This window comes from Diceros bicornis, chromosome 22, assembly GCF_020826845.1.
Source record: "Diceros bicornis minor isolate mBicDic1 chromosome 22, mDicBic1.mat.cur, whole genome shotgun sequence".
NCBI lineage: Eukaryota > Metazoa > Chordata > Mammalia > Perissodactyla > Rhinocerotidae > Diceros > Diceros bicornis.
The window spans coordinates 34,483,246-34,771,603 of NC_080761.1; positions in this window are offsets into that span (position 1 = coordinate 34,483,246).

Genomic DNA, 288,358 nt, shown 5'->3' on the forward strand with positions numbered 1-288,358 from the left:
GTCTCTTAAAGAATTATACCAGGTAACAATAAGCATTAAAGTCTCTGGTGCTATGGTCTGAATATTTGTGTCTCCCTAAAATTCATATGTTGATACCTAATGCCCAACGTTGGTACCCAATGATGGTATTAGGAGGTGGGACCTTTGGGAAGTGATTAGGTTATGAGGACAGAGCCCTCATGGAGATTACTTCCTTTTTTTTTTTTTTTCTTTTTGGCTGAGGAAGATTTGCCCTGAACTAACATCTGTTGCCAATCTTCCTCTTTTTGCTTGAGGAAGATTTGCTCTGAGCTAACATCTGTGCCAATCTTCCTCTTTTTGCTTGAGGAAGATTTGCTCTGAGCTAACATCTGTGCCAATCTTTCTCTATTTTGTATGTGGGTCACCGTCACAGCATGGCCACTGACGAGTGGTGTAGGTCCGCACCTGGGAACCAAACCCAGGCCGCTGAAGTGTAGTGAGCCGAACTTAACCACTAGGCCATGGGGCTGGCCCCCAATTAGTGAGCTTGTAAATGAGACCCCAGAGAGCTCCTTCAACCTTTCTGCCATGTGAGGACACAGTGAAAAGACAGCTGTCTGTGAACTAGGAAGTGTGCCATCGCCAGATACCAAATCTGCCTGTGCCTTGATCTTGGTCTTCACAGCCTCCAGAACTATGAGAAATACATTTCTATTGTTTATAAGTCACCCAGTCTATGGTATTTTGTTATAGCAGTCTGAATGGACTAAGGCATCTGGCTATTGGCAATCACTTAGTGAATACTATCTATTATGTTATGATTTTTGTTATCATTGCTGTTACTCTTTATTACTATTTTGCCTTTGGTTGTCTTCCCAAGAGTTTCTTAGAAAGTATTGTTCATAAAATCATTAATAATCCTTAAATAAATACATCTTGATTCCTTCTCATCCTGAAGCACACTATATACAGTTGCCCAGATTCAGGTGAATTGAAAAATCAACATGTGCAATGAAAAACATCTTTACTTTTGACACCGATATATGATTTATGTTTGCAACCACTGTTCTTTCACTCTAGTCATAGCATCATAATATTGCTTGTCTATCTCTCCTGATGTGTGGTCAAAGGGGCTTCTTAGAGTACATCAGTTTCAGCTCTCTGGAAACTGACTGCCTACAACTCTAACGTAACTGCCAGGATTCCCCCATAAGAATTGTGAGTACACTCAATTGCCTATTCCCTTTTGCCATACCCTCGAGTTAAAATTGAATCAACCAATCTTAACAAAATATAATTATATCTATATATAATTGCTCTCTCTGTCTCAATCTCTGTCTCTCTCTTAGAAACTTTATTTGGGGAATTGTGTAGAGATGGTAGGTTGAGTACAATCTCAACCTCTTGCTCCAAATCTCTTAAAGTCATAGAAAATATAAATGAGATTATAAATATGGAAAACAAGAAGTACCATAAGCAAACTACAAGTTGCTTTCTCTTGTGAGAAATCTCTGGAAAGTATAATTTGATGGAATCAAACTGACACGATCAAAATAAATCACAACCAAGAACAAATATATAAGAAAAAATTCTCTAAGTGGTCCAAAGGAACTTTGAGTTCAGAATATGCAAATGACAAAGGGAAGGTATTAGACAAATTATCGGGGTAATTTATTAAGAAACTGCATTCTTTAGGAATTTAGCCAATTTCTTCTTCATCTAATTCTCTTGATGGATCCAAGAACATCAATAATCAAAATCATGAACTGTGCTTTAAGAGGAAGTGAACTACCAGTCTCGGGGAAGGCTCCCAGTGAGGGTAGGTGTAAGGCCCCAGGAGCAAAGTGAAACTTGAGATTGAACTCCCCACCTCACTGAGGAGCTAGAGGGGATGACCAGAGGAGAGGAGAAGGCTGATGGGAATGTTACTAGTAGGAAGGAAACATACCGAGGAAACCTCCCCTGGAGCGTAGCCCAGACTGTTTCGTCAATTTATAGACTAAGAACTACAAATTGCCAATAAATACATCTACACATGATAAAAATTCCCTGATAATATGGAATGTGTCAAATAAATCATCAATAAAATATTTTTCACCAATTACATTGACCAAAGTAGTGAAGATCTACAGCAAAATCACAGGTTAACTTCGTACTATTTTGAGGGAAAATTCCCAAAACTGACACAGCAGTTCAGCTTCTGAATATCTATTGTAGAGAAATATTTTCATATGTTCCTAAAATGGCATGCACATGACGGTTAACTGCATTATTGCAAAATAATTAGAATATACATTCAAATTGGATCAATACAAGAATGGTTAAATAATGTGTTAAATTTCCATGAATCCATTAAAAATACCAAAGCAGAAGTATACGTACAAACATAGAAAATATTCCAAATATCATTAAGTAAAATAAAATGGTATCATAACAGTATGTATGGTAGGGTAGGATACCATTCATTAAGGGGTTTTACTTTTTGTTAATATATGTCACTGTATCTGTATCTTGCATAGTTTAGAATTAGAATGTGTTCATAAATCATTTCTATTAAGATTTATTATGAAGTAAAAAAAGTTGCATTCTTCTAGGACTTTGAAAAGGAGGTAGTACTTAATTATCTAAACCAGATTTTGATTTGTAATGAAGATTCTGATATACATCATCATTTCTATTTTAATATGCAATGATTTCATAAGATAGAAGTGGTTGTTCCCCAAACCTCTTATGAATGCTTTCATTCTTTCACTGTATTAACATTCAGTAATTACATATATTCTGTATCAGACACTGTCATAGGTCCTGGGAAGCAGCAGTGAAGAAAACGGACCTCATGTATCTCACGTGTAGTGTGGGGAGAAGCGTCTATCTGAGTTATACTCCGGTCGGCATTACTCCTGGCTTGATTCTATTGGTGAATTTGGGAGAAGGGATTGGGGTCGCCTGGCTCGGCGCTCACACTCCCAATCCTTCATACCTTACTCCATCTTTGGGAGAGTACTTGCTGATCAGTAAGTTGTAAGTCTAGTTTGGCTGGCCACACTCTTGTAGGATGACTTCCTGTTTGGGGGAATAATTCTAATTCAAGGCATGGGGGACGCATAAGTATGTCCCTTTCCGTGCGTTTAGCCACATCTGTGGCTAACATCTTGATATCCATCTATCTTGTGACGCTTTGTACTCTTCACTCGGTTCTAAATGTAGCTGGGGCAAAGAAAGGCGCATTTATTTATCCTGTTAGAAAAGTGATTGTATATTGCTTTATGAAGTAGATAATGACTTCAAAGGAGTATTTTGCTTCAACTTTCATAGAAATTATTTTCAGCTTACCTTTTCACAGATTTCTGTAATAGAGTTTAATTAAAATGACAGGTCAATAAACACTCAGAGTATTACTCCTTTATTCATTCACTCACTCATTCATTACACAAACATATTGATCCAGGATTTTCCCCCATTAAATGTCTGCAAAATATCACCTAACACTAAATATTTGTCAGCAAAAGCTTCTCTTTTCACATTTCCAAACCATAAACTACTGCATAAGCCTCTGGGCCTGACTGCCTTCTGGATTATCTAACCATTTCTATAGAACCTCATAGAAAATTAATGAAATGGCTGAGAAGAGAATAGGGGAAAGGATACACTGCCCATTTACATACACTGCTTAATTTCCATGAATGGTGAGTACAGGAAAATAAACATTGTCAGCCAGCTAGCTTAGTTTACTTATCTAGACAATATATTGATTTTAAAAATAGAACCCAGTTGTGAATAAGTATAGTTGTCAGTTGAGTATAATTGTCACTACTGATTTACAGAAAATGAATCATGATTGACTAATTTAATTTCTGTAACAAATTGGAACATGGAAGAAAGACAAACGTAGAATTCTTATTAGGGCATAACTAAGATGTTACAAATTAAATCTTGGTAGGAAGAAGAAATTAATTTGAACTATTTATGTGACAAATAAGAAACCTGGGAAGTCAATTTAAATGAAAGGTCATATGATATACTCTACATAATGGCATAATAACCTATAATTACATATTTATAACAAATATATATTGTTTGGGATTAAGAAACAAACATACATTTTGTGTGTGTATGTGTTTGCACACATACAAAACTATGGATTTAGATTAAGTTACAAAGGATTTGTCTCACAGTAAAGATAAAAAAATATTTCTGAAAATTTATAGTAGATTTTATTGCCTTACGTGCATAAGACTGGTGATATTGTAAATTCTAGATATATACTTTGTAAAGTGAATTTTCTCCCCAGAGATTTTAAAATGGAATAAACACTTAGGTGTTTTTTTTGTTTTTGTTTTTGTTTTTTGTGAGGAACTTCAGCCCTGAGCTAACATCCATGCTAATCCTCCTCTTTTTTGGTGAGGAAGACCGGCTCTGAGCTAACATCTATTGCCAATCCTCCTCCTTTTTTTTACCCCAAACCCCAGTAGATAGTTGTGTCTATCCTTCTAGTTGCTGTATGTGGGACGCGGCCTCAGCATGGCCGGAGAAGCAGTGCGTCGGTGCGTGCCCGGGATCCGAACCCCGGGCCACCAATAGTGGAGCATGCAAATTTAACCGCTAAGCCACGGGCCCGGCCCCAACACTTAGCTGTTTAACAGAGATTTGATAAAGGCTGACTCAGTAGCTTTTCTATGAGGTTACAGTAGAAAAGTGCAGGCTTTGGAGTCTGGAAGACATGGAAATGAATCTCAGCTCTGCTCTTTATACCACATGCGGTCTTGTGTTTCAACTTCCTTATCTAAACAAGGATGCTAAGGACGGTACCGATTTTCACATTTTATTCCTCACAATTTTGTGAGAATTAGAGATAAGCCTATACAATAACTAATTTATACTATGTTATAGGAAGATTTAATAAATCCAATAGATCATTTTTGTGGTTATTATTATTTTCTAGCCCTGAGCATGCTTGGGAAACAACCTTAGAGTAACATCAAATGTCAATTGTATAAATCCAGCCAGTATGACCTGGCAGTGATTTTCTTGACATTATTCTCAAATGAAGGCTTATTCACCAGTAGTAAATTTGATATGCAAATTACTGTCTGATAACAGCCTAAGAATTTCCTACACTTTACCAGAAGAAGGAGCATAGGAATGAGATTAAATGAGAAATGGAGAATGTAAGAAACACAGGGCTAATTTCTTTTCACTCTAGCATATTGTCAAGTGCTATATAAAGAAAAGTGATATTGCAAAGGATGTAAAGCAACATGAAATTGGACAAACCTCTGTGAAGTCCATTTGCTCCTCCATACTTTCCTCAGTGTGACAAACGCTTGGCCATTTGAAAGCCGGGGAAAATGGAAAGGTGTTTAATAAAAGAACATGAACTAATGGATGTTAACTTTGATTTGTAAGAGAAATGCTTCATATTTAGCAACAAGCCCACGGATGGGTGTGCCTTAAAAGAACGGCTAACTCATCCTGCCTCTTGGGAGTTGTGTTTTCTTATGCATAATATAAACTGGTATTAAAAATACCATTATGCCAGAACAGCACGTTTTGTGACTATTTATTGGTAATGTCTGAAAGATTTAAAAGGAAGTCTTAAATATGAGGTAAGGGTTTTGCAAATTTTATTTCAAGTGGTTAGCTAATTTTCTGACTTTGTATGGAAGGCTGAAATTTATTAAAATATATATTCATATGCCTTTTAATCATTTTGAGCCCAAAGCCCACTCCTAAATGTCCACCAGCTTTTCTGCTGTACCCAGGAGGATAAGACAGCAGTTTGGGGTGCAGTGGAAGGGCTAGTCTGTCAGGCCCCTTGGCTCTCATCCAAATTACTCCAGAAACTCATGGGGTGATGATGGAAAAATCACTTATCTCCTTCTCTCCCTTAGCTTCTTCATTTCTGAAATGAAAGAACTGAATTACGTGATCTTTAAGGCCTCTTTAAACCTATCTCTTGTGGATTAACACAGATGGCTGAGATATGCTTTTGTTCTCCAGGGAAAGTAAAAAGGGTCCTGGTTTAAAAAATGCTGCTGATGTGCACAATGCCTGTGTCCATTATGCCTTCTAAATTAAAATATTTGTAGATTAAAATATTTCTTAAGGATTTCTGATGTATATGTAGCTGGATATCATGTTTTCAGTAAAAAAAAAAGTCTAATAATTGGTGTGAAGGTTTGTTTCCTCTCCCTTTTGTATACAAACTGTCACAAGAAGTAAAACTGAAGCCCCTAAAGATTTGAGGAATTATCCATGGAAAGTATGGAATTATGTCACAATAGAGATGACATTGTCAAAGAGGAACTATTATTTATAGTTAAAATTTCAATTCTTAGCCAGCGTGTGTTTTTGGATTTATTTGTTGATAATCTTAAAAAGCTTTAGAGATTTTTATTCCTGAATGGAAGAGTATCGTTCATCCTGATATCTTCAATTTATACAATTTCTTGCATTTTCTAGTTCACTTATTTAAAAAATCACTACATTTTGTAACAGAGGCAGGAATAAGTATTAATATTTATATTTGTTTATTTATTTATTTATTGGTGAGGAAGATTAGCCCTGAGCTAACATCTGTTGCCAATCCTCCTCTTTTTGCTGAGGAAGATTGGCTCTGGGCTAACATCCGTGCCCATCTTCCCCTACTTTATACGGGATGCCGCCACAGCATGGCTTGACAAGTGGTGCGTCGTCCGCGCCCGGGATTGGAACCTATGAACCCTGGCTGCTGAAGCGGAGCACACTGAATTAACCACTATGCCACTGGGCCGGCCTCTTAATATTTTTATTTTAAAAATGAAGAAATTGTGATTCAGGGTCACAGAGCTGGAAAGTGATAGGGATGAGACTTAGACCAAAGTGCTAAGGCTAGTAATGCCTACATGTTAAAAATAAATACTGGAAATTGGTTTCAAGAACAAGAATGAAATTGATTCTCAAAAACTCAATTTTTGTGCCTTTGTAACCACATTTTCTTCTCTCATGCGTTTACTGCTCTTCTGCTCTTTTTTTCTGTAAACAGCTATTTTGGATCAACAATGCGATTACCTTTTAATCAAGGGAACTAAAAGAGCATGGAAACATGCAAAAAGAGATAAGCCATTTAAATGTGTCTCAGAAACACCACATATTAACACTCCTCCTTTTCTTTTTGGGCTTCACTATCAGTGCCACAGTCAGTAGTCTGGACTTAGAAGGACCTTTTAGACCATGATTAATATTTTTTCCCAAAATATATTAGAACGTTTAAAAGGCTTTTATAGGCCTATAAATGGAATTAATTGTCATAATTTGTTTAACAGTTATTTTGAAATATTCAAAGCTATACTGCCTACACAGATATTTTTAAATCAGTTTATTTTCCTGGTTATAAAACTAACACATAGATACTTTAGGAAAGAAAAAGAAAAAAAATTAGAAATAATAAGAACTCATTGATAATCCAAACATAATTAAAGTGGCCAGGGATATTTTTTTCTACATTTGTTCTACACATTGTTGCATAATAATCCAATACTCACCCAAACAGGGACGAATTGAAAGAAAGGTTATGGCTTCCTTGCTAACTCAAGGAACATTTATTTCCATGTGGTGAAGATGCCAAATTGTAATTAATCATTTCCATATTTGGGGATATTCAGATTTCTTCCATTAAAAAAAAATGTATACCTTGTGTTTAAATTTATTTCTATATAGGTTGAGATGGAATTTCTCAAAAGCCAGAATAACATGAAATCTTAATATTAACCTATAAATTAATTTTTGATAAAGTATTATACTAAATTTCAGTAAATCATCAGACTAAATTCCATTTTTTAGACACAAATATGTGACAAAATCTGGCAATTGGGAAATTGTTATGCATTAACTTAAATTCGTTGGCTAATTGATAAAAGGCAGAAACCCTATTTCCCCATCTTGTATAGACCTGCAACTTTCTTTCATCTATCTCTGGAAGAAACCAAAGAATAATTGTCTGTATTCACTGAAGGTGAAAGGCAGAAAACTGGGGTTATTAGACAGAGTAGAATAGAAATGAGGTAAAAAGAAAGGTAAGCTCAAAGTCTCCTACTGAATGGTGAGACCCTTCCGCTATCTGCTCCAAAATTCCATGAGTCACAATTACAACACAGGAGTAGCAGATTTGAGCATAATTCTTTGGAGAAACTGACTAACTCCAGAGCAATGACATAGAGGTATTGATGTTTGGGGGTCACTTACAAATGAATTAGAATCTGAATGTCATCAGACATCTCAACAACACTGGAGAGAAATAAAAAATTAGAGCAAATGGGGCCTGCCCAGTGGCATAGCCCCACGCGCTCCACTGCTGGCGGCCCGTGTTCGGATCCCAGGTACATACTGACGCACTGCTTGTCAAGCCATGCTGTGGCGGCATCCCATATAAAACAAAAGAAGATAGGCACAGATGTTAGCCCAGGGCCAGTCTTCCTTAGCAAAAAGACGAGGATTGGCACGTATTTAGCTCCGGGCTGATCTTCCTCACACACACACACACACACACAAAATTAGAGCAAAGGACTCAAAATACAGAGGGAAATTATTTTTCCTAAAATTATATTTTCCTTGCATTACATCCAAAGTTAAACTACACATCAAGTGTGGAGAAGGAGTAAAGACATTATTAGATCCTTAATAACCTGACCAATTTACCTTCCATTTACTTTAGGAAGGTAAAGGTAAATTTACATCTAGCTCCTAATCTACTTTAGGAGTTACTGTAATGTACGCTTCAGCATGCAAGAAAAAGGACAACATGAAATCTAAGAACCAGGGGATTCGATCTAAGAGAATAATGACCAAGAAAGGTCTTGGTACAACTATGGACTTTGCCTAAAGGGCAATACATCTAGATCGGAGCCATGAGACAAACATGAAAGTGAAATTTTTCCAAGAAATAATAGAAATATAACAAAGCAAGTTTAAAACAATTTCCATTTTGAAATATTATTCATAAATATGCAGCAATTCTGTTTGCACTTTTGAACAATACAGAAACAGATGCATAAAAAACTAAACAAATAGACAAAAGTTAAATATTTTTAACAGTAGGAAATTAAAATTTTGTAGAATAAAGGAAATGTAATCATACTATACTACTAATCATGGCAGTGAAATTATTTTACATAATCATAATATGAAATCCTGACTAGCAAGTTAAGTAAAATTGTAATGTAAATAACATTTAAAAAATTAAGGACAGGAGGAAGTTGAGGTACGGACAGAGAAAGAAGTTACATCCTCAACTATGACAGGAGAATCACAAGATACAGCACCTGGATGGAGCTAGTAAGAGATTTTTTCAAGTATTAACAGCCCTAGGTTTAAATAGAAGTTTTGAAATATCTTAACAATGTAATGAAAGGTTTTCAGTGTTATGTGACTTTAAGATCACAGAATCCTTGCCGGCACCATCCTGTATGCACCTTGGATTCTACCTGGAGGCAAGTCAACGAACATCAGAGCGATACACAGAGATCAGAACTGGGCTGAGCAGTCTCTTCATCTTCTAATGAGCCTGGGGAATATTTTCTAATCCTTGATCCAACCAATCATTGCATCTGAATTCTCACCTGCAGTGGAGAAGCATTCTTTTAATGCAAAAATAGGCTAAAATTGCATGTTACTCTTTTTTAAATAAACTAACATATGTTTATATGTATTTATATAAATGTAGTGAATGTAAATGGATTTTTTTAGAACAAGAAACTACTTTAGAGTTTGTAACTATGAGAAAAATGTTAATAAAATACAGAGAAAACTGTAATTATAAACAGAGAAATAATGAAGACTATAAAAGAAACAGTTTTTTGTTTATCATGCAAAACACAGTGGGAAAGTCTTGCTGTAAAAAGTTACCTTATAAAACAAGTTAACCTTATTACAATTAATAAAATATAACTAAATAAAATATATGTTGTAGATATGCATACTTAAATATCATAAACTGGTTCCTCATAATGATAGCTCTATATTTGGTAAAATTTCATTAGTCTGTATATGTGTCAGCTAAACAATTTGCATACTTAAAAGTCCCTGAGTACTCATAAACATGATCAATTGTAATGCCTGAGATGATTCTAAAAGCAAAACCATATTAAGAGAACATTATAAACCTGGCCCAAACCCACAAGAGGAGCTCGATTCCATATTATTGCAGAGCCTCATCCTTCAAGGAGTTTGCAATCTCAAGTTCCAAATGAAAAATATTGTTTATTTGAAAATAGGCTAATTAAATACGAATTTCAGTTTGCAGAGATGGTGGATTTCCCACATTTTGACACAATTCCATGTGTTACAGAGAATGAGGGAGAGGGAGAGGGAAGGAAGCAGAGAGAAAAGTGTCAAAAATTGCTCATAAATTTTTAAAATAAAGATTCCTTTATCCTTCTGTAGGTACAGCTTAATATGCCATTTTACATTTGGATGAATTCCCAGGAATTAAAAACAAAATAGTGAAGTTTAAGCAAATGTGATTTTTTAGAACAGAAAACTAAAGGAAATCACCTAATCAAGGCTGTTTTCAATTATTCAATCCTTAACATTTCTCAAAATTGTTAGAAAGTCATTAGTAACGCATTACTGTATAATAGACAACTTGGAATTGAATGGATAATTTAGAGTCAAAAATAACACATTGCAGCTTAACTGGATGACCACTTCCACAGTTACAACATTTATTAAGCATATACTATGTACCTGGAGTGGTTATTGGCACTTTGGTTAGGGCGGTGAGCAAAATCCCAACCATCCCTGACCTAATAGAACTTGTAGTCTAGGAGGCAGAGTCAAGATGGCGGCGTAGGCAGACTCAGAACTCACCTCCTCCCGTGGACACAGCCAATTTACAACTACTCGTGGAAAAATTACCCCTGAGACAGAACTGAAAACTGGATAAGAGGAACTCCTGCAACAACGGACAATCCTAACTGAGGTGGAAGAGGCAGAGACTCCCTTCCGGAGAGGAAAAATGCAGCCTTCACAAGCCGCCAGCTTCACAGCCACCGGGAGCAGCTCACAGGTACGGCAGCCTCCCTGGAGGAGCCGGGCCCTGAGCCGGGGAGCGCCCCCGCTGTGGGCATTTTGTGGACCCAGCACAATCGAGACCAGCGGCATAATATCTGACTTTGCCTGCTACTAAAGCATTGGGGAGCACCCCCAGAAAAGCTGGTTCACAAAGAAACTAAAACTGGCTCTTAAAGGGCCCGTGCACAAACTCACCCGTTTCAGAAAGCATCCTAAAATCACCAGAAAGAAAGGAGCACAGTGCTGTGGTGAAAAGAGACTCACCAAATAGGCCCTGAGTGCATCTCGGTGAGGGGTGAGGCCTCTCCAGGGACTGGGACATTGGCGGCGGCCATTGTTGTGGCCTGGTGTGAGCATGCTGACACAGATGCCATTCGAGTTCTCCCTGAGGCCTGCTAGCCCAGGGTCTGCCCCAGCCGCTATAGAACTGATTTAATCCAGCTCAGCCAGGGCAGGCAGCCCACCCTAGAGACTGGCCCCACCCAACAACAAGCCCTCAGGCAACTTGTGGACCTGCATAGATTGGTGACTGGATTCTCTGCAGCCTGGCAACTGAGCCAACTTTAGCCAGGCAGGGTGTGCACAAGGAGCGGGTGGAGAGTGTGGGGCGGTGGCGGAGTGTGTGGGGCTCCCGCTGTGGAGAGGCTGGGTCCGCTTGGGGAGGTTGGGGCGCTCACACGGGGCAGGACTGTGTTGACTGTGTGTGTGGACCTGTGGGCAGCAGGGCTTGTCAGCTGCAGAAGACTTGTGCTTCTCAAAGACCCACATAGGGGGTTTGCCCCACCTTCCAAAGCCTGAAACAGTTGGGAGCTCCCGTACCTGAGGCCAGCCCCACCCAGCTGCAATCCTCAGAGAGCTGACTCTCTATTTTAAGAGACCTAATAGGCTAGAGGCTTACAGCAATTGTAAGGCCCTGAGCCTAACAAACTGCCACGCTGGGGGCCTACTCACTTAAAAGAAATACTGCAACACAAATGTGGTATTAGAACTTGCAGCCAACTGTGCTGGGGCTCCCCACACCTGATAAAGAGACTGAAGGGCCCACAACAACTACAAGCAGCTGAACATTACAACAGCTGGCCAGGAGCATAACTCGGCCTCCCTGGGCGCCTACAGGGAGAGCAAACAGGCCACAACAGAAGGACACACGTAGCCCACATAGGGGTCACCCCTGGAACATTGAGAACTGAGGGAAGCACACTGGAAGCCTCCTAAGGCATCACTTACATAAGGTCACCTATCCAAGAGGAGGAGACGTAGCTGACCTACCTAATACGTAGACACAAGCACAGGGAAAGAGGCAAAATGAGGAGGCAAAAGAATACATTCCAAGTAAGGGAACAGGACAAAACCCCAGAAAAGGAACTAAGTGAAACAGAAATGAGCAACCTACCCGACAGAGAGTTCAAACTGAGAGTGTTAAGGACGCTCACTGATCTGGGGAGAAGAATAGATGAACTCAGTGAGAATGTCAACAAAGAAATGGAAGATATAAAAAAGAACCAATCAGAAATGAAGAATACAATACTGGAAATGAAAAATTCATTAGAGGGACTCAAAAGCAGAGTAGAGGATACAGAAGAACGGATCTGTGAGCTGGACGAAAGACTAGAAGAAATTACCCAAGTTGAACAGTTAAAAGAGAAAAGAATTAAATAGAGTGAGGACAGTCTAAGGGACCTCTGGGACAACCTCAAGCGCACTAACATCCGTGTTATAGGTGTCCCAGCAGGAGAAGAGCAAGACAAGGGGGCAGAGAACCTATTTCAAGAAATAATAGATGAAAACTTCCCTAACCTAAGGAAGGAAACAGACATCCAGGTACAGGAAACACAGAGAGCCCCAAACAAGATAAACCCAAAGAGGCCCACACCAAGACACATCATAATCAAAATGTCTAGAATTAAAGATAAAGAGAGAATCCTAAAAGCCGCAAGAGAATGTCAAGTTACATACAAAGGAAACACCAAAAGGCTATCAGCTGACTTCTTAGCAGAAACCTTACAGGCTAGAAGAGAGTGGCATGATATATTTAAAGTGCTAAAAGGAAAAAACTTACAGCCAAGAATACTCTACCCAGCAAGGTTATAATTCAAAATGGAAGGAGAGATCAAAATTTTCCCAGATAAGCAAAAATTAAAGGAGTTTGTCACCAAGAAACCAGTGCTACAAGAAATGTTAAAGGGACTGATTTAAGAGGAAAAGAGAAGACCACAAATAGGAAAAATTATCTATTTCCATGATTAGAATGTAATGGATACAAATGCACAAAAAAGAGGTTAGATATGATATCAAAAACATAACATGAGGGAGGAGGGGAGTTAAAGAGTACAGCTTTCAGACAGAGGTCAAACTAAAGTGACCATCAATTCTGTATAGAAGAAGAAAGAAACAGAGAAGGACTACTAAAACGCTGAGAAAAAAAAAAAAAGTTAAAAAATGGCAGTAAGTACATACTTATCAATAGCTACTTTAAACGTCAATGGACTAAATGCTCCAATTAAAAGGCATAGAGTGGCTGATTGGATAAAACAACAAGACCCATATATATGCTGCATACAAGAGACACACTTCAGACCTAAAGACACTCACAAACTGAAAGTGAAGGGATGGAAAAAGATACTCCACGCAAATGGCAATGAAAAGAAAGCTGGGGTAGCAGTACTCATATCAGACAAAATAGACTTTAAAACAAAAACTGTAAAAAGAGACAAAGAAGGGCATTACATAATGATCAAGGGAACAATCCAACAAGAGGATATAACACTTGTAAATATCTACGCACCCAATGTAGGTGCACCTAAATATATAAAGCAATTATTAACAGACATAAAAACAGAAATAGACAGTAACACAATAGTAGTAGGGGACTTTAACACTCCACTTACACCAACGGATAGATCATCCAAACAGAAGATCAAAAAGGAAACATTGGCCTTAAACAACACACTAGAACAGCTGGACCTAGTAGATATATACAGAGCATTCCATCCAAAAACCAAAGAATACATGTTCTTTTCAAATGCACGTGGAACATTCTCCAGGATTGATCACATATTAGGCCACAAAACAAGTCTCCATAAATTTCAGAAGATTGAAATAATACCAAGCATCTTTTCTGACCACAACGGTATGAAACTGGAAATCAACTATAGGAAGAAAATCAGAAAAGCCACAAATACGTGGAGATTAAACAAAATGCTACTGAACAACGACTGGGTTAACGAAGAAATCAAAGAAGAAATCAAAAAATACCTGGAGACAAATGAAAATGAAAATACGACATGCCAGAATTTATGGGATACAGCAAAAGCGGTTCTAAGAGGGAAGTTTATAGCGATACAGGCCTATCTCAACAAACAAGAAAAATCTCGAATAAACAATCTAACAATGCACCTAAAGGAACCAGAAAAAGAAACCAACAAAGCCCAAAATCAGTAGAAGAAGGGAAATAATAAAAATCAGAGCAGAAATAAATGAAATAGAGACCAAAAAAACAATAGAAAGAATTAATAAAACCAAGAGCTGGTTCTTTGAAAAGATCAACAAAATTGACAAACCTTTAGCTAGACTCACCAAGAAAAAAAGAGAGAAGTCACAAATAAGTCAAATCAGAAATGAAAGAGGAGAGGTTACAACAGACACCTCAGAAATACAAAAGATTATAAGAGAATACTATGAAAAACTATATCAACCAATTCGACAATCTGGAAGAAATGGATAAATTCTTAGAATCATACAACCTTTCAAAACTGGATCAAGAAGAAGTAGAGAATTTGAATAGACCAATCACCAGTAAGGAGATCGAAACAGTAATCACAAACCTCCCCAAAAATAAAAGTCCAGGACCAGATGGCTTCCCTGGTGAATTCTACCAAACATTCAAAGAAGACTTAATACCTCTCCTTCTCAAACTCTTCCAAAAAATTGAGGAGGAGGGGAAGCTCCCTAACTCATTATGCGAAGCCGACATTACCCTGATACCAAAACCAGACAAGGACAACACAAAAAAAAGAAAATAACAGGCCAATATCACTGATGAACATCGATGCAAAAATTCTCAACAAAATACTAGCAAATCGCATACAACAATACGTTAAAAAGATTATACACCATGATCAAGTGGGATTTATTCCAGGGATGCAGGGATGGTTTAACATTCGCAAGTCAATCAACGTAATACACCACATTAATAAAATGAAGAATAAAAATCACATGATCATCTCAATAGATGCAGAGAAAGCATTTGACAAGATACAGCATCCATTTATGATAAAAACTCTGAATAAAATGGGGATAGAAGGAAAGTACCTCAACATAATAAAGACCATATATGAGAAACCCACAGCTAATATCATCCTCAATGGCGAAAAACTGGAAGCTATCCCTCTAAGAACAGGAACCAGACAAGGATGCCCACTGTCACCACTCCTATTTAACATAGTACTGGAAGTCCTAGCCAGAGCAATCAGGCAAGAGAAAGAAATAAAAGGGATCCAAATTGGAAAGGAAGAAGAAGTGAAACTGTCACTATTTGCAGATGACATGATTTTATATATAGAAAACCCTAAAGAATTCACCAGAAAACTTTTAGAAGTAATAAACGAATATGGTAAAGTTGCAGGATACAAAATCAACATACAAAAATCAGTTGCATTTCTGTACACTAACAACGAAGTAGCAGAAAGAGAAATTAAGAATACCATCCCATTTACAATTGCAACAAAAAGAATAAAATACCTAGGAATAAACTTAACCAAAGAGGTGAAAGGTCTGTACACCGAAAACTCTAAAACATTTCTGAAAGAAATCGAAGAAGACACAAAGAAATGGAAAGATATTCCATGCTCTTGGATTGGAAGAATTAACATAGTTAAGATGTCCATACTTCCTAAAGCCATCTATAGATTCAATGCAATCCCTATCAAAGTTCCAACAACATTTTTCACAGAAATAGAACAAAGAATCCTCAAATTTATATGGAATAACAAAAGACCCCGAATAGCTAAAGGAATCCTGAGAAAAAAGAACAAAGCTGGAGGTATCACACTCCCTGATTTCAAAATATACTACAAAGCTATAGTAACCAAAACAGCATGCTACTGGCACAAAAACAGACACACAGATCAATGGAATAGAATCGAAAGCCCAGAAATAAACCCACACATCTATGGACAGCTAATCTTTGACAAAGGAGCCAAGAACATACAATGGGGAAAAGAAAGTCTTTTCAACAAATGGTGTTGGGAAAACTGGATAGCCATATGCAAAAAAATGAAAGTAGACCCTTACCTTACACCATACACAAAAATTAACTCCAAATGGATTAAAGACTTGAATGTAAGACCTGAAACTGTGAAACTTCTAGAAGAAAACATAGGCCGTACGCTCTTCGACATCAGTCTTAGCAACATCTTTTCAAACACCACGTCTGACCGGGCAAGAGAAACAAGAGAAAAAATAAACAAATGGGACTACATCAAACTAAAAAGCTTCTGCACAGCAAAGGAAACCATCAACAAAACGAAAAGACAACCTAACAATTGGGAGAAGATATTTGAAAACCATACTTCTGATAAAGGCTTAATCTCCAAAATATATAAAGAACTCATGCATCTCACCAACAAAAAAACTACCAACCCAATTAAAAAATGGGCAAAAGACCTGAACAGACATTTCTCCAAAGAAGATATACAGATGGCCAACAGACACATGAAAAGATGTTCAAAATCACTAACTATCAGGAAAATGCAAATCAAAACTACAATGAGATATCACCTCATGCCTGTCAGAATGGCTATAATTAACAAGACAGGAAACAACATGTGTACGAGAGGATGTGGAGAGAAGGGAACTCTCATACACTGCTGGTGGGAGTGCAAACTGGTGCAGCCACTATGGAAAACAATATGGAGATTCCTCAAAAAATCAAGGATAGAACTACCATTGATCCAGCTATTCCACTGCTGGGTATTTATCCAAAGAACTTGAAAACACCAATTTGTACAGGTACATGCACCCATGTGTTCATTGCAGCGTTATTCACAATAGCCAAGACTTGGAAGCAACCTAAGTGCCCATCAAGGGACGAATGGATAAAGAAGATGTGGTATATATACACAATGGAAGCCATAAGAAACGATGAAATCCAGCCATTTGTGACAACATGGATGGACATTGAGGGTATAATGCAAAGTGAAATAAGTCAGAGGGAGAAGGTCAAATACCATATGATTTCCTTCATTAAGTAGTAGATAATAACAACAATAAACAAACACATAGGGACAGAGATTGGATTGTTGGTTACCAGAGGGGATGGGGGAGGGAGGAGAGTGAAAGGGATAATTTGGTACATGTGTGTGGTGATGGGTTGTAATTAGTATTTTGGCGGTGAACATGATGTAATCTATGCAGAAATAGAAGTACAATGATGTACACCTGAAATTTTTACAATTTATAGACCAATGTTACTGCAATAAACAAAAAATTAAAAAGAAAAAAAAAAAAAAGAACTTGTAGTCTATCACGCAGCTAGTCTGGAGTATCTAAACACCAGTTGCTGATAAACATAGCTACAGTAATCAGCGGTACATATTTGGAGGCTAAATCGATAAAACTCGGGGTCAACAGAGGTTGTCCATTCCAAAGCAAAATTTCTAAATCTGTACTTCTCTGAGCTACGTAAATTGACTGGTAGGTTGATATGAAATGTTAATATCTTGTTTTACATGAATTTTAATCTTAACTCTCTGATGCTTAATCAACTTAAAGACTCTTGGGAAAATTGTAAATACTCTTTGCTCCCTTATTAAGATAATGAGATTTATGTAACTAATCATATTCATACTTTCTACTTTCATTGTCATCCTAGAGGCTCAGAAATAAATGTATTTATTCAGTTTCAGAAAACGTAATAGTCAAGATTCTGAGTATAATTCTCTTCCCACTGCCAATTTTGGTAATTATTGATACCAAATTGGACAAGGGGGACAAAAGAAAATACAATTATACGTCAACACAAAAATTACTGACTCTTAATTAAATTTAAATGCAGTAGATAAAGAAAAAAGTGAATTTAAGAGAATTACTTTATTTTAGATAATTTATTTTTCCAATCACAAGAGAATATCCTTAAACGGTACGTCTAAGGCAGGGGTTCTCAAGAGGAGTTGCCTCTCTGGAGACATCTGGCATAATCTGGAGACTCTTTTGTTGTCACAACACGGGTAGAAGGGGAGATACCATTGGTTTCTAGTGGGCAGAGGACAGGGCTGCTGCTACATATTACAATACACAGGACAGTCCCCTGAACAAAGAATTATCTGGCTCAAAATGTCAATAATGTTGAGTTTAAGAAAACCTGCACTAAGGTCATGAAAATTTTTAAAATGGACAAATAACTATAACTGTATATTTAAATTTTAAATAGTGTCTCAACTCACTAATATAGAAGATAAAGAGATTAGCATTCTCGACTTAGATTATTTTTGCATCTTATAATTAATTATAATACATAATTTTTAATTATAACACTTACAATGTTCCCCAAGTTGTTTAATCTTGGCTCTAAATTCAAATGAATTGACTATTCACCCTCAAACTTTGTAACATGTTTTAGCCATTACTGAGTTATTTAACTTGAATCTTTTTAATTAGCTGGATTTTTGAAAAAAGAATTTATCTTTTAGAGCAGTTTTAGGTTCACAGGAAAATTGAGCAGAAAGAACAGAGATTTTCCATATACTCCCTTCCTTCCACATGCAAAGCTTCCCCCAATATCAACATGCCACCAGGGTGGTACATTTGTTACAACTGATGAACCTACATTGACACATCATTATCACCTAAAGTATGTAGTTTACATTATGATTCACTCTTGGTGTTGTACGTTCTGTGGGTCTGGACAAATGTATAATGACATGTACCCATTATTATGGTATCATGCAGAGTGGCTTCACTGCCCTAAAAATCCTCAGTGTTCCACCAATTCATCCCTACCTCCCCCCAACCCCTGGCAACCACATATCTTTTTTTTTTTTGTGAGGAAGATCAGCCCTGAGCTAACATCCGTGCTAATCCCCCTCTTTTTTGCTGAGGAAGACCGGCTCTGAGCTAACATCTATTGCCAATCCTCCTCCTTTTTGTCCCCCAAAGCCCCAGTAGATAGTTGTATGTCGTAGTTGCACATCCTTCTAGTTGCTGTATGTGGGACGCGGCCTCAGCATGGCCGGAGAAGCGGTGCGTCAGTACCCGCCCAGGATCCGAACCCCAGGCCGCCAGCAGCGGAGCGCGCGCGCTTAACCGCTAAGCCACGGGGCCGGCCCACCACATATCTTTTTATTGTCTCCAGAGTTTTGCCTTTTCCAGAATGTCATATAATTGAAATCATACCCTATTTAGCCTTTCCAGATTGACTTCTTTTACTTAGTAAAATGCTTTCAAGTTCCTCCATATCTATTCATGGCTTGATAGCTCATTTAAATTTAGCTTAATAATATTCCATTGTCTGGAATGTGCATGCATTTATTTTTCCATTCACCTAGAAGGACATCTTGGTTGCTTCCAAGTTTGGCAATTATAAATAAAGCTGCCATAAACATTTGTGTGTAGGTTTTTCTGTGGACATAAGTTTTCAGTTCCTTTGCTAACCAAGGAGTGTGATTGCTGTATTGTATGGTAAGAATATGTTTAGTTTTTAAACATCCATTTTGACTGGATTTCATAATCCACTTTTTTTTCCAACCCTCATGAAGACCTCAAGTATATTTTATTGGAGGATATCGATCACTTTTATTATAAAATAATATTTTATCTCTGTCTTCCACACATTTACCTGCTCTCTAATTGCTTTGCCCTATTTGTCATTTTCCTCTGTGTTCATTATGATTATACTTAATCTTTCCTCTTTATTAGCAATTTAACTCTCTATCTTATCAACTTTTTCCTTTTGATTTACAAATTATTTCCTAACAATGCTGTTTTGATTTTCAATTTATTTCCTTAGCTCTGTAATATATATTTTCACATAAATTCATCTTTTTGTTATCTGGTTTTTAATTTATTTTTTATTAAATCAGTGTATTTTTAATATAGAGTAAACATTCTTTCTACTAGTTATTTCCTCCCACTCCAAATCTTGCCTCATGCTTGGTGCTTTATATCTTCTATGAACATAATATTACTCTTTCTAGAGTAGAGTTGCATACTTGCAAAGCCATCTTAATGTATCTTTGCTTATAAATGTGCAGCTCTGCCCTGATTTGATCTAAGAGGTCAATGCTTCTCAAAGCAGCAATGTTTAAGACAAGTTTTCTTTTTCTCTTACTTTATTTCTAATCCATTCTGGGCAATACCTGTTAATTCTGTGCATGACTTGTATGCAGACCATACCATGTGTGACAAACCACCCAAGTTAGACATCATTTAAACTGAAATGTGCTGTGTTAAATGAGATGAGTCCAAAGATAGTCTTTTTTTTAATCTCAACAATGCCAAATTTCTATCAAAGTTCCTAAATGTTGTCTCTCAACTTCTGTAGCTTTCTCAGTGTAAGCCAGTGACAGGCAAGTCATCAGCCCACAGACGACAGTTTAAGTAACAGAGTGTAGATTATTTCTTGACTTCTTTCCAATTCTATGTCACATTGGTTTGTTTTCACCTCTGGGCTACATAAAGTTTGATGTCTATATATATATATCTTTATTAACTTTTTTTATATAAGTTGCAGGTGTACATTGTAATTTGATATTCATATACATTACCAAGTGATCACCTTCGAAAGTATAGTTATCATCCATCATCCTACAATTGACCCCCTTCATCCCTTTTGCCCACCTACCTACCCCCTACCCCTCTGGTGGTAACCACCAATCTGTTCTCTGTATCTATGAGTTTGTTTTTTTCAGTTTTGTTCATTCATTTGCTTCATTTTTGTTTTGTTTTGTTTAGATTCTACATATGAGTTAAATCGTATGGTATTTGTCTTTCTTGTTGTGACCTCAAGGTCCATCCATGTTATTGCAAATGGTGAGATTTCATTGCTGAGTAGTATTCCATTATATATACACACCACATCTTCTTTATCCATTCATCCACTGATGGACACTTTGGTTGTTCATATATCTTGGCTATTGTAAATAATGCTGCAGTAAACATAAGGGTGCATATATCTTTTCAAATTAGTGTTTTTGTATTCTTTGGATAAATAACCAGTAGTGGAATAGCTGGATCATAAGGTAGTTCTATTTTTTTCTTTTATATAATTTTATTTATTTATTTTTCCCCCAAAGCCTCAGTAGATAGTTGTATGTCATAGCTGCACATCCTTCTAGTTGTTGTATGTGGGACGTGGCCTCAGCATGGCTGGACAAGCGGTGCATTGGTGAGCACCCAGGATCCGAACCCGGGCCGCCAGCAGCGGAGCGCGCACACTTAACCTCTAAGTCACGGGGCCAGCCCAGTAGTTCTATTTTTAATTTTTTGAGGAATCCTCATACTGTTTTCCATAGCGGCTGCACCAATTTACAATCCCACCAACAGTTAAGAGAGTTCCTTTGTCTCCACATCCTCTCCAACATTTGTTATTTCTTGTCTTTTTGATAATAGCCATTTCAACAGGTGTAGAGTGATATCTCATCATGGTTTTATTTACATTTCCCTAGTAATTAGCGACGTTGAACATCTTTTCATGTGCCTATTGGTCATCTGTACATCTTCTTTGGAAAAATGTCTATTCAGATCCCTTGCTCATTCTTTAATCAGCTTGTTTTATTGTTGTTGTTGAGTTGTATGAGTTCTTTACATATTTTGAATATTAATCCCTATCAGTTGTATGATTCTCAAATATCTCCTCCCATTCAGTAGGTTGCCTTTGCCTTTTATAGGGGGGCGGGGAGGAGGATCAGCGCTGAGCTAACATCCATGTCAATCCCCCTACTTTTTTTTTTTTTTGCTGAGGAAGACTGGCCCTGGGCTAACATCTGTGCCTATCCTCCTCCACTTTATATGGGATGCTGCCACAGCACGGCCTGGCAAGCGGTGAGTCAGTGCGTGCCCAGAATCCGAACTCGAGCTGCCAGCAGCGGAGTGCGCGCACTTAACTGCTATGACACGGGGCCAGCCCCAGGTTGCCTTTTCATTTTGATGACAACTTCCTTTACTGTGAAGAAGCTTTTTAGTTTGATGTAGTCCCATTTGTTTATTTTTGCTTTTGTTTCCCTTGTCTTTGGAGTAAGATTCACAAAAACATTGCTAAGACCAATGTCCAGGAGCTTACTGCTCCAGTTTTCTTCTAGGAATTTTATGATTTCAGGCCTTACATTTATATCTTTAATCCATTTTGAGTTAAGTTTTGTGTATGGTGTAAGAAGTGGTCTAGTTTCGTTCTTCTGCATGGGACTGTCCAGTTTTCCCAGCACCGTTTATTGAAGACTGTCTTTTCTCCACTGTAAGTTCTTGACTTCTTTGGGGTAAATTAATTGTTCATATATGTGTGAGTGTATTTCTGAGCTCCTAATTCTGTCCCATTGATCTGTGAGTCTGTTTTTGTGCCGGTACCATACTGTTTCGATTACTATACCTTTGTAGTATAGTTTGAAATCAGGGAGCGTCATACCTCTGGCTTTGTTCTTCCTTCTTAAGATTGCTTTTGCTACTCGGGATCGATTTTGGTTCCACACAAATTTTAGAATGATTTGTTGTAGCTCTGTGACATATGCCATTGGAATTTTGATAGGCATTGCATTGAATCTGTAGATTTCATTGGATAATATAGACATTTTAACAATATTAATTCTTCCAATCCATGAGCACAATATACCTTTCCATTTATTTATGTCATCATTTTCTTTCACCAGTGTCTTATAGTTTTCAGTGTACAGGTCTTTCACCTCTTTGGTTAAATTTATTCCCAGCTATTTTATTTTTTTGATGCAATTGTAATGAGACTGTTTTCTTAATTTCTTTTTCTGATAGTTCATTATTAGTGTATGGAAATACCACAGCTTTCTGTATATTGATTTCGTATCCTGCAACTTTACCGAATTCATTACTAATTCTAACAGTTTTTTGGTGGAGTCTCTAAGGTTTTCTATGTACAGTATCATGCCATCTGCAAATAGTGACAGTTTTACTCCTTCCTTTGTATTTGTATGCCTTTTATTTATTTTCCTTGTCTAACGGTTGTGGCTAGGAATTCCAATATTATATTAAATAAAAGCAGGGAGAGTGGGCATCCTTGTCTTGTTCTGATCTTAGAGGAAAAGCTTTCAGCTTTCCGTTGTTCGGTGTGACGTTAGCAGTGGATTTTGTCATCTGTGGCCTTTATTATGGTGAGGTACAAATCCTCCATATCCACTTTGTTGAGAATTTTTATCATAAATGTATATTGAATTTTATCAAATGCTTTTCCTGCATCTATTGAGATGATCATATGATTTTTATCCTTCGTTTTGTTAATGCGGTGTATCACATTGATTTGCAGATGTTGAATTCTATCTACATTTATGTAGCCTGAGGGCAAACTGGGGTGCCGTTTCTGGATAAATCATTTGACAGTAAGAGTAGCTCTGGTTAGTTCTATCTTTTGTAGTTGGGTTATATAATTTATATGAGAGTTTGTTCAATTTAGTTACTGGAGCTGCTGTATTATGTGGCTGCTATTAAAGTCATATACGTATTAGATTATTGATATTCTCTCCAAATTAATATAATGGTCTACAATCTTCATTTCTATCTAAGAGCAGTGTTTCTAGTTTCAAGCACCTCTCCCAGTTAGCCATTCTATTAATGCCCAGAAGTGGAGAGAAAACATAAGGATTCCCATTGTATTCACTTTTCTGTAGATTTAAATCTATGAAGACAATTATCAGGAATTATGTCACATCACAACATGGCTTCTGAGGGAGAATGTCGAGATCAGGAACAGCCTAAAAACATGCCTTGATATACTATTTTAGTCTTTAGCCACCATTTTTTGAAGTATATACCATTTGATTGGACTATTTATTTATTTTTTTGTGAGGAAGATCAGCCCTGTGCTAACATCTGCCAATCCTCCTCTTTTTTTTGCTGAGGAAGATTGGCCCTGGGCTAACATCCGTGCCAGTCTTCCTCCTCTTTATACGGGAGCCGCCACAGCATGGCCTGCCAAGCAGTGCATCGGTGCGCGCCCAGGATCCGAACCAGCGAACCCTGGGCCGCCACAGAGGAGCGCATGCACTTAACTGCTTGCGCTACCGGGCCGGGCCCCATTTGATTGGACTCTTTATTTTTATTCCTTCTTTTTGTCATTGTTATTGTTTAACTTATATTACATTTAGTATGTGAGTATTGAGAAAGGAGATTCCTTTACATCTACAAACTTTATTTGACTTTGAGTTTTTATTTGTATTTCATCCAAGTAATATTTTGTTAGGCAGATTTTATTATATGTTTTCTAAAATTACATATGTAAGTAAGCATGGGACAAATAATAAATAAATAGATTCTAGATCTTGTAAAAATTCTATTCTTAGTAAAAGATGGCTGTTGGAGAATAGATACAAAGTAATTCCTGTGAAAATAGTGACTATCTTTGTTGAGCATGTAGAAATAGCTCTTTAAGGTGAAAAAATAGTTCTGGTTGGGCCATAAACTTTAACAGACTTCTTCCCAAAGAAGGTATACAAATAGCAAATAAGAATATTAAAAGATGCTCCACATCATTTGTCATCAGGGAAATGCAAATTAAAGCAACAGTGCGATACTACTACATAGCTACAAGAATGGCTGAAATCTGGAACACTGACAACACCAAATGCTGGGGAAGATGTGGAGCTGCAGGAACTCTCAGTTATTGCTGGGAGAATGCAAAATGGCATAGCCACTTTGGAAGACAGTTTGGTGGTTTCTTAGAAAACTAATCATACTCTTACCATACAATACAGCAATTTAGACAAAGGGGTTGAAAACTTATGTTCACACAAAAACCTACACATGGGTGTTTATAGCAACTTTATTCATAATTGCCAAAACTTGGAAGTAACCAAGATGTCTTTCAGTAGGTGAAAGGATAAATAAATTGTGACACATCCAGACAATGGAATATTATTCAGTGCTAAAAACAAATAAACAATTAAACCATGAGTAGACATGGAGGAAGCTTAATGCATATTACTAAGTGAAAGAAATGAATCTGAAAAGGCTAAATAGGGTACATTTTCAACTACATGACAGTTTGATAAAGATAAAACTCTGGAGACAGTGAAAAAGATAAGTGGTTGCCAGAGGTGGGCAAGGATGGATGAATAGGTGGAACACAGAGGATTTTTAGGGCAGTGTATCTATTACTTATGATACCATAATGTTGGATACATGTCATTATACATTTGTCCAAACCCATAGGATGTACAACACCAAGAATGAACTGTAATGTAAACAATGGACTTTGGATAATTATGATGTGTTAATATAGGTTCATCAATTGTAATAAATGTACCACTCTAGTGAGGGTGTTGATAATGGAGGAGACTATGGATGTGTAGGGGTAAGGTGTGTATAGGAAATCTCCTTCCTCTCAATTTTGCTGTGAACCTAAAACTTTTCTTAAAAAGAGGGAAAAAAAGAAAAAAAAGAATTCTGGGAATATCCTAAACATAGAATAAACTAACCTAATCTGAAGGTTTATTTAGGATACTTCAAGGCTGCTATAATTATCCTTTAACCGTATATAATCAAGTGCCACACGAGGACGTTTTGGTCAATGATGGACCACATATAAGACAATAGTCTCATAAGATGAGTACCATATAGCCTAGGTGTGTAGTAGGCTACACCATCTAGGTTTGTGTAAGTACACTCTATGATGTTCGCACAACGATGAAATTGCCTAACGATGCATTTCTCAGAACGGATCCCCGTCATTAAGTGGCACCTAACTGTAATATACTTATTGATGGTGTAACAGATTTCAGTAAGCCTATTTTGAGTCCTAGTGTGTGTGTGTATAGATATGTGTGTCTCTGTATGTGTTCATATGTGTGTGTTAAAGCCAAAGGTGAATACATTTTCAGCAAGAACTTTTACTTTACCGTGGGAATATCCAAGAGAGACATTTAAGTTCTGGTGGGAATCGGAAGCACTGACTTCTCAACCAAATTGACAAAAAATTACTAATTATTTGGGAATGAAACGATGTTCACTTTTTCCTCTCCTCCCTCCCTCCCTCCCTCTCCCCCTCTTTTCTTTTCTTTCTTTTCTTCTCTTTTCTTTCTCTCCCTCTCTCTCTCTCTCTCTCTCTCTTTCTCTCTTATATAATGTCTTGAATTGCTCAGGTTTTGACTCAACAGTTTCTTGTATTACACCTGTTTTGGCAGCATATCATTTGATATTTTGTCATGTTAGATGTCATAATAATCATATTATTTGCAATACTTCTTTAATGCATCAAATTTAAGGAAATAAAACACACTACATTTAAATTATTATTAAATAAAAAGTTCTATTATTTGGAGTCAGAGGAATTTCTGAGGCCAACGTGACCATAGGTAATGTGTGATTTCTGTCGTAATATGCTATACATGTATATAAATAAGATGAAAATTAGATTCCACTTGATTCTCAAATTAAGCAATAACAATACAATCCAGCTGTTTAACAAGGCAACAATCTAATTCTAGGCAAGATAAATTGTAAGACAAAATGCAAATAGACCTGTGGTCCAAATAAAGCACTGCAAAAATACCATTTTCCCTATTATAAGTAATTTATATAAAATAACTTCACACAAATGTTGAAAAACACTGAATTTACTAAGAACAAAAATGTCAGCTAATATACTCAGCCATATATTTCTCCACAAGAGAATAAGAAAGGAAAATAAAAAGAATAAATAATTGTATCATTATTATCACTAGCTTAATTTTCCAAGAATTAGAACATTTTCCAGTCTTGTCTACATGAAATTCTAGTATTAGAGTGATTAAAGACAATGTAGGGCCGGCCCAGTGGCTTAGCGGTTAAGTGCACGAGTTCTGGTGCTGACGACCCGGGTTTGGATCCCGGGCGCACACCAATGCACCGCTTCTCCGGCCATGCTGAGGCCGTGTCCCACACACAGCAACTAGAAGGATGTGCAACTATGACATACAACTATCTACTGGGGCTTTGGGGGAAAAAATAAATTAAAAAAAAAAAAAAGACAATGTAAATATTAGGATTTTACATCATGGATGTTAGTAGATCCCTTAATACTCTATAGAGTCATATGGAAAAGAAAACAAAAGCTAAAATAACACCATGGGAAATGTGGCATTTATCAAATTGGACAAAAAAATTAATGTTATTTCTAAAAAACCAGATTACGATATTCATAAGAGGGACAATGTAAATGAAGATATGAATAGGGACTCTACATTTTCTCAAAAAAATCAAATTTATTTTGCTTTATAAAGGAAAAGAGGTGAGAAGTCAAGATGGCGGAGTAGGCAGACTCTGAACTCACCTCCTCCCACGGACACAGCCAATTTACAACTACTCGTGGGAAAACTACCCTTGAGACACAACTGAAAACTGGATAAGAGGAACTCCTGCAACAACAGACAATCCTAATTGAGCTGGAAGAGGCAGAAACTGCCTTCTGGAGAGAAAAAACACCGCCTTCACCAGCCCCAGCACCTCACGGCCGCTGGGGAGCCGCCCACAGTTACGCAGCCCTCCCTGGAGGCTCGGGGCCCTGAGCCAGGGAGTGTGCTCACTGTGGGCATTTTGAGGACACAGCACAATCGAGACGAGTGGCATAATATCTGACTTTGCCTGCTACTAAAACATTGGGGAGCACCCCCAGAAAAGCTGGTTCACAAAGAAATTAAAACCGGCTCTTAAAGGGCCCGTGTGCAAACTCACCCATTTCAGAAAGCACCCTAAAATCACTAGAAAGAAAGGTGTACAGTGCTTTGGTGAAAAGAGACTCACCTGATAGGCCCTGAGTGAATCTCGGTGAGAGGTGAGACCTCTCCAGGGACTGGGACATTGGCAGCGGCTATTGTTGTGGCCTGTTGTGTGCGTGCTGACACAGACGCCATTGGAGTTCTCCCTGGGGTCTGCTAGCCCAGGTCTGCCCCACCCGCTAGAGCACCGATTTAATCCAGCTCAGCCAGGGCAGGCAGCCCAATCTAGAGACTGGCCTCACCCAACAACAAGCCCTCAGGCAACTTGTGGGCCTGCATAGATTGGTGACTGGATTCTCTGCAGCCTGGCAACTGAGCCAACTTCAGAGGGGCAGAGCATGCACAAGGAGTGGGTGGAGAGTGTGGGGCAGTGGTGGAGTGTGTAGGGCTCCCGCTATGGAGAGACTGGGTCCACCTCGGGAGGTCGGGATGCACACGTGGGGCAGGACTGTATTGACTGTGTGTGTGGACCTGTGGGCGGCAGGGCTTGTCAGCTGCAGAAGACTTGTGCTTCTCAAAGACCCACATGGGTGGTTTGTCCGACCTACCAAAGTCTGAAACAATTGGGTGCTCCTGTGCCTGAGGCCAGCCTCATCCTCAGAGAGCTGACAAGAGACCTAAAGGCTGGAGGCTTATAGCAATTGTAAGGCCCTGAGCCTAACAAACTGCCATGCTGGGGTCCTACTCACATAAAAGAAATACTGCAGCACAAATGTGGTATTAGATCTTGCAGGCAACTGTGCTGGGGCTCCCCACACCTGATAAAGAGACTGAAGGGCCCACAACAACTACAAGCAGCTGAGCATTACAACAGCTGACCAGGAGCACAACTCAGCCTACCTGGGTGCATACAGGGAGACCAAACAGGCCACAACAGAACTACACACGTAGCCGACATAAGGGTTACCCCTGGAACATTGAGAACTGAGGGAAGAACATTGCAGGGCTCCTAAGGCATCACTTGTATAAGTTCACCTATCCAAGAGCAGGAGACATAGCTGACCTAACTAATATGTAGACACAAGCACAGGGAAAGAGGCAAAATGAGGAGGCAAAAGAATACATTCCAAGTAAGGGAACAGGACAAAACTCCAGAAAAGGAACTAAGTGAAACAGAAATGAGCAACCTACCCGACAGAGAGTTCAAACTAAGAGTGTTAGGGATGCTCAATGATGTGGGCTCAGTGAGCATCCTTAGATGAACTCAGTGAGAATGTCAACAAAGAAATGGAAGATATAAAAATGAACCAATCAGAAGTGAAGAATACGATACTGGAAATGAAAAATTCGCTAGAGGGACTCAAAAGCAGAGTAGAGGATACAGAAGAACGGATCTGCGACCTGGACAAAAGACTAGAAGAAATTACCAAGCTGAACAGGTAAAAGAGAAAAGAATTAAAAAGAGTGAAGACAGTCTAAGGGACCTCTGGGACAACATTAAGCACACTGACATCCGTGTTATAGGTGTCCCAGAAGGAGAAGAGCGAGACAAAGGGGCAGAGAATCTATTTCAAGAAATGATGGATGAAAACTTCCCTAACCTAAGGCAGGAAGCAGACTTCCAGGTACAGGAAGCACAGAGAGCCCCAAACAAGATAAACCCAAAGAGGCCCACACCAAGACACATCATAATCAAAATGTCTAGAATTAAAGATAAAGAGAGAATCCTAAAAGCCACCAGAGAAAGAAAAGTTACATACAAAGGAAACCCGATAAGGCTATCAGCTGACTTCTTAGCAGAAACCTTACAGGATAGAAGAGAGTGGCATGATATATTTAAAGTGCTAAAAGGAAAAAACTTACAGCCAAGAATACTCTACCCAGCAAGATTATCATTCAAAATGGAAGGAGAGATCAAAAATTGCCCAGACAAGCAAAAATTAAAGGAGTTTGTCACCAAGAAACCAGTGCTACAAGAAATGTTAAAGGGACTGATTTAAGGGGAAAAGAAAAGACCACAAATAGGAAAAATTATCTATTTCCATGATAAGAGGGCAGTGGATACAAATGCACAAAAAAAAGGTTAGATATGATATCAAAAACATAACATGAGAGAGGAGGGGAGTTAAAGAGTACAGCTTTCAGACAGAGGTCAAACTAAAGAGACTATCAATTCTGTATAGAAGAAGAAAGGAACAGAGAAGAACTACTAAAACGCTGAGAAAAAAAGTTAAAAAATGGCAGTAAGTACATACTTATCAATAGCTACTTTAAACGTCAATGAAGTAAATGCCCCAATTAAAAGGCATAGGGTAGCTGATTGGATAAAACAACAAGACCCATATATATGCTGCATACAAGAGACACACTTCAGACCTAAAGACACTCACAAACTGAAAGTGAAGGGATGGAAAAAGATACTCCACGCAAATGGCAATGAAAAGAAAGCTGGGGTAGCAGTACTCATATCAGACAAAATAGACTTTAAAACAAAAACTGTAAAAAGAGACAAAGAAAAGCACTATATAATGATCAAGGGAACAATCAAACAAGAGGATACAACACTCGTAAATATCTACGCACCCAATGTAGGTTCACCTAAATATATACAGCAATTATTAACAGACGTAAAAAGAGAAATAGACAGAAACACAATAATAGTAGGGGACTTTAACACTCCACTTACACCAATGGATAGATCATCCAAACAGAAGATCAATAAGGAAACATTGGCCTTAAATGACACACTAGAAGAGATGGACCTAGTAGATATATATAGAGCATTCCATCCAAAAACCGAAGAATACACATTCTTTTCAAACGCACATGGAACATTCTCCAGGATTGATCACATATTAGGCCACAAAACAAGTCTCCATAAATTTCAGAAGATTGAAATAATACCAAGCATCTTTTCTGACCACAACGGTATGAAACTGGAAATCAACTATAGGAAGAAAATCAGAAAAGCCACAAATACGTGGAGATTAAACAAAATGCTACTGAACAACGACTGGGTCAATGAAGAAATCAAAGAAGAAATCAAAAAATACCTGGAGACAAATGAAAATGAAAATACGACATGCCAGAATTTATGGGATACAGCGAAAGCGGTTCTAAGAGGGAAGTTTATAGCGATACAGGCCTATCTCAAGAAAGAAGAAAAATCTCAAATAAACAATCTAACAATGCACCTAAAGGAACCGGAAAAAGAAGAACAAACAAAGCCCAAAATCAGTAGAAGAAGGGAAATAATAAAAATCAGAGCAGAAATAAATGAAATAGAGACTAAAAAAAACAATAGAAAAAATTAATAAAACCAAGAGCTGGTTCTTTGAAAAGATCAACAAAATTGACAAACCTTTAGCTAGACTCACCAAGAAAAAAAGAGAGAAGGCACAAATAAGTCAAATCAGAAATGAAAGAGGAGAAATTACAACAGACACCTCAGAAATACAAAAGATTATAAGAGAATACTATGAAAAACTATATGCCAACCAATTCGACAATCTGGAAGATGGATAAATTCTTAGAATCATACAACCTTCGAAAACTGGATCAAGAAGAAATAGACAATTTGAATAGACCAATCACCAGTAAGGAGATCGAAACAATAATAACAAATCTCCCCAAAAATAAAAGTCCAGGACCAGACGGCTTCCCTGGTGAATTCTACCAAACATTCAAAGAAGACTTAATACCTATCCTTCTCAAACTCTTCCAAAAAATTGAGGAGGGGGGGAAGCTCCCTAACTCATTATGTGAAGCCGACATTACCCTGATACCAAAACCAGACAAGGACAACACAAAAAAAGAAAATTACAGGCCAATATCACTGATGAACATCCATGCAAAAATCCTCAACAAAATACTAGCAAATCGCATACAACTATACGTTAAAAAGATTATACACCATGATCAAGTGGGATTTATTCCAGGGATGCAGGGATGGTTTAACATTTGCAAATCAATCAACATAATACACCACATTAATAAAATGAAGAAGAAAAATCACAAGATTAGCTCAATAGATTCAGAGAAAGCATTTGACAAGATGCAGCATCCATTTATGATAAAAACTCAGAATAAAATGGGTATAGAAGGAAAGTACCTCAACATAATAAAGACCATATATGACAAACCCACAGCTAATATCATCCTCAATGGTGGAAAACTGAAAGCCATCCCTCTAAGAACAGGAACCAGACAAGGATGCCCACTGTCACCACTCCTATTTAACATAGTACTGGAAGTCCTAGCCAGAGCAATCAGGCAAGAAAAAGAAATAAAAGGGATCCAAATTGGAAAGGAAGAAGTGAAACTGTCACTATTTGCAGACGACATGATTTTATATATAGAAAACCCTAGTGAATCCACCAGAAAACTTTTAGAAGTAATAAACAAATACGGTAAAGTTGCAGGATACAAAATCAACATTCAAAAATCAGTTGCATTTCTATACACTAACAACGAAATAGCAGAAAGAGAAATTCAGAATACAATCCCATTTACAATTGCAACAAAAAGAATAAAATACCTAGGAATAAACTTAACCAAAGAGGTGAAAGATCTGTACACCAAAAAATATAAAACATTGCTGAAAGAAATTGAAGAAGACACAAAGAAATGCAAAGATATTCCATGTTCTTGGATTGGAAGAATTAACATAGTTAAGATGTCCATACTTCCTAAAGCCATCTATAGATTCAATGCAATCCCTATCAAAGTTCCAACAACATTTTTCACAGAAATAGAATCCTAAAATTTATACGGAACAATAAAAGATCCTGAATAGTGAAAGGAATCCTGAGAAAAAAGAACAAAGCTGGAGGTATCACACTCTCTGATTTCAAAATATACTACAAAGCTATAGTATTCAAAACATCATGGTACTGGCACAAAAACAGACACACAGATCAATGGAATAGAATCAAAAGCCCAGAAATAAACCCACACATCTACGGACAGCTAATCTTTGACAAATTAGCCAAGAACATACAATGGAGAAAAGAAAGTCTCTTCAACAAATGGTGTTGGGAAAACTGGATAGCCATATGCAAAAAAATGAAAGGAGACCCTTACCTTACACCATACACAAAAATTAACTCCAAATGGATTAAAGACTTGACTGTAAGACCTGAAACTGTGAAACTTCTAGAAGAAAGCATAGGCAGTACGCTCTTCGACATCAGTCTTAGCAACATCTTTTCAAATACCATGTCTGACCGGGCAAGAGAAACAAGAGAAAAAATAAACAAATGGGACTACATCAAACTAAAAAGCTTCTGCACAGCAAAGGAAACCATCAACAAAACGAAAAGACAACCTAACAATTGGGAGAAGATATTTGAAAACCATACTTCTGATAAAGGCTTAATCTCCAAAATATATAAAGAACTCATGCATCTCAACAACAAAAAAACCACCAACCCAATTAAAAAATGGGCAAAAGACCTGAACAGACATTTCTCCAAAGAAGATATACAGATGGCCAACAGACACATGAAAAGATGTTCAAAATCATTAACTATCAGGGAAATACAAACCAAAACTACAATGAGATATCACCTCACGCCCGTCAGAATGGTTATAATTAACAAGACAGGAAACAACATGTGTTGGAGAGGATGTGGAGAGAAGGGAACTCTCACACACTGCTGGTGGGAGGGCAAACTGGTGCAGCCACTATGGAAAACAATATGGAGATTCCTCAAAAAATCAAGGATAGAACTACCATTGATCCAGCTATTCCACTGCTGGGTATTTATCCAAAGAACTTGAAAACACCAATGCGTAAAGATACATGCACCCCTGTGTTCATTGCAGCGTTATTCACAGTAGCCAAGACTTGGAAGCAACCTAAGTGCCCATTAAGGGACGAATGGATAAAGAAGATGTGGTATATATACACAATGGAATACCACTCAGCCATAAGAAACGATGAAATCCAACCATTTGTGACAACATGGATGGACATTGAGGGTATTATGCAAAGTGAAATAAGTCAGAGGTAGAAGGTCAAATACGGTATGATCTCCCTCATTAAGTAGTAGATAATAACAACAACAAACAAACACATAGAGACAGAGATTGGATTAGTAGTTACCAGAGGGGAAGTGGGGAGGGAGGAGGGCAAAAGGGATAATTTGACACATGTGTGAGGTGATGGGTTGTAATTAGTATTTGGGTGGTGAACATGATGTAATCTATGCAGAAAAAGAAGTATAATGATGTACACCTGAAATTTATACAATGTTATAATCCAATGTTACTGCAATAAACAAAAAATTAAAAAAAAAAAAGAATTGAAAATTTTTTTTAAATGTCAATTTTGGGGAATTGAAGGTTACTTGTTGCTCTTTTATAGAAGGGCTCACATTTTGTTTAATTTCTGTCAGTCAGAAGATCAATTACAAAAGCCTTTTGATTGCCGAGTATGTGCTAGACTCCATACTCTGTGCCATGAGGACTACACAGGCTAGTGTACTCTTGAATGATGGTAGGTCCCCTCTAACTGGAAAAACTATCCTTCACACCTGAGAATGCAGCTTTGAGAAGCACTGCAGCTGAGAGGAGAGAGAGAGAGGAAGAAGGCATTGCAGACCAGGTAGGCTAATGGAATCAATGCTGGAATCAAACATAGATTGCCCACACATTTCACGTAGCCAAGTAAATCTAAGAGTTGTTTTTTTTTTTTTTTTCCAGCTTTATTGAGGTATAATTGACAAGTAAAGTTGTAAAAAGATTAAAAAAATAAAATAAAATAAATAAAGGAACAGAGTGAGTGCAAAGGAGATGGTAAAAATAATATATTAATTTCTTAGTAGACAAGAATCTATTGAGTGCCTTCTCTATAAAGAATAATGTATTAGGCATATGGCAGAATATTATATTGGGAGAGTCACAAGGACAGAGCAGTAATCATTTATCATGGCAACTCTAAGGTATCAAAACTTAATAAGCGATAAGCAATCAAACATCTTTTTGAATGACTGCATGGATTGGTGGTTGAGAAGATTAATTTTGTAAAAGGGCTGAATTAGCAATGAATAGATTAAGTTCAAGTTTGAGTTCTACTAATTTGTTTTACAGTTTTCTACAGGTTACTAGACTTCCTTTACCTCAATTTCCATTTCAAGTGTATTGATCGCACAGGTTACATCTTAGGGTTTAGGAAATTTTAGATTCCATTAGGTTGAACCATATGACAATACTGCTTTTGTCAGTCAAGTATCAGCAATTTCATAGGTTTCACATAACAGTTAGGAAGTAACCTATTCTTCCAATGAAAATCCCAGCAAGCTGTTTTGTAGATATTGAAAAATTGATTCTAAAGTTTATATAGAAAGGAAAATATCTAAATTAGCCAACATAATACTGAAGAATAACAACAAAGATGGAATATGTATATATTATATTTATTATATATATATATCTCCTTCAAGTATGTACATACACATGTTTATGTTTACTTTGTATATGTATGTGTGTATACACACACACATATTTATATTTATAGTTTATATTGCAAGGCAGCACTATGCTAGGTGCTGGAGAAGAAACAATGAATAAGGCATGGCTCTAAATTTGAGGTCGTCACGTTTTCTCCATTGAACGCTATAATTGTGTGGAATATTGGGGTGACAGATAAATGGCATGATGGATTTGGTGGGAGTGCTAAGTAACATTCAGGAACTGTTTAGAGTTATCTACATATCTGGCCCCTCTCCACCACACACAGACTTTGCCAATGATGGGATTAAGTTTGGCCATTGAATCAAAAGGAAAAGAAGTCTATCCTTGTCTTTTTCAGATAACATTCCCTTCAGTAAAAAAGACTGACAATATCGGGGAGGGGAAAAACAAACCAAACAAGACTTTTAGCTTCTTTTTTTGTTTGTTTATTGAGGTAGCATTGGTTTATAACATTGTATAAATTTCAAGTGTACATCATTATACTTCTGTTTCTGCATAGATTACATCATGTTCACCACCCAAATACTATTTACAATCCATCACCACATACATGTCCCTAATCATCCCTTTTTTCCTCCTTCCCCCCTCCTTCCCCTCTGGTAACCACCAATCCAAGCTCTGTCTCTATGTGTTTGTTTGTTGTTGTTTTTATCTTCTACTTATGAGTGACATCAGGAGTATGTGAAGATATGGCATTTGAAACAATGCAGCAATGTGCCTAAAACAGTAGTACTCAGTATATGAAAGGCCTTGAACTTTAAAAGTCTTACTACGAAAATGAGGCCCCGAGAATAACAGAGTGGGAGGAACCACCCATAGGATTATGTAGCTATTTTTACATAACATAATTACACATTTTTTTGTGTGTGTGAAGAAGATCAGCCCTGAGCTAACCTCCAATGCCAATCCTCCTCTTTTTTGCTGCTGAGGAAGATTGGCCCTGGGCTAACATCTGGGCCCATCTTCCTCTCCTTTATATGGGATGCCGTCACAGCATGGCTTGACAAGCGATGCGTCCGTGCATGCCCAAGATCTGAACCCGCGAACCCTGGGCTGCCGAAGCAGAGCGAGGCACACTTAACCGCTGTGCCACCAAGCTGGACCCTAATTAAACATTTTTTTTTTTTTTTTTTTTTTTTTTTTTTTTTTTTTTTTTTTGTGAGGAGATCAGCCCTGTGCTAACATCCGCCAATCCTCCTCTTTTTTTGCTGAGGAAGACGGCCCTGGGCTAACATCTGTGCCCATCTTCCTCCACTTTATATGGGACGCCGCCACAGCATGGCTTGCCAAGCAGTGCGTCGGTGCGCGCCCGGGATCCGAACCAGCGAACCCCGGGCCGCCGCAGCGGAGCGCGCGCACTTAACCGCTTGCGCCACCGGGCCGGCCCTAAACATTTTTAAAAGCAGTGGTTAGTTGATCAATCTCTTATTTACAATCAGTTACCTTACTTGATTCAAAAAGAAGGGATTTAATTAACTGAAGGCCTCATCCCTGTCTATTTGGTATTCGATCTCACATCTGAATAAGCATAATTAAAGTAGGGCCATCCATGCATATTGTTTTAGGTAACAGTATGATGTAAAATAAAAGCAGCCAATGTTGATGAACTAATGAATAAAATGAACTAAAACAAGACTATTTGTGAACTACTGGGACTAAATGGCCAGAAGTTACAGAATTTATTTCCTAAAATGATGGGTGGGATGGTTGTATTGGGTTTATTTCTTGGAATGCCTCTCTTTTCCTTCTTCTCTCTCTGTTGTCCTGACTGGCCATCCATCACATTATTAGCACAGCAGGGAGCCTGAGTATCACCTCACTATGCAATTTTAATGGGACTCAGTGATTTGAAAATTAATATCCTATGGAAATTTGAACAGCTCTCAGAACAGCATAAGTATGATTTAAGTCTCCTTCTACTCAAAAGTATCTGCAATCAGGATTCATTTATACTGTAATCTTTTATATATTGCCTACATATCTGTGTTACACATATTTTGTTTTAAAACCAAAACAATTAGACAGAAAATACTAATTTGGCTATGTTTATAATTTTAATTCTTCTGCAATGCAGGCCCCAAATGGTGATTTGCAAGTCATTTTCATATTTTAACCTCTTTGAATAGCCATACTCACAAATGGGGATTTACAATATCAGGAATGCTTGACAACGCAAGGCCTGGATGCCAAGTAAGGAATCTATTTTCCAAAGAGATGCGAAAGCATTGTGTGTTCCACGTATTCATAATTGCCAAGCAGCCTTTCTAAATGACTCGTTCTAATTCCTCTACAGATTATGTTTCTAATTTTCAAGAAATTTACTTAATAGCTGTGGATCTCCCTCAAACTTTCTATTTTTCAAGCATGAAATTCATGTAGAGATTATTTTGCATAGTTCTGAGTGCATCCCCTTGTCGTTCACCATATCCTGAGAACAAGTGTGTTCATTTTCTAATCCTTGTTAACCTGTCACTGGGTAATGTTGAAGTAAAGGAGCAGTCAACACTGGCGAAAAGTATTAAAATGCTCGTTTTTGAATATCCTGTGACTCTTCTCAGCTTGTTAATCATGGAATAAACACTATTATATTCAAGTATTATATACAAAAGAGGGTTTAAGTCTTTTGTTGCTATATACAGGCAGCATCTCCCAAGGAATCACAGGAACACTTTAAACAACAGAAAGGCACAGACTGCAGCAGGGATAGGCAGGTCTACTTTGTTCTCTAGAACACAGATCAACATTAAAGGGAACAAAGTTTCAGTCACATATGGGTGTGTGATCTGGGGGCAAGCATCACTGGATTGATTGTCTAAATCTGGAATATTCTTAAAGAAATGTACATATTTTTCAAATAAGAAACCTGAACGTGCAAGACAGATAATGTTCAATATTTTGTACAAGGTTAAAAGACAGCAAAGACTGCTGTGCTAACTGTTGGTATGTAAGGATTCTGTATACATGAAATTTATACCAATTTATATTGTGTAATCTAATTTAGGACCATCCTTATCCACTATTTAATTTTGATGGAGTCCAATTTATCTATTGTTTTGTTGTCTGTGCTATTGGGATCAAATTTAAGAAACCACTGCCAAATCCAAGGTTGTGAACGCTTGCCCCTATATCTTCTTCTAAGAATTTTATAATTTTAGCTCTTAAATTTAGTTATTTGATCCATTTTGAAATTTTTTTGTATGTAGTATAAGGTAAGGGTCCAAACTTCATTCTTTTGCGTGTATATATCCAGTTTTCCCAGCACCATTTTTGAACAGACTGTTCTTTTCCCATTGAATGACTTGCGACCATTGTGGAAATTCAATTTAGCATAGATTTGAGTCTACTTCTAGGCATTCAATTCTACTTCATTGGTCAATATGTCTATCCAGTCTTCACCAAGACACATTGTAATGACATTGTCAAAATCAAAGACAAAGAGAGAATCCTAAAAGCAGCAAGAGAAAAAAGGACTGTAACATACAAAGAAACCCCCATTAGGTTATCAGTAGATTTCTCAGCAGAAACCTTACAGGCCAGGAGAGAATGGAATGATATATTCAAAGCACTGAAAGAAGAAAGTTGCTTGCCAAGAATATTCTATCTGGCAAAGTTATCTTTCAGAAATAAAGGAAAAGAAATACTTTCCCAGAAAAATAAAAGCTGGGAGAGTTCATCACCACTAAACTTGCCTTACAAGAGATGCTGAAAGGAGTTTTTCAAGCTGAAATGAAATTAGTAACATGAAAACATATGAAAATATATAACACACTGGTAAAAATAAATATACAGTCAGATTTAGAAAACTCTCATTCTGTAATATGATGGTGTGTCAACCACTTAACTGTGGTATAAAATTAAAGGAAAGAGTATTAAAAATAACTGTAGCTACTATAATTTTTTACCATATATAGAATATAAAAATAGGTAAACTGTGACATCAAAAACGTAAGGGAGGAGTAAAAGGATAGAGTTGGTGTTTTCTTAATTAGAGAGGAATTGTAATTATTGGTACACACTCTAAGAAATAAAACATTCCATGTTATCCTTCATCAGAAATGTAATGAGCTTTTTTTCCTCATAGTTTGTATCCCATCCGAGGCTCCTCCACCAAGAAAGAACATATTTTCCCAAAGTATTTGGCTTCTCTCTCTCTCTTTTTTATTCTCAAAATTCTTTTTTGACACAAGAAAAAGTCATCAGCATTGGCAACACATTTTTTCCAGCTTTATTGGGGTATATTTGACATATAAGTCAAAGCTTAAATTTAAAGTGTATACCTTGTTGATTTTTATACATTTATATATCGCAAACTGATTACCACCATGGTGTTAGCTAACACCTCCATCACGTCACATAATTACTATTTCTTTTTTAAGAAACATTTAAGATTTACTTTCTTAGCAACTTTCAAGTGGTATATAACAGTATTGTTAACTATAATCACAATGCTGTGGATTAGAATCCTGAAACTTATTTATTTTCTAATTGGAAGTTTGCACCATTTGACCAACATTTCCCCATTTTTCCCCACCTCTCATCCACTGGTAACCACCATTCTACTCTCTGTCTCTTCGAGTTCAGCTTTTTTAGATTCAACATGTGATATACAGTGTTTGTCTTTCTCTGTCTGACTTCACTTAGCATAATGCCATCATGATCTATCCATATTGTTGCAAGTGTCAGGATTTTCTTCTTTCTCATAGTTAAATGATAGTCTATTGTGTATATGAACATACCACATCTTCTTTATCTATTCATTCATTCACAGACACTTAGGTTGTTTTCATATCTTGGCTATTGTGAATAATGCTAGGATAAACATGAAGGTGCAGAAGTCTCTTCAACATCCTGTTTTCATTTTCTTTGGATCTATACCCAGAAGTGGAATTGCTGGATCATACGATAGTTCTGTTTTGAATTTTTTGAGGAACCTTCATACCATTTTCCATAGTGGCTATACCAATTTACATTCTCACCAACAGTGCACAAATGTTCCCTTTTTCTCCTCATCCTTACCAACACTTGTTATCTCTTGTTTTATTGAGGATAGCCATTCTAACAGGTATGAAGTGATATCTTGTTGTGGTTTTAATTCATATTTCCTTGTTGATTCATGATGTTGAACATCTTTTCATGTACTTGTCAGCCACTTGTATCTCTTCTTTGGAAAAATATCTGTTGAGTTCCTCTGCCCATTTTTAGTCAGATTGTTTGGTTTTTGTTATTGACTCGTATGAGTTCTTTATAAATTTTGGATAGTAACACCTTATCAAATATATAGTTTGCAAATAATTTCTTCCATTCTGTAGGTTGCTTTTCATATTTCTGATTGTTTATTTTGCTGTGCAGAAGCTTTTTACTTTGATGAAGTTCCACTTATTGATTTTTGCTTTTGGTGTCATATCCAAAAAATCGGTGCCAAGACCAATGTCAAGGAATTTTTTTCTCTCTGTTTTCTTCTAGCAGTTTTACAGCTTCAGGTATTGTGTTTAAAGTCTTTAATCCATTTTAAGTTTATAGTTCTCTTCACTTGCAGGTAGTCATCAGGGGAAAAGGAACAATCTAATATGTCTTTAATGATTTAGGAGCATATTGCCCCTGAACGTACATCAAAAATTCTACCACCGGTTTGCACTCAGATATTATAAGTAAGGGGTCCTGAGAAGAAAAACATCCAGTTGAATCCTAAGTGTCTTGAGCAGAAGTACTTGAGTGCTTTTTATTTCTCAAACACAAAATATTTCAACTCTCCTGGGTAGATTTGGTGCCATATTACACAAGGCTACAGAACCAGGATTTCAAACAAGTACCTTATAGTTATATACTGCACAAATGATTTATCTTTGTACTTCATGAATGATTTACTCCTATGTATTTCACCATGCATAGGCCTTTTGATAAAAAATTGCTGTAGCTGTCTAAAAATAAGGATTTTTATTACTATAATGTCTCATATTTATATCCCCCCTCCATTTTCCTATATTTCTTTCTTCTCTTTTCTAGGAGTTTTTCCAGGGTGGTGTTGGGAACCATATGACGTATGCTATATCATCATGTGCCATAGAGAACAATGATGAGAAAATGGACCTTTTGATCTAATACATAGGAATTGAAGACTTGACTCCACTTGACATTTCTCTGAGTTTTCTGGATTGAGAAAATAGGTGTTGAGGGACATCTTTATATATATAAAATACATATATATATATTAGAGTACAGAATAAGATGTAGGTTTTGGAAAGATAAGGATGAGCTTAATTTTCTATATCCTAGGTATATGGCGACTCCTGTGAAAAATAAAAGTGGAAACGTTGAATAGGCAGTTGGATATATACGTCTTTGAGAAGTGACGTCTGGGTTGGAAGTATAAATTATGAAGTTGCTAAGTGGTTGAAATCACATAAGGAAAGAATGTTGATCAAGAAACTAGAGTCCAGGTAGAGCACAGATAGAATTAGTCAGAAGTAACTAAGTGAAGAATTGTTTCCCGACAGAAGACTGGTGTATTGGTAGAATGTTGTCAAGTACTCACATAAGGCTGGGACTCAATGTTTCTTTTACATTTAGTGACACAACAGTGTATATCAGAGATTGATATTTGTCTACCTAAAATTACTTTTCCATTCTCCATTATGAATATGTTGGAGATGAAAATATGCAATTTATTTTATTTTTTTCAGCTTTATTGAGATATAATTGACATATGGTATTAGTTTAAGGTGTGCAACATAATGATTTTATTTCTACATATATTGCAAAATGATTATCACAAAACATTTAGTTAACAGATCATCACCTTACATAGATACACTTTTTTTCTTGTAATGAGACCTTTTAAGATCTACTCTCTTAGTAACTTGCAAATATACAATACAGTGTTGTTAGCTATAGTCCCCATGCTTTACATCACATCTCTGGAACTTATTCCTCTTTTAACTGGAATTTTGTACCCTTTGACCACCTTCATTCATATCTACCCCAAACCCCAAACCCCCCACCCCTCACCTCTGGCAATCACCAATCTATTCTCTGTTTCTATGAGTTCAGGTTTTTTTTAGATTCTACCTATAAGTGAGATCATACAGTATTTGTCTTTCTCTGTCTGACTTATTTCATCTAGCACAATGCCTTCTAGGTTCATCTGGGTTGTCACAAATGGCAGGATTTTCTTCCTTTTTTGGGGAGTGGGGGGGGGTGAAGAAGATTGGCCCTGAGCCAACATCTATTGCCAATCTTCCTCCTTTTGCTTGAGGAAGATTGCCCCTGAGCTAACATCTTGCCAATCCTCCTCTATTTTTTGTATGTGGGGCACCACCACAGCATGGGTTGATGAGTGGTGTGTAGGTCCACACCTAGGATCCGAACCTGTGAACCCCGGGCCACCAAAGCTGAGCACATGAACTTAACCACTATGCCACCAGGCCGGCCCCAGGATTTCCATCTTTTTATGGCTAAATAACATTCCATTGTTTACATATACCTCATTTTCTTCATCCATTCATCCATTTATGAACACAGGTTGTTTCCATGTCTTGGCTATTGTAAATAATGTTGCAATGAACATGGGGGTGCAGAGGTCTCGTCAAGATAGTGATTTCATTTCCTTTGGATATATATGCAGAAGTGGAAGTGCTGGGTTGCTCATCATGGTTTTGATTTGTATTTCCCTGATGATTAGTGATGTTGAGAACCCTTTCATGTTTACACTTTCACGGCCATTTGTATATCTTCTTCGGAAAAATGTCAATTTGGGTAATTTACTACTTTTAAATTGGATTATTTGGGGGTTTTTTGCTGTTGAATTGTATCAGTTCCTTATGTATACTGGATATTATCTTATCAGATATGTGGCTTGCAAATATTTTCTCCCATTCTGTAAGCTGCATTTCCATTTTGTTGACCACTTCTTTTGTTGTGTAGAAGCTTTTTAGTTTAATATAGTCCCACTTATTTATTTTTGCTTTTGTTGCCTGTGCTTCTGGTATCGTATGCAAAAAATCATTTCCAAGACCACTATGTCAAGGAGCTTTTCCCTTATGTTCTCTTCTAGGAGTTTTATGGTTTCAGGTCTTACATTTATATATTCAATCCATTTCAAGTTAATTTTTGTGAGTGGTGTAAGAGAGGGGTTTAGCTTCATTCTTTTACATGTGAATATCCAATTTTCTCAGTACCATTTACTGAAGAAACTCTCTTTTCCCCATTGAGTATTTTTGGCTCCCTTGTCAAATACTAGTTGACCATATATGTATGGGTTTATTTCTGGGCTCTAGATTCTGTTCCATTAGTCGATGTATCTTTTTTTGGTGCCAATACCATATTGTTTTGATTACCATAGCTTTATAATATAGTTTGAAATCAGGATGCATAATGTCTCCGTTTTGCTCTTCTTTCTCAGGATTGTATTAGCTATTTAGGGTCTTTTGTGCTTCCATACAAATATTAGAATTATTTTTTCTATTTCTGTAAAAATTGCCATTGGAATCTGAATGAGGATTGCACTGAAATTATAGATGGCTTGGATAGTATGGACATTTTAACAATATTAATTCTTCCAATCCAGGAGCGTGGTATATTTTTCCATTTATTTGGAGCTTCTTCAATTTCTTCATCAATGTTTTATAGTGTCAGTGTATAGTTCTTTCACCTCGTTGGTTAAATTTATCCCTGACAACATGGATGGACATTGAGGGTATAATGCAAAGTGAAATAAGTCAGAGGGAGAAGGTCAAATACCATATGATTTCCTTCATTAAGTAGTAGATAATAACAACAATAAACAAACACATAGGTACAGAGATTGGATTGGTGGTTACCAGAGGGGAAGGGGGGAATGAGGAGGGTGAAAGGGATAATTCGGTACATGTGTATGGTGATGGGTTGTAATTAGTATTTTGGTGGTGAACATGATGTAATCTATGCAGAAATAGAAGTATAATGACGTACACCAGAAATTTTTACAATGTTATAAACCAATTAAAAAAAAACAAAACAAACAAACAAACAAAAATTTATCCCTGAGTATTTATTGTTTCTGATGCTATTATAAATGGGATTTTTCTCCAGATAATTCATTGTTAGTGGATAGATATCCTACTGATTTTTGTACGTTGATTTTATATCCTGAAGCTTTACTGAATTTGTTCATTACTTTTAACAGCTTTTTGGCGGAGTCTTTAGAATTTCCTATGTACAAAGTCATGTCATCTGCAAACAGAGACAATTGTACTTCTACCTTTCTGATTCAGATGCCTTTATTTCTTTTTCTTGCCTGATTGCTCTTGCTAGGACTTCCTTTACTACGCTGAGTAGGAATGGTGGGAGTGAGCACCCTTGTCTTGTTCCTGATCTTAGAGGAAAGCTTTCAGCCTTTCATCATTAAGTATGATGTTGGCTGTGGGCTTGTATAAATATGCAATTTAAAAAAACCTGTATTCCTCATCCTATCTTGCAGATAGGGCTAGTTAATTACATATAAGCCAAAGTCTTTGGCTGGGCTGACTCAGGAGGCAATTGCTCTTGTCCCCATCTTCTTTCTGCCTTCTTGCCTGGAATATGAATATAACAGTTATAGCAGCCCTTCTTGTAGTAACAAGATAACCTTGAGCATGGAAGCCACCCAATAAGGAATATAGACCAGAAAATAGGAGTCTAGAATTTTAACAACATCTCCAAGCTGAAAACCTGGTCTGCCTTTCTTGTTCTTTTTTCATATGAGAGAAATATAAACCCCTAGCATGGTAACACTACTGTTGTTTTGGGTCTCAGTTTCCAGAATTTGAACACAGGTCTCATCTGACACAAAGTAATTAGTACAGTTAGTAAGGCCTGTTTCTATTAAGTTAGAATCAAACTGAAGAGAAGCCACTGAGTAGGTTAAGGAAATTAATTTATCCAGCCATTACTAAAACATAATACAGGCCTGGAATTAGGTTAGTTATTTGCAATAAAGTGGCGAAAAGACAGATATGGTACTTGTCCCTGTAGAGCTTATGGCCTAGCCACTGGTCATATTTCAATATCTTTTCACCTAAAAAGGTAGTGCTCAGAGTTCTAAACCAGCATCACCCTGTAAATGACAAGTTTATAAGTCTGGCTTATTTCGAGTATATTTCAAGTGTATTTCGAGTTTGCTTTTTCTTTTTCCTCAGGGTTTTCGTTTTTGTTTATATTTGTTTGTTTTAATCCCAATTGCCTCCTTTTTCTCTGTACCCCCTCACTGACAAATATATTGCAGGAAAAGATTATACTCGATCTCCATTTATCTGTCAACCTAGAATAATTCATCTGTAACTGAGGTCGCGATCAACTTACAAATGTGATTTTTAAGTATTTTTATAGTCATGTTATCTAATCTTTCTCCAGTATATGACACTATTGACTACTCCCCTCTGGAAAGACTGTTGTTTTTTGGCATTTGTAATGGTACTCTGTTTTGAGATTCCTCCACCCACTTGAAGTGCTCAATATTATAGATTCATCTTCCTTAATGTCAGTGTCCCTCAGTCTCCAAGCCAGGATCTTTGCTCTCTTCAAGGCACTTATTCTTCCTGAGAAATTAATCCATGTGTATGGCTTCAACCACCACTTTTTTCTTAAAGATTTTCAAAATTAGTACCCTCTAGCCTGGACTTTGATTTTGAGATTCCTTTGTCACTTAATAAAGCTTGCTGTCATTGTTATTTCAAGCTAGTTGTCCCGCAAATATCTCAAATGCAATCCAGTATATCTATATCTACGTATTAAGCTATCTCCTATTTTTCTATAGCTTATCTCCATTTCCCCATTCTTCCAACAAGCATGTATATCTTTCCATTTTTCCTGTCCAATTTCCTATAGAAGTAAATGACACCACCGTCTGCAACTTTTTAAAGATGAACATAACATAATTATCTATGATTCAGTCCTCTCTTTTCATAAATCCTCAGCAGCCAATTGGTTACCAATATTCTACAATCTGCTTACAAATATATTTGGAATCTGTTCTCTCTTTCTCAAAATCATTTCCGTTATCTTAGCCCATATACTTTCAAATATTTAAAATAGATTTTAATGGGTGCCTCTGCTCCTAAATATTTATTTATATTTATTTACACATGCACACACATATATCTATATCTCCTAATTTTAGCTGTACATAATCACTTGTAGTTTTAAAAATTCATGTTTTTCTGTGACTCCAAGTCTTTATATATTCTTTACTTTGTCCCTTTACCTATTGTCAAGGTATTTTCTGCATTAAAATAATTTGTTAAATGTATTTCTCTCTCTTATTGGATACTTCCTGTCTCCTTACTCTCTGAACCTTAGGTTCTACACTCATCCAGGTAACACTGAGTTGTAAGAGAAATGCCTCCTAATTTGGAAAACTGTTAAATTAGAAACGTTTCTAGAAGAGCAGTCATTCTGCTCTTCTTCATGTTCCTGCCTGAAGGCTAAGAAAGTGGGCTAAGGAAGGTGAGCATTTTTACCATAAGCTCTATTTTTTATGAAGTCATGGACAATGTCAAACTTCTTAAATTCCTCTTGGTATTTAGCAACATATTGACAAAGAATGGTCAATAATTAGGTGTTAAATGAATACGCTGTAATGACGCCCTGCATTTTCATCCTATTCCCAGGTGAAGACGTGTGAGGAGAAGTCATAGGAGCAGATATGTTACACTGTCGTGCATTCAACTGACTCTTAATAAGGATTCATAGATGAGAGTTATTTGAATAGGATTAAATATACTATCTCCCATTAAGGGGAATTATTATCTTTTGTCATTTTATTCAGAATAAAGCACATTGCTAAACTAAAGAGTTAAAATTTAACCTTTGTTCCCACCTAAACATGTTAAATAACCTATGTTTTCATTTTCCCTGACACCTACTATGGTAAATCTATTAGACTGTTGCACTCTCAAATAAGAATACATTATGTAAATCCACATTATTCTAGAAACAGGTGTTATTTCAAGGAATGGAAGACGAAGCCATCTGAAGAAATGGTCTCACTCTGGTAGTATGACAAAGATCACACCTTTCATTTCATGAGGTCAAAAATTACTTCGAATAGATTTACTACAATATTCTCAAAATCTAAAAGAGTAAGCACTTATTACCAAGGTATATATTTACTATCTGTTGGGTTAACATTAAATGAAGATACTAGTGAAATATTTAGGGCTTCAGTTTACTCTTTGATATACTTTTATCAATTGGGTTTCCAGAAAAAAAGTTAGAGTTCCTTTGTCCTATTATTCTTATTCTATTGAACATTGATTTAACGTGTATATTCCTCCAATCACCCATACAAACACACTTTTTTCAATCATTAGTGAAAACATGGAACTATGAGTATAAACAAATCAAAGAGAAGAGAAAGAAAGAATATGCTATTAATTTGCAGATTTCTATACTGCATTGAAAATTAGCTTCTCTGATAAAGCAATAAGAATCAAGATAAAGAAGATGATTTATGCAGCTGTTATAGCAGTGCTTCAATCACATTTATTCTCTATTTTACAGAAATTCACTTGTGGATAACATTGAAATTTACATGCTGAAGTGTCAGTTTTTCCATAGTTTTCCATGTTATGAATATAGAATATGAATTGAAGACCTTTCCAAAAATGTAATTACTTTTTCTGCCAAATGATAAATGAAGTAGACAACATTATTTCACAAACTTCACATGACAGTTCAAATCGTAATTTAAAACCACCTTAATTTGTTTGTTTTGCTTCTTAAGTTAGCAAGTTTTTGTATATTATTATCTTAAAAATTAAATATAATGAAGAAAGATTTCTAATTATTAAACGTTTAGCATAACATGTTACATATCAAGTTTATTTCTAAATTTAAATACACTATTTTGAATATAAATATGAACAAACATGAGATAGATTCAAATAATTACTTTTAGAAAATCACATTTCCCATTGCTAAAATAAATACTGGTAAATCAAACATTTATTAGAATTATAGTTGATAAGAAAGTTTAAAGCACAGTTTAAATATCACTGATCAATGTTCAAACTAGTAATTGCCCAGAATTTTGAAATGCTTTTAAAAACCTATACCTCTACACCCTTGACAGGCTACAGTAGGCTCAGCACAAAATTAATATTGTGTATTTGGTGCTGTTGGATTGATCACTTGTATACTTGTTTTGAAATTGTGCTTAAGTGCCCTCTCTCAAACTCCATTTAACCACAGACCTTGTAGTGTTAATATTCACCCCTTTCCCTTGATACCTAATCTAGTCTTTATTGGCTCTGATGCTAGGCAAGCACTTTTAATTTGCACAGATGGTAATTACCTGGATTTATGGTAGGGGTTTGTGACTTGAAAAATCTAAAAAGGAAAGAAAACAGTTGCAACTGCCTGAGGGTCAGGCTTGTGGGAAAGAAGGAATACAAAATCCAAAGCAGCTTTAGTCATATGCCTTATCTGCTGGTCCAGCAGCAGATAGGTGTTGTTCCCTATTCTAGCGTGCAATTCGGTAATTCAGCTACTCTGAGATCTTCCATGATCCCTGCCACAGACTCCAGATTTCTGCTTATACAGGAGTTATGAGTACTGTCCTCTCTGTGGATGACATTTATCTGCTACTCCCACTACCAATGACTGACTCAATCTCATTTCCCATTCAAACTACTCTTAAAGAGTATTTCATTCATTTAGCTTTTCATTATCCAGTTTTAAGAGACTCATATAGGTATTATTCTCATTCCAGGTTACTTCATAGTCCCCTGGGCACTCTAAAGAGAGCTTCCTACAGCTAGAGAACCCAATCTCATTCCAGGCATCTATGACCAAATAAGATCAAGTAAGCCATTTTTTCAGAAGGGGCTGTTGGGTAGCAGCTTCCTACCCAAGTGTATGTTCATCTAGCCTCCTTGGTAGTACACATTTTTTGGAGACCCTTTCAGTAACATGACTTTAAAAATGCTCCAAACCCAAAGACAATCATTACAGTGTGCTGCCTCTGTGGGCAGTCCCCATCCTGTCTGACCTGGCCTCCGAAGTGAGACACAGCTGTTTCCCACCATTCCACACAGTTTACAGCACTTGGATCACAAATAAGAAAGCATATTGAACTGGTAATGGGATGGCATTTAAAAAGTTAAATACTTACATGATTCATATGTAAAATTTAGATCATATTATATAAAAGCTGGATCACTCTGCAAAGCAACTAGGGAAATAAGATTTTTATTCTATGAAATGAAGAAGAATTTCAAGGCAGAATTTCTTTTAAAAGATATCTAAATGCTAGAGCAAAGGAAAGATACTAAGCTTATAAAAAGGAAATTTGATATTTTCAAAGAAATGTGGGGTTTACATTGCCAAAGGAAAAGTGGGTAGAAAATTCTAGGTATAACCTAAATCAACAATATAGATCTATATTTGTTTTTGTTTAGGGGAGAATATTGACCAGCATTATTAGAACAAAGATATATACTGGGGATTTCTGAAAACAAATCTGAGTAGGTAAAAATGTAATAGTCAGGTCTTAACTTCTAGAACAGATATTTTTAAGTCAGTCCTACCTGAAGCAGGGTAGCTGTTGGTGCAAGGAAGAGAAACTATCAGTTTCACGATGATGGAAACTTAAACTACTTTTTTCTTCCTCTTTTTCTCTCTTTCAGAAAATCAGGCAGAGGGGCCTATCAGCCAGTGTCCTCAAGTGGTTAAGGGCTTGAACTTTGGCATCAGAAAGACTTGGATTTTTCATTCCAAAGATTCCTTATATTAGCTTTGTTAAATAACTTCACTGAATCTAGCTTTTCTTATCTGTAAATTCAGGATAATGCTACTTAATCTTACAGTTGCTATGATAAATAAAATGACAAAGATAAGAAACCAAGCAGAGGATGTGGTGCATAATATATGCCTACAAGTTGGTAACTATTGCCATAGTATCTTGAAAATAATACTAAACTGGAACTTAGAATTTAGGATTCTAGAACCTACTTTGTAAAAACTGTCACTCTCTAATAGCCTTTCTGGGTTTCACTATCCCAATCTGAATAATGAGAACTAGATGCTGATCTCTGAATATCTTCTTGGATGTAATGTTTTATATGTCTTTAGGAAAAGTTATAAAAGTATATGATGCCTCTAAATTATACCAATATTTAAATTTACATAAATAAATGCAAAATTGATATTTCTTCATCACCACTAAACCTGAAAAACAACCCCATCATTTGACTTAGGCCTCTGTATCGCCATCCACAAATAAGCCGGCAAAAAGTACAGGGTCACCAACCCAGAATCTGAACCTACTACTCCCATCCACTACTGAAGACCTTGCTGCCACCTATCTCTTTCACAGTTTTAGGCCAAAAGCAAGAATAGTTCTTAGCACACTGTAGTTGTTTAGTTAGGGTCTACTGACTAAGATAGTGAATAAATTCATTAATTCTTAGACTACATTTAAGCCACACTGTGGATAACATGTCCTTCTGTAGACTGTCAGGAATCCAAATCACATTTTTTATAATGGTTTCTTTGTTGAAACATGTTTCCATTTTCAAACAACTCATATGTTAGAAACATAACTTATTTCTAAATGTAGTGTAGGGCGTGTCTAGATAAGAGAATCAAACTCATTGTTTTGGTAAGTGCTGATATTTTAACATCCAACAATAACGTTTATTATTAATTTAGCAATCAAATCAAAATGATAAAAAAAAGAAAATGCCATTATCATTTTGAATGTTATTTAATTACATAGTCTTGTTGTGATGAAGCCAGTATGGACAAATTTAATAAAAAACAAAAATTCATTTCTTAAAATTATTTGATGAAGAACATAGTTTGCTAAAATTGTATTAAATTCGAGTCACAGTTGGAGGCACAAATCTTAAAACTGCCATTGAAAGAAGACAAGTAATATTTCTGGAATATTATGCTTAACTATGTAAAACTTAATTGAGCCTCATAAAATTTAAGTCCAGAAAAACATTTATAACAGAATCATCTAAGTATTTTACATAGTCACCATACTGAAAACAAATGATTCATACTTGACTGGGATATATATCTAAAAGGCTTTATGAAAATCAGGAAAGCATAAGACGTAATGCTTCTCCTATTTCAAGTTAAAAGTCTCAGACTGCAAGAGTATGGGATTTCTGGGCACTGGAAAGTTGTGGTCATACACGTGATTTAGGTATACCCAGGCACTGACCATTCTTTCTCCTTTTGGTTTCTGAGTTTGGGAAAATCAAACAACCAAACAACAAGTAAGTTACAAAAATAAAACAAAACAGAGCAGTATCTAGAAACATTTCCTTAAACAGTAGCATGCAGTTTCTTAATATAGGTTCTAACAGAATGTTGATGTAGGCTGCAAATAAAAGGTGGAAGCATAGCATAAATGCATGATCTTACCTATTTTTTTAATTAATTAATTTATTTATTTATTTTTGCTGGGAAAGATTCACCCTGAGCTAATATCTGTTGCCAATCTTCCTCTCTTTTTTCCCCCCTCCCCAAAGCCCCAGTACACAGTTGTATACTCTAGCCGTCGGTCTTTCTAATTCTTCTACGTGAGCTGCCACCACAGCATGGCTACTGAGAGAGGAGTGGTCTGGTTCTGCACCCAGGAACCCAAACTGGCCGTGGAAGCGGAGAGTGCCGAACTTTAAACACTAGGCCATGGAGGCTGGCTCAGATCTTACCTATTTTGAAAGTGACAACAACAGAATCAGAGCACTTAAGCAGTCATCTACAAAGAAAAGCTGTGCATGGTTATGACCTGCTCTGTGTAGCCACCTTGGTTCTATGAACTTCCATGTCATTGCCTGAACAAATAGACGACTTACAGCAGATATGGTAGATTGTTTGCAAATGTAGCTGCTATAATATTTCCCATCCTTGTACAGATGCATCTTTGCAATGGAACTATGCTACTCCTGCAATTAAAAGGTGGAGTCTTTCTCTACCCCCTTAAATCTGGACTGGCCCTGTGCTTGGTTTGCTTTGACCGATAGGATATGGCAGAGGTGACACTGTGCAGTGTCCGAGAGGTATTGCAGCTTCTGCTCTACTCATCTTGATGTTCTGAAATTGAAATGTAAAGAAACTCAGACTAACTTCTAAGAAGATCAGAGATCTTATGGAGAGACAGTCTCAGCCTATAGCAAGCACAATCGATATGCATGTAAGAGAGGTCATTGTTTGGATCACCCAGTCAGATGACTACAGACTTATGAGTGACCACAGTTGAGATCAGCAGAAGAATGGGTCCACTGAGCTAAGTCCAAATATCAACCAACAGAATCATGAGGAAATAAATAGTCATTGTTTTAAGTCCTTGCATGTTTGGTTTTTTTGTTTTTGTGAGGAAGATTAGCTTGAGCTAACATCCGTTGCCAATCCTCCCTTTTTGCTGAGGAAGATTGGCCTTGGGCTAACATCTGTGCCCATCTTCCTCTACTTTATATGAGATGTTGCCACAGCATGGCTTGACAAGTGGTGCGTGGGTCCGCACCCAGGATAGAACCTGTGAACCCCGGCCGCCCAAGCGGAGCTCGTGAACTTAACCACTACGCTGCCGGGCCAGCCCCAAGTCCTTGTGTTTTGAGGTGGTTTGTTATGCAGCAAGAAATGACTGAAAGTTGGTGTGTGTGTGTGTGTGCACATGTATATATCCATGCATGGCCCTATGCATGCACGTAAGTGGTTTCTTCCTACAGATCTGCGCATCAATTGCAAGAATTGGGAAAACCAGGCAAAAGATTACAAATTCACCAAATTCAAATAAAATATCTGTCATAATGATTTAGACTTCAACATATGTTTTTCCAACAGCGGAAGTCTTAACAATAGCATTTATTTTCAGAGTTGCATACATTTATAGCATAATATAATGAGGTAGTTCTTATCACTACACCATGCTATTAAGATATATTTGAAATAAATTCTTTCAAACTTCGTATATAAAGAACATATTGAATGTTCCCATAATACGATGCCAAATGCCTGCCTCTTTTCTCTGTTTCAATATGTGAAAGTCAAAACTCTTCAGCAAAGTGATGTTTTATTTCTGAAGACACTTGTCAATTGAATGAATAAATAAATTATTCAAAAGGTAAGCATGAGAAGTATATTTAATATGGTCATGGTGTGAATAAATATTTTCATTTTTTCCCAAAGATAATTTTAAGATACTCTACATAGGCAAACAGATGTGTTTAAAAAAAAATCTTTACCAAGCATATTTTACTTTGAGTCACCACTATAACAAAATTCAGTATGCAAGTCAATTCCAGTGGCAGAATGAGGTTGAATGCAGAAAGACAAAACAAAACACAAGAGATTAGAAAGGCAGATATATACATTTTTTGTTCTAGAGCTTGATTATTTTTTCTCCGTTTGTAGTTCTGATCTTAATAAGATCTGTGTTGCCTTCAGCTCAGGGTAAAAACAGAGTCATTGCAGTGTAAGTTATCACCATTCACCTTGGGAAAGTCAGAAACTCTATTAGGGTGCTGTTAATTTAGCAGATATATGGTGAATTCAGTCACTAGTGGAAAAGTAAGAAATACAGCTAGATTTGTTGAAGTGTTTTGTGAGAAAACTCACTAACCAATTAATGATATATGTTATACAATATAATCTGTTACGCTTGTCATCATAAATTAGTTTTTTGAGTCAACTGAGTATGAAATAGAGCCTGGGATCAAAAACAAAGTACTTGAAGGAATGAATCATTCATTAGTTACTATTAGACCTAATTATAAGTATCCTTATTAGACTACAAATCGCTACATACATTTTTCTACAAGAAGCAGGTAATATAACTATTTTATGGAGTTTTATTATATTAAATATTATATTAATATCATTAAACACTTTGATGATGATGACAATTGTACTAATACAACTGTTGTTGTTATTCCTACTACTATTCCTAGCAAGGGTTTGCATCATTGCTTATAATCCTGAAAGTAAACCTAAGAACTAGTTATTATTGTTCTTATTATATAGAGGAAGAAATTGAGTCTTAGTAAGGTCAATAGCTTCCAACTTCACCTACCTTGGTGACAGATCTGAATTTGAAAAACAGACATGTTAATTTCAAATCACTTATATTTAACTGTTTCATTAAACTAAATACTCAGTACTCTCTGAATTCAGTGTTTCGTGTAGACCATTACTGAAATATGACTACAAAAAAAATATAAATCTATTCTACCAATTCAGTTATTGGAACAAAGCACTCTCACTACGTAAATGGGATGTGAGATTTGATAGAACATAGAATTCAAAATATTTAAATTAAATTGAAATAGCAAAACTTTCCCAAAGTAAAATGTTGAAGGTAATCACTTTAAAAAGATCAAAAGAGGTGGGGCCGGCCCGGTGGTGCAAGCGGTTAAGTGCGCGCGCTCCACTGCGGCGGCCCGGGGTTCGCTGGTTCGGATCCCGGGCGCGCACCGACGCACTGCTTGTCAGGCCATGCTGTGGCGGCATCCCATATAAAGTGGAGGAAGATGGGCACAGATGTTAGCCCAGGGCCGTCTTCCTCAGCAAAAAAAGAGGAGGATTGGCGGATGTTAGCACAGGGCTGATCTCCTCACAAAAAAAAAAAAAAAAAAAAAGAGGGATTGTGAAATATGCTATGACAACATCCTGGGCCCTTGTGATGTGGAATTTCTGATCACTGCAGGGAAATCTTTATGCCAAGTCCAAAGGAATAACTGAGTAAAGAGGTCAATCTCACTGTTTCCATAGCAATCCATTATAACTGTGCTCTAGACATGAGCACTATCCCTAAGATGGAGAAGTGAGAGGTGATGATGAAGGGTTAATAGATTTTCTACTTGGATCCTTGCATTTCTCATTTAAATCCAGATACTAGGAATGCCTAATTTAATTAGCCTCATGTTTAGCAATTAAAGCAAGTATCATTCATTAATACTTATTGAGCATCTACTCTGTTCCAGGCACTGTTCTCTTTCCAGAGATACAACAGTGGCCTGAATGAAGAGAAGGTGGCGAGCTGAAAAATATTTTTAAATTGGAATTAACCTGGGTTCATTCCAAAACATTGCTACACAGCATAATAGAGGGACTTCATTAAAGACAGAACTTTGTGCACTTTGTAGAAGCTGAAGAAGTTGAGGCTTAAACTTGGCCTTAAAGAACAACTAAAGTGTGGGCAAGTGGAAGGGAAAAAGTAGGGTACTTCACACAAGAGAATTCATGCTCAAAGGCAGCATGAATTTGATGTGAAGATTTTTTTGTTTTGGTTTGTTTTTTGTTTTTTTTCAACATAAAACATAATTTACAACATCTCACATATTTTATAAACTTTTCTTTATAAAGTAAAACCAGTAATAAGGCTATATACATCAGGAACTGCAAATCACACTGTAAACTGTGGAACTTCAAATTTTAAATCTGAAATAGTACTGTTTTAAGGTGGAAAATTAGATTCTTGATTTGAGACCTTTCTTCTGTTCTGATATAATCATATAGTGCTATACATTCCTTATTAGCATTGATTTAGTTGCATACCACAAATTTTGACATGGTGTGCTTTAATTTTGTCAATTCAAAATATTTTCTAACTTCTTTTGTCTTCCTTTTTGTCTTCTTTTGTCTTTTGTCTTCCTATTTGACCAATGCATTATTTAGAAGTCAGTTGTGTATTTTCTAAATATTTTTCAATTTTCTAGATCTTACTGATTTCTAGTTTAATTCAATTATTCAGAAAAGTTACATTGTGTAATTTCAGTTTTTTTTTGGTGAGGAAGATTGGCTCTGAGCTAACATCTGTTGCCAATCTTCCTCTTTGTGCTTGAGGAAGATTGTCCCTGAGCTAACCTCTGTGCCAATCCTCCTCTATTTTGTATGTGGGATGCCACCACAGCATGGCTTGATGAACGGTGTGTATATCCACACCCGGGATCAGAACCCGCGAACCCCGGGTCGCCAAAGTGGAGCATGGAAACTTAACCACTACACCACCAGGTTGGCCCCATGATTTCAGTATTTTTAAGCTTGTTTTGTGGGGATTTTTTTCATAGATAGAGAGATAGATAGGTAGATAGACAGAAAGACTAAATTGCTTTGGAATATCTACAAGGCAGCTGGTAAAGTGAGGTTGAAACTCAGGAGGGAGGTCATAGAGATATGTTAAACTTTTGGAGAAGAGGAGAAAGTTAAAATAGTTTTAAAATACCTGCTGAAGTGAATCCAGTATAGAATCAAGAAGAGCTGAAGGAATCCTACTTATGGCCACGTTGGAATAACAGGGAGAGGATTTATCCATCTACTTAAAACAATAAAAATACTGAAAAAAAATGAAACAGTTGTTTTAGGATGCTGGGCATCATGAAACAAAATACAGTGATCCTGAGAGATGGCACACAAATAAGAAGAACCCTATGATTGCCACAGTTTATAGCCTTGAAAGAGTTTTCAAGCCACAATGCAATGAGAGGGAACTTGGGCAGATCAAGCAGACACCTTGAATTATGGAGCGACATCTGAGAACCTATGAAAGAAAAAGCAGCTACATTTCATAGGATAGAGTGCTGGAAAGGAGAGCCGCACACAGAAGGACAACTCTGGACATCACCCACAGAAGGTTCCCCTAGAGTATTGATAAGAATATTTATCAGCACATGCTTATGAAGAAACTACCTGGGGCCAGGGAGAAAATGATACAAAAGGATAAGAGGGGACAGTACCTGACATTGATACAGAACTTAAAAAAAAATCTTCATTTTATATTTATTTCTATTTCTATTTGTTTATTTCTACCAACCACACTGGAAAACCTCATAATTCACAAGATACTGAGAAGAGTTCTCAGAAGGGACTAATCAGCCCTAGAGCAAACGTAGCTCTTGTCCTGCCTGAAGAATCTTTAAATCAAGTCCCCACAGGGTCAGTGTGATTCCTAGTGATAGTACTGCATCCTAGGACAAAGTTCGAGGATAAGTATAGGAATACAAAATTGTGCCACGCTCAACAAGGTAAAATGTACGTTTGGCATCCAATCGAAAAGTGCCAGGTATGCGAAGAACCAAGACTATATGATCCATTATTGCAAAAAATATCAACCAATAGACACCCTTTCATCACTGACACAGACATCAGAATTAGCCAACAAGGATATTAAAAGAGTTATTATAACTTGTAAATATATATATTCAAACATCTAGGAATAAAAAGTACAATATTTGAGAAGAAAAATACACTACATGAGCTTAATAGCAGTTTAAATATTACAAAATAAAAGATTATTGAACTTGAAATCATAAAAATATAAGCTATCCAAAACAAAGCGAAAATAAAGAATATACTATCTTTATATATAATACAGATATATAATACAACATATATATAATAAAACATATATAATAAAGTAATACAGATATATAATACAACATAAATATAACAAAACATATATATAATAAAGTATACACACACACATACAAAGCATCAGTGAACCATGAGACAACTTCAAGTAACCTCATATAGCTGTAATCGGAAGGAGGGAAAGAAAACTGGGAAGGAGGGAAAGAAAAATTCTTGAAGGAATAGTGACTAAAAATTTTCCAGATCCAAGAAACTCAAAGAACCCAAAGTATAAGAACAATAAAGAAATTACACCAAAATGTATTATAATCAAATTGCTTAAAACTAGTAATAAAGAGAAAATCTTAGAAGCGGCCAGAGAAGAAAGACTTGTTATGTAGAGAGAAACAAAGATAAAGATGACAGCACGTTGCTTTTCTGAAACAGTGCAAGCGAGAAGACAGCAGAGCAAAATCTTTAATGAATGAAATATGATGTCAACCTAGAATTTGATGCTCAGAAAAAATAGCGATCAAAAACAAAGATAAGGTAAAGTCTACTGTAGATACAATGGCTGAAAGAATTCATTAGGGAAAGAGCCACTCTAGAAGAAATGACCAAGTCCTTCAGACACAAGGTAAATGATCCCAGATGGCTATATGGATGGCTACACAAGGAATGAAGAGCATCAGAAATGATAACTACATGGGTAAATAATAAACACATTTTCCTTTTAGATAAATCACTTTTAAAATATATACTGTTGAAGACAATTTTTCTACATAAGTTTTAGCTTTACAAGAACATTGAGAGGAAAGTACAGAGATTTTCTATATACCCTTTGCCTCCACACATTCGTAGGATCCCCCATTATCAACATCACTCATCACATTTTTACCAAGGATGAACCTACACTGAAATATCATAATCACCCAAAGTCCATAGTTTGCCTTAGGGTTCACTCTTGGTGTTGTACATTCTATGGGTTTGGACAGATGTCTAATGACACGTATCCATCATTATAATATCATACAGAGTAATTTCACTGCCCTAAAATTCCTCTGTGCTCTGCCTATTCAACTCTCCTCTCCCACCTCTGGCAACCAATGACCTTTTTTTTCCCCAACTTTTTCGAGATATAATTGACATATAACACTGTGTAAGTTTAAGGTGCACAAGGTTACGTAAATCACTTTTAAAAGATAGTTGATTATTTAAACAAAATTAATAACAATATACAGTAGAGCTTAAAATATGTAAAAGTAAAATGTATGACCTCAATAGCCCAAAGAATAGGAAGGAAGAAATGAAAGCATATTATTTTAAGGCTTTTATAAATCACATATTTAGACTATACTAATTTAAAGATATCTATGATGAACCATGAAGAAGCCACTAAAATAACAAAACGTAGTGATATAGTCAATAAATCAATAGATAAGGAAAAAAATGGAATCATAAAAAATAAATAATCCAAAAGAAATCAGAAAAAAAAGAAAAATGGTTTAAAAAATAGGACAAATAGAAAGCAAATAGAAAAATGTTGAATTTAAACATAATCATATCAGGTGAAAAAGTGGTAATAAATATTCAAATGAAAAGGCAGAGATGGTCAGAATGCATTAAAAAAGCAAGACCCAACTGTCAGAAATGCATTTAAGAAAGAAATGACACACGTATACCAAAGGAACAGAATATTTGCAAAGCCTTAAATTATCTCAGCCAAAATATTTATTAATTACTGTGGTGATTTTAACATATGTCCGTAAACTCTTCGATAATTCTCTCTCCAGTAGGTGGAAATTCACCCCGCTCTCCTTGACTGTAGCTGGACTTAGAGACTTAATTCTAACTAGCAGAATTAGAAAATGGAAGAACATTAAGTTTACAGTGGAGAAATCTGGCAGACGCTACCTCACCGAAATGATCAGGTTAACATCACCACTGAGTCATTTTGATACGCACATCCTGAGATGAGAAAGACACATATCTCTGTGGTATTCTTCCATAAAATTCATAATCTCATTGTAATCATGAGAAAACACACCTATATTCAACAAAGTAACTTAGCAGTACTCTTCCAAAATATCAGTGATAAAAGAATAAGAAAGACCAAGAAACTACTATCAGATTAGGAGAGACTAAGTTGACATGACAACTAAAGGCAATATGATATCCTAAATTGTATCCTGGAAGCAAAAGAGGAAAAACTGGGGAAATTCAAAATTCATATGTTCAAAGTCTGTAGTTCAGTTAATAGTGTTACACCAATGTTAATATCTTAGTTTTGATAAATGCACCATGGTTACGTAAATGTTAACATCAGGAGAAGCTGGGTGAAGGGGATATGGCTAGCCTCTGTACTATTTTTGCAACTTTTCTTTAAATCCAAATTCATTTCAAAATATAAAATTAAAAAGATACTGTTTGCAACAGAGATATTCAAGTATATTTAAAACCAGATTAACCATAATTTTAGAACGATCTGTGACACAAATGACATCGCTGAAAGCTTTGCTTGAAAAACCAATCTTAAATTATGATTTAAAAATATTTCAGTTTGAAGTTGCTTTACTAGAAATAGTACAGCAGTTACAAAATAGGTTACCTTGAAATCTCTGAATAAGGAATATGTCTTCAAACAATATGACACCATTATCCCAAGTGCTGTAGAAGTGTCCACCTTGTAGCTGGCAGATACACTTGTTATTTAAATGACTCCCCAGAGGGCTTTTTAGATTCTGACATTTTTAAAGAGATCATTCAATATTCTCATTTATACAAATGCAAATGTAAATGTGATTAATCCCATATCTTTACATTTCCTGTCCTACTTCAATGCAGCAGAGAAGAGAAGGAGACTATATTTTTTAAGAAAAACTAAGATGCTGCTAGTGGGAAGTAGAAATGCCCATTTTTCCAAATCGTTTTCTCAGCTAGGCCTGTTAAGCATGAAACTGTGTATAGCATAGAAATCAAAGCCATGAGGCCACTGTCTACCAGGTTAGCTTCTCACTCAGCAAAGGCAATGAGACACTCCTTAATGTCAGGGCACCATGTTTAATTGCCTCTGTAGCAGACAGAATGATTTTTTTAATTACCAATTTCGAATTCTTACGAGGCTCTCTCACCATTTAGCATTGCCAGGTTCTCCGCTGTTCTGTAGCTTACCTCTCTGCTGTATTTTCAGAAGGATTGCCTGAGGCAGTGAGCAGTCAAGTGAAGAGACGATGTGCACCTCATCTCAAGTCATGGCTGACATGGAATAAATGTTTCTGGTGCTATATAATCATTTTGCTGCATTTTAAAAAAATCTGTAACAAAATTTTCACAATGGCTCAGTGGGCCTACTTTCAAAGCTTACTGCACTTCTGAGGCACGTTCTCAGAAAGGGACGAGGAGAAACTTAACTATATTTACACAAAAAATAATCCTTATAGACAAGGAGGGATTTGAATAGCTCTGCAATATCTGTGGTTAAAATGAGCTTAACTCTGCCTATTGCCCTTATCAGAGAACCACAGTGTCATGTTCTTTTGGCCACCACACGAATCTTAGCAATTAGGAACTATCAGCAAGTTGCTATTTTTTTCTGTTCTTCATTTTTCTTTCCAAAATAATCCAAATTAGTACTTTGGGAAAATTACATAACTCAACTGCCATAAGGTAATTAAAGAGAGTATAGTGATTTCTGCCCAGTGAAATTCTTATTTAGAGGACCATCGTGGAAATCGCACACTACATAGTGTTCGCTCTTGAAAAGATTGGCAGCTCCCTCTGCTGTTACTCCGGGTGAGGTGCGAGGAATCAAGGCTCACCTCTTTGTGTAATTTTCTTTCCCGCGGTGCTGGACTTTCACAGCTTGTCAATTAATGGCCTTCAAGCTGGCAAGCTTTCAAACACTGGCTTAGTTTCAACAGTATGATGGCACCTTTAGGACACCTGCTTCAAAGACCGATCTACCTCAAAAGAAAGCTTGGTACTGCTATTAAAGCAAGGCATGTGAATCACACCCTTTCTCTGAAGCTTTCTATTTCTGTATATATCCGTCTGGTCTGTTTATAACAGATGCAGGGTTCTGAAAAGCAGTCCTGCTTGGCAATAAAAATTTGTGGCTTTGGAATCTGATTTCTTTTACATTTTTTGCAGAAACGTTTATTTATTTTTTTTATGAAGCACAGATTGATTCGTATCTAATCTTCTAGACCTCATTCACATGTGCACAAACCAACTTTTTTCATTTTTTTATCCTGCTAGATACATTTCTCATAATAAAGTCTACATCTCTTTTAAACATCCTTTTGTTATTGTGACTACAGAGAAAGCAGGAAGAAACAGGTGCTATCGTCTCTCTAACTAGAATTTTCCAGAAACTGGTCTGCATGCATAATTCCCTTTTTGTATACTGAGAGGATCTGTTAAATAGCCTGGAATGAAAGTATTCATTATATTATAGTAGTTCAACTATTTTAGCTTAAGAGACAAGGATAAAATAACCTGCTTCATCTGCTAAAACATGTAGAAGTGTAATTACTTTCTTTTCTCCCTAAAATGAAATCCAGCACGAGTACAGTTCTCCATTATAAATCAATCCAAATATATAAGAAAATGAAAAAATGAACTAAATGGCCTCATTCCAGTATCTGTTCTTAGAAATATTACTATTTATGAAAAAGAAGATACACACTTGTTTTTGACACAGTTTTTCTATACTCAAACAATCATGGGTAATTTTACTTTTCAAATGGATTATACTCTGATTTCATTTTTTCCAATAACTGTCTCTGAAACATGGTAAACGTAGACCAAATATAAAGGGCAAAGTAAAATCTACTTTTACTAGGAATTAATGACTGTTCTTTGTATATATAAAGAATTATTCTGTGTGTAAGGGTGACAATACTGTGCTTTTCCTCTGAGGTCAGATATTTGTTTTCACTACAATGAGATTAAATGTAGAGAGATTTCCATGTATTGACAAATGTGTAAGAAAATGTCCCTCCTTCTTCCCTCTACCTTTTTCGAGGTGCCATAAGGCAGTGATGAGGATAAAAGAACAGACCATAGATGCTACATTTGAAATGCTTACATTTTTGAAAGGAGGATATGTACATAAACAAATGCAAGTTCGAATGGTCAGAGCCATACACAAGTAAAGATGTAGTGCTTAGAGAATTTGAAGCAAATAGCATTTAAGTAAATAGAAAAATTCAAACTCTGAAACAATATAATATGAGAAAATAAGTCTATTTCTACCAAGCAATGAGGCAATCACGCCAATTAAGGAAAAAATAGTCAATTTCATCGCATAAGCAGATTGCAGAATTGCTCACACTGTTGTTCCTTAAAAGCTAGGCAGATCACTATCTATTAAGAATACCTCATAGATTTTAGAGCCTAGAACTACAAAGATGGAATGAATAACACAAGGACACTTACACTTCTATTATTTGATCATTCATTGACATTTATCATATTTATTCATTCAATGAAATTATGAATAGAAAATCTTTATTGGCATATTATGACAAGAAATTCTTGAAATGTATAAAACTATATTGAATGAAATGGACATAAAGGATCATAATTTGAATTTGAAGAGGAATCTAACTTAGTCCTTAGCCCAGGAGCATGAAAAAAATCAAGTTGGTATGGGCCGATTCTGTGATGTGTTTATCAAGACAACTGATAAGAATCAGATGTGGGGTTCTATATGAAAATTATTTCCAGTGCCTGTAATACACTCTTTGTCATTCTCTGAAAGTTTATTGAACTAACTCAGCCCCACTCTAATACGCTGCAGCGTTGCATCTGTCATCTCATGCTATTATAGTATTCACTGGAGCATTGTCCAAAGCCACTTCATAGAGCAGCTGAACCGAGATGGGACATTGAAATATTTTCTTGTCAGATATCTAGCTCCTAGCTTGCTATGTTGAGATCCAATAACTCTGTATTTCCATTTCAACCATGGACTGAAACAGAGCATGATAGATGAATACTTGTAGCCCCCGAGACTGTGTACAGAAAAACAACTGACTCAACTTACGATCAGATACCTGACTGTGATCTACTGAAATAGTTTTGTCGAACAAGCAAATACAAGGTATGGTACCAATACGACTTTCAATCCTGGAAATCACTGATTCAGGTGATAAGAAATATCTCACATCTGTTTCTTTTAGATAAACAGTGTTTTTGTATAATTTTCTTGCCTACCTCTCTGCATAGTATCTTCACAACAGGAAAAAAATGTCTCTTATTTGAAGTATAACACTTACCAAATAACTGAAAAATTTGGTGTTTGATATTGTTAAATATGAAAACTAAATTACACATTTCCTACTAAACATCATAAAGGATCTTTGGTAGAAATAGATTGTTTTTAGAGCTTCAGGTGTATCTTGTCGTTAAAATGGGGACAATAGATGCATTCTTATCAATAGCTTAAATTAAGACTTTTTTTCCTTTTGCAGATGTTAAAATGATTAACAGTCTTTTTAGCTGTATTCTCCAAAGAACAAGGAATAGTATACTATTATGCGAGAGTTGATGGTTTCATAAAACATCCTCTTTGGTGGAAAGCTTTGTCATGAAATGTCAGTATACCCATGTGTTTGGACAGTGTTGACTTTAAACAAGTAGACAGTCAGTTATGTCTCCAGCAAAAATGAGTTTATCCAGAGCAGTGAAGAATTGCAATTTGAGGTCTGCAACCATGCGGAGCCATGTGCAAGTCCCCCAGCAGCAAGGGAGGAGAACCTCTTTCATAGAGGGGAAGAGGAAGAGGGAGGGCTATTGTAAACAAACAGTTTTAGGTGTAGCGACTTTTCATTTGCTGGGTTGTGACAGTCTCTCATTGGCTGAGCTTCTTGCCAGTCAAGAAGAGGAAATCTTTCTTCTTCCTGTTGGGCTCTGCTATCAGCTAGGGCATAAGAGCTCCCTCTTTTGGCCTCCAGACTCCAAATTAATGATGTTACTGTTTTTACTTTGTCACTGCTGTATATTCTTTTCTACTGATGATGTTATATAAATTATTTTTTACAGTTCCGTGTTTGGCAGATATTACAATGTAGAGAATGTTAGACAGTAATATAAATCTGTGTTCGTTGGCTCATTGGAGAACCAAGTCCTGATTCAATGAAAATGACATGTTATGTTTCCAAGGAAAGTGGTCAAAAACAGTATCAGAACTGTCTAGTGCATCTACTACTATCTAGATTGCTGTCTTCCAATCGTAAATGACAATGCAATGAATGTTTACTATACACATCAACATGTCCTGCACTGATTTTTCATCTTTGAATCTTGGTATCAAGATTCTGAACTTCCTGTCTTTTCCATGTGAAAGTGTTATCACATGAATTGCAAATTTTATACCACTAGAAACAAATGTCCTCTAAGGTTTTATCTTACATTTCCCAAGATCAAAATGACACATTTATATTATGCTGAAAAGATAAACATATTGCCAGCTACTCACAGATATGCTTAGTAAGAATACAATGGTAATAATGATCACAGCATAACGTGAATCAAATATGCTTGCCACTGTATTTGCATTTATAACTAAAAGGTTTTATAAAGCTGTTAGGGTAACTTTTAAGACTCTTCCTTCACTACAGTTTAGCTGCATTTAAACATCTTTCTTAGGAAGTATATTTCTACTTAATGGGTTTTATCTGTCACATGCTTTATAGCTTAGCTCCTCTCAAACAGCAAAGAACATTTTAGATACCTTGACTAAACTCTACTGGTTAGGGCTTCAAATAAAGTGTGAAGTGGATGAAATCAAACGATTAACTTCATTAATATGGTGACATATACTGTGATTTTTAAAACTAAATGGGTGAGTCTTATCTCTAGATAAGGGTAAAAAGGACTTAAAACTGGTTTGGCTCATTGACATTTACCATACTGGATGAGAGCACAGCTCTGTACAATTGCTATGGCAATTGGGCATGCTAAAATAAAGTATAACATGCCTGCGGTGCTCTAGGGACTTTAAAATATGATCAAATTGAGGTTTTTCCTTCTGATACAATTTTATCAGTAAGTAAAATTACTAATAATCAATACGTTCAAATATAACCACAGACTCTAGAACTGTCAGCTCATAGTTAATTAGCCAATGAAGGGTGATTTTTCAAGATCACCCAAGAAGATAGTGTTTGATTCATTCTATGAAGCATATTTGTGAAGGAGCAAAATCACACTTGTGTGATTCATCAGCTCCTAGCATATCATCATTGTCTATATCCCTTTTGGAAGAGAGTCCTTTTTTCTATTCTATATTGAATTACTATTGAGGCTTGGGGTCAGGACAGCAAACATGTATTAACCATACACTTAAGAGAATCAAATAGATTATCTTAAATATAATTATGTTCTACAAATATTAAGTGAATATGCTCTACATGTGACGATTATTATTTCACATTTTCTGGACTGTTTCTTAAAAACACCATACTTTTAACTTTCTCCAGACAGTGTTACGTGCTGGTATCTCTGTTTGCCAAGCAAATACATAATGTTATTAATTTTTTTTTCGATTAGATGAAATGTATTGTAGGAAGCCTTCAGAGAGAAACACTTGCTCTACCTCCTAATTCCCTGACAATCTCTGTTTTACTCTAGCCTAAATGCTCTGGCCATATGTAAGTACTCATAAAAATGTACTTCTGCCATGAGAAATCAGTGTGGAATTTTGATGGTATTGGCATGTTACAGTCAGGGAAATGATGAATCCTTGAATTGTATACCAGAATCACACTTGCCACTCATTTCTTGGAGGAGATTAAATATGTACAGGAACAAATGCAAAAGAAAGCAAAAGATATCATTTTCATCTACCTCCAAAATAATAACATGGTGAACTCTGTGGACATTGGTAGACTGGGTTGGAATATAAGACCTAGAGGTCTGAGACTTAAAGGAACTTTTTTGAGTGCCTTTGGCCTGGGAAGGAGGGACTCAGAAAAAAAAAAGATGAGATTTTTAAGTGCAAAATGTCCAGGGCCTACTCCCATGTGTCAATAAACAGTAATGATAATATTAAAAAACAAAAAACAAAATGAACAAGCACTTACTCTGTGCCAATACTGTATTAAGAGTTTATATGAATCATTTTCTTTCATCTTCAATATTACCATGTGAAATAAGTTGATACTTGTATTATCTCCAATTAAATGATAAGGATACAGATTTAATTTTATTAATGTTTTTTTATTTATTATTCATATTTTCTATACCTTTTCAAATCTATTTTGGTAATTTTCATTTGTCTAGAGAAATATGCATTTTGCCTAGTTTTAGAAATTCATTGGAATTAAGTAATTCATTTTAATCTCATACATAAAGTATCTATTTTCACTATAGTTATTGCTTCTTTTACTTCTTAATATTTTGTATTTTTCTCTTTTTATCTCATAGTTCTGTTAGCAGTTTAAATATTTTATTGGCTCTTAAGAAAATTAGCTTTTAGTTTCTTAAAGCTCTTTCATGGGGGTTTTAAAACTTCTGTTTATTGTTCTAAAATATAATTGATTTGTAACTTGTGAATGAGGCCTGTAAGCTTTTGATTATTTAACACTTATTGAGGAGTTCTACATATCTTAATTAATGGCCCACTTATTAAAATATCTCTTCAAAGTGCAAAAAACAATGCACTATTTCTACTTGTTTGTTGGAGAGTTTTATAGATTCCATTAGGTCCTGTTTGATAACTGTGGTTTTCAAAACTCCTTTGCCTTTGGTATGTTTTCCTCAGTCTAAACTATGCATTTCAGACAAAGGCAAGTTAAAAGTCTATCACTATGATGGAGGATATGGCAAATTGAATAATTGCCTCCTAGTTGTCTGCCTTTCCCTATTCTCATGGGTTTGTAACTTTGCAGATCCTCCCACAGGGGCAGAGTGAACTTTCTTGACTCTTTACCCACTTGACTGGATTTAAATATTTAAATATTGTCAAACTAATATTTGACAAGGGAGCCAAGAATACTCAACGGTGAAACAATAGCCTCTTCAATAAATGGTGTTGGGTAAATTGGATATTTGCAGGCAAAAGAATGAAACTGGACCCCTATCTTCTATAGTACACAAAAAGCAACTCACAGTGGATTAAATACTTGAATGTAAGACCTGAAACAGCAAAAGGTCTAGAAGAAAACTGTAGTGTAAATGCCTGACATTAAGCTTTTTGATTGTAGTGTGAGTTCCTGACACTAAGCTTTTGATTGCTGAGGCATCAATTTCAGAGGCATCCTATTGGAATAAACATTTTGCCAGCTATATGACATAGCTACTAGTAAAACAACTGGATGAGGAATTAGGCTGCCCCCATCCATGAAGTTCTGTCTTGCAGAAAGCCCAGGCTAAGCTAGATAACTGACCATTTAAGTGACTTTGCTTTTCCCACCTATACCCTAATTCCTGCTCTTATACTTTAAATTAGTCGATAAAGAGTGAACTCATAAAACCCTAGACTCCCCATTGTGTAACCCTAACAAAGGCATAGCCCAAGGTCCACTTTCTCTTCTGACCCTGACATTGCTGTGTGGCCCTTGGGCATGCCATATACCCTCCAGGACCTGAGAGTAATAAATCTCGTTCTTCAAAGTTCCCTGGGGGGTTTTGCTGAAAGGCATCCTGCAATCATAGTAAGAACCACAAGACGCAGTCAAGCCATGACATTGGCTCCCGTCAGGGAAACCTCGATGGGGGCTTGCTACAAGTAACAGGGGCCTGGGCAAGTGCCTCAGGTGTTCCTAGCTGACAGCAACACTATTAAGAGACTGGGACCAAACAACAAAAACATAGGGGTTAAGCTCCTTGACATTGGTATTGGCAATGATTTTTTGGATTTGACATCCAAAGCAAACATAAACAAGTGGGACTACATCAAACTAAAAAGCTTCTGCACAGCAAAGGAAACCATCAACAAAACGAAACGACAACCTACAAAATGAGAAAAAATATTTGCAAACCACATATCTGATGAGGTTAATATCTGAAATATATAAGGAACTCATACAACTCAATAGCAAAAAAACAAATAACACAATTAAAAAATGGACAAACTATCTGAATAGTCATGTTTCCAAAGAAGACATATGAATGGCCAACAGTTACATGTAAAGGTGCTCAACATCACTAATCATCAGGGAAATGCAAATGAATACCACAATGAGATATCACTTCACAATTGTTGGGATTCCATTATCAAAAAGACAAGAGAGAACAAGCGCTGGCAAGGATGTGGAGAAAGAGAGACCCCTCGCACACTGTTGGTGGGATGTAAACTGGTACAGCCACTATGGAAAACAGTACGGAGATTCCTCCAAAAATGGAAAATAAAACTACCATATGATCTAGCAATCTCACTTCTGGGTGTATGTCCAAAGGAAACAAAATCAGTTTCTCAAAAGATACCTGCACTCCCATGTTCAATGCAGCATTATTCACAATAGCCAAGGTATGGAAACTACCTAGGTGCCCGTCATCAGATGACTGGATAAAGAAAATGTGGTGTAAATAAATAAATACACACACACACACACACACACACACACACACACGTAAACACAGGAATATTATTCAGCCTTAAATAAAAAGGAAATCTTGCCATTTGCAACAACATGGATGAGCCTGGAAGGCATTATGCTCAGTGAAATCAGACAGAGAGAGACAAATACTGCATGGTATCACTTAAATGTGGACTCTACTTTTTAATTTTTTCCGGCTTAATTGAGAGAGAACTGACATATAACATTGTGTAAGTTTAAGAAGTACAATGTGATGATTTGATACACATATATATTGCAAAATGATTCCCACAATAAGACTAGTTAACACATCTATTTTCTCACATGATTACAATTTGTGTGTGTGTGTGGTGAGAATAGTTAAGATTTACTCTCTTAGCAACTTTATATAACACAGTACTGTTAATTATAGTCAACATGCTGAATATTAGATATCTAGAACTTACTTATAACTGGAAGTTTAAACCCTTTTATTAATATCTCCCCATTTCTCACACCTCTCAGTCTCTGGCAATCTCTGCGTGAATCTTAAAAAAAAAATTCAAACACACAGAAACAGAAAGCAGAATGGTGGTTGCCAGAGACTGGGGGTTGGGGGAAATAGGGCAAAGCTGGTAAAAGGTTACAAACTTTTACTTATAAAATGAATAATATCTGAGGATCTAATGTATAGCATGGTGTGACTTAGTTGTTAATACTGTATTGTATAATTGAAATCTGCTAAGAGAGTAGAACTTAAGTGTTCTCACCAAAAAAAAAATAAAGGTAACTATGTGAGGTAATGGATGTGTTAATTAACTTGATGGTGGGAATGTTTCCACAATGTATATGTATATCAAATCATCATATGGTGCACTTTAAATATATTACAGTTTAATGTCTCCATTATACCTCAATAAAGTTGAAGAAAAGTTTTACATTTTACATGAATTTCTCAGAACTGTCTTCTAAGTCCTCAGTTCTCTTTTTTACTGTGCTTAGGGTTTATCTCCTCTATTAAATTTTCATTACTAAAACTTTATCATATCTAAGATTTTAGACAGATATCTAACTTATTTAATTTTGCTTATTTATTTTTTCACAATTCATTTATTTTTTAAGAAAGTAATGTCATTCAAAATTTTTTTATTATATTTTTTACAGTGTTTGACATACTTTTCAATATACTATTCTGCTAGATTATTTTGGCCTCCTTTGTAAGCATTTTTTTTATTCTTTTTTTTTTGGAATTTTGCATTTTGTCTTTTAGAGTGGCTATATATATATATATATATATATAATTATTATCTTTTTCATCTTTCTTCTGAACTCAACCCTCACTAAATAGAGATTTTGAACTCATAATCTCCCAGCGCCTTCCAGAACTGGGTGTCATAATAATAGTTTGGGTTTTATGGGATAGCTGGATTTATCAGGAGGCACTCTCCATGTCCTCTCAATGCTGTAGAACAAAAGTTGCTATAAGCTACAGCCCCAGACAGCAATCAGTATAATTTTATTGCAGCTTCCCTTTCAAGGTAGTGACAGGGCCATGAATAAAGCATCTTGCTTCACAGGAGCATTTTAAATCCCCTCACTCTACCACAGCTGAATGCCTAGCTGGTTCTTCTTGATAGTAAAAGAGAACTGTAGACCAGAATACTTGGTACTTTCAGATATGCTTGTTGATGGCATGTATTTTCATTTTCTCATACATGATGATGTTCAACATGCTTTTTGAGCTAACCACGGTATTCTTTATCATTTCTTTTTATATTTTATCTAATTTTGCCTAGCTTTTGGAGCAGAGAATACACAACGGAAAGATGTCTTGCACACCAGTGCGGTAGGAAGAATTTGCCCCTCAGACCTTCGCCCCTGCTTTCTAGTGTCACGTTCGTGAGTATGTTAAGTTACGTGGCAAAAGGGATTTTTGCAGATGTAATTAAGGGTTGACATTAAATTTGGGAAATTATCCTAAATTATCTGGTGGACCCAATGTAATCAGATGAACCCTTAAAAGCAGAATTATCTGTTAGCTGAGGGCAGCCCAGAAAGTCAGAGAGATGTGGTAGAAAGGGAAGTCGGAGATATCTGAAGAATTTGATAGGCTACAGCTAGCTTTCAAGATGGAGGGTGCTATGAGCCAAGGAATGCAAACAGCCTCTAAAAGCTGAGGAGGAATCCTAGCTGACAGCCAGCAAGTCTTACAATCACAGGACACTGAATTCTGCCCATAAATTGAATGAACATGGAAACAGACTTTCTCTCAAGTACTCCACATAAGAGTCCAGGCCTCTGATACCTTGATTTTGGCCTTGTGAGACCTTTTGCAGAGTACCTAACCAAGCCTACCTGCATTTCTGATCTACAAAATTATGAGATGATAAATGAGTATTATTTTAAGGCACTAAGTTTAGGGTAATTTGCTACAGCAGCAATACAAAACTAATACACCCAGTAATATATTTCTAACTTCTATCAGTGAAATGAACATTTCAGATTATATATTTATATCTATCAGTTAACTAGTAATTAATATTTTAAGGTATGGATTCCATTCTCATGTTGATATATATCTATCATATATATTTTGGAACTTACGTTATAGATTCCAACTTTAAATCAAAAGTGTTTTAAGAATGCCTTTAAAAAATATTTTAATAATTTTGGGTTTGTTTTCTTTTATATTAATTGTATTTTTATATATTATATATTTGCTCAAAATTATTAACTCTTTAGAAATTTAACTATTTATTAAAGATTTTTTTCTGGTTTGATAAGTGTTTGCTTTGTTATTTTTTAATATTAGGGACATAAAAAGTAGACAAAGTAAGTATTTTCAAAATGTGACGTTTATCAATTGCATTAACTTCAGTAATTAAGTCCTTTATATACTATTCTTTCCCACGTGATATTTCATAGACTAATAGGTGATTTTAAGGCCCATATTACAATCACATTCATATTATTTTTTCCTTAGACTTAGGTTATGTTTAATGGATTTTGAGGCTATCTAAATGACTTGTGATATTTAGATATTTGCTATGGATTATATTTATATCACTACAAAATGTCTTTTTATTTTTTTATTTTTTTTTTTATTTTTTTTTTTTTGTGAGGAGATCAGCCCTGAGCTAACATCCGCCAATCCTCCTCTTTTTTTTTTTTGCTGAGGAAGACGGCCCTGGGCTAACATCGGTGCCCATCTTCCTCTACTTTATATGGGACGCCGCCACAGCATGGCTTACCAAGCAGTGCGTCGGTGCGCGCCCGGGATCCGAACCAGCGAACCCCGGGCCGCCGCAGCGGAGCGCGCGCACTTAACCGCTTGCGCCACCGGGCCGGCCCCTCTTTTTATTTTAATTAATACATTTCACCTTGAATTTAACTTTGTCTAATAATAATTTCTCAATCCCTATCTTTTCATTTTGTATTTGCCTTCCCATCATCTCCATTCTCTTGTTAGAGTAAATTCCTCATAAAGTCATAGAAGTGAGTTGAGAGAGAGGTAGTGAAATAGTAGGAAAAGAGAGCAAGGGAGCTTCTCAACGCTTTGTATGTTTTGGTTTCTGGACCCGATTGGGCCTGGTCTTACACCATTTCAATTTCATAAAAAAATTCTGCCATCGATGTCTAATTTCATGATTTGTTTGATTAGATAACATACAGTTCACGATGGGCAGCTTGGTGTCCTGTAATTATCTGTTTAGTCTCTATTAGGACCTCGCAGTGGTCAGGAACTGCTGTTTGAATTGAGAGCAGTTATTGCTAGAAATCAGGATGGTCTTTCTCCAAAAATTCTAATTGTCAATTCTGTGATTTCTCTATTGGGGCTGAGCAAAGGCTGTATCTAGCATCTATGTTTGACAAAATAACTACTGATAGCATTGGGTCTGCTGTGTCATATGGCCCAAGCAGGAGAAGGGCTTATGTGGTAGCCTAGACCTACTGTAGAAACTTTTCTTTTTCTTTTTGTCTCTGATATTACCGAAAATAGGAAGCTTTCTAGGATATGGTATATGATGTCTCCCAAATTCAAAAGGCACCCCCTCAAAGATCTGACTTTTTTGTGGTGCATGGTATAAAGTTCAGCAAATTTTACCTCACTTTAGAAAAATACATCAATATTCCCAAGACCATTGGATTCCTAGAACTTTCATCAATATGGCAAGCCAGAAATTCTGCAGGATTTATCTTTCTCTGTCCAGCATGCAAGTGTTTTACCAAAGCATCTAGAGTGCTTGCTACTTCTGGCTCATCAAGAATAATTAGCAAAATATAATTACTCTAATGCATAGCTTTGTATCTTGTGGGATATTAAGATGATCAAGGATTCTCCAGACAATATATGACTAAGAGGAGAGTTACCTTAACCCCTAGTTAACACAATGAAGGTATTAAAGCTGCTTTTGCCATGTAAAGACAAACTGCTTCTGAGTATCTTTCTGATATGAATGGAAATGAAAGGATTATTTAGGTCAATACTGGCAGATAGCTGTATAGGGGTTGCATTAATTTGTTAGAGTAGATATAGTTCATCTGGAGCCACAGCTGAGATTGGCATAAGAACGAGACTACATTTCCAGTAATTTACCATTATTATCCATCTGGTTTTTGCACTAGCCAAAACACGATTCTAGTGACGATATGGTAGGAATCATCATCCCTGCATCTCTCTAATATCTATAATTCTACCAGAGGTATGATACTGCTATTGTCTTAATGTTCTTGGCAAAAGGCAATAATTAAAGGTTCTGTGTACTATAATGCCCCTGATTCCAGAAATAGGGAAACTCATCAGGGATTCTTTCAGTTTTTAAGTATAATATTTCCATAACACTTTCGGGGACTGGGGTAAAAAACTATAGAATGAGTCAATGGTCCAAATGAATTCACTGTGAGACAGACTGGTGCCAAGACTTCTTATATAACCTGAGCTGCATAAACACCCATTACGACTGACAGAGCAAAGTGCTCTTTTGGTCTCCAGGTACTAGTGTCAGACATGAGCCAACTTTTGACTCACAAAAAATGCTTCTAAGAATATTCATGTGCAAGTTTTTGTGTAAATACATGTTTTCATCTCTTTTGCATAAATACCTAAATGTGGAATTGTTGAGTCAAATGGTAAAATTAGATTAACCTTTTTAAGAAACTGACAAATTGTTTTCCAAACTGGCTACACTCTTTTGCATTCCTTCTAGCCATGCACAAGTGTCCCAATTTCTCCACAGCCTTGCCAACATTTGTCATTTTCCTTCTTTTTTGTTTCCTTAACTAAAGCTATACTAGCGAGTATGAAGTGGTATCTCATTGTGGTGGTTTTATTCTTTTTTTTTTATTGAAGTCACATTGGTTTATAGCATTATGTAAATTTCAGGTGTACATTATTATATTTCAACCTCTATATAGACTACATCGTGTTCACCACCAAAAGTCTAGTTGCCATCTGTCGCCATACAAATGTGCCCCTTTACCCTTTTTTCCCTCCTCCTACCCCCCCTTCCCCTGTGTAACCACCAGTCTATTATCTGTATCGATGTGTTTGTTTGTTGTTGTTGTTGTTTTATCTTCCACATAGGAGTGAAATCATATGGTATTTGGCTTTCTCCGTCTGACTTCTTTCCCTTAGCATAACGGATCCTCAACGTCCATTCATGTCTTCGCAAATGGCAAGGTTTCATCTTTTCTTATGGCTGAGTAGTATTCCACAAGATCTTTATCCATTCATCTGTTGATCAGCACTTAGGTTGTTTCTAAGACTTGGCTATTATGAATAATGCTGCAATGTGGTTTTGATTTACATGTCCTTAATAACTAATGATGCCAAGCACCATTTCATATGCTTATTGGCCATTTATATATCTTCTTTGAAGAAATATTAATTCAATTCCTTTGCCTATTTTTTTATCTGGACTGTTTGTGTTTTTCTTTTTGAATTTTAAGCACTCATCACAATTTTCTCAATTCACAGGAAAGCAATGGATAGAAATATTAGAATATGTATAATAGAATTGCTTATCACAGCATAATTTCTTCATAAAATAAAAATTAAAAGTGAAGATATGATGAAAGTAAGGTTTCAAGTGGTTCATCTGCTAGCCACACAATGAAAGAGATTCACTGATGGGTGGTTAATTAAACACTATTTGATTGATCAGCCACAGAAATATATCCAGACAAAATAAACTTAAGAATATGAGACTTTTAGAGAGAATAGTTTCTTGAAGAGTTGAGAACATTCAGAGCAACATCAATAGTTAATTAGGAGCTAACCACCGAATATAATATTTTTTGTATTTCTAAAATAATCTGAATTAATATAAAATAAAATAGTTCCCATATAGAAAATAAACTACCCTATATGCTATAACATCTTGTATTTAGTAGTTACTAAATAAATATTTGTGAGAAATAAAAAAAAAAAAACAAGGCAATTGATTTTACATTGTCTGCATTAGATTTTGAAGAACAGAAAGATATAATTGATTCTGCTTAGTTATTTATTCAAGGAATCAATGCAAGTATGAAGTGATTGAAAAATTAGAGAACTACCTTCCATGAACAGCCGGCATGAACAATTACAGGCAAACACATTTTAGAAGAAATTGAGAAAACTTATTACAACCTGAAGTGGAATCTGCTAAGAAGTGTTAAAATTCATGCTAAATATGTGTGGAGCAGAAAAAAAAAAGGCTTCCTTGGACAAATTTACATAGATTATGAAAAATTAAGGTGTTTAAAAGCCTATCGTATTCATTGTATTATTTATCAGCAAGTACTTTAAGGAGGAAAATATGTGGAGGAAAACACGTGACTCGAGTACATGTTATCAAGCCAGTAGCAGCAATGGTGAATGTCATTCACATGTGTGAACTTAATCACTGTTAATTCTATGAGATTTTATGATAATTGAAAATTAATATTCTTATTTATCCTACAATACAGAAGTGTAATGATTTAGCGATGGTGAAGTTTTGTTTCAATTTATTGAACTCAAGGCCAAGATTAAATTTCTTCTGGATCAGAAGAACCAGTCCAACTACTATTATTGAGCACTGAATGGTTTTGGAAATTAGCTTTTATCATATACTTGAAAATATTTCTTAGTGAATTCAATCTAAAATTATGAGGGAAAATAGTGTTTATATGTGAAACTTACATTGTAGCAGTCATTTTGAGAGTGACTAATGTTTGAATCACAAGTAATGTCAAGCTACTTAATATACTTTTCATGTTGTCAAAAGTTAAAACAAAGAGCAAGATCTCCATTCCCACGAAAATTTGCAGCAAATATATTTTCTAAGTTCAAATTACGTGTCAACAGCCTTTTTCAGACCTTGATGTAAGCACAAAGGAAATTTTTATATTTCACAATTCATTTAACTGTGTAATTGAGGAGCTTCCACCTACCCTTCATTTGGAAGTGATTGATCTGCAATGTGATGGCATGCTAAAGGTACATATCCAGGGAAGAATTTAATATAATTCTATAAATGCCTTCTAAGTGATAAATATGCTCAATGAAAACCACAGGCTCACAGATTGACAACAGAATTTAGCAACATTTATTGGTGAGAAAAGACCTCTTCAAAGATGACATATGTAAAATCTGATTACTGCAGATCAGCATTAACAGATGAAGTTTTCCAATCAATTTTGTTAATAGAGAACGTTAACTTTGAGCCCTAATTTTAAAAAATACCCCGCAAAACAATTTCATTCTTCTAATTAGGAAATATGTATTGCAAAAATTGTATGCAATTTTAATTTTTATATTTTAAAATTATCAATTAAAATTTGTGGATTTTTTCTCTCTTTTTATAGAAGCATTTACATAATATCCTTGATTTGCCTCTTAGCCTAACAAACCTAAACTGTTTGTTATGCGGCCCTTTATAGAAAATGTGCTGACCCCAGAGCTATAGTATGCTATTTCCTGTGCAAGAAAAGAGGAGAAATAAGAAAATTCACATGTATCTGCAGTTTTGAACAAAAAGACACAGTAAAGGTAACTGAGAGATTAATAAAACTGGTTACCTATAGGGCATGGGGAGAAATGAGATGGAAAATGTATAGGGAATTAGGGAAGATAACACTTCTCTGAATACGTCTTTTTGCAACAGTCTTGCCATTTCAAACCATTTTAATAGGTCACATACTCATAAATAAATGAATAGATAAATAAATAAATACAACCCATAAAGAAAGGATGAAAATCTATAAATTTAACATAGATTCAAATGAATCAAATCAACTTCTTAAACTACTTTTTGTGCATTCAAAATTTTAGCAAATGAGTGAATATAATTTGGATAATGGGAACTAGATTTCTCAATGTCAGAGTAGGGAGTTACAAATATGGAAAGGTCAAGGATAGCAACGTTGTGGCATTAGAATGGGATTAGAATTATCAATGTAATTTGATGGTTTTGTCTAAGCATTTTTGGATAGCATGATACAGAAATCGATATAGATATGGGTGGGTGAATATATGTTGCAAAAATTACACAGGTTGGATAACTGAAAAGAATCATAAGACTCTGCAGAGCATAAATATGCAGGGCTTTAATACAGGCAAGAATATGGTAGGGCAGGAGAAATAAATCACAGGCAAGCTTTGGGGTGCTCAGAGACTTCAGGGCAGAGACCCAGGATCCTTTTTTAGCTGCACAGGAAGAGTTTTATTTCTAGATTATGAACCACTGCATGCAAGGTTTGCATGCAGAATCTTTATCCCAGTAGAGCTCAGGAAAATACCTTTATTGGAGTCTTTTATGCTCCATTTGTTACTTAGCCAAATCAGGTTGCCTAACAGGTTTGACTAGATTTAAGCCGTCAATTTACATATCTTTAAACTATGTAAACTAGCTGGCCCTGGGTGTGCTTATCTGTCTGTGCCTGTATGGATATGTGTATTTGAATGTACATTTATATTTTATATTCTAATTCTGTCAAGTGAGAGGGTCTGGATGCAATGACATCACAGTGGCAATGAAAACAACTAGCACCCACATTTTGGTTATTGAATATCTTTCTCCAATAATAAGAAATAGGGATCCTTGGAAACATGGCTGATTACAGACCTTAGGGCACAAGAAGCATAAGATTAGCCTGGGATATTTCCTTTTTCCAAAAAAAGAAACTGCTCAAAGAATGGCAGGCCATGTTAAAAGGAAAAAATCTGGCTTGAAAAGGTCAAATCTGAAAAAATTTCACCTATTGGACAAACTAGGGAAATCTGAGAATCAAAATAAATATTAAAGTGAAGGATTATAACCAATTGACTAAAGTAAGACTCAATAAATCTACACAACTGCAAATCAGAAAATAAATAAATAATTAAAAAAAAAAAAAAGAAGAAGGGAAAATTACTCCTTATACTACAATGCCAACAAATCAATGAGAAGGAATGGGGGAATTAGAAAATCACCCTTTGGTAACAACCACAATATTTGATCTGTCAGGAATTATTAATGGATACTAAAAGCAGTGGGGGAATATTTCAAGAGTACAAAGTACCTAAGTCTTCAAATTACCTACCCATAAGATACTTACTACTTACAAAGTGTAAACTGGTGATGTAACCACAGTGGAGAAACTTGACACTCACTTCCTAAACCAAATGATCACAGTTACATACTGCCAATAACGGGATTAATCAACAGTGTGCGTCTCCTGATGTGATGCACTGAGACAAACTCAGCATCACTTCTTCTGTGCTCCTGCCAAAAATATAGAACTGGTATTTAATCATGAGAAAATATCAGACAAACCAAACTGGAGGATGTTCTACAAAATGTGTAGCTCGTGTTTTTCAAAAAAGGCAAATTCATGAAATAAAATGAAACATTCAGGAACTTCTCTAAACTAAAGGAGTCTAAAGAGACATGCCAAATACTAAATGTAATTCATAATTATGAAATTTATTTTGCTATAAAGACATTATTAGATCCATTGCCAAAATCTGAGTAAGGTTTGCAAATTAGAAAACAGTATTGTATCAATGCTAATTTTCTAGTTTTGATAGTTACAAGAGAATCTCTTAACTATGAAACACACACTGAAGTATTTGAGTAAAAATGAATATTAGCTGCATCATTGCAGTGAGATCATTTAATAAAAAGCATTAAATTTGAAAACAAAACAAAATATTTTAGATTATAATTCTCTAAGTAAAACCCCCCAAACTATAGAATATTATAAATAAGAATGAAAAATTAAGAATTTTTAAGACTATAAGATCAAAATACAAAAATTAACAACATATTTGCTAGCAAAAACAAAAATTCAACAAAATTTTATTTATAAATTATATTTTTAATTATTTAACAAATGAAATACTAGATCTTTATTAAAAAAATAAAATTTTGGGAAACACCTATAATAACAATAAATGAAATAATACGTACAAATATATTCCACATGCATGGATACTAAAACTTTATTATAGCTGGGAATTTTTCCCAAGTTATGTAAAAACCATTCAATTCCATTCAAAATGCCAGTAGAATTTTTCATGGACACAGGGAAGCCACACCACAGGAACAGTCTCCCTAAACACTCTCATTAGCACAAAGGCCAAATTCACAACTTCGTGGATCTAACTGGTCCGACCTAAATCATGAAATCACACCGTATCTACTGCACTTTAACTGTGGTACTAAATGCCTATATCATCCCTCATAAAGATGGACACATATAACTAAAGATTCCTCCGGAGTACAAAGAGTGTGTAAAGAACAACTGTGTTTTAAACTACAACAATCATTGTAGGCTAATTTTACAATCAAAAAATATTTGGGTGGTAGAGCATTTATTCACAAAATATGAACTGTGCATCTACTATTTAATTTTGAGCACTTATGGATACAGATGAAAATGCACATCCCTGGCCTTGAGAAGACTGCATAAAAAGTGAGGCAATCAAAATACATAAGTAAAAAGTTGTGATTTAAGATGATAATTGATTTAATGTAGACACGTATACAGGGCAGTAGTAACCAGGATAAGAAGCATTCGATCTGTCTGTTACCACTGGAGTAAGTATTTCCTATAAGGTAGCACCTAAGCTAATATTTGATGGATAAATCAGAATTTTTGAGGTGGAAAAGGAGTGGGGGATATCAGAGCTGCTTGTATGTCCAGGCTGATATTATATATCTCACTATAGCAAACCAGAAATTTATCTTTTCTCTGAGTTTTTTCTATTAGCTTCTCAACTAGAAATATTGCTGATGAAGGTGTGCAGCCCCCAAACACTCTGAAATCCACATTACAATTCATGATGTGAGTGTTATTAATGATGTAGGTCATCTTACAGCTTTCAGTTTTAACTAATTGAGCTTGCAACCTAGGTTCTAAACTCATTTGCTTCTCTGTAGCTATAAGAGGGCATGTGCTGTCAACATGTGAACGTAACAAATATTAAAATTGCCTGATCTTTAAAAATCACCTTATTGAAATAGAGTCTTGAAGTTTTCCTGTTCTCAGGCAAAGCCTGGCCTTCTGGATCTAATTTATTCTCATATTCAGGTTTTCTCTCAATTTTTATTGGTCTTAAATTTAAATCTTTATGTAGATTGGTAAATGTAATCAAAGGAAAGCTTATATATTGAGTGTCCTTTACATGCCTTAAAAAACTAGTTCAAAATAGACTGTTGCTTATAGATTTAGGTAAGCATGTAAGGCAAAATCTTCTTGAAGTTAACCCTGATTATAATATTTAATCTAGTAGGTTTATGACTGTGGTATGCAGAATTCTAAAATATGCCCCCTTCCCTCAATAATTCCCACCCTAATCCAGGGGACTCTAATATGACACCAGATCATTTCCTTTGTGACATGCCAAAAAAGGATTTTGCAAATGTGTTTAAAGTGACTAACCAGTTGACTTTGAGTTAATCAAAAGGAAGACTTATTGGGTGGATCTAATCTATTCCCATAAACCCTTTAGCAGCAGTGGTGGCATGGCTGAAGAGGAGCTCATAGAGATTAGAAGCATAAGAACTCAACCTGTCCTTGCTGGTTTAAATATGGAAAGACCACTTGAGAAGGAAAGTGGGTGGTTCCTATGAACAGAGAGCAGCCCCTGGCTGACATCCAGCAAGGAAATGGGAACTTCAGTTCTCCAAATGCAAAGAACTGAATTCTGCAAAAATCTTAATGAACTTGAAAGGAGATTCATCTTCTGAGCCTCCGTATAGGAGCCCCAGATGACACCTGTATTAAGGCCATGTGAGATCCTAAGCAGAGAACTCAGAACAGCCCTCCTGGGGTTCTGACCTACAGAACCTATAGATAACAAGTGGGTATTATTTTATGTCACTATGTTTTTTGTAATTTGTTACTCAGAAATAGAAAACTAATACAATAAACCACTCATAGATAGGTGTTCATAGAAAATAAACTTATAATGTAACATCTGCTTACTACCTCTTGTCCTAATTAATCTCATGGAGGATTGATGCTAAAGTGCTAATGACTTTGAGAATTATTACGTAAATTAACTTTACAGTCTCTTGAACTTGCTTTATAAGGTCAGTAAGGTTAAACACTAATTTTATTATTTACTTCTCATATCCCTAGCACAACGTTTTATATTTTATAACTGCTCAACAATATACTTGATTAAATTTACACAAGTATTTTAAATCTATTTTTATGATCCAATTTTTCAGTAATCCAACAAATAGTTATCAAAGTGTCCACATCTACTTCCTACTAGGAATTCAACAATGTAGAGATGTTTTTAATCTTTACACTATCAAAAAGTACTGAATTTATCTTTGCATACTGGTATAAATAGACTCTTGTCATTTCCTAGCCCTGGAATTATTGGGCTTATCTATGCATTTTAATTTTGACAGATTTTGCCAAATTACGTCCTCCGAATAATTGCCAGATGTATAAAAATGGTATCTGCTTTTTTTCCTTATTTACTTCACAGTGAGATTGAACATCTTTTCTTGTTGATTCCCCTTTTTATTTTTTTCCTGACTACTGCCTGTACAATATTTTGTCCATTTTTTTTTACTTGTTTTTGTCTATTTAAAAATGATTTTTAAGGATGCTTGGAAAGTCAAGGAAACCCTTTGCCTACAAACGTGTTGCATATATTCCTTAACTTGGTTGAATGTTTGCTGTAGATATTTTCCAATTTTATGTAAATACATTTGCACTTCTATTTTTTTTTAAGAGCTCTAGCTTTGTATTTTATACACTGTCAATGTTTCTCTTTTTAATTAGAGGACTCAAATTGAACCTAAAAAATGCTGAGAGTGGAGAGAGAAACTCACTATACGTTGGAAGAACCCTACCTAAAGCTATATTAACTTGGAATATATACAAAATCTGGAGAGACTTAGGGCATTTATATAATGAGCAATACATCTTCAAATTTTTCTGACTTCTTTCCTTACATCTTGGTTTTAAAATTAGAAATCTCCAGAATCAAATTTCAGTCTAAATGACCACTAGTAGTGAATCTATGAAGGATTATTTCTTACAATAAAAAAAATAGAGTTGTTAGTAATCAATAATCAGCAATCTGTACAGTTTTAATGTAAGTAGCGAAAAATTGAGTCACCTGTTTACCAATGAGATGATGAGGTGAGGAATATGCTAGTAAAATAATCTTGTGATACGTATAATATTAGGGGATTGTAATAATAAAACCATGTTTTAGCTGAAGTACTAGAGTAAACACATAAGAGAGAGGCGGGGCACCGGAGTTAGGAGAGTTTTCAGCTTCCTGTACAATCATGGCACTTAGACAGGAGAAATTTAGGGATTGAAAGTATTGTGCAGCTTTTTTTGTCCTAATGGTAGGTAGCCATTGATATGTTTAAGACGGACATTTAATACCAATGAACTCTGATAAATGGAAAAAGTTTAAAAGAGGAAACACTAAAATCCATAGAGTAGTGGAGCTATCGTTTTCATTGAGAATATGATTTTCGTAGAAGCAATTTGCTCCTAAGGTTTTCTTTCTTTACCAAATCTTGAAACAGCGTAAATAGGTCCTTCATCCTACTGGATGTGGAAATCAGATCTCTCAGTGTACAACAACATATCAGGAGTAGAGGGTGTCACTGAAACCAGAGATCTTGAGGAGTGTGAAGTCACTACTTGGAGTGAACCATCCTGGCCAGTGTAAAAGGATTCAGTCTTGGAACAAGTAATTCTAGTGGTGTTTGTGAGACCAGAAAGACAATAGTGGCCTGTCTACATGCAACCACAATGGAAGCCTAAGCTAAGACTTAGGAGAAGAGTTGGCCAAAGTAAATCAATACCATATTCAGGGGGAGCAGAATATGTGACCCCAAAATATGCCACTTCTGCATGTGGATTATTTTGAGCTGAAGACAATCAAGGCCTAACAAATGCAGGAAGAGCTGTTTACCTTCCCTTTAACTGCCTAAAAGAATTTAGAGGGTCTGTACCAGAAGAGAGCTGATATTAAAGATAACTTGTTATCAGAAAGACTTATCAGCATGCCATGGCAACCATCTGTTTACCAAACACTTCCTCTTCTCATCTTCCTATGGATTGTCTCCCTCTGCTTTGAAGCCCCAGACCCCTACCCTCTTCTTAGCTCAAGATGGCATATGAGCCTCAATTGCCTGACTGTCTTTGATTCTCATGTCTTTGGGGTTCCCTTATGTAGGAAATTTATTTTTCTCTTGTTTATCTGTCTTATGTCAATCTTATTATTAGACCAGCCAAAGAACCTAGAAGGGAAGAAAGGAAAAGTTTTCCTCCCCTATAGTAGGTATAAAACAGATACAGAGTCACTTACCAAGGATGGCGAATGTAGGAAACTGAACCCAGCGTAAGATAATATGCTGAAACCGTCAAGATAAAGCAAAGGTAGTGAAGCAGCTGCCCTAGCCCCAGTGCTAAGTACGTATATATTGTGTTAAGGTTTTACAGACATTTACAATGCAATTATATGTGATGGGGTGATATTTGGAAATATTAAGCAATTATTCCCTGATATTTTCTTTTCCTGTTGTTAGCAGTTATTCTCCAAGATAATCATTGCCGCTAGACCTTGATATGATGGTAGTTGAGAAGAAAAAACACACAAAAACAATAAAACACAACTTGGGCTTCAAAAGTTTAGTCCATGAGATTACACAATATTAAAAAATAATAATAAATAAATAAATAAAACCTCTAAAATAGACCAATCGCAGTTGCAATAAGAGAACTACAGTGGGGACGCTGAGTCAGGAGGGAAGCAAGGAATTATTAGGTATTGTTACCGCACAAAGGGCACCATTTGCTCGAGACAAAAGCCAACCGTCAAGAGGCAAGATGGTGGAAAAGAAAGTTTATTACAGCTTGCTAGCAAGGGGGAATATGGCTGACTAATGTTTGAAAGAACCATCTTAAGGGGGCACAAGATCTTATAGCAGTTATACAGGCCATTGGGTTATAGGGGAGGGGGTTAGGAATGTTGACCCTCCGGTGTTACAGAGTGGGAGTGCCACACCAGATCTTTCAGTTATCATTGATGATGGCTATCAGCACAGACTCTCTGTTTGGGGGTCATCACATTCCTAAGGAACTCAAAAGAACAAAGTCATCCTCTTATCGCAGCGGAAGGTACATGCACGAGCAGGGGTCGTAAAATCTACAGAGCAGTTAGATCTCCTGGAGGGTGCATATCCAGCAGGGTTAGTTAGTCAGAGATTATTCAAAGCTACAATAGGGTTTCTCTTCTGCAATATGGCTTCCCTTATGTCAACCTTGTCTTGAGCCAGTATCAGTATTGGCTTCTCAGAGAAAGCAGAGACCTATACCCTCTTCATGGAGCTCTTCAAAGACCATCATAGAAAAGAAGTAGTAGAATGTTACTCGTGCCATATAGAAATATTCCCATCTTCCCAGATGTAGGATGAAGGTCAGATTCAAAAAGGCCTTTGCCTATTTGGGGATAAAGTATGTTACAATAATACTCATATGGCCCAAAACTGGAATACCAAAGATGATGAAGAGTCGAAGTCAGCATGGACAGATGATGATCAAAATATAGAGGTACCTACACACATATTTGTAAGCACTCCACCCCACAACCTGTATCCGGTTCAGAGCAAAAGGGATTTGCTGAATTGCTATGTTGGCTAAGATAATGTTTCTGCCACCTAAAATAATAGGGGTTCAACACAGAAATTTAGATAAATTACAGAAAAAAACAAAGCAAAAATTTTAAAAATATTACATTTTCTGCATCCCTGAGTTTGCAGATTTAGAGGAAATTAAAATCGTGTAAATGCAAAGCGAGTCAGAGAATCCCCTTAGTCAACTGGAAAAAAATCCTTGTGAGACAAAGAAATACGTAACGCAGGTTAGAGAACAGGAAGAAAAGTAGCCACAGGACTGAAACTTGTATTCACCTATTAGTGGCTAGAAGATTGTACTGGCCACATTATGAGGATGGAGTAATGAGCAAAAAATGATGTATATTATTATTTTCACAGTAATTATTTATACATGAAACTAATTAGTTATATCTGCACCTGTTATTGTGTGGCAATCACTCAAACAGTTCACAAATGGTCTTCTTTAGGTCTTCTCAAATGATTTTTTGTTCAGTTTATTCAATATTAATTCAAAAACAATTTACTGAGAATCAAATACTGTGTAAACTTCCAAATAAAATAAAAAAGAGAATTAGCCCCTCCTCTCATGGGACTTATAGCCTACATTGGGGACACACAGTAAACAAATACATGAGTAAGTTTTAAATTTCAGCCATGCTTAAGTACTAATAAAGAATTTGAAGTAAACAAGCAGACAAGTAAGATGATGGCCTACCAAGCCTGGAGGTGGGAAGGAATTGGTGGTGATGTGAGTGAAATGTCCCTTATGACAGTAACATTTAAACTGAGACCTTGAAGGTCAGACTTCTAGCCAGATGGGTGAGATAGAAAAGAAGAGAAAATATTCTAAGCAGAGATACTTGCATATATTTTATGTTTGGATATAAATATCCTTCATTAATAATAAAGCCACCATATTTGACTTAGGTGATCATGAATGACCATCTGGCTGCGGCCTTGGTGTTGATACTGAGTCTACTAGGCTTCTATTTGCATAGATACCTATCTGCATTTCTTAATACCATTAGGTAATTACATTTTCTCTTATCTCAAGAAAATGAATTTTAAAGACAATGTTAAATATTTTACCTCTAGAGACCTACGCTAATACTGGTTTACCTGGGAACTTCATATTGGTGATTGAGAGTTTTAGTTTAGAAACAAAGTTTGTATAAAAATCAAAATGCTCTTTCAAATTAAGAGAGATCATGGGAAACAACCAAATAAATATTTTTATCTTGGACATCCTACATTCATTTAAAAGAAAAACGCGGAAAGTGATAAATAAATTATTTAACTTTTAATTAATAATCATGCTGTTAAACTCTCCAAATGGTAATAAAAGCACACTGGTTGTAATGTTGTATACGGTTTCATCTTTTATGTTTTTAGTTACTAACGTATATCTTTTAAAGGATGAAATAAATACTATAAAATTCTAGTATACTGAGAAGTTCCATTCTTCTTTTAGTTAGATTAACATTGATTTTGAAGTGTCCTGAAAAATTTACACATTTCTCAATAATGACAATTTTCATGATATGAGAAATCTGTTCTTATTGTTTCTGCAACCTAAATCTAATGTCGTCTTCCAAGTGTTTGGACAATACTTTCAACATTCTTTTTTTGTCCGGGCGTGAGGGAGAGACACAACACTAATAATCCCACTTTTCAAAAAGTAAAGTGGAGTCACTAAAATGTAAATTTTCTCATATAAGTCACTGAGATGGTTACTGGAAAGGTTGAAAATCCAACCCAGACTGGATAAATAGTTTTCTAACGAACTTGATTGTATATTTTATTTTTAAATCTGCAGACTTGGTAAAAGTTTTGTGAATAAAAAGCATTTGTTTTATATGTATACTATCCCTTAATTGAGAGAAGGGTACTTTAAACATATGAAAAGAAGTTTCATGGGGTTTTGTGATTGATTATCAGTTACTCATACATTTTATAACATATATTGAATGCCTGCTACCCGAGTTTGTGTTAATAGGAGACAGAGAATCAGATAATACTTTCCAACCTCGCCTGTGTTTTACTTGGTTGTGGATTTTTGTTTGTTTCTAAAGAATTGGTTCTTTGAATTTGAGGGTAGGTAAGGATTTGAGTAAAACAAAATTTCTGTTTTGTTTTTTTCACTTCACTAACATTATTTACAAGCTACTGTTAGAGTTTGAATACTAGTTGCTTGAATATGGCACTTGGGAAGTCAGTGTACATGTCTTAAGATTTGAGTCATTCATCTGAATTCACTTATGACACTATTACTATGTGACCATGGTAACATAATTTATCTTTCTAAGCCTTGCCTTCTTCACATGTAAAATAGGGCTAATGGAACTCATCTCACAAAATTGTTGAGAGACTTAAAATGTGTTTAGTACATAGAAAATATTTATCAAATGACTGCTTTATTATTATTTTGATTTATTTTCCAGCCTACTAACTGGCGAGAGTCAATAAAATAATACTGTAAGTTGCATCAGTTTTTAATATGATATTAATATTTTATGAAATAATAAAAACGACTGCCATTTCTTAGAAGTAATAACCATTGCTATTTTCTAACAATACTGTGAATGGTGAAATTCAAATGTATTATTAACTTATTTAATTTATTAAACACGTATATTGCTTTCTCTGTGCCAGAAACTGTTTCAAGTACTTAAAAAAATTAACTCATTTAATCTTCATAGCAACACTTTGAAGTTGATAAGGAAACTGAGGAAGAAAAAATGAAGAAATTCCTAAATGGAAAATCCAGGGTTCCATCTCAGGCTTTCTCTCTCTCAGGAGTCCAAGATCTTGACCAAAAGCTATTTACTTCTTAATTTTGAGTAGTATAATATGATAAAAATTCTAAAGTCATTAGGGAATCCTAAATGAATAGGAATCATGGATAAGGATTGCAGAAATATTTCACTATCAGTAAGTTGGCTATTTCAAGGTAATGTGATATTTCCAAATAATGGCAATTACTTTTACTAAGTAAAAAATCTTGAATCTAATTAAGAAATTTCTTAATTTCAATGTCAATAACACTCTTTTCCTATAAAAGTACCAAATCATAAAGTTATGGATAACTATAATATGGATAAGCATAATTCTGCAGGATATAATATTAAATACCATTTTATAATGATTGATGCCAATTATTTACTTGAAAACAACTTAAACAAGGGGCATTATGAAATTGTTTTGCTAATCTCCAGACTTACAGAGCCAATTTTCAACTTTCTATGTCCCTGGGTTGTCCCAAAAGTTCTTAAAATAATCATGTCACAAACTGGATTCCTGATCTTTGTTTCCTCAAATCTGATTCTTTCTGACAGAATTGTCTATCACTCTCCATCCTCATTACCTTTTTTAAAGCTACTATACACTAATGACAAGAACGGGCCTAATAAAATTTTTATAACTTCTAAAATTTTTAATAATTCACAACCAAATCACTTATAAAAATGCACAAAAACTAGATATTCATAACAGTAGAAACAAAAATTTCTGTAACATATTAAAAACAAAGAAACTCTTCCAAGCAACTGTGGCTCCAATGGGGAGACCAAAACTCAACTACAAAATATTTGGAAAACAGTAATACGTAAAATATATATATAATTGCATATCTGGATAGATAGATTCAATTCAAGTATGTGGTTTAATGTAAGAGTTAGGGCAATAAGAAAAGATATTAGAAGGCATAAAAATTAGAAAGAAAAAAGTAAATCTTTGTTATCAGATAGCCTAATAACTCACATATATTATCTTAAGAAATCTACAAAAATGTTAAAACTAATAACTGCGTTTAGCAAATTTGAAGAATGTAAAGTCAACATTTAAAAAATCAAGGAAGAATTATAAAATTAAATTTAAAAGTACTAATAAGTAAAACAAAAATCCTCAGGGATAAGTTCAACAAAAAAATATAAAATAACTCTACACTAAAACTTATAGAACATTGCTAAGATAAATGCAAGCGGACCTAAATAAATGAATGGAGACATACACCATGCTCATCAATTAAAAAATCTATTATTTAGATGTCTATTCTTCCCAAATTGATCTTTATATTCAATGAAATTTGAGAAGAAATAGTAGCAGTGGGCCGGCCCTGTGGCTTAGCGGTTAAGTGTGTGAGCTCCGCTGCTGGAGGCCTGGGTTCAGATCCTGGGCGCACACTGACGCACGGCTTCTCCGGCCATGCTGAGGCTGTGTCCCACATACAGCAACTAGAAGGATGTGCAGCTATGACATACAACTATCTACTGGGGCTTTGAGGGGAAAAATAAATAAATAAATAAAATTATTAAAAAAAAAAAGAAATAGTAGCAGACTTTTTTGAAGAAATTTATATGAAAATGAAGAGTGTTTAAGATACAGTCATGTGTCGCTTAACGATGGGGATACATTCTGAGATTCAGGTGATTTTGTGGTTGTGCAAACACCGTGGAGTTTACTTACACAAACCTAGATGGTATAGCCTACTACACATCTAGGCTATATGGTACTAATCTTATGGGGCCACCATGGCATATGCAGTCCGTCGTTGACTGAAACATCATTATGCAACGCATGACTCTAGCCAAAACAATCTTGAAAAAGAACAATGTTGGAGAACCTACACTACCTTATTTTGAGTCTGTAACAGTAATGTTACAGTACACAAGACAGTGTAGTCTTGGAATAAAAATAAACAAATTATTCCATGGGATACAATAGACTACTCAGAAATAGTTCTGCTTGTACAAAATCGATTTATCACCAAAGACACCAAAGCGATTTAATGTGAAGAGGAGAGACAATTCAACAAATGATGCTGTGACAGCTGGCTATCCACAGACAAAATATTAAACTTTATCTACCCCTCACACCATACATAAAATCTAGTTTATGATGGATCAAACATAAATGTAAATGCTAAAATTATAAAGTTTATAGAAAAAAAATATAACGATATCTTTCCTCTCTTTGTAGATAAGATTTCTTTGCCTACATAAAAGCAGGCATTACCCAGAAAGCACTACCCATAAAATAAAAATTGACAAAATAAACTACAACAAAATAAAATCTTCTGCTCCTCAAAAAAAGATCTTTAATAAAACTAACAAGAATGCCACCGACTGAGAGAAAATGTTTAAATAAATATATCAGATAGATGACTTGTATCCAGGATATATAAAGCATTCTACAACTTACTAATAAAAAGAAAACAATTAAAAATTGGCAAATGACCTGAAAATTCTCTTTGCAAAAGAAAATATACTTATGGCCCAAAAACCTGTGAAAAAGTGTTCAGTAATATTAGTCATTAAAAAAAAAAAAAAGCAAAGTAAAACCAAAATGAGATACCACTTCATACCCAATGGAATACCACATTTAAAAAGACTGATTTGGAGCAACTGAAACTCACATACATGGTTGGTGAGTGTGTAAAATGATATAAACATTTTGGAAATCAGTATAAAATTTTTTCATACAGGAAACAACAAGTGTTGGAGAGGATGTGGAGAGAAGGGAACTCTCATACATTGCTGGAGGCAGTGCAAAATGGTGCAGCCACTATGGAGAACCGTATGGAGATTCCTCAAAAAATTAAGAAGAGAACTACCATACAATCCAGCTATTCCACTGCTGGGTATTTATCTAAAAAACATGAAAACACCAATGCATAAACATACATGTGCCCCTGTGTTCTTTGCAGCATTATTCATCATAGCCAAGACTTGGAAGCAACCTAAGCACCCTTCAAGGGATGAATGGATACAGAAGATCTGGTATATATATACACAATGGAATACTACTCAGCCATAAGAAATGATGAAATCCAGCCATTTGTGACAATATGGATGGACAATGAGGGTATTTTGCTAAGTGAAATAAGTTAGAGGAAGAAGGTCAAATACCTTATGATCTCACTCATAAGTAGAAGATAAAAAGAAACAAGCACATAGAGAGATTGGATTGGTGGTTACCAGAGGGGAAGGGGGGAGGGAGGAGGGCAAAAGGGATGATTAGGCACATGTGTATGGTGATGGGTTGTAATCAGTATTTGGGTGGTGAACATTACGTAATCTATGCAGAAATAGAAGTATATTGATGTACACCCAAAATTTATATAATGTATAAACCAATGATACTGCAATAAAAAAATTAAAAAACAAAAATTTTTTCATAAAATTAAACAAACTTCCACCCTATGACTCAGTAATTCTCTCTGTCTCTCTCTATATATGTATTTGTATTTATAGCCAAGAGAAATGAATATATATGTGCAAGAAAAAACTTATATGTGATTGTCCTTAGGAGCTTCATTGATAACAGCCAAAACTTGAAAATAATCCAAATGCCCATGAGTAGGAGAATGAATAAACAAATTGTGGTTTATCCACAGAATGGGATACTACTCACCAAGAAAAACAAAAACCAACAAAAAACTCACTCCTGATGCAACACAACTGATGGACTTCAAACTTTTTTTTAACGCCCTAAGAGAAAAAAGCCAGACACAAAAGTATACATATGGTATGATTCCATTTACATGAAGTTCTGCAACCAGCAAAACTAATACTTGTTGAAAGAAATCAGAACAGTGCTGGTCTCTTGGGGATCAAATGGGAAAGGGGTTAGGGTACTTTCTGTGAGTACATTTCATGAGTGCATGTATTTGCAAAACCCAGATCAGTGCATTTAACTTCAACTAAATTATACCTCAACATATAAACATTAGGTGGTAAAAAATAAATGAGAAATCACGATGAGTCAAATAAAAGCTTACATATATGATACTGAAGTTATACCCCACAACATTTGAATAACGGGTTGCATTTACTTACTAAAAATAAAGTTATTTTGCTTTTAGACATACAGAAAAGCAGATTTCAGAGGATAGAACCAATTTTTTTTTTTTTGTGAGGAAGATCAGCCCTGAGCTAACATCTATTGCCAGTCCTCCTCTTTTTTGCTGAGGAAGACTGGCCCTGGGCTAACATCTGCGCCCATCTTCCTCTATTTATATGGGACACCGCCATAGCATGGCCTGACAAGCGGTGCATTGGTCCGCACCCGGGACCCAAACCCTCGAACCTTGGGCCGTGGAAGGGGAGCACTTGAACTTAACTGCTACACCAGCAGGCTGGCCCCAGAACCAAATCTTTTTAAAAAGAGTTTCCCCTACACTTGAATCCACACAGAGCTCCATGTGGGTGGATATCAAGCAGTCCTTTCTTTTCAGTCTTCTTGTTCCTTTTGCTCTATTATCATTTTAATGAAAGTCTCTTTTGCTCTGTTTTCAGATTCCCCCTTCTCCAGTTCTTGCTTTATCCCTGTCGGGAGAAGAGGGAGAATCTCCCTCTGCCTTTTCCCTTAAGGTTCTTATGGCTGGCCAAATAATTAACAAGACAGGTTAGCAGGAGAAAATAATACCAAGTTTAATAACATGTATACATGGGAGAAAGCAGGGACACTGCGTTTCTCAACACAATAGCAGAAATTCTCGTCTTAAATACCATGTTCAGCCAATGACAAAGGAGGATTTTGGGGGTTGGGGGAGTCAGTTACAGGAGATTACCACTAAAGCACAGTAAACAAGAGTAAGGTTTATTATGCAGCCCCAAGGCCTCACCTTCCACATTGATAAGTCTCTAGAAATGAGCTCATCCCCCCTCTTCCCAATACAGAGAGGGAGATACCTTTACAAATGGAGACTTGCCTTGTAAATGATTGTCTGGCAACTCTTCGCAGGGCCATCCAAAGAATGTGGCCAGAGAGACAGAACTTCTGATAAGATGGGTTTGTTGGTGCCTTTTCTATTGTAACCTCTATCTTACATTACCTTTACAGCCATCATGATAGATCTGTCCCAGGAAGGAGCCACCATGTCAAATTCTTTAGGCAGTTAGTGGGAGAGGTCAAATGTCCCTCAGAGAAAACAATCAAGGTAAAGAGATATATTTCAGGGTGGCCAAATCTTGATCTCCCACAGTCCCGCCTTTGAAACTAAAAGTTTCACAGTGCTTTTGAAACTTAAAGAAGTTTCATAGTCTAGAAGCTGAGTTGGTAGATTGTTTCATCTCACTGAACACATTTCTTAGTCCTGATAATAGATCAGTTTAATTAAGTTTATTTTGGAAGGTGGTGATGCAGGTGGGCTCTCAAGGTTACGCCTATATTGTGGAAGCAAGCAATCAAGTATTTAATAGAAGTATTTCTATGGAAACAAAAGAAAAACAAGGTTAATGGTTGGAGCAAATTGGAAACGTATTTCTGAGATAAGAGGACAACCAGTTAAGAAGATTTTTAGGTGTCAGCGTCAAAGAATCTTTTGCAGTTTAAATGTCTCTGATGGTGTCGTCAGGTCATCGCTTAAGTTTATATCAAGTCCATCAGCTTCAGTTTGTAAGGCTTCAGGAAAAAGGGCAGGTTTAGTTTTCAGTGATTCTAAATGAAAATGATGGAAAAAAATCAAAAACGTTAGTTTGGACATCTGTAGTCAGATTTTTCAGGAGACTAGAAGAAATCAGGATCCAGTCCAGTCAACAGATATAAAATAAAAACCTCAAAAGACAATTAACAAAACTAGGATCTAATATCCGCAAATTTATACTGAAATAGTTTTTACTGAAATATAATTTTTTTTTCTCTAAAATCACCCTCATTTTTACTAAGATAGCAAAATTAAAACTAGTTTGTAAAATAAGTCTAGTTCTAATAGAGTTGGCCTAATTATTTACATAAGTACAGTAAGAATAGCAGTTGATCACATAGGCTCTTTTAAATCTGCTTTGCTGGAACTTTTTATAAGGAATCTCAGATTGAACTTCAAAGGTCTCTCGAGGCCAGGAAAGCCAAGCCAAGGATTTTGTCATTAGACTTTTCCTGTAATACCTATAGATTTGGGTGAATTCTTTTTTTCTGAGGTTTCCCCAAAATATTTTGAGGTTCCTTGTACCTTAAAAAATGTAAGTGACATTTTTTACTTATCTTGGTAAGTGCTGCTTGGAACATAAAGGTACCAGGCCAATATTTCCACGTGGCTTTATTCTATAAAGTCCAATCTTCATTCCTCAAAAGCTGTATGGTTATATTGCAAATATGATGTTCCAGTCACAACCTTGGTAATAGAACCAGTGTTTTTAATTGTGTCCTGTTATAAGGAGAACAGATTCTTACTGAACTTATGTAAATAACTATATTGCCATGAAAACAACAATACTCACTTACTAAGAGTTTCTAAATTCGAGGGAACAGGTAGAGAGAAAAAGATAAATATTTCAATTTTACTTACAAAAGTATCATTTACCAAATTGCTATAAGTCATAGCTAGCTCAGGAGAAAAGAGAAAAAGTTTTTTTTAAATCTGAAAAAACAAAACATTAAAATTCAGCAATACTTCAAACAAAAAATCATAAAAATTATAATCATCCTTATCAGTTGGTTCAGTCTTGTGTAATCTATTCTTGATCTTAATCTTTTTGTTAGCAGCTTCATGAAGTTATTAGTCTCTCCATCAGATTTTTATAATTTTTTACCTAGTTCAGTTTTATGATCAGAAAGTTTGTCAGAAACCTGTACTCCAGTGTAAATGTCAGAGTCCTTTCCATGAATTTTTCTGAAGTTGAAACATTTTGTAAAAGCGTTAGAACAAAGAAATAAATCTATAAACAACAAGACCTCAAAATGGCAATTGACAAAGAAATTTGGTTAATTTTGTGACATACAACACTTTAAAATAATAATAACCAGAATTATGACTGATAATCAGGACAGATCAGCATTTCAGTAATGTTATACAATTTTAAAACACCTATATCAATAACATTTGCCCACATAATAGCACTTAAGCAGACTTATCATCACTTGTCTGACAATGTTTTCTATGTAATTTAACATACTGAATAAGCCTAATAAGTTAAGTATCTTTTTCTTTATAGGAAGAGAGCAAATTTCTTTGAGAAGTTCCAGGGCCCTTTGAAAATTTTCAAAGAAAAAAAGTAAAAAAAAGACTTTATTTAAGATATGAATTTTGGGGAGCTTGTCAAAAATATAAAAAGTCAACGCAAACAGAGCATTAACAGTCCAAAAAGCCTTAATAGAGAGACTTCAGTCTTTTGAACACAGGAAATTATTTTAACAGGTTTTTTTTTTTTTTTTTTTTTAGGTAGACTTACTCAAAGGTAAAGAAAAATCTTTTTTAACCTCTTTATTAAGTTTAAGCAAATTATCCTTTTAAGAGACAGAAGATCAAATTTTAATTTTGCACCAGATTACTTCTGCTATTAAAACTCATTTATTTAATTAAATTTATTTCAATCTTAGCCAACTTGACCATGCAAAAACTCCTTTTCCAGAATTCATCTTCCACAAACCTTCTATAACTTTCTTTTTACATTCAGAATTTGTCCCATGTCTTTCTTTTCCCTTCTAGTACTTGAGGACAAATTTATCTTTTTTAATCAACCAAACAAAACATTTCCATTCTTTGTACCTGCTTTATACGTCTTACTTTCCTTGTACACAGACATATTTTTCTTAATTTTTTTTTATTTTTAATCACATACACTAATTAGAAATTTTAACATTTAGAAACCTCAATTTGTAAGTAAAAACTAAACAATTATAAACTTTCTTTTACATTAGTATCTTGTGGCTTGGAAAATTTATAAACACTTTATAATTTTTAGAAATATGTTACTTTATAGTATAATCTTTTAATAAAACACATGTTTATCAATAGACCCAAAACACCTTTTAGTTTTCCTGTAATGAAAAGCCAAAAGTAGACAAACGTACATTTAGCAATCAATGTCTAATATCTTATTTGGAAATGATCTAGATACTCAATTGAATTTTTATCATAAACTTTAGCAAAACTCTAAAGTTTTAAGTTACCAAAAAGAGTTTGGAAGCAGTAACCACCATAACACATAATTATTGTTTAAAGTTTATCCAACATTCATCTTTTTCACAACTATTTAGTTACTTATTCCCAATAATTATTTAGATTGCCTACAAGACTTCATAAGACTTCAGATAAAATTAGCCATCATTTAAATTACTATTTTTGTTAATCAGTTCTGTAATAGAAATAACATCAGTTTTTTTCTACAAAATTTTATGTAAATTTCATCACCTCTTATACCTTTAAACATAGTTATCATTAAGACTTTTATCAATAGGTCTTGGTCTTCTAATTTTGGACAAGGGAAGCATTCCCAGTCAGACATTTTAAAACATACTCAGGCAAAGTTGATGTAACCTCTTTATATAAAATTAGCTCAAACATTTTAACCTTTATAATCTTATCAACACTTACACTTTTATATGTTCTCAATTCAATTGTAACCTGAGTCAAGGTCTTAAGGCTAGTCAAATTTTTCCCTTCCTTTTTTTTTTGGCCTTTTTTTAGGTACCAAATATATAATTATGTGAGAGCTCTCAAAACATTTTTTTTTTCTTTCCCCAATTTAGAAGTTTTCCCAATTCAAAGGATCCGTCGTCTGGCCATTGACGAGTAGGATCTTCATTTGTATATTTATTCCAATAGTGACTCGAACCAATAAGCCTTTTTAAGGAAAGACCCTGAGGTAACTTTCCACGCTTAGAATAAATCTACCATGGACGCAAGAGGCGTCCCTGGTGAGGGCGCAGATGATGTAGCCCCCATGATCCACAGAATTCACTCCCAAAGATATTTAGAAAAAGTAAAGACCTTCGTTGCACAGGCGGTAAGGATGGTGTAGTGAAAACGGTGTCTCCGGTCTCCCACAACAGTGTGGGACGCCTCCAGTCACAGACCCGCTAATCTGTGACACCGGGCAGGCGATACTGGAATGGGATTTTTCCAGCACTAACAAGCAACGATGGTTAAGACGACAAAAGCCCTTATGGACTGGGCCCTTTATGACAAACTCCCCTGAGAGCTTGGCACAGCCGGACAAAGAGACAGTTCAGAACCCCAGTCTACTCGACTGGCCACCAAGGTGCACCCCGGTAAATGCACCTTCCGTATGGTGGAGACCAAGGAGAATATTCTCACTGGTCACAAAGCCAAGTTTTCTCAGGACACAGAACAAGACAGAAGGAAAAACCTCATCTGGTTTTTTTTTTTTTTTCTTTTTTATGTGCACAATGACAGCTTTAGCCACGCCTTAGGTCTCTTGGAGCCAGAATAATACCTAGCGGGGGAGGTGCCGCAGGGTTGGGGACTGTGTGCTTTACAGAGTACCTCGTCATTGCACAGGACATTTTCTTGCAGTTGGCAGGGGACCTGTGTCATCCACCCCGTTCCGTGACCCAACTTATCCTGTCACGGGAGTCTTCTGAAAGTGGCGAGCGCCCTAATGGCTCTTAACTGCTCCACCCGTGCCCACCAAATTTGCGGCCTTTTTGGCTTCCAAGATGCCCTTGGCAATGACCTTCCTTTCATGTGCATATTAACCCACAGCAAAGTTTGTAGACGCCGGTCTGGTGAGACCCGCAAACTCAGCAGTCTGTGGGGCCGGCCCGGACAGCAGGCTTATAGGGCCTATGCCTGCGTCCTCCCCTATGGTATTTCCTTCTTATGACAAAAGACACAGACAAAAGAGAAAAACAGAGACTACCTCTGGGAGGAAAAGGGATCAAGATCAAAACCAAGAGTACTCTACCAAATTTAAACCAAGAGTCACTAAAAACACAAGAAACTAATTTCCCAAATATTTTTTCCTGCCAATCTAAATTTAGAAAGATAAAAAATTCTCACCATTTCCTTCCGCCGGACTCCGCAGATAAGAGATTCCGGGAGGCTGACATGGTAAGAAGTCTTACCTTTTTGCCGGCTTTCGTCAGGCGTTCCCGTATCTCATCATCTGCAGTAGTCCAGGGAGAAGGCAGGTCTTCCAGCCAGAGAAGGCAACTTACCAGCCAGTGTGGCTTCTGCCTGGCTCGCCAAAACTGTCGGGGGAAGAGGGAGACTCTCCCTCTGCCCTTTCCCTTAAGGTTCTTATGGCTGGCCAAATAATCAACAAGACAGGTTAGCAGGAGAAAATAATACCAAGTTTAATAACATGTATACATGGGAGAAAGCAGGGACACTGCGTTTCTCAACACAATAGCAGAAATTCTCGTCTTAAATACCATGTTCAGCCAATGACAAAGGAGGATTTTGGGGGTTGGGGGAGTCAGTTACAGGAGATTACCACTAAAGCACAGTAAACAAAAGTAAGGTTATTATGCAGCCCCAAGGCCTCACCTTCCACATTGATAAGTCTCTAGAAATGAGCTCATCCCTCCTCTTCCCAATACAGAGAGAGAGATATCTTTACAAATGGAGACTTCCCTTGTAAATGATTGTCTGGCAACTCCTCGCAGGGCCATCCAAAGAATATGGCCAGAGAGACAGAACTTCTGATAAGATGGGTTTGTTGGTGCCTTTTCTATTGTAACCTTTATCCTACATTACCTTTACAGCCATCATGATAGATCTGTCCCAGGAAGGAGCCACCATGTCAAATTCTTTAGGCAGTTAGTGGGAGAGGTCAAATGTCCCTCAGAGAAAACAATCAAGGTAAAGAGATATATTTCAGGGTGGCCAAATCTTGATCTCCCACATCCCCGTGGTTGGCTATGATATCTTCAAATTCATGGTGATATTTTTTTCCTGACTTCACCCTAAAGAATATTCACGGACTTTTTATGGTAATATAAATACCATTGACAAGTATTTAAAATTCTTTACAATGGAGCATCAGCAAGGTTTTTCTCTTGTTAATAGGACCTTTCTCTCAGAGCCAACTTTTATGAATAATTAATTATGTATCACTGTCTTACCAAAGACAACCTCTCCCTGAAGGGTGAGAGGAAATAAGGAAGGTGAGGAAAATGGGTTGGGGTGAGAACACAAACTCTTTGCTGCTGTACTTAACTTCAGCTATCTCAGGAACAGTTTTTATTCTTAAAAAACAAGCAAGGTATTTTAAGTGGCAAGCTGGCCGTCACCAAACGATGCAGTGGGTTTCATAATCTTCGGCACCTCTTCTCTCCACACTCAGCTTCATTTGCCTCTACTGACACCTCACCTTTTCCTTTCTGGGCTCCCAAGGGCAGGCTGCATATAGCTGCTAGTGTTTGCTAAAGTGTAAGCTGGTAATTAACATGATAGCTGAAACCCAAGGTGTTAGCTAACAAAGTTTAAGGTATCAGCCTTCCTGGTGAATTTATACTTTAATAAGGGACTTGGTAAAGCAAAATCCTCATTTTGTCTTTCATTTTCAAGGCTCAGTCTTTAATATATTTTCCTTCATTCTGAACACTCACAAAGAATATTTCAGTTCATGAAATTAGGTTGAAACAACCATATTTATAGTAGATCGATCATTTCCCAGAATTTGCCCCTTCCTGCACCTGTACTATTCATCAACAACATTTGAAATAAAACAATGGATGGCAAATAGATATACGGGGCACATCACACAGAACTACCTATAATTGCCTTTATTTCCCTCAGCCAATTCTTTCAACTTTCAAAATGACTACTAGTAACCTTACTTGACATTTTAAATCAAAGCATGACTGGCCATAGGATTCTTAGCCTCTACCCATATGAATAAAATTTTGGTAATTCCTTACACAAATAATTTCACAAATTCACAAGACAAGTATTTTATTGATCTTCTTAATAATGTTGTGTATGTTACAATTAACTACTTGCAGGGAAGGGAGTATCACAACTTTGGAGGTTGACAATACCTTCGATCATTTAAAAAGTCTCTGTTTGTTTCAAGAACCACCCTCTTGTGATTTTGGCAGATTTTTTAAAATAGTATAATGTCTGGACAGTACCCCTTTACTAGATGTATACTTTTTTAAGTACTGTATGTAAAAAGTTGTTGTATCACTTGTGACTTTCGTATACAGGTAAAGCATTCCTAAGACTTCACATAAAAGGATTTTTAGACAATTCATCATTCTGCTCCCTTTTCATCTAAAATAATTTAATTTTTTCTGTTTTTAACTTATTTCCAGTTACCAATATTGAGGGTCAGTTACTGATGATAAGATAGGTAGGACTGAATCATGGCTATCCTTGTATGTTAATTGATTATTGAGAAACCACTAAATCTTTGGAGTGTGGATAGAGAGGTTTAATCTGGCACCAACGCAAAATGATGCAGGAGAGGCTAAAAGTCAGAAGACAATACTAAGGGCTTGAGTGACAGTGTGACAGAGTGGACAGACATGAATGAATGGATTATATTGAAGGTAGAATTCATGTTATTAGGCAAATGATTATGGGAGAAGATTACAATAAATTCAAAAGTTAGTCCATGAGTACAGAAATAGCACTAACTGAAATTTGAGGATAATTAGAACAGGTTTAGGAACCAGATGAATTTAGAAATGTGGAGCATGTGGAGACTGAGCTATCAGACAGATATTTAGAGATATTCTGAAGGAAATATGAAATTTAAGAGGTGATCTTAAGAGAGTAGACATGCTTAGAGATTTATATTCTAGAATTCAAATGATTAGAATTGAGAAGTGAGTTTGGTTGTAGGGGTATCTTAGCCAGTTCAGGCTGCTATAACAGAATACTATAGACTGAGTGACATAAACAACAAACATTTATTTCTCACAATCCTCGAGGCTGGGAAGTCCAAGATCAAGGTGATGGTAGATTTCGGTATCTGGTGAGAGGTTGGTTCCTGGTTTGCAGATGGCTGTCTTCCCATTGTATTCTCACATAGCAGAGAGAGGAAACAAATTCTCCCAAGTCTCTTTGTATAAGAGCACTAATCCCATCATGAGGGATTCAACCTCATGACCTGATTACCTCCCAAAGTCCCTGTATCCAAATACCATCATTTGGGGATTGCGATTTTAACGTATGAATTTTGAGGGGAAATAAATATGCAGTCCATAACAAAGAGAGAGGATACGATCACCAAGGGGAGCCTGTGGACAGCTAAAAATTTTGAGGAATATGTAAATACAAGAAATGAGAGGAAGGAATAATGACCAAAGAGATTAAGAAGAAGTAATCTGAGAAGTAGGGTGAGAACTGATATCATATATTTCACAGAAAATGACAGTCAAGAATATTGAGAATGGAAATCATGTCTAGTATGAATAGTTATCATTAATATGTACCAGATCCTGTACTAAGTGCTTTATATACCTTATCTCACTTAAAGTCACAGAATCTCTTTAAAAGAGTAGTATTAGCCACAGTAAGTTACATGGCTCAGACAGTTTAAGTAACTTATCTAAAGGCATATATCCAGAAATTGGCAAAGATAGAATTTTAATTTCAAGCTTATGTGAATATGGTATAATCACTAAACCGCATTTTCTTCAATAATGACTATAAGCTAAGATTGAGAATGAAAAAGGGCCAAAGTTATTTAACTAAATAGTGATCTTTGAAAGAGCAGTTTGAAAATACTTTATCAGGACGGAAGCTTAATAACAAAGAATTGAGATGCGACTGGACAGTAGAAAGTGTAAAGAGCAACAATATTTAGCATGGAAATAAAGAGATAGTTTAGTTCAATAGGTTACTGGAGTAGAATGCAAAACATCTTATATTAAATGCTCTCTTTTTTTTTAATAATTAGGGAAACTAGAAAACTGCTGTGTGTGAACAGAATCATTTTACATTTGTGGTATAAGTGGTTCTATGGGTCATTGATGCAGGAATGAAATCTGACACAAGTGAGTAGCAATTTATGCTCACTGATGCATCACTAGGAAATGACCTAAATTAGATAGCCCTTGTTAAAAGTAATTACATACATGAGATTAAAGAAAGTGAAATGTTAAAATACTAGATAGAAATCCAAAAGAATTATATTAATCTTGTAGAAAATAATACTTGTTTTCTTTAAGAAATATTACTATCCATAAAACTTAGACTGTACCACTTCCTGGTACAGATACATAATTTACAAAAATCTGAAAATATACACATATTCTTACAAAAGAGCCAAAGGTATTTAACTATATAGTGATGATGCCTTTTAAAATTTAGAAGAAAATGGCGAGAGCCTTGATTTTATTTTTCTTCTTCCAGAACACTAGTAATTTTAAAACAAACCATGGTATATTATAATAACATCATTCACAGCACGACTGGCTAAAAGCCACTGTTGGAGCACTTGTGAGTAGATTTGTATAAGTGATATTTTGATTGAAGATTCTAATTAATGTGACGACATTATTTGAACTTTGAAAGAACTAAACCTGTTAGAATATGAAAGAAAACATTGATGTGTTTTGCAACATTTCAATTGATATGGCCCGTAAAGGTGGAAGCAAAATTTATTATTTATTAATATTTGTAACATCATTTTTCTAATGGACAGAAGACAATTACTTTTTCATGCTGTGGTAGTTAGCATCTAATTAAAGTACACAGTCATCCACTCTAATATACTGAAAGAAAATTTGACACAAATAATGCATTTTTCAAGGTTACATTCAAGTATAAACTTATACATGAAACACATTAACTGGTGGTCTAGGGGCAGGATAAAGGAAAAGGTATCACATACACATACACACCCACACACACACACACACTACACACACTCCCTTTGTGTGGTCATGTTACCAAGTTTTCACCAATGGAATGAGAGCAGAAATAAAATACGCACTCACTCAAAGGTCTCCCCTGCCTCTAGGATTGTTTCTTTGGGCTTTCTCTCCTTCTTCCAGATATGCAGTCATCCAATTCTGGCTATGTTGAAGAACACAACCATCTTGGGGAGAACAGAACAACAATATGGAAGAAGAAAACTGGGTGCTTAAATGATCTCATCAAACAGCATTGCCTTGGTAGCCTAGATGTGTCAGATTGTGATAAAAAGAGGTATATAGTGATCTAGTTTATTTAAGCCACTGCATTCTTCTCAACTGGATCAGAATTCCAAGGGAAGAGGGCTGAAATGTATTTGTCTGTCGGTCACCAACACTAATAGATGATATTTATATGCAGGCTAAAACTTTTGCACCACTGCCTAACACCATGAAAGCGCAACTGGAAAGTATTATTGATTGTGAGAATTGCGTGATCTTTTTGGAAAGAACTGAAAATTATTAAATAGTAAAAATCATCTAAAACATTCCATTTTCTTTTTTCATTATATAAGTTCAGAAAAGAAAACTCTTTTCCCTGTTTTTTCAAGTATTTACCCCATAGGAACCCATTGTTAGCAGGTTGGTGTCTTCCCTCACCCAGGTCATAGAAATACATCTCTATGTATAAACATATATACATGTACACAATACATTTACATAATGGAATAATGTAACACATAACATTCAGCAATTTAATTTTTCATTTACAAAAATACCATGAACCGTTTCCTAGTTCAGTAGATATAAATCTACCTTAATTTTTTTTGGAAATGCTGCTTAGTATTCTATTCAATTTCTCTACTATATTTAGAATCATTTACCATAGTCATTTAAATTGTTGCCAATATTTTGCAGTTACAACATATGTTTCAATAAATGATAAAGAGATATGTATGTGTAGATGTGTCTTTTTGTACTAATGTTACTATTTCTGTAGCTGGAATCCTAGAAGTATTATCATTCTGCCACGAAACAAGCATAATTCATCCTAAAATCTTGCCTCAAAAATGTTGGCACCAAGTTATAGCCACACAAATAATATATTTGAATGTCTATTCTCCACACTCTTACCACCAAATGTTAGATCTTCATCTTCAGACTGTAATTAACTAATCGAATACTTCTTACAATTAGGCAAGATCAGATATATATACATGGTATCCATAAGTAAAAAAGCATAAGAGGAATAATTTAAATATACAAATTCACTGAGATAACAAAGTAGGGTAACAGTTGGTGTATGCTGTTAAATATATGTGTTTGATATACACTTAACTTCCCATCAAAAAGCAAACAATAATTACTTTTCCCTTTTTAACCTTTCAAAAGATATTTGATGTAAATTTTCTCCTTTTGTTCATATTTTTCCCTCTAGAAGCATCAGATGGTGTAATTTGGAGTTACACCATCACAGTAATTGAAATATGATTATATCCAAATTGCTTTCACAATTACTAAGGCTTGAATTCAATTATTTTGGTTAACATGAGTAGGGGGCCACAATCACAAAATAAATAATATATTCCCTGCTGTTCATGGCACTGAAGCAAACACTACATAGACATGAAGTTAATACAAAGGACATTAAGTCTCAAAGATTCCCATTTGGAATTCTGTAGTATAAAAATTAACATAAAATGAGGAAGTTGATCTTGACTTAAAATAACTTTATATTTCTCTGATGTATTTCTATTTTTCTTTTCTACTTTCTGTCTCTTTATTTGTGGGAGTTGGAGAGCTAAGTGGATCTTTTTAGAAAGAGTAAAAGAGAAACAGCTAGAAAATGTAATTTAGTAGAATAATTGAGAAACCTGAAGTGATGTAAAGTGAACGTGGCTTTGAAAGAGGACGCTTAGCAAACCTGATTTTCCCAGGATCTGAATTACTAAAATGGGAAAACCCATATGGAAAACAGACTAGGGAAAATGGGTGCAATAAAAATGAAATATACAATGTGGATCACCACTGAAATCAGAATAATAAATATCCCGTGAAATGCAGGCTTTGTTGTTCAGACATCAAAAGCCTGTATACCGAGGGGCAAATTCTTTAAAAGAAATCACAAATGGAGAGTATTGCTCAATTTAAAAATGTATAAAATTCATGACTCCTCACACAAAAGTAATACAACGCAGAACAACACCAAATTACCTTTGCGCCCTCATGCTATGCCTGAGGAGCACATTACTGGTAGGAAGACAGATTTCAAATGATATCAGAGAAACGTATAGAGCAAATGTGCATACAAAATTTCCAGTTGTGCTTGCTTAATTAGATGCCGGCAACAGCAGCAAACAATAGTAAAGAAGGCATGGAAACAGAGTGTTAATGAGATTCAAATAAATCAGATATCACTGCTGGACTGCAGACAAAAGAAAAGCTCCAGTATATCTGCATTTTAATCAGCCTGATCACAGTTTTGATGAATGTGCCAAAGGGACTGTTCTTTGCTCTGTTTTCACAGTGAATGAAACACAACAAAAGGAGCAGTTTTGATTCTCACACTTCCTGACAGATGAGTCATATGGGATTAATGCTGGAATTCATTAAAGCTAGACTTCTAGCTAAGGATCATATTTTACTTGATATATGCATTACCATTTTATAAATGTAATACTTAGGAGCACGTTTAGCTAATTAACTGATTTTGGCCATTGGGTAGAAACTCAGAGTGTGTGTGTGTATGATATGCATAAATATATATGCATACATAAACACACAAATAACACAATGCCTTACACTTTCCAAGGAAAATATTCTGAATAGTACACACAAAAAACATCAATTTTGTTGCCATTGAATAAAAGCTAGATCTCCCAAATACACAGTTGCTTTCATTAGCTCACCATGCATTATCCAAGTCTCTAGAATTACGAGGTTCATTAAGAAGAAAAATTGTTTTATTAGGCAAATATTTGCTAATGAACTAAGTACTTAAAGTGAGTCTCCAACCAAATACTCAGCAATTAACATTAGAATTTATTCCAGTTGGATGTTGCCTGTCAAACTTTTACTGAATCTCAATGTACAGAACATCTCACATTAGAGTGCAAATATAATAGAAAAAGTGAGCAACTTTAGATTACAGATCTTGAGAAAGATGCAAGATTTCTTGAGGTTGATGAAATTGTTGTTGGAGAATTGCCCAAATCATCTACAAGGCATTGACAAAGGAGTCTTTTTGAGAATTAAAATGGGTAATAGTTTAAGAAGTAAATTTGACAACATGTTTGACACTTCAAAAGAGAATGGTTTGAGGATCAAAAGATCTAGAACCTTTGAAAAATTGTTAAAGATCCTGGACAGTTTTTCTAAATAATAATTTTCTGAACATGCTATAGAAGAGAATGTGAAGCGAGAAATACTTTATCACACTACCACATAATACCTTTGGAAACAAAATTTAATCAGTAAATTAATCCTTGATTCAAATTTTATTTGCCATAGTATTAGATCATGCAAGTAATGATAAATCAAGTTTTTGCTCAACACATGCAAAAATAATTTTCATAAATTGAGTTATATTTTTAAGATAAAATTCCAAGCAAATTTTTTTCATAATTTACTATTAATTTACTCACTCTTTAAGTGGATTCTCTTTAAGTCTTTTTTTGTTTTTTTGGGGGGGGGAGGAAGATTGTCTCTGAGCTAAGATCTGTGCCGATTTTCCTCTATTTTGTATATGGGACACCACCACAACTTGGCTTGATGAGTGGTGTGCCAGCCCGTGCCCAGGATCCGAACCAGCAAACTCCTGGACCAAAGTGGAGTGCACAAACTTAACCACTATGCCACCAGCCCTAAGTCGTTATTTTAGCATACTATTTGTGATTAGATAATAAATCCCATCCATGCACACAATATAAGTTTATATCATTGCCTGAACTTATCCATTGACTCTTTTAGATTAAAATGTCAACCATTTTGTTAGGCTGGACATGAATAAGACATAGCTGCCCTACAGAAGCTCATAGGTTACTGGAAAAGACATCCGTGACAACAATAACAGGATTACATTGTGATAAGCAGAATAAAAGTTGTAAATTCAAATGTGAAATGTAAGTCGTTAATATGGTATCTTGGTGCATAGAAGACCACATAGATACTACTTGGTAGAGAAACATATTAAGTTGTATCTTTTATCTGCTTTTCCTAATTGTGAAAATTCATTTCACATGGTTATGAGTATATGTCTTTATATATTTACATATTCCTTTATATTATCTATGCTTTGTCATATTTTATGTCTATCTTTTCTCTTTTTGCATGTATATTTTATATCTAACAATATTCCACAACATTAGATCAGCTTGGAGAATTTAAAAGGACATCATAACTGCAGTTCTTAGAGATTCCAGGATCAGTGGGCCAGCTCTGTGGCTTAGCGGTTAAGTGTATGCGCTCCACTACTGGTGGCCCGGGTTCAGATCCTGGGCGTGCACCTATGCCTTGCTTGTCCAGCCATGCTGAGGCAGCGTCCCACGTATAGCAACTAGAAGGATGTGCAACTATGACATACAACTATCTACTGGGGCTTTGGGGAGAAAAATGAGGAGGATTGGCAATAGATGTTAGCTCAGGGCCGGCCTTCTTCAGCAAAAAAGAAGGAGGATTGGCACGGATGTTAGCTCAGGGCTGATCTTCCTCACACACAAAAAATAAATAAATAAAAATAAATAAATAAAGATTCCAGGATCGGAAGGAGAGCTGTGTAAAAACATACACTTGGTTGGAGAATGATAAAGGGAAAAAATACAAAACCATTAAAACTTTGGGGTTAGACAGCTACTTTGAAAATCTAACATGAAGCTTTGGGAAAATCTTGGTTTTTAAGACAGAAAGATAGCTGTTCATTTTAGGGGCGAACACATCATGAAATAAAACAAACAAAAACAACAAAAATGTAAGAAAAGGGATGTGTAGCAGCAAGAGTAAACATTTGGTTCGAGTTCCATGTTCTGGTGGGCCTAGACCAGAGCTGGCTTCACGGTGTTCAAGCTGTTCAGTCAAACAGGGCCCCATGTAGAGAAGGGCCCTATGCTTGGTTTAGTGCTCTGTCGCCTCTTAAAATTCTTTATCATCTTAAACAAGAGTCCCATACTCTTCATTTTGGATTGGACCCTGCCATTATGTACCTGGTTCTGCCTAAGGAAACGCTGTTATAACATTTTCAGAGAAATCAGTGGCCAAAGTAAAACAGAGGTAATTCTTAAGGATTAAGTTAACAACTTTAAAGTTTATGCTTAAAAATACTGCAATCTCCATTCCCCTACACTCTTCAAATATAACCTTCTTCACATAAGTTATTCTCCCTAAAAATGGGGATATTTTCAAAGTTCTCACTCTTTTTCAAGGAGGGGTACAATAGGGCATATAAGACTCAAAAACACACAGGCAGATCTGCTCATTTGCTTGAGCTATTCCTTGATCTCCATATAAGTCTAGAGCAGAGATTCTAAAACATTTTGGTTCCACAACACCTTTATACTCTTAATAAGTATATTCTTAACCTCTTAAAAGAGCTTTTGTTTTTGTGGGCTATATCTTTACATATTACTCTTTAATAATTTGAGAAAATTTAAATACAATTTGGTTTGTGTAAAAGAACAAAAATATATTATGTTACCAAAAATAACATTTTATGAAAAATACATTTTTCAAAACAAAAATGGGAGTTCTGGTTCCTGCCATAGGATGTAGAGAGTTGGAAAGAGAGTCACTCACACCCTTACAATGACAATAACAATGATAAAGCCCACACTAAATCAAAATTAATAACGTTTTTTATCAACCAATTATAGAGCAGAGCAACCCACTGGCCCTAGATCTAAAAGAAGACAAGTGCATGCAGGGAGAAAGGTGACATGAGTACACACTGGAGTCAACACAACCAGGCACCAGTGAGAAGCATGCAAAAATGCAAGTTCCAAAAAATAGTGGAAAGTTCTTTGGGGCTGCAGAAATTGGAGAGATTGCCACTCACTTGTAGGCTCTCTCGCCCTCTCTTTCTCTCTGTGAACACCACTAGGCACACATAAAAAATTGAGAGAGAACGACAAAAATTTTTGTTTTGGTGACCTGGGGAGGGGAAGAGAAGCTGTGGTGGATGGGCACAAGTCCCTGCCTGAACCCTTTCACCATCTCCATTACAGCACAGAAGAATTAGTAAGATGGGAGAACGGCTACAAACATCATTGCCCTAAGGGCACTGGTGAAAATTCTATGCCACTAGGGGAAGAAAACATGATAAAATAATACTCCTGGGGCAGGGGCAAAAGAACGAACTGGGCCCAAAACTAGAGTGAGGGGAGGGGCCGAAGAACTGTAAAAGTCACACTCAGAAGACTCAGGGACACTGTGACTGATGAAGACTAAAGCTTATTCAGAAAAAACAGAGAATATCGCCTCTGTCTCCTCATCCCCAACCACATTATGCAACCAAGCTAACAAGCTTCCAGCCCTGGTGGTCTAGTGATTAAGATTTGGTGCTCTCACCACTGCAGCCTGGGTTCATTTCCCAGTCCGGGAACCATACTACTCGTCTGTCGGTTGTCATACTGTGGCAGCTGCATGTTGTTGTGATGCTGAAAGCTATGCCATTGGTATTTCAAATACAAGCAGGTCACCCATGGTGGGCAGGTTTTAGCAGAGCTTCCAGATTACAAGAGACCAGGAGAAAAGACCTAGCCACCCACTTCGAAAAAAATTGGCCTTGAAAATCCTATGAATAGCAGCAGAGCTTTGTCTGATATAGCGCTGGAAGATAAGATGGTGCAAAAAGACCAGGTAGGGTTCCATTCTGCTGTACACAGGGTCGCTAGGAGTCAAAATGGCCTTGATAGTACTAACAACAACAACAAGTTTCCAATAATAAATCGCTGCTGGGAGAGAGATCAAAAATAAACAAGCATAAGAGGTCTAACTCAACTATCAGACTTGAAGTTGGGAGTCCAACAGACATTATTCTGGTGATGGGGTTCAGGGCAGGCCGCCTCAAGATGTGTCACTCTGGTATGTGGATTATTTCGAGCTGAAGACAATAAAGGCTCAGAAGAATCATGAAGGACATTTGACCTTCCCCTAAACTGCCTAAAAGAATTTAAGATAAGAGGCCTGTCCCCAGGACAGGCCATCACCATAGATAACTCTGGGTATGGATAGACTGGAAGGGTCCTTGCTAAGCTTGTTCTTATCAAAGTTCTGTTTACCAAACATTTACATTTGTAAGGGAAATCTCCATTTGTAAAGGTATCTCTCTCTCTGTACCAGGAAGAAGGGGAGATGACCTCATCTCTAGAAACTTATCAGTTCAGAAGTTGAGGCCTTAAATCTGCATAATAATCTTACTTTTGTTTACTGTGCTTTTCTGGTAATCTCCCATAGCTGACTCCCCCCACCCCCAGCATCCTCCTTTGTCTTTACCTGAATACAGTATTTAGGAGGAAAACCTCTACCATTTTGTCAAATTACCCAGTTTTTCCTACGTATACATATTATAAAACTTTGATTTTCTCCTGTTATTCTGTCTTATGTCAATTTATTTTATTTTATTTATTTTATTTTATTTTATTTCATTTTATTTTATTTTTTGTGAGGAAGATCAGCCCTGCGCTAACATCTGTCAATCCTCCTCTTTTTTTTGCTGAGGAAGACTGGCCCTAGGCTAACATCAGTGCCCATCTTCCTCCACTTCATATGGGACGCCGCCACAGCATGGTTTGCCAAGTTGTGGGTCGGTGCGTGCCCGGGATCCAAACCGGCAAACCCCGGGCCACCATAGTGGAGCGCTTGCACTTAACCTCTTGCACCACCAGGCCGGCCCCTGTCTCATATCAATTTAATTTGTAGCCCAGCCAGAAAGGACCCAGAGTGGGTAGAGGATACTCTTCCTCCCCCTCACTGGCAAACCAACAGGTATGGCTATAGGAATTTAAAGTGTATGGTGCACAGAGGGTAAACATGACAATAACGAATCTCAAACCCAGCCGAACTCCTATCTAGATTAACTCAAATTCCAGCATTAAGGCATAGCAGAAAGTCGTGTCCATTTCAGGTAGAAAACTTATTTACCTCAGTTACTACTGTCACACTAAAGTTTCACCTATCAATAAAACATTGTGAAACGTATTGAAAAGCAAGAAAAAAAAAACCCATACTACTAAGATACAAAGCAACCATCAGTACCACATTCAGATATGAAAGACGTTGGAACCATCTGAAAAACAAATTAAAATAACTGTAATTAACTTGTTAAAAAATCTAAGAGAAAAAGTAGACAACAAGCAAAATCAGATGAGAGACGGAAACTTTAAGAGAACTTCAAATATACTTGCTAGAAACACAAGCCATAGCGACAGACAAATAATGCCTTTAGTAAACTCTTTAGAAGACTCAAAACAGTTGAAGAATTAGTAAACTTGGAAATTACTCATCTGAAATAAAAACAAACTAAAACATAAAGAGAATAAAAGAGTGCAAAAACAAAGAACAGAGCATCCAAGAGCTGTGGCACATCAAACAGTCTAATGTAGACAAAACTGGAATTTCAGAAGGAAGACTGGGAGACGCCGTGGCTCAAAAACATATTTGAAGAAATAACGGTCATACATTTTCCAAAATTTATGACAGACGCCAAATGAAGAATCCAGAAAAGCTCAGAGAACTCCAAGCAGTATAAATATCAAACCCACACACACACAAACATACAAACCTAGGTATGTCATATCCAAATATAGAAGAGAAAATCTTAAAAACAGTTTTAAAAGAGATATATTACAGATGCAGGAACAAAGATAAGAATTATCGCAAGCTGCTCCTTAAAAAAACATGGCAGGCAGAAAACAATGGAGTCACATCTTTAAAGCGCAGAGAGAATAACAAATGAACAAACAAGGGAAAAAAAAAACAGGGCAACTAACAAACCAGAATTCTATATACAGTGAAAACTGAGGAAAATGGAGGAAAAAAATTCTACGATCAAAAACAAAACTAAACAAAAGCAACTGAAGGAATCCAGTACTGGCTGTGTTAGTTTTATGCTACTGTGTAACAAATTATCACACATTTAGTGACTTAAGACCACACAAACTTGTTATCTTACAGTTTCCATGGCTCTGTAGTCTCCAGCAGCATGGCTGAATTCTCTGCTCAGGGTCTCACACAGCTGAAATCAACATCTTGACAGGAGCTGCCATCTCATTGGAGGATTCTTGCCCTCCTCTAAGCTCATTCATTATAGAAGAATTTACTTGCTTGATACTGCAAGACTGAGGTCCTCATTTTCTTGATGGCTGTTAATCAGAGGCATTCTCAGCCACCAGAAAATGCCCGCCGTTCCCTGCTAAATAGCTCTCTCCATAACAATATAGCTTGTTGCTTCAAGGCCAGAAAAAAAATCTCTCTGTCACTTTGCATCTCTGACTGCTTCAGTTTCTGGTTTCTGGCTTAAACGGCTCAGGAGATTAGGTCAGGCCCACTCAGATAGTCTCCTTCTTGATAAGTCACAGACATGAGTAGGAACCTGAATTACATTTTTAAAATTCCTTTTTCCATGACATGGAAAATAATCCCTAGGGTGATATCCCATCCTATTCACAGGTTCCACCCACACTCAAGGAGAGAGAATTACACATCGTGTGTACTCCAGGTAGTGGGAATCAAAAAGTCACATTCCTTAGTATCTCCACTGACCTCATCATAGTCTTTCAGTATTGGGAAGCTATCAAGCTAAGATGGTGGACAAAAGTCTTCCAAAATTCTAATTTTACCTCGAAAACTCAAATCTTATCTCAAGGAATTACCAGTTGGTATGCTTGAAGTGGCAGACCCGTTTTGTTCTTTTGCGAAAAAATATCTGCCAAATACCAAGTCTGCATAGTTTGTCAGCTGCTCTTTCAAGTAAAATGGTGTTCCAAAGCATAGAGGCTATTTTGGCTCAAAACTCAAACAATCACATTGATACTTTTTCCTCTGACAACTATCATACTCCAGTATGCTGCAGAAGTGCTAAATGTGTACGTTCTATTTTGTCACACACACATACATATAAATATACAGGTATTGAGATTTAATAATACATTTAACTCTTCATCAAGGGCATTTTTAGCTGAAACTTACTTTTCTTTATTGTGAGTTCATGAGAGCAGAGAGTACAGTGACTACTAGTACAATTTAGTGCATTATTTAATTCATGCTAAGGTGGCAACAATTTTTCTTCCATTGGTTTTGCACCATCAATGCAAATTTCAACACTTAAAAATGCAAATAATGCCTTAATATTCCTATGAGAATAATTTTGAACTTGCAGAGCCCCTGAAAAAATTTCAGAGACTCCATGAGTCTGCAGACCATACTTAAATAACCACTGCTTGATTTTGTGAACAAATTACATATGAGCAGGCTATGTCCTCTGAGAAATAATTTCCTGTTTCTAAATTAACCTTCTATAGATTGAGTGACTATACATCTTAGCTTGCCTGGAATATCACTTGTTCATATCTGTTAACCCAACATAATGTTTATAAAGAATCTTTTATTCTTAAAGTGCCCTGATATAGAAAATAAATTATATATTCATCTCATCATTTATAGCGGACATTATTTATGTGGATATAAACGTGGTATAAAATACATATTCTGCAACAGAGATATGACAGAGTATCCTCCATAAGTCATTTCCCTCTCTGAGAAAAAAGCATGTGTTTGTCACCAAGTAAAAATTTCTTTTGCATTACACCAGACTATGAGCATGTATTCCAAACCTGTAGACCAAGCAAGCAGATCTCAGATATCTGGATGGCTGTTGCATCATTGGCAGGGTCTGAAAATTAATGTGGGCATCATACATTCTTTGGAAATTGAATAAATTATGCAAATAAGTACCATTATTTTAAAATACCATAATTTGTCATTTTTAAAGTATACTTTTATTTCCTGTATTAAGAAAAAATTACTGCTGGGCCGGCCCCGTGGCTTAGCGGTTAAGTGCTCATGCTCCACTACTGGCCGCCCGGGTTCGGATCCCGGACACGCACCAGTGCACCACTTGTCTGGCCATGCTGAGGCTGCATCCCACATTCAGCAAGTAGAAGGATGTGCAACTATGACATACAACTATCTACTGGGGCTTTGGGGAAAGAAAAAAAGGAGGAGGATTGGCAGTAGATGTTAGCTCAGAGCTGGTCTTCCTCAGCAAAAAGAGGAGGATTAGCATGGATGTTAGCTCAGGGTTGATCTTCCTCACACACAAAAAAAAATAATAATAATAATTTAAAAAAAAGAAAGACAAAATTACTGCCAATTAAGATATGAGCTGCTATTGATTGTAAGATATAGCCCATTTTCACTCAGAGATGTTAAAAAGTAGAAAAATATTTATCTTTAAGTTGATGAAATGCAGTATAATATTGCTGTTCTGCATACAGCAACAAATTAATAAAAGAATATTATTGAATCTCAAGATTGTTCTTTATATATATCCTTACATTTATTCTAAATGTGTATCAGTATATCAGTTTTTCTGTGGAGGTCATCATAATCTCTTCTGAGGAGATCATAATTTAACAAGTTGGGATGTTGTACAGTATCTTTCAAATATTCACCATTTTTAGATCATAAATGTCTGTAATTTTTAAATCCTTTTGTGTGCATAATAATTTCTGAATTTGAATTTTTGTAAAAGTGCTTTAATCATAACTGTTTCATTTGTTTACTCTCATCTTACTGATTTATAGTGAAAGAGTTATGGTTCCAGAACACTTCCCACAGATAATATTCACTCACATTGATTTATGAATATTTGTTTAATAATCCATTTAGGGTGTATAGTTAGGCAAAAAAATTGAAATAACTCTACAGTTAATGCTTATAGGGAAAGTTCATGTTAACAACTCAATATCTTTCCTTAGTTGAAATTACAAGGTGTACAGTTGGCTCTCAAGCCCAATGTTAAGTTTGAGTTTAAAATATATGTGAATAAAAAGACATAATAAAGTCTTTAATAAGTCTGTAGCTAAACTTGACTGGAGATTGGAAAGAGAAGCCTTGTCTTTTTTTTGGGCTATGGTCTCAACTCCATCATTCCAAACTAAAGTACTCTCATTCTTACATGAAATACAAAAGTAGATACATTTGTCTATTTTTGCTTTTGTTGGGCTGGCAGCATCACAGTACTTTCTGCAGGCTACCCATAGGGGCCCTCTTGGCTACTCAGATCCAGGAACCAAACACATTCCAGCACAAAGGCTGCCATCCCTTAGAGGTCTCCTGTCCCCTAGGAATTGGGGCAGTGAACCCTTGGGAAAGGAGATTTACTTCCTTGTCCCCAGTAGGGATCTTACATTTTTATTTTGCACTGGGCCCTGCAAATTATGTAGCCTGCTTTGAGAACATATGTTAACTTCTCATATTTTCACTATCTTGATTGTAGCAATGTTTTCATAGGTGGATTCTTATGTCAAATTATAGACTCTTTAAATATGTGCAGTTCACGGTATGGCAAGTATGCTTCAATAAAGCTGTTAAGTAAAACCTAAAAGCAGTGAAAAAACAGATTAGTTTAATACCAACTGATATACCTGTATGTAAACATTTGGTTCTACATGTAATTAGAATAAAAGACAAATAATATTGTCTTCACACTCTTAGAAGGAAAACAAGTAGTAGTACCTTTATCAACAAGGATAGGCTTTGCAGGTATCAAATTCATTAACTAGAAAAAATTACTTTCCATATTATATTCACATGTTAAAATGATGAATTTATAAGACCAGTTTGTGCTAAGATCAGGCAACATTATGAAGCTACACCTGGGGGTTTTCAAATCACTGCAAGGGATTTTCTGGCTGGAATCTTGGTTAGATTAAATGGAGGGAACTAAGCATGAGGGATTTGGATCTACTTTTAAATAAGTAATTCCAAGTGTATGTTTCAGAAAATCTAAAACACTGACGTCGTCTTGTTTCTCCCACTGAACTATTTGCCATCAGAAGAAGTAAATTAACATTATCAGAATTGCATTTTCTCACCTCCTCTGAGGACATCCTGTCTTTAGGCTGGGAGGCCAGGAAGTTCAATCCTTAGCATCATGTTGGAATTAACCTGGCATTGTTGTGATTGACCATAGAAGCATCTTGCTGTCTCCACAACACTCTCTGTCTTACTATGGCCACCAAAGAAGAATGAGATTGTCCAATTTAAAGAATGAAGAGGGGGTGTTGTCCATATGTACTACAGAATATTATATATCAATTTAAAAGAAGAAGATGGCTTCACTTGACATAGCAGTACCCACCAACACAGAATAATTGTTTTATATATATATAACATACATATGTCACATATATATGCATACATATCTATATATACACATGCATATATTATATATATATATATAATAATAAAAGAGCCAGACAATCAAAAAGTAGCTCCTGGATGACACCATTTAGATAATCACTAATAAGACATACTAAAAATAAATAATACATAACAAAAATTATCGTTATATGTGTTCATTATGTATATAAATGCATAAAAGTATTCACACAAAATTGATAAAAGGATTATCCTTTAAGAGGTGTCTTTGATTGAGGAAGGGGCAAAGGGGAACTGTTACATCGTGTAAGTTGTTTGAATTATAATACAATGAGAAAGTTAACATTTATTATGTGTATTTACAAATGATTTTCAAAATTATACACGAATGTGCTTTACAAAAAGCAAAGTACAGTGTACAAAAAAAATGACAAACATCAGAAAGCTCCGCAATTTAGAGTTCTTACTGTCAGTACACGGATGAGTAGGAGAGAACATACCAGGCCTAGAACGTGAGAAAAGTGATGGAAGATTTATCAGGGATGCTGGCTAAGCATCCTAACAAAAGGGGAAAAAAAAGAAAGTGCCGTGAATTCAGATCCACTTATCATGGAGAAGGAGTGTGTGTTGTAAAGAGGATATTTATGCCTACAGACCTCCACTCTGTCCACAGTGAGAGTACATCTAAAAGAAATTTCCTTTTAATACCTTCCTCCACGCCAGAGAAGAATTTATTGACTCACTGGAAATAACATTTGTTGAATGCACACCATATTCTAGGAATTGTGCTAGGCAAAGGGATTCAAAATACATCTGTAATCTCTAATTGCTATGATAAAATAATGGGAGGCTTTGATTGAATTATTCCAATTTTCCCATTATTATAAAACCCACACTGATGTGATTGCCTAAAAGTTATTGCCCTATATATTTTTCAAGACTGCTTCATTGATATTTGGATGCAAACTACATGCAAGAAAAAAAATAGAGTTGCTATTAGTTATAATACATTCCTAGATTTTTACGTGTTTATCATCCATTTAACACAATATTTTCCAACTAAATCATGACACTAGATACACTATTTCTTTCTTTCTTTCCCCACTGAAACAAGGGGTGCTCTAGAGCTATTCTAGATCTCTAACTGGACTGGGGCCATGTCCAAGCAAAATTATTTTAGCCTCGGTGCTTAGGGTTCATGTCTTTAACATTCCACTAGATCTAAAATAGAAGATCAAAGTGAAAATCAGTGAAGCTCATCCAAATGTCAGAAGTGGTTGTATGTATAGTTAACATGCAAAAATGAACAGACTTGCATGATATTATTACCAGGATAGTAATTTAAATGCTGCTTATGACTGCATACATAATCAAATGAAAAGGAATGATTTTAACAATCATATTTAATCTGAATACATTTAATATTGGTAAGTCCACACATAAAGACATTACATCTTTATAATGTTTCAGGAATGTCAATATTTTTTGTGTACACTTATGTTAACTGTGCGTTTTACAGCAGATAAACTAGAAATTTACTGATATCCTACTCAAATTGAAATCTAACACATGTCAAATTTATATTGAATAGAGGCTCCTAGAGGGACAAGAGAGCGAGGACTGATTTTCACTGTGCTTTAAGTTGTCTAACTTCTTGTATGCCAAGCAAATCACACAGTCCATTATATGGGGATAAAATGCATAACATCAGTTGCAAAAAGTGCTATTTTTAATTAACAAAACAAAAATAACTTTTTTCCAAAACAATGTGATTGAAGGACTATGTACTTCAGTTAGCAAAAGCTCCCTAATTTGTAGGTTTTTATAATTTGTCATAAGCCAAAATTAGATTGGGACTTGAAGAACATTACAATTAAAATGACAATGAAAGTAAGGCATCCAAATCAGAAGGGAAGAAGTAAAAGTGTCTGTATTTGCAGGTGACATGATAATATATACGGAAAAGCCTAAAGACACCATCATAAAACTGTTACAACTAATAAGCAAATTCAATAAAGTTGCAGGATATAAACTCGATATACAAAAATCAGTTGTGTTTGTGTACACTAACAATGAACGATCAGAAAAAGAAATTAAGAAAACAATCCCATTTACAATTGCTTCCAAAAGAATAAAATACCTAAAAATAAATTTAACCAAGGAGGTGAAAGAGCTAAAAACTGAAAACTGTAAGACACTGATGAACAAAATTGAAGAGAACACAAATAAATGGAAATACATTCCAGGCTCGTGGATTGAAAGAATTAATATTGTTGATCTGTTCATACTACCCAAAGTGATCTACAGATTCAGTACAATTCCAGTCAATATTTCAATGGCATTTTTCACAGAAATAAAAAAGCAATCTTAAAATATGTATCAAACCACAAAGAGCCCAAAAAACCAAAGCAAACTTCAGAAAGAACAAAGCTGGAAGCACCATATTTCCTGATTTTTATTACAAAGCTCCAGTAATTAACACAGTATGATATTGCCATAAAAATAGACACATAGATCAGTGGAACAGAATAGAGAGGCCAGAAATAAACTCACACTATATGGTCAATTAATTTAAGAAAGGAAAACCGGGGCCGGCCCGGTGGCGCAAGCAGTTATGTGTGTGTCCTCAGCTGCGGTGGCCCGGATCTCGCCGGTTCGGATCCCGGCGCCCACTGATGCACTGCTTGGCAAGCCATGCTGTGGCGGCATCCTATATAAAGCAGAGGAGGATGGGCACGGATGTTAGCCCAGGGCCAGTCTTCCTCAGAAAAAAGAGGAGGATTGGCAGATGTTAGCCCAGGGCCAGTCTTCCTCAGCAAAAAAAGAGGAGGATGAGCAGATGTTAGCATAGGGCTGATCTCCTCACAAAAAAAAAAAAAGCCAATAATAGGAAAAGACTATCTCTTCAATAAACGGTGTTGGGAAAATTGGATAGACATATGCAAAAGAATGAAATTAGACCACTGTCTTACTCTGTACACAAAAATCAACTCAAAATGGACCAATGACTTGAACGTAAGACTTGAAACCACAAAACTCCTAGAAGAAAACATAGAGGTTAAGCTCCTTGACATCAGTCTTGAAAATGACTTTTAGGTTTTGACACCAAAAGAAAAGGTGATAAAAGCAAAAACAAGTAGGACTACATCAAACTGAAATGTTTCTGCACAGAAAAGGAAACTATCAACAAAATGAAAAGAGAACCTATAGAATGGGAGAAACCATGGATCTGATAGGGGGTTGATATCCAAAATATGTAAAGAACTCATACAACTCAATGGCAAAAAAATCCCGAATCCTATTAAAAAATGGGCATAGGAACTGAATAAACATTTTTCCAAAGATGACATACAAATGGCCAATATGTACATGTAAAGGTGCTCTACATCACTAATCATCAGGGAAATGCAAATCAAAACCACAAAGGGATATTCTCTCATACTTGTTAGAATATCTGTAATAAAAAGACAACAGAAAACAAATGTTGGTGAGGATGTGGATAAAAGGGAACCCTTGTGCACTGTTGGTAGGAATGTAAATTGATATAGCCACTATGGAAAACAGTAGGGAAGTTCTTCAAAAAATTAAAATAGAATTACCATACAATTCATCAGTCCCACTTCTGGGTACATATCCAAAGGAAATGAAATCACGCTTTTGAAGAGATACCTGCACCCTTAGTTCACTGCAGCATAATTCACAATAGTCAAGACATGGAATCAACCTAAGTTCCATTGAGGAATGAATAGATAAAGAAAAGTGGTATATATATATACAATTGAACATGATTCAGCCATAAAAAAGAAGGAAATCCTGCTATTTGTGACAACATGGATGGACTTTGAAGGCATTATACTAAGTGAAATAAGTCACAGAGAAAGACAAATTCTGTATGATGTCATCTGTAGAATCTAAAAACAAAAATAAAAAATGTATATTAAAATGACACTTAATAATACCAATAGTTCGTTGCTGTTCAGAAGAAATAAAAATGCCACCAGATGAAGAGGATTCATAAGTCCCTGAACAAAAATTCCTAAAAGGAAAATAAAGAAACATGCCATTAAAATAGGAAGCTTTCTTCAAAATGCATTACACTGAGAACAGTAAAACGGAACGAGAGATCTAGAATCTTATTTAAAAAAGGAAGTTGAAAATAAAAGTTAATGATGCGTAAGTCATGACCTATTCTTTACTGGGACGAAAGAAAAGAAGATGGCAAAAGTAATTATTAACCCCAGTTTAAAGAGGGCGATAGAAGTTCGGTAAAGTATGAGTTCAACAGAATGAAAGCACTAGAAATGCAGGCATGTGAAGTAACTGAGAAACCTATCAGAGTACCAATGGCTGAGAAGGAAATCAGTGCACATATTTTTAAATGCATTATTGTTTTCGCTCATTAGAGCATCTTTCAACAATTAACTTTTTCCAAGCAAAGTAAATGATACCCTGAGGGTTGGCCATGGTTAATATACCTTTAGAAGCTTAGCAATTTTCTTCTTCCTCAGCAATAACATTTTGAAAATCACTGTTTTTTGTGAGGAAAGCACTTTACGTGTATTAGGTCATTAATAAAACTATTCTTACGGGAAAAAGGTGGAAATTTTTTCAATGTTAGATTTGATCACTTCTTGTAAACACAGCTACAACTTAGTGGAATGGACACACATTTCAATTTTTAAAAATTAGCATTGCTAATTCATTTGTTAGATTATTTGGAGTAGTGTTTGTGTCTATACAGATTACTGTAATGAAAGCAAATAAATGTTTTCATTCAAAGCTCAACTTGGAAACATGAGAAGCTCAGCTGGGACTTATGTAGCTAGAGTTTTAATTAAGGGCATGTCCTAAATATGTTGCTGTTATATTTTAACAGAAAGAGTTCAACTGCATAGATTTTTTAAGGTTTTAAAATGGGTTTACTGAAAATTTTGTCTTCAAATTTTCTATTGGTTAGTTAACATGTGTATTGATGTTTGATAAAAACATAGTAAGAAATTACTTACTCTTTATAGTGAGCATCCTCTGACCCTGTTGTAGGCAATAACGGCAGTGAGATCTGACGATTTCACTGAACAGTTTTACGACAATAGACAAAGTAGTTTCATTACTCCAGGCTCGGTTGTCTCTTGTGAGTCAGGCAATTCTTTTACTTACTGCCCCTATTGCAGCCAATTCGTTATTTTAACTGTTTTCCTCTGAAGTCACATTGTTTCATTGAGATCCTTGGTCTTTCTTGACTCTCAGGGCTCCCCTTAACCTAAAGTCACTCTGATGGGTCTATGAGACAAGAATTACTCACAAAATCAATTTGAAGACTACAAAAATATTACTGTGGTATTTAGAATAAATACTACTTTGAGTTGAAACCCCTACCCCTGAAGGACAAAAAGTAATACAGTGCAAGTAATATGTTGTTGGCAGATCTTAAATAAGTTCTATCCTCTCATGGGTTGAGAGGCAGATTGCTTATGCTTCATGAGAGCCAAGCTTCTTGCCCCAGGAACATAAAGAATGAGCTGCTTCTGTCCAGAAGGACTTTTTCACAAATACTGGTATTTTTACAGTGTATCTTGTTTGTTTTAATAAAACATATCTATTTTTCCAGTGTTGCACAAGTTTGACGTTGTGATCTGATTTTCTCTTGCTCAAGAATACTGCCTAAGGCAAATATCATCATTTCTCATGACACCTTGTTTTGGATTATGAATTGTATCCAAATCTTGAGAAAGCTTCTCAGGAGAGCAGTCTGACCACAGTTCAAACCCAAATTCACTTCCCCTTTGGTAGAAATGTTTAACATATATGAGTTATGAGCAATTGTGCATATTTTAAACCCTATGGATTTTGATCTTCTTATTTAAAAAAATAATAGGTTGACTTACATCATCATCAATGTGTCTGAATTTGTTTCTGATGATCCATTACTCTCTGATTCCATTATCAAACAAATTTATCTGTTTTCTGTATGATAACCTTCATGATGGTTTCTTAAAACATGTTAGAAAGCAGAAACTTTTGTTTCCTGCAAAGAATAAATAGTTCTCTTTTTTTGTCTGAGAAATTTTTTAAATGAAGGTGTCTGTAAAGAACAATATAACAAACAGCCATGTTCCCACCACTGCAGGCTTTACCTTAAACATTTTGTTAAATCACTTCCTCTTGTTTTGAAAATAGAAAACAGAAACATAGATTATAACAGATTTAGTTGAAGTTCTCTTTACTCACTCTGCTTAGTTCTCCTTCCCTCCAAAAGAAAAGTACTGTGAAAAATTTCATGCGTATCTTCCAGCTCACAATTTCTATATTTATAAACAGATATCATTTTTATTAACAATGTAAAACATTATTTTTATACTTTTTTTTATAAACTACATTATTCTTTTTGAATCAATCTGCATCTTCTCTTGAGTGACCTTCTGTTTTGGAGATCTATCCACATTGATATATAAAAACGTAGTTTATTCTTTTAAATTCTTGCATGATGTTATTCTGTTTGAAAATGATTAATGATAAATATTTAGATTGTTTCCTGGGTTTTAGAGTCAAAAAATGCTGCAACAAACAGCCTTGTAATTGTCCTTTTGCATTACTGTCAAGAGGTTTTGAGATTGAGGTTGGGTAAACTTTCAATTTTACTATCATAAAGTTTAGTTTATTTGCAATTTTCTATTCTAAAAAACTATGCCAAATTAAGAATTGCTTTTATCTAATTAAGTGTATTGTAGTCAATTGTCTGTTCAATTTCTTAAGGATTTTAAGACTATTTAAAATAATTTTTTTTTGCTAAAATGGTGGTGTATTTTATTTTCTGTATGAAAAAATAAATGTAGTGGAATCTCTCAATGTTGGCTGGCAATGTTTTATTTATTTTTAAAGACTGATTAAGTAATATATTCTGTGCACCATTCAATTATTGATTTACAACTAGATACAAAAACAAAGTCTAACAACAGCAGATTCCCCATTAAACTTCCTCTACTGCAGGTTTAAAAAACAAATAAGTTAATGTTATTCTAAGCAAAAACAATGACATAAAATCATATTTCTTAATATTAAATTTCATTAATAATTTCAGGCATCATTTTTAATAAATGAGCCAAGCAAGCTTTCTCAGTAACAATTTATAAAATCTTTGCCTCAGAACATGATTTTTATAACTTTTATGCAAGTTACTATATGTTTTATGCACTTGAAGTACTGATATATTAACTTTTTACAACTCAAAACGCTTTTCCACAATACCAATTACATTATTATTAGCCGTATGATTTTCTTCAGAAAGCAACAAAGGTTTACATAATCTAAGTCATCATTAAAAAAACAAAGATATTCTGGGGCCGGCCCGGTGGTGTGGCAGTTAAGCGCGCATGCTCCACTTGGGCAGCCTGGGGTTCGGATCCGGGGCGTGCACCGATGCACCGCTTATCAAGCCATGCTGTGGCGGAAGTAGAGGCAGATAAGCCTGGATGTTAGCCCAGGGCCAGTCTTCCTCAGCAAAAGGAGGAGGATTGGTGACATATGTTAGCTCAGGGCTAATCTTCCTCACAAAAAAAAAAGAAAGAAAGAAAGAAAGAAAGAAAAAATACCAAAAATATTCTAAGACTAGTCAATTTTATGGAGGAAAATAAATGGAGGTGATGTCAATTTAAATTTAGTATTCTTCCCTATGAAAAGGGGAGAATTATCTGCAGTTCAAACCCAAAATTTAGTAGTTTGTAAGTCAGATCTCTTTTTTAAAAATCTAAACTTGATCTGATACATGCAGAGAAGCATCTGCTGCATTATCCTCTATTTTCTTGGCTGCACAGCACAACATCCGTTGAGCTATGGTAGACATTTCTAGTTTGTACCAATAATATATAAATAAATTCAAATACCTGAGTGATTTTCAAATTTGAAAAAATTCTAGATAGGTATACAGTGGATTGGAAATTAAACAAAAACAAAAAAGTAAGAGAGAGAGAGAGAGAGAGAGAAAGATCCGTTTTCAAGCAGTTTGAGCATACTGGACAGAAGAGGATTATGTCTGTATACACACATACACACACACACACTATCTGCCCCCAGGAACTGTCTCTGGGAAGAAATCCCATCTCCACTCCTAGCCAAAAGTATTTCTGTGGAGTCATCCAAGGAAAAGCCTTGAATTTCCCAGAATCTGAAGTTCTTATATGTGGCATCTGACAGATTTGGATTATTTATTTATTGCAGATGAAAGAGAGAGAGTGAAAGCTGAAACCTTTCAAGAGAGAGTTGGCTGTACATTGTCACTTTGAAGTTGAAGGTTCTACTAAATTTGGGTTGTAATTCTTAGAGTTTAAATCAAAAGCAACTTCCTTTCAACAAAATTGCTTTCCTCTCTAAACTGTGCAGGGCTTAGGCACATGGTGAATGATAGTTTTTGAATTACTATCAATGAAACATGAAATCAATACAAGACCTTATTAATATGTTATGAAGATTCTTTATAAATAAAGTAGAATACAAAATCAAGAGTGAAAGAATGATTCCTCTACATACAAGAGAAAATGAGGGGCCGGCCCCGTGGCTTAGCGGTTAATTGTGCGTGCTCCTCTACTGGCCGCCTGGGTTCAGATCCCGGGCGCGCACCGACACACCGCTTCTCCAGCCTTGCTGAGGTGGCGTCCCACATACAGCAACTAGAAGTATGTGCAACTGTGACATACAACTGTCTACTGGGGCTTTGGGGAAAAAAAAGAGGAGGATTGGCCATAGTTGTTAGCTCAGAACCTGTCTTCCTCAGCAAAAAAGAGGAGGATTAGCATGGATGTTAGCTCAGGGCTGATCTTCCTCCACACACACAAAAAAAAGTTAAAATAAAAAAGGGAAAATGAAACTAGTAATGTCTAAGTCCGTCTTATTTAAGAAAGTTCTATACCTCTATTGCATAAAAGTTCATAAAACTATTTTTAAAAGAAATTTATTATTGTAGAATAAACAAATGTTTAGAAATTTCATCATTCTACCTACTTTTAATTCACATACTATTTTTCTGTATTTGCCAGTCTTTTTAAAGACATTCAATACACTTTAAATTTGCCCTTTCTTCTCCTTTGCTAGTCTACAGAAATTCTAACCTAGACAATGTTCCCAAGGAATCTTCCCTGTATAACCCCAATCTAATCAAACTATATATTCATTGTGTGTCTCTGACTCTCATTCATTTACTATATCTAATTGTAACAATTATTTTCACCTGCTTTGTACTTCTTGGTTCTCTCCATTGTACGTATACTTACCAGCAGTCTCCAATAACGTAGAGATGGGAAAAGTAGATGGAAAGTTGAGCAATGTGATACTGGACACATAAGTACAGTGGACACTCCATAGACTACTCCAACTCCCTTCTACAAATTTCAATACTAGCCCTAATTTAAACATGCATATGTTCATGCCTGAACACGTGCATACACACACACACACACACACACACACACACACACACATATGCAGCAAGGGCAGGTAGGGACCAATTGGATAACACATCACTTATATAATTCTTTTATTTTTGAAAGTACGGTTGTATGAAATATATATAAGAATTGTACTATAACACAAACCTGAAAACCATGTAAAAATAGGACTCTCATTCCTTTCAGAATTAGAGAGTCAGAAAGAAACAAATTGCCTGTTTCAGTGGTGGTCTTGCCCTCCACACAGGGTACCTAATAGACTTTTTTCTCTATAGAATATAAATCTATAGATCTTGTGGAAAAGTTTTGAGTGAAAATTCCTTCTGTATTATTAACCAACACAGAGCAATCAGAATCAGTTTTTTGTAAGAATGAGTAAACTGATTAAAGTAAGGAAACCTATGAACAGCTTCTGAATGAAAAACGATCCAATGTTCAGAGAATATGCAAAAATCTCCAAAATAGATTTAAATAAAGAAGAAATAAAAATTTTAGAAAATGTATGTTCTCTGTTCTCAACAAGAAAATATTTCCTCAATAGAGTCAACCAAACAAGTGTGAACAAATAGACAACCCACACATTAGATCTTCTAGAATGATATAGATGATACAGATTCAATTGGATTCTGTAAGACTACTAAAGAAAAGAAAGAGTTGTTACATATAAATATCTTCATATGGAATATATTTCGACTCTAAAAAATATAACATTCACCTGAGGTTAAGGTGTTGAATTAGACTAATAAAAGAATTCTAAGATATTCAATCAGAAAATAATATGTATATATATTCTTCCTAAATAATAAAAATAATTAAAGATTTGTTTTAGAGTATAGGGGTCTCCAAAATTGAAGCTATTTCTCTAAGGGAAAATGGGTCAAAAAAGAAGAGAGGAAAATCTTAAACATATGCTTTTTTAAAAAAATAATGTATTTTGTATGATTTCAAAACAAAATTGTTTTATCTCTGTATCAGTTTGCTAAAGCTTCCATAACAAAATAACATAGACTGAGTGATTTAAACTATTTAAATTTATCTTCACTTAGTTATGTGGGCTAGAAGTCTGAAATCAAGGTGTCTGCAGGTTTGGTTTCTCCCGAGGCCTCTCTCTTTGGCTTACAGATAGCTGTCTTCTTGCTGTGTGTGTTTCTGACCCTGGTGTCTTTCTTTGTATGTCTTAATCTCTTCTTTTATAAGGACATAAATAATATTTGAATAAAGCTCAAGTATTTTTTCCAACCACAATGGTATGAAACTAGAAAGCAATAACAGGAGAAAAACTGGAAAATACACAAATATGTGGAAATTAAACAAGACACTCTTGAACAACAAATAGATCAAAGAAGAAATCAAAAAGGAAATCAAAAAACATCTTGAGACAAACAAAAATGGAAACACAACAAACCAAAACTCATGGGATACAGCAAAAGCATTTCAAAGAGGGAAGTTTATAGTGATAAACACCTACATTAAGAAAAAAAAAAAAAAAAAAAAAAAAAAAAGATCTCCAACAACCTAACTTTACACCTCATGGAACTAGATTAAGAAAAACAGGGCTGGCCCCAGGGCTTAGCGGTTAAGTGCGCGTGCTCCGCTGCTGGCGGCCTGGGTTCGGATCCCGGCGCGCACGGACGCACTGCTTCTCTGGCCATGCTGAGGCCACGTCCCACATACAGCAACTAGAAGGCTGTGAGACTATGACATACAACTATCTACTAGGGCTTTGAGGGGAAAAATAAAAAAAAATAAAAAAAAAAAAAAGAAAAACAAACTAAGTCCAAAGTTACCAGAAGGAAGAAAATACAAAGATCACATCAGAAATAAGTGAAATAGAGACCAGAAAAACAATAGAAAAGATCAATGAAACTATGACCTGGTGTTTTGAAAAGATAAACGAAATAGACAAATATTTAGCTAGACTAAGAAGAAAAAAAGAGAGAAGACACAAATAAATAAAAGAAGAAATGAAAGAGGAGACATTACAATGGATACCACAGAAATACAACAGATGATAAGAGGCTACCCTGAACAATTTTACACTCACACATTGGATAACCAAAAGGAAATGGATCAATTTCTAGAGACATGCAACCTACTAAGACTGAATCATGAAGAAAAAGAAAATCTGAACAGACCAATAATGAGTAAGGAGAATGAATCAATAATCAAAAACCTCCCAAAAAAGAGAAGTCCAGGACTAGATGGTTTCACTGGTGAATTCTACCAAACATTTACAGAAAAATTAACATCAATCCTTCTCAAAGTTTTCCAAAAAACTGAAGAGGAGGAAACATTCTCAAATTCATTTTATGAGAACAGCAATATCCTGATACCAAGCCAGATAAAAACATTACAAAGAGAGAAAACTACAGACTTGTATCTCTCATGAATAAAGATGCAAATATTCTAAATAAAATACTAACAAAACAAATTCAACAGCACATTAAAAGGATCATACACCACGATCAAGTGAGAATTATCCCTGGGATGCAGGGATGGTTCAACATATGCATATCAACAGATGCGATACATCCCATTAATAGAACGAAAGATAAAATCATAGGATCATTTCAGTAAATGCAGTAAAAGCATGTGACAAAATTCAACATCATCTCACTTTAACACTCTCAATAAATTGGTTGTTGAAGGAATATGCTTCAACATAATAAAGACAACTTACATCAAGCCCATAGCTAACATCATATTCAAGAGTGAAATGTTGAAACCTTTCCCTCTAAGATCAGGAATAAGACAAGTGTGCCAATTCTCACCACTGTTATTCAACATAGTACTGGCAGTTCTAGCTAGAGAAATTAAGCAAGAAAAAGTAAAGGAATCCAAATCAGAAAGGAAGAAGTAAAATTGTTTCTGTTTGCTGATATGATCTTCTATATGGATAATCTTAAATACTCTACCAAAAAACTATTAGAACTAACAAACAGCTTCAGTAAAATTGCAGGATACGAAATAAACATACAGAAATCAATTGTACTTCTATACACTACCAATGAACTACATGAGAAAAGAAATAAAGAGAAAATTCCAATTTACAATAGCATCAAAAAGAACAAAATACTTAGGAATAAATTTAACTAAGGAGGTAAAAAGTAAAAGATCTGTCCACTGAAAACTATGAGAGTTTTATGGGAAAAACTGAAGAAGACACAAATAAATGGAAAAATATTCCATGTTCATGGATGGGATGAATTAATATTGTTAAAATGTCCATACTACCCAAAGTGATCTACAGATTCAATGCAATCCTTATCAAAATTCCTTTGGCATTTTTCACAGAAATAGAAAAAACAATCCTAAAATTTGTATGGAACAAAAGACCCTGGATAGCCAAAACAATCCGGAGAAAAAAGAACAAAGCTGGCAGCATCAGACTACTCGATTTCAAACTATATTACAAAGGCATAGTAATGAAAACAGCATGGTACTGCCATAAGAACAGACACATAGGCCAATGGAACAGAATCAAGATCCCAGAAATAAACCCGGGAATACACAGTTTGACAGGGGAGCCAAGAATACTCAATGGGGAAAGGACAGTCTTAATAGATGGTATTGAGAAAACTGGATATTCACATGCAAAAGAATGAAATTGGACCGTTATCTTACACCATTCACAATAATTAACTCAAATGGATTAAAGATTTCAATGTAATAATTGAATCCGTAAAATTCCTAATACAAAAATAGGGAAAAAGCTCCTTGACACTGTTCTTGATTTTTTTGGACATGACACCAAACGCAAAGGCAACAAAAGAAAAAAATCAACACGTGAGACTACATCAAACTGAACGCTTATGCACAGCAGGAAAAAAAATAACAAAATGAAAAGGCAACCTACAAAATATTTGAAAATCTCATAAGACATTACTATCTAATATTTACAAGGAACACATATAACTCAATAGCAAAAAAAGAAATAATTCAATTAAAAAAATGGGCAAAGGGCCTGAACGGACATTTTTCCAAAGAAGACACACTAATGGCCAACAGGTACAAGGAAAGTGTTCAATATCACTAATTATCAGGGAAATGCAAATCAAAACCCCAATGGATGTCATCTCACACCTGTTGGAATGACTGTTGTCAAAAAGACAATATATAGCAAGTGTGGCAAGAATGTGGAGAAAAGTAAACATTTATACATTGTTGGTAGGAATGCAAATTGGTACAGCCACTATGGAAAAAATACAGAAGTTCCTCAAAAAATTAAAAATAGAACTACCATATAATCCATCAATCTCACTTCTGGGTATATATATCCAAAGGAAATAAAGTCACTCTCTTGAAGAGATACCTGCACTCCTATGCTCATTGCAGCATAATTTATAGTAGCTAAAACACAGAATCAATCTAAGTTCCATCAATGGATGAATGGATAAAGAATATGTGGTATATGTATAGATACAAGGAATATTATTCAGCCATAAAAAGAAGGAAATCCTGTCATTTGTGACAACATGGATGGACCTTGAGGGTGTTATGCTAAGTGAAATAAGTCAGACAGAGAAAGATAAATACTGTATGACCTCACTTATATATGGAAACTAAAAATGCCAAACTCATAGAAATAGGGAGCAGAATAGTGGTTGCCAGGGGCTGGGGTGTGAGGGAAATGAGGACATGTTAGTCAAAAGGTACAAACTTCTAGTTATAAGATGAAAGAGCTCTGGGGGGTTAATATACAGCATAGTGACTATAGTTAACAATAATGTATTATATATATGAAAGTTGCTAAGAGAGTAAATTTTAAATGTTCTTACCACAAAAAAAGAGGTAATTATGTGAGGTGATAGAGGTGTTAACTAACCTTAGGCAATAATCATTTCACAATATATAAGTGTATCAAATCATAATGTTGTGCCCTTTATACTTACACAATGTTATACATCAGTTATAACCCAATAAAGCTGAAAAAAACAACCAACAACTCTTAGAGATGTCAGAGAAGTGAGATCACAGGACAAACTACTGCCTCCAGTATTGGAGAGACAGACGGGTGGAAACAGGGAACCACAACTTACCAGGCAGAAATCCAGGAAGAGAAACTCTGTAGGAACCAGGGCTCAGGTAGGAAAACCTGAACTGTCAATGACAAATTGATGGAGGCTCAGCATGGACAAGTCTGAGAGTTAAAAAGTCCAAGGGGACTCAGCCATCGGGAGGCACCCACACTTTTGTGAGTTCTACATCCAGGAGCTCTACCAGGGTCTAAAGTGAATATCAGAGAAAAATTCCCTCTTCCTTCAGGCAGGGAAGTGAGGGAAAAAGTAACCACTTTGAAATATGTCAAAGCACTCTATTCTTCTTCCTAAGGCTTGCCCTCAGGAGAAACTAATTCACCAGAGCCTCATCGGCTGGAGTTTTATCAGAACTTAACCTTCCTAGAGGAAGGGAAATATCCACCTCCAACTCTCTCTAGCCTTCCATGGGACAGGAGGGAAATGCCCAACTACAGCCTCTCCTAGCCAACCAGTCCCACCTAGCGCGGAGAGGGAACTGAGATGCACAGGTGAGGTTAACAGTCCAGGGGCACAGAGTCACCAAAAGACTGAGACTTAATCATAGGAGTATAGAAAGCTCCCCCTCCCCCAATCCTTATCACTACATTACTAAAGGCCTCTTCACCAAGCTCCACTTACGCAATACACCTTTCAACAAAAAATTACAAGGCATATTAAGAGGAAAAAAAATCACAGTTAGAAGAGACTGAACGAGTGTCAGAACCAGTCAGATATGGCAGGAATGTTGAAATTAATAGAACAGGTTTTTTCAAAGACCTATGATTAATAAGCTAAGGGCTTAATGGAAAAAGTGGACAACAAGCATGAATAGATGGATAATGCAGACAGAGAGATGGAAAGTCTAAGAAAAAAATCCAAAAGATACGCTAAAGATCAAAAACACTATAACAGGAATGAAGAAGGCCTTTGATGGGTTCATTAGTAGACTGAGCATGGCTGAGAAAAAAATCTCTGAGCTTGAGGATATGACAATAGAAAGTACAAAAACTGAAAAGTAAAGGAAAAAACTGGAAAAAAGAAAGCAAAACAGAATATCCAAAAAAATGCAGGACAACTACAAAAGGTGAAGCATTTGCATAACGGAAATACCAGAAGGAGAAGAGAGAAAGGAACAGAAGCAATATTTGAAGCAGAAATGACTCTGCATTTCCTTCAAGTTGTCAGACAACAAACCGTAGATCCTAGAAGCTAAGAGACCACCAAGCAGAACAAATGCCAAAAAAAAAAAAAACACAAAAAAACCCCTACACTGAGGCATATGAAACATACTTAAATTTCAGAAAAAGATAAAAAATCTTGAAAGAAGCCAGAGGGGAAAAGAAACTCACTTTACCAATATAAGAGCAAAGATAAGATTTACATCCAAATTCTCCTCAGAAACCATGTAAGTAAGAAAAGAGTGGAGGGAAATATTTAAAGAGTTGCCCAAACTTGGAAGCAAGCAAGATATCTTTCTGTATGTGAACAGATGAATTGAGATATATCCAGACAACGGAATATTATTCAGTGCTACAAAGAAATTAGCTACCAAGCCATAAATAGACACAGAGGAACTATAAGCGCATATTGTTAAGTGAAAGAAGCCAATCTGAATAGACTACATATGGTATGATTCCTACTATATGATATTCTGGAAAAGGCAAAACTATGGACACATAAAAAGATTAGTGACTGCCAGGTGTTTGGGTGGAGAGAGGGATTAATAGGCGGAGCCTGAGGATTTTTAGGGCAGTGAAACTATTCTGTATGAAACTTCAATAGTGGATAGATGCATTATTATACATTTGTCTAAACCCATAGAATGTACACCACCAATAGTGAACCCTAGGGTAAACTATGGACCTTGAATAAAAATGATATGTCAATGCAGGTTCATTGACTGTAACAAACATCCTACTGTGGTGCAGGAATGTTGTGGCGACTTGCATGTATATAGACAAAGGATAAATGAGAACTCTCCTTTCCACTCAATTTTTCTGTGAACCTATAACTGCTCTGAAAGATAAAGTTATTAATTGAAAAATATATAGAGAGGATGATGTCTGAGAGACAGAAATCTGGTCTACTAGAGTGAGAAAATTAAGTATGGGCAGAGACCCGAAGGATGAGTGCAAGTTAAATGGAGGAGGGTTAGAGAGAGAATCAAAGAAGCAATAAAAATAATTTGCCAAAAACTCATTGTCAGTGCGCTAGTTAAAACAAAAAAGGTGGCTCTAAATCTCTCCCCTTGCATTGGTTCACAGAGATGTGTAGTTTCTCTTATTAATTTTTGTCACATTTATTCAATTACAAGAGGTGAAACGCAGAAAACTACAGAGTCTCAAACTAAGATTGTTACATTAAAAATAAACTACAGATTGGATTACCTGCTTTCCCACCTCACATAACAAATAGATCCCAAGACCTAGGAGGCCTTAATTTATAGATTAGAGAGAGAACAAAAAAATTAAAAAGTAATAAATTTGAAAGCATCAGAGTGGGTGCGTGGATCTGCAACAATTCCATTTTTCTTTGCCTCTCACTTTCTCTCTCTCTCTCATCATGGTGGCACACATTGGGAATAATACTCTCTGTATTGCTGTACTATCACCATGGACTTGAGTGTTGTTTATAAGAAGGTAGATTTAGCTTTTACAAATAGTTGCTATTATTCATTCTGAATTGTCCTGATAATCCTTATATAACTCACTACACAGGTAGAGCCTATGGCTACTAAGTGATTTGTCCCTAGTAACCTCTCTGCTGTGACAGTTCTGGGAAAGTTGAAATCCCTATAGTGAGTGATAATACCTGCTCCACTCAGCATGAAGTGCACAAATGTAAAGTTCTGTCAAGTCGGGGGAAGCTCCCTAAAAAATTCAGGACTATAATTAATCCAATATATTTTTCTCTATGCATTGATGAAAATATTATTTATTCCTGAACTTTAGCATTCAGAGTATGCTGTCGCACAGTGAAAACCTTAGCAAAACTCACACTTTTCTGAAATGCATCTTGATAGTCATAAGAAGTGAGGAAATCTGGATTATTTGATTGTATACTCAAGAAAAGAGGCCTCACTCAGTATATTGAGGGATACAATAGAAAATAATTAGGGAAATTACACTTGGTTTAATTAATACTTTGTACTAATTAAATCAGTATTTAATTAATTGGTGTTAAATTAATGCTTCTCATTAAATGAATGAACAGATATTCTATAATCAGTTCTAGTATGTTGGTGTCAGAGTTTTGAGAGACATGTTTAAAGTTGATGGTTATGAAAATATTCCCTATTCTAAACTGAGAATATAACCTAATTTAAATTATCACCAGTGAAATATATAGAGGGAAGTTTGGGTAATGAAGTTATTTTGAAATATATTTATGAATTCATCAATGCATTCAATAACCATCCCCTCATTGAACACCCATTGGAGCTTCATACTAAGCTAACTTTTGAGGATGCAAGGCTGAAAAGGCATGTTTCTGCACTGGGTATGCACCTCATCTCTGAGTATAGACAAAATATAACAAAAAAGGAAATCCTTAGCAGGTAGAAGGCATTGTGTAGGTATGCAAGGTCATAAACAATAAAGGATCAATACTGTTACTAGTATGAGAGTCTTCAAATTTTGCACTGAAGTTATTTTTGTAGGAAAAAAATAAAACTAACCCTCATATGTAAGCATAATAGACAAAAATAAAAGTAGAGTATTCTGGTTGGAGAGGTGTTTGATGGGCATTCAAGAAGGGGAAGAAAAGGAAAGGGAAGGCCTCCAAAATCCTACCTGATCAATTTCTGCCCTTAATCCTTTCCACACCCCAGTGAGATAGTTCCTGAAGGAACATTGAACTCCAACAAGAGCTCCCAGGAGCACAATTTGAAAACCACTTTTTGAGGTCAACATCCTTACTTTACAGAGGAGGAAAATAAATAGCAGAGAGGTTAGATGGCTTGCCAATAATGAATGCTTGTTAACTAACAAGAGAAATGGGAAAAGACCTGTATCAAGAGCTTCTTCTCCAAGATGTAAAGCAAAAAATATTATAATGCCATATATGAAAGAGGAGCACCACTTAATCAACAGAAAATGTCGTTGTAATCTGTGATTCTCACAAAACTTGCTCAATTTCTTGATATAATCATCAAATCCTAATTATTTAGGAACTATAAAACAAATATAGTCACAAATGGCCTTTGCAGAAAATGGTGAGCACGTGACACAAAAGTGTAATACAACATGTCACTAGCTCTTGGGAAACACTGAAGACAGAAAAAATTTTGTCATCTATTTAAAGTAAATAACATTACAACATGGAGGTGGAAGCCGACTTTAGACTCCAGTGAAATAAACTGAAGTACATACAATTTCATCCAGTTTAAATTAAATCAATATTCTCAGTCAAGTAAAATGAAAACGTGAATAAATGACCATCGGGCTTGAACACACCAAAAACTGTTTGGACGTCTTCCCAGTAGTCTAGCTAGTTTCATTTCTCGGATCAGATTTAATACACTGGCCTATAGCGCTCTGCAAAATAATAATCTCACCATCACATCCTAGCAGCACGGCCAAAGTTTTATTATTCACATTTCACCATTTCTTTTTTTAACAAGTTGCTATCGACGTATTAGTCATGCCATAGCTTTGATAGCTCTTCCTTTGGGAAATTCTGTCTGACCATAGAAGACTGTTTTAAAGTGATTCATGAAAGAGTCTGAAGATTGGACATGTCTCACGTTCCTCTTCCTCTCAGGATTTTTACAAATAATAGCAAAATTTATAAGAGATATATTCACACAAGGACAAAGCGAAGTAGAGTGGACCAGTGAGATAATTTTTAAAATGACTGAAATAAAAGATAGTTATTCATTCAATAGTTATTATACATCAAAAAATTTTCTAAGTACTGAGGATATTGTGAAAAAAATTGACAAAATCTCTGTTAACATAGAGCTAACGTTCTTATTAATAGATAATAAATAAGCACTTTATATATTTAATGAATTATGTAATATTTATATATGATATACAATACACATATATAATACAATTAAGACATACATTTATGTATTACATTTAACATCAGATGGAGATGAAACCTACGAAGACCAATTAAAGAGGATAAGGGGTTAGAGAGTGAGCAGGTAAGGGAGGGTGGCTATGTGATGGAGATGGTTAGGAAAGTCCTCTAAGATTGGATAATAATTGAATAGAACCTGGATGAGTTGAAGAGGCAGGCCATGCAGATATCTAGGAAACAATAATTTCCTGAAGAGTGATAAGAAAGTACAAGTGTCCTGAGGCAGAGAACACCTAATGTATTTATTGTAAGATAGTGCAATAAGGCTAGTGTGTCTGAATTCAGTGAGAGAAGAAGGTTTAATCTAGTTTCTTGGAACCAATGTTCCTTTCTAGGATGTTTCTCCTGTAGGAAGCCTACCTTCCACTCCTTTCTGGAAAAAGCGCACAAAGGAAGTAACTTTTTGAGTTCTTTAATGTCTGAATGTCTTCATTCTGCTCTCATGTTGCTTAAAAATTTAACTGGATATAGGATTCTAGTTTAAAAATAATTTCCCTCAGAATTATAAAGAAGTCATGTTATTGTTTTCTAACATCCACAAAAACTTGAAAATATGATATCAGCCTGATTCCTTTTCCTTTGTGTCCCTTTTTGCCTATTTTTCTAGAAAGAAATATATTTTTTATACTTTTGAAAATATATTAAGAATTTTCTTAAGTTTCTTTCCTTTCTATATTTTAATATATGTACAATAAACATAAATTATTATGTATATAAAGTAAACATATTATACATATGTAAAATTGATGTATAATAAACAATAAACTGAAAATAAAATGAATAAATCTTAAATGTTTACTCAATGAGCGTTGGCAACTGCATACAACTATGTAACCACTGCTCCAAATAAGATGCAAATTATTTCAACTAGCCCCAAATGCTTTCTTTTGCCTCCTTTGGTCAATTCTACCATGATATTACACTGCCCCTGCTCAGGGGCAATGACTGATCTGGTTTCCATGATTATAAATTCATTTTACCTGCTCTTGAACTTCACACAAGTGAAGACATACTATCTGTAATCTTTGTTTTTGTTGTCTTTAACACCACATAGTGTTTTGAGATTCACCCCTGTTGTTGCATGTATCAGTATTTCCTTCCTTTTCATTGTTGTATAGTATTTTAGCATAAATGTGACACAATGTTTTATTCATTCTATTGCATGGTTATAGTTTTCAGCGTTTGGCTATTATGAATAAAACTGCTATGAACACGCTTGTACAAGTGTTTTTTGAATATATATTTTCATTTATCTTTCTATTTAAATTTCTGAGTGCAAATGAGTCATCATTGAATAGATGTATAATTGACTTTCTAAGTAATTATGAAATGGTTTTCCAACAATGTTGTACCTTTTTACATTCCCACCAGCAATATATAAGAGTTTCAGTTGCTCTAAATCCTTAAAAATACATATCATGATCAGTCTTTTTAATTTTATCCATTCCACTGATTTGGAGATAGGAGAAAGGATTTTAAAAAGCTGTCTTGTAACCCACGTGTTCACTTTACCAGATGGATGCCCCCACGGGAAAGAAAAAAATACAGAAGACTTGGTTTAATATCCTTGTTTAACTGGGTCTCTGGGTAAAAAGACTCACGATGCTTGCTAGAAGGACGAGACCTTATCTCTTGAGTATCCTTATTATGATGTTCATGGCAAGAGGATTTTACTCACAGTAAAACACACACACACGCACACACACACACACTTTGAGTCAGGGCTTCCTAGAGAGCATGTGAGTTATGCAACCCTGGAATATAGCAAGGAAATCATTCATAACCTAGAGAACATCTGCTGCATGAGGTATACCACAGAACTTCACTTGGAGAGATAATCTATTATTCCTGGCCTAAGGGGGCGTATTTTTTCCTTGTATGTTTTTGTTTATTTTTGTTTTTGTTCCTTTGCTTTTTTTGTTTGTTTTATTTTATTTGTGTCTTTTGGTATCTCATCCATGCTGCAGATTCTCTTCATATGCCTGGTAGTCTCTGGCTTGTTTTTTATATTCAAGAGGAAGAGACTGACTGTGTTGCTGCTGATTAGAATGTCTATGGCTATGGTTGGACCTCTGAGCTTTGCTGCCTTCACTTTTGTTGACTGAAAACACAGACATACATTTTATTTGTAGGCATTACTTATTATCGAAATGTAGATCTCTTCCTTGGAGACCCTTCATTTTCTCTAGTAAAAAGTTAGAATTTCTCTCTGGGAGGTTAAAATGGGTTGTTGGGATTTTGCAAGCAGTGGAAGACTGGGACTGTGCTTTCGATTTTTTGATATTCAGACTTTGAAATAATTCTGGAGATTTGAGGCCCTCACATAAACCCTGCATTTTCATATGCCTCATGTGCATAAGACATAACCTTGTCGTTATCCATAGGAAAATTTCACATTTTGTACCTGAGAGAAAAATGTTAGTAGACTGTCAAAAAAAGTAAAAATAGTGGGTGAATATGGTTTGAAGATGAATTCAAACCTGGAGTGTTTTAAGCAGGAGGAAAGGAGAATGGTCTAGAAGTATCAGTAAAGAGAAAAGAGGACCTAACACACTGTAGAGGATGTAGCGCCTTCATTGAAGAGCCATTTTTTAATGAGAAGGGGAAATAATTTTTTTAAGTTTAATGCATATGTTATATAGTAGGTACTTGTCTCAGTGAGGAATGTGTTTAGCAAGTATCAGAAAAAGGACTTATAGAGGCTGAAATGTATAAGGGTTTATTTTTCTCACTTAGCAGTCTTGAAGTAGGCATTTTCTCTTTTTTTGTGTGTGAGGAAGATCAGCCCTGAGCTAACATCTATTGCCAATCCTCCTGCTTTTTTTCCTTTTTCTCCCCAAGGCCCCATTAGACAGTTGTATGTCATAGTTGCACATCCTTCCAGTTGCTGTATGTGGGACGTGGCCTCAGCATGGCGGGACAAGCAGTGCGTCGGTGCGCACCCGGGATCCCAACCCAGGCTGTCAGTAGCGGAGCGCGCGCACTTAACCGCTCAGACACAGGGCCGGCCCCTCGCATTTTCTGATTTCAGTTGACTTATTCAGCAGTGACACGAGGAACTAAAACTCATTCTGTCTCAGTTTCTCTATACTAGCTACTACTTTTTTATGCTTGTATTTTGTCCTCATGTATGCAAGATTGCTGCTATAGTCCCATACATCTCATTTTCATTTAAGGAAGGAAAAAGAATGAAAGCATGCCACCAACATATTTTCTTCTGGGATTTGTCCCTTTTTTAAGCAAAGCTGTCTTAAGAAACCTCCCTAATGATTCTGTTAATGTCATACTGTACACCCTTAGTTTCAAGGTATTCTGAAAAGTAAGTATTTTGCCTTTCAATCCTCTATGTTGAAAACAGGCAAGGAAGAAACAGATTAATCACAATTTTTGGATTTATCAACCAAAAGTATGAGCCAAATCACTAAAAAATTATTAATTGAGTTAATACTTTCTGAGACTTATAGAAGTATTGAGAAGAAAGCTAATGTTTCCTTAAATACGGTAACCAGTAAACTCATGAAATGTAAGAGTGAGGTAGGATTTAGGAAGAAAGAAAACTTATAGTCTGAGGGAAATTTTCTATTTTTACATGGTAACGTTTTGTAAATAAGATCCAAATGAGATGTTAAAACGTTTTCACTGAAATTTGGAAATTAAATTGTCTATTTTGTAGTCATAATATTATTGTATTATAAAATAAATTAGAAAGATATTTAAATTACAGAGCCTGTATTGTTTTAATTTTAGATATAAATTTCCTTTTGGAAAATAAATATTTATATATTTAGGGACCGTGTCTCTGGCTTATATATCACCTCCTCACTCTAACTCAAATAATTCATTATTTAACAAAGCTGTTAGTTTCCACACTACTCCAAACATCAGAATCTGAATTATTAATTCCTTTTTAATATATTAAAGGGTCACGTAGTCAGGAGATTAAGTCTTGGGTGGATGTTCAATGAAATATGTTAAGTCAAATAAATGATCATTTCTAGTATAATCAGACATAAATAAAAGTTACTTTTCTAATCTGATATTTTGTATTGTAACAATTTTTTGGAAATTGTCTTTATAAATAAAATTGCACACATTTTCTTATTTCCCAAGTGCTATATTATCATGTCTTGTAGATGCATGATTTTTCCTTAGTAAGGAAATATATTTAGAAAAACATGATGAGGATGGAAAGAAAAATGTTATTTAATATATAGTAATTAAATTTTCCAGTCTAAATTAAGATTTATCTACTCCACAAAGTAATAATTTGCTTATCACAATTGAGTAAGCTATAGCTGTATAATTCATAAGTATATAACTACTTTATTTCAAGTCAAAAAACACCTGAAAGGCATATTTACAAATTACCTTATTGACAGTTACGCTTTGTCAATGAGGAAAATTAGGTGCAGAATTACTATAAAGACTAAGAACTCTTTTTTGTAAAAGAGGCAGGAAAAAATAAAGTTGGATTCTAAGAGCAGACCTTTTAACCTTGTGTTCTATCTCATTCATTTTGAGTAACTAGCAGGCAACTTAAAACAAAATTAAACATTAAGTTGAATTTATTGATTACTGAGAAACAGATAAGACAAAATTAAAGGTATTATATTAAAATTCAAATGTTAGTTATCAATCTTTTAAAATGTTTTATTATTTGGGAGATTCATTTCTACTTGTGTGTATGTAGCTGTTCAGACAAGATGATGCTGTGATATTTTAGCTAAAGATTTCCTGAAAGTATTTAGTTCATGTTTGTTCTCACAAGTTTCATACTATATGTGAGAAAATCTGACAGCACCAGATTATGTTCATCTTTTTGAAAAATTTTTGAAGTCAAATTTTACTGATTCTTCTTGCAATTTCACAAATCAATAACACCAATTAAGGTGAAGGAATGTGGTTTTAGAGACATAACCTTTATGAATGTAAAAATTAAAATATTTTTGGGCCAGACCCGTGGCCGTGTGGTTCAAGTTCTGCACACTCCACTTCAGCAGTCCTGGTTCATGGGTCTGGATCCCGGGCGTGGACCTACTCCACTCATCAGCCACGCTGTGGAGGCATCCCACATACAAAGTAGAGGAAAACTGGCACAGATGTCAGCTCAGAGCTAGTCTTCCTCAAGCAAAACAAAAAACAAAAAAAAAAGAGGAAGATTGCCAGTGGATGCTAGCTCAGGATGAATCTTCCTCACAAAAAAAACAAAAAACATTAAAATATTTTCCTAAACTCCCAGTTAATTATTAAAAATTATAAGAAGGGCAAACGAGTTTCAATCAAAATAAGTGAAATAAATATTTATCATTTGTCTTTCTGAGTGAAATGAGTGATACAGTTACAAAATGTCTACCTTACCAACTGCATCTTCTCTATTTACTCTTACTGTTTTTCCTCTTTCTTTTATGTATCTTGTTATCCTATGTCCAGTAAAAGTAGTACAATAATTTTTCCAGTTTTATGAAATAGTGAGTAAAATTACCTGTATTAAGCACTGTGATTAAATGTGTTGTTTACCTAGGTAGTAAAATAAGTAGATAACACTATGATTTGCCTTACTTCAATTGAAGAATGGGTAATCTGCTAATCACAGAATTTTTCACTTCCACCCAATTTTTTGACTCTTAGGTCCATTTTATTTCTGCTTTGCTCCTACAAACATAGAACCATGGGAAAACTAATGAATTTCCTTGGGAGATTATAGTCAGCAAACTTGCCCTCGAGCAGACATCTAATCTTTCTTTCTGGTGAGTTAAGTTTCTAACATAAAATATAAAATAAAGAACATTACAAATATACCAACTACCAATTGTTTATTAATATTTTTCCCTTAAAAATATCAATCTTTGGGACTGGCTGGGTGGTGCCAGTGGTTAAGTGCATGTGCTCCGCTGCGGCGGCCCGGGGTTCGCCAGTTCGGATGCTGGGCCTGCACCGATGCACCGCTTGTCAGGCCACGCTGTGGCAGGCGTCCCATATAAAGTGGAGGAAGATGGGCACGGATGTTAGCCTGGGGCCAGTCTTCCACAGCACAAAGAGGAGGATTGGCAGATGTTAGCTCAGGGCCAATCTTCCTCACACACACAAAAAAAATACCTATCTTTGCTTAAATAATTTTTTTCCTCTTGAAGAATGAAGAAAGAAAGTGAATTCTTGTTTAATTTCAAAACTCTTAGTTTCAGATGTGATTATAAAAGATGATAGTGACCAGCAAGTACTGGGACACTTGCCACATTTGAGTTTTTATTCTTAACTCTTTGTAGGTGTTATAGATTTTAATCCTTGCAAAACTATATGGCATAGGTAATATTATCACTTGAAGAAGCATAACTTAATGTGAAGAAATGGTATAGTCATACTCTACAAGTTGTAATTTTAATCATTATACCTTTTCAGATTTTTTCTGTGGAGGCTTGGAGAGAGTTTATACAAATGATAATGTTCTTACAATGGCATGGAGAAAATACAAAAAGATAAGCTGAATAAGTAAGAAGATTGCGTTGTCGCATATTTAGGGAACATCCTCCATCCTAACATTTGCAAGTAGTAAAACTGATGATTTATTTCTCATCTCTACATTTTAATTGGTCCCAAACTCAAGTGAAGAAAAGAGGTATTTTTAATTGGATCCTTTTAAATCTATCAAAATATAAAATTAACTATGATTTTAACATAAGTCTACTGTTCAATATTATGAGTGAATAGTGTATGAATTAATGCTTGCTAGCACACATACTCTTTTGTTAAACTGTAAATTTTACGTGAGAGAACAGTTCCGTCTTGCTTATGACTGTACTTCTAGAATAGGGTCTTAACCTTGATACTATTGACATTTTGAGTAGGATAATTCTTCGTTGTGGGGCACTGTTCTATGCACTGCAGGATGCTTATAAGCACGCCTGTCCTCAATCCACTAGATGACAGTAGCAACTCCCAATTCTGACAACCGAAAATTTCTCACGACATTGCCAGATGTCCCCTGAGACACAAAACTGTCCCAACAGAAAACTGCTGTATAACATAGAAATTGGCACATATTAAATACTTATACAATTTTATTAATTTTAACTTTCAACAATTGTGCATACAAAATTTATTTACATGACTTAGAGAAGACATAAATACCTTCACTGACCTAGTGATAAAAGACATACAAGGCCATCATTCAGGATTTTGTATACTGTACACACACTGAGTAAAGCTCTAGAGTCACAATCGGAAAACTTCTGTTGAGATTTCTGATAACACTAAGCAGTAAATCAGCAGGTGATTCTGCCATTATTTGGTAGCTAATAGCGTTTAGAACAAGCACAGTGCAACTTTTACATAAATGTTTCGAAAGTTTTAGGCAAGACAAAGTGTAAAGAAAATTCACCTAAATTACTGCAGACAAACCAAGGTGATTAAAGCACTGGGTTGATTGCATGCATTAATCTCCACTACTTTCCCAAAATCTAACTTAATGACACACAGGTTGCATTTCTTTTTAATTTATTAGCTTTGTCAGCAATCAGATGTGCTATTTGATGCTGCTGCTAAGAAATTTTATGGAAAAGCGTATGGGAGAGGGACACATTTCTCCTCAAATTACAGTAAAAACACAAGACTAAAAGTAATAAATCTGTTTGGGCTATAGCAATTCTTATACTTTCACTAATGGACTGTTGAATACAAAGACTGTGATGTTACTTAAATTATTCCTAAGTACAAAAAATACGAATTACTGAATTCTGACAGTTTAAGGTAGTAAAAAAAACTTATTAGGTAACCGAATGTACTACCAGGAGAAATAAATAACATACTAAACTGAAAAGTACTTGAGTTTATACAAAAAAAACCAGCACTCTCTAGAGAAAAAAAAAATTTGATTTTGAGAGTGCTCCAGCTACAACACAGCTTTTAGAGAGGAGAAATAAAAAATAAAATATGCTCAATCATTTCAATTGGTTGGCAAGTTCGCACTTCAGATGCCACTGGGTATGTTTCACCTAAACTCAGTTACTCAAACGAGAAGACATTACTCAAACTTTGACTCACAGCTCTCAAAATATTGCATCTTACAGGAAGAATATCAGCAAATCTGAGAATTACTAATGTGTGTGTGCATACTGACATATATGTATTTTACAATGAATATTTAAATTTATTTCTTACAAAATATAATTTTTATTGATATGAATTATTTGTAAAAATGCATCTCTTAAACTCTTTTTTACTTTTGTAAACCCTAAAAAGTATCTTAAATTCAACACAGGTCTAAAATATTTACTTAATCTCATCTCCAGGATCTTTCCTAGGTTCCAAAGATACAAAGATAAAGTAACATCTTTGCCTCTAGCAGACGAAAATTTAGAGAAACTCAGTAGCTCTTGTTTATAAAAATCCCAGTTAGAGAACTAAGGTTTTACATGGAAAAACCATCTACATTGCAAATATGCATGTTCTGGAGACTCATTAAAAAAAAAGATAACATGTTTGGTATCAATGAGAGTACCTAGCAAAACCATTTCAGATGGCATAAAAATTTGGAAGTTCTAAACTGTTAAGAAGAACAATGCATTAAAGTAGAAAGGTAATAAATTCGTCTTAAATGTCAGAATTAGAATTAGCACTTTCCTACAGACTAATTTTAGCTAGTTTTGATAAATTCTTTATAGATCACTCCTTTACTTCTCTCTCATCACACAAACCATCCTTCATCAAATATTGTTTGCCCTATCTTCCGAAGAGTCCTTTCTTATCACCTCTACCGGTAGTACCCTGGTCCAAGCCACAATCATTGCCAACCTGGTGTGGCGGCCAGGAAAACACACCACTCCAAACTCTCACTGCAGGAAGCTGACTGAAATGGCTCCAACTGCTGCACTCTGAAATCCAAGTCTACATGTATGCTGGAGACGTGTTTTCCATGGGCTGCTCCCAGCCAATGACTGAACACAGCCGGGATCTAAGGCAGACACATTCCCGAGAGATGTGAGGTTCATGTGACAGGTGACGTTGATTCTAGAATTCCCTGTCGGTCTTGCCAAAACTTTCAGAGCACAACGCAATCAAAGAAGAACCTTTCTTTCTGCTTTGTTTCCCTTCCTCCCTTCCTTCCTTTTTCCAGGGGTCAGATCTTCACTTCAGTCTTTCGGCTCTCCACACCTCCTCTAGCCGCCGCCCATTTTCCCTCACAGGTGTTCCATTTAATAAATCTGTTCTACATGGAATCCTGTCTTGGCATCTACTTCTCAGGAGACCTGGAATAACACACCAAGATTATTTAAATAATATTGTAAGTGATCTCACTCTTTATATTCTTATTCCCCAACAGAGTATTTTCAACAGCTAGAATGATCTTTAAAGATGTATTCAGAATATTACTTTTATATTGTATCCTCCCTTAGCTCTTCTACTTATTCTGAGTAAATGCCAAAGCCCTTAGGACTACTTACAAGATCAGGGCCCTTGCCCTTGCTGTTTCATCCCCTGGCAATGCTCTTTAACCAAAAAGCCACATGACTCACTCTTTCAGCTACTTCAAGCTTTTACTTAAATTTTGGCATCTAAATGAAGGTTTCTCTGAGCACTCTTTTCAAAATAGCAACCATTCCCAGTCTTCAGATAATTTTTACGTCCCTTTCCTGCTGCCCACTGAATGACTACAACAGCTTTCTCTGGTTGCCTGGTAACATACAGCCAGACCAAATGGGACTACCTACTCCCCCCTTCCCCTCAGTGACTTTACTCCTAGCCTCAACTCCATGAAAGCCTCCAGGTTACCGGCACAGGTAGGTAACTCTTTTGGGCATCTAATTTCAGCTGAAGATTGTTTGATCTCCCTGGCAAAGCCAGTGATAATTACAAAATCCCTGAACTACATGCTCAGATTCTACCTGTCCCTTAGGGTCCTCATTAAATGTGGAACAGCAATGGAGGGAAGTCACTCTCCGGGAACACAACTCAATCTGCATAACACCAAGCCTGATTGATGTACACCTTTCTGTAGCACAAGTCTTCTGGAATCTGTCATTTCACTGGTAAGTTAAGTCCTACACCATAACATGCGAAATGTGTGGTGATTACCCAAGCCCTTTGTTAGACAACTTTCAAAATACTGTATATTTTATTTATATTGCATAATATTTGTCTCCTTAACTTAGAATGTGAGCTCTACAAGGGCACAGATTATTTTGCCTCTTTTCTTTTTTGTTTTATATTCCCAGTTCCTACAATACAATAGTTATTCAAAAATTATATTTTGAATGAACAAATGCAAGCACGGATCAATTGCATAAGTGTAAAAGTTGTGGGCAAAATCATTGACCAAAATATTTATGAATTTTAATAAATAAGAATATATATACACATGTATGTACAGCTTATTTATAATACATATACTTATTTATATACATATGTGTGCATATATATAAAGCCATTGTAAATAAATAAAAGGAAAAGTTACCAGAAAACTCCACAAACACAAAAAGGTAATATCCTAAGTGCATGGAGTTTAAATAATTTGATAAAAAAGATTAATATTCCAATAAATAAATGGGTCAGAAAATAAATGGGGAACATTTTTTTAAAATTCAAAGTTAAGAGGAAATGGAAGTGCATGTATCTTTTCGAGTTAGTATTTTCATTTCCTTCAGATAAATACCTAGAAGGGAAATAGCTGGATCATATGGCAGTTCTATTTTTAATTTTTTGATGAACCTTCATACTGTTTTCCATAGTGGCCGCACCAATTTATATTCCCACCAACAGTGCATGAGGGTTCTCTTTTCTCCACATTCTTGCCAACACTTGTTATTTCTTGTCTTTTTGATAATAACCATTCTAACAAAACCACATTTCATTGTGCTTTTGATTTGCATTTCCCTGATGAGTAGTGATCTTGAGCACCTTCTCATGTACCTGTTGGCCATCTGCACACCTTCTTTGGAAAAATGTCTATTCAGACCCTCTGCCCATTTTTTAATGTGATTTTTTGGTTTTTTGCTATTGAGTTGTATGAGATGTTTATATATTTTGAATATTAACCCCTTATCAGTTATATGATTTCCAAATATTTTCTCCCATTCAGTAGGTTGCCTCTTCTTTCTGTTGATGGTAACCTTTGCTGAGCAGATGCTTTTTAGTTCGATGTAGTCCCACTTGTTTATTTTTGCTTTTGCCATCTTTGCTTTTGATGTCAAATCCAAAAAGTCATCTCTAAGACCAAAATCAAGTCGCTTACCACCTACGTTTTCTTCTAGGAGTTTTCTAGTTTCAGATCTTACATTCAAGTCTTTAATCCACTTTCAGTTAATATTTGTGTTTGGTTAAGATTTGAGTTTGGTCCAGTTTCATTCTTTTGCATATGGATATCCAGTTTTCCCAACATCGTTTATTGAAGAGACTATAACTTGTCAATTGTACCTCAATAAAGCTAGAAAAAATATAAGATCCATCTATTCCACTTCTTGGTATTTATTCAAAGAACATGAAAACACTAATTTAAAAAGATACATGCACCCCTATGTTCATTGCAACATTATCTACAATTGTGAAGACTTGGAAGCAATCTAAGTGCCCATCAACGAATGAATGGGTAAGGAAGATGTGGTATATATATACAATGGAATACTACTCAGCCATAAAAAGACAAAATCATGCCATTTGTGACAACCTAGAAGGACCTTGAGGGTATTAATGCTGAGCAAAATGAGTCAGAGAAAGACAAATACTGTATGATTTCACTCATATGTGGAAAATAAACAAACAAACACATAGATAAGGAGAATAGATTGATGGTTACCAGAGGGGAAGGGGATGGGGGTAGGGAAGAAGGGGTCAAGGGGCACATATGTATGGTGATTGATGGAAACTAGACTTTTGGTGGTGAACATGGCGCAGTCTATACAGAAGCTGAAATATAATTATGTACACCTGAAATTTACCACGTCGTAAACCAATGTGACCTCAATAAAATAATTTTAAAAATGGATATTTTAGAATAGAAAAAAAGTGAGAACTCAAGAACAGCGAAATAAAAAATGGTATGAAAGTAGTGGCTCTCAACAATATAGCTGGGCAAAATAATAAAATAATTGATGGACATGTTATAATATTAAACAAAATAGTATTATCTTTAAAAAAAAGTACATACTGTTAAAAAAGTAACACAATACCAAAAATCTGTTATTAAATCTAAACTTTCTGTATAAATATCATCAACTTTACTTAAGCAAGGACTAGTCCAAATAAAAAATATATAATCATTCTTTTTAATAATAAGCCCCAAAATATCATGTTCTTTTTAATGCTGCCAGATAAATACAGATGAAAATATTTTTGCAATCTTGGAAGGTATGAAAAAAAATCAGTAAACCTTTCTGTATGCTGAGAAAAGAACAAAACACTGGTCATAAAGCATGTATGAGAAGATAAAACTATTATAAAAATGAAAATACTTAGATTTGATAAACTATTATAAATTTGATTTGATTTATCTTTTACACTTTTTACAAGTACACATAGTGACATATAATAATTCTTTTTTTTAATTGTGGACTCCAATAAATAAGAAAATAGTATGTGTGTATATGTGTATACACATAACGTCCACACACATATACAAGTAGATAGATAGATAGACACAGAAATGCAGGATAGCAAAGTAGTTAAGAGAAAAAAAGATTAATATTGATAAAGCAAACTATTAACAGCAAGCTCTATATGTTATGAATATTTATGCACTAAAACATTATGTGAAAATTTACAAAATATAATCAACTTGAATAAGTTGAAAGCCAGTCAATAGCAGCAGGTTGCCTACACAACGTTTTCAGTCATTAAGCAAGGAAAGAAAAACTAACGTATATATATTTACAAGTATAAATAATATAATTACATTTATTTCAAAAGAACTCATAAAAAGTCATGAATTAATCACTCATATAATGAGTCTGATAAAAAAAGTCGTGATCAAAGCAAAAGTATTTAATAAAGTTAAAACAGACATAAGCAAATTTGAAAACAAAAAAAAAATTAGAATTGGCCAATTATCCCAAGAGGTAATTTCTTGAACTGACCAAGACAATAGAGCATTTTCAGGATATATCTCAAAAACAAATAAAAAGAGGGTGAAACAAAGGACAACACTATCCGTGTGGGATTCAATCACAGATACTCAGCATTAGCACTACTCTATACTTACTGGATTTCAAAATTTCCTAATATTGGGTAATTTTCTAGAAATATACATATCATCAAAATTCATCAAGAAGAGTTATAAAATATAAAGATAGCTATAAATCAATGAAGACACTGGCCAAATCTATTCCTCAAAATATGCTGAAGGCTTGACAGATGTAAGAGCGAGATTTAGCATATTTCAAGAAATAGTAACAGTATCTGATGGACTCAGTTGCAGAGAACAGAATCTATGCCAGCTATTTGCATGGGAATAATAAATCATAATGTATCGTAGATTTGTTGAATTGATTTATAGAATTGTTGCAAAAACTAAAGAATTAGAAGCTTGCTTAGCTTCTAGGAACAACTCCCAGAGCCACATTTCACACCCTAGGATTTGCTGTCCTGACACAATCAGGAGAATGCTCAATCAAGAATCTACCTCTGCTGGGCTGCCCGGTAGCGCAAGCGGTTAAGTGCGCACACTCTGCTTCAGTGGCCTGGGGTTCTCAGGTTGGGATCCTGGGCGTGCATTGACGTACTGCTTGTCAAGCCATGCTGTGGCGGCGTCCCATATAAAGTGGAGGAAGATGGGCATGGATGTTAGCTCGGGGCCAATCTTCCTCAGCAAAAAGAAAAAGAGGAGGATTGGCATCAGATGTTAGCTCAAGGCTGATCTTCCTCACAAAAAAAATCTACGTCTGTAGTATTGGTTCTAGGATTATGCCTCTTTCTCTGTGAAATGGGTGCTCTGCATTTTTCTCCCAGTCCTTATGAAGCTAGAGGTTTGACAAAAGCAACTCTGATAGAGCTCAACAGTAAAATCTAATGGCTCTCTCACCATGCTTGCTAGCAGAAAGGTCAGAGTCATCAAATGAATGGTCTCCTTCTCATAATACTTTATTTCTACTCTCCAAACCACTTGTATGTTCATCTTATTGGTGCAACATGCATCACGTCTGACAATCTAAATCTATGACGATCTGAGACATGCATTCTTCCATAGAGGAAAAATCCTCTACAACAAAGAAAAAGAGAAAGTTGATGTACTTAATGAGCTAGTGGAATAAGTCTCAACATTTTGGTAAAAAGAATCCTCCATATGTTAAAATATTTTTGAGGATTCCAAAAAACTATTGTTTAGGTGGCTTATATCTATAGATGTGATATGAGAAATTAAAACTGAATTTTGAAGATACTGATTATTTTATTTTAAGCTATAATAAATAATTCATTAAATGCTCACATGATCCGTTTTTTATGAAAAAAGGGCGACATGTTCCAAAAGAAAATAATGTGGTGAGAATTGTAGCGTGATTTTACATTTTCCTAAATTTCTTTAATATCTGGCTGAACAGAAGCAGCAGCTGGCTTTTCATATTTGCTTCTGCATTCAATCTATTATTTCACGTTGCTTTGATTTAATATACAAAGAAAATTTGGACTCACTCAGATACGTCACTGGGAAAGAAGAACTTTGTGTACCCCTGAAAGGTTCTCAGACATGGTAGGAATCCTCAGGCTATACTTGGAAAATTTGGAAGAGGGCCTACTCTCAGAATATCAGTATAAGCTATTTAAATTTTATCACATTTAAAGACAGAAATCATCTCAACCCATTTTTATAGAGGAAAAGAAAACCCGACAACAAAAACCTCGCTGACATAAAACCCTAGGAAAAATGACCACACTAGAGACCAATTTTAGAAATGAACTTAGATGCAAAAGTCCCAAATAAATTTTAATGAATTGATAGGGCAGATACTCAAATAATTACATAAAATTAAACAAATACATTTTAATCCAGAATCATAAGATAAATTCAGCAGTAGGTAATCAACCAACAAAATCCATTGCAGTTACAGTTCAAAAGTACAAAATATAAACAAAAATCACGAAAATTGACATTAAAATTCATTTGATAAAATTGAAAATATTATAACAATAAGTATCAACTCTGGTAATTGACCATTGGTGTTTTTTTATTTACTAGTGAAATACTGTAGTCATTTTTATTAAAGTCAGGGCAGTACCAAAATGGTTTCGCTTTTGATATAATAAGCAATAAGTATATGTACATAAAACATCTGAAAGAATATGCCAATATGTAAACTGTGTTACTCTCTGGTGTGAGGTAATTATAGATAATTCTTTTTTTTTTTTGCACATCCATTTATCTAAAATTAATGTGTCTTATTTGCATAGTAAAACATTTTTAAGGAAATCTAAGTAAAGGCTTCTAACACAGGAGACTTAACACAACCAAGACAACATATAAAATTTAGAAATAATTGATGAGCAGTAATACAACAGGGAGATGCAGATAAAGTGAAAGAAGATGGCAAAATTATTTCCAAAGTATATTTAAGAAAATAAGTACATAGATCAGAGAGGTCCATTTCATATTATTAAATCTCACAAACAACAATATTAGAAGTATATCACAAAAGCACAGAACAAAATATATATGTAGCAAAATCATTTTTAAATATTCAAAAAAATACAAAGATAAGGCTGAGGAATTATAAGATTTGATATGAAGAAACCCTGAGACTAATGGCCATTGCAGCTCTTGTACCTCCTCTACTAGGTCTCGTTGACTGTTCTAGAGTTCTCTTAACACAACACAATGGACAAAAACACAACAGTAATAAGCAACTTTACCACACTGCTATCAATCTATAAAAAAAATGCAACTGATGTAAAACAAACACAGAAATTTTGAATCATATTCAAAATATTGACATATATACACATATATATGTTTAAATATATATTACTGTATATGACACAGGTATATTATATATAAAAACACTGAAGCATATCTATAATTTCTAAAATAATGAAAACAAAATACCACATTCTAAATCTTTAAGACGAAATCAAGTATTGGCATATTCTTAGAAATTTGCATAATTTAAGAAGAAAAATGTATACAGGATACAAATCTTAGTTTATAACTCAATTTTTACTTTGAACCTATACTCTAACAATATAGTCAAAACTGTATCTCTTCAATGCTTAATAACCACCTAGCATATATATCACACTATGGATTGTTTCTCAACTAAAATATAAACACATTTAATGTCCAAAGCCACAAATCATAAAAATAAAAATCATATGCTATAGTTTTACACAATTATGAATTTCAGAATACCCTAGAATATATCTCTGGTGAATGACAAAGTTCTACTATGCACTCAAGCCCTAATAGTGATATCCATGGTGGTCATATTTCAGGTTATACTATATCTTCCTTATATTCCTATATGATTCATTTTTGCTATAATATATGTATCTTTTTTATGTTTTTTCTTTAAACTTAGATGACTGAATACAACTATATTATGTTAATTCTCCATGATTAAATGAGTCACATCATTAATATTAGATAGTTTACACATCATGCCCTTTTCATTTCATGTTTAGAATTTACAAATAGATGAAAAATTGAGATTTTTAAAGAGATGGCAATTTTCACACAGTGTTTATTAGGAATCAGATATTTAAGTGTTTATTTAATATAGAATGTTATTTTTTATTTATTTATTTATTTATTTATTTATTTATTTACTTTTATGAGGAAGATCAGCCCTGAGCTAACATCCATGCCAATCCTCCTCTTTTTGCTGAGGAAGACCGGCCCTGGGCTAACATCCATGCCCATCTTCCTCCACTTTATATGGGATGCCGCCACAGCATGGCCTGACAAGCGGTGAGTCGGCGGGCGCAGGATCCTAACTCAGGCCGCCAGCAGCAGAGCGCGTGCACTTAACCGCTATGCCATGGGGCCACCCCAAGAATGTTATTTTTTATTGAAGTATAGTTGACATACAATATTATGTTAGTTTCAAGTGTACAACATAGTGATTTGACATTTGTATACATTACAAATGATCACCACAAGTCATCATACAAAGTTATTAAAATATTATTGACTATATCTCCTGTGCTGTACATTACATCCCCATGACTTATTTATTTTATAACTGGAAGTTTGTACCTCTTAATCCTCTTCACCTATTTTGCCCAACCTCCATTTTAGTCAAACTAAGAAGTATAAAGAGATTGGCTGGCTGCTTTTGACTGCACCATAGACTGTGGGGAAAGAAAAGGATGAGTTTGGGGCTTAAAAACATATCTCAAGCTCTAGACAAATGACCTGAAAATGTCTATATGCACTCTGAAGGAAAACTTTATCTCCTATAGCCAGAGGGCTAAGATTTCTGAAAACCAAACCCAAGGTCTCATCCTGAATGTGGGCAAATTACAGTACAAATTGAATTTCCAACCTCCTAAGGAATCTTTCATTAAAGGAAGGCATTCATTGGTAAGGAATGGAATCCTGAAAAATTGGAATGTGGACATACGGAAAAATACCATGAAGCTGAGGACACTGACCCTCTAAATTCTGCTGAGTCTTCTTTTCCAGCAGAAGCAGATTTTCCACCCATCTAAGAGGTTAACCCTACCTTGCATGTTATGGCCTCTCCTGAGATAGTTGCCTTGCAAGACACTGCTGATTCTACTTATTATGAAGTGTGACAATGGGCCCAGGCCCATGGAGTTCACCGGTTTTATCATGTTTTCCATCATCCCAAAATAAGCGGCTTGATAGAATTGTGGAATTACCTTTTGCAAACTCAAATACAGTGCTATCTATCTGGAATATCTCGCAGGGATGGGACAATGTCCTCCAGGAGGCTGTATATGCTCTAAATCTGTGTCCATTATCATTACCACAATTCTCAGGTCCAGGATCAAGAGGTAATCACTATTATCCCTAGTGATCCACTAGAAAAATTTGTACTTTCTGTCTCTGTGACCATATACTCTTCTGGTCTAGATGTCTTGGATCCAAAGGAAAGAACACTTCCACTAGGAGACAAAACAATGATTCCATTAAATCAGAATTTAAGGGCCGGCCCCGTGGCTTAGCAGTTGGGTGCGCACGCTCCGCTGCTGGCGGCCCAGGTTCGGATCCCGGGCGTGCACCGACGCACCGCTTCTCCGGCCATGCTGAGGCTGCGTCCCACATACAGCAACTAGAAGGATGTGCAGCTATGACATACAACTATCTACTGGGGCTTTGGGGGAAAAATAAATAAAATCTTTAAAAAAAAAAAAAAGAATTTAAGACTGCCACCTATACACATGAAGCCTCTCATGTCCCTGAATTAATTGGCAACAAATGAAATTATTGTACTGACTGGTGTGATTGATCCTGATTACCAAGGGGAAATTGAATGCTCTACACAAGGCAGGTAAGAAAAACTATGTCTGGAACACAGGAAATTCCTTAGGGCTTCTCTTAGTATTACCATGCCCTGTGATTGAAGTCAATGGAAAACTATAACAACTCAAAGATCTGCTAATGGTCCAGATCTTTGAGGAATGAAGGTTTGGGTGATACCACCAGGCAAAGAACCATGACCAGCTGAGATGCTTACTGAGAGCAAAGGAAATACGGAATGGGTAGTGGAAGAAGGTAGTTTAAGTACCAGCTATGACCATGTGACCAGTTGCAGAAGTGAGGAATATAGTTGTTATTAGTATTTCTTCCTCACTTTGTGATAAATGTTCTTGAATATGTATATTAAGCAAATATTTTTGTTTTCTTCCTTCTTGTATTCCCTTATTATATAACAAAATTTATATTAGTATATTAGTAATAGCCAAACTTACATCATTGTATTTAATTTTCAGGATATCAAAGAGAAGAGTGAACATCATACGAATTCTTTGAACTCTCTCCTGGGGAAAGGGTCAGTACATTTATGGTTGTATACAAAGGACAGCTGTATTGTACCAGGTGGAAATATGACTTTGTTATTGTTTTTGTTTTGAGATTTAGTTTGGTTTAAGGAGATGTATATGTCAACCCAAGTTGACAAAGGGTGGACTGTGATGGTTAGTTATGCAAGTGAAGTTACTGAGCTATAGTGCCAGCTATTCAACTAAATACAAATCTAGGTTTTTCTGTGAAAGTGTTTTGTAGATGTGATTTACATCTATAATAGTTGCTGATGATTGTCCTTGAAAATCTGGTCAGGCCTCATCCAATCAGATAAAAGGCTATAAGCACAAAATGGAGGTTTCCCTGGGGAAGAAGAAACTCTACCCATGGACTACAGTATGAGCTCCTGTCCAAGAGCCTGCTTAGCTAGCCTCCACAGTCACGTAAGCAAATTCCTTGACATCTACTTACTAGATAGACAGATAGATAGATATACATACACACCTCTTTACCTCTCAGTAAAGATATGTATGATATATATTATATATATAATATTTATATTACATATATGTACATGTATTATATTATATATTTACATATATATACATGTATACATGTATGTATAGGTATGTACATATATATGTCATATCAATGACCTAAATTTCTACCTCAAATCTCATTAGACTAAAACAATAATATTTTACTTCTCCCTTGTATAAGGTACAATGAAGATGTTTCTGGTTATGTGACTCTTCTGGGCTTCTGTCTTTCAAGGACTGATCCAAGGATCCATTTTGAGTCACCTTGAGAATCTATCATGTTCAACACATGACTTTGAAGATTCCAGTGCTTGCAAAAATAAAGAATGTAGAAGGTATAGTGCATCCCAACCAGTTCAGTCCAGGAAGTGACACTTCCACTCAAATTCTAGTCACTAAAACTAATCATGTTAGCCCCACTAAGAGGCAGACTGGTGGAAGATGTAACGTCAGCATAGGCATCTAGTTTCAGCAACAATTCTACATTACAGAAATGGAACATGTATCCTTGTCAGCCAACCTCTAAGGTTAAGCAATTTGTTGTTTGAAATTTTTCTACTCACACTTAATCTGTGGTAAAATATCCTGGGGAGTTCAGGAAACCTGGCCTTAACATCAGCCAATAGTAAATGACCAAAGATAAACCCTGGTTTTAGCTATATGAATTCATGAGTCTCCAAACCTGGATTGGAGTTTGAAGAGAATGGCAGAGAGACTATCTTCTTGAATCTTAGAAGCTCTCTCTCCATATCCTAAGGCCCATTCCAGTAGCCTACTCATGGACTGTATTTTTTGAGTTCATAACTGAAGACCTTTTCATGACATCCTTTTAGGAAACTTAACCTATGGGCACTAAAAATAAGCATATAACTTAGCTCCCCATATGTGATGGGAAACCTGCCATATTTCAACACACTGGTTCACTACTAGTTTCTTCTATGAGGCCAGAGGAACCTGAAATACACTGGTTATAAATTTGAAGTCTGTCTAGAAATTCAAAAGACTCACATGTACAGATGATTACTTTCGTTTATTATTTCAATCAAAATCATGCCTTTGGAGAAGAAATAAATCGTGAGGAAAATACAAATTAAGGCATAAAGAAAATTGTTTTTCTTCACTATAATTTGTGTTACCAGATTAATGGGTGCTTCATCAATGGCCAAGTGCTTTCCATAAAAACCCAAAGAAAATGTTTAATAAAAAACATCTATGGGGGCTGGCCCCGTGGCATAGTGGTTAAGTTCGCAGACTCCACTTTGGCAGCCCAGGGTTCACGAGTTCAGATCCCGAGTAGGTACCTACATAGTACTCATTGAGCCATGCTGTGGCAGCCTCCCACATACAAAATGGAGGAAGATGAGCACAGACGTTAGCTCAGGGACAATCTTCCTCACACACACACACACAAACTAACCCTAATCCAAAGATTTTAAACTAGGATTAATAGTAAAGCAGTAAATATCCCAGGTAAAATTAAACTTGAGCAATATAGATGTCATAAATCACCTGAAAAGAAGACCAAAAGTGACATCACATAGATAACAATAATTCTCAGAAGAACATAAGAAAAGAATCCTGACAATATGCGTGGCTTCAGATGTCTATGTACCAGATTATGCATTATGATCAATAAATATAGTGAACTAAACATTTAGTATTAACAGGTCTATGTGGTCTTATGGACTTGTAGGAATAAGAATTATGACCAGAATATAGCAAGAGAAGGGTATACCCTGGTTTCAAAAAATAATGGAAAAAATTATAGTAAGGATAGCTTGGAACATCATGTCATCAGTTACATTTATCTATAAAAATATAGTGAAGATCATGTGGAATAAGACAAAACAAGATCAATTATATCTTCATGTAAATATTTTTCAGAATACACAATTTAAAAGGGAATATGGAAAATGTTTTCTCAATGTAGACTGTAAAAGTGACTAAAGACCGAGTTTTAGGAATGGGGGAATACAATTAGCTAAGCATCTTTTTGAAGGCTCATTCTGCTAAGTGCATTTATTAAATGAATAATATTCCATGTGAACAGTTTCAAGGATAGAAAAGTAAAGAATTCCATGAGTAAAGAATGCAGTTGTTAGGATTTGAGAAGTCAAGATGGCAGTGTAAGCAGACTCTGAACTCATCTCCTCCCGCGGACACAGCCAATTTACAAGTACTCGTGGAAAAATTACCCCTGAGGGAGAACTGAAAACTGGAAAAGAGGAACTCCTGCAACAAACGACAATCCTAATTGAGGGGGAAGAGGCAGAAACTCCCTATGGAGAGGAAAAATGCCACCTTCACAAGCCGCCAGCTTCACGGCTGCCCAGGAGTAGCCCAGAGGTCTGCAGCCCTCCCTGGAGGAGCGGGGCCCTGAGCCGGGGAGCGCCCCCACTGGGGGCATTTTGTGGACCCAGCACAATGGAGACAAGTGGCATAATATCTGACTTTGCCTACTACTAAAATGCTGGGGAGTACCCTCAGCAAAGCTAGTTCACAAAGAAATTAAAACCAGCTCTTAAAGGGCCCACACACAAACTCACCGGTTTTAGAAAGCAACCTAAAATTACCAGAAAGAAAGATGCATAGCCCTTTGGGGAAAAAAGACTCACCTGATAGGCTCTGAGTGCACCTCTCCAGGGACTGGGACATTGGCAGCAGCCATTATTGTGGCCTGGTGTGGGCGTGCTGACACAGACACCATTGGAGTTCTCCCTGGGGCCTGCTAGCCCAGGTCTGCCCCCCCCACTAGAGCACCAATTTAATCCAGCTCAGCCAGGGCAGGCAGCCCACCCTAGAGACTGGCCCCAACCAACAACAAGCCCTCAGGCAACTTGTGGGCATACATAGATTGGTGACTGGATTCTCTGCAACCTGGCAACTGAGCCCACTTCAGTGGGGCAGGGTGTGCACAAGGAGTGGGTGGAGAGTGTGGGGCAGTGGTGGAGTGTGTGGGGCTCCCGCCGTGGAGAGACTGGGTCCACTTCAGGAGGTCAAGGCGCATACGCGGGACAGGACTATGTTGACTGTGTGTGTGGACCTGTGGGCAGCAGGGCTTGTCAGCTGCAAAAGACTTGTGCTTCTCAAAGACCCACATAGGGGGTTTGCCCCACCTTCTAAAGCCTGAAACAATTGGGTGCTCCTGTGCCTGAGGCCAGCTCCACCCAGCTGCAATCCTCAGAGAGCTGACAAGAGACCTAAAGACTGGAGGCTTATAGCATTTGTAAGCCGCTGAGCCTAACAACCTGCCACGCTGGGGGCCTACTCACTTAAAAGAAATACTGAAACACAAATGTGGTGTTAGAACTTGCAGCCAACTGTGCTGGAGCTCCCCACACCCGATAAAGAGACTGAAGTGCCCACAACAACTACAAGCAGCTGAGCATTACAATAGCTGGCAAGGAGCATAGCTCAGCCTCCCTGGGCACCTACAGGGAGAGCAAACACGCCACAACAGAAGGACACAAGTAGCTCACATAGGGGTCGCCCCTGGAACATTGAGAACTGAGGGAAGCACACTGCAGGTCTCCTAAGGCGTCACTTACATAAAGTCACCTATCCATGAGCAGGAGACGTAGCTGACATACCTAATACATAGACACAAGCACAGGGAAAGAGACAAAATTAGAAGGCAAAGGAATACATTCCAAGTAAGGGAATAGGACAAACCCCCAGAAAAGGAACTAAGTGAAACAGAAATGAGCAACCTACCCAACAAAGAGTTCAAACAAAGAGTGTTAAGGCTGCTTACTGATCTGGGGAGAAGAATGGATGAACTCAGTGAGAATTTCAACAAAGAAATGGAAGAAATAAAAAAGAACCCATCAGAAATGAAGAATACAATACTGGAAATGAAAAATTCACTAGAGGGACTCAAAAACAGAGTAGAGGATACAGAAGAACAGATCTGCGAGCTGGACAAAAGACTGGAAGAAATTACCCAAGCTGAATAGGTAACAGAAAAAAGAATTAAAAAGAGTGAGGACAGTCTAAGGGAACTTTGGGACAACGTCAAGGGCACTAACATCCGTGTTATAGGTGTCCCGGAAGGAAAAGAGCGAGACAAAGGGCAGAGAATCTATTTCAAGAAATGATAGATGAAAACTTCCCTAACACAATGAAGGTAATAAACATCCAGGTGTAGGAAGCACAGAGGGCACCAAACAAGATAAACCCAAAGAGGGCCACACCAAGACACATTATAATCAAAATGTCCGGAATTAAAGATAAGAAGAGAATGCTAAAAGCCGCAAGAGAAAGTCAAGTTACATACAATGGAAACCCAATAAGGCTATCAGCTGACTTCTCAGCAGAGACCTTACAGGCTAGAAGAGAGTGGTATGATGCATTTAAAGTGCTAAAAGGAAAAAACTTACAGACAAGAACACTCTACCCGGCAAGGTTATCATTCAAAATGGAAGGAGAGATCAAAAATTGCCCAGACAAGCAAAAATTAAAGGAGTTTGTCACCAAGAAACCAGTGCTACAAGAAATGTTAAAGGGACTGATTTAAGGGGAAAAGAGAAGACCATAAATAGGAAAAATTATCTAGTTCCATGATAAGAGGGTAATGGATACAAATGCACAAAAAAGAGTTTAGATATGATATCAAAAACATAACATGAGGGAGGAGGGGAGTGAAAGAGTAGAGCTTTCAGACAGAGTTCAAACTAAAGAGACCAGCAATTCTGTATAGAAGAAGAAAGGAACAGAGAAGGACTACTAAAACACTGAGAAAAAAAAAGTTAAAAAATGGCAGTAAGTACATACTTATGAATAGCTACTCTAGACATCAATGGAATAAATGCTCCAAAAGGCATAGGGTATCTGATTGGATAAAACAACAAGACCCATATATATTCTGCATACAAGAGACACACTTCAGACCTAAAGACACTCACAACTGAAAGTGAAGGGATGGAAAAAGATACTCCACGCAAATGACAATGAAAAGAAAGCTGGGGTAGCCATACTCATATCAGACAAAATAGATTTTAAAACACAAACTGAAAAAAGAGACAAAGAAGGGCACTGCATAATGATCAAGGGAACAATCCAACAAGAGGATATAACACTTGTAAATATCTATGCACCCAATGTAGGAGCACGTAAATATATAAAGCAATTATTAACAGACATAAAAAGAGAAATAGACAGTTAACACAATCATGGTAGGGGACTTTAAACTTCGCTTACACCAACAGATAGATCATCCAAACAGAAGATCCATAAGGAAACATTGGCCTTAAATGACACACTAGAACAGATGGACCTAGTAGATATATACGGAGCATTCCATCCAAAAACTGAAGAATACATGTTCTTTTCAAATGCACATGGAACATTCTCCAGGATTGATCACATATTAGGCCACAAAACAAGTCTCCATAAATTTAAGAAGATTGAATAATAATTGAAAAGAATACCAAGCATCTTTTCTGACCACAACAGTATGAAACTAGAAATCAACTATAGGAAGAAAATCAGAAAAGCAACAAACACGTGGATATTAAACAAAATGCTACTGAACAACGACAGGGTCAATGAAGAAATCAAAGAAGAAATCAAAAAATACCTGGAGACAAATGAAAATGAAAACACGACATGCCAGTATTTATGGGATACAGCAAAAGCAGTTCTGAGAGGGAAGTTTATAGCAATACAGGCCTATCTCAAGAAAGAAGAAAAATCTCAAATAAACAATATAACAATGCACCTAAAGTAACTGGAAAAAGAAGAACAAACAAAGCCCAAAATCAGTAGAAGAAAGGAAATAATAAAAATCAGAGGAGAAATAAATGAAACAGAGACTAAAAAAAAATAGAAAAAATTAATAAAACCAAGAGCTGGTTCTTTGAAAAGATAAACAAAATTGACAAACCTTTAGCTAGACTCACCAAGAAAAAAGGAGAGAAGGCACAAATAAGTAAAATCAGAAATGAAAGAGGAGAAATTACAACAGACACCTCAGAAATACAAAAGATTATAAGAGAATACTATGAAAAGCTATATGCCAACCAATTCGACAATCTGGAAGAAATGGATAAATTCTTAGAATCATACAACCTTCCAACACTGGATCAAGAAGAAATAGAGAATTTGAATAGACCAATCACCAGTAAGGAAATCAAAACAGTAATCAAAAACCTCCCCCAAAATAAAAGTCCAGGACCAGATGGCTTGCCTGATGAATTCTACCAAACATTCAAAGAAGACTTAATACCTATCTGTCTCAAATGCTTCCAGAAAATTGAGGAAGGGGAGAAGCTCCCTAACTCATTCTACGAAGCCAACATTACCCTGATACCAAAACCAGACAAGGACCACACAAAGAAAGAAAATTACAGGCCAATATCACTGATGAATATCGATGCAAAAATCCTCAATAAAAGACCAGCAAATCGCATACAACAATACATTAAAAAGATTATACACCATGATCAAGTGGGATTTATTTCAGGCATGCAGGGATGGTTTAACATTCGCAAATCAATCAACGTGATACACCACATCAATAAAATGAAGAATAAAAATCACATGATTATCTCAATAGATGCAGAGAAAGCATTTGACAAGATACAGCATCTATTTATAATAAAAACTCTGAATAAAATGGGTATAGAAGGAAAGTACCTCAACATAATAAAGGCCATATACGACAAACCCACAGCTGATATCATCCTCAATGGTGAAAAACTGAAACCTATCCCTCTAAGAACAGGAACCAGACAAGGAAACCCACTGTCACCACTCCGATTTAACATAGTACTGGAAGTCCTAGCCAGAGCAATCAGGCAAGAGAAAGAAATAAAAGGGATCCAAATTGGAAAGGAAGAAGTAAAACTCTCACTATTTGCAGAAGACATTATTTTATATATAGAAAACCCTAAAGAATCCACCAAAAAACTTTTAGAAGTAATAAACGAATATGGTAAAGTTGCAGGATACAAAATCAACATACAAAAATCAGTTGCATTTCTATACACTGACAACGAAGTAGCAGAAAGAGAAATTAAGAATACAATCCCATTTACAATTGCAACAAAAAGAATAAAATACCTAGACATAAACTTAACTAAAGAGGTGAAAGATCTGTGCACCGAAAACTATAAAACATTGCTGAAAGAAATTGAAGACACAAAGAAATGGAAAGATATTCCATTTTTAGAATTACCATACTTAAGATCTCCATACTTCCTAAAGCAATCTATAGATTCAATGCAATCCCTATCAAAATTCCAACAACATTTTTCACAGAAATAGAACAAAGAATCCTAAAATTTATATGGAACAACAAAAGACCCTGAATAGCTACAGGAATCCTGAGAAAAAAGAACAAAGCTGGAGGTATCACACTCCCTGATTTCAAAATATACTACAAAGCTATAATAACCAAAACAGCACGGTACTGGCACAAAAACAGACACACAGATCAATGGAATAGAATTGAAAGCCCAGAAATAAACCCACACATCTACGGACAGCTAATCTTTGACAAAGGAGCCAAGAACATACAACAGAGAAAAGAATGTCTCTTCAACAAGTGGTGTTGGGAAAACTGGACAGCCACATGCAAGAAAATGAAAGTAGACCATTACTTTACGCTATACACAAAAATTAACTCCAAATGGATTAAAGACTTGAATGTAAGACCTGAAACTATGAAACTTCTAGAAGAAAACATAGGCAGTACACTCTTTGACATCGGTCTCAGCAACATATTTTCAAGCACCATGTCTGACCAGGCAAGAGAAACAATAGAAAAAATAAACAAATGGGACTACATCAAACTAAAAAGCTTCTGCACAGCAAAGGAAACCATCAACAAAACAAAAAGACAACCTAACAATTGGGAGAAGAGATTTGCAAACCATACATCTGATAAGGGGTTAATCTCCAAAATATATAAAGAACTCATGCATCTCAACAAGAAAAAAACCACCAACCCAATTAAAAAATGGGCAAAAGACCTGAACAGACATTTCTCCAAAGAAGATATACAGATGGCCAACAGACACATGAAAAGATGTTCAACATCATTGACTATCAGGGAAACACGAATCAAAACTACAATGAGATATCACCTCACGCCCCTCAGAATGGCTATAATTAACAAGACAGGAAACAACATGTGTTTGAGAGGATGTGGAGAGAAGGGAACTCTCACACATTGCTGGTGGGAGTGCAAACTGGCGCAGCCACTATGGAAAACAGTATGGAGGTTCCTCAAAAAATTAAGGATAGAACTACCATATGATCCAGCTATTTCACTGCTGGGTATTTATCCAGAGAACTTGAAAACACCAATGCGTAAAGATACATGCACCCCTGTGTTCATTGCAGCATTATTCACAATAGCCAAGACTTGGAAGCAACCTAAGTGCCCATCAAGGGATGAATGGATAAAGAAGCTGTGGTATATATACACAATGGAATACTACTCAGCCATAAGAAACGATGAAATCCAGCCATTTGTGACAACATGGAAGGACATTGAGAGTATTATGCAAAGTGAAATAAGTCAGAGGGAGAAGATCAAATACCATATGATCTCCCTCATTAAGTAGTAGATAACAACAACAACAAACAAACACATAGAGACAGAGATTGCATTGGTAGTTACCAGAGGGGAAGCGGGGAGGGAGGAGGGAGAAAGGGATAATTTGGCACATGTCTGTGGTGATGGGTTGTAATTAGGATTTGCATGGTGAACATGATGTAATCTATGCAGAAAAAGAAGTATAATGATGTACACCTGAAATTTATACAATGTTATAAACCAATGTTACTGCAATAAACAAAAAATTACAAAAAAAAAAAAGAATGCAGTTGTTACCTCCTACTTAATTTTAGAAAAATAGAGTGATCAGAATTTGGTGACAAAGTAACTACATTATCTGGGCTTTAGCAATAACGAAGGAATAAAATATTGAGAAAAATCCAAAACACATCTAGACTTTATAAAAGCAGTTACTTTTGATGAAAATTCTAGTATGTTCATCAAAACCCAGATAATAGCTATTTATGGAGCTGTTATATGAAACATGAGATATTGCCACAAAGCTGCTCTGTGAAATATATTTGTACCATTTTTTTTTAGTTTAAAAAATACTTTTCAAGGCCAGCCTGGTGGCATAGCGGTTAAGTTTGCGCACTCTACTTCTGCGGCCCAGGGTTCACCTCTTCGGGTCCCAGGCGTGCACTGAAGCACCTCTTGTCAAGGCATGCTGTGGTGGCGTCCCATTTAAAGCGGAGGAAGGCGGGCACGGATGTTAGCCCAGGCCAGTCTTCCTCAGCAAAAAGAGGAGGATTGGCAACGGATTTTAGCTCAGAACTAATCTTCCTCACACAAAATAAATAAATAAATACTTTTCTGTATTAAGGATGTGTAAATTTTTCTATTAAGACTTTACTTTTTTAGAGCAGTTTTAGGTTCACAGCAAAATTGAAAGGAAGGTACAGAGATTTCCCATAAATTCCCTGCCCCCCCCACGCATAGTCTCCCTGATTATCAACATCCTACACCAGAGTGGTACGTTTGTTACAACTGATGAACCTACATTGACAGAACATAATCACCTAAAGTCCCCAGTTTACGTTATGGTTCATCCTTGGTGGTGTATATTCTATGGGTTTTGACAAATGTAAAATGACATGTAACTACCATTATAGTATCACACAGAGTATTTTCACTGCCCCAAAAGTCCTCTGTGCTCTACCTTTTCATCCCTGTCTGTCCCCTAACCCTGGCAACCACTAATCTTTTTACTCTCTCCACAGTTTTGCCTTTTCCAGAATGTCATATATTTGGAATCAGATAGTACATAGCATTTCCAAATTGCCTTTTTTCACTAGTAATATGCATTTCACATTCTTCCACGTCTTTTCATGGTGTCATAGCTCATTTCTTTTTAGCACTGAATAATATTACATTGTCTGGATGTACCATAGTTTATTTATTTGTACCATTTTTAAAGCAAATATGCCAAAGGATCTCTTTATCCTGGAGAGAATAAACATACCTCTGGTTTCACTGAGATTAAAAATAAATTATCAGATATCCTACCCAGTAATGTTTTTTCCTCAACTACAGTTCCATAAAAATCTGGTTCAGAATATGACCACAATGAATGAAGAATTCTTATACCTGGCAATGATTTTTTTTTTTTTTTTGTGAGGAAGATCAACCCTGAGCTAACATCCACACCAATCTTCCTCTTTTTGCTGAGGAAGACTGGCCCTGAGCTAACATCCGTGCCCATCTTCCTGGACTTTATGTGGGACACTGCCACAGCACGGCCTGACAAGCGGTGCGTTGGTGCGTGCCCAGGATCCGAACCGGGGACGCCAGCAGCGGAGTGTTCGCTCTTAACCGCTACGTCACAGGGCCGGCCCTGGCAATAATTTTCTTTAACGGTTGTTTAGTAAGACAATTTCACACACATACCTTGTGGAAAACACAACGGAAGAAGGAATTTAAGCCCTTGCCCTTAATGGACTGCACTTCCAATTACAGTTCAGTTGGTTAAATGACTGCAGGGAAATCAATTTACTCCACATCACCAGTGAACGTCATTGTTATACACAGTGAAGTCTCCATTTAAAATGCATGTTCAGGAAATAAACACACTCAAAAAACATCTTTATTTCACATCATGCCGCTGTCTTTACGGTGATTTTCTTATGATTCCTACTATTAAGCAGTAAAGACAATGGTTTCCCTAAGTTCTATGAAAAACAATGATAGGAGGATTAATTATGGTTTTAAATGGATGTATAATTGCCTGTCCGAAATCATGCCAATTTCACAGAAAAAGGCAAGAGAGGTAATTCAAGAACCTAATAAATTGAAAGTACTAAGATTTCTGTTTTAAAGTGTTTATGGAAATACTTAAAATGGAAAATTCTCTACAGTTACAAAAAGACATTACACTTTCATCCATACTGTATAAATTATTTTGGCATCCTAGCCAGCATTTTTTTTCCTTGAGAAGGGAGGAGGGGTGATTAGGCCATGCTGATTATTAATTTTTGTCTGAAATGGTAAGGCAGAACAGCATCTTTTGCCTTTAGCCATCTGCTTTTATTCAGTTTGTTGACCAGTTTGATCACTTGACATTCGTATTTGTTGATATGGTAGTGTAGAAGGATTTGCAATACTCTTTTCTGAGGAACTGAAATCCTCTCAAAGGCCTTGCTTAAGAGATAAGTACTTAATGTGAGAAGAGTTTTGTTCTGCGCCACTTGAACCTTGGCCTTTCCACTAGAGCAATTGACAAGAGTGCTAAATCTGGTAGTAGCCTCTGGTTGATCCTATTACGGGTATTTGTGTCCCTTAAGCATTGGGCTGAAACCTCCAATCCATTTCCAAGAGACCTTGGACACCGACCAGGTGGTGGTTCTTTTAGTTGAAATAAAATTGAGTTTAAACTTATACATAGATGTGAACTATTCGACAGCACATTTCCTTATGACATATGGTTCTCCTTTACTAATTTTCTTAATATTGTGCCCAAAGAAAACCTACGGCTATGAAAGTTCTAATTTAAAGATAATTATAATATATTACTGATGACAGGATATTCTCGATTTCTTTAGACGTTACTTTTACATTCTCTATAAATTATTTATTGGGACACGGTCATACTTTTTCTACTATGTACCAGCACTTTACATTCCTCATCTTATTTCATACTCAGAGTAACCTGCTGAAGTAGTTATTATCACCATTTCATAGGTGAAGAAACTAAAGTTCAAAGAGGTAAATTAATTTTTCGAGGACTCACAGCTAGTAAGAAATAGATCCTTGGTTTGTATAAAGACCTGGTACCATCAAAGTCCACGCTCATTCCACTAAATTTCAGAGCTCTTTACAGTCCTTCACCAAAGTACCTTAATCATGCAGAGATGTCAAAGTTTAGCTCAAACAGCACCCTGTAAGTTTAAAATTTTATGGAAATCTCATGTTTCACGTTGGAAATGATTTAAATTTTGTACTGTATTATATGATACATCTGCAGTGATTTTAAAAAATATTCAAAATGACTTACATATTAAATTACTTATTTCTCTTCAAATATTAAAGATAAACTAATGCTCCCAGAAGTCACATTATATTTATTCTGTTATTTTATCTAATAATTACATGGAGCTTTGTATTTCCAAAATTAGAGGGATATGCACACCAGTTTGAGAAGCACAAAACAACACAATACAGGAAGTAAATGGTATGAACAAGCCTATGGGGGCAAAACTGGGCTTGGCAAGGTAAAGGGATTTCAGTGTGGGTGAGAAATATGGTACACAGGACATGTGCCAGGTTCACTGGGGTGGAACCATAGAAAGCATGAGTTATAGTAATTCTTTTAATTTACTACCTGCTAATCCATTTGGAAGAGAATAGAAAACAACTATAATGTAAAAACAATGCAATGCAATCCAACACACCATTTATTAGGTGATTAATAAAATGACAAGCATCATGCTAGATGCTGGAATGGTACAAACGTGTAAAACATAGTTCCTGCCTTCAAGAGACTAACCACCTGGGAGAAGAGACAGATACATCAAACTATAATTACATATAATGTGGTATCATAATAGAAGTATGCAGAGGATACACAGGAACCATAGAAGGAGGTGTTGTATCCTGGGTGCTGTCTTCTCTGGGTTGTTAAGGATTTGGTATAGCAGAAGGATGGAGAATAACACAGAGTTATGAAATAACGTGATGTGTTTAGTGAATGTTAAGTACTTTAGCAGGCCTGATGGCTAAGGAATGCTCATGCTACGGAAAAGTGTAGTGGGAAGAATAGTATGTAACTTGGAATAAAAATAATAAGGCCCCCTTTAAAAGTTCATATGGCTTGCTGCACTTTTCCTTTATAAAACTCAATGTCCTTGTAACTAGTTATTCAGTGGCTGTCTTCTCTACTAGACTGTAAAATCAAATATGGCAGGGGCTGTGTCTTGTCTTCTCCTGCTTAGCACAGTTCCCGACACAGAGCACGCAGGAGGCTTTGGGAGATGTTGAAGAAAGGAAAGAAAATGTGTACTTGATATGGCACACCAGACAGCCAGTGATTAAAAAGCCCTAGTGAGGGGAGCAGCGTGTGGTAAACAGCATCTTTAGAAGACTTGACTGAGAGTAATATGAGGGCTGGCTTAGGTGGAAGGTGGATGAGGTATCAGGTCACACTCAGAACTCACCTCTGGGATGGCAAGAGGCCTGGAGAGAGAGGCAGACCACACAGGGAAGAAAAGGATGAACGAGAGACACATATTCAAGATAAAATTGTCTAGAATTTTGGAAGTAGTATAAAAAGGTTGAAGGAAAAAAACAAGATAGAAGGTTACTAAGTTCCAATCTGAAGGATGGAGGGAAAAGGGTGACTTTGAAGGAGAAGGAGCTAGTTTGGGGGCAGAAATTAACAAGACGTTACGAAATGTAATTTGAAACTACTAAGGTTTGTTATTGAAGTAATTTATCTGCCTAGGATCTTTTGTCCATTAATTTTATTGTTAACATGTCAGAAAACCCCTAGTTTTAAGAGTAAGGATGACACTATAACTGTTTAAGCTTGCTTTATTGATTTATACGTTTGTTTTTTCTTTAAGCAGCACTTTGAATGGTCCATTTACAAATGTGATTACTTTTAAAAAATGTATCACCATTTTGATTAGAAAAATGAATTCATAGATTCAGACTTCCGTTGTTCATACTAACTCCAATAAGCAGGGATTTACATCCTTTGGAAATAACTTATGTCTTAATTAGAGTACTATGAGGTATGCCCTTGAAAATCTCTTTCTAAATTTACCAATGGAAAGTAGTAAAAGAACTTTGGATTTCTAACAATATCTAGTTTTTTTTTTCTTTCTTCAAGGAACATTTCAAACCCTATCTTCAGTTTTGTGTGTGTGTGTGTGTTTTAAGAGGGAAAACCTGTCTGGTATACTCTATTTCAAGAACTTTTTTCAGATAATGAGGTCATGGGGACCAGAGGTCTGAATCAATAGCACATGCACATCAAGTTTTCTTAAGCCCTGGATGAAATGCAGAGGGAGAACAATCCAAGGACTCAATCTTTCTTCAAATGTTTTGCTTCCCAGCAACCAAATGAGGATTACAGTAGTGTTTACTTTGCTTTCTCCTATGATCAAAATTTTTCTGGTTGATTTTTAGAGTGTAGTGGACCAGGTTTCATCTTCACTTACAAATTTAATCCTTAAGAAGAGAAGAAGATGGATATTTTTAAAGATGCTAGAAGAATCATAAGTGAATTCAGGTAAAATAAGGAAAAACATTATAAACTTTTAGCAATAAGGTAAAAATGACGAGTAAACTTAAAAGATATGTTTTAAAAAATGTTTTGTTTAGAGAAAGAAGGCAAAATATTAAGAGTGAATGAGTAATGTTGGAAACTGTGATGGGACTATGACAGGAAAAAAAAAAAAAAAGAAAGCAATAACAAAGATATTTGACTCTAAAAGCTCAAGTAGGATGCTTCCCTTGAAATGAATTTAGGAAATGTTTTGAGGCCCAGAAAAGTAGCACCAGGAAAACATTGATATTTTTCTCATATTACATGAAAATAATAAAAAGTGAATATTGGGATGGTGAAGGAGAGACATCTGATTACACTGAAATCATATTTCTCTGGAATAAGTTTATGGTATGGGACACAAGTCCCTGTATTATGAATTTTAAGAAGTCCAAATTCTAGTATGCCCAAATTTAGAGAAGCTAATATTTATAGTACACGTTATAGATGTGTAGTTCTTATTTACAATATGGAAGAAATTTTTATTTCTAATTCTAGATTTAGATGGTTAAACAATCTAACCAGTTCTTTAATACTCAAAAAACATATGTCAATATATATTTTATAATCATCTTTAGAAATCGTAAGATTTTCAAATTATGCAAAAGCACATAATAAATGACTCTGGGTAATGCTGCTCCATTTACCTATAGAATACACCTGTTTTATTCAAACTGTTTATACACCTGTTTTAATCAAACTTTTCTTTGCCTTGATTTAAATTAAATCATGTCTCTAAACTTTATTTTCAAAAGCTTAAGGCCCAAATATAAACTTCTCTGGAAAAATAATATAAAGCAAATTAAAAAAATATATTAAATCGGCCAGGAGGAATTGAGTATATACAAACAAGAAGCTGTGTAATATTCAGGCATGATGAATAAGGAAGCATGGTGTAGCCTTTGCCCTCAATGACTTAGAATAGAGGCAAATGTCTCATAGAAGAAACAGCCGTGGTTCTGGAGCCAGAAAATCTGAGTTCAAGATCCAGTGATGACATCTAGAGTTTAAAATTGTGAAACGAGTTTATTATTTGTGCCTGAGGATTTTTTTTTTCTCATCCTTAACATGAGGGCATTAACCATCTAAATATAAGAAGATTAAAGAAAGAGAAAATGAAAGTAAAATAGACCACTGTGATATCATTATACATAATAACATGTTTACTTTGCCTCTGCACTGATCATATGGCCTTTCTAAAAGGGAGAAAAATAATAATGGTAGAAACGTTTCACTTTATTTTGTGCATGAACACTTAGTCTTCCCCCTAAAATGACAGTGGAAGTTGATTCTCTTAGTTTTCAATAATTACAGTGATCTGCAATTTTATTTTTCTATATTAGTGCCTGGATATCTGCTTTGAAGCCTGGCCTGGTAATCATAGCCCTGCCAGGACACAGCCAGGCCTCTTGTTAGTGCCTGTGCTCCTAAGCTCACCTGCAGTGTCAGCTAAACTTATTTAATCTCTTTTTTTTTGGCAAAGAGTCTCTTTTTCATGTTTTCAGTTCATGGAACTAGAGAGGAAGTATAATTTTTATTTGTTAATTTCTTAGTTAAGAAGTTTTTAAATAGATATGTAAGATGTATCTTCAGAATTAAGAAGAGGTAAAATCATGGGCCAGATAAAAGGAGAAAAAGGGAGAGTGGTTGGGAATAGGTGGTAGCCTACTGGATCTGCAAAGACAAAGGTAACATTTAAAACACCTAGTTTTTTAAATATATGCTCCATTTTAAGAGGCAGAACAGAATAGATTCTGCCCCAAACCAGCATGACTATGGTAAGATTGGGTTTATGTATTCTTTTCTTAAGGCCCTGGTGTGCTCCATTACTTTCCTTACCTGATATGTATAATCCAGTGGGTGCTCTCCTGGTTTATATCCCTCTCAGGTATCACAGAATGATATGAGGGATAGAAGTTCTTCTACAGCACACTTAAGGTACTTGTTCTTAGTCATTGGCTAGGCCATGGGCAGCAGGAAGCACTATATGGACTGGATGAGACAATGTGGAAATAGGAAAAATGCACATGGAGGGGGGTAGGCTTGGAGTCAATGGAAGTGATGACATAGGGCGAATCTCTAGAAGGAAGGAAAAATAATCATCAGGTTGACTACACCATTACTGTGAAGGAGCCCAGGCCCTAATTCTCTAATTATCCCATCTGTGGGAAAGATACATTGAAACTTGAGCAAAACTACATTTCCCACTTGAGTATATCTTCCTGTGGTTGTCGCCACTGGCTATCATTTTTCTTTCACTGCTGATTTATATAGTACAAAACAGTATTGAGGGGCCAGCCCAGTGGCCTAGCGGTTAGGTGTGCGCTCCTCTGCTGTGGCCTGGGGTTCACCGGTTTGGATCCCGGGTGCTCACCGACGCACAGCTTGTCAAGCCATGCTGTGGTGGCATCCCATATAAAGTAGAGGAAGATGGGCATGGATGTTAGCCCAGGGCCAATCTTCCTTGGCAAAAAGAGGAGGATTGGCATCGGATATTAGCTCAGGACTGATCTTCCTCACCAAAAAAAATAAATAAATAAAACAAACAGTACCCAGAATTATTCTGTAATTCCTTAGATTACTGGCTGGTTGCCAGAATACTGGCGGGATTGAGAAAGAAATGAAACTTTGACTTATAAGTCATAGTTGCTCTGAAGGGGAGAGGGGTGTTCCAAGTGGTAAGGATAGAGGATTCTTAAAAAGAATTTATCACAGGAGGTTTGGCAGCAAATATATTTCCCCACTGCAAGATTAATACATTTTTTTTTTGTACTCAGGTGGTAGAAAGTAAATGGGGGCTTGAAGTTCTTTTACTTACTAATGGAAGGTGTGGTTGGTAGCCTCAGAAAGTAAAAAACCTGTTTAACATACCCCAGAGCTATAGCTGGTATTAGCTGGAGGTGGATTCTGTGAGTACCATTTTCATAAGCCCATCCTCCAATATTACTATCAGTTATTGCCCCCGGAAAAAATTACTGATGATGGGATGATGTTTAAGAGATATTCTAGGAGTGAAGTTTAAGCAGATAAAAGTCTGTCCAAACTTTCAAACCTACACTTAATGTTAGCAGGTGTTCAAATGTCAGAAAAGTTATGTGTTTCTGGACTACATTTGCAATTGTAAAGAGACTTCAAAGCCTGCCATGTAGAGTTATGGTCCTGTTATAGCACTTGGGGCAAGTGTTCTGGCAAGAATACACAGCTTCCATTCCAGTAGAAAAAATAATAATCTTAATATTCTAGGACAACCTCCACATCAATTTATATCTCAGTGTGGATTTTTTTATGCCGCGGTTTGTGTGTTTTGTCACACCAAACCACTCCTGTGGTTGGAGGATTAGACATGTAGCTGTGAGGAATCTCCTGAAGTGAAATGACCTTTTACTTTAGGCAAATAGATACAGCATCTTGCATGTTCAAATCGGAATGTTAAAAGAAGTAATACACAAATTTAGCAATGAGTACTGTATGAGAAGCTAAATGGACATAGGAGATCAAGGAGAGGAGAAAGCTAGATAAATAGTTGATGTGAAGACAGCGACTGGAAGCAGATTCTGGATGCAAGTTGCCTGGATTTGAAGCTGGATTAACCACTCACTAGTGGGAAACCTTAGGCACAGTGTTTAACTTCTTTGAGTTTGTTAAAAACAAGACAACAGGCCCAAAATGGAGTCACTAACGCTAAGCCTCATGTCACAAACTGCGACTTAATTACAATTTTGCCTCTCCCAGAAATGGAATTTTAAACCAGTCAATTAGGAATCACCTGAGCAGCGCTAGCTAGGTAATATGCCTGATAGACCCCAACATCCCCTAAAGGAAAGTGACCCTGCAATAACCAACTAGCTTCTTTGTCTAGTATAACTTTCTTGCTCCTGCTCCCTTCCGGCTATAAAAGTCTTTCATTTTGTGCAGCTCCTCGGAGCTCCTTTCTGTCTGTTGGACTGGATGCTGCCCAATTCATGAATTGTTGAATAAAGCCAGTAAGATCTTTAAAATTTACTCAGTTGAATTTTATTTTATAACACGCCTTAGTTTCTTCAATTGTAAAATAGAGATGATAAGAGTGCCTATTTCTTAGAGTTTCCGTGAGGATTAAGTATGTGTTAATATTTATAAAGTACTTAGAAAAGTTTCTTGCATATCATAAGAATCATATATGTGTGTTTAATGAAAAAATATTTACAAAAGTTGGACAAGAGATGCTCTGGCTAAAATATGAAGATGGGGAAAATTATCTTTGCCTAGATGGTAATAATGAACTTTTATAAAATGCTTCATCTATGTACTTAGGAGATGTGTGGTCACAAGGTTCGATGCGGAGCAGGTATGGACCATTTCAGTTCAGGCATCCCCTTGGAGTCCCTTCAGCTTTCATACCTTGCTAGTTACATTGCCCCCACGCAGGGGTCAGTGTAAGTTAAGTCATCACAAGTCTTTCTGCCATTGATTACAGGTGACATGGATGCAATGTGAGTACACTGTATTCACCTGGAGATCATAGTACCCCCAGGACAAGTCTCAGTTGAGCATATTCAACTCCTGGTTGCAGTTCAGTCTAAGCAGGCATGAAGCTTATCAAAACTGGCCTTTCTAAAGTTCTGCAGAAAAATCATCAGTGATGCTATGTGGCAAGATTGTATGATGCTAATATTCATACTCTTGGGCACTATTCTGATTCTATGAATGCTTGTTTATAGGATATTCCATTCACATTCTTATCTGCTGTAGTCAAAATAGCAAAGTAGACTTCTGCCAATAGGGGCAACGTATTGCCCTTCATACCCAAGAAGTTGTCTCAAGAACTTCATCTTGGTTGAAAGCACTCAGTCTATCAGTTGCTGGCTGCCTCTCAACAGTATATTCTGTACAGTTAAAAACGGGATTTTTCTCAGGCATATAAAAGAACCAACATGATAAGCGTAACCAGTAGAATATGACATAAATGATAGTTCCAAGTTACTATTACACAGTCAGTTTATCAAGGGATGCTATTTGTTGTTCTTTTTTCTCCAAAACACACAGGTAAAATACTCTGGTAAAACTTTATTTTAACTTCAATCCAATTTACTTTCTTGGGGGACACGGTATCTGGATACTTACTGAGTATTGACATTCCATCTGGAAGAAAGAGCTAAAAGTATTATTCTTTTGAATTGAAATGCTCTTTGGAAAAAGAATGATGATATATTTCCCAGTGTTGTTGTTATCTATTCATGTGTCTTCCCCCATTTGCCACAGTCTCCCCTTTGTCCATGTATTACTTGTCTTAATTCAGACTTTGCCTCCACGGACAGAAGTCTCTGGTTTAACCGCACTGCCCATGCACAGAGCTAGAGGGAGGAATAGATGTGTTGGACTTTCTGTTATTTGCATCCTCAAGGAGAAAGACTAGCACTTCAAAGGTAAACAGTGAAATTAACTACTAGGCAGTGCAACAATATTTAGTTTATCCACAAGATATGACATCATTTTCCAGTGCAACGTTCCTCTAGGAATGTGTCTAATCAAATTCAGAGTAACTGAAATAATGTACTGAGTAATAATGTCATTCTCAATGAACATACAAGTATTAGACACTGGTGAAATAGTCACAAAAGAGACAATAAGCACATACATTTATGCTCCTTAGTAGTGAAATAGAAATGTAAAGTCATGGATCATTTCTTTTTTAGCCTATCAAATTGATAACTATTTTAGTGGTAACATTTTATAATTAGTCAACTATATACTACTGGTAGAAATATAAAAATATTACAATTTCTGACAAAATTCCTTGATGTACAGAATCTCTTTTTTATTTTGATACAATAATTTCACTTGTGCTAATCTCGCTTAAGGAAGTAATTAGAGATTTTGTCATTCCTTTTGGTGTTGATAAATTCATTTTGCCTTATCTATACTGTGAAAATAAATGTTATTAAATAAATAGATGATTGGCTATTTCTACCTTCTGGATAATAATATAATTAATCACTCTAGTGCAATAAATGGTTCTTTCAAATAAAACAAAACAAAACACAATACTGTAATGGACTTTGATGGGCCTTTTGGCTAAGAAAGACAAGGACTACTGTGCTTAAATGGCATATGGGTATGGCTTAAATTGTCCTGTGTAATAAAATGTGAGGTGTTCAAAGTGTTAGGCATAGCCAGAGAAAAATAACGTAGCTGGAGATTAACAAGTGGAAGAGAAGAGTGGAGGAGTAAAGGGCTGGAAAATGGCAGTTGGGAGGGATGGGGAGAAAGAATATTCAGTTTTCTGGTGGGATGCCAGAGAGCCTGGGAAAAACTGTTGACAAGTGGGAAAGTCTCTGTAGCGGGAGTTTCTGAGAAATTTTATTGCAGAAGTATATGATGTTCAATTTTAAATAATTTCCTCTCCTATCGTGTAATCCTCCCCATTTCCCTACTCCTTTAACAAAAATCACCAAAATAGAACAATCTTGTGCTAGTGATGCTTTTGAAGAATGGGACTACTTTCTCCAGATTTGGGAATACTCATGAAGGGGAAAATCTCAGTCACTGAACACAAGATATCAGTAACAGTGAGAGACTAGAAGGGAAAAGAAACAAGAATGTGAGAAAACATGTCAGTGTAAGCCCCCAAGAATCAATACAAATTCTGAGAAGGGCATTGTATTTCTCACGGTATTTGAGATACAGACTTCAGGTATCTTTATTTTTTGTTGTTTGTTCATTGTTTCTAATATATATGTGGAATCTGGAGCCATCTGTATTTCCCTTATGCTAATAACAATTTGAAAAACAATCTAAATATGAAAATATTTGAAAATGGTAAAATTGATTACAAATCTTTATGTTGCAGTAATAGGCATTCATGCATTTCTATCTGTTAATAACATAAGAAAAGCTCAAAAAAATCACCAGTGGAAAAAAAGTTACATGCGAAATCTTATCCAACAATAAGTTTGACAAACAACACCTTAATTTTTTTCTAAAAGACCACTAAAAAGGTACAAAAATGTTAATGAGTCATTATTAGAAGAATTTTTAATGTCTTCCTGAATTTTCCTAAGTTTTTTCTATGGAATAGATGTATGCCTGCTATAATCAGAAAATGTTATTAAAAAATCACATTCATCAATATATTCTTATCCTACGCCAAGGGATAAACTTTTTTTGCTAACACTTGCTTTAAAATATTTTTTTTAAATTTCAGTGTTACTCAAACTGTACAAGACCTGAAAAAAAAAAAAAGAAAAGAAAAAAAGGTAGGAGAAGAGCAATTTATTTCAGGTTAGCAAAAGAAGTCTTTGGTCTACCAGATATGATAAAAGTCAGAGTGGGACCTGGGAACTGTCAAGAGCAGAGCATGAGAGGTTGGAATGTTGCCAAGTAATGGAAATTTTGCAAAATCACTACTAGTATTAGAGCACCCAACAATTTTAAAAAGTTGATGCATTTTCAAATGTTTCTAATTTACTCTATCAGGCATTTCTTTCAAATCAGAAATAAACTTGGATTTAAAAATTGAAGTCAGTGAAAAACTACATTCATATCATGTAATTCCACTCTAGAGACAATTTTTCTAAATCACATTAACTCCATAAATATGTATTATTAATACTGTATTCTTAATGCAATAGAACTCGTTATAGTAAAATTATTGAGGCTTAGATTTGCAAAACTGTTTCTATTATCTACCCAAAAACCTACAGCAAGAAAAAAACATCACTTTTCATTTATTTTACACTAAAATTGGAAAAGTATGTCATCTATCCAATTTTCAAGGGTCCCTGCTATAGGGATAATGCTTTTGTTTTCCAATCACTGCTTCTCCAGCTGGCAGGTAGTAGAAACAGAAAACATGCAAACCCGAAATTGACATGCTTTACAGAATCTGAGATGGAATGTTTCTCTGCCTATCAGTTCAGGCAGAACATATAATTATTTTCACATCTCACAGGAGTCGTCCTTTCAGCGTTATATTTTCTTAATGCTCTGAGTTGGCAATGACAGGGAGAAAAAGAAGAAGAAGGAAAAAACGCATTTGGGGACTGTCATTTGCAGTCAGTTCTTTCAAAGTAATTTTAGAATGACTTTTAAATTCTACACAACATTTATCAGGCAATTCTCTCGATGGAGAAAACAGTTATTTCTCAGTTAAATTTGCCATAAAGTTTTCCCAACTCTTTGTGTTATCTTTGACAGGCTATTTTCAGGAATGTCATCAGGTAGGGAAGGTAGTAGAAGTGTGGCTGCTGTCCTAGGAAGACTTTCATTAATGCATTCTCCTTGTCCAACTCTACAGCAGCATTAGGTATTGAGGTATTTACTACGGCATGGTTACTCGTATCGGTAAAAATCACAATGACATCATCATTGCCATCTTTGGCACTCAATTTGCAAACTGAAAAATGACCAACATTTGGATCCCAAGAAAACTCTTTTCTCACAGTTCATGGTTAGATCCTGCGGGTAGTTCAACATAAAATGTCTCGTTAAGAAGAGTGAAAACAGTTAATACCATGGTACTGAAACTATGCTAACGTGTTGGGATGTGCAAGGAACATAGGTGAATTAAATGGACCTGTAGTAAAACTATAGCCTGATCACACATCTGTCTCTAATCCATTCATCTAAAACTTGCTGCAAATTAAAAACTTACAAAAATTTTACTGGAGGTCACACTGCAGGGAAATAGCAAGGTTATTTCTTTTATGTCCTGCAAGGATATACATACTGAATGAGGACTTGAAATGTAAAAGAGAATCTTAATGACAACGATGTAAGCTCTTAATATTCTATATCCTTAGGACTTTCCATAGATTTACATAGATGTTAAACAAAGAATGAAGCTGACCGATACAACTCTTGGCGTAACTCTCTGAAGATGAACCCCGAAGGCTTATTTTGAAACAAATTCTGTCAGTTGTGAGAACTGCTGAATAGTGATCTAAATAGTAATTATTCTTGAAACATTGCCAGGGGTTAAATTAGAAGCAATCACAGAGGATTTCAAATTTATCATTTGAAAAACACTTTCTATGTTGTTTTCACTGAAATTAGAAAGAACAAGTTTAGCAATTATTGAGTTCTTAACGCTATGGCTAGAATCAAGTCCTAAAACTTTAGCGTCCTTCACAATCTGCAGCTAGTCTACTATTTGGATTGATTTCCTACCCCCATCTTCTCTTCTCGCATAGCCTTGCACCATGTCATACATTCAGAATCAACCAATACTTTATGCACTTCCATAATTCCATGTATTTGTGCGTGTGTATGTTGTTGACTTTACATGCACAATTCTTTCCAAGCTTAAAAATGGTGACTTGCTATTTATTCTTTAAAACCCAGTTCTGAGAAATATTCCCTGACAGCACAAGAGAGCCATCCCTTCCTTGTTTGCACTATAGCATTTTGCAGTTTTCTATTAGGATGGGAGCCATTCTAAATGTCTTTTATGTGAAAGCTGACATTTTCCTATCAGAGATACATCTAAGATGATAAATTCCTTCTATTAAGGTAGTCACCCACTTCACCTGCACTAAGTCACTGACATGTCTCTGTCCCATTATATTCTATATCCCCTTGATGACACAATACAGGAAAATAGAAGTTAAGATAAATTCTATTACAGATTTTTTGCCAATTTTTGTATAGATCCTTCCCGCTCTGTGCTATCACCAAACACCACTCTCAACCACTAGCAAGAAAGAAGTTCAGGGGCAAGGTACATCATGTGATACAGTTGGAGATGAACTTGGCACGTGTAGGTTACATAAAATAAAACCTAAATATTGAGAATGAAGCACCTAATTTGGCAGCTTTGGTACAGCTGCAAGACTTCTGGAAGGAAAATGAAATATAACCGGATTGTCTTTAAGAGGCCATGCAAATGAAAACCCAGACTAAAAGATTACATGACCTATATCTATCATAGCTATTCAAAATTCAGTGACAGGAGTAAGCACCAAATAGCAGGCCACAAAAAATAGTTGCAACTCAGCAGCAGCATTTTGGAGAGAGAAAGCAACCCTGAGATTGCGGGCTTCTCATAATCTCTGTTGTCACATACTGTGCTACAATGTAATTATTTCTCAATTAACCTTTCATAAGCAATTCTGAATTTTGGCGACTATAAATATAATCTAATTATTTTAAATTTTGAATCATCAACATATTAAACAACAACTGATAAAAAGATTTTAACGCAAACTTGGAATAATTAAAATGGGAACACAGCAGGTTTTTAAAAATAGATATCTGGCAATTATTTAATGAGAAATCCATTATGATCTAGACTGTTCTTCATTAAGGTGAAGAGAAAATTGAAATAAAAAAGAAGTTCCTAACCTCAATTTTAGGTCAATTATTTTGGAGTGGTGTTGAAAGAGGAAATGTTAAACCATAACTTTTGCAGTAGCAGAATTTATGAAATGAATATAGAAACCCAACCAAAAGTCCATCATGCAGGCATTTATTGGGTTAACAATATTTGTTGAGAATCTACTTTTTATTTAGAAAAATTAGGCATTTATTAAAATGAAGTATTAAATATTTCATTTAAAGGAAATATTAAAATATTTTATATTCTTCAATTGAGTACTATATGTTATAAGTTAGTTATTTCTATATTTCTTATAGAAAATGATAAAATATTAAATTAAAAAGTTGAAATGCAAGTTATACATTATAGTCTGATTTTACACATATATATGTTTATAAATATATAACATAATATTACATATGACCTCATTTATAAATCTGCTTATAAAACATATAGCACATGATATATAATTTTACTTTACAAATATATATATTCCAAATATATACATGAAATTTCTGAAATATAAATTAACCCTTCCTATTTTCCTTCTTAGCCATTTTCCCTTTTCTTAATTTCCCCTCTTTTCACCACTTCAAAGGAGTGATGTGACAGTGTACAGAGAAACAAAGTAATGTTCCTGATTTCAGACTCCAAAGTAAAATATCACAGGGCTCTTTTACTGACTCAAAAGACTTGAGGTTTTAGGAGGGAAAGATTCAGTTTCCCTTCCCATCTCTCAAAGCTAGTAAAGGTTTTCCCGGGTTTGCAGAAGGGAAGAGAATGAGCAGAGAATGGCTGAGAAAGTAGATGTCAGGGAATGCAGCCTAGAGTTCCTGTGCTTTGCGCTCTTGATTCTTTTCCTAGCTCCGAGGAGAGACAGTGTCTAGGCACAGAGATTTTAAAGACTCAGGGCAGTAGAGAAAGAAGCTGAATTACTTCATTTCCCCCAAACATCACACAGAAGTATCTAGTGGAGACACCAGAGTGGTCTCGGTTGATCAATGCTTGAGACCAGGAGGGGTGATGGACAGCTCAACACATGCAGACATGGACATGAGACAATCAGAGACCGGGAGCCACCTACACACATGCCGTGGTGCTATGCAAGCCCTCCATCATTTAGACTTGACTCCAAGGTAAAGACGGTTGGACTAAATTAAGTCTCAGCTGCTCTGGTAGAAAAGGGTTTTAAATGCATAAGTCCTCTTCTACCCTCTCCAGTAAGTTCTAAGACAGTGTAACTAAAATTATCTCCTCTCTGTCTGACTTCTGTTCATAGTGGGTGAGCAATCACTCTTCTTCCACTCCTTTTCTTCAATATCTTTCGTAGCTGAAAAAGGTGAGTTATTTTTAGTGGTTCAATGAATAACAACGAAATTTGTCCTGCCTGCACGGATTCTAAGTGGGCCTGATGTCTGCTCCTCAGGAAAGTGCAATCTTGTCTGAGTGTCTGTATAGATGTTGTTTAGATTCATTACTTTTGCCGTCTCCTTTTCTCAAGCTTCTGGAGCATGTTCAAAATACCTGATTTCTCTTTTGATTCCTTCTTTGACCCATTGGTTGTTTTTGCTATGAGAGTAGAACTTAAATGTTCTCACCAAAAAAGAAAAAAAAAAATGATAAATAGGTGAGGTGATGAATTTGTTAATTAACAAGAACAAAAATAACCTGGCTGATGAGCTCCTCCAATTTTTAATTTTCTCAATATTCTCTTCTAAACTACTTAAGTTTCAATTACGGCCAATAGTTGGGTTTTATTTGAGAAAAATAAGACCCCCAGTGATTGGGCCTCTAAGAAGTCTGTATCACTTTTCTTTCTCTGAAATTTCTTTCAAAAATTTTGTCTCTGACTTTCTCAGTAAAGTATATTCAGTAAACACCAAAATTAGTAATAATAATAACGAAACAATGTCCTTAACTGTATGTAATATATTTTAATAATACATATTATATTCTACTATCTTTTCTATCTCATTTCAAAATATTGGTCATTGACAACAGTGACCATAAATACCAGTTTTCCCAGGAAAATTCTGGTTTACATCTGTTGACAAAGTGTAATTATTAATAGCATCTCATTTTTCTCTCAAAAGTATCTCATGTTGTACAATAAATTATTTGGTTATTCTAGTTGAGATCCACTAAATTGGTTTCACAGCTCACTAATAGTTGTAACCCAAGTATGTGAGTGTCTATCTCCTGGATCTGAGCTCTGCTTCTCAGAAAATAACTCCAATTTCTCATAATTTACCATCCTCCGCCATAGGTTGAACAGTGCTTCAATATTTTCTGAAAAAATTAACCCATTTATTGGTGACGTGCACAGGACGGGGCTATAAGCGTCTTCTTGATACCATGTGATTCTTATAAACTCAGATACCAGTGCCATTAAATTATCAGGATGTACATAAATTTTGCTTCTTAATTTTTACAGAAATTCAGTGCTTAAGGGACAAGTCATTAAAAATCACTGTATATGTCCTATAATTTATTTACATTATTTATGGAATTGCTTTGAAATTAGTCTCTTTAATAAAACTATAAAATTTGTAGTTTCACCCCTGAGGCAAATGCTCTAGGCTGGCTAAACAAATTCCTGTTCACAATACTCACAGCCCCTTCTCTTCATTTTCCCTGATTATTGGGCCAACCTTGGGTCACAGTTTTGGTCTATAATATATAAGCAGAAGTCCTTACAAGGAAAGGTATCTGTTTTTCACCATTCACTCTTTACCAATTCACCCTCTGCATTTTACTCAATGTTCTTCTTTCTCTCAGGAACAAGACAAAAGTGGCAAAGGCATGGCTTCCCGTACATGATCATAATATGGAAAATATTGGAGTAAGGTCTACATACTAAGAACGAGTGACCAGAAGATGGAAGGACCTTTGTTCCCTAGTAATATTGGATTTCTTACCCCTGGGTAAATTACTGTCTGAAACAAATAGACTTCTATCTCTTTAAGCCACTACAGTAGGATTTTATGTTATCTACAAAATATAAAATGCTAATAGATATTTTTATACCAAAAGTGGATGTTGCAAGTGACAGAACCTAAAATGTGAATTATCTGACTGGGGAGGTAAGGAACTGGATAGTGTGTACCCCATAATCCCAGGCTGAGAAATAAGCAAACCTTGTTTAGAAGTAGCAAGGTATTTGACTAATGTTTGCTTGCTGTACCTTGTGAAACAGAACACTCATCTTCTGTGATGTTAGGGGAATTCGTGTTGTGACTTATTATTCCCAGAAAATATTACAAGAGAATGATGTATTCAAACTAGAGCTAGCCATATACTTTATATATACATGTGTCTTCCCTCATTAAAAAACAAAGTTTGTAAATATTTTAAGATAAGAATAGTTGTAGCCCACTGGTATTCTTCAAATCGACAGACTCTGATATCAGAATCAACTGACACCACTTATCGAGGTAGTTCTTAATGAGCATATACAATGTTAATGATGAAAATCTTGAAGAATCACCCAAACGTGATTGCCAAAGGTGTACTTCTTTTTAGTCATTTTCTCTGTACTTCTGTTGGAGATTTTGATCCAGAAAGTCACAGAACAAAAGCTTCCAAAGGGGAGAAATGCTAATAAGGCTGTTTCAGTAAATATTTCCTAGAGACATTCCTAATAAAGAGTTTTGGTGAAGCATTCAGCTTTAGGAAATAGCACCAATTTTCCCTGTATCTGTAAAGAAACATTAAGAGCAGGAAACCCAGTTCCTAAAAAAGGGAAAGGAGTCTAACTGACTTCAAAAGGAACACTAAGATTCATGCTCTGGCCTTAGGAGGTAACTCTGTCAGATACCTTTTAAGGCAGAGCACTGTTCTGGAGGGAGTGTCCACAGTTTCTAATACTAGATTGAGTAATTTCCACCTGAGAGGTAAAGTGATCTATATATGTTTTTCATATGTACATATATATATTTCGTCGTCGTTGTTTGTTTTTATAAGCAGTTCTCTGGAAATGTGAGAAGACTTGAGAAAGGAGCTGCCCTGGCCACAGAGGTAGAGAGGTTTAGTTAACAATGCGGACTCTTTGAATCACCTGTAGCAAAAACCTAGAAAACAGGGACAAAGAAGCAGAAGCAGGGAAGGCAGGATACACAGGAGATTATAGAAGATGGGAAGAGAAGCAAAGTAATTTTTGCTTTCACTTTTGGTCTTCCAAAAAGAGGCAATATATGGTCTTTTTTTCACTTTTGGTCTTCTAAAAATAAGCAATGTATGCCATAGCTTGTACCCTGTATCCCAAAATAAAACATCAGAGGAGTTTAAATTGAAAAGCAACTCTTTCCTAGAGTAGGGAACCAGAGTCATGGGGTAAGGCCTTCTAAGGATGCAGAAGGCATGACTGGAGACTAAAATTGGACAACAAACCCTTGTTACCACCTAAAAAAGATAACCTCGTGAATAGGTGGAAAACACACTTGGAAATTTTCAATGATACAAAATGCAGTAACAATTCTCACCAGTGCTGTTTCTTGAACCCTTAAGTGAGGATGTTATATTGAATATTTTGTTTGACTTCCATATGTACTCTTCACCCATCTCCAGTCTCCTTTGAGCCCATGAGGCTGACCCACATGGACAACGATAATGGCTTCCACAGATTTCTGACGTTGAGTTGGTTTAGCCAATGAAGTCAGGAGACTGGAGAGATGGAGGAGATAGTGGTCAGAGTGTTACTCTCTCTTGCTTCCTCCCTGTAAGGTTACTGTCGGTCTGTGGTTTCCTCTAGCAAAGACAACAGCTCTTATTAGGCACCTCTCTCCAGCAGCCATTCTCTCTCATAATCAGTCAAACACTCCCTCCTCTTGTCCTTTCAGGCCTAGAGGTGGTATGAGCTTCCTACCACCTTGACTATTAGCGATGCTATCCACACAGTGTGAGTCGTTAATTGTACATGAATAACTATTGTGGCGAGTCCACACCTTGGCAGCTTCTGTTATCCACAATAAAAAATCACCACTGTCTAACTCTAGGAATTTTTCTTTTCTTTTCTCTCTCTTTTGAGGAGGAAGGAGACTTCTGTTTAGGGGTGGAAACCATAGGCCAAGTGGAACCAACATCTTGTTAAGAAATCACTCCAGGGCCTCACTAGGTTTTTCAAAGTTAGAGTCAATAGTAAGCTTGATCTTCAGAACTGAGTATATAATCGTTTGCTTTTTAATAAGCTAACTGAAGTACTGATTATGAGGAAATGTATTAAATCAAAAATAAACTCTATTGATCAATGCATTTGTGTGTGTGTGTATAAATCATCCTTAGAGGAAGTGTTATATGTAAAAATCTGGGACATATTTAGAATTTAATTGAATGATTAGAATTAGACTAATGTGATTTAGTCCAAGAACACGGCTGCATCAACTGGTTCTTTGAATACATTGGAATGATAACAAGTGGAAAAGTGTATAGTTTTGACAACCTGGCTACATAAGAGTTAAGGAAGAACAGAGATGGCACTTAAGAGGTGTTTGTGCAGAGCACAATGAAAAAGTGTTTAATTTGAAGATAAAATTCACTGTGTGTGAAATTTGTAACCAGAGGAAATAAACCTCCCACTCATTGAATATATTTCTGGCAGCACCAAGTGAAGCAAACTTTGGAATTAAAGGGCCATTCTACTGAATTCTTTGAGTTGACATGGGTTACTGGTGATTTTTGAAGCCACTAATTTCTCTCTAAGTTCTTTGGCCTCATTAGACTGGTTAGAGCTTCCTCAGGGCATAGGACTGTGAGATAATATCCAATTCTGTCACTGGACAGGAGATATGGGCAATTGTGTAACAAGGCCAGAAAAGTTTTAGGAAGGAAAATCAAAACAAATTCACTCTTGAAAGATTCCAACATACTAGAGATGGCAAAGGTCAAATGGTAAGGAAAGGTAATTAGGTCTCTAAATAATATTAACTCAAGAGAAGAGGGAGTTTAATTACTGAACAACAGATCTATGAATAACAATGTGGAAAAGAGCTGATTCTGGCTTGGTCTGTCCTATGTAGATCTCAAAACCTATAGATACCTAGACACTCTGGCACAGTAAACTGCTTTGAGGAACAATAGCAAACCTGAGTGGGCATAAAAGGGATATATTCTTAGAACCCAAGCATGAGTTTCCTTTGAGCTTCTACATGGATTTGAGCCTGACATTATCCAGAGTGAAAAAGTGTCCACTGACTGCCTAGGGCTAAGCTTAAGTAGTGAATCCACGTGGCTTCAAGAAACAGCCACAGGATAAACTAAACAAACTCCAGTTTATTCCATGACTATCTTCAGAGGTGTACTGAACTGCCAATCCTTTGACTTGAGAGAGCTATGACTTCTTAGCCAATCTGAAGGGAGTTAACAGTCTTAAGTAAGAGATACCAGACTTCATGCTAATATGATAGGTGGGAGATACAATCCATCACTAAACTTTAATCATATTTTGTGGGATAGTGTATATCACTTTCCTGGAAAAAAAATCAAAAGTTGGAATTTTGGGGTTTAGGGGTAAGTATCCAGATAGAAAAAGAGAGAAGGTCAAAAAGGAAGAGCATGGCCTAAACACATATTAGGGGGCTGAAACCTGTATAGAAAAAGTGACCAATTTTAACTCCAAGGGCAGAAATGATTAGGTAAATTTCAAAACAGTATGTTAATTTTCAGATTAAAGTTTTATGCAGCAATATCATATCCTTCTATTTTGAAATCTTCAAAGCCAGCCTTGATTTGAGTCACAGCTTGAGGAGAGAAGGGATCAGAGTGGTGTCCAACAGGCTGTCATGATACAGAAAGGAGACAGAATATATCTGAGGTAAAAAGAAAGTGGACATCTAGAATCTTATCATAGACTTTGAGATAAAAATTCTTAAGAGAAACACTGTTTTGTGTCCACTGTCCAGAGTATCTTCTAGAGATATTGAAAAGACTGCTGTGTTTTCCAGCATATGAGGAATAAGGGCCAAGCCAATTTTAACTATATCTTAAATTACTGGATGGCCTTAACTAGCTGGAGGGTCTGGGGTTTTAGAGGTGAAAGACATATTAGTTACATTTGTATTACCTACCTTAGAAGTATTTTTCTGTTAAGAATTTTTTAAATGGTAAGAGGAAAATCATATTTCACAAGTTTGAGTAGGTGAAAATTGTAGAATATAAGCTTACTCGCTACTCTCTACGGACTCTCTAAATAGACGGCCCATAAAGGGCTTACAGAGGTAAAGTTTAAATACAAGTCGTTTCAGGTCAATCCAATTAAACATTCCCGTTAAAGAGAATTTAAATGATTAATTGGTAGGTCATCTATTCTTTTAAATAGGCACTGCTAATTTATATTTTCAATATACATTGGATATAGAGATAGATATGGAATGGTTCCCATTCTTGAGCAATTCATTATACAGAATAAGAAAGACATACATAAGCAAATGATTACAGTAAAAACTTCTAAGTGTTGCAGTAATGATGCACATGCAGGACTTGGAAGTACCTAGTAAAGAGCAACCAATGCTGCATTGAGATGTCAATGAACCACTCACACTAGACCAGGGTCTTGAAGGAGAAGTGGGAAGTTCCTAAGCAAGTAGAGAGGAAGATCTTTACTACAGAGGCAACAATGTGTGCCAAGAGCAAAGAAGTTTGTAAGGACTATGACACTTCCAGGGAGGAGAAATAATTTAGTATCAGGAGGGAACAGTAGTGAAAGATGATGTTGGAAAGACAGGCTGAAACCAGTTTCTGTAGGCCTTTGGGGATCAGGCTAGGAAGTCTGGGTTTTATTCTTAGACCAATGAAGTTTTACGTGGCAAGATGGGAGTGAAGTGTTACAGAGGTATACTATAGCCAAAAGTGTGCTTAAATACTGTATTGATCAGCTAACCCAAAAGAATAAATAGTTCTCAAAAATTCAGTGGATTAAAGCCCCAGAATATTATTTCTTGCTCATATAACATGCCCAGGTGGGAGTTTAGGTCAGCAGGGCAGCTCTCCTCCAAACTATCATGTAGGGGCTTAGGCTCTTTCTGGCTTGGGGCTCTGCCATCTTCTGAGGCCCTGTGATCTTCTGCATCCAGTTGGTACAAGCAGAAAGAGAACATGAAGCAGACACACTTATTCTCCTAAAATGCCCAACCAGGAAGTGGTACAGATTACTTCCATTGATTTGAATATAGTCATGACATCACACCCACTGCAGAGTAGACTAGAGAATGTATTGTTTTATGCATGCTCAGAGCAAAAAGTTATGAGGTGCAACTCCAATCAGAATGTCTTACAGACACTTAAATAAAGATCTATAGCTTCTCACTAGAGATATTACATGATTAATGTGCTAATTGCTGAGAAAACTAAAACATGGAATATTGAAGATATATATGTGAATTTGGTAACAATAAACTAGAAAAAGCTTGCCATCTCTAACCTTGCTATACTTGGAAAAAAGAGCATTTTCAATCAAGTATTTGCTTAAAATGCAGTTTATAGATCCTTTAAAACATTTCTCCAAAGGGCCCTTTCATCTAGCGACCTCTGAAGAGGCTTCTGGGTCCCAGCACTAACTTAAAACAAGCAGGGCACACTTACTGACTGGGGACGACTCAAGACAGACAAAGATAAGATAACATATGATTTCACAAGCAGTGAACAGAATGGGTATACCTTATTTGTGAAAATCAGTGTTTTATAGTTGAACTTGAACACTTTGGCTAAAAAAAGAACCATCTGATATTCCAGAGAGAGTATATGAAATGATGATAAGAGTTAAAAAAGAGTAAGGAAGAGTAATCTTCTGAAAGAATTTCAAAATAATGTGGACGGCAGGGGATACAAAATTCTCCTGACCTGAAAAGACACAGAGAAGAAAGGAGTTTCCCTATGGAGTCTTCTAGCCATGGAAAATATTTATGAAACAACTCAGAGACACTGGATATGGGGGACAGACTTGACACTAGTGACCTAAACAAAATCAATTCCTTTCCCCTTCTCATCTTCATTCATCACAGTCATGAGGTTACTAGCTACTTGTAGCAATCTTCCCTGAGCCATTAGTAGTTTTGGGAACATGCATAGATCCCACATTATATGCTATTTAATCTTAAAATAATGATTTTTTAAAACACAATTCTACTGGGTACTAAAAAATGCCATTGTTTTAAGTCTCCATTTTCTCTCACTTGTCTTATTAGAATAACTTTGACTATAATTCATTATATGTATTGTTGCCAGAGTAAACATCCTAAAGTGTACTTCCGAGCATTTCACTCCCCAGAACAAAACTTTTCAGTGGATTTGTCTTGCCTACAGGCTATACTCCTTGCATTCATGCATGCTTCTTTATTATCCAAATCCCGCCTACCCCTTCAGTTTTACCTCTGACCACTTTCCCATTATGCTCCAGCTATGCTGAAATATTTCCTTAAAGAGAGAAGATTCTTTTTCACTTCCATAAGATTATGCATTCCTTTGAATGTTCTACCTAATTCTTATCTACTTTAATACTTACTTTAATATTTATTTCAAATACTCCATTTTCAGGAAACTTTCACTGTTCTTCACGGTCTGAGTGAGATGCCCATTCTTGATACTCCCAGACTACCAAAGCATATCTGTTTCACTGATCTCTTTAGAAGCTGTTATAACATTATGAGCACTGGTTTACCTATCAATCTCCCATATTAAATTTTGAGGTCTTTGGAAATGGGGCTACATCTGTTTTCTTCTTCCTTTTTTGTAACCCTCATTTTTTTACTGTACAGTAAATGATACCAGTACATACTTGATAAGCATTTTCTGAATGATTTACATGAAATGTGGTAGACACAGACCTGTCTTCAGAAAAGTAATTGCTGCCCAGCTCTAAGCAAATAGCCTCCAGCTAACACCTCCTTGAGAGTTTGCCATCACCACAGGGAGCTCCCTCACCCAAGGGCATACTTTTCCGAGCATGGCCTTTACTAATGACTCATGAAGCTGTTGGTGTAGAGGGCTGGCCATTTGGCCTAATGCAGGATACCTGATTGACCACGTGTGTTCCTCCATGGTGATGGCTGAAGCTTGTTGAACCTACAGTGCTGTAGGACTTTTCAATATACTCAATACTTCTTCCCTTTCCTCCTTTAAACAGATGTTGAGCCCTAATTAATAGCCTGCATACCAAATTCCATCTTATCCTTTCCTTATACTTTCCATCCCTCCTTTCCTGGTAACGGTTGTTACCAGGAGTGGTCTGAGAAAGCAAGCTATAAGATGGGTTCTGGAGGTGTATCACTTGTTACTTGGCTGGAAATGAGGATCCTATCACTAGTAATAATTGAACCCCCAAAAGCTCCTAGCATGAGTTCCAATTCTTAAAATCCTCGCCAGTGGTAAATTGCAATAGCAAACAGATAGGAGGGCCTGTACTAGTTGGTGCTTTTTATCAGGTGCTTGAGAATTACAGGGAAATAATAACTATAAGGACATGGAATTGGATGGCTCAACACCACTGATACCCAAGAAAAAAGTAACATAATGCTGCTAGCCATTAACAGACAACTGAAAGTCAATTCTGAAAGCCAAAAGACCTCCCTGGCAGACTACAAAGAGGCTTTTATCTTCTGTAGCTGAAAGGCAGAGAAAGCTGAAGACTAGGACAGGGACTTAATAGTCTGAAAGGGTGAACTCCCAAGAAGAGTGGACATACAACGAAGGTATTGTCTATTCTGGCAAATTAAGGCCCCAATGAGGACAAATAGGGACCCTGGCATTTATTAAGCATTATTAATAACACAACATTAATAACACAACATTATTCTACACAACACTTTGAAACATTTGACTTCTCTGTTCACTTTGAGCCTCCTTATTAGGAGCTAGAACTCCAAAACCACTGAAGAAAATAGACAGGACTCTCCCCCATAAGACATGTGTCCCCTTAAGATCTTCCATCACCTCTGCTTCTGGCTATTGGATGTAAAACTGAGATTAAGTTGCATCATAGCCCCGCTGGGGAGATGATTGGTCTGATTAGGGAGGAATAGGACTACACTCCAAGGGAGCTGCAAGTCCTAACTAGCATGTACCAAAAGGAAGTGAAGGAGCATGTACAGATTGGATCCTGAGAATACTTGATCAAGGGAGTGGGCACATAAAATTGGGAAAAGAGAGAAATTATTGATTTGGGAGCATTATTCCAAGTTATAGGATTTAACAGCCTGGCAAGGACTTCAAGAAAGCTCTGAGAAGTATGGACAGAGGGCTGGCCCACTCTATGGGAGTTAAAAATGCCAGAATTTCCATAGCTGATGGTCTAGGAAAGGATTAAAAGGCTCAATGGAAGATACACCACAGAATTATGTTCATGAGATGGCCTATGATTCACCCATTTACCAAAACCGTAAGAATGTGCTGGTGAGACGGGCACTGGCATAATTGAAAAGTCAATGTGGCTCTCTTCCCTCAGAGGGAAAGAAAGGTCATTACAGAATTGGACTAGCTGATAAGAGTGGGCACAATAGGATCCCAAAACAATAAAGGCAAGGTACAATGCTTAACTGCCAGGAGACAAGTAAACTAAAATTTCATAATGAGCAACAGGGTTAAATTGCAGACAAGGAGGACTGGCCTACAGAGAATTATGGAGGTGGTTAATAGAACTTAGTGTCCCTAGGGAAAAAAATAAATGGGCAGCCAACAAGGACACTACTCAACTTGTACCATCAGAAAAAAATCAAGGTTGGATGACCAGATAGCTGAGGAGAGTTAACCTCCTCCTAGAGGAAAAAAAAGATCACAAACTCTTGCTAGTTTTCAGACACAGAACCCATTGCCTGAAGATTAAACTGGGACATTTGGAGGAAGGACCCTGCAACACTGCAGAAAGTACTTTGATAATAATTCTATAAGCACTTCCCCAAAGCTTCCTACAGTCACCTACTTAGAAAAATGTACACTGGTAAATGGACAATATCCAAACATATTAAGGAATGTTAGATAAAAGGTTGACATTGATACTCATTAATTTAATACATCATTATGCCCTTCTCTTTACCCTTCCCTGCCCTGCTATGAAAGTCGGAGCATGTGATGGGCAGGTAATAAATGGAGTCTTGGTAAAGATCCAGATTATTTTGGTTCCAATGAGTCCACAGACCTATCTAATTTTAATTTTCCTGTTCCCCAAATGTATAATTGGGATTGGCATGCATAATAGTTTGTGCAAGCCACACGCTGGGTCCTAGGCCTGCAGGGTAACAGCTATCATGTAGAAGGCCAGATGGCAACCAATAAAACTACCCCTCTCCCAGCCAACATAATAATTCAAAAATAATATAGTATCCCAACAGGATGGGAAAAATTAACTCATTATTAAGGATCTAAAATATACAGGAGTAGTGATCTCTGCTTAATTCAACAGTCAAATTGGGCCATATGAGCAAAAAATGGCTGGTTTGCTGGAAGTCTTGGTAAGATGTGAACTTCAACAGATGGGGATAGATCCTACAAAGATTCAGGGATCCTTCACATCAGTAAAATCTTTAGGGATTTAGTGATCACTGGCATGGCAGAACATATGTTCCCAAGTAAAAGACAAATAATTGCAGCTTGGACCTCGAACCAGGATGAAGGAACTACATTACCTAGTAGGCCTCTCCAGATTCTAGAGGAGGACACTGCACATCTGGGAATACTGTCCAGGGCCATATACTGTGTGATGCACATTCTACTAGCTTTGAGTGGGGCCCAGAATAGGAAAGGGCTCTGCAGCAGATCCAGGCTGTCGTGTAAGTAGCTCTGTCATACGCTCTGGAGACGTTACAGTATTCTAGGTGGTAGTGGTGCTAGGATAAAATATCTCATGGAACTTATGGAAAGTGCTACTGGGAGAATCACGATAAAGGCCTCTGGGGTTCTGGAGCAAGGCGATGCTATCTGCAACATGAATTACAGGCCTTTTGAGAAAAATTTCTGGCCTACTTCTGGTGGAGAAGGAATGCTTGGTGATGGAAATCCAGAAATCATCCACCACTGCTGCACCAGTACTCTTCTCTCAGGTCATATCTCTGGTATACAAGGGATCCTGCTTGAACAGTGATGGAGGAAGTGAAAACTGAAGCTTTCTTTATGGCTCTGTCAAAGATGGGCAGCATCTTCACTGCAGCCTTCCTCAGAAGTGGACTTGAAAATTAATAACGAAGGAAAATTCTCCCAATGGACAGCTTCATGCTTTCCATCAGGCCATCCATTTTGTTTTGTTGTAAAGAAAGAAAAGTGGCCTGAGGCTAGAATATATATGGTCTCATGGGCAGTGGCAAATGGCCTGGCTGGCTGGTCAGGATCCTGGGAAAAGAAAGCTTAGAATAGGTCCAAGGTATATACATATGGTAGACATAAGGGAGTGGGCACAAAGATTTTGTATCAATGCACATCGTAAAGTATGTGCCACAGAAGAGATACTAATTAACATGTAGGCAGCAAGACTCAGCTGGTTGATGTCAGGCAGCCTTAGTCATCAGCCACACTAGCGTTGGCATGTTGGGTACATAAACAGAGTGATCACACTGGGAGAGATGGAGACTACTCATGGGACCAATAGCATGAGCTCCTACTTACTGAGGATCATTTATATACTTCTGATACTAAACGTTCAATCTGCCAGAAAAAGAGACTAATTCTTAGTCCCCTGATATGGCACTATTCCTCAAGGAGACCAACTGGCCACTTCATGGAAAATTATATATCTCACACCTTTGATCTTGGAAGGGCCAAATATTTGCTCTAACAGGAAGAGACAAATACTAAAAGTATGGGTTTTCCAACAGCTTGGCCTCAGCCAGCACCATGATCTGAGGGCTTGGACTGGTTGATTTATTGGCATAAAATCCCATGCAATAGTGTATCAGACCAGGGGAACCAATTTATAGTAAAGGAGGTATGAGAGTGAGCCAAGTTACATGAGATCTGCTAGCTATATCAAACATCACATCACCCATTTTTTGTCAGCATGATAGAGCATTGGTATGGTCTCCTGAATATGAAGTTGAAGTATCAGCTGGAAAACGGTATTATACCTGGATTAGACACCATCCTTAGGATGCAGTATATTCACTGAATCAAAACATTTATATGCTGCTGTGTCCCCAGTAGGAAGAATACTTGGATCCCGACAATTCTGTCTCTGCAGCACTGAGGGCCCAGGTCTACACATTTGGTGTACTGTCATCAGAGAATTCAGCAAAAGTCACATTGAACACTCTGATGAGCCATTATAGTCAGGAGCTCCTTTCAGGCTTATCCTGCAACATAGTTGCAGGCTAGAGATGTTGATCTGAAAATAAATATCTTGCATGCCAAACTGCATCTCAATCTCTGCTGTTGGAAAACTCACATGGAAACAAGCAGTGTTAAAATGTACTTGCTATACCACATACGAAATGTATATCAAAGTTTTCTTTAGAGATATATTTTATGGACATATCACAATTGGTATCTCCTTTAATTTTTACAATAAGCCCCTGTTTGGACCTTTTCCGGCCTGATAAAAAGCAGGGCAAGTGGCAGTTTAGTGCATTTAAAAAGAACAGCGACACAAATATGTCACATTTCTAAAGACGATACATAATTAGCTTCTACTCAGTTGTCATTTGACTATCTCTGAAAAGTCGGAATCTTATTTATGCTATTCATGTATTATTTACTACTTAATACATTAACAGCATGTAAACAGGATGGAAAATGATGGAACCTAATTTCATCAAAATTGTTCTGTGAGAGGAGGAGGAGGAAGAGGAGGAGGAGGAGGAAACCTAATATGGAAATGCAAACATATTTGGATGAAAAATCAAACATCCATACTCCATGTGCATCATCTACTATTGACGTTTACTACCCTCTGCACTTCTGTGGATGAAGACTCAGGCAGAACCTTGAAGGTGCTGGAGAAAATTAACATTTCTTACATTACAAATTTAGCCTAACACTAATCATTCACTAATCTTAGCATTTGTCATTTACTGTTTATCAAAAATCCAAACAATGCAAATCTAGTACCTACTCTAACATAATGATGTTTGTTTTTTAAAACCAATATCATTTCAACAACAAACTCTATAATATAGATGATAAAATCTGGAGTTTAGAAGCTGAGGGTTATAACCACTAAATGTGGAGTAAAGAGTATTAGATTTTCATAAGGTGTCTTTCTGTGAAGATATAGACTCATCCATAGATAATAGCCTTCGTCAATAAGTATAAAGACCATAAAACATGTGCACTAAACAGTAAAATAGCAAAATACCAATGAGGCAGCTGTCTGTTTAACCCCAGCTGTTGCATTGGAGGCATCATCTTAATAGCAGAAATGTAACAAAAACAACTGCTACAATTACCATTCGAAGGTGGTCCTATGTGCCGCCTGAATATAGTCTCTCCTCAATTAATTATTTATAATTATGTTGTTAGAAGGTTGGAGAAATGAGGCTTAGGGAATTGAAATAACATATTCAATTTCACAAAGCTACACAGTAAAAGAGCTGGAAGAAACTTCTACGCCTGTGGCTCTGCTTGATCATGTTAACATAGAATACACTGAAGCACGGACGAGTCCTCCAAAAGCGGTGGAGAATAGAGAAGACGAAAGTCATCGGCCGAAAGAGTAACAACGAGTCTGGAATACATAGATCTACGTCTAAGTCACGTCACGTCGCGTCTACGTCTACCTCACCCACACCTCACTTCAAGTCTAAGTCTACGTCTTGGTCTACGTCATGTCTATCGCTACCTCCACATCGATAGCTACACCCAGCTGGGTACACAGACGTGAATGTCGTCTTACTAAGGGAGACATTTTATTTGAGGCCATCTGTAGCAAGTATTTTCAGAGAAAAGTTAAAGAGAATAGTGCCTTCTGACTATATAGCTATATTTGGATTTTCTGATAGTAAGTAGAAAGAGAAGGAGGTACGAAATATGATGCAACGTTTGAAATTCACAATGCTGAAGGAGACTGAACGTGGATTAACCGGGAAGTTTGAGAGCCTGCGTCAGTAAGGATAACGACCGTAATACGGGGAAAAAAGGATGACTGGCGCTGTGGCCAATAGAAATACACTGCACTACAGAGGTCAAACAGACCAGTGAACGAGAGGACGGAATCTGGACGATCTGTTCTCTGGCCCTTTCACCAATGTACTCATGTAGCAACACTTTGTAAGCAGCAGAGCCATATAGTCTTATATCCTGGAAACTTTCATAATTTGCTCTGTGTGTTTTTTTACCAGGGTAAACTGAAATTTATAAAGGGGGATGGTGATTTTCCTTTTTCCTTTCTAATCTTTGTGTTTGTTTATGAAATCTTGGATTATAAGAATCTGTTTTGTGTTAAGAAGTAACTGAAAAACCTAGAAGAAATGAAAATTTACGATAGTCATCTCCTTCGGACTTTGAGCATGCAAGATAAACATAAATAAATCATCCAACAAAATAGTGTCTAAATATGCCTTTGTTGTGGTTGGTTTGAAAGTGACTAAGCTAATGATGATAATGATAATAATAGATAATATTTCATTAGTTACAAAATACTTTTTTTTTTTTGCTGAGGAAGGTTTGCCCTGAACTAACATCTGCTGCCAATCTTCCTGTTTTTTTTCTTGAGGAAGGCTAGCCCTGAGCTAACATCTGTGCCACTCTTCCTCTACTTTATATGTGGGTCCTGCCACAGCATGACTGACAAGTGGTATAGGTCTGCGCCTGGGATCTGAACCTGTTAACCTGGGCCAGCGAAGTGAAGCATGCCAAACTTAGCCATTACACCATGAGGCTGACCCCAGTTACAAAATACTTTTTAGTTTATTTTTAAGATCTTAAAATAATTTTATAAAGTTATATGGTATTAGCTTATACTTAGGAGGAAATATATTCATAAAGGCTAAATGAAGAAGACACACATGACTAATGGCAGGCTCTATGGTTCTAGTTCTCGTGTAGTCTATTGCAGCATATTGCCTTTCTCTCTGGAAAAAAAAATAGTTAATTAGCAGAAAATATACTCTTTTCATCATGGCACAATAATCCAGAGAGAACAAACGCTTATCATAGTAAAAGACTCATTTTTGAGTGAAGGGGAGCTATTTTAAATAACAAAAAATATCTTCAGTTCATAGTAGTAGAACTGCTTTGGAGACAGCTGGTGTAAGTGAAGGGCTGCGTGGTAAATGTATTCAGCCCTGAAATAGCCTCTCATGCTGCTCAACCTACTTGTAATGTGTCTTACAGCGCAGGCTGCTCTTCGGAAACCACTGAGGGTGCAGTCCTGCTGCCCTTGCATTTCTTTTATGCGCACATAACTCCCCTTAACATTGCTCAAAGTTCAGGGGACCAGGTACTAAGGGCAATTTTTCTCTGCTTCCTCAATTCTCCATAGCTTTGCAGTCATAGATATTTAGCAGCACTTTCTCCATAAGAAGGGGGTATTTTGCACAGAAATAAGAAAGCTGCAGGGAATCTCTGTGTGCCGAGCCACGTGACGCGTGGATCTGGTAGGGCACCAGCTGCTTGGAACCACCTCAGGGCTGTAGGCTGTGTGAGGAGAACTCCCATTGGCTGTGCGTGCACCTGATTGGCTGTATGACAGCAATGCCTTCCAGCCCAGCAGTTTCTGTTCCAGTATTCACCAGATGCAATTCGCAGAGTCAGAAGGAAGCAACCTAAAATCTGCCAAAATAGGTCAGTAACCTCATTGTTTGCCCATTAGTAATCACAGGATATATCTTCAGAGCAACAAAAGTCCTACGAAAATTATACAAAAACATCCCTTTACTCCTAAATTTTGCCATAGTTCCTCACTTTGTAAATGTCGTTATATAAAATAGGTCTCATAAAAAAGAGGAGCCATTTCCAATTGGGATCTGTTTCTACAAGCATCTTACAAAAGTCGTAAGTTCCCTTGGCAAACTAATAATTTGAGAAGCCCAAGATATTAGTATAAACTACAGCGTGTAGGTTAAGATATGTTCATGCTTTCTCTGTTTCCTCAACTTGCACTTTACCCTACTGTTTTTCCTGTGAATGATGATCCATAGATTGATTTTCTTAGATAAACTATATCATATATTAAATATACTCAGTGTTGATGTTTAGAAGGATGCAAAAAAAGCATCACCCCTCGAAGACTGTAAACAAAACTTCCCTAAAGCAAAATGTTGCCCCTTTATCTTTCTGATGAATGTGCTACCTTTGAGATTTGAACCTATACCTGAATTCACCGTATTTCTTTTTTTCCTGAATTTTTGGCATGCAAATATCAAGATCTTACTGGCTAAAATGTAAGTTCTGTTTCAAAGCAGAAGCAGTTGAAGCTCTTTTCAAAGCTGCTTGACACATAAATTAAGACACGAGAAAGAGGCTAGAGTAAAAGAGACAAATGGAGAGAGTACAGGTGTGCTTTTCATCACATCTCCAGAAAAATTGCAGTTTTCTCCACTGATCCTTTTTTATGTTATTTTTTTTTTTAAGCAGTGCAACATATGTTACGGCTAATCATATGTAAGCCACTGGGAGAATAAATGTTGTCACAATAATTAATGGGTTAACTCACTCTGAGTATTTTCAATATTAATAACCAAAATGGGACTTTTGTGTTAGTGTGAACAGGAACATATGTTGCTCATTGCATTTTGTCTCTAAGAAATGAAAACGATGAGCGTGCTCATTCTTCCTAGATTTTGGTCAGTGTCTTGATTAGGAGCAGGCCAGAGGAATGCAGCGAACACCCTGTGTTTCAGTACGAATTGGTGCAATGTGCTGCCGTTCCATCAGCCCTCAAACCCTACCATTTTTGCCTCTATTCTCAAAGTGGCTTGGGATATACTCTGTCTTATATACGGTTCGTCGTTGATCTTGCTTGACTGTACTCAATTCTAGCAGTCATTTTTAGTCCTTTATATAATACAAATAAGTTTATGAAAATAATAAGTGTATTCAGTAAAGGATATCTGCCTATTTATTCTGGTTTCAAGACAGATCATTATGGGGTTTTAATTGATAATATGATACTTTGAAATGTAAACCAGCATCAAATTTTTACCTAATTACTTTCAATTAAAAGGATGCGTATTTTCAGTATCTTCATCCCAGCACTGGCATCATATTGACTCTAAAGCCACTTAACCTATGAATAATATTGAAGAATTTTTTTCCAAAACTCAAATCAGCATTAGATAGTTGTATATTTATAAACAAAGCCAGCTTTATTTTTTCCAACCCTTTTTAACAGACATGAAGACATTCTAAAGTCATGTATGAGAAAAGTAATTTCCTATCTATTAACTTTTTATCTAAACACATGGTGAAAGTATTTCTTTAAGTAAAATTACCATGTGGAATTTGATTTAGTTATAACACAATTAGTATTCATCATTATTTTATCTATCGCTAATCATCATCAACATCATCAGCAAACAAAAGGAACAAAGAGAACATGATAGGTAAATAGCCTTTTGCATGAGTATGGATGTCAATATTTAATTTATGACAATATGTAGTTTGTATACAAACACTGTGTGGCTATTCTAACCCAGGCTTTTGTTTTATGCACATTTGCTGCCTTAATCAAACCATTCCTTAGAGTCATTTATTATTATCTCTATTTAGACATAAGGTTATAAGAACTGGCATGTAAAATGACTTGCTCAAGGCCACACATCTAAACTGTATTGGCTGGAATTGTTATCCTTATCTGAGACCCTACTAACTTTGCGATCTTTTGTACTCATTTCATCATATTGTTTTTAAACTGCTTTTAAATTTTATTTTAAAGAAAGAAGCAATATTTTAAAACATTTCGACAGTAAATCAGGGTATAAGTGTCAGTTCCATACATATATATGAATAGTCATAACACGTTGTACTGCTTAAGCGTTATATCACCACTTTTATATCATTTTGGCAATAGTATGTGCACATTATTTACAGTCAATGAAATGGCAGAGGGTATGAGAAAAGAGATTTTGATTGAGATAAAACAATATACAAAAGAGTGTTCGAGCTACTACTCATCATTCAACTAACAGGATAAAGTTATTCCCACCTACAAAGAAAAAGATAGTTTCTTAAAATGCCTCTTAATGCAGGAATAGGCCCAGAACAAAGCAATGTGTAATAAATTTTAGTTAATTTTATTGTTATTAATTAACAAGGGAATATCAAAAGAAAAATGATAAAAGCAGCAAAAAAATAAAAAATAACAAAAAACCAATACCCCAGGAAGAAAATGTTGGTAACTTGAAGAGAGAGTGATTGGGCTATGACTGCAATTAGTTTAACATCCTTGAAGCAATGAAGTGATCCATTTAGAATAATGACATATGAACTAAGACCTATGTTTGCTGCTGTTACACATTGAGTGGATGGAATCTAATTAAGTCCCAGGAAAATAGGATTAAAACCAAGAATATCCACTCTATAACAATATAAGTAGCATCCTACATGGTGGATAGATTGTATTAAACACAGGCATGATAATATAATTACGCTTATGTTAAATGTTACAGGCAAAATGTTTGTGCTCTCTTTAGTGAGTCTAGTTATTCCAAATTAATCCTATATGGTCTTTATCAGTTTGATTTAAAAGTTCCCATGCAATCATTGTTGCCAGGTATAGGTACTAAAGCTATCACAAGTGCCTTAAGAAGGACAGTATTACTTGACATCAGTCATTTAAGAATCTCTTACAAAATGGCACCCAACGCTGAAATATGCCTACTTATTTAACTAAACCATTAAACTCTTTTATATTTTGTATTTTAGAAAAAAACATCATCTAGGTTATTAACCTCTACATACTTTTTTATACTTATAAAGACAGAATTTTCACTTGAATGTTTGAATTATTAGCTAATCCAGCAACATGATGCCTAAAATTTTTGCTTAATTATATGCCAAATGGTACTGGATGAATAATTAAAGTTTCTGGAGATTGACGCTAAGAATTGAATGTATGCTCTAAAGCAGTCATTAGTTCTTTAAAGTTATTGAAGCCAGTGGTACTTTCCCCATATACTATTCTGATATAGTTTATGCCACTCACCCTGATTAATTTCTCACATTCTTCTAATTTAACTCTTAGGTCAGGAGCCTTCCTTCAATGTTAGCTGCAAGTCTAGAAGCACAGAAAGAACTAAATGCTATCCCTGCCCCCGAAGTTGTATACAAACGTAAAGAACTCGATTCTTATTTGAAACATTGAGTTCAGAGGTTTCATTTATTTAAGCATGGTATTCTTTATGTATAATTTCATTTATTCTTAAATATAACCCATATCTTTGGAACTACATCTCAATTTTATGTATGATTGCTGGAATCTTAGAGAAGGCCTCAGCTCACAAAAATAGTAAGTGATATGTTCAGAACATATAACAGAACACTTGATAATCAGTGTCCTAAACAACAAGTAAGGTGACCCATTACTTAAAGAGAATCCTGGAGATAGGAGATTCCAAGATTTGTTTAGTAGTTCATTGATATTATGAAGTTCATATTCTCCTTCATTTTGCACAGCCATTATTTTGTGTGTGGGCCTTGGTTCTTTGTGCTTATTGCCTATGGATACCATGTGACTTCAATAGCTCTAAACATTATATCACCACTCAATGAAGAAAGAATAGGAAAAAGAACTGCCAGTGAGATATTCCATTGCATCTTTTTAAATCAGAAATAAATTTCCCATAAGTTCCCTAACAAATTTGCTGATTTGTCCTCATAGGTCATTGATGAAAGCTGAATCACACAGCCAGCCAACTCAATCTCAAGGGAGGTTGAGAAATTTGTTACTTGTCTTTTCCCACTTCTATAGTGTAGATGGGAAAGGGAGAAAAGAGTTGGAGTATTCCTTGAATACTTCAGTTTTTATAACATCAAACTTGACTCAAAAGTTATGAAACATAAAATTCACAACATATGAAATTCTCTAACATGAGTCATAATTCCTAATTATAATTTGAGGATTACACAATAGTTGCTTCATTTTATTACTCTAATGATTCAATGCGAGTTTCAATGGTGTGTTTGTTTTCTCTCTACCAAAAAAGAGGGTAGACTTTAGACTTAGTCATATAATGACACATTTATACTATCAAGGTTTATTGATATAATTTGTCAGGATTTAGCACAGATATTTCAACTGAAAAATAGACTAGTAGATAGAATCATGTGCCTAAAACCTTTCTGGAAAGGTTGGAGGATTGGAAGTAAGTGGAGCTAAAACTGGACGATAGATTTCAAGAACTAACACTGTAACTACCAATGAGAGATAAGAAAGTTACTCTCGTTTGTCTCATAGCTAGTGTCCTCACAATAACCATTCACACCCACGAAACTGGTGACTAATAAAAATGAGGACAGAAAACACTATTTTTTTTTTTTTTGAGGAAGATAAGCTGTGAGCTAACATCTGTTGCCAATCCTCTTCTTTTTTGCTGAGGAAGATTGGCCCTGGGCTAACATCTGTGCCCATCTTTCTCTACTTTATATGGGACACCGCCACAGCGTGGCTTGATAAGCGATGCGTAGGTCCGCGCCCAGGATCCGAACCTTCGAACCCTGGGCCACTGAAGCAGAGCATGTGAACTTAACTGCTACACCACCGGCTAGCCCCAGCAAACACTATTTTTAACCACTATGCTGCTCTGTCTCTTGAATACTAGACTACAGAATCTAGCAACATACCCATTTCTGTAACATCACTCTTCACCAACAGCAGCTAGAGGATGTCCTATGCTTCAGTATCTTAAGCCTGTGTATCTCGTTGTTGAATCGGTATGGTAGCTGTAACGAAGTCTGGGAAATTCTTTTTTCCCCCCTTCCTTACTTCAGAAAGATACTGAAAGGTACATAGAAGTCGTTATGCTAAGAGTGATAGCTCAGAATAAGTAAAGTCAGTTTCAGGGTTAAGAAAAGCACAATTTATTAAAGAAAATCAATGAAGAAATAAAATTGGGTTTTCACTTAATATGTACAGGCATACTCCAGAGATATTGCAGGTTTTGCTCCGACCACCACAATAGAGTGAATATGGCAATAAAGCGAATCTTGTTATAAAGCAAGTCATGCAAATTATTTGGTTTCCCAATGCATATAAAAGTTATGTTTATACTATACTGTAGTCTATTAAGTGTGCACCAACATTATGTCTAAAAAACAATGTACATACCTTAATTAAAAGATACTTTATTGCTAAAATATGCTAACCATCACCTGAGCCTTCAGTGAGTCATAATCTTTTTGCCGGTGGAGGGTCTTGTAAAAAAAACGCAATATTTGTGCAGCACAATAAGGCAAAGCACAATAAAATGAGGTTTGTCTGTATATCTCTCAAGGAATCTTATAATATATGACCTGGCCAAATCGAATTGGTAGTAAAGATTATTTCTTTAATAAAAATATTAAAAAGCCAATCAGTTTGCATGTTGACCATAATATAAATAATTTAACAATAGTGGATTGGTATATTTTCTGTGGGACATGAAAGTATTATAAAGTTTTATTAAAACAACCAGAGTCATTTATCAAACTTATATTTTACGTATAACAAAAGGCATTTCCATTTTGAGAAAACAAATTCCATGTATTTTCAACTCAATCATTACGTTGTACCTCTAGTGGTTCCTATGAATGATGTTGAAAGATACTTGTGTTCATCTTTATGTAGTTAGATGACAAATGTTTGTTCTTCTGCCTTGATGTTTCAACATTACTTTTGCATTATTAGAGAGACATTCAGAACTCCCTAGACAACTAATGCAAAGCACCTCTTTAAAATCAGACAGCCATATAAAATTTCAAATATTCCCCAAGCTTTTATAAAATTTGATTAAAGGATTACATCCGTCAGTGTGCATTGCTGTACATTTTTCCTTTGAAGAAGTGAAAGTGAGTAGAGATAAACAAAAGAAAACATGATTAAAAGAGGAAGACAGAAATGCATTAATAGAAATGACTAATATCATTTCCCCTGAACTTAATGGTATATAATTTTGAGGAATCTCATTTTATTAGTCATTACTTTCTTTCCCCATTTCTTAAGGATGTGTATGTCCTTTGAATTTAAGTATAGGAATAATAAGCATCTACTTATAATTTTTTAAAAATTTGTACAAATTCATCTAAAATCAAGTTATATAAGTACGTTATTAGATAATGTTTTTAAGTGTATCACACTAAGAACAGCATGTCATTAATAGAGAATTATTGAATGCCCTTCCTAAAACAAAATATATAGAATCTAAATTTCAGATATTTTTATAACTTTCTGTTATATACTAAAGTTGCTTAAGTCCAGAATACATAATAGCCTGTATTACACAAGTCTTAGTGATTCTACTTAATATTTTCTTAATATACGCTTGAGAAATTTCACTCAAACTTATACAAGCAGGTTAACTGAATTTTGTAAATATCATTGAAAATCATAGTTTTTATGTAGCTTTTAAGAAATTAACATTTTTACTTAAAAATCAGAATGCATAAGGATAAAATACTATGCAAAATTTCATGGAACAGTGTTTTTCTCTTAATGTGAGTATATCACCAAATTATTAATATATTTGTGTACATTGTTTATACATACACACAGGGATGAAAATTCTAATTTTTTCTGTAATAACTGGAGGAAAATTTGGACAACTCCCAGACACAATGATTTAGAATATTTGTGATAACTTTGGAATATTATTAGATTCACATTTTAAAAATGTATAATTACTCTAGTTCTTTAAAATGTCTACTTTACATTTGAATAGAAAAATAAAAGTGTGAGTAAGGGAAGGGTCTTGAATTTTCATTTTGATTCTGCTGCTATGAAAAGCTGGAGAGATCATTAAAATTTTTTGAGTGCTTAAGTTCTAACCTATAAGATGAACTAATTTATGTGGCTAATTGTAACAGCTTTTTCCCCCCAGATATAGGAAAAAAAATTTTGATTTGGAAAATCTAAATCAAAAATTAATCTAATTATGCTGTTTCTATGTGTCATATCTGCAATATCTCTGTATGTAGTTAAGAATTAAAGTATCTGGCAGTACTGTAGGTGGCTCTTCAAATTCAAATTTGCTTTTAGAATTTGTACTATAGTAATATAGAAAATGCAATAAAATACAAAACATTGACATTACTCCCCTTAGTTACTAAATATAACGATGTTATTTGGAATGTTCCTGTTTTCTGTATTAATTTCTCACTGTACTAGGGACTATTTATCATCACTCCTTGGAGATAATTTACAACACATTTAAACAAATAAATTTTTTATTTTAAGAGTGTACATCAAACATCTATTCATGTCACATACAATGTCTAAGGACATTTTAACAGTAAGCCCTCTTTTATTGCCTTATGGACCCTTTAGACATTGCAGGCTTTTATAAACAACTTCATGAGGTTTACCTGTATTGCATCTGCAATCCAATGTAGACAATAGTGTTTTTAGAATAAAAGATCCAAACATGCTTCTATTGTGTCTCATGTTTTATTATCGTCCCACAGAATGAAATGTTTTTTATTTTATAAATGTATGATATATATCATATTAAGTATATGCCTCTTTTTCCTTGTTGGTGTTTCCTTCAACCATCCATAAAAACCTACATTGATTTAATTCTTCTTAGTTTAGAGAGTTAGTGACTATCTTAAATCTGTTTTTCAGCTTCATTTTGAATGTCAGAATATAGTTTCTGCAAAGCAGAGGCAGTTATTCTTCCTCCTCTTTTCAAGTCTGTTATTTTATACATATAATATTTATTTCAAGAATTTACGCTTAGAGAAATTCTGATTATATGAGAAGGCATTAATGATTGAACTTAGCCCCTTGATGCCAAGTGCTATATTCATTAATTAATTTTTAGACTAAATCATTTCCACAAAGGGTTCTCTGTCTCATTTAAAACCCCTTTACTATTTTTTTTCTGATCCAGCAAATTGTTTAAAAGTTAACCCTTAGTAACTTTGCAATACAAAGCCACCAAATATTTAGGCTTCTCTCATGACTATCAAAACAATGGGAACAACAAAATAAATCAAGTAGTGTTGGATTCTAACCCAATGTATAAAATAAATAACTATGGGTCCATACTGGTATAAATAAATGATTGAATGAATTAAAAAATGGAGGAGAATAAACGAATCTCCCATAGAGAATTTTAAATAATTCATGTAGATGTTCTGTCCTCAAGGAAAGGGATCATAACACACCACTTCTTATGTGTGGGCTGTGAGTGGAGGAGGAGGAGGAAGAAGACGTGGAAAAGGGAGAAAAAGGAAAGCGAGGAGGAGGAGAAGGAGAATGAAGAAGGAGAAGAAGGAGAAGGAAGTAGAAGAAAAGGGGAGGGGGCTGGCCTGGTGGCGCAAGTGGTTAAGTGCACGTGCTCCACTTCAGCAGCCCGGGGTTTGCCAGTTTGGATCCCGGGCGCGCACCGGTGCACCGTTTGTCAGGCCATGCTGTGGCGGTGTCCCATATAAAGTGGAGGAAGATGGGCACAGATGTTAGCCCAGGGCCAGTCTCCTCAGCAAAAAGAGGAGGATTGGCAGATGTTAGCTCAGGGCTAATCTTCCTCACAAAAAAAAATAAAAATAAAAAAGAGGAGGAAGAGGCAGAAACAGCAGCAGCAGCTGTTGCTCTTGGCTCATATCCCACAGCTTACACAAAAATCATTTTGAGATAAACCACAGGCCTAAACTTAAAATCAAAAATCAGTATAGACAAAAGAAGAAAACAGGAGTGTATCTTCACAATTTTGAATTAGGCTAAATTTCTTAGAGAGGACATGGAATGTGTGAACCCTAAGATGAAACTTGGTAAATTGAAATTTATAAAAATCAAAAATCCATGTTCATCAAAAAACATAATCAATAAGGTATCTAGTAGAAAATATTTGTAAGTAATATATATGACTGAGAAGGAATTGTATCCACAATATATTTTTAAAAATAAAAAGCTAGATCTTAGTAACAAACAGGTAAATAAACTAATAAAAACTGGCAAAATACTTGAACAGACACTTCTTCAAAGAAGATATGGAAATTCCAATAAATATATAAAAAATTCTCAACATCATTAGTGGGCAGGTAAATAAAAGTAAATACAAAAATGATGCAGTTACATAACCACTAAAATAGCTAAAATGAAGCAGTTTAAAAAACCAAATATTCTACAGCATGTGGAGCAAATGGAACTTAAAACTTTGTTTCAGTGTAAAATTGTACACTTATTTTGAAATCTTTTTCTCTCCATCTCAGTTTGTCATTTATGATCATTTTCCTCCTGGCTGGAAAATACTTTATACTATCTCATAGTATTTATAATAGATATGAATTATTTTTTTTATTTTTCTGAGAATGTCAGTATTTCAAGGTCATTTTTTAAGAGTATTTTTATCTTAAATTAGGATAAATCATCCTATTGAATTCTGGTGTGGATGTCATTTTCTATCAATACTTTGAAGATATAATTAACTTCCATTATTATTATTTACAAGTTAGCTGTCAGTTTAATTTTTGATCCTTTGAAGATAATCTGCCTTATTTTTCTGGCTCCTTTTAAGATTCTTCTCTTTAACTTTGCTTTTCTGTAAAAATAATTACACATGTCTACTTGTGGATTTCTTTCTATTTATACTCTCTGTGGCTTTTAGAGTGTATTTAATCTATCCTTTGAAATCCTTTATCAGTTTAGAAAGTTCTCAGTTCATTGTTTTCCAAATATGACTTCTCTCTCTCTCTCTTTTTTTTTTCTTTTGGGATTGCAATTAAATCCCAAATGTTAACTAATCTTATTATTTACTTTATGCCTCTTCTCTCTCTTTGATATTGTTTTCTATTCTGTCCCTCCATGCTTCATTCTAGATCTTTATTGCAATGTGTGTTCAAGTACACTAATTCTCTCTTCAGCTTTCTAATCTCCTGCTAAACTCTCCTATTGACTTTTTTATTTCTACGTTGTGTATTTGAGTTATATAATTTCTAGTTTTCTTTTGAAGTTTTCAATGTTGTTGTTTATATCATTCAACACGTATATTTTAAAGTCTGTGTCTATTAGCAAGAATAATTTTAACCTTTGTGTGTGTTTCTACTGTCTGTTGCCTATGTTAATTTTTCTTTATGTTATATTTTCTCCTCACATTTATAATTATTTTTTATTTTGTCTCAGACAGTGTGTTTATTATATTAATCATGGAAATATTTTGAGGCTAGGGATAATGCTATTTTCTTCCGAAGAGGATTTACATATTTTTCTGCCAGATGGTTGGGATTGCTAGTAATTTGGGACCACCTTGTTCAAATTTCAATGAATGAGATGATTTGTGGCTGAGACACAATTCTTTAAAGGTGGTTTCCTCTGTAGTACCTCTTCATTCTCCCTTTTATATCTCTTGGAATAATAATGATATGATAATAATGATAAAAGGCTTTTGTGTACTTCTTATTATATCCTAGGCACTCTTCTCAGTGCTTTAGAAAGATTAACTTTTTAAATCCTAACAACAATCCTATGAGGTAGGTAAAATTTTTACCCATATTTTACAAAGAGGTTAGTAAGACAAAGGAAAATCAAATAATTTGCCCAAGTCAGTAGTAATTATTAGAACCATTATTCAGCTTCATGTCTTATGTTCTTAAAACTACTGTGCAAATGTGCCTTCCCATGAAAGATAGTTGCCCTCCTCAGCAACTAATCACTTTGTGAGAATCAATTCAAGAAATGACTCTTCCCTGGAGCATTTACATTTTAAGATAAGATCACCATGGGAGGAACACAAAATCATTTATTTCTAACAACAAGCTATCTTATGAGAGCTTTACAACATGCTAAGTCAAGCAGTGCCCTTCCGACCTCTCATGTCCCTTCCAACTCATAAACTTCTGTTGCTATAATTGTGAAGTTTAAAACACTGAGAGGGAAATAAGTATTTGGCAAATATTTTCCAGGTACATAGTAATCATACATTAAATATAGCTAATATTTATTATGGAATTTACTATGTGACAGCAAATCTGACAAGTCATTTACACAGATTCTTGAATTTAATCTTTAAAGCAGCTCTATAGTAAATATTATTCCCATTTAGGCAGACGAGACACCTAAGGATTAAACATTGTGTGATTTATCCAAGTCCCATGGTAAAGATATGTAGCATTCAGTCTTCACCATTTTGACTGTAAAACTGCATTTTAACCATGACACTGTACTGCCTACATGATATAGAAATCTCTACATATGCTGACTACATGGTTGACAGCTACTGGTAATAGCATTTTGCTGAGTAATTGGTCTTAAATAATACAATCTTTTTATTTTGACAGATTTCTTTTCCTTTTAGTACTACTGACACAGAATAGATTAAATTAGGACTCTATGATGGCAACTAGGCATTACAACTAGAATATAGGTTATAATTGAGGTGTCTCTCTCTAACCTGAAAAACAACCAGCTCATCATCAAAATTCAATAAACACCCATGTTTCTTTGAAATGAAGAACCAATTAAATTTCTTTTATAATCTGATACCATCTTGATTCCTGTTGATATCAGAAATTTTTAAAAAACACTTAGAGCTGTTTCCAATAAAGTCATAAATATATACATGTGTAAACTTAATATTTCAAATTTGTGATGCAACAACTGAGAAAGAATGTCTATTGGAACATATACTCTCTTTTATTTTTCATGTATAGACAGTTATTTGTTAATATAAAGTCTCGATACAGACTCAAATATTCATAAAATTAGTAGCAGCCAAAAGTTAGAATTTTGTGTCTATTTTAACGGCTATAAAAATAATTGCTTTCTATTGAGTAGGCCCTATAAACCATATTTTTAATATTCCTATTCATAGTCTAATAGAGGGAGATTTATTTTGTCTTTTCATTAAACCCTTTCCACTGAACCTTTAATTATAGTGCATTACAATATATTATATAGGTAATATGTATATAATTATATAATGAATAGTTACAACATGAACAGTTGCAAACAGGATAAATATTAATCCAACTATCTCAATAATCACTCTAAATGAATGAATAGTTTAAATACACCAGCGACTGTTGGAGTGGATAAAAAATGTTGTCTATAAGAAACTGACTTTATAATGACACAGGTTAAAAGTAAAGGTATGGAGAAAGCTATACCATGAGAAGATTAATCAAACGAAAGCTGAAAGAGCTATATTAATTTCAGACAAAGCAGAGTCTAAACAAGGATTATCAGGAATAAAGAGGGCCATTACATAATGCTAACGGAGTTAAATCTCCAAGAAGCATAACAATTCCAAATATGTATGTACTTAACACCACACAGAGCTTCAAAATACTTGAGAAAAAAACTGATAGAACTGAAAATAGAGATATGTAGTCTTAAATCTACTAGTTATATATATTCTATTTTTGCTAATAAAGCAAAAATAATATTTCCAAATATATATAAAGTGTGATTATGTCTTTAAAAGCAACCATTAACTTCTGCTTATTTTTTACTTATATATTTCCATCATGGAACACCATAGATTTACCTTTTTATTCTTAATATCTAACAATGTCATTAATAATAGACATAATAGTAACTAAAATGAAATAACATCAATCAATTCTCCAGTTCTTAAAACTTTAGATCTCAAGATTATATTCCCTTTACACGTTTACATTAGTAAAATATTTATGAAAAATAACCGTATTCCCCCTCCCCAAAATAATGAGTGACTACAGTGGCATTATTTTACGATTTTGTAAATATATTTAAAGTATGGATTAATGGAATATGCTTTACATATGCTTCTGCATTTATTTTGTTGCTATATTGATTTAGTTCAAGTATATGAAGAAAATACAGCTTCACAAAGATATATATTTAAAGAGAACGTAATTAGATACTCTCTTCAAATAAGTGATAGTTTCTAAAAGGTTAGTTGCAGTGTGGAATCTGAAATTATATCAATGAACATTAAAATCTGAAACTGTATCACTGAATACTAAAATCCGTTGGTTTATCCTGCACCTTGAGTGGATTTTTTTTTTTTTTTTTTGCCTATTCAAGATTTTGTTACATCATGCTTTGTAATTTGAAAAATACTGGTTCATTGAGTTATGCAGATATTCCAAGTGGTGCCATATTTTATTGTAAAGTGTATTTAAAAGATAACATTCATTATTGTCACTGCCAAAGTAGTTAAGTTGTCAACCTCGGTTTTCAAGACTATATCAGCCCAATACACAAGTCTAAACAACCATAATTTGTCTGCTATTCATTCAAGCAAAAATGTAGCTTCATGAAAAAACGTCTAATTTTGTATATAATGCAAACAATTGCACAGGTGTTTTTTCCTCAAGTTAACTATCATACTTCACAATACAGCAGAAATATTTATGAACACTTCTCTTTTTATGACATAGAATATTACACAGAGGTGTATTTAAGAATTAATAGTTATTAAAATTAATAGTTTTAAAATTTCATCAAGGACATTCTGGATGTTCTTTATGTTTTGTCTTACTGCAATTACATGGAGGTGAAAAATACAGTAACTTCAAATAGTTTGGTGCCAGTCCCTTGGTTGTGCTAAAATACTAACAGTTTATACACTATTGCTTTTGTACCCTCAGTGCAAATGTCAACAGTGTTAAAAGGACAAAGTCTTTCAATTAATGTGGTAGGCCGAATAATGTCACCAAAGATATCTATGTCCTGTGAATATGTGACCTTACATGACAACAAGGACTTTGCAAATGTGATTAAGTTTATAGACCTTGAGCTGGGAGATTATCCTAGGTTATTGGTTTGACCCGATACCATCACCTGAGCCCTTAAAAGCAGAGAACCTTACCTAGCTGCAGTGAGAGAGAGAGAAACAGAAAGAGAGAGACCGAGATCTCAACGACAGAAAAAGAGTTGACAGATTCGCATTGCGAGAGAAGCACTCGACTCAATATTACTGACTCTGAACACTGAATGAGAAGGCTGTGAACTAAGGAATGTGCATAGTCTCTGGAAACTGAAAATGGCCCTTAGCTGACAGCCAGCAAGGAAATGGAACCTCAGGCCTACAACTGCCAGGAATTAAATTCTGCTAACAACCTGAGTTAGTAAGGAAACAGTTTTCCCATAGAGCTCCAGAAAGGATCACAGACATGCCAACCCTTTTGATTTTAGTCTGGTGAGACCTGTGTCAGACTTCTGACCTACAAAACTGCTGGTTAATTTGGGTTGTTTTAAGCTGCAAAGTTTGTGGTAATTTGTTACAGCAGCAATACAAAAACTGACAAAATTATTATAAAAATTCTTTGGACCTCAGAGTCCCCTGAAAAGTGTCTTAGGAACCTTCAAGGGTTCAATAGTTCATACATTGGGAACTGCTGTTCTAGACCTATGAATATCACCCCATGGGAGAATTAGTTGATGTATCTGAATTGTTTCCTTTGCTCCTGCTAAATTTTCTAATTTTTATCTTTTGACAGTGACATCTTTCTATGTAACAAGAGAGCTTTGCATTATTAAAACCAGTTAATTTTTTTCCATTTTTCTCACTTCAGATTAAAATAAATCAAAATAAAAAAACAACAAAAGTGGTTTAAACTGAAAAATTTGCTCCCTGCTAGACCCTGTACAAATCCAAGGAAACTTAAAATAAATCTTCCTGCATCGTCTTGAGCACTAAACATGCCAGTATATAGTAATGAAGAGATAACATAGGTTGAGAACATACTTCCCAGTTCCAGGAAAGCATACTTGATGTTAGATGCCTAAATCTTCAGAGAAAAATCAGTTCTACCAACAAATTATAAACCACTTGACTTTAATTATACTTAATTTTTTTCCAGTATCATATCGATGGATATACTGGTGTTGAAAAGTTGAAATAATAATTTTGAGAAGAGATTCAATATATGAGAATACAGAGTAAATGAACAAGGAATGTCTTTTTTCTTGGGAAAATAATTTACTCCAACTAACATAGACTTTATATTTGAATATATGGGGATATTAGAAAAGTATAACACAACAGAACCACAACAATTAAGTTGTTATGATTTTACTAATGATTTTCTTAAAAATTATAATATTGAGAACATATAAAAATAAATGTAAACAGATACAATATTTAGTATTGAACCACACAAAATATATTCCTCCAAATTAAAACTAACCAAAATTAAAAACTTGCTCATACATTCTTTGATAAGGAAAACATAAATATCATAGCAAAACAAAATAGTAATGAACATTTTGATGTAAAAATTCCTAAATTTTTAAAGAGTAGTAGGCCTATCTATCAAGCTAACGACTTAGCTACAAACTGTTTGAGAACTTCATACTGGTTCTATACAACAATCTTCTTCTAGGTCTTTGCTTAGTCAGCTGTTGTTCATTATCCAGCTTTCAGTTTAAGACTCATATTCTCAGGAAGCCCCTTCCTGGTCACCTCTGACCCCTAAGCAATGTTCATCTCAGAGCCCTAATTTACATTATTTAGTTGTTTGTTTATCCTCAGTACCCCTACTTTGATAAGAGAAGCCTTGCCTCCCTTTTTCAATGTTGTATTTCAAGTGCTTAGAACTGTCCCTGGCATTTAGGAAACACTCCACAAATATTTCTTGGCAGAATGAATAGCTAGACAATGCTCAGCTCACTGAAAAAGCTCAAAGTCAGCTTTCACGTGTGCCTGGTCTAGTAGGGAGATGCACAGTAGTGTGTGGGAAGCTTGGAATAGCAGGCTAAGAAGAAGTGTGCTGGAGACTATTGGAAATAGTATTTATTTCCAGTAGGAGCAAGATGACATTAGAAACTCCAAAATGTTTTCTAGAAATAGAATGAAATCTGTATATGAAAAAGTCATATATTTACTTGAGAGATACAACAAGTCAGGCCCTAACGCATGAAGGAAAGTGTAGCCAGGGTGCCATAGGGGCTTTTTCTATGCTTACCACAGAAATTTGCATAAGGTCCCTTGGACCTGCTGGGCCACACAATGACCAGAGTGCATGTTGGCCAGACATGTTGAAGGAAATTGGAAGCACACACATGTCCTCTTTGAAATGGGGTGAATTTCAACTTGTTAATTCCTACCCATGCTCCCAGCATCTCACTAAGGATTTAGTTCTCACATCATCTTTTGAAACAAAATTAAATGACCATTTTACAGATGAGGACACTGTAAGTCATTCAGTAATTTCCCCAAGGTTATAGTTAGAAAATTAAAAATAAGGTTATGAACCCAGTACTTTTTAGCTACACAGTCCATTCTGTATCTACTACAGTGTGTTAACAAGAAATTTTCTTGAAATTTGAGAAATTTAAAGTTATGTTCATTGACTCAGTATTGAAGAAAGGAAACTTCAGGTATTAGTCCATGTGTGGGTGTTTGTATTATCATCTTACCTACCATCAAAGAACCTTGTGCCAAATTAAACAAAAAAAAGAAAAACTAGTAAAATAGAATTTTTAACACAGCACAAGTCTACCTTAATTTATGGCTTAAAAAGTGTTTAATCTGGTGAGAAAATGTTCTTGAGCATCAAGAGAAACTGGCAGGCTTGTGAATGACCCTTGGCAACAGTGATGTAAGGAGAGACAATGGGCGTCAGAATCACACCCCAGAGTTAGCATCAGAAGCCACAGTATAAAAGATGGATTCAAAGACCACTTGAGCACGCGTGTGTTGCCAACAGGTAGAGGCTTAAAACCAAGAGGTAAGAGTAAGGAAAAGAGGGCGAGAAAGAGAGATGTGCTTTTCTTCCTTTCAAAAGTTTCAGTTAAGGGGCCGGCCCGGTGGCGCAAGCGGTTAGGTGCGCGCACTCCGCTGCGGCGGCCCGGGGTTCGCTGGTTCGGATCCTGGGCACGCACCGACGCACTGCTTGGCAAGCCATGCTGTGGCGGCGTCCCATATAAAGTGGAGGAAGATGGGCACAGATGTTAGCCCAGGGCCATCTTCCTCAGCAAAAAAAGAGGAGGATTGGCAGATGTTAGCACAGGGCTGATCTCCTCACAAAAAAAAAAAAAGTTTCAGTTAAATTATTTACCTTTCTCTGGCACAGCTTCCTTATGGCCATGAATGCTGTTTGCTGATATGGATGATAGTATGACTTGGTCTTTATTAATGGGAGTACAGGCCATTAATGCGGATCTACAGTTAATTTGTCTCCAGAATTTTCTAATGATGTGAAGAATACACTCTTGCCATAATCAGTGAGTTTTTTTAATGGCATTTCAGTAAAACATCATAGCTGGAAGGGGTAACTAAGCCAATGGTTCCCAATCTTTTTTTTTCTTAAATAACATTTTCAAACACAATTATATTTTGATCCTCAAACAGATGTCTGGTTTGATACACACAACAGATGACAATAGAGCTTCTTTACAGGTGTTAGCAGTGTCACGGGTCTTGAAGCCTGCTCTTGTGTCCTCCACCTGACACTCTCTATGGCTCCAAAAGCCCCATAAGCATAAAGTGAAGACGTCTGGTCTAATTCAGTCTTCCATTTTACACATGGGAAAGCTGAGACACAGAGAGATGAAATTCCTTGTCCAGGGTCACACAGATGGTTAGGATAGATTGGGGTCCTGGTCTAGTGCTGTCACTAGCAATAGGCTACGTGTGCTCGATTCCAGATTTCCCTGTCACACCTTTCTCCTGTAGATCTGGTTTCCATTCCCATTCCCACCAGTTATAACAGTAACTTTGAAGTCCTGAGTAAGCTCTGCACTTTGAGGAAATGCAGAGGCCTTTAATTTAGTCCTAACATCCATCCGTAAATTTGCCATTCTTATCACCAACATACTAAATTCAATAGTGATTTTGTCCAAACCTTTCATACAGGCTCATGTCCATACTCTACTTTTTGTTGTTATGTAAATGTTTCAAGAGTGTGTGTTTTTTTCCCACATCTAATGAGAATGGTCCTTGAGGGCAGGGCCACATATTAAAATCATATAAAGAAAAACAAGAGAAACAATTCTATATGGGTCATTGTTTCCCTAATGTCTTTCTGAGGGCAAGAGAAATTATCGAGTAAGGGGCTTGTAGTGACTGTCAGCTAACCCGCAGTACTACACCACACAAAAGATTGCTGTTTGTTTGTTTGTTGCTTTGTTTTTATTCCCAAGGTGTTTCTTACACTACAGATGCTTTCTATAATTTTTGTATGTTATCGGCGTATCTGTGATCTTTACCACTCCTCTGTTTGATTCTGAAAGCTAGGGTTATAGACAAGTGTAATTTCTCAAATGGATATTAAAATATATATTCTAATATTTATCTGACTTCTTGCTGACTTCCATATGAACACAAGAATATATATCTGACTGATCTAGAAGGCCACTTCATATCAGAAGCAACAAGTTTAAGCCCTTTTATTTTGGGGGAAAACATAAGACTTCTGATGTTCACATTTAAAGCAAACAGTTTTGAGAATTTGTTATATTTTTCATTCCCTAACGTGTGGTTTTAATATTATGTATAGCACAGTATATAGATATATTTGCAATCAGGTGTTTGTAAATGCATCCAAATATCAGCTGTTACCAGTTAACATAAATGGTTTCTACTTTGTTTACTTGTGTGCATGATCTTGAACTAATGTTACCAAAGAAATGAGAAATTACTATCACTTGTGGGAAAAAGGTACAAATGTGTGAATTCTTTAACTTCAATGGTTGATGTAACAGAGTCAAAATCAATTGTGCAGTAGACACAAAGATATTGTTTATTTCTACTTTCAAGGAGTGGAAGGGATCTGCTGGTTGGATATAATTTAACCCAGTATTTTTTATTACAGTTTTTCTTCTTCTTCCCTAACCCACTTATTAAGAGTGGTGCTACAAATCACAGAGAAATAGAGTTTAAGAAGTTAAAGTGTTGGGGAAATTTCCTGAAACTTTTGCTTTGGGTGTAAAATTTAAGTAGCTGGCATTGGCTAAGCCTTGAAAAAATATTGAAAAATCTATGAGGGAGAAAGCATACAAGAAAGATATAAATTTGTAATGTAGTATTAGAAGACTGATTTAATATGAGCATGAAGAACCTCTAAATTGTGGTGAATTTCATTATGGCATTAAGGACTAGAATTGTGTATGGGAATGTTCTCCCACCCCTCATACCTCTGATCATGGAGGGGACAAAATTCAGAGAATACGTTTATGCACCACGGATTGAGATAGCTAAGGGAGACTGTATATACATATACATATATATGTGTGTGTGTGTATATATATATATGTATACGTGTGTGCTTACATACAATGTATATGTGTTTCTAGGTATGTGTACACATGTAGCATATGTAAACTAACAGCTAATACAGATGAAAGTCAAATAAGAGAAACAATGAAATAATTTAAGTATAATAACTAGAATAATAATGTGCTACAAAGAAACAAATATTTTAAGCTACTTTTCAGGGAACAGCTGTATTGCATTTTAAATTGAACCAAATGTCATTGGCACTAATATAAGAAAGAAACCATCACTGGCAGATCTAAATTACCTCCAAGGCCTTGGGTTTTTATAGTTCTAATTTATGTGATTTTGCTGGTCTACAGAAATTCTTTTGTGTAACATATACATTCTCCATAGTTACAAATACTGAATTGGGTAAATTTTATCATTTTTAAAATTATTATAAAACATTGTAATCTAACGGGATCTCATCTTCCAATATAAAGGTAACAGCTGGAATTATGGAGTTGAAATATTGCTTAGTTTATCTCCGAACTGACTGCATATACATGCTGAACTAGTAGCTATGTGGATAATATACTTAAAAAGCTAATATTTGATTCACAATTATAATTTATTTCCTTGGTATTCTTCTGGTTTTGCACTTGTATATGAGAATTGACTCAAACATCCAAAAGTAGCCCGCTACCTTTTAAATTCACATGTTTTAAAAAGTGGTTTATAAATTACTATAAATATACAACACTAAAAATTAAGTCTAAATTGCAAAATGGATGCTTTAAATACTGTTGTGGGCTGAATTGTGTTGAAGTCTTAACCTCCAGTACCTCAAAATGTGACTGTATTTGGAGAAAGGGCCTTTAAAGAGGTAATTAAGATAAAATGCGGTCATATGGGTAGGCCCCAATCGAGTACAATGGGTGTTTTTATAAGAAGAGATTAGGACACAGACAGACAGATGGAAGGACGATCATATGAGAACACAGTGAGAAGGTGGCCATATACAAGCTAGGAGAGAAGCCTCAGAATAAACCGGACCTGCTGCCACTCTAATTTTGGACTTCTAGCCTCCAGGATTGTGAGAAAATAAATTTCTATTGTTTAAGCCACCAAGTCTACAGTATGTTGTTATGGCAGCCCTAGCAAACTAATACAAATGCTAAAGACCAAAGGTAGGCTTGTTAGGAAATTTTATAGTTAATTTTGTCTGTTTTTTACCACCATTTCCAACCACCATCCCTACAAGAGAAATGCTAAAAACTTTAAGCATAAGCTTTCACATAAAATGGAGAGAACTAGAAGATATCTTCCCCAAATTTACTACAGAAAATCAAAAGTACAATTTTTGTTGAAGCTTTCGGAGTTGAAGTTGCACAGCAATTAACTAAGTTGAAATATAGAGAAAAAGAGGCACCTGCAAGAGGAAATGTGATGTAAGCACTTGTTTATCTGAAACAGAGACCAGCGCTAATACAAGCCAGAAAGGAGAATTTAGTTCAAGATTTTAACAAATTACTTAAGACCAAGTATGTGGTAGCAGGAGCTTATAGAATCCTTTGTAACCACAGACAGGAGAATTCACACCCATTTGTAGTCTCTTTTCCTCATTTTCTCATTGAGCATATGCAGGAAGGAATGGGAGCAGAGTGGCAGGGAGACTGGAGAAACGCTCTCTTGTGGGGAAGGCCTAGACAGAAGGGAGCATTGAGAGGAAAAGAACAATAGCAAAGGAGGACAGTAATCCCTAAGGATATAAAACAAAAGAGACGAGCTCTATACTTCCTTGAGAAGCTTTCATCCTATAGCACAGGGAGATAACCCAGGCAGAGCCCAGCCTACTACCTGATTCAAGAGGGAGCTAAGAATCTGGGAAGATAAAACTGGCTAGAGTGTGCAGGACAGATTATAATAGAGAGCTGCATAGAGAAAGAACGACAGAGATCTACAGAGACTCCCACTAGGGTATTCAACAGGATACACCTGAGTGCATGCAAGAAAAGAAATTACTTGAGAATGAAAAAGGAACCACCTGAAGTGATAAAAGAGAATAATATCTTGCACTTACTTAGAGCCAGAATAGTGCCTTTTCTCACCAGACAGACTGGAAAACTCACAATTTCTGGAGCATTGATTAGAGTAACAAAAAAGGTTTTGCCTCAGAGCTGGGGAATACTTAGCCCTAGAATAAACGCTACTCTGGTACTGCCTAACAAATTTTAAAAATAAGAACTAAAAGATCAAACTGTTTCCATGTAACTTAGCTGTGTCTCAGAACAATCTCAAAAATGATTATAAGAATACAAAAATATCCATCACTCACCCAGGTAAAATTCACAATGTGTGGTTCCAGTAAAAAGTTACCAGGTATGCAGAAAAGCAAGGAAATAGTACCTATAATGAAATGAATAATCAATCTATCAACATCAACCCAGACTGAAGCAGATGTTTGAATTACCACACAAAGATATTAAAACAGTTATCATAACTGTATTCAATATGTGAAAATTTTAAGTAGATAGTATTACAGAAAAAAAATTATCGGTTCCAAAAATATTCAGCCATTATTTCCTCAAAGGTTTGTTCTCTAATCTCATCTCACGCATTTTTCCTCAGGACTCCAATTATACTTATATTCGGCCACCTGATGTCATACAGCTCATTGATGCTCTATACATTCTCTTTGATTTTTTTTTCTTTTATGTGTTATTTTGGATACTTTTACTATCTTGTCAAGTTTACTAACCTTCTTTTCTGCAATATCTAGTGTGCCCTTAGTCTCATCCAGTGAATATTTTTCAGTTTTCATCTTTATTTATTTATATTTTTTTTGTGAGGAAGATCAGCCCTGAGCTAACATCTATTGCCAATCCTCCTCCTTTTTTTCCCTTTTTCTCCCCAAAACCCTAAAAGATAGTTGTATGTCATAGTTACACATCCTTCTAATTGCTGTATGTGGGACGCCGCCTCAGTATGGCCGGACAAGTGGTGTGTCGGTACATGCCCGGGATCTGAACCTGGGCTTCCAGTAGCAGAGTGTGCGCGCTTAACCACTATGCCACAGGGCTGTCCCCTCAGTTTTCCTCTTTAGAAATTAAGCTGCATTCTTTTTTATTCATCTACTTACATTTTTTAACATATTGAATACAATTATTATAACTGTTTTAATGTCTGGTAATTAAAAGACTTCAGAATATTCTTACATATTTGTAAATTAAACAACATTTTTCTGAATAACTCATGAGGTCAAAGAAGAAGTGGCAAAGGAAACTGCAAAATATAGCAAATTGAATGAAAATGAACACTATGCATACCAAAATTGGAGGAAAGCTGTTAAAGAACTGCTTTATGGAAATTTAAGGTATAAGTGGTTTAAGCTTCCCTATAAGAAACTAGAAAAAAATAACTAATTACTCTCCAAAAAAGCAGAAAGAAGGTAATAATAAACAGAAGAGCAAAATCAATGAAATTGAGACCAGGAAAACAACGGAGAAAATAGTGAAAATGAATGTATAGCTCCTTATTTGAAAACATCAATAAAATGAAATCCTCTAGTTAGACCAACCAGGGAGGAAAAAGATAGTAATGAACACACAAATCACAAATGTCAGAAATGAAAGAGGAAATGTTGCTACAGACCATAAAGACATTTTAAAAATAATGAGAGAATATTGCAAAGAATTAAAAAAACAACCTGTGAATATACACTCAAGAGTAAATAGATAACATGAGTAGTTCTGTATGGATTAAGGAAATTACATTTCTAAGAAAAATATTCAGGGAAAAAATATTCCAAGCCCAGAAGATTTCCCTAGCAAATTCTACCAAATTTTTAGGAAATAATATTGAGGAAGATTTCTGCAATGATGGAGTAAAAACCTGCAAAAGCCTGCTGCTCTGTAAGATCGTGACAAACATTGGCAAAAATTGTCAGAATCAACTTTTTAGAATTCAGGAAATTAACCAAAGACTTGCAACAATCTGAGGAATATTTATCTAAGAAAAATGGCTGAATGTTGTTAAGGATGGTGAGATTTGTAGCATTTTCATTTTCCCTGTTCCATTCCTGTACCCCCACTCCAACCTTGAAAACCAACAATCTCACAATTATTGTAGTCATGAAACCTGGGGAACTAGCAGTCACTAAAGGAGAAAAATGTATTTCATCTCCCTCAAATGTCCCAATACCAGATAATTTTTATTATTTGACCTGTCTGGCAGTTCTTTGTCTTGTCACTAGTATTGCTTGTCTTTATTTGACTTGACTCAGAACTCACTCAGTGCAAACAACCTTTTCCCTGGGACCCTTATCAAAACAATCAGTGGCAATTATCTATCATTGTAGCTGTTTGAGACAGCAGTAACAGTTTGGGCAAGCTAGAAACTGACCAAAAAACTTAAAATGAAAACTGAGAATGAGATGTCAATAGAGGGATTTGAAAAGCTCCAACCTATTCCTGGGAATCTAAAAAGGAAGATACATGTGGAGATCTATACACATGCCCAGGAGAGACCTGATTAGGCTCCATCCAGTATGTAATCTAAGGCTGATCTTTTGGATATGTGCAAGCAGAAAGTAAAGTGAAGGCAGAATTCTAAGTTGCAAGAGCATTGAAAGTGTTCCCCAACTGGTACACACAAAATTTATTGGCAAATACTCACAGACTTATTGGTTCAAGGCATTTAAGAAAAATTTATGTCTAATCATTAGCTTACTACTAATATAATCAAGCAGATATATCAATGGTCACACACAACAAATAATACATACAATTATGGAATTAATTAAGGAAAATCGCAAATAGTACACACAAAAACAACCACAATAATCCCTAGGGAGTGGAGGAGATCTGATTTCCTGCATTATATTATTTAAATTTTTCAGTTTTCAACAAAAAAATACAAGATGTAAAGAAATAAGAAAGGGGAAAATGTCAATAGAAACCCTTCCTGAAAATGCCCAGACATTGACTTACTAGACAAAGACTTTAAATCAGCTCTTAAAAATATATTCAAAGACCTAAAGGAAACTATGTCTAAAGAATTAAAGTATGATAACAATGTCTCAACAAGTAGAAAATATCAATAAACAGAGAGAAGGGGAAGAAAAATATTTGAAGAAATAATCGCCAAAAACTTCTCAATTTTGATGAAAAACATTAATTTGCATATACAATAAGCTCGACAACCTCCAGATAGCATAAGCCTGAAGATATCTACATCTAGCCACATCCTAGTCATATTGCTTAAAGCCAAAAAACAGAATTTTGAAAATGATGACATTAAAAGTGCTGAAAGGAAAAGAAAGAATGTTAACTCTGAATTCTATATTCAGAAAAAATATCCTTCAACAATAGAAGAGCTCCTTCCACATCTGGAAAGATGGACAGATGTACTTTTTTGTACATTTGTTATACCCACTAAGTATAACAAAAAATCAAGAACATTATATATAAAAAAAAAAACATAAGAAGACTCTGAGAAGTAGAAAGAAGGTAGACAAGCTAGGAACCTAGGAGCAAGGAACAAAGTATGTTGAGTTCCTGGGTTTTCTTTTTGCCTCATGTATGTCACACTTGCAGCTGAAGAAGCTGGCAAAATGAAAATGTCTGTGACTGCAGACAAAAATAAATCTCCCATCAAAGCCTTCTCTTTAGAGCCAAGTGACCACGAAAAGGTGGGACTCTAGCAAGACAAAAAACTTTTAGACAATAACCACTCTACTCTAACCAAACACCACAGAAAATATTGTCGCCACACCTCCATCCACATCAGCAAAGCCTTAGTGGGGAGGCTAGACTTACACACTCATGAGGCTATAATGAGGCTCTCCAGAACCCTCGCCAGGGTGCTGTCAGAGAAGGCAAAGTAGGGAGGCTGGATGTTCAATCTTGCCAGTGGTAACACAGCCTCTACCAACCATGTTTCAGTGGAGACTACAAGGGAAACCTGAAATTCTGCTGGAACCAAGCAATAAGGAGGCACTCCTACCCCTCTCCACTGTGGTGCTCTCAGAGGAGACCTAATGAAGTCAGCACTTTCACCATTGCCCAGCAGTCACCACCCACAGCATTGTATCAATGGAGACCATGTGTGGATCTGGAACTTCCACTACTACCCACTCAATTGTTAATGGCGGCTGAATCAGGAACTTGTACTTCTACCTTTAATTGGAAGTTACGAGACAGTGCCCCCCTTTCCTTGTTGGAGCAATGTTGGCTAAAATTTAAAAAGTTTAAACAATATCAACAATATTACAGCATAATATGAAAATGTCCTGGTTTCAATTGAAAATCAATCATCATAACAAGATCCTAGAAAAATCTCAAACTCATGGAAAAAAATTACTACATGCCAACATAGACATAAGAAAGAGGTTAGAATTACTTGACAAAAGATTTTAAAGCAGCCATGATAAAAATTCTTCACTGAGTAACTATGACATATTTAAAACAAGTGAAAAATAGTAGTCTCAGAAAAGAAATAGAAATTCTAAGCAAAGAAATATAAAATGTAAATGAGAATCAAAAACTTATAACTAAAAAATACAATAACCAAACAATAACCAAAATTTTAAGAAAGATCTGTGAATGGGTTCAACAGTAGATTGGAGGGGATAGAGGAAAAAATCAGTGAACTTGAAAGAAAAGATAATAGAAATCATCAACTCTGAACAATAAAGAGAAAATATCCTGAGAAAAACAAAAACTCAGAAAACTAGGAATAGAGAATTCCTGAATTTGATAGACAGAATGCACAAAAAATCTAAAGCTAACATTATACTTAATAGTGAAAGACTGACTGCTTTCCCCATGAGACAAGAAACAAAGGATATCCATTCTCATGATTCTTATTCAACATTGTGCTGGAAGTTCAACCCATTGCAGTAAGGCAAGAAAAAGAAATAAAAGTCGTACAGATTTGAAAGATATCTTCAAATCTATCGCTATTTGAGGAGAACCTGATTTTCTACATAGAAGTCTCAAGGAATCTACCAAAAAAATTCCTAGAACTAATAAGTGAGACAAGCACATATGCAATGACTATAAAACTGTTTTGATGGGTTTATAATATATAAAGATGTAATTTGTCTGAGAATAATGATACAGAAAAACGAGATGAAATAGAGCTATTTTAGAGCAAAGTTGTGTACTACTGAGATTAAGTTGGTAATAATCTGAATTAGATTGTTGATAATTTTACCTCCTTGGGAAAATACAAGGAACAGAAATCAAAAATATGTTGCAAAAGAAACAAATAAAATAGTACACTAGAAAATATCTTTTTAATATGAAAGAAGGCAATAATGGAGAAATAGAGAAAAAAATAATATATAGAGAGAACTAATAGCAAAATACAGACGTAAATCCTACCTTATTAGTAATCATATTAAATATAAATGGATTAATACTCCAATATAATAGCAGAGATTGGCAGAAGGGGTAAAAACAAAACGTGATCCAACTCTGTGCTGTCTTTAAGAGTCACAATTTAGATTCAAAGACACAAGTAGTTGAAAGTAAAAGGATAAAAAAGGATATGCTACCAGATAGTAACCAGAAGAGTGCAGCAGTCGCTATACTAATGTCAGAAAAATATGCTCTAAGACAATTGTTTCTAGAGATACAGAAGGATATTTTTAATGATAAAAAGATAAATCCATCAAGAAAACTAAACAATTATAAATATATATATACACCTAACACCAGAGCCACAGAATTCATGAAGCAAAAAAGGACAGAATTGAAGGGAGAAATAGACAATTTCATAATAGTTGGAGGCTTCATTTTTCTTTCATTAATGGATATGACTAGACATAACATCAACAAGGAAATAGAAGGCTTGAACAACATTATAAACCAACTAGACCTAACAGACAACTATACAGCACTCCATATAACGACAAAAGACTATACATTCATTTAAGGTGCGCATTGAAAATTCTCTAGGGTAAACCATGTTAGGCCATAAAACAAGTCAATAAACGTAAAATAACTGAAATAATACAAAGTATATTCATTAATATTGAAATGAAATTAGAAAACAATAACAGAAAGCAAATTGAGAAATTCAAAAATTTGTAGGAATTAAATCATATTTTCCTAAATAACCAATAGGCCATCAAAGAAATTAGAAGGGGGATTAGAAAATTTTTTCAGATGGTTGAAACAAACACACATCATGCCAAAAACTATAGGATACAATTAAAGTACTATATAGAAGGAAATTTAGAGCTGTAAACATCAGCATTAAAAAAGAAGAAATATTTCAAATCAATAGCCTAAACTTTACCCTTAAGAAAGTGGATAAACAAGAGCAAACTAAGCCTTAAACAAGTAGAAAGAAGGAAATAATAAAGACTAGAGCAGAAATAAATGGAACAGAAAATAAAACAAAAAAGAAAACTAACACAATCAAAAGTTAGTTCTACAAAACTGACTTAGCAAAAAAACCTGGCAAATAGAATTAGCTAGACTGACTTCAAAAAAATAAAAAAAGAGGGCTTGGTCTGGTGATGTAGTGGTTAAATTTGCACACTCAGTTCCAGCGGCCCGGGGTTTGCAGGTTCGGATCCTGGGTGCAGACATACATACCACTCATCAAGCCACGCTGTGGAGGTGTCTTGTAGACAAAATAGAGGAAGATTGGTACAGATATTAGCTCAGGGACAATCTTCCTCAAACAAAAAGGGGAAGATTGGCAGCAGGTGTTAACTCAGGACCAATCTTCCTCACCAAATAAATAAATAATAAAATAGCAAAATAAATTTTAAAAAATAAATAAAAAAAGAGAACTCTCAAATTCGTATCAGGGATAGAGTGAACATTACTATTGACTAAAAGGTAGTAAAGGATAAAAAGGATTATAAGGAAATACTATGAACAATATTATGTTGACAAGTTAGATATCTTAGATAAAATAGACGAATTACTACAGATCTATAATGAGTAAAGAGATTGAATTAGTAATGAAGATATTTCCCACAGCAAAAACCCTGGTCCAGATGGCTTCACTGTTGAATTCTACCAAATACCTAAAGAAAATATTAACATAAATTTTTTACAAACTCTTCCAAAAAGTAAAAGTGGAGTGAAAAAATTTTTTACCAATTCATTCTATGAGGCCAATATTATCCTGATCAAGAAAAGTGAACTACAGACAAATATCTCTTATGAATGTAAATGCAAAAGTCCTAAAAAAAACCTAGCAAATAGAAACCAACAATATATAGAAAGTCTTATACACCATGAGCAAGTCAGATATAATTATCCCATGTATGCGGGGTAGGTACAGGTTTGCTTTTAGTGGCGACAAAAATGTTCTGTAATTAAAGGAGATGATTGCACACTTCTGTGAATATGCTGAAATATACTGAAAACTCCCGTATTTGTACACTTGAAAAGGGTGAGTTTTATGGTACGTGAATTATATCTCACAAAACTATTTTAAAAACTAGTAGTAATCCTACACAATTTTCTTCAAAAAATTGAAGAGGCAGTAACACATCCCAACTCATACGGCATGGATTACTTAGATCTCAAATCGGAAAAGTCCATATTTGAGAAACAAATTTACAACACAATACTCTTCCTGAATATAGATGCACAAATCCTCACACAATAATCATTTGAATTATGTAATACACATACAAGATAATACATAATAGCAAAGTGGGATTTACCCTGGGAATGCAAGCCTGGATCATCGTTTGAAAAGTGATCTATTTAATTCACGATTTTATTAAAGAAAGAACAAAATGATAAGCTTAATAGATGCAGAAAAACATTTGACAAAATTCAGTATCCATTCGACATCCATGGTTAAAACACACACACACTCATACACACTCACGATTGAAAAAAAAAAAAAACTCTGAAAACTAGTATAGAAGTTGAACTTCCTCAACCAGATAAAGGGCTTTTACAAAACAAAATGAAACAAGTACGTGTAATACCTTACTTAATGATAAATGACAGAATATTTCATTTTGATTTCAGGAGGCAAGTATTTCTGCTCTTAACATTTCTATTCACCATTGTACTAGAGGTACTAAGCAGTACAATAAGGCATAAAAAAATACAATAAAAAAGTAAGAATAAAATGACTCTGTTTGCAGATGACATTATTTTCTCTATAGAAATTCAAATAATCTACCAAAAAGCTACCAGACATACTTAGTGACTTTACTAGCGTTGTAGGATATATGTTACATATACAAAAATTCATCAGATTTCTAAATAATAACAATGGACAGTTGGAAATTGAAATAAAAAATAATACCATTTTACAATAGTACTCAATCAATGAAATAGCCATAGATTTATCAAAATATTTGTAATGTCTGGTAGCTGAAAACATTTTAATGAAAGAAATCAAAAAAGACCTAAATAAATGAAGAAATATATCATGGAATAATGAATATTGTTAAGATGTCAGTTCTTCTCAAAATGCTCCCAAATTTTGACCAAAATAGTAGTAGGATATTTGTAGAAATTGACAAACTGATTCTAAACTTTCTATGGAAAAGTAAAAAACAAACAAACAAACAAAAAACCTAGAAAGCTAAAACAATTATGAGAAAGAACAAAGTTGGAGGACTCACGCTATTTGACTTCAGTACTTAAAACAGAACTTCACAGTCTGCTTTGGGATAAAAGCCTTGTACTATTGAATAAAAGATAGATATATACATCAATGGAACAGAATAAAGAGTCCAAAAATCGAGGCCCACAAACATAGTTAAGCAATTTTTAAAAGTAATGCCAAGGCATTTCAGTCAAGGAAGGATAGATAGCCTTTTCAACAAGTGGTGGAATAATTGGACGTATATTATTTAAAAAAATAACCTTCATCCATACATTGGAACATATACAAAAAGTTTCTCAAATATAAACAAGAAAACTCTAAAACTACTAAAAGGAAACACAGGAAAAAATCTTTGAGACCTAGGCAAAACTTCCATGGATATGATGCCAAAAGCACAGTGAGTAAAGTAATTTGATAAATTGGATTTAATCAAAATTAAGAACTTCTGCTTTTCAAAAGTTGTCATTAAGTGAATAAAAAGAAGTCACAGATTGGGAGAAAATGTCTGAAAATCTCGTATCTGATAAAATATTTGTAACTAGAATTTGTAACTTACTCTGAAAACACAATAGTTGGAAAACAGACATCCAGATTTTAAAAATGGAGAAATAATTCACATCACCACTGCAGAGAGGTGCAAATCAAAAGTACATTGAAGTACCACTACACAACTACTAGAATGAATAGATCTTTCTGCTAACAATTGCTGATGAGGATGCTAAGCAACTGAAACTAGCATATTTTCTGGTAGGAATGCAAACTGGTATAATCACTTTGAAAAACAGTTTGCCAATTTCTTGTAAAATTAAACATACACCTATCAGATGACTCTGCAGTCTCTCACATAGGTATTTGCCAAGTGAAATAAAAACTTCTGCTTATACAAATTCTTGTATTCAAATGCTATTACAGCTTCACTTGTAAAAGCTAGAATCAACTCAAAAGGCCCTCAAATGGAAAAAAGAAAAACAAACTGTTGTGTACATAAAGAAAGAAATGCTACTTGATAATACAAAGGAACAAACTAGTGATCCACATAACATCAATGAATTACAAATGCATTATTCTTAGTGAAAGAAGCCAGGCTCAAAATGATTTCAAGTGTATGATCCATTTATATGACATTCTGGAAAGGGTAAAACTAGAGGGACAGAACAGAGATCAGTGGTTGGCAGGGGCTGGGGTGGAAAAAGGGCTTGTCTACAAAACGAAAATCTTTTATCAATTTTAAGATATTTTATATGTGTTAGAATATAACATATGTGGCCTTATGTATATTACATGTGAATAAAATTATTATTTATAACATACAGAAATTAAATTATATTTAATAAATATGTAATTTAAATGAATTGAATATAATGACACATATGCATATATATATATATCTTAGAAATTTATAAAAATTGGATAATCACCTAAAATCAGAGATCCTAAAATCATTTTAATTTTGATAAATTTTCTTCCATTTTAAATATGCATACGTATTTGTGTATATGTACTTATATATGATTTTGGTAGTCTTGTATAATTTATTATTAGTTAAAATGCAATAATAATTAGTTCAAATGCCTCAGTCTAATGTTTGTATATTATTCCATCAAGTCCTAATACTACTAATTAGTAACAACATTAACATCAATAATAACCAATAGCTACACTTAGTTTTCACAATAACTCCCGAAACATAATGTTACTGTTTTAAATTTTATTATCACAAGGCTCAGAGAGATTAAGTACTGTCTCAGAAATTAGGGAGAGGAATGAGTTGGAGATGGAATAAAAGCTATTTATTTGAAAAAAGCCATTATGTTGGACCATTATATATTTAACTATCCCTCCAAATTTAATTTATAATAATGCTTTTAATTTTCTCAGATTCTAAAAATTACATTTAACACATAAGACTTTTATTTTTATGTAGCAGGATTTCATTTCATATTTTACATTTCTATATGCATTGGTGAGTATCTCTTTATACTTAAATTTCATATATTTAACCTAAAAACAAATGAAATGTACTATCATCGAAACCAGGTTTTTGCTCTTAATGTTTCCCAAATATTCAATTATCTAATTTTAATACTAAGAATCAATTTTCCTATTATTTTTGATGATTTATTAATATATTTGGGATTACTTTATACACACTAGATATTTCTGTTTTTAGTTATTTTGTGTTGCATGTGTGCTTCAATTTTTACAACTTAAAAACATATAGTTTTTGCACACAAAAATGTATTGAGGGTAGATCTCATGTTGTGTTCTTAATACCACACAGTAAAACAAGATGAAACAAAACAAACAAAAAACATATATTCTTATATTCATAGCATTAAACTCCTTCATTTGTTCTTTTCTGCTCCTTCTTTTTAAAAGCTATCATTTTTAGCACTCTTTCACCTAAACTTTAAAATTGTTTTCTAAAATTATTTTGAATAAAGGAAAACATACTAAAAAATCAGACTTTTTTAACAAATATGCTTTGTTATATGCAGTGTTATCAACTATAGCAACCATGTTATACATTAGATCCTCCGACTTTATTCATCTTATAACCGAAAGTTTATACCCTTTTACAAAGGGCTGCCTCACTCCCCCACTCCCAGCTCCAGGTAACCACTTTGCTGCTGTCTGTTTCTATGAGTTTGACTGTTTTTTTTCTTTTAGGTTCCACATATAAGTGATACCATGTAGTATTTGTCTTTTGTCTGGCATATTTCACTTAGCATAGCTTCATTTTTGATAAACAGCCTTTTGCCATATGGGGGATCAGAATTGGCCACCCAAAAATGTGTCTCTTTGGCATGAGGATCGTTGTTTACTTTTAAGAAACTGCAGACAGGGGACAAGCTCTGAAAACCAAGTAGAAGTTACCCTTTGTGAGAGATATTTACATTTGTAAAGGAAATCTCCACTTGTAAAGATACATCCCTCTCTGTACCAGGAAGAGGGAGATGACCTTATCTCTAGAAACTCTTATCAATGTAGAAGGTAAGGACTTAAATCTGCATAACAACCTTACTCTTGTTTACTGTGCTTGTCTGGTAATCTCCCAAAACTGACTCTACCCACCGCCAACATCCTCCTTTGTCTTGAGCTGAAGATGATATTTAAGGAGGCAGCTTTGTGTATTATAGGGAGTTGCTCAGTTTTCCTGGGTTTCTCCCCTGTATATATGTTATAAAGCTTTCTTTGATTTTCTCCTGTTACTCTGTCTCATGTCAATTTAATTTGTAGACCAGCCAGAAGAACCTAGCAAGGGTAGAGGATTTGTCTTCCTCCCCTACAGCCACTAGGTTCAAAGTCTTAGTTTATTACATGACTTAGTATGTTCTCTCTAGGATAGAACTGATAATTTCCAGGAGTCTTCCCTAGAACTAGAATGATTTTGCCACCTACTAGACTTCCTGAATACTTATATTTGAGTATTCCTTGAATTCCTTATTGCCCTTTCTTGATATAAATTCCCTACTACCTTGTATTGCATATATTTAATGTCAACTTTTTGTGTAATTGCCATGCTGGCTCTAGTTCAAACTAGAGTTCTTAACATGTGCACGATCAAGATCATATATATACATAAATACATATACACAATTATACTTTGAGCTACTAGACAAACTAGAGTCCTGAACATATGCACTCAGGAATATCCTGCACCACTTTTCATACCCTAAGAGCAGAATTTTTCCACCCTGCCAGGAAAGTCTTGTTATAGGTCCCTGACTCTCCCAAAAGGGATCTTTCTAAGGATACTAATAGAATGTGGTAGTGAAGAGCTTTAGTTTTGTAGTTAAGCTTACCACCCATGACAGAAATTCCTACCTCATTTATTAAAAAAGATGAACTTGATAGCATTTAGTCTTCCTTTTAGGATCAAGTGAAATAATATATGGAAAGCATTTAGCACAATTTTTGCTTTAGTTTAAGTGGTAACTATTCTTATTATCACTAATTTTCATATACTACATTTACCAATATAAAAACCTCCTTATATCAGAACTTCTCAAAAAAAAAGGCACAAATAGGCATTTCAGATTAATTTAGTATATCAATGAAATCTAACCTGTCATTTCTGTCTGTATGTATGTATATGTGTGTATATATATAAATATAAGAATATATATATATTAATAATACCATGCAATAACCTATGTCACACCAAGAGTATGTGCATTGTACATGAAGGTTCTCAAAAGGGCTCCACTATATTTATTTATTTATTTATTTTTGTGAGGAAGATCAGCCCTCAGCTAACATCCATGCCAATCCTCCTCTTTTTGCTGAGGAAGACTGGCTCTGAGCTAACATCTATTGCCAATCCTCTTCATTTTTTATTTTTTTCCCCAAAGCTCCAGTGGATAGTTGTGTGCCATAGTTGCACATCCTTCTAGTTGCTGTATGTGGGACGCAGCTTCAGCATGGCCGGAGAAGCGGTGCGTCGGTGCGCACCCGGGGTTCCAAACCCAGGCTGCCAGTAGCAGAGCACGCGCTCTTAACCGCTAAGCCACAGGGCTGGAAAAGGGCTCCATTATAAAGTGCGTCAATTTTCATAATACACAGCAGATAATACAGGTAATTCATACAGATTCAATTTGCTAATATTTTAGGATTTTTGCATCTGTGTTCATCAGTGATATTGGCTTGTAATTTTCCTTTTTTGTGTTCTTGTCTGGTTTTGGTATCAGGGTAATGTTGGCATCTTAAAATGAGTTAGGAAGCATCCCACCCTCTTCAATTTTTTGAAAGTTTGAGAAGGATAGGTATTAAATATTCTTTGAATGTTTGGTAGAATTCACTGGGGAAGCCATCTGGTTCTGGACTTTTGTTTTTCGGGAGCTTTTTCATGAATGTTTCAATCTCCTTTCTAGTGATTGGTCTATTTAGATTCTCTATTTCTTCTTGATTCAGTTTTGGGAGGTTGTATGATTCTAAGAATTTATCCATTTTTTCTAGGTTATCCAATTTGTTGGCATATAGCTTTTCGTAGTATTCTCTTATAATCCTTTGTATTTCTGTGGTATCTGTTGTAATTTCTCCTCTTTCATTTCTAATTTTATTTATTTGACTTTCATTTCTAATTTTATTTATTTGAGCCTTCTCTGTTTTTTCTTGGTGAATCTGGTTGAGAGTTTGTCAATTTTGTTTATCTTGTCAAAGAACCAGCTCTTAGTTTCATTGATGCCTTCTGCTGTTTTTTCACTTTCTGTTTCATTTATTTTGCTTTTATTTTTATTATTTCCTTCCTTCTGTCTCTGAGCTTTGTTTGTTCTTCTTTTTCTAGTGCTTCTAGGTACACTGTTAGATTGTTTTTTTGAGATTTTTCTTGTTTGTTGAGGCAGATCTCTATTGCTATATATTTCCATCTTAGTACTGCTTTTGCTGCATTGCATAAGTTTTGCTATGTTGTGTTTTCATTTTCATTTGTCTCCAGGTGCTTTTTGATTTCTCCTTTGATTTCTTCATTGGTCTAATAGTCGTTTAGTAGCATGTTATTTTGTTTCCACACATTTGTGACTTTTCCTGCTTTCTTCTTGTAGTTGATTTCTAGTTTCATACCATTATGGTTCGAAAAGATGCTTGATATGATTTCAATCTTCTTAAATTTATTCAGAATTGCTTTGTTTCCCAACACATGGTCTGTCTTTGAGAATGTTCCATGTGCTCTTGAGAAGAATGTATATCAATTAAGTCCCTCTGATCTGGTGTTTCATATAAGGCCACTGTTTTCCTATTGATTTTCTTCCTTTGTAAGTTATTTTCTTCTCTCTGACTGCCCTTAATATTCTTTCTTTCTCATTCACTTTTGACAGTTTTAATATTACATGCCTCAGAGTAGGTCTTTTTGTGTTAAGATAATTAGGACTTCTATTAGCTTCATGTACTTGCATACCTAGTTCCTTATGTTTGGAAAGTTCCCAGCTATTATTCCCTTGTATAAGTTTTCTTCTCCTTTCTCCCTCTCTCCTCCTTCTGGAATACCTATTATCCTTATGTTACTTTTTCTAATTGAGTCAGATATTTCTCATAGAATTTCTTCATTTTTTTAAAAAAAAACTTAGTTCTCTCTCTTCTTCCACCTGAATCAGTTCCAAATTTTTATCTTTGTGCTCACTGATTTTCTCTTTCATATGATCTGCTCCATTTTTAATGCTTTCTACTTCATTTTTCATCTCATTAACTGTGTTGTTCATCTCCAGAATTTCTGGGTTTTTTTTTTTCAGAGTTTCAATCTCTTTGGTGAAGTATTCCTTCTGTTCATTAATTTTATTCCTGAGCTCAATGAAGGGTCTTTCTAATTCTCTTGTAACTTGTTGAGTTCTTCATGACAGCTATTTTGAATTCTCTGTCAGACTGTAGTCTTCTTTGACTTCAAGTCTGGTTTCTGGAGAGTTGTCATTTTCTTTCTGTTCTGCCATGTTATTTTAGTTCTTCATGGTATTTGATGAGTTGATCCTTGGCTAGTGCATTTGTGATAGTAACCCCTTTTCTTATTTGGGTAAAGCTTTGGTTACTTTGGTTCTAAGCTGCTTCTGGCTGTATTTGACAACTTGTACTTTCCACCTTCCACTGTCTCTGCTAGAGGCGTCATCAGTGTCCTCCTTGTGCCGCTTATGCCTTTGAGGTTTCTAGTGACTTGCTGCTTAAAACGTCACTGCGTTCTTAGGTCTCGCCACCAGTATCACCAGACTTTGAGCACTTCTGCTGCTTTCAGGCTTGCCTAGATCTCGTGCTCCCCTACTGGCTCTCCACAGGCTTGGATGCTGCCACTCCGTGCACCACCTATGCTGTTCCTCTTGGGTTGTCTGAAGGTGCTAGCTGCACCACTGCCGGGGACACTAGGTTCGTGAGTGTCACTGTTACTGCTGTGGGCCCAGGGACGTGGGACTTGTATGCAATCCCCCGCTGCTGGTAGAGCCTGTGTCAGGGGTGCTGCCGCTGGGGACTGGGTCACTGGTTCTGCTGTGATTCCTGAAGCCTCTGGCCACAGATTCCACCTGCCACCACTGGGAGTGGGGTAGGGGCTAAGCAGGGAGAGACTGTGGTTGCTCTTCATTCACGCAGCCTCTGATCTCTGGCACAAGCTGGTGTGTTTTGAAAACACAGGTCAGGGTGCCCCACCCCAGTTGGGAAAATCCGAGTTTTGTATACTGTCCCTACTATTGGAAAGATCAGCCTACTGCCAGGGGAAGGAGAGGTTGGGTCACTGGCTCTGCTCTGTGTCCTGAATTCTCAAAGCACACGTGCCACACGCCACTGCTGGGGGAGGGAGGCAGGGGCTAAGCTGTGTGTGCTATGTCTGTTCCTGAAGCCTCTGTTTGCAGGCATGTGTGCCAGTGTAAGGATCCATGCCTTGGATTGCTACTGCTGGAGAAAGGGGAGGGGGCTGCTCCCCTAGTTCCACTACCTCCCAGAGGTCCAGTCCACCCTCCTTCAGATGTGTAGATGCATGAATCTCTTAGGTGTCCTGTTGTGCTATGTAGGGAGTCCTTTCTTGGTCAATGAATTTCTAATTGGCTGCAATTTACAGGAAAGAGACAAAGGGAATAACTCACTCAACCATGATGCTGACATCACCCCCCCAAGAATGAGGGTGCTGATGCTGATGCCACAGCACTGTTGCTATGGCACTAATGAGTTTTGATTTTAAAATCTATTTGGGTAAGAACTGTGCCTAAACTATATGGATATGATAAAAAAAATTTTTTTGGTTAAAAAATACACCAAAACCTGGGGCCGGCCCGGTGGCGCAAGCGGTTAAGTGCGCGCGCTCCGCTGCGGCGGCCCGGGGTTCGCTGGTTCGGATCCCGGGCGTGCACCGACGCACTGCTTGGTAAGCCATGCTGTGGCGGCGTCCCATATAAAGTGGAGGAAGATGGGCACGGATGTTAGCCCAGGGCCGTCTTCCTCAGCAAAAAAAAAAAGAGGAGGATTGGCGGATGTTAGCTCAGGGCTGATCTCCTCACAAAAAAAAAAAAAAAAAAAAAAAAAAAAAACAAAGGCACTAGTCTTTGAAAAAAAAAAAAAAAAAAAAAAATACACCAAAACCCAAGCATTGGTGTCTGTTGTATGCTTCTGAAACCACATGAAGTCACTATTATTCACATTTCATATTTCTACATTTAAATTTTATAGCAGGCCTATATGAGCCAAAATTATTGTTTTTACATTGGTTTTAAAAATTATTTTCTTTCATAATAAACTTTCTGCCTCTTAGGAAGGAAAAACATGAGCAACAATAGACATTTCTCTATTAATAATCAGTGTGGAGTTTATAAAAGTCATAATATTTTTTCAAATATTACATTTAGCATGGGAAAATATAGCGCTCTCTTTCTCTCTTCCTCTCCTATTCTCTCTCTTTCAAACAAAATTTCAGTTGAAAGTGGAAGAAAAGTTAGTTTGGTCAAAATTAAATGGATTTATTTCCTCCCATTTGGATCTATTTTTCTGTAATGATAGATGCCAGAGTTACCTCCACACGTAATAATAGTTTAGGTGGTAGCCAACAGTTACAATGAGTAAGACCAAATTAACATAATTTAGTAATTAGCATTAGGTTAGCAGGGTTATCTTTGGATATTAGGGATGATATAAGCAGAGAACGAGAGAGAGAGAGAGAGAAAGAGAGAGAGATGCCATATTCATACATTATAACTGAAATACTGAAAGAACCTAACCCAGAACAAAGACAATGCAAGTTCTCAACACTTAGGGTCTAAATTTCACTATAAAGAAATTGTGAAGACTGTAGTTACTAACTTTGGCACAGCTAGATAGAGGTGTCATTTTTCTAAATGTTCCAGAAAAAATTTTAATAGTTTCTGTCAAGACTGAAAGACTCATCGTTAAATTATCAGTTGAAATCAGAGGTGCCATACCCTACTGAGTAGTGTGTTGATTGAGAGTTGTAGGGGAAGCCACTTAAGATGATAAAAAGTTTCAAATGTTTTCTTTCTGAACAACACATATATTGAAAGAAGGAAATTTGAAATACCCACTATCTGAAAGTTTACATATTTTAACATGTGCCATGTTTAAGAATGCATACCTCTCTAATAATTTTACATGCTAAATTATAAGATCAATGTTATAAGAGAAAATAGAAAATGCCATTTTATTATAGTAAGAATATTTAACATAAGATTAATCTTTTCAATAAATTTTTAAGTGTATAGCACAATATTGTTAACTTAGACATGAAGTTGTACAGCAAATTTCTAGAACTTAATCATCTTGCATTACTGAAATTTTATACTCATTAATTAGCAATTCCCCATTTCCCCCTGCTCCTAGCCCCTGGCAACTACCACTCTACTCTATGCTTCTGTGAGTTTGGCTATTTTAGATATCTTGTATAAGTGGAATTGAACAGTATTTGTACTCCTCTGATTGGCTTCTTTCACTTAACATAATGTCTTCAAAGTTCATCACACTGGTGCATATTGTAGGGTTTCCTTTTTTTTTTTTAAGGCTGAATAGTATTCCATTATATGTATATGCCACATTTTCTTTATCCATTCATCCATCGATGAACATTTAGGTTGTTTCTACATGTTGCCTATTATGAACAACGCTGCAGTAAACATGGGGGTACAGATATCCCTTGGAGATCCTGATTTCTGTTGTTTTAGATAAATATCCAGAAGTGGGATTGCTGGATCATATGGTAGTTCTACTTTTAATTTTTTGTGGAACCTCTGTACTGTTTTCCGTAATGGCTGTACCAATTTACATTTTCACCAGCAAGGGTTCCAATTTCTCCATATTCTCACCAACACTTTTTTAAATCATTTTTTATTGTTGTTGTTGTATATTTTGTTTTTGATAATGGCCATCTTAACAGGTATGAGGTAATATCTCATTGTCGTTTTGATTTGCATTTCCCTATGCTTAGTGATGTTAATCTTTTCATATACAATATGTCTTCTTTGGAGAAATGTCCATTGAAGTGCTTTGTCTATGTTTTAATCCCTTTTTTTCTCCTTTTTGCTATTGAGTTGTAGAAGTTCCTTATGTATTTTGCAAATTAATCTCTCAGCAGATATATGATAGAACTTAAGGTACTAAAAGACTAGTTACCTGACAGTGACAACAAAATAAGATTTATGGAAAATAATAGTTTAACTTATCATTATTTTAACCAGAAAAATATACGAGAAAAATATTTTATAAGTTATCCAGTGCAGTAAAAAAGAAAAGTCAAGGATGTCCCCAGTGTAAATTCCATCACTAATCACTCCCAACCTGGATGGCATAGATGCTTTCTTTTTATCTCTTTCCACAAGCAATAAGCACTAAGTAGTTTATCTTTTACCAAAGGTGGGGAGGGGAGCTCTTTATTTTCAATTTTGCATCATTTCTCTACTTCACTACCATTTTCTATTATACCAATATCTTACTTTGTCCTGCTAAGTGTCACTTCTGTCTTCTCTCCTTCTTCCACAGAACTACCAAGGATTTCTTATTAAAAATGGAATTCCATCATGCCATGTTCCTATTTGAGGACCTTCACTCAATTACTATTTTTAAAGATAAAACATAAAACCTCTACTATAAGATAAAAGATCTTTCACAAATGTCCCAGTCTTCCTTTTCTGTGTGTTGTGATGTTGTTAAATTAACACTTGTTAAGTAGAGCCCGAGTGTGGGATGGTGAGCCAACGTTCACCAAAAGACCACAAGGTAATTGAAATAGAGAAGTTTATTATTCTCAGGTCCTGGAGGAAATACAAGACATGCTTCGAGGGGCCACGAGGGGGGGGTCAAGACAGGGTGTAGGTGAAGAGACAACCAAGGGATCTGGGGCACATGCCTTTATTAGGATCTGCAGGTGACAGTCTTTGGGATTCCCAGTCTAGGGCCAGATTGGTCAATTCAAACAAAAAAAAAGTGGAGTTTTGGTAAGTTCTGCAGGGGTCTTATCTAAGGGGCGCACAAGAGGAATGCCCTGGGAAATGAGGGAGACTGTTGATCACAAGGACCATTGGTTTGGTCATGTAAGGAACTTATATTTACTTGTGATTCTGAGGGCTGTTATCTAAGACGTGCACTTTCATGAGGGGCTAATGTCCATTTAAGGTCCCCAGCTGGCCACTTGGCCAAACAAAATGGATGCCTAAGCAGCAATACCCTGGAGTTGCTTAGCTAAACTCTCGACACTATGACATTTACCAACATTAGCTTTCTACTACACTCTGGCTAACCTATGTGCCAGGCATTATCATTTGTTCATATTTCTTTGTACATTTTCCTCCCTGTTTAATGTTCTTGACAGTTAGGATATTTGTATTCAATGAAAATGAGCTCCTATCATCTTTTTGTTAGGCCTTCCCTCACTCTCTTAAACAGAAATAAAAGCTATTTTTCTCTAAACTCATAACCTATTGTTAAAATCTCTATTATAGCACTCAGCATATTGGATTGTATTGCCATTATTCATTTATCCATCTGTGTTCTCCATTAGATTGTGAAGTTCTTGAAGATGAAATTTTTTTTTCATTATTGTATTTCAAGATCTAGCACAATTCTTTGAACATACTAGATGTTTAATCAATATCTATTAAACTTTCAAATTTTGTTAACTGTTTAGGAATTTAACCCTAGATAAATATTTACTGTTTTATTAGTAATTTATTAAAGATAGTGATAGTTTAGTTAAGTTCGTCAAAATCTGAATGAAAATAGAACATGCTTCATTTTATCTCAGAATTTCATCCTGCAAGTATTTTTCCAATATTATGTTTCACAAAGTCAGCGTTTACCATGGGATTTATCAAGTATTATTTTATATGTTTTTATTAAAGATTTTAGATATTTGCTTGTAGTGTAAAGCTCTATAGTTTTCGTTTGTGATAATGAACATTTTTTCCTAAAAAGGAAAAAAGTCCCTTGATATTATAATAGCTTCTACATGCGATAATTTCAAAAATATTTCTATATTATTTCAGATAGAATAGAAAATGTATGCATCTTTCAGTTCACTTAATAATCACATTTCTCAATTTATCTGTAGCCACATATCAGTTGTTACTAAAAAGAAAGCAGATTAACTTCTTGCAATCAGTTGACTTTGAGTAATTTGATATTAAATTTGAACTGAATTTGGGAAGGTGCCAGATGAAATGGGATGGCCATCTGCACCATATGGTCTTGGAAAGGTTGCTAATGCTCAAGTACTAAGGAAGAAGTCCAGAAAGTTTTGTCTCTTACAGGAAGATTTGTATATCAGCCACTACTGCAAAAGATTCAACTGTGAAAAGTATATCTTAAGTAATAGGACAAACCAGTCCTAACACATCTTAGAAAAACTTCACACCTAAAGCTAGAGGAATGGTTATCTGTTTTAAGGCAAATAAGAGAAAAGAAAAGGATGAATTGCCATAATAATAAGAAGGTGCCAAGCTAAGATAAGCAAAATAAACCACACATATCATATTGTAGACAGGGACCATAGAAATGAATTAATATCAAAATCGCTGGGACAGTTGCTATTAAAAAAGAAAAGAAAAAAAAAAGTAAAAACATTTGATTCAAAGCTCGTCCCAAGTGTAATTTTATGAATACTAGCAATCTGTTTTATTCAAATGTAGCATAAATAGCAAAATTTCACATTCTGCTGAGAACAAAGGGCATTGTTGCTTGGGCCCAAGAGAATGTTTCTTTATCTAACTTAATTGTGTTGGCAATTAGGAAGTAAAAATTCTGATAGTTTATTTATTTATTTTTTTGCCTTTGCTGATTTCAGATTTGTTTCTTTGTTCCTTTTTTGCAGTTTGGGTCACTGTATAAAGAGATATCATACTTAATGATTCCTTAAGTTTTTTTGCAGGAATTTATTTACAGAATAGACCTTAGTGTTGTTAACTTCCTCTCTTCTGGAGAGCTAAATATATAAAGGGCTTAGATATAATACAGATAAAAGAAAATACACATTTGTTGACTAAAGCCCACTAATTTAAGAGGCACTGTGTCAGAAACTACTCTAGTGCAAGCAAATTCCACCAGTGTATGGCCTAAAAATCAAATATCATTATATATTGAACAATATGAACTTACATAGGTTTCTGTTACTCGTATCCCAACCCCCACACACCTAACTAAATATCTAGGGCTTTTCATTGATGAGGGCCATTTTCCATCATCAGAACTAAAAGACAGATCAGACCTAAAAACAAAATAAATAATTAGTCTGAAATTGGTGTAATTTATATTTGAACCTGAAGCCCACTCTTCAAAATTTGACTCTATCTGTGGTGAAGTAAGCTGTAGCTAGGTGTTCTGATGAGGGGAAATTCAAAGTTTCATCATTCATTAAGTTTCATTTACTCATTGAAAAATGCTCTGCTTTTGGATGGTTGCTGACTTTTAACTACATCTTACATGTAGAGGTCTAGACACTGAGTCAGCTTCTTTGGAGTAGAACCAAGTATGGGCCCCTGTAAGTCATGTAAATGTAAGAAAAGTAATAATCACTGTTTTGTAGGAGGGGAAAGGTGTCACAGATTGTTTTACACACCCTTTTAAAGACAGTCTCTTCCAAAACTCTTTTCCGTGCAGAGTTACTTGTGGGTAAATTAGTGGAGGAGTAAGGAGCTTCCAGGGAAAAAAAGAGATTGAGCAGTTCCCTTTTGGAATTTAGTATTATTAGAACATTTCAAATGGATGGAAATGGCGCTGACTGAGGAATTCAGGCAATAAGGGACAAGAGGTAGCTGTAAAGTTGGCAGAACAGTTACCTATGCACCCAAACATACTTGAACCTCATCTACAGGTGGATTAGCTTACATGAGGAAATGAGTTTAAATGAATGACTGGAGTTGTGCTCTTTTATTTTTTTTTTTACTTTTGGGAATCAAAACTATGGGAACTGACTTTTATTACAATATACATTAAAGGCACATGTTATCCAAACTAGGCTTATGGTTTTAATTAAATTAGCCGATGTAACCAGTATGCATTAAAAATGGTATTAAACACATACACACACTCACTCACACAGTAATACAATCTCCACTTCATTAAACCTGGCATAAATCCATGTAATCTACCTTAATATGTAAGACTACATAAAAGTCAGAAATAGAACACTCTGTATAAACAGGGAACCCAAAGAGTTGTATGTATAATTCAAACTATGTATCTATTACTACTGTTTTCATCATATCTATTTTTTTTTCATGAAGATCTTTATATCTCAAAATGTCTGTGTCTTTTAGGAATGAAATCATCCATAACAAGTCTTTTCTGAAAATACCTGGAATCACTACAACATATTTCTATTTATTCTAATCAAGTCCCACTAATTTGTCATTTTCTATAAAAGGATGTAGAAAGAAATAATGCAATTGATTCTGACTTTCAAGGTATCCACTGAAGAATTTTACTTACTTGACCCTTAGCTTATAAACTTGAAGATATTTTCAAAAAAACAGATTAATAAATACTACTTATGAGAGTAATCATGTCATATCCTCCTATGTATTGGAATAGCTGCATTAATTTAGATTTTGAGATAGTTATTTGTTCTGACTCTAATTATCTTTGGAATTTATCTGTGCTAAACATGTACTGACAGATTGTGGGCAAGACAATCAATATTGGTAAATGATTTGGTTGTGTTTATTTTAAAAATCAGCTTGCTTAGATATATAAAAATATGATCCTAAAATATTTCATGGCTTTTGGAATTATTGATAGATTGTTATCAACAGAAAAAAAAAGACTAAAATTGACATTTCTGTACAATCACCCTCCATCAATTTTTTTCCCTCAGACATAAAACAAATATTTTTTTCTTCTGTTGCTATTCTTTCTCTAAAAATGATGTGCAGAGTAGGCATATCCCATAAAATATGTACTCAAATGTTTTTCCAGAGAAAACTTTATAATAACAGCAAAGTTATACGTTTTAAGAGTTTTAAAGTACTATACTATTGAGATTATGAGTCTTTAGACATGTAGAATTTATTTATTTTATTTCATTGAAGACTTGTGACTACAAAACAGTTATAAAGTTCACTTTATTCTGCAGGAAAATTATTTGTATTATTTAGTTTATTAAACAGTATGACAATACGCCTTGAGAAAAATGGGTCTAGACCTTCCGATATTTTTTATTAATAAGATCTCTCAAGTCTTATTTCCACTTTTTCTACTCCACGATCGTCTTGAACCAGGCTCTCATCTCCCACCTCACTCACTAGCCTTTGCAGTGGGTTTTCTTATCTTCAGACTTCCTTCACTTTGACATTACAGCAACCGCCTTAAATTCTGCTGTCTCAAATCCTTCCTTGACTGAAGTTATTTAGCGATTCTCCAACAGAAACAGGCATGCTTCTATCAACGCACTTCCACTTACAGCCATATCCTCAGTTGACAAGGCAGTGCTAAAGACGTTTTGTCTTTGGTTAAAGACAATGCTAAGTTTTTAAAAATTTCCAATCTATTGCAGACAAATAACCCCATAAAATATAATAAAAAAGGATTACTAGAAAATAAATTAGAGAAACAAAGACATAAAAATACACTGTCACTTTTTATTATTTTTACATTCCACAGATAAGAATAGCTCCAACAAATTTCTATAAAAATATGTTTAAAAAACTCTCGATATCTGCACTTACCTTGTGACAGACCAGCAGCTAATAGTTCTGAGACTGGCTCTGGTCAGTGGATAATATTTTGAGTAGCAGTGCATTGGAAGACATGCAAAACCATAGGCACATCCCCTTGAATAGTGAATATTAATGAAAAATAGTTTTAGAAGAATTTAGGAGATTTTTTAGAAAATCTTTATAGTTTTTCTCTGTATGTGTATAATAAACCAGAAAGGTAGATCTTTTTATATTTAGTGAGCAAATAGAAATGTTTTACTCTTCTTTATCAAAAAACCTAATATCAAATACAGTGGAGTAAGTTATGGTGTGATAGGACCCAGGCCAGGGTACAGCCTGATACATATAAGCAAAAACTGTTCAACTACTGAAGCAGAACAGTTAGCCAATGTGTGCCAGAAAAATGAAAAGAATTAGAATCATAGAACCATGGACACCTAGTGAACAAATTATGTATGCAGTCTCAGTGTAGAGAATATAGGCAAAATCTGTGCATTCTAAAATTATGCTGAGCTTCATACGGTTGAATTTTAACCATGCTCATCTTCAAGTTATTTGCCTCTTCAAAGCCAAAAGAATTCTAGGATGTACACAGCAGCATTGTATAATGAAGTGAAGCATTCTTATGATCCCAGCAGATAAAACTGGCAGACAAGACAGAGCTTTCTCCCTCATTACCTGTTAAAATGTCAGGAGAAGTGCATTAGTGTCCAGGTTTAGGAAAGTGACAGAGTTTGGCTTTCAGAGATCGATGACTACTGGGATCATGGTGGGAATTAGCTCCTTTTTGTTCATTCACAGTAAGTTGAGGTACACTCTGATTTCCAAAAACAAAAGAAGCTTACCTACCTCTGAAAGCGTAGGGAGCCTAGAGAGAAAGGAGTCTTTCTCTATGTGTGCTAACAGGAAACCACCAAGAGAGGTTCCACAGTAAGCCTGCTTCTGCGTGCCAAGTCCAGAGAAGTAGAGACCTTCTAGCTTCTTCCCATCTGTGGATTCCTAACTTTTAAAATAATTCCAACAACTAGATCTAAATCCCAGTTAGCTAACTATAGCTTGAATGCAACAAAGTTAATTGTTTATTATAAAAACAGCAGCAACAACAACAACGACTCCACAGTCTTCTGAGGCATATAACAGAGGACAGAAGTCTCTACAATATAATATGCACAATGTCCAGGATGCAATACAAAATAACTCTACATATGGAAAATGTGATTAATTCTCAAAAGCAAACTGCCTGAGATGACATAAATGTTGGAATTATCAGACAATAATTTAAAACAACAATTATAAACATTGTAAAAATGTATAATAAAACATGCTTACAGTGGAAAAAAGATAGAATATTTTTGCAGGATATATAAAATATGAACCAAAAAACCAAGTGGAAAAATTTTAAATTGAATAATACAATATCTGAAATTAAAAATTCATTAGATGTGCTAAAGAGCAGAATGGAGAAGAGAAAGGAAAGTGTTAATTAACCTGGAGATCGATCAATTGAAATAAATCTATTTGAAGAACAGAGAGAAAATAATTGTGAAAACAAATGAACAGTCTCAGGGGACCGTGGAACAATATAAAAATTCTAACATGCGTGCAATAGGAGTCTCAGGAGAGGAGTGAGAGAATGGGGCAGAAAAGGCATTTGAGGAAATAATGTTTGTTGAAAGAAATAAACTTAGAGTTTCAATAAGCTCAGTGAAATCAAAGATACCCATAAAACCACACCTAGGCATATCACAGTCCACTTGAAATCCAAAGATAAAGAGAAAATCTCGAAAGCAGTGAGAGAATGAAGAAACATTATATAGAAGGGAACAGCAACTTGGTCGACCACTAGTTCCTCCTCAGAGACTATGGAGGCTATAAAATTGTGAAAGAGCTTTAGCATGCTGAAAGGAAAGAAAAACAAATAGAAAGACAAACAAACAAAAACTGTCCACCAAGAATTCTACATCCGATTGAAACATGCTTCAAGAATGAAAGAGAAATAAAGACCCTTCCGGGGGAAGGAATCTAAGAAATATTTCACCGGCAGACTGGCACTACAAGAAATTTAAGGGATGTTCTTGAGGCTACACAGAAATGATAACATATGGAAACTTGGTTCTTCCACAGGAAGTGAAAAACAAAGGAAATGGTACTGGTATTACTTTACAGAAATGATATTAATGGTGGACATGGTGACATGCCACCCTGCAGAAGAGCTGTAGCCTTCAGCTTTCAGTTGACAGCATCTTCTGGGCACCTCAGATGCGTTCTTTGTTGGAATTATAAAGGCCTAGCCATTTGTTGACACAAAATAACTCTGATGGTTCATTTCAGCTTCAGAGGTCCCGATAGGGAGAGCTAGTGCTGTTGGGCCTGTACAGTGGGTAGATGTCTCCTTCTACACAATATTATCGTCACACCTTCTTTCTACAGGTGTTGTCCAAGGAACAGGACCTAACAAATGTCGTGCATATTAAAATAATAATAAAAGTAACAGAGAATATGAACTTCAAAGTACAAATCACTGAGAAGGGTAAAAGCACATTGGGTCATGATAAAGTACATGGTTTATGAAGAAAACACAATAATTATAAAATTGTCTGTACCAAATAACAAAGCAATTAATGACATTGAAGAAAAAGTTTAGAATTGCAAGGAAATTTTGATAAAAATTTCAATTTTACTAGTAGATTTCTGTAAGCCTCGTTTATAACTAGATATATTAGAAAAGATGTCTAGAGAAATTAAAAACAGTTGTATATGGGAGAATTATACACACACACACAAATATATATACACTGTTTATTATATATGTCTATGTGTGCTCAACTGAGAACATGAATTAATGATAAAATAGAAAATTTTAAGCTTGAATTTTAAAATTTAAGCTTATAATTAAGAAAGATTCAGAATAATCTAAAGTAATGGTGAGTTGTGACTGAGTGACATTTACCCTGAAGCTCTCCACGTTGAATTTGACTTTCAAAAATGTTAGAAACTAAAACTAAGAGCAATAAATCCAGCACAAAATGTGGCTTGTATTCAGATATTTATTTGAATATAGCTTTATTATCGAGTGCATGCCTGAACTGACAGTCTGTCAGATAGGCCCTTCTGCCTTCAAGATCATCCAGCCCCAGTATCACATCTCCTTCAGTAATAACAAATTAAGTGTGCTGCTTCCTCCCGCACTGCAAGAAGTCTCTTGCCTGGTGTGAGCTTCATTTGGCATTAATTAAGCCTACCTACCTCACCAGAGATCCAGCAGTTCTGAAAAACCTTAGTTCACAGCTGTCATGTGGAATAAGCTACAAGTCAAAACTGCTGCTTCCATTTAAAAATATCACTACCTTTAGACTTGTTCAGTTATAATCAGCAAATAAACAAGTCTGATTTTATATAATGAGGATAAACAGGTACATGGTGAAAAACTAACAGTGGCTAACAATTTCAAATGATGGATAAAATAAGGAGATGGAAGACTACGATGGGCATGATTCTCTTCTCAAAAAGTAAATAAAACTGTTGAAATAACCTAAAAATAAAATTGTTCAAGAGAAAAGTGAATGGATAATGTTCTGTTTACTTCTGTTTTTAATTTTTAACTTCACTGAAATTGAAGGACTGTGTCAGCATGCTGGATTTTGGTATTCTGTAAGCTCTGCATGTCATTGTGATATGTGGCTAGTCACTTACTTGTCTAACATGCAGCCACTATATTTGATGTAGTGTGTAAAGTACTAGGGATACAAAGAATAGCAAGATATTGTTCTGATTTCAAAGAGCCCAGTTCATCTTAACCAGTTATCTTAAACCTGGCTGCTTTATAATCACCTGAGGGAGGGGAGGATTGTCTCTAAAATATAGATGCTCAGGTTTCAACCTGGACCAGTTAAATAACATTATCTGAAGATAGGGAGCCAGAATGCCATAATCTAAAATACTGCAAGATGATTCTGCTGGGAAACAAGATATGAGAAACATATGCATGCAGCTCATGAAAAGGTACATAATTCAGAATAAAATTATGTTTTCCAAATATAAAATAAATTTTAATTTAGGACATTTTCTAATCAAACCTTTGGCTAAATATTCAGAAATTTCTAAAAAATATCTAACTTTTATCTGATGTTAAAGCAAAACAATCAATAAACTCTAAGGCTACAGAATGCATCACTTATGCATTTGACAGTAAAAAGACAAAACAGAACTAAAATTATGTAACTTTGGAGGAGGAGATGTGTTAAAACTTTTCAAAATCTAATATTATTTGAGAAGATTAAAATATCAATGTTTTCTAGAATTTCTGTTTAAAATAAATATGCAAGGTAAAAATATTAAGGTAAACACTAAAGAGGTTTTTAAAAAGTTAAATATATCCAAATTGATAGCAAGAAATAAAATGGCATGGGTGAGGTAACCTTAATCAATTCGTAATATGATAATTAAAGGGAACAAAAGAGGGATTAAAAAAAGGTGATCTGGATGTAGGCAATATATAGCAATAAGTGTAAAATATCAGTAACAATGCCATATGCAAACAAATTAAACATGCTAGACTAAAAACAACAACACTAATTGTCAGTCTGGAAGAAAATGCAAAAACAAGCTATAGGCTTTGTAGGAGATAGGCACTAAAAAGTTCAAATATTAAATGCTTGCAAGTCAATTGATGGGGGAAAAACCCCACAAAGTGTTAAGCAAAATAAAACTATGTTAATTTGATACAAAATAGATTTTGATACAAAATCATCATGTACAAATCATTATATAATAATGAAGAGTTCAATTGCTCAGAAAGCAATAACAATGTTATACTTATCTGCATGTAATAAGAGAGTCTCAATATATATAAAATGAAAATTGATGGAAGTTCAAAGAGAAACCAACAAATTTTTATCTTATGAGAGCTGTCAAGACAAATATCCCAATTATAGATAATTAAGCTGTAATATATTCAAATGCACAATAACAAGCATGCATATAGAATCCTGCACCTAACAATTACAGAATGCACATTCTTCTCAAGAACACTTGTAACACTTGCAAAAAATTACAATATATAAGGTCCTGAAACAAATACCAACAAATTTCAAATAACTGTAACACAGAGGCAGCCTCCACTACACACAATGTAATTATGCTAAAAGGTAAGCAAAAGCCAACTTGAAAAACATGCATTTATAAATATAAATATCGAAAATGAAATTTTAAATTCTATTGATAATGCAATGAAACTAAAAATGCTACATACAGAAACACAAGTAATACTCCTAAGTGGTATTTTGGGAATAGTACTTTGAAGAGAAGAAAAGCTGAAAATTAATGCTTTACACATGTAGGTAAGAAGTTAGAAAAGGAATCACAGAATAAAAGCTAGAATGGAAAAACAAAATTACAAGATATAAAGGATTAGCAAAGGCAAAGTTTACTTTTAAAAGAATCATATTAATAAACAACTTTATTAATATGATAGCCTGATAAAGGGAAAAAGGTAGACTGCACAAATAATACATTACAATGTAATATGAGATTAAATATTAAAAAACTAAAATATAGTACTTTACGTGAATAAATCAAAACATGAATTTTAAAATTTCAATAAAATTACTTACCAACTGAATTATGAAAAGATGATGTCTGAGTAATCCTATTAGCATTCAAATATTATTCTCAACTAAAATCTCAAACCCTAATGAATAGATTGTGTTTAATCCAAGAAGGAAAGATTTATTTAACATTACAAGTTCTATAGATATAATTCATTGCAATAACAAATTAAAGGAGAAAAACATCATATACATACCTCAATAGCTGCAGAAAAAGATTGAGAAAAATTCAAAACACCTGTATGAAAACGTCACATACAAATTTGGATGAAGTGAGAACTTCTATGTTAACCCAAGGATTAGGCAGGTTTTCCCACATTTGCTTTTGTTTTAACAATATATAGATCTGTTAAGCAATTAATTGATATTGTTTACATCTCGACAGACTAATTCTCAAGTTCACATTGATATTTTTCAATGATTTTTATTGCAAAATATTCACACAGGAAGGTGTGTAAAACAGAAATGTACATCATAATGAATGATTACAAATGATCATGAAACAATCACCCATATCAATAAAGTTTAAATCACAACAGAAGTCCCCCCTACCCCCAACTTTCCCCTTCTAGATCCTCCTGTCCTTTTTGGAGTAAACATTGTTCTGACATTTATAGTAACCACTCTCTTGCTTTTCTTTTCAGTTTTAGTGCTTGTGTATGTGTTTCATGAGCTCTAAATGGTGCTCTAGACAAAACACAGGTAGCCCAAGAGCTCAAAGGAGGGGACCCATGGGTCTGGGACTCAGACCACTAAGGTGTCAACGCTGGAGCTCTGAGGAGGCACAAGAAGGCTGGCTCTTGGAGCTTTGAAGAAACTGCAAACTGGAATCAATTAGCGCTATTGGAACTAACTGCTACTGAACTGCTGGGGTCCAGCTGAAGGGGCTAGAAGCAAAGGGGAAGGACTGTATCATTCCTTTCTCCTTTGGCTTCCAGAGGGCCTGGCACCCCTATTGGTACAACTAATTGGAAGCTAGCAAGGTTAGGGAGTCCCAGCCCCAGATCATGAAGCATAACGAGAATGGATTTAAACTGAGAGGGAACAGCCTAATAACCATCATTCCTCCTATATGGTCTCCCTGCTTCCACTCTTGTGCTACTACAAATGATTCTGAACACAGCTGCCAAAAAGAGATTATCAGAATGCAAATCAGGTTGTCACTCTCCTCTAATGTCTCTCAAGGCCTCTCAGAATAAAAGACAAAGTCTTTGAAATAAAAATAAAATGACTTCCACAGACCTTACGATCTGACTTCCCATTAACCCTTCCTTGATTTCTCTCTTCTATAGCCACATTGGTCTCAGCACTATTTCTGGAATGAGTCAGGAATGTCCTCTCTTGGGACCTTTGTATTTGCTGTCCAACTTTCTTGAAATTCCTCTCACTCAGATATCCCCATGACTGACCCCTTCACCTCATCCCTCTCTTTGCTCAAATATCTCCTCTCAATAGGCCTTCTCTGACCATCTTATTTAACTTGCCTACTCTCCTCTTCCTATTCTATCTTTGCTGCTTTATTTTTCACGATTGTGACTATCACCTTCTAACTCTTTCCCTTGCTTATTTTTGTATTTTCTTTCTCTGTTTAATAGAATATAAACTCTACAAGAATAGATATTTTTGTCTTTCTGTTAGCTGATGAATCTCTAGTGCTTAGAACAGTGCCTGTACATAATAGGCATTTGATTTGATTCTAGCCTTGGTTCTAACATTTGTAGCAATTTGAGCTCTCTATCTGAATTTTCTTGTCTGTACTATACCTTACATCATGGGGTTTTATGCAAAATAAAAGAAAAACAAATACACAATAAAACATTTTACATATTGCCCAGCATGTATTAGGCACTCAGTTAACATCTACTATAATGATATTATGTTATTTATTTTACATAATTTATTATTTTTATATATTATCATGTTAGCAATATTAATAATAGTAATATTGGTTAAGGGGCAACGAAAAAAAAGCACATTTTTAAAGGAATATCAATTTTCAGATATTTTGGAAAATAATCTTGAGACATTACAAGACTTTTTCATGGTAGTGTTTTCACTTGTTGAAGTAAACTTAATACCCTTAGCTCTGTTAAAGCAGCCATTTTTCTAGTAGTATTTGTGGAAGTTTTGACATTCCTGAAGTCTCACAATGTACCACTCAAGACTGTCTCATTTCCATATGTCAACACTGTTGATTTGGGAAGGGCATACTCCCTTGAGGTCCCAGGAGCCTCCTACTCAGGACTCTGTGTTCATGGCAGTGAGGTAGGTCCTAGGCTGCATCCAAGCTGTTTTATTTTCATTGGCTTCCTAGATGCTGACTTTGTTCTGCCTCCTCCGAATGAAGACCACTCTATTAGGGATGTTTTCAATGACTGTTCATATGTAAAAATCTCTTTCCTTGGTAAAAATTTGCCTTGTTGTTAACTACTTGCCTCTCTGTCTGTTCTTGTCCCAAGATGACAAATCTCTCATTTCTGGTGTACTACAAGCCATTCAAATATTTTCCAGACAGACTACTAAGTGTCAAATGAGATTTCTTCTGACTCTTATAGTAGTGTAGACAGTGAATTTCAAACCTTCCTGAAATTGCCTTCCCATATGATGTGACCAAATGCTCAGTATCCAGAACTCTTCCTTTGCAACCTAAAGATGAACAGGTAATTTTTTTTTAAATGCTCTCTTTGACCACTTCCCATCCTTTGCCCTAACTGTCATGAACCTTTCTTCCTATTTTACGAGAATGAGGTGGACAGTCATTGGTGTTCTGATTCAGCTTCACGGAAATGATTAGAAATAGGTAGATTGTCTTGACATTTCTCTTAACCAGGAACAAAAGCCTCTACATCTTGTCTCAGAGCAATAGAAGCTGAAGTTAAATTAATGAATGTCTCTACTGTCATGATTTTAGGGTCTCCCTCAAATTTGATACTCCTTCAGATTGTAAACTAATTATTGCTCAACAAAAAATACAATTTCTCAGCAATTAGGATGACTATTTACGAAATTATATTGCTTTCTCTTTCACACATTTCCATCCATCTTTGGAAAAATCTAAACCTTTCTCCATTCCTTTCACTATTGGAAGAAGAACAACCATACACTTGACTAGATTTTGTCTGGGAATTATCCAAATTCCAAAGTGATCATTATACAATGCCTAGAAAATACAAATATTTTCTTATTTGTTTATGACTGAAATAGTAAACTATCAGGCTAGATACATTATAAAAGGCCTCAACTCACCCACCAAAAATAAACTTTTCCAGAGGCAATATCCAGTAAGCACTTACTAGAGCTTGCCAATTACCTACAAACAAGCAGATTCATATACAATGATAGCAAGTACACCTTTAAGGTAATAAATAATTTTGAAATGCTTTGAAAAAGAGTGAGTGTTGAATTCAGTTGAATCTCCAGTTTGGAAAGAGCATCAGATTAAAGAAGTTTTAAGTGTTCTATTGCTCGGTAACGAAGTGACCATTATAAGGTAGTAGCACAGAGACTAAAGCACATATCCTAGTTTATCAACTAGGTTTATAACTAAGACCCAGCCCTATGACCATGTTATTCCAAGAGCTAAATCTGTGAATTTCCCAGTGATGGAATTCCAATCACTGACTTGAGATTCAGAAAGTAATATTTTTGAGTATTTCCTGATGATCATCTCTGGTGTCAGTGGTCTCACATGAAATGCTACAAAAATTTTACAGAAAATCACTCACCACAGAAGACAACCAATGCACTCCAACATTGTTGGCTTAACTTTACTCAAAGAGCTGAGACTCTCTTTGTTCATGTCCTATTTGTTACTGTTGGGGAAGAGGGAGAATCCCCCTCTGCCCTTTCCCTTAAAGTTCTTAAGGCTGGCCAAATAATTAAAAGACAGGTTAGCAGGAGAAAATAATACCAAGTTTAATAACATGTATACATGCGAGAAACCAGGGAAACTGAGTTTCTCAACACAATGGCAGAGATTCTCATCTTAAATACTATCTTCAGCTAAAGACAAAGGAGGATGTTGGGGGTGGGGAGGGAAACAGAAGGAAGACAGAAATTACAGTAATCAAGGGTATGCAGATTTAAGTCCTTTCCTTCCATGTGGATAAGAGTTTCCACAGATAAGGTCATCCCCCCCTCTTCTTAATACAGAAAGAGAGATACTTTTACAAATGGAGATTTCTCTTATAAATGTAAATGTTTGTCTGGCAACTCTTTGCAGGGCCACCTAAGAATGTGGCCTGGGAGAGACAGAATTTTTGATAAGATGGGCTTGTTGGTGCTTTTCCTATTGTAACATCTATTTTACATTATATTACAGCCATCATATGATAGTAACTCCTTCCTGAAACAGGTCTTCTATGTTAAATTCTTTAGGTAGTTTGGGGGCGGTCAAATGTCTGTCAGAGAAAATAATCAAGGTAAAGAGATATATGTCAAGGTGGCCAATTTTGATCTCCCATATTAGCAATATAATCATTGTGCAACTGTGAAGGCTGGACATAGAAAGCCGACCACAGCTCAGGGTCCTTTTGAACATTTCCAAGTGGATTTTATAGAACTATGCCCATGCACTGGATTTTAGTATATTTTGTTCATTACTTCCTTGTTCCCAAAACGGATTGAAGCTGTTCCTTGCTGGAAACTCCTGGCTCTGATAGTAACAACCGAAACAAAATTGCTTGATTTGTGTTCTTGTCCTGGAGAATTCCAAATATTTCTCCAGGGAATGTGCCCATTTTACTGGAAGTTTCACTTAAAATCTTTGAAAAACCTTGACATTTACTCAGAAATGTCACTGTTAATATTACAGCAATCTTCTGAAAAGATAGAAAGAACAAATGAAATTCTGTATTAAAAATAGAAAATATTCAGAAACTGTCAAACTTCCATGTCCAAAAAGCAGTGTCAATGTCTTTTTGAACAATGAGATCAACTACTACTGTTTGATTTTTTTCTTATCTTTATGAATTAGTAACAAGTTGCCCATGCATCTAATAATACCACCTTTGACACTAGACTCTGCTCTGTTGCAAGCAAACTTGGCAAAATACTGCAAGTGGCTTATGAAATTCACACTCTGTTATCATCAATTGATAAAGGTAGATTTTCCTCAAAATCCTCCTAAAGAACCTCTATGTTACCTAAAATCCAAAGACTGTTTTCTGCAAGAGATGTCAAAGAAAGAAAGCCCTTGAACCCAATATAGGATATTATCAGGTACTGTCAATAACAGGCACAGCAATAAAATTACAAAACCATGAATCTCAGATGGATATTTTTCAAGAATTCAAATACTAGAAAACTGTTCTAGCCAGAGACTTCAAGCTTAAAGTATCAGATGATTTTCAGGAAGAGGCATTTTCCATCAACGACCTTTCAGATCCAGTAATTCCAGATCTAGTAGATTCCAGAGTGAAGTTAGATTCTTCCTAAATCCAATGGAAAAAATCCAGAACCACATATCATCAGGTTTAATCTTCATTCTCTTATTCTTTGTTTTCTTGGCTATCTAATACTCCATATCTAGTTCTGTGGGTTTTAGTTTGGAAATAAGATCTAGACTCTAGCTTTTATTTGGGCACACTGTGATCTTAGCTTAAAAGTGAACTACCAACTATAATCGTAATCCTTCTGTTAATATTTGTCTGTGCTGCAGTGCTCATATATGTCATTTCCAGCGTCTCAAATGTTGCTGTACATTTTCAGTCACATCACATCATTTGATAAATGACCACCAAACAAAAGTTTAAGAAAATCTGACACTTATAGAAGTTAAACCTCATCAGAAACTCAATACCCTATCACAACAACACGTCAAACAGGGGTACATACCTGGATCGAGCATGTTCCCTGATTATGTCCTTAGTTTAGGCTGAAAAAATGACTTAAAGAGAAGTTTGAGAATAGAAACAAAGATTTTATATATTACTGATGTATGTATAAATTGTTACAAACACTTGGTTTAACAATTTAGCATCATTTTGAAAGGCAGAACTTTCCCCTACCACATGACTCAACAATTCTACTCCTAGAATCTGAAAAGTTTATCCTGGCCTGTGTGGATCTGAAGATATAAAAAGGGAGATAAGTAGCATCTCTCTTCATAATAGCACAAACCTGGAAACAATGTAAAGGCCCATTGACACGGCAAAGAAAAAAATTAATTGTGGTATATTTATAAAACCGGGTCATATTTAGCAGTGAAAATGAGTGAACAATAGCTTCATGTAACAGACTGTATGAAAATTAGTAACATAATGTCAAATGAATAAAAGCAAGTTATAGATATATAACTTCTTCATAAAAGTCATAAATGAGTAAAATTTTAAAAATATGTTAAGTCCAGAGCAGGCCAAGGGGTATTGAGAGATCTGCAAAACTGCAATTTTAAATAGATTGACCAAAAAAGACTTACTGAAGTAACATTTGTGTTAAAAAACTTCAAGAAGTTAACCATTTATCCTTCTGGGAGAATAGTGCTTCAGACAGAGAAAACAGCTGAGGAAAAGGCCTAAGGGCATGCCCATCTACTGTTTACTTTAAATCCTCTATCTGAAATATGTTAACCATCCCATCACTTTCTCTGTTCTCTGGAGTCTTTCTCAAACTGGCTAATATGGGCTTAAAATTTAATATATGACCTCCTGCGAAAAGGCCTAACTTGAATTGTGTTACCTGATACAGATTCTCCTCCTTTTTGCTTACCTCTAACGTAACAGTTAGTGTACTATTGATATGTTTTGTTTTCTATTTTGTCTCCTCACACTTGAATCTGGTACCTTTCAAGTGTTGAGTTAATCTCACACACTAGGTTTCTATTACCCAGCACCATGTCTAGCACATAGTAGGCACTCAGTATAAGTTACCAAGACAGTGTGTAAAAGACTAAGTGAATGATGAAAGATAAATTACATATATTCATGAGTTAAATATTTGATTAAGCTAGAACATGTTAAATTATGAAGTATTCAAATTTAATATCAGAAACAAGATAATACAAAGTACATGCACAAACTCACAGATATCACTGCATAGTCTGCCATTATGCAGTCTGCATAAGAGTACTAGAAGAAAATATTAAGAAGTCATCACACTAGGAGAGTAAATGTGTGAGCTATGTGTGAGGGAATAACAGGGGACCTAATGTAGATTAGGTTCAAGGAGATGCTTTTAGTTAAAATGGAAAACTGAGAATTGAAGTGTGAATGGGACTGAGGTGATGAATAGGAGAAAATGTGTTCCAAGGAATGGAAATAGCTTGTACAAAAGCCCGAAGATCAACTTTTGGCAAATATACTAGGCAGAAAAATAAAAGAAAAAGTTCAAACCTGTTAAATCATTTTTAAATTAAGGCCTTTATGCTTCCTGAAAAACTTGAATATAATGACAGAGGAGTCAAATCCTTTATAAATCTCTAAAAATTTTAGCTGTGACCATATGATTCTCCAACAACTGGTTGATAACACGAGTTTCAGCAGAGGATCAAAATAAAATAAGTATTTGTTTTTATATAAAAAATGTAAAGTTTTGCTTAAAATTGCATTTTTATTCTTCCTATGCAATACAGGCTTTAATATTCTGTATTTTATGGTAAAATGAATGAGGTCTCCAAGGTTAACCAGAGCAAATTACACATCCCAGCTTTGGCTCCATATTTTTAATTTTTGCCCTAAATAAAACATTAAAATTGTAATTGGGGCAAATAAACTGTATTTCAATACAACGTGTGCAAAAATGGAAAATTACTCAGAATACAAATTCTTTGAGGATGGCAACTACTATTAAAAATTTATTAATAAAACAAGCAGAAATAGCTTTACAATTAGTGTTTCTTTTTAGAAATGTGTAATTTTTTTCCAGATAAAAGTGATCTCAAGTCATTGATAAAAAGTGGTAAGATGAAACAACTCCACAGCGTTAACACTTTTCAGCCGAGAAGCATAAATAGCTCATATTCCGAATGGAAATTGTCAGTGATGCCCATTACCTTTGTGGAAATGAAATAGAAGAAAAAAGCGGACAGCTAGGTTGAAGGAAAAGAAGGCATTGTATCTTCAAATAATAACTGGCATAATAGAAATTCACAATAATGCTTTTGGAAAAGTATCCTCTCATTGATGTAATGTCTGTCAGATCTGTCAGTCATGTGAAATGTTTAACTTGCCCAGGCAAGTAAAGATGCTAAAAAAGAAAACAATCTACCTTGAATCCCCTCACAGAGAGGATTAAAGATTACCTAGAAAAGCTGTAAAAGTTTCCTCCTTCTCATGTAATTTGGTAAAAGTTTTGGAAGGAAGAAAGCAATCGTTACGCATTCTCAGCCGCATTTTCTTTTCTGAGTCTATGTCAAATTAGATGATGTTAACTAAGAGGACTCATTTGTTCTAATATTTAGCTGGATGTTATTAGGACATTTGTCAGAATCCACTTGGCTTTATGCTCCTGAACTTCTCTTGAGAATATAAGTAGTTTTCTACAGCAAGTTTGTTATCACAAGTTCTGTCTCTGCGTAGGAAAGATACAAAGGTCCTCATCTAAGAAGAGGTTGGCTCAGTTTCAAGGTGATTATTGCCACCAATCTTGCTTATAGCTCTTACTTTTCTACTTGATGGTGGGTTTTGATGTCTACTATCAATTTGGCTAAATTCTGCATTCTGCCTGATTCCCTAGATGCGTACTTTTGCTGCCTGTCAGACTCAGCATTCTCTTGGGTGTCTAATCTTATTGCTTGCTCCATTCTCCTAATTAGAACTTTTTTTCCTATTTAACGCAAACTTTCTGGATTTACATGCCAGCAGTATAGTGACATATGCTGTATATATCATACGTATGATATATTAGATACTTAGTGGACAATATAGATTTCAAACCAAGCCTGTTGTATTCCAAAGTCCGTTAATTTCTAGCTATCCATCCACCAATGTTAGTCATAAATTTGCAGGCATTGCTTTCTGGCATTTATACAAGGATACAATGCTTTTTGGCATTATATCGTCAGCTGTCAGCCTCGCACCAAAGACCACTAGGAAAAGTGCTAGTCAAGGATAGCTAAGTTCATTAAAACAGCTGAAATAAAGAACACAATCTTGAAAACATTTTAGTAGTGTTTATAAAGTGAGGGTCAGAGGAGTGTATTTATAGGCTCTAGGGTCTTGACTCAAGCAGCTTAAGGTGTATCTTTTATGAAGGGGGCCAATTTAGCATATTATTGGGTATTAATTAGGCAAATTTAATAACATAATCATTTAGAGTTCATGCACCCAGTAAGGAGAGATTGTTGAAGTCAGCCTTGATAAGTAAAATGTTATTTGGTAAGCAAGCTGTTTGCCCATGTGAGCAAATTTTTGTCTGGATAAATTGATTTGCAAGATCTTCCAAAACCAAGTAATGAAATTATTTGTTCATTTATAGCTTTATCTTCCTGAGAAATAATTTTGGAAAAAATTTTCAACTAGTGTTGAAAGAGATAGTTTTAATTCTTAGTCCCAATAATTAACTATGTAGATATAAATAGTCTCAGCCTTCAACAAACATCATGGCAAATGCCCTGTGCTTGCTGAACATAGTTAAATTATGCATTTTGAATGCACGTTTGAATATGAGTGCACACATGAAATGCACATTGAGTTTCCTCACTGGTGAAAGTGCAGTAATCAGACATGAAGTAAAATCCCCTTAAATTCTGGAATTATCTCTTCATGAAGTTATAGTTAAGTTTTGAAGTCATAACCTTGGGACTATAGCTAAGGGAAGCATATAAAGAACTGTTATCAGTTTCAGGGTGGTTTAAGTTAGGCTTACTTTCAAGAAAACGGTTTTAACTTATAACATGTCCTTGAAAAACCTATCTACAACAAGAAAATTCAACTTATGTCAGGCTTTTCCTTCCTCTTGCCTTGATTTCCATCAACAATCCTCTCAGCATGATCTAACCCATCTGAATGTCTCAAACTTTCCCTTCTTGAGGACCCTCACCTTAGAAAGCATTTGTTTAAAGAGCTCTATTCCATTTTCCTGATAAATAGAATTTTATCCAATTCCTAATGAGTCCCTATGTCATGAACCTCATTTCTGCTTGGGTCTGTTTTGATAATCTGTTATGTCTGATACCATATAAAGTTTTGTTTGAAACCTATAATCAGTATGCCAGATGTTGTTGTTGTTTTTAAATTGATTAACTGATTGATATTCTGCCTCAGTTCAAGGAAGATATGTCAAGTTACCAAGAAGAGCCGTACTTCTGTAAAATAAACCAAACAAATAGATGAACGGAGTGGAGCAAATGAAAAATAATGCTATAAAATAAGAAACTGGAACAAAGACTTTATGTAATAAAGTATAATAAAGGTAGATTTCACATGGGCTTTGGACTTGTTAGCAAAACAAAGAGAAAATTATAAACATTAATAAAAGTTATTCTGTTCATAATAAAAATCAGACCAGTTGTTTGGGAAAGCATGGCCTAAAGGGGGTTTATATGATATTGTAAATATTATACTCAGATTCTTATCAATTAAGTCACTAATGATATTTAGTGACCCGTTACTTTTTTTAATAATGCCCTTGAATGCTAGCTGATAATATAGTATCTAAGAGAAATCATTGCAATCATTTAAACAATTTTTTTTAAAAGTATCAGAAGACAGGGTCTGTCTGGTGGTATAGTGGTTAAGTTTGCACACTCTGCTTTGGCAGCCCAGGGTTCACAGGTTCGGATCCTGGGCACGGACCTACACTGCTCATCAAGCCATGTTGTGGCAGCACCCCACACACAAAATAGAGGAAGATGGGCCCAGATGTTAGCTCAGGGCCAATCTTCCTCACCAAAAAAAAAAAAAAAGTATCAGAAGATATCTAGTTCAAATCTACAACTTTTATATAGTCATTTTATTAGTACATATATTTTGAATTTACTAAAAATGAAGACAAAGAATTTTAGAAGACTGACAGCATTCCAGAAGCTACATTATCCAAAAAATAACAGTGAGTTATCTGAGGAATGAGAAAGAATTGCTTGTCTAGAAACCACAGTGAGGACAATGATACCTGGTTTACCTCTGAAACCAGTGGTATAAGTACTTTTGGAGAGAAATATCATCACCAAGGTAGTACGCAGAGGAAGCTGTGTTCTTGGGCAGATCCAGATTAATGTTTAGATAAAGACATTTAGAGAATGTAGAATAAGGGGTAGGATGGTTGATTTTATATGTCAATTTGACTGGGCTAAGAGATACCCAGATAGGTGGTAAAACATTATTGCTGGGTGTGTCTGAGAGAGGGTCTCCAGAAGAGATTAGCATTTGAATCAGTAGATTTGGTAAATGCCACCAATGTGGGTGGGCATCATGAGGCCCTGAATAGAACAAAAACGCTGAGAAAGGGTGAATTCACTCTCTGTGCTTAAGCTGAGATATCCATCTTTTCTTGCCCTTGGATATCAGTGTTCCTGGTTCTGGATTCAGTCCAAGACTTTCACTATCGCCGCCCACTGCACGCCCCATTTTCAGGCCTGTAGACTCTGACCGAATTACACCACCAGCATTCCTGGTTCTCCAGCTTGCAGATAGCAGATCACGGGACTTCTAGACCTCGATAATCGAGTGAGCCAATTTCTATAATAAATCTCCTCATATATATATATATATATATATATATATACCCTGTTGGTTTGTTTCTCTGGAAAACTCTGACTAATACAAAAAGGTAAAGATATAAAAGATTTTGTTGATGGTGGACCATGATTTTGAAAGTGATAAGTTGAAGAGTTTCAGGACTTGGGGAGAGAGAGTAATACTGGAATAAAGGAAGAACATGTAGAGCCTCATGGGAATTTGAAGGTAGAGATGAGAGGCCACCCGAGAGTCTGGGGTTTATTTTGGTGACTGGCCTAAAGATCTTGGTGATCTCGAGGCAGATGATGCTCTGAGTTTTGGAAAGCTATAATGAGTATCAAACCCATTGGTGGAAGTGAGGAGGCCTGAGGAAGAGAAATCTTGAGAATTATGAATAGTTTTTATCTCAAAATTTATTGTATATTATCCTGATTTCTGGGTAAATCCTAAATAATATGTATATACTGTGGGTAACTATACTCACAATTTATTGCTAAATTAAAAGTAATTGTACTGAAAGACATTAAAATTCATTAAACTTTTTCTACTTCATTTTACATGTAAGAATGATGTCATCTTAGACTTAAATTTAGTAAACACCCCTCACTTTACAAACAAAGAGACAGAGTTAAATAATTTGTTCAATTTATCTATAAATATGGAATAGAAGACTCAGAATTAAAGCAAACATATATTCAAACCTAGCCCAATTTCTTTTCTTTTCTTTTTTTTTTTGTGAGGAAGATCAGCCCTGAGCTAACATCCATGCTAATCTTTCTCCTTTTGCTGAGGAAGACGGGCTCTGAGCTAACATCTATTGCCGATCCTCCTCCTTTTTTTCTCCAAAGCCCCAGTAGATAGTTGTATGTCATAGCTGCACATCCTTCTAGTTGCTGTATGTGGGACGCGGCCTCAGCATGGCCGGAGAAGCAGTGCGTCGGTGCGCGCCCAGGATCCGAACCTGGGCTGCCAGTAGCGGATCGTGCTCACTTAACCGCCAAGCCACAGTGCCAGCCCCCAATTTCTTTTCTGACTTCCGCTATTTCATATGGTTGACTACAGGGGTAAATCTAGCTTTTTTACCACATCATACATACATTGCTGTGATTTAAATTTGAAGTGATTTAAAGGAAATAGACTTTTTTTAAACTTTCAAACTTCTAGTTAGAATAGGTTAAGATATATTACAGTAATAAACCCCAGGTTCACTTATTATTCGTGTGACATGTGGATATTACCATTTAGTTGCGGCTCTGCTCCATATTTTCCTCTTTCAGATACACAGCCTAACGTAACCTTCACCATCTGGAACATCACTAGTTGCTGTACCAGAGAAAAGAGAGCATGGTAAATTATACACCTGCTCTTAAAGTCTTCACTCTGAAAGTGACACATATAGTTTCTATTCATTTTTTTTTCAAAGCAGGTGTCCTGGCTTCACTTAATTATAAGTGTGTGAAAACCAGAGGAGAAATGGAAGTAATGGTAAACACACGAGTGACTACCGTAATCTCCTTCTAGTCACCAAATATTCAGTTCTTTCTTCCTAGACCAAAACACACCCCCTTTTCAAGAGGGAAATCCAAAAGTCCTATGTAGGTCACTTTATCCATATCTAAGAACAGAATCTCTGAGAGTTCATGGCAATCTCTGAATCGGGGTGCTGTAAAGTAGTCCTAAACTGGTTCCTAAATAGTTCTAGATGTGATTTTTACGTGGTCTGGAGACCTATGAATTTTTTTTAAAAAAGAGGGGATATATGCTCCTGTCCTTCAATATTCAATGGCAGAGGAGAAGGAATAACTACAATAAATACCCCCTCTTGGAAAAGAAAAAAAAGGGAGGACAAATATTTGTCCTCGATTCTTGGTCCATAGGAATTCTGACATCTCTATGAGTAGATATTTTGAGAAATTCCCTTCCTATCCTGGGAGAGGTAGTGTTTAATTAGACTGATTCTCTAATTAATAGCATCCCTGTTCATTACTTCTCATATCTCTGGCACCGACACCTGGGAGACTTTTCCTTTTACACTATCCTCAAGTAGGTGGTGATAAATTTGCCCTTATTAAAAGCTCAGCTGATTTCTCAGCCCACCTACCATCCCAGTAGTTGGGGGCCCAATGGTCATTTTTAGCCTTAAAATAAATTTAAGTCCAGACTGATGCTTCTTTTAGGCTTATATCTCTTTCAAAAATTGAGTGAGTTTCTTATCTGATTACAAACAATTCCATGTGCCAATATCCACAAAGTATCCCTATACTTTATAATATATACTTTATAATATAATTATATTATAATTTTTGTATTTACTATATTTCTTTCTTTCTTATCCTCATATCTCTTTCTCTCTCAAAGTAGCTATGAGTGCCTTGAGCCCATTATGTGATGGTGGAAAGCATAGCCTCTTAGTTAATTTTTTTAGCCCTATTTACCATTTGCAATGGTAATGTTCCACTTGCAATGCACCCTTGGTCAGATATTCACTCTCATATGCTTTAGTTTATTCAGAGGTTTTCACAATGGTGTAATGGCCTTTGCTGACAGCCTTAATAACTGTGTTGCTTTAAGCCGTTTTTTACTTATAATTTCATTATGCCAAATTGAGAATCAGTTGTCTCTTCAAACCCAAAAGTTTCTAGTATTAAATTTTCTATAATCCCTTTCATTCCTGCTGTCAAATTGCCCACTTATTTCCTGAGGTCATCTGTTTCCTGAGATACCTTACCAATGACAGTCTCAACAAACAACACACACAACTAATATTCTGTTGTCTGGCTTCTTCCCCCAGAGTGCCTGCTTAATATACAAAGGGAATAGTATTACCAAAAAATTTGCTACTGTCTAACATGGATGGTCATTGCTCAAAGCCTGGATCACAGTTTCCTTGCTGTCAGCCACCTAACCATTAAGCGTATACAACATACCTTATGATTTTCTTATGAAGACACTCAACTTCTGGTTTCAGTTTCTTGTTCACTGAGGATAGTCTAAGGCTGCAAATAAAAATAGCCTTATGGGGGCCACCTGGTGGCATAGCAGTTAAGTTCTCCTGCTCTGCTTTGGGGGCCTGGGGTTCGAGGGCCTGGATCCTGGGCATGGACCTATGCACTGCTTATCAACCATGCTGTGGCGGCGTCCCATATAAAGTAGAGGAAGATGAGCACAGATGTTAGCCCAGGGCCACTCTTCCTCAGCAAAATAAAGGAGGATTGGCTATAGATGTTAACTCAGGGCTCATCTTCCTCACAAAAAAACAAACAAATAGCCTTACGAGAGGCTTTAAAAGAAGCTTTATTTTTCACTCATACGAGTCCATTCGCTGTAAATTGGGGACGATGTTTAATGTGCTCCTCAGTCACACATGCATACTGCTTATAGTAGCAGGAAGAAGGAACTTCGACAGTTCCTTTTCTACTTTAAAAGACTTCTGCCTAGAAGAAATATTAGTCATTTCCACTCACGTTTCATTAGCCAAGTAAGTCACACCATCAGACTTAACTTCAAGGTTCCAGGCAGTGCAATTCTATCATGTGTCAAGACAGAGGAGAATTGTAACTATCGGTAGAAAGCATTATGACTACCACATAGGTCAAGGTAATCTGTCACTAGACTTTTATATATTTAGATTAAGAGAAAATGATGATGCCATACTTTGTTTATCCATCAAAATTAATCATGTAGATTGTTTGATGAACTTTGATTCACCTCAGATAAACAAAATGATCTAATTAGTGTTTCAAATAATCAGGCAAAATTGATCACTGTTAAGATCAATGAGGACATAAGTGGCAAAATGCAATACTACTTCCTTTCCTACTTTGTATCTGCTTCTGAGCTCTAAACTAATTCATTCTGAATTATAATTATCTGAAATATCCTTAAAGATATACCTGCCTTAAAAGTAGCTGTCCTTTAAGTAGTAAAATTTAAAGATACTAAGAAACATCATCACTACTTCTGCTTCTACAACTCCATAATGGATTCCATAGGTTGCCTCAACCTTCTTTGCTCACTGACACTAACACAATCATAAGAGAAGTTGTGGTCATAATGAATTATATTCTTTGTCCTTTAAGGGACTATAGGACATATCACTGCATTCTTCATTTAAAGTTAAAAGAACCCTGAGGCCTAGGTGATGGCATGCCAAGGCTTTGCCCCAAGTTATATGTGTAGTATAGGCCTTGTGCATAAAATACTGAAAAATTAGTGGGAAAGACTCTAGTCAGTTTTTCTTTTTCCTATTGCAATGCTAGAAAAAAAAAATGTTGGAAGAGTAAGAAATTCCTTTCTTCTCAGAGGCATGTTATCTCTACAACTTTGTCTCAAAGCTTAGCCAAACTTGGTATCTAGTTTCAAATTCTTGAATTCTTCTCTTTTACTTTATTTGAGGTATTATTTTAGGCTGGAAAATAAAGGGAATTAACATTAGTTGATCATTTAGTGTCATATTGTGTTAAACTCCTTTATATGCTATATTTCATTTGACCTGCTATCATTGTTGTAAACTTAGAGAATCTAGATTTTTCTCAAGTGTCAGAGTTTGTACATAGTGGAGGCAGAAATAAAAATCAGATCTGTGTCTCCAAGTCCAAGATTATTTTTCACCATGTTACATGTCATCTCAAAGTACATAGAAGGTACTCAATCTATATTAATTCAAAACACTGTGCTAGACCCAGTATAGAGGCAAAAAAAAAAAAGGCTTAGCCTTTTCCCCCAGGTGATTTATGATCTTTTAAGGACTGAAGAACAGAGAGGTACTCTTTGAGGCGAGCTTTGGTGAGTAAGGTTTTCATATTCTGAGCATTAGAAGTTTGCATTCTATGCAAGAACAGCATGAAAAAAGTTGCAAAAGGGAGGGTACTCTATCTCTATTTGACTTGTCCCTATCGTGTGAAATGTGTGGCGAGGAAGCAGGCAGTGGATCATAGAAAGCCTCAAAATGCTAGAGAATTTGAACTTTTACCCTGAACCTTAGGATGAACTATTCTTGCCTCCTTACAAATCCCATACTTTGTTTCTAAAGACACTAACTCCTTCTCCACACATCCTTGCTTGAATATTTGCTACAAATCAAGGAACTCATCCCAGGCTTTTCAACCATTGTTTGGGATAGCCCCTTAACACTGAACCAAACTACAAATATCATTCTCAGCAGCCTTAAGAAATTGCAAGATTGTTCTTAGGAACACAACATCCCTTTTGGTCTGAAGACTTCCTTTGGATCCTGATGTTTTTGTGTGAATTCTACTCCTATCCATTAGCACAATGTCCTCTCTAATGTCCTTGTTTACTCCAAACCCAATATTCTGAAAAGAGAAATGGGGTGATGTATTTGGTTTAAGCTGGACGCTGACTGAGTGATGACATTTAAGCACATTGTGAGTTAGAACTAGTGCAGTATAAACAGCAATTTTGGCTGAGGAGTAAGGAGGATGGGCAATTATGCTTCTAGTGGGCTATTTTTCATGTCCATAACTGGACATAAATATAGGCAATTCAGAGCAGGAAGAAATATGAGTAGAACTCAGCTTGGCTGACTTAGTAGCAAACAAAAAAAGGATCCTGCAAAGGGCTGGGAGTTGGTCCATTTTTGCCTCATTTGTTTTCAAGAGGAGTCTGTTTCTGCCTCATTGATTTCTACTCCTCATTGAGTCATGCTCCTGTGCTTGTTAAATATCACTTCACTGCTTTCAACTTCATCCTTCTTAGTTAGCATCTCTCAAGTAATCCACCACAGAATAACAGCAAGTTTCAGCCCCTAATCAGGTGCATTTTGGCCCTATTTTTCCAACTGTGTTCATTTACCACACTGATCTGAGCCATAAAGACTTCTCTCCTTGTCAACCACTCTGTTATGTCACATCGACGCCCTTGTCCCCAGCAGGACCAGTGACATATTTGAAACAAAGAGAACAGTTGTCACCTTGTGGTATTTCACTAGTACATGATGGTGAGACACAGGATACAGGAAAGAAAATGGTCATCCCCTGGCCCTCAATAAAAGGGCTATTTCACGCTTATACCCTCACAGACGTATCTTCAGTAGCTTCAAGAGGGAGAAATTACAGTGAGCTCCCCATACTAAATGTTCAGGACCACAGTTTGAATTGACTGAGCTGCTTACTTTCAAGCAAGAAATTGATCAGGACTTACATCATCTCTCCTTTTATCCCTGTTCATCTCAGAGGACGCTCATCACTGTACTAGTCCACTCATCTTCTCATAGACCTAATGCACTACTCCTCTCCTCCCCCTAAACTCTTTAGACATGTGATTTTAAAAAGTCCTCTCTAACCTCAAGAACTTCTCTTGATGTTTCCTTCATCTTCTTATTCTTATAGTGAGAACTGGAGTTCTCTTGCCTCTTGATGGAGCACTTTCCCTTGTAGGCTTCTCTAGTGGAAGACATTTTATTCCTTATAATTAGCCTCTAGGGGTAGTGCAGGTGTTTTCCTGCATTTCACTCTAAAATGCAAACCATTTGTCTTAGCTACTCCTTCAAATGTCAGCTTCTTTGGACCTCATAACACCCAGCTACAAAAACAAAATCATTTGGCCTCCTTCTGATTTGTGGTTTACCAACACCCTAGGTATCTACATCACCCTTCTCAATCACTGAAGAATGTTGTATTCTACCTCCCTTTTTTTTTCTCTATCTCTACTCCTGTGACCACCTCAATGACTTCAGCATCCGTATGGGGATCCACAGACACTTTGGATCCTCAGCCTCTTGAACGACTCACTTTCGATTATATTTTTTTCCACCTCATCCCTCGCTCATGGTCACACCTTGAATGGATCGTATCTATTTTTTTTTATCATTTCCTAGTTATATATAATTTCCCTTTTATCATATAGAATAAGAAAGATTGAGATTTAATAAAATAATAATCTTTACTCCTTCATAAGGATAATCTTTAAGAGTCTTTATTTTTCTTTTGAGGGCATAGTGGTGAAAAATAAAATGACTGTATAGTTTGATGCCACTACTGTGATTCATGGAAAGGTGCCAGCATATTTATATACCTTTTTTTTTTTTTACTAGAAATGCAAATGTCAATGCAGTAAAAGGCAAATAGCATCTTAGTATTATTTTAAAAATAATTTTGACATTGCAAATCCCCTGAAAGTGTTTTAGGGATACTTATGGGTCTGTGAACTAAACTGAGAAGTGAAGAAAACCTCATGCAAAGCATGGGTTTTAAATTGAATGTAGAGTTCTTGATGTTCTGAAATTCGTGTGACGCTAGAGTGGACAAAAAGTGGTATTTTAAAGTGATTATTATAACAGAGCAAGAAGTAGCATATGTTATCTCTCGATTCTTAAGAATGGCCAGGAGTTTGAAAAACAGACAAAAAGGAGGTCTAAAAGAAGGTTCTACACTTAAGCATTGAAGCGTTTGATTATCACATTTAAGGGAAAGTGATTTAAGGAACAGAAGACTATTGACTTGCAGCAGAGAAGTGGAGATAGGGTAGAAATATTCAGCAATGTAATACGTTGTATTATGAAATGGAGAGACTTGGTTCTATGTTGTTTAGAGGGCAAATCAAAGACTATTGGGTAGAGATAAATGAAGATATAATTTAGCTTAAAGAAGACATTTCTAATCATTAAGCCAATCTTGTAAATGGTAAAGTTCTCACTGAAAATATTTGCATTCAAAATAAATTCTCATTTTTTCCAGCATACTCCAGGAATAAGTGATAGTTAGGAGGAAAATTGGACAAATACTCTACGACCTCTAAAGGCCATTTCCAAACTAAGAGTTTACATTTTTATGATAACACTGTCATGGCCAAATGTATCACCTAAGGAAAAAAAAATATTACAGCTTAGATATTCAACCAAATTATTTTCCTCTAATATTACCCATATAAGCAAACTTGCCTTTATTTAGGTTTGGGCTATTCTTACATCACGCAAAAGCTATCTGTTTCCCCAATGGCCCATTTCACAGTTTAAACTTCATAACATGCTCATGTTTCTCCTACCTTGGACTGGCAAATATAAAAGTTATTTAAAAGCAATTCCAACTGTGTGTGTCCAATAACTAGACACTACACGGCATTTAACTGATCAACTCTCTTTTTCAGGTAAAAAAGATACTACTTGGTTAGAGACTTCTGTACCGGGAGAAAAGAAAGAGCAAGAGATTGTCATTTTTTAAAAGTTTGAGAGCCAGAGTAGCTAATGAAAGTTTACTGCCAGGGGACATTTTTTATTAATTTCATTTCACTTTTGGGATCTGTAATGCAGTAATTTGGGGATTCAGCGGTTTCCAGATGCGTACATGCTGCCTCTGAATTTTGAATTGGCTTCTCATAGCCTAATTTGGCTCTTTGGTAAGTAATTATTCTGAAATGTGCTGGAAAAGTCTGGATATTCAGTTATAGAATCCAACATTTTTTGGCTAATGGGATTTCAATGACGCTTCTGATTGTTATGCACCTATAATGTATAGAGGAAATGTAACTGGGGTTCCTTAGTTCCTCTGCTTAGCTTCCCAGAACAATAAATTTCATACACAAATCAGAGTGATGGAAGAACAAAATAGGTTCACGTCTGTATGGTGCATTCCCGAACTACCCAATGTATTTAACTTTGAATTCTCTGAGTCTGAGGAATAACAATCAAAAGAGGAAAAAAATGAAGTGACTATTTGATACCAAAAAATTTCTAAAGCTTATATAATTTGGCAATTTGTACTTGAATCTAATTGTTAGGACAAAATCAATAAAATTTTAATTTGAGTATAAAAGTTGAATCATGGATTTTCTATGCGTGATTTGTTTTTTTATTTAGACACATTTAACAATATACATTTGCACATTTTTTTTACTTAAACTGCTTATTATAAAAGCAATATGAGTACACTTAAAAATATTCTGAAAGTTAAAAAAAAGATCTCCTTCTTATTGACTTAAGTTCCTCTTCCTGAGGTAAAATTTTTTGCATATTTTCTCTCAGAAATTCTCTGGACACATATTAATTTTCAAATGGGGTCATATTACACATATTTTAAAATTCCTTCCATTCTTACAATATTTCAGAAATCCTTCCAGGTCAACACATACTAATTTTCACTTTCTTTTTAACAATTTAATAGTATTCTATGGTATAGACACACTGTAACTTACATAAGCAGTCCTGGATGACCATCTTGATTCTCTTCATATTTCCATGAACATGTTGATGTTTTTTGTACTTGAAAAACAAGTTATAATGAATATTATTACCCCTATATTTTTGCACACTCATAAGATTGTATTTTATGACTTTTTTAAAGTGGACTTGCTAAGTTAAAATGTATATGCATGTAACATTTTTGTAAATACAGCCAGATTCTTATATTTAATTTTGGTTTCTGTTTTTCTATAACTTTAGACAGTCTTACTCACATTTTTGAGGAGTCTAGTAAATATAAATTTGTGAACTGAGAATTGAAAGTCCAAAGTACAGAATAGTCAAATGAAAGAGAATAACTTCTCAGTAATATAAAATGGTGCTTTATCATCTATATCTATTAAATACAAATGAAAATTGATCTGATATCTTATTCAGAGAGTTGGTTCAATATGACCTACAAATGAGGTCCAACTTGATAGATAGATCTTATTTGTTAAACATAAAGTATCATAATATATTTATTCTATGAGATTTATTTTTTATATTTATGAATGATATACATATTTACTTATCCTTTGCCACAAAACCTATTGTTTAAAAAAATACCTAGTTACACAATTATGGCGTTTTAAAACTGAGGACAAAGAGGATTAAAATAGTAATGTTTTCATATTAACAGCCTAAGGAAAAATATTATGATTATCCTCATAGAGGCTGAAAAGACTTTCATCAAATTTCAATACCCGTTTCCGGTTAAAACATACACACACACAGAGTGATATAGTAAATGATGACATCTTTCTTACCATGACAAAGCATATATACTTTACTCTGGACTAGTATCTTTCTTAATTGGGAAAACTGAAGTATTCCCCCCATGGAAAGGAAAAGGGCAGAGTTGACCACTGCCTTCTGTGCTATTTAACATTTTATTAAAATTATTAGACAATGCAATTAGACAGGAAAGAAAAAACTGAAGGAATATAAGTTGGGAAAGAAGTAATAAAACTTTTTCTCTTTGTGATTGATATGATTGGACAACTGGAAAATCCAAGAATGATTTATAAAGTCAGTGAAAAATTAATTTAAAGAGATAGCAGGATGTCAGTTTAATATTCAATAAGTAGATCATATTATCAAAAAATAACCAATTAGAAAATATAACGAAACAAAATATATTTATAATGGCAAGAAAAGTTATGAGTGATACATTTTAAAAGTTATGCAAATAAATGTAAGGAAAAGTTTAAAACACAAATGGCAGACACAAAAGTAGACTTGAACAAAGGTGAAGCCATTACTTGTTTTTGTATAAGAGGACTCAACATTTTAAAGATGACAATTTTATCTAAATTAGCTGATATATTTAATGAAATCCAGGTAAAAATGCTAAGACACTGCCATCACTGAGCTAGTATTATCTATCATGCACATGAAAAATAAATACGAAGGTTTTCCATTGCTGTCTATGAGAAAATGTCTCATATTGGACTCACATTCCACAGCAATCAAAAAACTGAGCAAAAAATGAAAATAACAGAATATATAGTGGACAATAGGCAATATCGGACTGCTTTTCCCTTAGAGAAAACAAATAAATGAGATGGAGCCTATGATTGGCCTGACTTCGTGCCCACATGCGCTATCTGGACCAGGTCAAGGGAAGGGAGTCCCAGAAACACAAGTTGGTCTTTAGCCTCCCTGAGTTGATAGAGAGAGATCAAAATTTGGAAGGACCAGGACAGTGAAAATTTATGGAGCTGAGTACTGGAGAGAAGGAAGATACCCAGAAAGGGGCTCCAGAAATATGCATAAAATTTCTTTGAATTTCAGGCTGAATGTTGGACTGTGTATGTAGGTGAAGCTTAATGAGGCTAGACACTAAAAAAACTGTAACAAACAATTTCAAGAACATACACGTACACAACAAGAGCAACAAACAAACAAACAAAAAACTAAGCTAAACAATTCCAAGAGCTCCACTCATGCTGGGTGACATTTGAGTTTTCATCAGCCCCAGTAGGGAGAACATGGGAAATTTAGTCATACTTTCTCAGTAGGGCTCAATTAGTCACAATAAAGACTACTTTAGACCTGCCCTTACAAAACTTCAAACAAGCTTTATAGCACCAAGATGATATGCAAGGAGTTTAATCATTTGCGAAAACAAATGCAAACACTTATAAAGGAAGACTAAAATTCCGACACCCTGTGCATGATTTTTTAATACAGTACTCTATAAATCATTACTGATACATAACCAAAAAAAAAAAAAAAAAAAGAACCACAAAGAAATAATTAACTTCCCTCAATAATATAAGTATAATATTATTATAGTAATATATTATGGTAGTATTGAAACCATTTAATGTTTATTATAGGATAAGCAAATGTGTAAAATATGTAAATTTTTAGTACCAAGGTTTTAAATTGATAAATATATACAAATCTACTGTCAAACAAATTCTAAAAAAAAACTAATATTAAATTTAAGTTGGTCCTACCTATATAAACTAATTTTAAAAATTCATTTCTGAGCTCTATATACTGAGAGACCATTAGCAATGAGCACTCCTAAACAGCAAATCTTAGATTCTAAGCATCATTCCTCACTAATAGGATATAGGGTCTCTAGGAGAAATGGATATTGCTACATGTAAGGCAAGGGAATTACAAGAAAAATATGATGTATCTTCTCTCATCAAAAAACAAGGAAGCTTTTAAAAACTAATTCTGGGGCATGTCAAAAGAGACAAATGCCAAATTGAAGGAGCTCCCTGGCCAAATCTGGATCATTGGTGGAAACGTTCCACCATGTTTCCACCAATGTTGGTGGAAAATTTGGAACAAATTTAAACATTGAAAAGAATATTACTATAATTGATTATAATACACTAAATATATAAATATAAGTAAGTGTATATTGGTGCTCATAAAGAAATAAAATGAAAATAAATAACTCATACAAATCCTTACCAAAGAGAAAGAAAAAGAAACAAGCTTATACCTTACTTTAAAAGGAAGCATTGCAGTTTATCATAGGTGATGAGATTAGCTCTAGTCCTTTGTAAAGAACATTTATTAATAAAAAGGGAAAAAAAAAGATAAATTAAGAAAATTTGTATGATTTCCCTCTCAAAGCAATATTATTCAGGAATATGTCATTAATGGGTTAGGCATCATCCCAAATGTTATTTATTAATATCAGAGGGGAAAATGTACCTTTACAATGAGAAGATCTCACTATCTATCTCCAGTGAAATCAAGTAATCCAACTTAGCATGATTAGTAGTAGGACAACTTAACAGTAAAAGACGCTTCATGAGTTCAATGCACTAGCCAATCAACTAAAAAATGCCAAAAATGTGTAACCTGAATCTGATCCTGTCTTTAGACCTATGTTCCAGTTCATAAAGAATATGGTATATGAAGAAACAAACTGAACAACACTACAAAGACAAAAGCAGACAAATCTATAAAACAACTATCTTGATCTTTTCAAAAAAATCAATCGTGTAGAAATGTTTGTGTTACATTTAAGGAATCTAAAGAAATTTAAGAGCCAAATGTAATGTGTGATTTTTGAGTGAAGAATGGTTCAACAAATTTGAATATGGACTTGCAAATGATTCAATTAAAAAAAAGGTGACAGAAGGATAGAAAAAATAGATATAGATAGATTAGATAGATGATGATGATAGATAGATGGATAGATGTTAAAGCAAATGTGAAAAATATAAATTGATAAATCTATATGATCATTTTATTATTGTAACCTGTTACATATTTTTGAAAACTTTCATAATAAAAAGATGCAAATATAAACTTTGAAAGGGAGTTAATTCCTCAGATTTAATGGGATAAGAGAAAAACGTGAAAATTATGTAAACTTTGCTTCCAGTTACCAACAAATTATGTGACTAATCCAAAAATAGCTGTTTGGAGCGAAAGTTCAGTTAGATACAGTAAATATGACCTTATTCATCATCGCAGTCCTATTTGTTCCTGACACATAGAAGGTCCTCAATAAATAACTGAATGAAATGGAAATAACATAAACAGTTTCCTAACTACCCTTTGGCTTCAATTTGGTCCTATGTAATGTTTGAGGGTTTTTTTAGGATGTTATGTTTTTCTCAAAGCTATTAATTAGAAGATTTTAGATCAAACTTTAATATTTAAGAAAAAGTTACTTTCCAATACTTCGACATGAAAATATATTTGACAAGAGTTAACTAATACATTGACATTTGTAGACTAGGGGACAGGAAATGACCCAATATAACTCCTATAACTTGCAGCATCTTATAGGTTAGAAAACCTCAAAATAAGATTTTAGTAATTGTTAATCAGATTTTCAAGAAAAATTTCTCAACTAGTTTGATAAAACAAATGCTTCACATTTTAACTTCTCTAAATCTGTAATGTATTCTCAAGAAAATGTTAGGTCTAATTGCTGGCGTTCTAGAAGAGTAGACGCAGTTTATAAATTGATCTACCTTGTCATGCCAAGGTTTCTTGGAGAAGATCCAGCTTTTGTGCTGATCTTTGTGGTTTTTAGTAATTTTATTTTATTATACTAAGAGTCCTTGGCCTCTCTTAAAACACATTTTAATACTGTCTTAATTGAAACTCTGACCCATAATTCAAAGAGGGCTTTTATGATTTTTTAAATTAAACACATTTATAAGTTTTTGAAGTCTTTTGGTCTGTATTCAGAATGTCTTTTGTTCTTAAATGTTTTTATGACCTCAGTTTCTAATTACATATGAAAACTAAAGACCTTATTTTTTTCCTTAATTCTTAGTAACTTTTAAGTTTCTGATTTCAGAGTCTGTTGGTTTTCTTGTTCCTGTTGTTTTCTTTGCTGTGTTATTTTTATTGTACTGTGACTGCACAATGAAAATATCTGCTTTGTGGGGCCAGCCCAGTGGCCTAGTGGTTAAGTTCAGGGCACTCTGCTTTGGCAGCCTGGGTTCAGTTCCCTGGTGTGGACCTACACTGCTCTGTTAGTGGCCATGCTGTGCTGGTGGCCTACATACTAAAATATAGAGGAAGATTGACACAGATGTTAGCTCAGGATGAATCTTCTTCAGCAAAAAAAAAAAAATATATATATATATATATATATATATATCTGCTTTGTGTTCACTAAAATTGCACTAAATATGTAATGACAAAATTAATTGCCTGCCTTCATTACTCCTTCAAAGCAACACCTTTCCCTCTCCATCTCACTCTTCTGCACACACACACAAATATATGAAGTATGTTATAGGAGCTTATTTTTCTTTTCCTAATTTAGCTCTAGTTACTGTACTCCTGTTGTCTAGTAAGACATTTCCATCAGGATTTTATTATGCATTGTCAGGCTAGTGAATCACGTGGGAAGAACATTTCCTGACATCCTAATGTAGGTCTAGATTTCCAAAGCCCAGGAGAGAGGGAGTGGAGGAGGAGCCAGAATGCTTCAGATGCAGCACAGATCAAAGCAAATACGTTTTCCGCATTCTGCAGACAGGCAGACCAGTTGTCAACATCAAACTCCAATCTTACATACCGTTCCTGATGTCACCAGCACACTATGAAATAATAACATCGTATTAAAAGGCTGGTAACTAAAAGGAAAAAAAATCCTTTCTTGTTTTAAAGGCTTCTTTCTAAGGGCGTAAGCAAATTAAACTTGTTTCCGACAGGACCCTCCAATATAACTTAGGTATGGACGAGCCTTGAATCTTGTCAAGAGGGGTTTTACATGTAAACTTGGAGACAGGCTTCTTGTCTGCCCATGGCTGTTTGGTGACCTGATATTCAATAACAATCTTTTTAGAAATTTCCATCAAGATCTGACTGTACAAATAAGCCATCACCTGTAGCTGTGTTAAACCATCATATATCAATTTTTAATTCACTCTCTTCAATATATAAATCAGATTTTCATTTATTTTTGAATCTCTATATGGTTTCCTTTCTACACATTTGTTTAGATATATGTTGATGACCTTCCAATCTCTCTGTGAATCATATTACTTGTAAGATCTGGATATTTTTATCTAGTCTTTAAGGTAGTGACTCATCAAACTATATCAATTCCTTGCTCTTTGAATTCATTTGAGTAATATTTATTGAAACTTTTTTTTTAATTGAGGTAACATTGGTTTATAACATTATATGAACTTCAGATGTACATCATTACATTTCGATTTCTGTGTAAAAACTACATCATGCTCACCACCCAAAGAGTAATTACCATCCTTTTTCAATAATAATATTTTACCCTAGTTGTTTTCCTTCCTTTTAAACAATTCGTAGTGTAATGATGTGTTATAAACAGCTGAAGCCTTGGAGTCTTAAATGTTGATTTGCTCTTACTATCTGCATGAACTTGAGACATTGAATTCTCTGCTCTGAGCCTTAGTTTTCCACAAAATAGGACAGGGGGCTGCTCCTACTTCATAAGGCAAATTTGGAAAAAAGAAATATAAGAAGAGGTAATAACTAAAAACTTATCCTCTTGAAACTTTTTGTTTATTTCTTTCCATATCACTACACTGCCTTCAAACATTAGCTCTGATTTCTCTTAAATCTGATCCCAATGCCACTTCCACACTTTGCATCTAAATTTTCATTTCCTTGTATTAATCAAACTCATATTCTTTCAGGAAAAACTGCTTCTATCCAGTTATACCTAACTCAGATAATGTTCACACTATCCTTCTATCTATCCAGAAGAGAGACCTGTAAGTCGTTTTCTTCTTCCCTCTTTCTTTCCAATACTCCACTTGGTACAACATAAGTTTATCTTCTGTATCCTAAAATACTCTTCCTCTCTTTTTACTAGGTATTCATTTACCTTATTTGCCAAGACATATTATGACTTTAGAAAAATTTAAAGAGCATTCTAAAGGCTCATGTGTATTTATTTTTAGGAATAGTGTTTTTTATTTGTTTGTTTGTTTAAATAACACTCCTTAGATGTCTCAACTTCTTTAGGAATTGAGCAACGAGACTCTCATTTTAATTTTAATCTTGATAGCATTTAGAAGTACAAGTATGATTGGAAATATTTTATGTCTTATTGTTGCTAAATGAGGAAAATGATGATATTTTTGAATAACCTAGAGATAATTAACTTGTCTGTACTTCTTCAAAAAAATTTTTTTGCTCTGAAATTAAATTCTAACAAAACAGAAAGTTTTATTCTTAAAAAAATGATGAGCTTGCACTGATTTAAATTTCATAGAAGTTAATTCATTTAAAATTTGCACCATGGATTAGCAGAAAAGCTAGCCATTACTTCAGACCAAGAGATCTTTCATAATTTATGTTTTTAAACAAATTCTTATTATTATCAAGTATGCTGTGTTTCAGATATTAGTGAAAATATTAATTACTATGGAAAAGTAAACATCAGTCTATATTCCTGAACACTTATGTTCATATATTTAAATTAAGATGAAGACTATGTAGTCAAAAGTAACTTAGAATGGACGACATCACTTTATTGTTCTTCTCTAAGTTGGTTATTTTAAGAAAGACATTGGTTTTGAAGTGGCCTCAAGTTTCATTTTGAGCTATTAGCTTCTTGTTCTTGTTAATTTAAAAAAGTCACCATTGAACAAATCTGTTACACCTCACCACCTTAACCAGTATCTATAACCTATGTGGAAATTATCATGTAGGTGTGCCAATTTTCTCTTACTATTAGATCTTGTGAATACAAAGAATCATTTTGATTTCTTTAAAAAATGATGCTTCATAATACTCAGCATATCAGTATTAAGTTACAGCATTGACCAATTCACCTCTCTCTATCAAAATGTCCTTTTAGAACAATGTGACCATTAATTTTGAGAATTTTACATCCATGATATTTTTGAAATGTTTTCCTTCTTTCAAAAATTAATTCCACACAAAAATGGCAAAGAAGGCCATGTCTTAAATATTGTAATATTGAACAAAGTAATTTCCGTGATAAATATTCCAAATTTTCACGTAATATAGAAAAAATCATAAGCATAGACTCAGTCAAAATTTCTCAAAAGTCTGAATTTTTAAGTCATGAAAAAGATTATAAACCATTCTATCAATGAGTTTAATTTTGCTTAAATCTCAACATTTATTCCTGTTTTTAGAAAACAGACATTTTAAATAATAGCAATCATTTGTTTTTCAAAATCATTGAAGATTCATTCTGTAGATTTAAGACAATACCGAGAGTCTTAAAACATCAAAATGATATTCTAAAGTTATGTTCAAAATTATATAAGATATATAAATCCAAAAAGATTGTGATGAATATTGGTATACAGACAGATATAAATAAATTTGTTATCATAATTATATAGAATATAGATCCTTTTGAGTCCTTTTTTAGATTTAGTCTATTTGGAGAGTTGTGCCTTGTTTTATATTTTAAGTAATATAACTTAGCTTTTGGAAAGAAAATATAGGAAGTTAGAGTGAAGAAATAAGCAGAGAGAAAATTGTTTTTAAAAGCTAACTAGGAGAACAGAGGAGAAAAGAGGAATAATTAAAGAAGATGAAGAGAGAAAAGGAACTTTGATTTTTTATATACAACATTTTTTTCACGTCAAATATACGTCAATTTTGAATAAATTATATAAAATATATGTGTATGTGTACAAAGCTTACCTAATATGTTCTCTTTATTGGCTTGGATTTCAATGTCTAGATTTTGAAAATCATAGCTGGATAAAATGGAATAAGTTTTGTGTTACTTATCTAAATTTTTATAACTAATATATAGAAAGAGGGTATTTATGAAGTGTTAATGGCATTGATTGTCTCTTCATATTAGGTTTAGTGGCTGCCTGTATAGTGACATAAAACCACAGAGTTCTTTTGTGTTCATCTAACATTTATCATTAGTAAATATTATACAAATTGACCATTAATTATCCATCAATAGTACAATGTTAAACTGTAAATTTTTAATATTTGAAATTTTGGTATGAGTTTTAGAGAGGGTACTTCATGAATCCTTAATAAAATGTTAATGATACTATGATATATTATGGAAAATAATCATCACACTACACCATCAGCCTTGATACACCCACCCTGGTTTAGATGGTTGACTCTTATTGATGAAGTATCGTCATTCATTTAGATCTTGCTTTCCTGCTTTAAGGGCATGGTGTCTACTAACTGTGATTGTCTTATAGAAGGCAATTTGGGTAATTCCATACTTGAGTTGTTGCTGAAAAACACACATTATTCTCCACCTCCGCTACCCTTCTTATCAGTCAAAAAACCTAGGAAATTTGTGCATTTAAATAAAAATCATGTGTGGAATATTCGATCTTTTTTTTTTTTAATTTTACACTATAGTATTCTAGCCTGGAGAAATTACATAAACTGAGCAAAATTTACCAATTTTAATGTTATTTACAGTACATTCTCAGGAACTTTTACATCACATTGAATTTTGTGAAGTTACATTAACTTCCCCTCAGAAAATACATAAGTTTCTCTTTCTGGAATTTAAAAATTTAAAACCCAATCTCTTTGGCTTATTTAAGTTTGGTTTATTATAACCTCCCTGCTTCCTAGAATACCTTGAAATTGGTAATACTGTCTGAATCTTGGCAATCATGACAGATATGCCTGGACATCCCAGTACTTGCTAAGTGATTCCTAGCTTTGCTTGTGGCAAACAAAATTAAAGGTTTAATCTTGGCAAATATTGTTCTTTTAGCTGCAAGTATTGAAAACTTGGAAGATCTTCAAATAATTCTAAAGATAGGCTTTGCCAATTTGCTTTGATATTTTGGCAGTAGGCCTTCATTTTTATCTTTATGTTCATGTGGACAATCTACCGACTCTGCAAAATATGTTACTTCTCATTTCAGGGCAACATAAAGAAAAAAATAAGACATTGTCTTGCTCGTTCATAATATGGGACGTCAGAGGTTGAGATAATGTGAGGCAATTGTTGAATTCATGATTGAGACATTTGTATATGATTTAACAGACATTTTTGGCAGTGAGTGAATTGGAAGTGGCTTTGATGTCAATAAATATTGCCTTACTACCTCCTGTGTATAAGACACTGAAATATCTTATATAATGTTTTTTTTTTTTTTGCCGAGGAAGATTCACCCTGAGCTAACATCTGCTGCCAATCTTCCTCCTTTCGCATGTGAGCCGCCGCCACAGCATGGCCACAGACAGATAAGTGGTGTAGGTCTGTGCCCAGCAACCGAACCCAGGCCACCAAAGCAAAGTGCACCAAACTTAACCACTAGGCTCTTATATGGTTTTTAATGTATACTTAGAGTGTATACACTTGTATGGTTGGAGTGGATTGGATGAGATAATGAATCAATGCATTCGGCACAGTACTGGGCGCATAGAAAATAATTGGCAAATATTAGTTAACATCAGTCTCGTTAGTCATATTAGAATATGTTGATTTTTCACTAAACAAACTTCCAATTAGATTAAGTATTATTTCATGTTATATAGATTCACTAAATATTTGAGGGAAATGTGTTTACATGCTTTTTTCTCCTGTTATCTCTGAATCATCCATTGGTCTCGCTTTTCTCCATTATTCACTCTCTAAAATTTTCAGACTCAAATCTTAGTGTTTTCCATTCTCAGCTATTGGTCTCAGGGAAACTTTATATCTAATTTAATCAAAAGCATCTAAAAATGTAATTTGACTTTTATTTCCTAAGACTTCCTTTTAATTTTGAAATAACAAGACAGTCTTCTTCACTGTTGAAAATCAATATCTCAAAAGCAGGACAGTGACCTTCCTAATTTGAGCCCTTTTTCTATGTGGCAATTTAGAATGTTATACTTCTTAAAGTGAGAAGTTACATACTGGCTAATCTGTGTTACCTGAAGCTGTTGTCAGGTACAAGACAGTAAAATCGTTAGGCTACCAAAGTAATTAGCCACTGTATTAGGTCTTCCTGGGCTATGGTGCATAGAAGATTAAAAAGCATTTGCAAACAGAATTGTCTCTGCAGCTGCTCTGTAGCATCCCATGCAAAATTCACACACTATCTTGAAAGATTAGGATGGGGTACATTTCTCTGGGGTGAATGCCTCTAAAAAAAATTCGCATTCACAGTCCTCCTAAAATTCAGGGAGCCTGATTTCTCACAACGATCTTTTGAGTGGCAGTACTTGAACTTCCCATTCACATACTAATGATTAATGTATAAGAGTTGTGCAGTTTAATATCATTTTTTTCTCCCTGAAGCTTCTTGGATCCTGATTTCAGTAACTGATTTAACATATAAATTGGCCCAAACTTGGCAAAAATCAAGAATATTTAACAGGGCACAGATGGTGCAGCGGAAAGCAATATCCAGAGATTTGGTGACTCGAGTGCTCTCTAACCCTCCACCAGCTGCTTTAGCTCAAGTGTGAATAAAGACCTTTTAAGAATCAATGAAAATGTCTTATGTTGTGCCTAAGTATTGCCCACCCAACCAAACTGACACCAGAAACAGAAACAACCATATGGTTTTAAGGGTATTAGAGAAAAGTGGGCTGCAGCTTGATACTTAAGATTAAGTATGTTAAAGTATTACTGCTGATTGCTTGCACATTGCATACTTCTAAGAAACATCTGATATGAAAAAAGATACTTGGCTCTGCCATGCGTGGCTGTCTCTTAGTTTTCTGTTTTAAATATATAGGAAAGTAAAACAGACAACCATTGCCCAGGGCCAGAGGGTAATACAGAAGCCAACCCACAGGTTCCTTTAAGAATTGAAACAAAATCACAATATATTTTTAATATATTTGAGCCCTGATACAACATGAACTGAAGTGAACAATGAATCGTTTTTCAATGGCTAGAGGTGCTTTCTATGGCTTCTTCAGCTTGCAGGAAGTGATGACTGTTTGAACACACTGATTACACTTAACATGGGAACTTGGATACCTCTTCATGTAGCTGGAGACCTCCAGCACGGGCTTTCATTTTTAGCAGGTGATATGAAATAGATGGACCATATTTCTCTAAGCATACATTAAAACTCAAGTGGTCATGCTTAATATAGAATGTGTTTCTAGCCTAGAATATAAAAGATATTCAATTTAAGCCAGAGTTTTATTTCTCTATGACTTTTTATTAATTACAGGGAGTGAACATATGGAAAGAACTTGCTAAAAAGTAGGAAATAAAAGAAGCATTATTAAAATAAGGCCAAAAAAATGAATGGATGTGAGCCTAATATGTAAAGAGAATTATTTAAATATCTGTGCCACATACTAATATATTCCACTAAAAGGATAATTTAGCTTAAAAACTAAGTGTTTTAAATTACCTACTTGCCATCATACTTCTATATATAATTATTTATCATAATTGTGTATTTGAGATGATTTATCATTTGGATATATTTAAGAAAAAAAACAATTTCATCTAAATTCTCCCAGTTCTGAATTGGATTATTCTACATGTTATCTACAAGAGTAAAATATGAACATACTTTAAATGACTATTTGCTGTTCCAAATGAAATTTCATATTTTTTTAGTTGAATGCTCTATTTGAATATCATTGTGAAACAGTAGTATGAGCCTTATCTTCAAGAAGAATGGTGTAAAATTTAGGTTAGAATAAAACTGCAGAAAATTGGAAGCAGGTAAAATATGTCAACGACAAATTTGTTGTGTGTTTATTTGGAGCCTTCAACTGAATCCTTTTATAAATACCTGAAAGGATTACATGATGAAATATTTTGTGCTAGAGTGGGTGAGAGAATAGAGGAGACAAAATAGGAGAGTTCAATATTCAATTTTTATTAGAAATTAGCCAAGTAAATCAAGAGTTATTTAGGAGGACAAAGATCAGGGATCACAGACTTAAGAACTAAGGGCAAAATAGGCTGTCATCTAGGATGTTGCTTCATTTGTGTGATTAAAAAAAAAAAAAGTAGAGGTTGTGAAAAGAAGGCTGAGCCAGCCGCAACAAGGGAAAAATTGCAATCTTTCATTCACATTTTAAATCCAATCCTGCTATCAGATCAAAGCACACTGATCAGGTGGAGGCTGGGTTCGCTGAGGAAGAACATTGCACCGCTCTTCACTCCTTTCTCAGAGGAGACCACTGGGGAAAGATGAATACCAGCTGTTTTAAGTCTGTTATATGCAGTCTCACTAGCACTGATCCCAGATGTCCTGGATTGCTATTAGGGCCTGCTTTCTAGAAGGAGCCTTATGGGATGAGATAATACATGGAGTTCAGGCACAAACATCTCACATTGAATACAATAGCTACATAGACCCAGTTTGTGGTCTTTAGTGCATAATTAGAAGGACATACTTAGCTGGTGGAAGTGTCTTCACAGTGATTCCCTGACCTGAGACGTAGAAAGATGATGTTAGAAAAGGCCAAGTTGAAGCCCCCAAAACTGCTCCCCCTCTCTCCCTGCCAAGTTAGTAAATCATAAATAATATTTCATCCTGGGAGAAATTGTCAAAATTTTAAATGCAATCCATGAATTTAAAGGATGCAGAGGCTTGTGGTCCCCATTATATTCTTTTTATTTCACCTGTTTGTCATCCCTCCCTAAAAAAAAGACCAAAAATGGAACACAGCTAACTTAGTCAAGTGGTGTTTCCAACTGCTTTGCCATATATGGCATCTTTACTGGAAGAGATTTGTACAAATTCTCCGTTTGTACCATCCTTCCAGATGATCAGAGTTATTTGGTTTCAATTTGATTCAATTATATCCCTTCCACCTTGGCAAAGGCAGTAATTTGTACTCACCAACAATGACAACTAATTCAAGCATGGGTTTGCCTTTCCTGCCTGTGGTGTCTTTGCCAACAACCGTGTCTAAAGGGCTTATAGGAAATTACATTTACTGACATAGAAGGTCACATAATATTGTCTCGGATCAAGGTGCTTCTTTAATGGCAAAGGAAGCGCCATAATTGGCACCCGGCTGTGGATGACCATTCCGACTATATAGCATCACTAGAAGCAACCAGACTACAGGAATGATGGTGTGGCCAACTGAAGGCTCAGCTAAGTTGTCACCTCAGGGAAACACCTTGAGAGATTGGGACTCTGTCTCAGAACTGTAATAAATGCACTTAGTCAAGTGTACATATATAACGTTTTAACTTCAACAGGTATGTTTGGGGAGGAAAATGAAAGTAGAATTGGCCTCCCTCTCACTCACACTGACTCTCCTCTTAAATATTTGTTTTCCATCCTTGGTACTCTAAGTTCTGAAGGATTAAATGTCCTGTTTTCTAGGCAGGACACTTCCTCCACGGAATATGGTACTGATTACACTAAACCTAAAATAATGACTTTTGTCTGGTCACTTTGAGTATTTTCAGCTGGTATGTTAGAAGAGAAATGAGTTATAATACTGGCATGGGTAATAAATTCATATTGTTATGAGGAGCTAGGTATGGTGTTACACAAAAGGACCTATAAGCATGTCTAGAACTCAGGTTTCACTGGCAAATCTCTTGGTGTTTTCACGCTCTGTAATACTCTTCAGTGTTACTTGGTGGAACCATTACCTGTCAAAGATCAAGAAAAACAGAGTCTCAGACCCTTTTGAGATGAAAGTCTTGATCACTCTATCAGACAAGCAAGCTAGACTAGCTGAAGAATTGACCAAAAATGAGGGCAACCTAGAAAGGGTTGTGGAGTAGGGAGATAATGAAAATCAATCAATCAATCAATGAAATCAGTTATGGACTCAGGACCAGTTGTAGCAGCACATTGAAAATTCTGTCACGGAGTAGACTTATAATGGGGCACAAATGATCTCAACAGTAAGGGATTCCCTGTTCAGATGTTTGTTGTGTTCTGATTCACATCATCTCTGCTTTAGCTTTGATTTTTGCTGCATCTGTGTGGCGAGTTCCATGTAACACAAGCACAGAAATAAAAATGAAAAAAAAAAGAGGCCTATTTTACTACGAATAACAATGCAGATATCATAAATAAATTATTTGAAAACTATTATAAAAACAATTCTACATTATCAGATGGAATTAATTCAAGAAATGTAGGTTGGATTAATAATAGATAATACCAAAAAAATATTGAGTTGTAAAATTCATAGAAAACAAATGGATACTTTCTTTAATATCTCAAAAATAGTTAAGGGAAAAGATAAGCAACCTAAGAAGCAAAAGATGGTAAAGAGAAATGAACTGACAGTTCATAGAAAAAGAAATAACAATAGATGTTATACATATGAAAATATTTTGGGCTTCACACATATTTAAGGGTCCCAATAACTAGATTATTTTTATTACCAATTAAATTGGCAAACATTAAAATGATTAATAATAAGCTTGTCAAGCTTATGGGAAAACTGTTCTCACATACTATTGGTATTTTTGTAAATTTCTGCAATTTTTAAAGGCTATTTGCTGATGTGTTATATAACAAATTTACATTACTTTTGATTAAGCAGTTCCATTTGTAGGAATTTATCTTCTATAATCACAGGTTGCAGAAGACACAATCAGTATAAGGGAGTGCTACACAGAACTGCTTACAATTTTATGCAAATTAAAACATAAATGTCCACCAGTAGAATATAGCTTCAATATGAAAGGATGTGAGGATTTGTATGATAGGATTATTTCTATCTGTTAAAATATGAGATCAAGTAATATGACCTAAGAGAGAAAAAGCTTTCCAAAATACACTAAGTGAAAAAGAAAGTTTCATGATAGTATGACCACACTTATACCTATGTATATGGAGACCACTTTTAGTAAAACATATTAGATGCAGTTAATAGTGATTATTTCTGAGGACTGAGGAAGAAGTTTGGATGCCAGGAGGGGTCTATTCTCACTTTATAGCCTTCTGATTCATTTGAATTTTATAATTTAATCCACACTACTTTTATTATAAAATTTGTTTTAATATGTATACATGTCCGAAAAAATCATACAAAAATATCATTAGAAAAGAGCTCAAAGAATAATTAGACCCTATTATGCCCAGAGCAACATATGACTATATAGAAACAAACACCTGGGGTTCTCAGATTACAATATTAATAGCTGTGGAACAATCTGATCTGAGATACAGATTGATGGGCATACAAATAGGATGTGAGCTACAGTAACGAGGAAATGCTGACCTTGAGAAAGTCCAGTAGCCGAAATCACATGCCAGGGAGGGAGATTTTTGTCTGATCCTGGAGATTGAGTTGGAGTTAATAGGAAACAGAAAGAGTTGTGAGAATGATTTGGGTAATACTGCGGAGCCGCAGCTTTCTCATTTGAGAAGACAATTGGGTGCGATTACCTATTTAGACCTTAGTTGCTAACATTGACAGGTACGTTAAACTCAAATATTAGCCTATAACTTATAAATTTCAGCTTTACAATGAAAGACAAGTTAAGCCCTTTACAACATATGTTTACAAGCTAAAGGCAAAAATGACCCATAAAATTAAGAAATGTATTTAAAGGTAATTACACTATTAGGTGTGTAAGAAAGAGGATACATTCCAGATAAATCATCCCACATTTGTCATTGATTTTTGTGCAGACATTCATCCATATGAGCAGCAACGGTTTAATAAGACAAAGACATGTTTCTTCACTCAAGAAACACTTCCTCATTGCTTGACTTAAGGCTAGACTTCTGGGTAGATGAGGTAGACAAGATAACCTCCAGATTTCCTTTCTGCCCTGTGTTTCTAAATTTGTCTGGTTTCCAAGAAACTTATATTTCATTGATCAGTAAGTCACACATAAAATAGCCTGAGGAACAGTCAAACATATTTCCCTTAAGAGAGGCTAATTTTGTTAACTACATGTTCCAATTATATTTCCATTTTTTAATTGGATTAGGAAGTCAACCCACAGGCTGGTCTAAAGGGGGTACTTTCAAAATCAATCATGTATATGGTATATGTTGCATTCTATTATTATGGGTTCCTTACAATAAAGTTGAGGCATCTGTAGCTATGTTTTTTTTTTCTGTCCCATTGTACTAGCTGAAGAATCATTTCTGTTCACACCTTGAAGGTCAACAGCACCAATTTATTTGCCCTGACATTAGACAGGTGAACGTAATGATTATTCACTTTTCAATTGAAAATGCATAACCAGTTACTCAAATCTGCATCATTAGATAAATCTTTTCCCCCAAATGGAAACTTCAATGTTATATTCTACTTAAAGAGATTAATGGACAGCAGCTCACTTATTATTTAACCAAAGAGAGCTATCTCAAATGATAACAGTACTATTTGAGATTAACAGCAAATTCAGCACAAATCTGAACAAGATCTGAAAAATAACTTTGTATGCATTTTCATAAAGAAAATTTCTGTGCAGATGCTTTTTAGTTTGATGTAGTCCCACTTGTTTATTTTTGCTTTTGTTGCCTGTGTTTTTGATGTGATATCCATGAAATCATTGCCAAGACAATGTCTTGAAGCTTTTCTCCTGTTTTGTTCTAGAAATTTTACATTTTCAGGTATTATGTTCAAGTCTTTAATCCACTCTGAGTTGATTTGTATAGTGTAAGATAAGGGTCCAATTTCATCCTATTTCATGTAGATATCCAGTTTTCCCTACAGCATTTGTTGAAAGGACTATCCTTTCCCCAAGGCACCCTTGTTGAAGATCAGTTGACCGTATATACATGGGTTTATTTCTGGGCTCTCTATTCTGTTCAGTGATCTCAATGTCTGTCTTTACTCCGGTACATACTGTTTTTATTATGTGGCGTAGTAACATATTCTGAAATCAGGAAGTGTGATGCCTCTAGCTTTTTTCTTCTTTCTCAAGATTGTTTTGACTATTTGGGGTCGTTTTGGTTCCATATGAATTTTAGAATTTTTTTTTCTATTTGTCTATTAAAAAAAGCCGTTGAGATTTTGATAAAGATTGCATTGAATTCAAGATCAGTTTGGGTAGTATGGACATTTTAACAATATTAAGTCTTCCGATCCATGAACATGGAATGTCTTTCCATTTGTTTGAGTCTTCTTTAATTTCATTCATCACTGTTTTGTAATGTTCAGTGTACAAGTCTTTCACCTCCTTAATTGTTTATTCCCATGTATATTTTTTTGTGTTATTATAAATCGGATCATTTTCTTAATTTCCTTTTCAGAAAGCTCATTGTTAATTTATAGAAATGCAACTGATTTTTGTATTATTTTTCAATCCTGCAACTTTAAAGAATTCCTTTATTAGATCTAAGAGTAATTTTTATAGTGTCTTTAGGGTTTTGTATATCATGTGATTGGCAAACAGAGGTAATTTTAAACTTTAAGTTTCTTAAGAATATCTATCATGAAAAGATGTCAAATTTTGTAAAATGCTTTTTCTCATCTATTGAGATGATCCTATGTTATTTATCTTTCTTTCTGTTAATGTGGTGTACCACTTTAGTTGATTTCTGTATGTTGAACCATCTTTACCTCCCAGGAATAAATCCCACTAGATCATGGTATATGATCTTTTTAATATTCTACTGAATTCAGTTTGCTAGTATTTTGTTGCATATTTTTGCATCTATGTCTATTAGGGATTTGGCCTCTAGTTTTCTTTTCTGGTAATCTCTTTTTGTGGCTTTGGTATTGGGTGATGCAGGCCTCATAGAATGAGTTTGAAAGCATTCCTTCTTCAGTTTTTTTGGAAGAGTTTAATAAGGATTTGTGTTAATTCTTCTTTAAATGATTACTAGAATTCACCAGTGAAGGCTTCCAGTCCTGAACTTTTCATTTTTGGGAGGTTTATAATTACTGGTTCAATCTCCTTATTTCTTATTGATC